General features: G+C 38.7%; 3 protein-coding genes and 2 long non-coding RNA genes across 14 annotated transcripts; 3 read left to right on the top strand and 2 right to left on the bottom strand.

Annotated features, from left to right (window-relative positions):
* The first annotated feature begins 12,086 nt into the window (after positions 1 to 12,086).
* LOC139628131 (BTB/POZ domain-containing protein KCTD12-like) lies at positions 12,087 to 13,848 on the top strand. The gene has a single exon (XM_071489513.1). The coding sequence runs from the start codon at positions 12,262 to 12,264 to the stop codon at positions 13,054 to 13,056; it is 795 nt and encodes a 264-aa protein (XP_071345614.1). The 5' UTR covers positions 12,087 to 12,261; the 3' UTR covers positions 13,057 to 13,848.
* A 9,499-nt stretch (positions 13,849 to 23,347) lies between these two features.
* LOC139628012 (LIM domain only protein 7-like) lies at positions 23,348 to 51,130 on the bottom strand. Of its 9 annotated transcripts, none has more exons than XM_071489306.1 (31): positions 50,999 to 51,130; positions 50,670 to 50,745; positions 48,079 to 48,149; positions 47,550 to 47,619; positions 46,029 to 46,135; positions 44,614 to 44,644; positions 41,519 to 41,632; positions 41,255 to 41,420; positions 40,373 to 40,526; positions 36,448 to 36,507; positions 35,531 to 35,699; positions 34,951 to 35,090; positions 34,580 to 34,763; positions 33,725 to 34,366; positions 32,334 to 32,654; positions 31,070 to 31,184; positions 30,114 to 30,275; positions 29,793 to 29,968; positions 29,607 to 29,670; positions 29,408 to 29,467; positions 27,912 to 27,937; positions 27,668 to 27,775; positions 27,417 to 27,497; positions 26,813 to 27,000; positions 26,554 to 26,598; positions 26,260 to 26,312; positions 26,007 to 26,178; positions 25,705 to 25,893; positions 25,482 to 25,590; positions 24,231 to 24,333; positions 23,348 to 23,949 (listed from the first exon to the last, which is right to left on the bottom strand). In XM_071489306.1, the coding sequence occupies exons 2-31, from the start codon at positions 50,736 to 50,738 to the stop codon at positions 23,927 to 23,929; spliced, it is 3,972 nt and encodes a 1,323-aa protein (XP_071345407.1). In that variant the 5' UTR covers positions 50,739 to 50,745; positions 50,999 to 51,130; the 3' UTR covers positions 23,348 to 23,926. The 9 variants fall into 9 exon arrangements, with proteins under 9 accessions (XP_071345407.1, XP_071345408.1, XP_071345409.1 ...); XM_071489307.1 differs by having other exon boundaries at positions 26,813 to 26,997; XM_071489308.1 differs by lacking the exon at positions 26,554 to 26,598.
* Positions 51,131 to 55,302: 4,172 nt separating this feature from the next.
* On the bottom strand, positions 55,303 to 59,751 carry LOC139627928 (uncharacterized). The gene is made up of 3 exons (XR_011692644.1): positions 58,328 to 59,751; positions 55,607 to 55,709; positions 55,303 to 55,370 (listed from the first exon to the last, which is right to left on the bottom strand). It is a non-coding gene; the product is annotated as an uncharacterized lncRNA (long non-coding RNA).
* Positions 59,752 to 81,732: 21,981 nt separating this feature from the next.
* On the top strand, positions 81,733 to 124,702 carry LOC139628435 (uncharacterized). The gene is made up of 3 exons (XR_011692774.1): positions 81,733 to 83,754; positions 124,255 to 124,318; positions 124,659 to 124,702. It is a non-coding gene; the product is annotated as an uncharacterized lncRNA (long non-coding RNA).
* A 17,666-nt stretch (positions 124,703 to 142,368) lies between these two features.
* Positions 142,369 to 271,306, top strand: gpc6a (glypican 6a). 2 transcript variants are annotated; one of them, XM_071489128.1, is made up of 10 exons: positions 142,369 to 143,380; positions 171,855 to 172,013; positions 206,812 to 207,203; positions 221,291 to 221,456; positions 236,010 to 236,140; positions 238,125 to 238,268; positions 240,546 to 240,575; positions 262,258 to 262,388; positions 264,150 to 264,325; positions 266,151 to 271,306. In XM_071489128.1, the coding sequence occupies exons 1-10, from the start codon at positions 143,221 to 143,223 to the stop codon at positions 266,372 to 266,374; spliced, it is 1,713 nt and encodes a 570-aa protein (XP_071345229.1). In that variant the 5' UTR covers positions 142,369 to 143,220; the 3' UTR covers positions 266,375 to 271,306. The 2 variants fall into 2 exon arrangements, with proteins under 2 accessions (XP_071345229.1, XP_071345230.1); XM_071489129.1 differs by lacking the exon at positions 240,546 to 240,575.
* The last annotated feature ends 13,139 nt before the right edge of the window (positions 271,307 to 284,445 follow it).

The raw sequence follows: 284,445 nt of genomic DNA, 5'->3' as shown, positions 1-284,445 counted from the left end.
GAATCAAGAAAGGAACAATCCATTTATCATGCTGAGTAGAAAATATACAAGCAGTAGTGATGGTAGTTGACTTGAAGCATTAGCTAATATTCTCTTTAATGTCAGGTGTAGAGACAGTTTGAATCATAAGAATCAGTGTAAAATTAGTGTTTAAAATGATCTTGTATTCAGCTGCCTTAATGAAAGCTCATCAAAAGAGATACTTTTATTCCCACAGTTCTGACCGGACTCTGGTCAGACTGCAGCAAACAAAGACTTGAATATGAATGTAACCTCTACGAAAGACCTAATTATTATCAAGTAGTGTACTTCTACTGATGTTTGTGTATGTTTCTGTTTGTGATTTGCAAAGTCGAACAGTAACTGTTGCAGAAAAATGTGGCGGCAGGTTCTGATTTACAAATCAGTTCTTTATTTGTTGCAGTGTACAGATTATTTTCTCTGTGATGTGTATGTTTGTATACATATGAGGGGTAAAAAAGATATACAGAAAAAAATATTCAAACAATATGGAAAGGATGCTGTCTAAATGTTTATTTATTTTTGATGTCATAAAAAGATGAAACAATAAAAAAGGAACTTATTTCAGGAAAATATATAAACACTAATTTTGTAAGAAGATAAAATTTGTACTTCCCGTTTGTTGTTCGCTGACTCTTGTTCAAATATTGCTTAATTTTCAAGATTTCCCCTAAATTAGATGTGTGTATGCATGGTGTTTTTTAAGCTGTCTTTATTTTTAATTGGTCACGATGCCGAAGCACGAAGGGCACTGTGCTCCTCCAGGGACGAGGTCCTGTTGGCCGGGTTTTGCGGCCGTAGCTCCTGACATTTATGGCCTGTGATTTCTTAAAAAAAAAATTTATTTTTCCTGCTTGCCTATTCTATTTTTTCACCACCCCCTTTGGAAGATCTGTGTTTCATGGGAATATTAGATTCAGTGATTAGAATCATTTGAATGGTTTCTATGCTATATTTTATTTTGTAATTTTAAGCTTAAAGAAGGTTTTTCAGATTCATTTTTCAAGACCTTCAGCTGCCAGTGTAGTAATTTTACAAAAGAATATATATATTTATATAAATTTTTAAAATCGTCTTTCTTTAGTAAAAGGCTTACATTGAATTTGCAGCCAGACCGAGCTCTTTGTTGTCTGCCAGGCCCTTCAGCTAGCAGGATGGAAGATAGAGAAAGAGAACATCTCCGAAAACGTGACTGAAATTACAATCGCTTGGCTTGCATCTTTGTCCCCGTCCATGGCCACAGAGAAAGGCAGCATCTTAAAATAGCTCTTCCTCCCTGGTTATTTACATTACCTTAAGTGCTGTACTCTCTCTTGTCTGGGACTCTGGGAGGAGCCACCCAGGGTGGGTGGGGTTACTGGTGGTCAGGCAGTGAAGATGGACTGGGTTGGGGTTAGAGGGGGTGTAGCTTACTGGCGCCCATTGCTATAAACCCTGGTGCGCAGAAGTGACGCAGGTGCCCCACCCATCCACTGCACCTCCTCCCTCCATCATTGGCGTCCTCTTTGGCGTCCTTGAGAATTAAGACCGATCCCATAAAAAGAGCAGAGGGTGGAGCAAGAGAGAGAGAGAGCGTCCCATCTCTATTCATAGAGAGTACCACAGAGAGCACTCATGATAATTAACAATTATGAAGGAAAACTGTCGCTTGTCCTAAAGTCAATCCATTTATTTACGGATGACGCTGGGGGATGGTTTTTGCGTAGGACTTTCTTCTAGAGAGCATTTGGATGCGAACCAAAACACTTTCATTCATTCATAACCACTAGATATATTTAGAACGTCCTACAATGTCTTTCTGCATTGATAGTATGGCCACATTTTTTTATTTTAATTGTCTTTATTTAGTCTATGATGAGCAAAGTTCATATTAACATTGTTTTTACCAGTAAGTGATTCCAAATGATTATGATGATTCTTTCTTGCACTAAATAAGAAACCTTGCAGATTTCTGGTCTGAAGTGGTCACACAGACTGAGAATCACGCCCCCAACCTGGATTCTTACTTTCTGTCTTGGTCTGGAAGAATCTAATTAGACCCCAATAGGAGAGTTAGCAGGCTTTAAACTCTGGCCCATGGACAGACAGCATGTTTAAAAAAGTGAAATCAAACCAATTTTCTCTCACTACATTTTATCTTCTATCTGTCTGCTCTAATTTCTTCCTGGACTTATTTTTCCTAGACCAGCCTTAACAGATAAAAGGGAATTCTGGGAATCAGTCCCACTGGAGCACTTTAACTCAATGTGGACATGAGGAGATGAGATTACAGAGAGGAGACGGTGCATTCAGATAGACATCTAATGTGCCGGAGTCAGGGATGACTTTAGAGAGAAGACTCAAGGAAAGGTGACTGTCCAGGCATCAGACAGCTTGCTGGAAATGTTATTTGTGATAGGGAATGACGCATATCTATGTATTTCATTTTTGTTTGTATGTTTAATTTTTATGCTTGGAATCAGTTCCAAATTCACACTGAAAAATATAAGCACTCTTATTATTTTGTATTTTTTTTTCTTTAATCTTATTTCAACTAATATAATTAAAATAATACATAAATGAGAAGAGCACAACAGCATCAAAGAATAAATGTACAGTATAATAAAATCCACTGCAACAGCTGCGCAACAGCAGCATGTTAACCATTAACAAAAACTCAACAACTTTCTGTCTTAACAAAAGTTAAAAATTTCAATTGATTGTACAACAACACACATTTTCCACAATATCATGCCAGAGCAAGTGGGTAAATGAGAACCTCTTTTCTCTGTTGAGGGTCACTCAAACAATTTTAGACATGAAATCATATCTCATGTGATCTCAAAGTCTACGATACACACCAGCAGGGACAGTCTAATATAAGACAACAGTGAATTGCTTCGATTTTTTTGACCATTCTTTTCTTCTTTCAGTTTTTTCTGTCTCTAACAAGTTGTTCAATTTTATGAAAGTATACTACAAAACCACTGGAGTAACCCATTAACAGGAGTTATTAATGCCTCTGTGTATCATTCAGACTTGAGTGGGACAGTGCCTTCAAACCCAGGGAGCTTTCATTTGACTACTACAAACAACCCATGCCCCCAGAAACCATCCAGTTACCCCTGATTCTGTGTGGAAAAACACTAAAACACAGGCAGAAAGCAAGGTTAATATTTCTTACTTTGCGCTAAGAAAACTTAAAGAGCCGTCGTATGTAGACGAAAAATACAAACAGGAGCACAACCAGTAGTGCTCTTGGAGGGGAAAAGATGTCATTTAAAGGAGGAAAAAATATGCCCTTGTGCATGGATGGTCTGTCCCGGCATTTAAATGGATAGGCTGACTGTGGGCTAATGCATTAGAAAATACACCAATGCACGACCCTGTTTTAAAGATTTTAACTTGCATCTATTCCTTTTCCCTCTCTCTTGAAAAGTGTAGAATCTGCTAAAACACAAATATTTTTCATGTTGAAAGTTTAACTGCTCGGCACAAGACGTCTCCTACTTGGCCAAAAAGTCAATTTTCAGTCTGTGTGTGTGCTGGAGGCCCCAAGTTTCCACATTACACTTGTATTAAGTTGCATAATTGACCACAAATGGCAAATTTTTGAAATCATACAATTTAAATTCAGATTCAAGTTGAGTAGAGGGAAGCAGTCCCTGCTCAGTAGATCAAATGTGCACAGTGAAGGTCAGCATCCAGGTAACAATATGCACCATTGAAGTAACAATATGCAAAAACACTTTTTTTTTCTTATCTTAAGAAAAAAAATGAAAAAGGAGTGAAAGGACATCACACATGGTTTCCGGATCAGTCAGTCTGTTCTCCAGACAGTGTGGCACAAGGCTGCTCATATCTCATCTGAGGCTGTGGCACCACCGTCATGTCGGCAGGCCACTATTTATGTCCCTCTTAAGTAATGACCCCTGTAATTTAATAGAAAGACAGCTAATTGAAACCTGGAAACAGGGTGAGGGATGGAGAGGGGGAGAACAAAAAGAAACAATGTAGGTATGAGAAAGAAATGTGTGAAAGTATGTGTGTGCTATATCAGTGTAAATGTTTTTGACTTATTGGCACAAACATACTGTTCTACAGACCCATGCTCAAACACATACACCATACAGTGATGTCACATCTTATTGTATCTCTCCATCTCCTCCATTACCCCCTCCCCAAAAGCAGCTGCTCTAATCGAATCAGCCATGAGAACCTAATTATAGAAGCAGCTTTGTTGCTCTCGGCCCGGTAGACCAGGTAGACCTCACCGCAGCAACAATGAGATGACTGGGCTGCAATCAGCAAACCCACCAAGTCTTAATGAGTCAGAGCCATGAATCAGCTTCAGTGATGTGGAATTAGAGCTGTGAGTCAAACAGTTGCTCAGATCAGACTAGATTTTAGAAGTGGTGGAGAGCTGTCAGCTCCAGTTGATCAATGAGAATTGAATCTATTCCCTCTGACCTGTATGTATGGAGAGTCAGTGGTGCACAGATTGAGAAAGAGAAACAAACAAAGCTCTTGCATGTGGAATTCAATTGCATAAGCAATAGACATGTCACTGTATCATGGTGTTCATTTCTGTTTAGTTTAGTTTTTTTTTCTTGTTTTTTGGTTTAGATTTTCCAAAGATTTATTTCTATTACAGTTTCAATTTATTTCTGTTACAGTATTTTACACTTGATTTTGCTAAATTTTTATGTAAAGAGTTTCACTGCACAAACCTCTTAATGCAAATAGCTTACTTTAAAACACAAGATGCTGCATTTGCACCTGAAATCACATATTCACTCCAGTCATCCGAATCAGTGCAATGCAAGTTTGCAAGAGTTTCTCCTTATTTTTACACCATTTACACTGGTGAGTATAGTGTTGCAACAGAACTGCTAAAGAAAAAAAACACTTTTGGAGTGCAAAAAAAAAAGAGAAACAATTTATTTCCTTTTGATTTCTGTCAAAATGTTGCAGCGTCTTAAATGTCTGTTACTGTAGTGTTTTACAGTATTGTAGTACTGTAGCTTTCTGAACTTTGGGTGCATTTATTTACAAGTGACTGAAATATTAAATGTTTTATGTCTTCAACTTTGTGGTTGATGCTGAACAGAAAAAGTGAACTGATGCACTCCAAATAGTCACAATCATCATTTTGCAGCATCAATGTATGATTTAATGTTAGACTCTTGGCTACTTTATCCATATATTATCCATATTCACAGCAAAAAATAGCATATTAAGTGAATAAAATGAAAGTTTTCATGAGTCATTTTTACTCTGCATCATTTTAAATGCATGACATCTGATATAAATTAGTTAAATGACTTGAATAAGTTACTGTTTGATAAGATTTGATAACAATCATTTTATGATTAAAACATTTTTTTTATTAACTTACTGCCTGATGTATTTCTAAATGTGAAACCAATGTTTTTATTTTGTGTGTTATTTGAGATATTAGAGCCAGATTTAGGAGCATACCATTTGCCATTTTTGACAATCCACAGTCTGAAAACTGAGGCAAAACAACTGTAAAATACTAATGCAACAGCCATATCTTTATGTCTCTATATTCTGACTTCTGTGTCTTTATTCATACGAAGGTTGCTCTGCTTTACAACATGTTCCCCTCAGCCCATCTCTTTTCTAAAGACAGGAGGCAAGGGGCACACTCGATGGACAGTCATTTTTTTCGTGCCATAGAAAGTCAGTGGGGAGAATAATGTAGTGGCCACACTCACACACATACAAAAGCACACATTAGCCCCTGGGGACCTGTTCACTCTCCGTATGAAGAAGCTAAGAGAGGGAGGTGGATAGGACCAATGGGACCATCCACATACACACATGCACACACGTGGGCCCTGGTGAGGATGGTGGTGGGGGGGTGGGTGACACAAAGACACAAGGAAAGATCCAGAAAAGAAGAAAGAACATTTCTGATAAATAAAAAATACTGATCATTTTATTTTTTTAATGCCATCTTAGATGTGAAAGTAATTAAGAAAAGTTTTTTTTGTAAGGTCACAAAATATTAAATATTTTGTTAAATTTTACATAATTTAATTGTAGATCTGATTATAGGAAACTACAGTGTTACATCGAACTGACTGCAGGAAGTGCTGCATTGAGGGTCAGTAATGGTGAAGCGCAAGAGAGGAAAGAAAGGACAAAGACAGGGAGAAAATGTTAGGGGGGGTCGTCGTACCTCTTAGCTCATCACGTCGCACATGAGCCTCCAGCCCCGCCCTGTCTTATGCGTGTGTGTGTGTGAGTGTGTGTGTGCATGTGTGTGTCTTTAGTATCACAATCAGTCCCCTGGCTGAGTCTGAGCCAGAGGATCCATTAGAGCTGATTGAGGAGCACAAGGGTGCAGACTTCACCCTGAGAGAAGGTGACAAGAACACACCCCACACACACACACACACACACAAACACACACAGAGTTAAGTCATGAAATGCATAAGAAAAATCAGAGCCACAAGCAACTGTCGAAGATATGTAAAGACACACGAGCACAGAGATGGCAACAATAATGACTATACAGCCATGTAGACATAGACACATGCACAAAGACACATGCACAAACGCACCCCTCCCCCCCAATTCTTTACTGACGAGGGAGGGAAGCATTTCCAGTTGAATAACAATAAAGAAGTAATCCATAAGCAGTATGACTGATGATGACTTCACTTACTGTTGGAGCACACATACTAAAGTGCATTTGAACTCTGGTGCATTCATTTACTGTTGCATAAAGTGCAGTGCATTTGAATAGAGATGCAACTGTTTAGCTCAGGCAAAAAGTGAACAAACTAGTGACTGCAAATCTTTAAACTGAACGGAACAAAGTGACTACCTGTTCAGCACCAGTCTGCAGACAGACACAGTTAGCGACTAGCTGGTGAGCACAGCTGAGCATTTAGCTGCTAAAGAGAAATATGTCCCTCAGGAGTCGGCAGAGACCAAAAACAGAGCTCATAGAGGGTAAATACTGGTCTTAAATTCATTAGGTATCCGGAAACATGGCTCCTAATTAATGCTGGTGTCACTTGTGTCTAAGGAATGTGTGAACAAGTAGCTGTTTACAGCTTTCTTCCACTGCCCCCTAGTGACCAATTAAATAAGTTTAAAGTGAAACGTAACCCCCTTGAGAATCCTGTATCCTGCACTTAACTTCTCACTATGTTACAGTAGTGTAGATGTGTGCTCCAGGATCCCATGACACCACTGTGGGGTGTGTTTACGGGTGTGTATGAGCACACTTCTGGGTACCACTGCTGAGTGTGGTAAAACAGTGCTTTACAGCCATGTGTTAGTTTACTCTTTAAAGAACCGGTGTGTAGGATTTAGTGGCATCTTGTGGTGACGTTGCAGATTGGAACCAACTGAATACCTCTTCTTTTCTATGTGTGTAACAGGACCCACAGTGGCTGTCAGATAACATAAAAAACACAAAGGCCCTCTCTAGCGGCACTACTTGGTTTGTAACATGGTGGACTCTGTGGAAGAAGACCTTCTCTCTTTGTAGATATGAAGGGCTCATTCTAAGCTAACAAACCCACAATACTTAGTTTCAGGTGATTATACACTACTGAAAACACAATTATGAATATTATATTCCATTTCTGCTGATAGATCCCCCCTAAATCCTACACGCTGGTCCTTTAAGGTGATTTAATTTACTCTAGAGGAGGCTCACTAATACTATATTATTACTAATTCTCATATTAACAGGTTTGGTTATGATGTTTGAATAGTTCCGTTCCAATAAATATCAAATCATTTTATATAAGTATAGTATAAGGACCTTATACTATAGCATTATTAAGAGCCAGTAAAGTACAGAATAGTACAGAAAAAAGAATATAGAAATATGAGATATGGATAAAGTCATCACAGGTGTGTACAAAGGGTTAAGACAAAACAAGCACAAGAGGTCAAAGTGTGTTTTGGAGAAAAGGAGAAGGAAAAAGGACGAGAAAAGAAGGTTTCTGCCTCTCGTCTCTTACTGTGAGTCAGACAGGAGCAGGGAGAGGATCACTGGAGAGGAGCTGAGCGAGGGTGAGAGAGAGGGGCAAGGGTGAGACAGGGGGGACAACACATGGATGAAGGGCCCGGTGCTGTAGTGAGCACAGAGACAGTATTGAAGGGGTCACACTCCAGTACACTGCAGAGTGACAGCATTTGGCTGGGTGTCACATCAGGAGGCTGCCGTATGTCACGAGCAGGAGGTCACATGACTGCTCAAAGCGAGGGACAGGTACCAACATTACACAAAACACCCACATCCATAAAAACATTTACAAATGTACACAGTGTAACAGAACTGAAAAGCAAAGTCACAGCCATCCAACAGTGCTTCAAGATACAGTGAACATTTTTCCACCATCTTTGACTTGTATTTGGGCAGCTGCTCTGTTTAGACACATTTATTCCAGGGGTCCAGAGATAGATTGATAATTTTTATTGTACATACATTTATATGCAAATAAGAAACTCCTACATATACATTTACTGCTTTAAATCCTAAAATTGCATCTAAATATCGACATCTTTGAACTTCGGTTTTGTATTTGCAGCTTATCATACCTCCAGTGAGTTTGTGGATCTTCACAGTCTCATCTGTCTTCTCAGTCAGTGAGTTATCAATTGCTGCACTGTGGAAATTATATCCTGATATGCTGACTGGTATTATACAGCATTTTAAACACACAAATCACACGCTTATCTTTCTTCTCTCCCTGAACAACCAAAACATTTAAACCCTACATATTGGGTTATAATAAAACCTATGATGTCAACAACACACAGAGGAAATATGAAGTAAATATATGATATTTAATATAATATAAGCTAAATATACATGAACTGCTGGGTCTCAAGAGGGACTGCTATTAGAGTAAATGAGCTGCCATACTTCTTATGGTAACCATCATATCCCCTAGAAAATTACTTGAGAACTAAACTTTACAACATCCTTTATCCAATTATCTTCCACCAGACTGTGAGAAAAATGGTAACCTTTAACAGCGATGACACAGACATGAGGCTGAGACTGGACAGAGAATGCAGTGGTTTAAGGGTTGTGTGCAGAGAGAAAGACAGACTTGACCAATGTTTGTGATACACATTTTTCAGTGTTAGTAATATGGTAACAAACCACGCATCCTCAATAAACAAACATGCTGCTTCTATTTCACACAGCAAGCAAAACAAAAAAAATAAAAAATAAATAAATAAAAAATGTGGTAAAGACAAAGTAAAAGCTAAAGCAGGGGAGAAGAGCCAAACCGATGTTACACAGAAGAGATTCACAATTCATTTTTGTTTTTCAGTTTATGGAGTAATATTGCTGAATAATTTATTCAGTTTGAACAGTTTCGATCATAACTTGCAGATGATTACTGCTGTCTTGAAAATGGAGAATAAAAAAAAAACAAACTGTAAACAATATGGCTTAGTTCCACATTTAACGTCTCCATCACAGCAACACAAAATAAACAACCTGCCGCTTCATGTACAGCCCACTAGATGTCCCTCTCATCCAACGACTGAAATGTCCTGAAGCTGATACATTTATGTTTGAGCTCTAAACCAAGAATTTCAAGTGTCAAGAGAGCAACAAGTTTATATGCTTTCAGTTGCAAAAGGTGCACATGTTATAACCACCAAGAATTATTATGTCAACTATGTGGGAGGTGGAAGTGTGCTGAACAAAGAAAGACAAAAAATAATCCCATAGAAAGCAGTATTCATGATTTCAACAGTAAAATAAGGATCGCTTTACATCTTCCAGCATCCTCTGCACTTAGTGTCTGGTCTCACTGAAAACTGATGTCAAAATATTTCATTTACATGAGCAGCAGTTGTGACTTGACACTGCAGAGAAGTTACTTCACTGAATTTATTAAGACATCAGACAAGGGAACCTGAAATGTTTTCCTTTAATTATATCTGGATCAAAATGACTTTAATGACACAAAAATGTGTTTAATTACATAAAGTTAGTAGTTCAAAAGTCTGTTTCCTGCGTAGTTTGAGCCGTGAGCTGATTTGAATTCAGAGATTATTTAACCCACATTACTGTGGGATTTGGACTGAATATCCAAATATTTTGCAATGCCTTTTGCTTCATCAAAATCAAACATACATTGTGTTGTTTCCTTTAAGCTTGACTTGCTATCAGACTGGCAGAATCTCTCTTTATTCTGTAATCTTATTTATTTGCAGCTGTATCAACAGCAGTTTTACTGCAGCACCATTCTGACTGGTCTTGATCACTTTGTGTACCACTATGATCCATTTCAGCAGGCTGCAGCTGTACCTCTAAACGTTTACGTTCTCTCAAACCTTGTTTGTTTCTGGGTGACATTATGACAAGAGTTGTTTCCATAATACAAACGGATCTTAGTCAGCAGTCTCTTATGAACATGCAAGATTCAACATCTGAGATGAGATCAATTACACCTTCTGTTGAGATTATGCACAATAATGTCAGTGATGTGTGGACTAAAATATGAATGCAGCCTACACTGCACTTCCAGACTAGATCAAAGAACTCTTTGGTGTTGAGATGAAATCGATCCTGGGTTAAGAGTTATGGGAGTTTGAGGAAAAGTGCAGCCTCTTTTCGAAGGATTTTGGAGACACCGCAGATCAGACAGACCAGCTTTATCTTACCTTAAAAGTAGAGGTTTTTGGTACATCCCACATGCTGTACTTGCCTGTTATTATAGTTCCAGTTCAGGAGTGTACACACAAAGACCACAGGCAAACTTCTACTACCTCTTTTGTACAGTTGTACAGGAAAATACAGGATTTCCAGTGCTTGGATTTCATCTTTGAAACATGGGTCCGACTCCAAGACAAAATTATGTTTTCAGCCTCAGAGTCTGATTGTTCCTGACAAACACAGTGCAACTTTGTCTTACATGAAGAGCTCAAATTCTCAGCTAAAACTTGGGAAGCCTGAGGATGAGTTTAATTCCTGCAAGGCCCAACAAAAAAAAAAAAAAAGCTCCAGGGCAAACTAATGACAACTAATGCAAACACCTTATCCTCCCTGAACTTTGACAATACAGCCTAACTGCATGAGTTCCACAGTAAAAGTGCAGCCACCCCACATTTTAGCAACACTTTGAAGTTTATAAACATATTAGCACATGAATAATGCATCAAACAGAGTGTATTAATATCATATGAACATGCAGTGCTGTATCAAAGTTTCTGCAGCCAAATAAAATACACATGTATTAAAATCTGTTATGCCTTGACCTTTGTTACTGTCATATACAATAAAAAGCCACAAGCATCCTGGTACAGATATCAACACATCCTTACTTCCTTTGAAGTAGTCAGTGAGCTGTCATAAAGGTATTATGGCGTACAATAAAAACATTCCTCATCCATTGTGGATACAAAAAGCTATTTTTGCATTTGTATTACTTCACCCAGCCTGACTTATGAAGGCTTTTAGCAAGTCTTACAATGCATTATACATGCTTCATTACATAAGTGAGTTTCACAGACAGTGTCACCATCATTCCTGTTAAAGGAGCTATTTGTAAGTTTTGTTATTGCTGCGTAGCCAGTGCCGAGAAGAGACAAAGAAAACTTACAAACTTACAAACCTTTAAACAGACAGTTTCAATTCTGGAAATATTAGCTGTGGTGGGAGAAGCATTGGATTCTTCAGCAGTGCCAGCCAATTAAACAACTCTATTACAAGTGAAATCCCTGGGTTTACAACTGTACCAAACTGGAAGTACAAGACTACAAGCAACAGCAGGATGACCCCATGTTGGATTGTGATTCATATTATGTGAGCAGAGGATACAGACAGTTATATATGATATCAATCTTTTTATCTAACTTGGCAAGAAATATCTCTCAGAACCATTTCTTACAGTACCAGTGCCCACCTGGAGGCCTACTTGCTCCACTGATTGTTAGAATATCAGCATATGATGTTAAGATATATAAAGTCTTGAAGTAGGAAGTTGAAGGTTACAGGGAGTCCTTGAAGGCAGCATTATATTTTCTCAGCGCTTTCCACTGAACAGTTAAAGTCTGTGTTGGCCGTCCTTTTCCTTCCCCTCCCACTCAGACAAAGCACTATAAACATTTCTGTACAGTGAGGATACTCCACAACTATCCTTCCTGGTTAGGGACACTGCGGGGACGCTGAGAAAACAAGAGGCTGATTATTTAAAAAAGCAGAAAGAGAAAGAGAGAGAGGGGGGGAAGAGAGAGAGAGAGATGGCACAGAAGGACAGCCAAACTTTGACTTTCCCTGAGATTGTGGAGCTGAACGTCGGTGGGCAGGTGTATGTGACCCGGCTTGAAACTCTCACGGCGGTCCCCAACTCTCTCCTGTGGACCAAGTTCAGCCAGAGCTGCCCGGGCGACCTCCCTAAAGACAGCAAAGGCCGCTTCTTCTTCGACCGGGACGGCTTTCTGTTCCGCTACATTTTGGATTATTTACGGGACTCCGAGCTTTTCCTACCCGAGTTTTTCAAAGAGAGGAGAAGGCTGCAGAAGGAAGCGGACTTCTTCCAGCTACCGGAGCTGTCCAGGCGCCTGGCAGCGGCCAGCAAAGACAGCTCGTACGCTGAGGACAGCGGGGAGCCGGAGGAGGCTGAGCTCAGCAGCCCGGTCACCTCCTCCTCGGACAGGACCCTGCGCTCTCCCGGGGCCGATGCCGGCTTCATCACCGTCGGGTACAGAGGCAGCTACACTATCGGGAGAGACATCCAGGCGGACGCGAAGTTCCGCAGGGTTGCCAGAATAACTGTCTGCAGCAAGATCTCTCTGGCTAAAGAGGTTTTCGGAGAAACCCTAAACGAGAGCCGCGACCCGGATCGGCCGCCCGACAAATACACCTCCAGGTATTACCTCAAGTATAACTTTCTGGAGCAGGCGTTTGACCGGCTGGCCGACGCTGGTTTCCACATGGTGGCCTGCAACTCCACTGGGACCTGCTCATACGGCAGTAACGACCCGGGGGAAGACAAACTGTGGACCAGCTACACCGAGTATGTCTTCTGCCGGTGAATGGACTGAACCTGCTCCCTGGGTGCAAGAGTTCATCTGTAAACACTGGGAGCAAATGGTCAGCCTCAGCAGGTCTAACATTCACTGTCATCCTAACCTGGCAGTTTCAGCCTCGTCTAGCTTAAGTGTCTTATGTTTCTGTCAGTTTCTGCTTTGTGCAGTGGGGTCAGGCTGCTTCAACCTTTCTGCCATTTTCTCTGCTATTCTGCAAGAGGAGAACTTCCTCCAAACCCAAACATTGATGCCATTGGTCAGTGAGGAGCACGAACAAAATGACTTTATTGATATGTCTCTGGGCAGGGCTGGGCTTTTTCATGTCCCACTGGGCCTTCTAACCTTTAAAGCTCTCACAAAGAGTCCTCTGTTCTTAGGTAAATGACATAAATGGAGTAAATGTGAGGAGCTGGTGTCTTTTGATCCTTACTGAGCTGTGCTTGTACTGTCATGTTGTAGTAGCGAGGAAGCTTTGAACACATTAACCAGGACATATATTGTAAATAGTCTGGTTTTGACCTGCAGCTCCTTCTGTATTCTCCTCATAACTTTCAAGTCTTTAAATTTTGGAGTTGACGGATAAGGGAGGAGTAGATTGTACTTTGGAATGATACTTTTATAATTTTATTTTGTTAAATTTGAATAGGCCTATATTGGCCACACTTACAGAATCACTGCTTTTAAGATTACACTTTGGTACTTTGTCACAGTTCTACATTGTTATGTGTCATATGAGCTATTGTCATAGTTTTTGTCTTTATATACATACAACAAATAAAGTGTGACATTGTAACACTATCCACCTCATCGTCCCCTTGAGTTCTCTGTCACTTTTTAAGATTTGTGTCTTTTTCAAATACACTGATCATTCTTTTCACAAAAGTAAGCACAAAGATTTTTTTTCTCAGATCATCAAATCATTTCTCTGTGAATTAACCAAAAGAGAGAGAGGACATTTTATAAGTTTACAGGGCTATTTAATTTGTCCTTTTTCATAGACATTTTGACGTAGACATTTTCAATAATACATTTTTCAGCCAAACTGACCTCACTAATGGATACTATGGACATTTTATTTCTCATTCCTTGTATGGTTTATCATATTCAGCTAAGTTTAGTAATTTTCCCTTAAGGGTTATGTTCAGTTCCGGCTAAAATTAAAATAAATGCCAACAAATTGTAGCCAAAAGCAGAAGTTTGTTGCCTATCTGGCAGAGCAGAGCAGAGCGTCCTTCTCTGCAGCACAGAAGAGCTCTGTTATCTCTCCTGGACAGGATGCAAAGGAGGAGGAGGGGGTTTCTCTTTGGCTGACAAGTACAGTAATCTAAAGTCTGTTCTCTTGTGGGATCCTGGGGCACAAATCCAAGATATCCCAGGATCAGGTTTAATACAAAAAGGCTTTGTGTGGGCTGTGTAAGAGTGTGATGGAATACAAATGTGTAAAAAAAAAATCAGCAAAATGAATCATTTATTTGCAAGATGTCCAGGAGCACTTAAGCTGTTGCTGTAAAATGTATTAGGGGGGATTTGTTCCCTAACTCTCCTTATGCAAACAAAGTCATATGAAGACATATACACAAAGATGCACAAATACACATGAGCACACACCCCCTCCAAAACCCAAACTCCCACACACTCCACTGCTACCACGGAGCTTCATAAGCGCTTCAAAGATAGACATGTCTAAACAAGAGACCTCATATCTGCTGTCAGCTGATGCTGCCATCTGGACAGGAAAAAGGAAGGATCCACCGCAACTTTTCCTCCAGTGCGATCTCCAGAAACAGGATGTAGTACTTGCTGTCCTCAACCAAAACACAGCAACTGAAACTCAGCAAAATCAGACACATTTGTCCTCATCATGTGTCTTACTCTGCACGTATTATTGTGAGAAAGCTAAATTGGCGAATAGTTTAAATTGCTGAGAGGCCAAGATGCCCGTCAGTACCTTACAGCTTCCACATTACACTGATAGCATATGAAATTATGGGGACAAATGTTGGTCAAAAGACGCATAAAACACCTAATTAAATTTCCATTTCTTGCTCCTCTGAGACAATGATGAGTTTCTCTGCCAAGCAGCTATTTCTAATGCAGACCTTGTGCATGCGTGTGGTGTGTGTCCTTGGTGATAAAACACCTCCAAAACACATTTCACTCGATGTATGCTTTTTTTTTCCCTTTAAGAAAACTCTGTCAACCAAATGCTAAAAATGCACACACACATACACACACACACACAGGAACACACAGAACGCAGGAGGGAGACAGATAAAGAGAGCCAAATTAGCCCATTTGCAGAGTTGGAGATAACACAGACGTGCTGGCTTTCTTCATATCAGGCTCTGCACGCTAAATCTTTCACACTTTCTCTCACAGTCGGCCTCCAGCTCTGCCTAACCTGCATGTCTTTAATAGGCCTACTGTTTACTTTTTTTATTCCATCTCTAGCTTCTGACATAGATATATCACACTGTTCACAGAGAGAACAAAACATGAATAATTAATTCAAGCTGCGTTTTTCTTTGTTTAGACCAGGTGTGAGTGCGGAGAATAAAACTGAATAGCCACTAGCTAAATGTAAGAACATTCTTACCTCATTTCTATGTTGTCCATGACAGCAGTGGCTGTTACATTTGCATGTATCACTGCTGTGGGCTGCAGGATTTCTCAAGTATTAAAGCTTAGTTGTGAAGCATAAGGATGAAAAATAAGAGAATCCTTTCAGACCTTTCAGAGGTTGAAAACTTTTTCCCCCTTTTGTGAAATAACTCAACATTTTGACTATAATAACAAAAAAAGAAAAAAAAAAAGAAGTGAAAGCCACTGAAATTCATAGAAAGAAGTAAGGATATGGTTTTCTCACATGACATTTTCAGGAGGCTGAAACTGGTGGGTACAGACATTAGTAGCCTACTGTAACCACAACAAACCTCATACGATAGTAGTGAACCAGCAACTGCAAAATATTTCTCTATCCTTAAGTTGCCCTAAGTCTATTTAAGCAGTAAGTCTTTATTAAATCTGTGTTAAATAAATAAATGCATCTATTATATGAAACCAATGAAAAGTTTGACATTGTGGGAAACATGCTTGCTGAGAGGTCGACGAGAAGATTGATGCCACTTTTATATATTTCTGTTAGACACATGGTTACTGCCAGCAGCTGCAGGTTAGCTTAGCTTAGCACATAGGCTGGAAACAAGGGTTAAATGGCTAGCCTAGCTTAGCCTGAAGGGAACAAAATCTGCCTACCAGCACCTCTAAAGATCACTGATGATATAAATGAAACCACGACTTGTGTGTATTAAACAGAGGAGGTTAAAAAAGGTCAATTAGCTTGTATTAGTGTATTTGTCAAAGGCACAATCAGTGAGCCATAAAAAAATAAATCTTAACACAAGACTTGAACCTGCCATCATTCCCACGGATTCTAAGGCGTAGGCTACTACCCAAACCTCACCCTTTTTAAAAACCTCAAATATCTGTGGTCAAAAACTACAAACTCAAACTAAATATCTGTAAATTTCCCGGTGAAATGCTGAACTAGCAAAACAAAGTTGAGCTTTACCTTGGGAAGAGCAGTTAACAAAACAGTGGCCCTACATGGCCCTCATTGGCCTATTGAATTTGCTCAGTTGCCGTGAAAATATGGAGACTTTCCATATTCTGAGCACCTTCATCCATGTTTGCTTAAAAGATGAACTTTACATTTCATTCCTGACCTTGGAAGAAGCAATTGACAAAACAGTCTGAACTCAAGCTCCACCTGCTGACTTGTTCTGGAGCTCTGTTGCAGCTCTTTAATCTCTCGAGTTAGCTCGGTATCAGAGCAAACACTTGACTGTTTGAATAAAGTTTTGCAGCCATTGACTGCTAATGTAAAGTACACATATTACAACAAACCAGCACAGGCGTACATCAGTGCAGGCTCAGATTGTTAGTGTTTGCTAACCATCTGAACACATTAGCCTAGTTAAACGTTTGTGTTACCAAGCAGTGAAACCATGAAGGACCCATACATTCCTTGAATCATTAACAGTTCTCAGAAAAGTTTTTTTTTTTTTTTTGTCTATTTGTGCCTCATCATACAGATAACATGATGCATAAGTTGATGTATTAGTGACCTCCTCTGTTTCTCCAAAGTTCCTCATCACTTCAGATAAAAACAAACATCCTCTTTCACAAATCCTTCCCTGCAGCAACAGTCTGCCTGAGCCACTAAAACACCGTTTAAAGCCACAATCCATCATTTGAAAGCCTAGTTGTGCTCTTGAATTGTGACACTCCAATCTATAACAATGGGATGCTGATATCTTTTATTCAGTAGCACCATTCAGTTTTACATTCCGACGGTTGTGTTATTGTTATAATGGATTGCAGCTACATTTCACCCTATTTCCTCTTCAATTACGAGAGGTGATAGATTAGCAGATAGTGCACTCTGCGGTTAATTTTATTTTTATTTTTTATTTTTTTTTGTTATTTTGTGTGTGGGTGTTTGTGTCCAAGTACTGGATGAAATTCAATAATACATTCTAGTCAGATCTTTGCTCCACATACACAACTGTTAGGGGCAGCCTGACATACGCCTGTTTCATCTTATAAAGTCCCAGCAATAAGACAAGACCTACAAACCTGCAACACAAGTTTTTGTTATTCTGCTTTTCTCATTCTTGCTGCTGAAGTGATGCAACACACAATAAAAATGATAAATATTTACAACAGCATTGCACAAAAAAGTCATTCAACACAGCCTGGTTTTCATTAAAGGAACTTGCATACTTGCAGCAGGCTGAAAGCCACCTGCAACTGTGCCCAGTTTGTACAGTATACATGGGGTGACATTTTCAACTGCAACTGATTTTGACTGTATTCTTGATTGGATTATTCTTTAACAAGGCCATTAATAAAGTAGAATCAGATTACAAATGTGAGTTAAACTTCAGCTATTAGTAAGTTTTAGTGGTTAAAATAGTTGTCAAATTATCCAGATATTGATTTTCTTCATTGTTTAAGATGTTCTATGCAATGTTTGCTTTTAAAATACATGGAAGTAGCATGATGAAAAATATATGCCTTGGAAATTGCAGCTGCAGGAGCAAGATAAAATTCAGGTGTAGCTGCAGAGACAGAGACATTAAAATCTGTGATCCTCCAGTGGCTATGTTAACCGTCTCCATCAAGGAGTCAAACTCAGTGCCCCTGCCCATAAAGCTCTTTCTCCCTGTCTGCTCTGTGTAGTTTTGTTGGGTAGAGAGGAGGGTCTAAATGTCGCCAAGTCTCTGCTGAGCAGCACCCAGCAGCACACCGGAGACTGGTGCATCACCCAGTGACAAAGCTGAGCCTTGCACTGTGCTGGTTAACTAAAAGGTAAAAGGCTGCCAGCATCAATCAGCCGCAGGGAACTGAGAGGAAGAGAGGAAGCATCCTCCTCTCCTGCTGTGGCTGCAGCAGGCTTCCTTTCACAAGAGGTGCACCCCCCTCCCTGTCAGTGCTGTCTGAAAGGGCAAGACATGGAGAAACCATCTTATCATTCTCTGTGTGTAAGTGTGTCTTACTAAGGTTACTGTTATTTAATCTCTTACACCATCTCATGAATGGTGGGATACTACATTGTTTTTGTCCTTTGCGCAAAACATGTTTCAACAAAACAGTGTTTCCTGTCAGTAACTGACACTGGAGGAGGTGTCACCTTTTCACTTATTAGCTTATAAATTTACACCTTTCTTTGTTCTTTACGTAAGCTAATATACAAAAAGCATTGCATCACCGGCAATTTGAAACTAAATTAATGTGCCTTCTTGTTTTAGCAGAGCTAGCGGCAATGTCTGTGAGTTATGGTTCATCAGTCCCTCACTTTGATCCAGACTGAAATATCTCGGGCAACTATTGAATGGCTTGCCATGAAATTTTGTACAGGCATAATGACTTTTGTGATCCCCTGAAATACCCTGTGCCACCAGCAGGTTAATACTTGTAGTTTTTGTGTGGAAAATCTCAAAAACTGTTTGATAGATTTCCAGAAAAATTAAGCACCAACATTTGTGTTCTCCTCAAGATGAATCAAAGTAACTTGAATCAAAGATGATCCCCTGACTTTTCATCCAGCGCCAACATCAGGTCAAAATATATTTATATTTGTCCCTTACCTTGGTTTATGACCAAATATTTGCAAAACTAATGATCACCCATCAGCCTCAGTTATACTTCGTGATTTATTAAATGTTGGAATGCTAACATGCTAAAATGGTGAACATGCTACACCTGCTAAACAGCAGCAGGGCATTCTGAGTATGTTGGCATGCTGATGTTAGCGCCACTGTGCCCACTGTTGATATTGCCTCACAGACCTATTAGCATGGCCATAGAAAGCTCTTGTTGGAACCGCCATCCTCCAAAGCTGAATAATGAAGCCAACACCGAAGTGCCAAAAACTGCACCTCTTCGAAAATCTGCTTGAGACGGCTCCAAAAGTGAGTCAATCCCCATAGACTCCCATGTCAAAATGTCCAACTTTAAAGCAGAAATAAACATTTTTACAGACTGGTACAAAAATGGTTTTCGTCTCTATAGCTTCATGACAACTGTACCGGGTAAATTTTTATCTAACTCATCCATTTAAATTTCATGAAGGCTTAAATTTCTGTACAACTGAGGGTGTGCCGCTTTGAGTGACAGGTGAGTGAACGTATGGTTGCCACAAACCGGCATACACTGAAGTCTCCGCTCCACAAACACCCCACCTCTTTGCCCATTTTTGGATTAGCAGGGAGGTCGATAGAGTCAGGCACTGGCAAGATTGGCGACCATGGAGCTGCCCACTTTGACATGCTTCAGAATCACTCTTCAGAAACCTATGGGTGACGTCACGGAGGCTACGTCCATCTTCGTTTACAGTCTATAGTTAGAACCCGCATTAAAAATGCCACTGCCAGACCCCTGTATGATCAACCATTGAGGCGTTGTTTTTATGTGTGCTTAACTGACGTTTCAGACAATTTAAAGTTCTTAAGTGTTCACCTTGTTTAGCCTTTGTACATGAATTATAGCCCAGAACTTGATATTCAGTCGCGATTACAGTTGAAGTGAGGATTGTTAAAACAGAATCCAGGTCGTCCAGCCTGTGTCTGCTGAGGCTCTGGACAATGTTACAGCAGTGATGTTCCACTGAGAGGACACTCGCCAGATATCTGCAAGACACAGACACACCCACGTCTTCTCCCTTGCTGCTTCCTGTGTCGCCCAGATAGACAGACAAATGTGGGGTTATAGGGCAGTGGTTACAGATGAGTGACAGGTAGACAGAGGGGGTTGATGCCACATTTGAAACAATTTCCTGTTGTCATCATCCTTTCTTGTTATACTGCATAAAGACACAATGTTCTGTGCAGTTGTGCTGTAATCTTCTTCGAGACACTTTATCCATACAAGTAAACCACTGAGAGGAAATTTTGTTTTCTAAAACCTTGATTATAAGGAATAGTTAATGAAAAGGTTTACTTTTGCAAAGATAAACAAAGTGGATTACATTAAGAAACGATGGACCAGGACAGAGCCAGTAGTCAGGGGACTGTTAACTAACGATGAAATATGTGGCCAGCTGAACAGAGCCTATTATGGAAACTTTGTGGTGACAGTTCTGCATGAAAAAGGGGCTAAAAGTAAAATCAATTTACATTGTACATAGTAATAGTGCCATGGATAACTGCCTTAAGGGCATCTCTGAATTTCTCCCATAAAAAAAAAAAAAAAAAAATCTCAAAGTGCTTTCCTATACTCAAAGGAAGCAATAGGATCTTTAAAAAGATTGTTTGACAAAGACCAGGGTCATGGTTTTCCACTTGGCTGCTCTACAATTATGTGCTAAACAAGAAAAACAGCCACAGTAGCTCTTAGAAAATATCCTGGTGATGCTCAAGACACATCTCTGCCATCATGCCTTTCATGGTTACTTATTCCCATTTACACTTGTCACTTAAACAGATATAAAAACAGCCTCTTTGTTGATGGACAAACATATAAATCTGCATTATTCAACAGCTGTCTGCTTGTTTGCAGCCCAGATGTTTTCTAGCTTGTATTAAGATGCCTGTGATGGCCAAGTGTAACCACCCATTATCTCTTTGCAGATAAGTTTTTGCTCATTTCTAAGATAGATGCACTTAAGCATTTCATTGCTAAATAATAAATACTAAAAAGTTCACTGACTGACTATTACGCTGAGAGGCATCTGTGCTCTGTAAACACCATGCACAGTCAGTCTGGTTAATCTTCCAACACTCAATCTAAATTTGAAGTAACTAATGTTTACATGCGTAGACTGTCCTGTTTGACCCTCTGCTGCTTCCAGCTTTACTGTACTTATGGTGTGTAAATGGGTCAGGCTGGAGTCACAAGAGTCATCCTTAACAGATGGAGCATGTCAGAAACTGAAAAATGTCTCTACTTGTGCCTTTGGGGAACTGAACTCTTCCTTCCCAAAGACCAGGTCACAGTACACCATAAAAACATTTCCATCCATCAGGCCAAGAGCGCTGGACAACCCTCCGTTTGACTGTCTTGGTGCGCAGAGAGAGAGTCAATAAAATGATTTCTCCACGGTAAAAAAAAAAAAAAAAAGAAAAGAAAAAAATGTGTAGTCACCACAATAACCATTCTTGCTGCTTCTCCTCTGTCTCAGATATTTATCACCCATCTGCTGCAGGGTGGCAGTAAAAAAAAAAAAAAAAAAAAAAAAAAAAAAAAAAAAAAAAAAACTTCATAAATGTCAGACAGTGACAGCAAGATCTGTGTGTGAGCTGTTGCAAATATATGATTTGCATAATTACACAACTTCCTCATGTGGATGAAATACTGCTCGAAATGTTCCAGTGCTGTGTTTACTCACACAGAGGCTGTATCTATATAAAGCAAAGAAAAGTCACCTGTAACTCTGTAAGCCACCTTTCACTCTATTCATAACCATTTTTGGATGTCAGAGCCTGAATCTACCATTTATAAGAAGGGCACCTCCCCCATTTAAAACGCATGAGAGAACTTTCTCTTCCCTTTTGCCGCTTTAACTTTGCTTAACTCATTTCCTGTAGAAGGCCAGTGCACCCAAATAACACAACACATTGCACTTAAATGGAATTTACTTTTACTCAAAGCAATAAAAAGATATTTTTTTCTAAAGAAAAAAAATGCCTTTTATAAGCTTTTCATGGGAATTGGTAATATAACTATAAATGGAGTAACAATACTCTCTGCTTCCAGCTAGTGTTTAAGTGTTTTTGAAAAGTATTAGAGATGTTGAAAAGCAGTAAGTATACATAAGAGGGAAAGTTCCTGTGTCTTGCAGTCCACTGCTTCAGCAACTTTTGTCCATGAGCAACTGTTGCAAAAAAAAATTGAATAAAAAAAGACAGAGCTGAACTGTGTTTACAAGAAACACCATATAAGATTTACAAGACACATTCCTTCCATGGAAATAATTCATGACAAAATGCTCTTTGTTTGAACAAACACTATGCAGGCTACTACTATGTTGTAGAGTCAGAGAAAGAAATGGGAAGAGGAAACCTCTTTAAACAAAAACAACATAAACTTTTAAGTACCTGAACAAAGAAATGTATTGATGCTGTGGTTTGATGGCCCAGATAAGAAATCATGATGACAGCAGAATCACCACTGAATTGAAAAAGGTATTTTAAAACTTACTAGATAAACATGAGAAAATATATGTAGTGATTAATTTTCCTGCCTTAGTTGCAGTTCTGTACCCATACACCTCACTACACAAGAGCAAACCAGTACAGGATTTAGTCCATCTTTATTTCTAAGAAATGTTGCTGCATGACATAAAAAGAAATGCTGTTGCATTACACAACAGACTGGAAGATCTACTACAGGTTATACTCCTTTACAGATCAGGGCAGGCAGATGATCTGTTGACATTTAAATAACTGTATTCACGCTTCCTGTCCAGTTTCTTTTGACAGCACAAAGCGCAACCAAAATGTGCTGCATCTTTGTAGCTGCTGTAAATGAATCCTCAGAGGCCATGGTAATCAGCTAGTCAGATTAAGATACACTGTGAAGTTCCTGTACTTTAGTTTCAGTGTCATAAAAATGTCACCATCATACAATGCCTGACAGAAGTCTCACTGCACACTGTAAGAGGAAAACATTTTTAAAAAAATGCGCCAATCTCAAACACCATTTGTACCCACAGTGTGCCACTGAAATGTCTGTTTTACTGTGAGACCAATGATGCCATCATGTGGTACGTAAATGAATAACAAATAAAAACATGTTTTGATGATTTTCAGTGCACTTTATTTACAAAAAACATTTCAGTTAAGATGCCCATTTTCAGGTGAGAAATACATGTGTTATATATACCACTGATTTATCCCAAAGTGCACTTGGTGAGATTTCCACAAAGAGTGCTTCAGTACAAGTTAAGATGTGCCTCCATACATAGGTTACATTAAATATCTTATATCTTTAATGCACTATTGGGCGAAGATCAAAAGACAGCACAAGGATATAATGAACAGCAACACAAACATTAAAATAAAAGCAATAACTAACCACTAATAATTCCCATTATCACTTTATTTCATATATTAATCTAAATTTTCTCAGAAATAAATTAGCAGGAAAAAAGGACAAACTATGTATCTTATTTGATTGAAAATTAGCCATTATGAGTATTTTGCTTTTGTATCTAAAAATTGTAAGGATTTTACTTCATAGACAGAGTTTACAGTTTTACCAGCAATTACTGTAGGACACAAAAATCATGGCTTTGCTGCGTGGCTGATGTTACCACTGTGTTTTCATAGTTTATTCAGCTGCTCACTCTGTAATCTGTAGTACAGCAAGATGATCACATGGAGGGTGCACCAGTGTCTAAAATGTTATAAACAGAGTTTGGTTTTTACTTGACGGGCAGAAAAAAAGGAGTTTCCTGGACAGTGATTAAACCCAGTCCAGTCACATTTGGTTTTTATTCTTGTTTTTTCACAGCAAGCAACTGGCAATACAAAAGTATTGTACTCAGAAAGAGTCTTAACTGCGTAGAAAATATAAAAGCAACAAACTGGGGAAGCTGGTGACGTGAAACTGCAAGGTGTGGTATGTTTCTGAGAGAATCAGTTAAGGTCAATTGTCTTACACAGATGAATACTCACACTTGAGGTGGAAATAGCAGAGCTCACAGTAGGGCTTTGTGTTTCGGATTCGAACCTGGACTCCGGTCTCAGTTCCTCCGAGATGTCGGTGGCAGCCCACACACTGAGGAGGAGGAGGAGGGAGAAGTGAGAAAAGAATTGAGTATTATACAAGAGCAGTCCAGCTGACCTGTGATGTGGGCCTTTTGTGTCCAAATTACTTCACCAGATAGTCCGCCACCCAAGCACAGAACAACTGAGCTTTGTTTTGGCACAAAAACAAATATAATGTATAAATACTCTGTGAGTTGCTACAAGCGTCTGTAACTCACATGGAGCAGAGAGTAGCAGAGGTGAATTGACTTTTACATCTACATGCTAATGAACCTAGGTCACCTTCATCGGGGGGGGGGGGTTCTGCCAGTGAGATTTTCACAATAAGCATCTAAAAGCGAAGCAGGACAGTGGGTGGACATCCTCCACTCAACCAAAAATAGAGACAGGGAGAGACATAGCACACAGGACTACCACACCTGAACTGACCACCAGGGCAGATGCTGTGCACAGACTAGGAAACAGACTGGTTAGGAAAGACAGAAGCAAAGAAAGGTGTCGGAAATGCCCCTGCTAGCAGATGCCTAGGCAGCTGATGCGATTGTAATACAGACTGCAGATATCAGACTCCTGCTGACCTGATTAAAGGTAGGGTCACACTATTCTTCTGTCTGAATGAGATGACGTAATTAAAAAAGAGCACCAAGTGGAAAACATGAGGGAAATCTGGCTAGTTCATTTCTGTGGTCTACACCTCACACTGCCACTTTTCAGTATGCTCTAAAAATAAGTCTGACTGACTTGACTATTTGTTTTATGTCCACACATCTGATGTTTTTTTGTCTGCTGCCATTTTTCATCCCTTCAGTGGAGCAGGAGCTTGAGAGACAAATAAGTCTCTTCGTGATTTATTTGCCTTCTCCATTGTACCATGTCACGATTTGATTTTGTCAATACGCCAGCTTTTCTGCCTCAGCCAAGTACAAAAACGTTTTTATTTTTTTTGTGAACTCACAGACCAAATTTGAACAAAGGTAAACTCTTAGTTTGCGAGACTGACAGAGCTCATACAAAAAAAAAAAAACAAAAACAAAACAAAACAAAAAAAAAAAAAAAAAAAACAGGAACCGCTGCCATAGCAGGTGAAGAAGACGAAGTAAGTATTTACGGGGATTGGAGCTACTGTGACCACACCTTCACCGGGCCATGACCTCTCACCTGGAAACAGGCGAGGTGGAAGCAGAGACTAAGGGCCTCTATGACCATGGCTGCCCCACTACCCAGGACACGCTCACACACACAGCAGGTCCTCCTGCCACTGACCATCCTGGTGCAGCACATGTTAACAGTGTGAGGCCAAACATGTATGACAGCATATAGAAAATAACACACTACAACATGCACAAGAGAGATGGGCTCAGAGTTCACATGAACTGCGCACCTGCCGTGATGAGCTGCGGCCATGGAGACATTTCTCTGGGGTAATATTGCTCCAGTGCTGTAGCGGGAGGAGGAGTTCCTGCTCGGGGCGTAGTAACCTGCAGCGGCTGAGTGTGGACGAGGGTAACTGAATGTGGCTGTCGAGATTGGGGACTGACGCAAAGTATCCAGGTTGTCCAGAGACTCGTACCTGCAGAGAGGACGTCACGGTTCAGAAAACAGTCGTCAGAGAAACAGCCAGCAAAGGCGCAACTAAATTCAACTTGAAATCCACTTTGAATGAGGTACAAATACACAATCCACCTCTTCAGTGGAACCCCGACATAGACTGGCTCCTTGTGAAAGCTGCTGCTGCGCTGACGTATCCAGCTGTTGTCAGTCAGGAGCTGAGTCCTTTTCTTCATCTCCTCCAAAATCAGCTGCCGGTCTTGCTCAGCCTTAGACGCAGAGGGTCCTTTTCTTTTCCTCTGATCACCTGAACCGATCAAAGTTGGGTAGTTATCCAAGTGCATCGCCACAACAGAGGGGGATGTTATGACAGAGAAGGGAGACTGACCTCTTGTCTGTTTGTATGGGCCGGCTAATGCTGGGGTAGACAAGGACTTTCCCCTGAGGGACAGAGACAGACACAGTTCACAGGGTCTGAACTGAACTGTTTGCATGCTGAGGTTGGTTTCAAGGTGGCTCATGCTTTCACAAGAGGTAAGGGTAGTTGTATAAAATGCCCATCTAACAAAAACAGCCAATCATCTTACTTCGTGCTAAATATTAAGAACTATTGTAAAGCAGCAGGACCCAAGTCATACGGAGTGTTTGAAAAAAGGAAGAACCGAGCTAATCTTGTTCTGACCTGTGTGCAGGAGACAGCTGAGCAAAGCCACAAGACTCCGCAGCCCTGAGGTACAGCATGAATAGCATCAAGGCCCAGCAACAGCAGCAGGAAGTACAGCAGACCCAGCAACAGCAGCAGAAAAAAAACAAGTCATAACAAAAAAAAAAAAACTGCTAAATAAAATGTTACTACATACAACACTGTTACATTCAGAAAGGATGGAAAAGAACTGACAACGCTGGTGACATCAAAAGAAGAGGAGAAAAGGTCCATTTACCAGTCTCGTTCAGCAGTCTTTTCATTCTGCACTCCTTGTGCATTACTTTGAGGTTTTGCTCCTGCTTGTTTAAGCTCATCTCTGTCAGGGCTCTGCTCTTCCTCCCTGAATTTGTTTGACAATGCATTCACATGGAGCTGGGTGCTGGCAGGGCTCTCACCACCACTGGTCACCTGGAAGGTCTTCTGCTTCAAATATATGAAAGAAAAAAAAAAGCAGAACAAGAAATTACATTGTATAGAAACAATGTAAAGCAAAAGTAGCTCTCGAAGGGTTCCAGTGGGTTTCCTTAAAACTGTATTAAAGGAAAGCAAAAGGCAGAAACATGCATCTTATTAGCAGTAAAGATGAGGGTAGCAGGGTGTATTTGTTTCTGTTGGCTCAGTAATCACAGATGCATCTGAGTCACCAAATAAAATACAAACTCATACTTTAATTATGAACAATGTCAATGAAAACATTAAATTTTAGGATTTTGATAAGAATACTTTTCTGTGGTAACCTTATAGAGGAATATCTAATATAATTACTTTATATGATCACTCAGTTTTAACTAAACATGGTCTACAGCTTGGAAAAGGCACCAAAGACTACAAAACATTACCCCCTGACTTGCTGCACAGGACTCTTGCTGTGCCATCCGCCACTCTGCCTCCAGCCTCTCCTGATCCCGCTGGTACTGCTCCTGAAAAACCAAGTTACAAGCACACACAAGTGCAAACACACACACACACACACACACACACACACACACACACACACACAGGTATGTTACTTTAAATTTAAGATGAAGATTAAGAGTAACATTACCCTCCTTAGTGCTGAGTAATTCTGTGCTGGGAAAAGAGTCTTCACCTGTAGGAGGCGCTCCTGCTCTTCCTGCCACTTTTCCTGACGCCTTCGGTCCTCCTCACGGTCCCACGACCAGCTGGAGGAGGAGGGGCTGAGGGATGGCACCTGGAGCTGGTGACACGCAAACAGATCGCAGGCTTGAAGATGATCACCATGCACACGGATTCAACATAAACACACACACACACACAACTTGTGTTTGAACATGCATTAACCTATCCCATGAAGAAGTGGTATAGTAACTTACATCAGATATTGCAGATTCTGAACCTCCTGTGTGAGAAAGTAACAGGTCAGCAAAGAGAACACCATACAGAAGCTCCTAAAGATGATCATGTTGTGTTATATCAGAGGTCTCACACACACAAAAGCTGGGGACACATTAGAAGAGCTTGTCTTCTTGTGCGTCTTTGCCTGGTTTCACACTACATAATAAGTGACAGACAAGGCACTGCACACTTTACTTTATTAATCCTACTGATCCCTGACAAATCTTGTGTAGAGTCTTACTGTGCAGCACACAAAAATTTCGGTATACAGTCGTAGCAGTCAGAAATGGTGTCAACCTGACACCAGAGCAGGAGGTTAGCAGGTCACTTTACAGTTAACAGAATGTATACTGCCCTGCTAGAAGTCCTAGTGACTTTAATGTTGAATTAAACCAAAATACAACCATGCTGGACAAAATGAATGCAATTATGATTCAGCTATTTGCCAAGCTTTACCTGCAGGACTGGCTCAGATATCTAGTCCTAACTATCAAACATCAGGTGACTCACAAGTCTGTGAGAAGAGTTAAGATTAAATACACAAGATTATGTTTGCAAGCCACTGGATCAGCAAGTCTGTATGTTAATCTGCACACTAATCTAGTAATGTATCCCCAGCCTAAAGATGTTGCACACAAATACTAGAGAAAAAAAAAAAAAACATCAGCTGAGCAAAGTGTTAAGCGTGGCATGGTAAATAAAAAATGATATTCATACGCTGTCTGACAACACAAATCTCCTTTGTTGTGCATCGTCATCAGCAAACGAACAAACAACTGATTTTAGACTCTAGCAGATTACAGACACGGATACACACACACACACAGTGCAAAACATTTACCACACAAGTAAACCCATGAGCTGAATCCTGCAGAGCCTGAAGAGAGAAACCATTGTAGTAGGCCACGCAGCAGATTCATTAGCAACCAAAAAAGGACAGCATTACAAATCAGTCATTGTGCAAAAGAATGAGAAAGTTTCCAATTAAAAATTAAAACCCACTCACACAAAGGACATGGACTACTACAGTAAAAGAAGCATCTGTTGCACACCACACATGGCGCATTAGAGACAATATCAGTGCTGTCAGCTCTGTGGTTGTTAAGCAAAGCTATAATGGTATTTTGATGCAGAAATATAGTTTACACGCTGCTTCTTTTATAGCTATGGTTAGTTTATGGTTAGGCTGCTTTGAATTAAACACTATATAAGTACTAGACTTATGTTATTATGGTGGTAGTGAAGTAAAAGTTCTCATCTAATCACAGTGCATCATCTGATTTTCTTTTCGTTTGCAAAAAAAAAAAAAAAACCTACTATGCATTAACATATGCTATGATGAAGTGGTACGGAGGATAAAAATGAAAATGTGCATTTTTATTTGCTTTTAATGAATACTGAAACATTAACCAAGCCAAGCGCCAGACACCAAAGCTGTTGCACATGGAGCCGAAGCTCAAACTGGGAATTTTACCTTTCTGTTGGAAAAATTCTGCTCTCCTTTTCTGATTTTTCTTAATAATTTTATTATAATCTACATGAAGAGGAAGGACAAGATGAGAAATTAAATTGGCACATGCTGTATCTATATCTGAAGGATCATTCTCACAGGGGATGTGGTCATGTTCTAATTTGTCATGTCATTGTCACACAGACTTTATGGCTGCTGTTACCTTTACTTGTGGTTGTCCCGTGGCTGTCAGCAAGCCCTCCATCCATCACTTTACCTTGTATAACCTGGGCAGGTGAAAAAAAAAAAACACCAAGGTGAGCTCCACTAATTAAGCTGCACTATCGGAGGAAGAGCTTTGTGCATCCATTTTTGAATTAAAGTTACAAGTGGCTAAAACATTGCTCACGTTGTCTGTCAGCCCATTGAAGTTCGATGCTTTCGTGACTGCGGTTTCTGTAGAGGCAGTGCTGTTGGCATGGTGATCAGGACAACCTATCAGAATGGGCGCTGCAGCAGTCAGATTGATGGTCATCCTGCTCTGGCCTGGCTGGTTGTGATGACTCCCCTCGCCAGTGCTCCAGTCTAATGACAAGAACCAGCCATCAAAACTAAGGCCACACCGTAAACCAATGTGCGGGATGTCAGGGCTTAAATTATCACAAATAATTTCAGGAGATGGTGAAAGGCATTAACTGTCTTTTTTTTTTTTTTTGCCTCATTATCTTACCCTTGTTGCCATAGCGCCGAACGTCCATGGTCAGACTGCCCGTTTGCAGGGCAGATGTCATGGTATCCTTCCACTGGCTGTAGTTCATGCGTGCCACCGCAACTCCATCAACAGCCACAATCTCATCGTCCACACACAGCTGGCAAAGCTCTGCTGGACTGCCTGAGGAGGGAGGGAGGGAGGGAGGGAGGGTCAGGAATTAGGATGATAAAAAAATGATGAGAGCAAGGACAGCACAGCACAGCATAAAGAAGGAACCAGCTTCAGGAATGATTTCCTTAGAACAAACTGAGAAATAAGCCACAGTAACAATGAGGACAAGGCCGCTGCTCCAAGTCGAAGAGCAGGCCAGTAAGACAAAACTACACATCAGTGAGTAAGTGACACCTCTCACATCTAATGAAACATTTATGGTTGAGGTTTAAATCACTAGCTACATTTTGCATTTTTTTTTTTTTTTTTTTTTTTTTTTTTTAAATGCACAGACAGCATATGCACACATTCTGAAAGTGTGTATCACAATGTATCATTTCTTATGTACATCATCATCATAATCAGTTCGGATAATCAAGAAGATCTTATCATTTGTTCGGACATTTCACTCTCTCTGCATTAAAAAAACAAAAACAAAAAAAAACTACTTTTATCCTTTGATTCAGCTGCACGGTTGTTTGGCTCGACATATCGACACGCCAATATCATTCTTATATCTGTACCTTGAACTGTCAGGGTAGTGTGTTACTGTTTTAAGTGCAGGCTGTGGCAGCAGATTTCCTCTGAGAAGCAGAAAATATTATTGGAGCACAATGTAGCACTACCTTCTGTCACTGACTGGGCCCCGTTTCAGACTACAATGTTCAGTGACCTAATCTTCATGCTATTTCACCCTAACTATAATTTGTTATTCCTGTGACAAAATGTCAGTAGTCCAAAGTTAAATACAGCAAAAGCCTTACCGGGTTGAATGAACTTTACTCTCGCCCCAGTGGAGTCCCAGTGAGTTTGGAAACCGAAGTCTGGTCGACTGTTGGGTTTAAGGGCAAGGCTCACTCTCATGTCACTGTGATCCACCTGTAACACACACACACACACACACACACACACACACACACACACACACACACACACACACACACACACACACACACACACACACACACACACACACACACACACACACACACACACACCCACAGGTAAAGGTGACACCCTGTGATCCAATGTCCTGTGCTTCCAGGTGGAAATTAGAGCTACACAAATATAGTAAGGGATATCCTAAGTGTCCAGTTTTTTTTAAATCTACAATCTAGTGCAGCCATCACAGTAGCCCAGAAATAAAAGCCATCTTTCCGAAGTTTATAACGCTCAGGTTTTGTTTTGTTGTCAGGGATGTCAATTCATTCATGTTTGTAGCTTGTGGTGAAAGGTCAAACACAATCACTCAAAGTTCCAGTGTCCTAGAAAGTCATGTCAGTGAGCAAACAGGCACGATACCAGCAGCCTGAAACAAGCTCATCTAAATGGAGTACAATTGTTTTTAATGTTATCAACTACACTTGTTTTGTCCCTGCTATTATGAGCCTGAATGTCAAACACAGTCCTGATAGAAGGTTATTAGGCAAGTGTGGGTGAAGGAGACCGTGTCGGTGTAGAAATATCCAATTCATGAATTTTAACCACATTATCATACCAAGATTGACTTGCTATTCCCAAATATTAACTTTTGTTTGTCAAGTTGGCTTTTTTAATAGGAGAAATAATCGTAATTGTTACGTTACAAATATAAACTGGGCAATTTTGTCTTTCTTTTTGTCTTTCTCCTCTGCACGGCTCTCTGATCGTGACATCTCAGGAGGTGAAAACCAGGAGTGCTGCTCATTGATTTGTCTGAACTTCTTTACAATTAGCTTTTTGGATCAGTCACTTGTTTATTCATAATGAATATCAGCCTTCACTGACCAGTGTCTGACTACCATTATAAGTTAAATAGCTTATAAGTGCTTGGGAAAGTGATTATTTTTCTGTGCACTTGCTTGTGTTTTTCTATGATGGTTTCTGAGCGAGTGTCCCTGACCAATGAATGAATCCAATTTTATAATCCCTCATTATAAATACTACAGTTTGATCCAACAAAATTAAATTCTAGTTTCAAGGATGTTTACAGTTTTAGTGCATTACTATATACACACAGTACAAATGCTGAAAAACATCACAGTATACCTTTGTAGATGGCGGAGTCGAGCTTTTGCTGTGGTGGGACTGTAGACTTGAGTAAGGCTGCGGCAGTAGCTGGGTGTTGGTGTAGGGCTGATGGTGATAGCCATTGGTCTGGGAGGTCTTCTGGCTGGAGACACTGGCCCCTTTCCCAATCTCCACCTCTTCTGTACCATTCTGCCTTGCTTGGTTGGCTTTCTTCTGTCTGATTGAAGCCTGGTACTGACCCCTCAGATGGTTCGCTGCAGTTCTGGGCAAAGATTTGGTGGGTGGAGAATGCACTTCGGCTTTCTCACTTTTCAACAGCAGGCCCTGGTTATCATCTACCTGAAGTAGTAAAAAAACAAAAAAAAACCAAAAGTACAGACAAATTAGACTGCACCATTTACTCTGCAATATTGAAATGTGACTGTACTGGTGTAAGACAGTTGGTAAAGACTGTCTTTGACCACCAGGTGCACGTGAAAATAAAAATAAGCAAACCTTTAATGAGTTTACACTGTTCACAATGGTGCAGCAGCATCTATTATTAATGAGGAGGGCGATCCATGAAAGCAAAGGTAACACAAGCTCACTCACATATAGCACAAACATATATGAGCGCACATGCACGCACGCACGCACGCGCGCGCGCGCACACACACACACACACACACACACACACACACAGGAAACGCTCTCATTATATTAACAAGCGAGTCTATTTCACTGAATTAACAAGTCCCTATGCACCTTCCTGAGCACTAAACTTCTAGTACGCCTGAATTACACCCAGAAAACAATGAACTGTCCAGACTGTGTAAAACTAAATGGGGAGGTTGCAGGTCTTTTTTAAGAGCTCCTACACTTTAGGAAACACTGGAGAATATTTTCACTTGTCACTGAAGAAACACAGACCTATCTCTACTGTTTATCTCTGTCCTGACATCCATGTCCATCACCGTAATTATCAGCATTATAATGAAGATGCATTAGAAAGATTGTTCCAGCTTTATGTGAGGGCGGTAGTGAGGGAGGATAGCAGAAAAACAAAAGGTGGTTGTTATTACTGGATAAATGTTTTATGTATGCCTACTTGTATGCCAAGAAGGTACCATTGAAACAGTTACTTTTTAAAAGGAAAAAAAAACAGCAATATAATTGCCTATTTTCATTGTCTATTTTTCTTATTATCAACAAATCCCTTTAAAAGACCAATACACCTCCATTGTTCTAAAAAAAAAAAAAAAACACTATTTAAAACACCTCACCTGGGTGACAATTACAAAAATGTACAATAACACCAGACTTCTTGTAAGTCAATACCATGACAGGAAACATCACAAGGTAAAAAATAAAAAGTCATTTTTCCCACTTAAGGGTTTCTTACTGTGTGGAGACCTCTTTGTGAAACTCACATTGCACAGTCTCGGCAGTGAGAACCCTCTCGACTGCTTGGTTCCAAAGGGTCTGGCTGTGATTGCAGAGGAGAGACGGGATGAGCCCTCGGACCGCCGGTAACCGCGTGGAAGGCTGGCTGAGCCGGACCATGACCCAGTTCTAGACAAGTACTTGTAGACGCCTGCAGCCTGCTGGCCTCTACCTTGCTCCGCAGCTGGTTCCAGAGGTGTCGTCTGGCTCTCTTCGTGGGACTTGTGCTTTTGGTGGGAAAAGTCCTCCAGAACTTCAGCTGCTTTCTGATTAACGGCATCAGTGCAGAAAGTTGGAGCTTTTGGATCAACGAAGAATGGAGGTTCCTTGTGACTCGACAAAGATGCAGCAGGATCTCTGGTGCTGGTTGACTTCATGGTCTCGTTTGGCTGTATGGTTGTGACCAGAGTGGAGATTTGGTTTGTGAAAACATGTTCTGGCTGGGCCAGTTCAGGTGTGGGCTGGAAAAGAGCTGAGCTGCCCTGAGCTTTGACTTGGGTCTGGGAGCTGAAAGGGCAGTCCAGAGAAGGTGTGGTAACTCCTGCTCCATCTGAAGCCACGGAGGCAATGTGGGTCTCCTCTCCAAAGAAGTTCCCATCAGAGGCAGGCATGGCACCGACTGATGATCCCTGAAAAGAAGCAAGTCAGCACCGGCTACAGATCTGCCATGTAACAGTGTAAAATAAAACAAAGATACACCTTGCCTTGCACCACTGCACCTATATATGATTTTTTTTTTCCTGTTATCCTTCATGTTAACATTTTTACCACAATAATACTTAAAGAAAACACAGTGAGAGCCATTCATTAAGGTCAGAGAGGTGAAACAACAGAACTGTTACCTGGGTGTGGGCTGTGTTATGGGGGCTAAGCGTAGCCGCGGGGCTGAAAGGCGCCTCAGTGGCGTAGCTGCGGGCCAGCAGAGCTCGAGTATGCGGCCGGAGATCAGAGTTTGATGATTTAGATGGAGGAGAGGTGGAGTAAAGACGGGGGGCAGGGTTATGCCTGCGTGGTGACTGCTGGTCCCTGGGGAATTGGCATGTAAGGGAAGAGGAGCCAATGTAATGAAGGACGCAAAAAACACAGGGGGAGGATGTGTGTCATCTTACAGGAGTTCACTGTGGCTTTTCGTGCACACTTTGAATAAATACTTGGTAGCAACAGGGTTTGAAAGAGTTCAAGATTTTCCATGACATTGTTGGCAGGACTGTACCTCTTTAGCAGTCCGTCATTCTTCTCAAAGTTAGTCACAGCACCATTGGTCATCTGGTTAATGACATGCTCTCTGTCTTGCGACTTCCTGCGGAGGTCAGACTTTGTGCTCCTGCGACGGTTCTTCCACTTTGTCAAGTCCTGAAACAAAAATATAAACACGGTTTATTTGTGTGCATATGACCACAGTGTAATATCATTATCAATATTTCAAGGCTTAGAAGCACTTTCTTTTGATTGATCATACACTAAACTATATCTTTGTTCACACTGAAAGGAAATGTAGTTGATAAAATAATCTCAAATTCTTCTTTAATGTGACTGCCAGCTCTCACTACAGGGTCCATATTCAGTAGTTGTTCTGGAGCTTCTGATCATATCACTAAATCTTCCTCACTTTCAAAGAACAACCTTTATTTCAACACGGAAGAGTAGTGCTTAAACTGCAGAGAGAAACAAACAAAAAAAAAGTTTAACTACAACAACTGGGAAAACTCCATCTACTCAAAAGCTCCAGTAAAAACTACTAATTGTACCATGTAGTGAGACTGTTTAGTCAGTATTGAATTTTATTGACTTACATCCTGCCACTGAGCTTCACTGTCCTTGACAGTGACGCTGCTCCACCGTGCGTTTTTTTGATTCCACCCCCTTGCTGTGTTAGTGTCCTGGCCCACATCATAAATGGTATTCTCGTTAGGAAATTTACGCACAGGGTACATCATCGGGATGTCACTGAGTGATTTGCTCCTGGTTCAGACAGACAAAGAGACAGGGCATTGGAATGAATAATGGATATACAGAGCAAGGAAAGACTGTATTTACAGCGTTGCTGCTTTATGTTGCGTGAAAGTGTCATAGAACACCATGTAGCAGAAAAACCACAATGAACATGCCAACTAGTTTCTATATCTGCTCAATGCCAGCGCACGCACACACACACACACACACACACACACACAACAAAACAGTAATGACAACAGCTGCAACATGGCACATTCTGCATTCAAACAACAGAATTCTTACTCAAGTGTGAGCGGGAACGTAGCATGCAAGTCAAACACCACAGCAGCATAAACAGCAACAGATGTTGCTGTCTGGATAACAACAGACTCGACTTGTAACAAGTAATAGCACCGCTGTGGGCAACAGAGGATGTCACACATGCCATTCAAATAACTTACAGCAGCATTTAGTGGGTGGTATATCAAAACTATGACATTGTGTGACGGAAGGAACCAAGACTGTGATCAAAAACAATCCTGTCGTTTGTCATAAATTCCTCTGACAAGTTTCTGCCCAGAATATTAGCAGTGGGAGGTATACCAAGTACTCCATCTTCAGGAACAAGCAAGTTCTGTTGGCAGGATAATTTCTTTTGTAGCTTAGCTGAATACAAACCAAGGCAGACACAGATGAAGCAGCAACAAAGCAGCTATGATCAGAGCAGTCTCAGATAGCATTGCTCCAATTTTATACCCAAAACATTTAGACTTACCAAATCCAGCCAGGGTTGACCTGAACTGGTCTCTTAGGCCTGACCTGGTTTTGATATGCTCTACAAAAACCAAAGACACAGACATGAAAATGGATGACTGCCATTATGGAACTAAATATAAAGTTTGACAAATTACCAGTTACTGGCATAGTAACGATGGATGAGGGCCAGGAATGGCAAGGGGATGAACTTAAAAACATTATCTAGAGAAGAGGCATGCAGTTTACTTACAAAAGAGGCACTGCTATTTGACAGATACAGTACATATGGCTTCAGTACCACAGCTGTAAAACAAACCAACCATACACACAGAAGGTCTCGGCAAAAGGAATGTGTTTAATGCACAAATTCACATGTTGCACATTATTTTACCCCACTGCAACACACTTTATTATTCCACACCAAACCATATCATAGCACAGGTCAGAAACTGGAAAACAACAATGCTGGCACAAAAGGTGTTATAAATAGCATGAATCTATTATGACTATCAAAGTATGACACAGTGCATGAGTCATCTGTTTAGCCATTATGAGCTAATGAGTCACTCAGCGTGATGCTGTCAAAAAGTCCTCCCATCATCAGCGCTATAAAAAGGTGCCTGAGTAAATGCTAGATACACAACATGCAGTGCTTAGCACATTTAAATTGCCTGATAACTTCATCAAACATCTATTTGATAAACAGATCAAAATTTGCATCCTTGCATCACAATTATGTCGCTTTCTCTGATGCATTAGAGATTTGCAAATGTAAATATAACAGGTGCAGTTTTCCACTGTGGTACACGATGAGATAATGAGTACAGTCTGTGCAGTGTGTAACGTTAGTTGTATTTGGGCCTGTGTGTGCGTTAGCTATGGATCTTCAGGACAGGAGTGCATATTCAGGCCTGGAGGAGGGCTCTCAGTGACAGTTTCGAGGCTCTCCAGATGGGGCAGGGATGTTTTGCACAGTAGCAGATGTCACAAGCCAGGAAATTAAGTCAAGGTCAAACGCTTCCTCAGAAGAACCCAGAGCTTTATGGCTACAGTCAAAGAAAAGGAAGAGAACATGCATGAAATGAGTACAATATGATTAACAATAGAGGTAACAGGAAATGAAACAGACTAAAAAAAACAAACTTGCAAGAGCTTGTTGAGTTTGTAAGTATGTCATCTTTCAGTGTCAGTAGCACTAGCTAATCTCCTGTACCTAGCAAACTAGGATCCAGTTTGCTTGGTGTGGTGTAGTTAAGCTGGATTTATACACTAATGAAAAGTAATACAATAATTTAATGTTAAAGCCAAAAACAATAGACATGGAACCATGTCATCATGTCAAACAGCAGGTTATCTTAGCACCACACACAAAATGTTATATTTTATGTTTAAGTTTGATATTACATATTAATCAAAAGAATGAACTCAGACTCAAGCCTGTGAACTCAGCCATGTGATGTTATGCATCAACAGCTCTGGACAGCTCTCCCAACAGTACAAAACAGCAGTTTCAGCTTTGCGTTGTATTAGTTTTGAGAGAATCACACTTGCACTGTTAGCACTGCCTTGCATCATAGATCAGTAAAAGCGGCCAACAGACCTTAAGCCTTGCATCATACGATACCAGGGTCTTCTCTGGGAGCCAAGGTAGATTGTGCGCACACGACTCTCCTCTTCAGGTGTCCAGTACTGGGGCAAGAAGCGATCATAGTTGGGGTTGATAGATGTCTGACGAAGAGTCTGCTGCACTCGCCGGAAATATAAATCATCTAGGACTGGGTCTGCCTCAGTACAATCGTCCTCTGAGTCTTCCTCACAGAGAGCCTGCTGGAAAAGCTCTTCATCGAAGGCACACTCAGGAGGAGTCAAAGTGGGATGGGGTTGAGGGGAGACAGGGGCATCTTCAGTGCTGCAGCAGAGAGTGGTATACCCACAGCCGTGTTCAATCACAGCTGATGGCGATGATCACACAGGCATTGTTTTGGATAAAATAACAAAGTATCTCTGAAATTATCTCCAATGGCACAAAGCTGCTTCAAATTTTAAAAGGCAAAAGTGTGTGATGATTAATGCAAATACAGTTTTTGTGGATTTAAGGTTACAAAGGATTCTTCAAATGTTTAAGTGCAGTAGTGTAAAGTTGTTGCACTATATCAGGAACAGGGAAGATCGAAGCAGAGACCTTTATTTTGAAGGATGCAGGTTAGCATTTTTGATATATTTTCTTAGCTTCTATAAGTGTTGTTGATGTTGCCAGCATGTTCATTTAACATTGTCTACAGTAATATATGGGAGTCATGTTAGGGTTAGACACCTTGCTAAAAAGGAAAATGCTGTAGATTACTGCTAGAAGAGTTGCAAGTATTTTATTTTCTGAAATGTACTTGCTGTACTTCCAAAGGCTTTACTTTCCCTCCTCTTTGTTTCTGAACCTTTCTCAAAAAGGTACCCAGTCACTCTCTGCACTTTTGCTGTTTTTGGTTCTAAATGTGAATGTACTTTACTTAAAAACACACGTAATGTTCGAGTTTTAACATTCCAATTAAAGAAGCAATTATGTTTCATGCATAAATCAGCTATCTTCCCCACAGCAGTTTCTGCTGTTGAAGTGTGTCCTTTCTTTGAAAGAAAAAAAAAAAAAAAAAAAAAAAAAAAAAAAAAAAAAAAAAAGACGCAGAGTTAGACCCACTACAGAAGCAGTAGAGTAGTAGGTTGCATTGTTAAATACCAGCAGAGCACTGACATCAACAGTTTTTTTTTTTTAATTTTATTTATTTTTATACACACCAGCTCCATGCTGAATTGACTAGAAAAATGAGAACAAAGCTTACTGCCAACACCTTGGCCTGCCACATTAATATTGTAAACTGTTATCCACATCCACTTGCAAAAACTTAATGTTGTCGGGGACTTATCTGACCTGGGAGAGATGGTCTGTTCTGACAGTTATAATACCACTGCCATGTGGGCGCAGGGGGCTGCTGACCAAACTGTGGAGAGCTGCCACCAACTCTGGTGCTAGCCGAAACACAGTCCTCAGATTTGTTGCTATGGTGACTATAGGTTAACTGGATAAAGTCACTTGCAAAAAGTTACTTACTGAGGAGAGGCTATTTAGTCTTCAACAACGCAGAAAGAATTAATTAACAGTTCAGGGGTCTCAACATTACATTTAAAGATTGTTGTTAAACTACACATCCCCCCAAGCTCAAACATACTTCTTAAGAGTAATATTTCAAAATTAATAATAATTTATAATAAAAAAGAATAGGTTAGGAACTTATTCCTAACCTGTTTTTTATTATAAAAAAGGAACTTTAAATAACATTGACAACAAGAACAAGAAGCGCTTGTGTCACTCAGCCCAGACTGACAAAGTCACTGCTAATTCTAGCAGTAGAGAAATAAAACGAGGCTTAAACAGCATAAAAATATGAAAATAATTACCATGTTGTGTGAAAGCAATTTTGTCTATATAATGACTATATCCATTAATGCATGAATGGTCACACCGAGTTTACTGATATGGCCTAGGGCTGAGAGTGACAGAAAAAGTACTCAACTGTAAATTAGTATAAAATGTCTGAGAGCAGAGCAGAGCAGATGTAAACTGGTTTGACAAAAGGTGAAAATGAGCTTGAACAAAGCACAGCCTATGTCAGTAGCATACAACTATTGTCTGTATTTATGTGACTAAACTCAGGAATAAGTGTATCTTTTGTGGGTATGTGCAAGTTCCATGTTTTTAATTTCAATAATTATATGCACACATGTTCAAATTTACAATTAAAAAAAAAAAACATTTAATTAAAAAAACCACAATATTTATTACGGAACAGGATGTAAATAAAGGCCGCTATGGATGAGTGAGTTAGTAGCAGCATGTGAGCTCTCTGCTGTGTGTAAGGTAGAGTACAGTACAGTAGCTGCCACATTTGCAGTACCTGGCGAGCGGACTGGCGCAGCTGCTTCCATTCTCCTCCCGTCCTTGTCTTCTTCGTAGGAGTGGTGGTGGTATACAGCCTTTGTTTTGACGGACTGAGGGACGTGTGGTCTCCATCCTGAAGACTTGCTCAGCTTCTGCGTCACTTCCACAGCCTGGAGACGGCACAGACATATACAAAATGAACAACAGAAAAGATAAGTTTGAGAGGTAAAAAAAAAAAAAAAAAAGAATGGGAAACAAATGCTAAAATAAACTAAAAAGAAAACTGACAGGCAACAACACCTTATAATTCAAATAAAATGTCTAAACATCAGAGAATAACTAGGAACCTTTAGTGGACGACTGAGTACACACAGCAAAGTCTTCTAAGGAGATTCATGCCAAGTATTTTACCCTCTCCCATCACACCCACACACTTTTATCACCACAGTGTGGAACTTGCCACAATCCATCAGACATGCACTGAAACCAAGCGCAACATAGTACAGACAGATGACACAATGGTATAAGAGGATCGACAGCAACGAGATAGTTGATCTATTCAAAGTTAAATTATCTACCATAACATGGGATATTTCTGTTTTGGCATTTTTTTTCTTTGTGATTTGATAGCAGTGGGTAAGCATGAAATCACAAAGATGTACAAAGAGAGTTAGTCTGAAAAATAACAAGCCCCAAGAACAGAAGCTCAAAGTGCAAATGACAGGAAAGCTCAACATGAAAACAAAAAGGTGCCACTACTGGTGTTTGACTGAAAAAGTGATTTCTGTTCAGGGCACAAAGTCTGTGCCCAAATGCAAGATTAGTACTTAAAAGGGTGTGGTGTGCACCAACTGTTAACTAGGATGAGATTGTATGAAGAATGCACAAGTAAATGTACCTTCACTATTTGGGCGGAGGACCCTGGAGTCCAGAGACTCGACGCTGTCTGCAGAGTTCTCTCTCTTAAAGCTCGGTCTCATGCGCTGATGGTCCTCCCTCTCTGGGTACCAGCCCTCTCTGTCCCCGCTGTCCTTCACAAACACATTACTGCCCTCATCTAGAGCCTGGATTAAAAAGTCAGGGTTAATGTGGATACACAATTAAAAAAAAAAATTTAAAAAAGGACTACAAACTGTGTAAAAATCCTAGAAGAGCAGCTTACTTTGGACAAGGGTAACCCTAAAAGCCCTTCAAAGGCCTTGAAGTTAAGCTGCGGACCAGTGTAGAATGTGTCTAGGTGGGCCTTGCGGCCCAACCAGTAGATAGTGATCAGAACCTGAGAAAGAGCAAAGAATTGGGTTTACTGTACAATGAATTTGTTCCTGACCCTGATCTAACTTGTCCTCTCCATCTCTCAAGTCCAGACAACAGAGATTTCCGATGTAAAGTTATGTGTTTGCTTACACTGTCATCAGATTATGATCTAGGATTGGCAAATAAAATTGCATTTTCAACTGATGTAGTAAAAAAAAAAAAAAAATGTTAAAAAAAGAATAAAACTAGAACCCATGCTACAATGACCTCCCTTTCTGACAAGAAAACATACTGAACACAAGATCATTTTAACTGGCAGCCCATCCCTGTAACTCCAAGAAATGGCCATCAGCATGCCCTAATAAGACTCTTTTCCCCCCTCACTCCACAAGTGACAGTGAAGTGCTGCTGTTGTGTGACACTATCATTTTGCAGGTCCTCCCCTCTCATAGCAGATTGGACAGAGGTGCCAATCTGTGCCTATTGACGTTATGTTTTTCATTTTACAGGAAAAAGGACGGCATACTGTGAAAGTCCTAAGAGAAAATGCGGAGCAGCACTGCACTCAGAAAATGTTTCAAAGCTCATTTTCAAAAGACAAACAATAAGAAAACCAGATTTTAAAAAATATATAATGTGTGTACATTAGATTCTTGCATTAACATAACTAGTCTAATGCCACACTAACACCTCTGTAAGGATGTACTTAGGCAAAGTGGTGCTTTAAGATAAATGCTAACATCAGCATGCTAACAATGACAATGCTAACATGATGATGTCAAGCAGGTATAATGTTCATAATCTTAGTTTAGCGTGTAAGACCAATAACATACATAACAATAAGTACAGCAGAGACTGATGGGAATGTGGTTCTTTTTACTGGTATTTGGTACTTTGGTATTGGACAAATTACAATTGTGACCTGATGATGGTGCTAGCTGCTGAGTGAGAGGATCACTGAAGTGATTACATTCATCAGGGTGTGTACCAGAGTTCACTGCCAAGAAATTTCCACAAAGGTCAACCTCACTGTGGCACTAAAGGAAAAGTCAGGCGACGACCATATTTATTATGCTGAATTCTCTGGGACACATCAATGGCTGTTCCAAACCTTGTGTCAACCCATCCAGTAGCTGCTGATATTTCAGTCTGGACCAAGGTAGTGGACAGACCAGCATCACCATCCTTAGAGCCTTACCACTAGTACAGCCAAAAATGTTGTAAAATTTGTCTGTCAAAAACACATGTAGGGGGGGTTTGTGTCTCCGTTCTGTAACACAGCATATGATACAATTTCCCTACAATATCAATCACAAGAAATACTGTTGAGGTGAGGTGGTCTTTATAACACAGTTTAAATCACTAACTGTGTTACAGGCTACAACTGACACTCAGACACACACCTGTCAAACATAAGTAAATAAAGACAGCGAGGATAGGTCTGTGAAATAATAATTAGGGTTTTTTTTAATTTTTTTATTGCAGAAACCAAAGTGTTTTGGACACGATTTATTTCTCATTTGCCTTGAGGCGAGGGTTTTTTTTTTTTTTGACACATTGCCTGTCTCCCTGGCAGAGCTGTAGCTGTGTTGCAAAGGGAGATCCACAGCGCTATACGTGACATTATTTCTCCATTTGTATCTTTACAAAGTCATCATAGAGCAGTCAGCAGATTGAAAAAAAAATCCATGTAATGTCTAGAGATGATTTAAATGGCTAAATATTTGATGGTGCAGTGCAAGTTGAATGAAAAAGATGAGAATTCTGACTGGTGATTAACGCCTCTGTACGGATTCTCCCATTATGCTTGATCAGTCTCTGTAGCAGCTCCCTTACCAGTCCATCAGAGGCATTCACTGAATACAGAAATGATCTGAGTTCTAGCCATCAGTGTCATTGTAGAGGAGAAATATGATTCAATAAAGGGTTACTTCTTGATTCTGTTGGCTATTTAAGCCTGTTTGAGCCACTGAAGCTAAAAAATTCGAGTTTTCCCTCATATGTACAACTTATAGCTTATTTCAGCCTTAAGCACAGGGGCAAGATGTGTTCATTATTTTCTAATAGCTTGCCATTTACCTCATGCCAGGGAACTCATTACACTGTATGCAACACGTCATCATAGCTTAATACTATTTAATGGTGTTATTTGCCATATGTGATTATATAATGGCAAATTATTGAACCCTGTCAACAATGGCCCTAATTCACATCAATGTTTTGCAACTTTAAACTTTACAGTGTGAATAACTCAGCTTCAATTATATGTGTATTTGGTCAGAAACCTGGGTCAAACTGCGGCTTTCAATGGCTGCAAATTGACCCTAATTGGTTAATTCAAATAAAAATGCTACACCCAACTCAAAGAAAGAGTGCTCTGACAAGCAGCCTCATTACTGAGCCCAAGTTGTCAGCTATTGTGTGATTCAAATGAGGCTTCCCAGATAACCAAACAACCTCATGAGCTTTGGAACATGTAAAATACCAGCGGTGCACACAAGCGTGTATATGCACTGTATTCACATGTTCCACACACACAAACCACACACAGACTTATTGTAGTTGGGAGAGACACAGTTCAAGGCATAGTGACAGAACATAAGAGCATATTGTGGCACAGACTGTTTGAGGTGTAATGCCACATTACTCAGTCAGCTAAACTACTCCTTTGGCTATCATCACTCTGGTTCTGGATGAGTCTTGATGCTGTTGGGATGCTGGCATCAGCATCAGGAGCTGGAACCTGTGTGCTACAGCTACTGGTAATTGGATTGATAAATGAGATGTTGACTACATTTGGTTCATTCAGCGGCAGTGTTAGGGGTCCTTTACAAGGTGATGTGGAGTAGGACAGAGTTGCCTTTTAGGTTTAAAACTCATTTGGAAAGAGAGACCATCTGGAAAAACATGAATTATAGAAAATCAAAAAAAAATAAAATAAAATAACACAATTTGGGAGGTTGAGGAGAAGAATAAATTAGAGGTCATCCCGGTCAAACTTACATTTTTGAGCCTTCTGTTGCTTTCATCTCGCCTAAAATAAAAAGGAAAGACAGAAATAATCACGCTGCAATTCACAGTATGACCGCACACACAGCTACATCACCTTAAATGCAATGACTTGTACTCTAAAAAGATAGAGAGCTGTTGGGAAGCAAAAAAAATAATAATTGACTGACATTTCAAAACTTCTCATTTGCAATGCTCTACTAATCTGTTGCTTATCAGAATTTATAGAGAACAGGCTATCAACACATAGAGCAGCAGCTTGTCAGGCAAAGCTCTTATCTTCATGAATGTAAAGCAGCTACTGTATGAGACTCATGCACAAACTATAAACCTTTTTCAGTAGAGGCTCTGCAGTACAAATTTTAGTGTTATTAGTTCAATGCAGTTATTGGTGAAAATATATGTCTGATACTATGGATATGATTTCCAATGTATTAGACAAAACAGTCGTATGAGTTTTAGAATTAAAACCACTGATCTAAAGGCTTTAAGTGTTTTAAACACGTGCTTATACATTGATTACGGTAAGCAGTTTTATAGGAACACCATACTAATACTGCACAAGGCCTCAGATCTCAGTGGCATGGATCCCACAAGATGTTGTAAACTTTCTTTTGAGATTCTGGTCCATGTTGACTTGATTGCATCATATTGTTCCTGCAGATTTTTCAGCTTCACATTCATGCTTCCCATCTCCTGTTCTATCACATCCCAAAGGTGCTGTACTGGATTGAGATCTGGTGACTGAGGAGGCCACTGAAGTGCACTGAACTCCTTGTCATGTTCATGAAACCAGTTTGAAACAACTTTTGCTTTGCGACATGGTGCTTTATCACACTGGAAGTAGCCATTAGAAGAAGATGGTCAACTGTGGCCATAAAGAGAAGCACATGGTCAGCAACAATGCTCAATCAGGCTGTGATATTAAAAACATGATTGATAGGTATTAAGGGGTCCAAAGGGTCCATGGATTCATGTTGTTCTGACCCTTTAAATTCTGACCCTACCATCTGCTGCCTCTGCAGAAATTGAAATGTATTAGACCAGAGTAGGTTTTCTTCAACTTTCCACTCTTGGTGAGCTCGTGCTCACTGCAGCCTTAGATTTCTGTTCAGATCATGCACCACTGAGATCACATTGTTTTACCCCATTCGGACGTTCGATGTGAACATTAACTGAAGCTCCTGACTTGTATCCGTTTGATTTTATGCATTGCACTGTTGCCACATGATTGGCTGAATGGTAATTGCACGAATAGGCAGGTGTACCTAATAAAATGCTCAATGAGTGTACGTCACATGGCATGTTCCATAAGCAACCAGAAACTTTGAGTAACGGAGTGCTTTTCTGTGGTTATGAGCACATATGAACATACACCTGACATGACAGCACTTCGAGGACAGCAGTACCTCAGTGTTACACGAGTAGACAGGTCCTGCAGGTCTCCTGGATGAAACAGCTGTGACTCGTTCAGTCCCAGTTTCCCACAGGCTTTCAGGAATACATTCACATTATCCTGATGATTCAAATTAGAGAGACATTTAAAAATAAGTTAAATAAGTGTTGAGCAAACTGGCAAAGAATCAGAAGAGGTTGGTGATGATGATGATGTTGATGCTGTTTGGGATCAATTAATGCCGCCAACCGACCTTACACAGTTTAATATGGCACCTAAGAGCACCAACAATGAGTTTAAATACAACTCGTGTTCCAAAATGCTTTACCACGAGAACTGGGACCACTGTTATGATTATGGATTTACTGGTGATTATCCATTAGTCTTAATGATTAAAATACTTAGACAGTTTAGTAAAAGAAAGAAAAACCAATCTGCTCTGGTACTGGTTAAATGTAATGTTAAGGTTGTAATGAATGTCAGTTCCTAGATTGTTATTTTCATTATTAATTTGATTAAATACAGATTTTTTTAATATAGTAATTTCTTCAACTTTTTAACATGCCTGTGTTTATAGCATTCAATACAAAAAGGTAACAGATCTTCTCAATGGCTAAAATGACAAATATCGGCAGCAGATTTCATCAGTTTTAGCATTAAAACATTAATTGTGGGAGCTGACTGAACTTGTTGTGTGGAAACATTAAACTTACTCTGCTAGCCACTACCTATAACATCAGGCTAAGTTAAAGACAGTTACTAGAGTGGGTAAGATACCAGTCTGCTCTCCCTAGCTCTGTTGGCAGGTAACATGAACAATTAGAGACTCTCTCATCCACTGCAGCAGTAGTCAAAATCTTCATAAATCAATACAGACACACCTATGTTACATGCCAGCAGTAATGTAAAGGGACATTTAATTTGCAGTCAACAGGTTAAAAATGCAAGGCCACCAGTAGTGTCCCTCAGGCTGACAAAGTAACTACATATGCATCTCACTCCCCACCACCATCACCACAACTCCAGCAGCTGTGCTGCTGGGCTCTGCCTATTTACTGGTCCCTGATGGATGGTTGCAATTGATCTTTCCGTGCTCTTGCTTTGGGCAGTTTTGGCAATTATACTTGTATGAAGCCATCGGAACATAGCCAGAAGGAAAAACACAAATCTGCATTTGCATTTATGCCAAGTTAAAAAAAAAAAAAGGACATTTTCAGCAGTTGGTTTGTCACACTGACATGCAAGTTTCAAGATCATTCAGATTGTGGCAACACCGTCTCTCGGTGCTCTTAACAGGAAACCACACAATGTGTCAAAACTTCCTGGCTAACAGGTGTCTTCTTATTTTCTTTTCTGTTTGTATTATATCCACACATTTTAAATGCACTACTTGAATCTGGTAATTATATTGCAATTGTCTACAGGACTCAAATATTTACAGAAGTCTTCATCATTGTTTGTCTGTTACACAGACACAGACACGCACACACACACACAAACAGAGACCACATGTGGTAACAACTGTAACACTCACCAGGCCAGCAATGGGAGTAGAAAGCCTGTTTAGTCTCTTAATGATGCCAGGTTTCAACTGGTTGATCAGGCTGTAAGTAAAAACAATAAATTAGCACAGTGCTGCGGATATTTGAGAACCAACATAGTATCACCAGAGTCCCATTCCACAAGGGAAGCTAAACAGATATTAATAATCCTGACTACCTTCCAATGAAGAAATGACATTATAAAAAGATATGCAACAACAAGAAAAATATAAACCAGATTGACATCTCTGATGGTCATCTCTGATGGTCTATATTACATGTAATTCAATTCTTGGAATATGCCTTTATAGGCACATTTAGGGATACTGATCAATTTCCAGAGTGCAGCTTTGGATATTACTATTTTTTAAAGTTAGCTGCTGCAGAAGCTAAACTGGCAAATTAGCCTAGCTATACTCTAACCATAGTTATGCATTGTACTTATCCTGAATGTAATTCTCTGAAATAAAAGTGTAACTCTAAAGTCTTAAAACACATCCAAGTTAGAGCATCATTACTCACTCGCAAAGCAGGACTCCATTCTCCAAAGCAGCACGGAAATCATTGCAACTGAACAATTTTCCAGTCACCTCCTTTAAAAAAAAAAAAAAAAAAAAAAAAAAAAAAAAAAAAGTAAGACACTTTATCCATTGCTTTCTGGCAACATATATGCAGATATTGGTGTGTGTTTTTTATATATATATATATATATAACAAAAATGAGCTGATAAGTAAAGAGAAATATCAAATATATGTTTGAGGAAATTTAGAAACAATGCCACCCCTACAGAGTTTGTCCACCAGTGAGCATTAACAAACTCTTATTTTTCAAACACAAAATAACCCTCTCAGTACATGACACAACAATTTAAGGGAACAATAACAATGAAAATGAGATTTAAACCAACACGGTTCAAGAACTGCAGTGTTGCTGAAACAGTGTTCAAAGTATTTTCATCAAACTGTTTGGTTCAATTGTTGAAGACTGAGTTGGTCCATTATGCACTCCTAATAATATACACATGAAGCTGTTCAGCGACAGGAAAAAAAAATAAAAAAGAAACACACCACTATGACACAAACCGGGAAAACAAGGTCCTGGTTGAAATGAATTCAAATAATCCTTTAAAATGCATGTAGACAAGCATTTACAGAAACATTCAAAAGATGTTTTTGGTCAAAACAACATAACCTAAATGCTTTTACATAGAAAGGCAAGAGGGCTTTGTAATGAGGACATAAAAATGGGGCTATTAAGGCTCAGCTCCATAACTAACAGGGGGCCCCAAAAGACTATTCTTCTCACTAATTAGTCCCCCCAGGAATCCACAATCACAATTCATTTTTGGTAGAACTGGGCAGTAGGCATGGAACGGATGCTTCTCAGTGGAATCAGACAAACGTTAGCACAAAGGTAGCGGATTAACACAATAAAAACACTATGTGGTCAAGATATTGTCTGTTCAACAGCATCAAAATTTAAATGGTCATTTCAATAAACACTTGCCGCTAAGAAACAACTGATTCAACAGATTTCAACAACATGTTCTCAAGTGTGACCTGCAAACTTCTCTGGACAGCTTCATGTGTTACAGAAACTGAAAAGCTGAAAGCGCCAAACAAGGCAACATTACTGACTCTGTTCTGATTCACTTCTAGCATCTAGAATAATGTAGAACCTAGAACTTCAACGATTACTCGATTAATTGGTTCATCTACTGAGTAATCATTTTACTCTTTTTATATTGAGAAAAAAAAGGAAATTTTTGATTGAGGAAAGACTAAGCAGCTTGATTGCAGGGAATTATTAGTAGTAGTAGCCCTGGTTTAAGAAAAATTACAATACATTTAAGAGAGAATTTTGTGTCGTAAAGGTGATGATGGGCACTGACTGTGCTGCTCCTGTTTCTCCACAAACTAAAACGGGCTGTTTACATAATGCAGAAGAGGCCAATCCATTCTCATTTCTTCTCGGGTCCACTAGGCACTGAGCAAACATTTGTGTAATCGCTGTGGGTACTGTGCTATAATGATAAACAGCAACAATTCCTGGACACTTGAATATATGTGTGAGCCTATTATCCTCGAATCTGTAACACTGGATACTGGTGATAACACACTGCCATTGTGGTTTGGCACGAGGAAGAGTTTATGACACCATTTAGCATTTCCTTAAAAAGCAGCATGCCTTGCTTACCTCCTGTCTCTCTCTCTCACTCACACACACACACACACACACACACACACACACACACACACACACACACACACACACACACAAAATCACAATCACTGTTCATCCATCCTTTCATCTGTCAGTGCAAGAAAATAGACAGGGTAAAACTGGCGTACTGCCAAGAGAGCTGCGGACAGAATTCTCATAATGATCCACTCAGACACAATTGACATTAATGGTTCCATTTAGAGTTGGTCAACATTCAGTGCTGGCAGTCCGCAAGTTGTATTCATCGGTTATGATTTAAGGATTATAACTTCTGCGGGGTTTGGACAGGATGATCCTACAACAACCTAGAAAATGCACTGCCGTGAAACCACATCCTCCACGGTGCATGCATCACTCACCCCGTCTGTCTGTCACATGACCACAGTTAAGTGTGCAAAAAAGCTACTACTGACTAATCAAAACAATCACATCTCACTGAGGAACAAACAACACCATGTTAGGCACACCGTTTGCTATTCTCAAGTTCTTTTTCGGACATTACCCAATTATCTGCCTTCCTTCCATGTGCATTTCCCTATGACGCTCTGTGGGCCATTAGTTTTATCTGGACTCACATAGAGCTCTCTGTGTCAGGAGGCAAGAGCTTACCTGAGGTCTTATCAGCGCCTATTTTGCATTTGAACTTGAAGATAAGTCTGCAAAGGCGCCTCAGTTTGAGGTCATGGGTGCCATTTAAAATATGCATCATCACTTTATAGTGATGATACAGCGGCTGCAATGAAATGACTGCCACAGACTAATATAAAACATTTCCTGTACTGGACACATTTTCTGTTTTGTTTGCACAGGATTAGTGAAGAGACGCACAAATAAATGCACGAATAAAACGGGGGGGGGGGGGGGGGGGGGGTCAGGATGAACCATGTACCTCGATCCAGCGTTGAGCCTCGTTGAATGCGTCTGCACAGCTGACACTGGTCTGCTGGCGCCACTCCATCTTTAATCTTGTAAACCAGCAAAAGGCAGAAACAGCAGTGGAAGGGCAAGAGCGCACAGCAACATTTGGTTAAACTAATTGATTATGGAGCACAGCAGGTGCCACCACGCCATAAAACCTCCAGCAAGCTCATCAAATACCTCCAATTTATGTCAACAAACATGAGGCAAATCCTTGCGATTTGATTTTTTTTTTTTTTCTTTTTCTTTTTAAAGATCTATGTTTCAAACAAGTGGCCCTGAGGCAGGTTGCGGACTCACCTTGTGCTGCGTGCGGCTGCTCACCGGTGAAAGGTCTCCGCTAATTGACTTCCAGGTTATAACAGCACTTGTGCCGCCGATCTTCCATCACTGACAGGTTTCCGTTTATTGGGCAAAGCGGAGAGGAAAGGTCCCCGCCCACTTTCAAAACTACAACCAAAGTTTTCAAGATGAAGCGAGTTGGAGTCTAATCGAGCCTCTGGTGGCCTGTTGCAGAACGACAGTGTGATCCGAAGCAGGAAAATGTATTGTAACACTGAAAAGTCATTAAAATAGAGAAGAAGAAAAAACAAGAGTGAAAAGGAGAAACAGAGAGAGAAAAAAAGAGAGATCCATTAGCTCCAGCCTTAAGATAAAACAAAATTAAAATGGACAAAAATAGTAGAAGACAAACACAGTCATATATGACAGTGTTCATATACTGTGTTCATTTATGACTGTGTTTGTGCAGTTGCCCCAAATTCGATGAAAGAAATTAAAAAAAGCAATAAAAAGCCATTTCAGATTTTAGTCGAAGTACAACCAAATACTCCCAAAATAAAATGTCTAAACTGCTTTAATGGATTAAAATTTTTTATATTTTTGTGAAATGTGCACTAAGATTCTCCTGGTGAAATACTCAATGCTGAATTTATTTATTTATTCAGTAACTTACTCACTTACTTGGACTAATTTGTGTATAAAATACTACCATCCCATATAATATCAACTTTAAGTATTTTTTAAAAATTATTATTATTGTAGACTGTACAACTTAACCTTGAACTTCTCAGGAAAGATACAGAGGACGTGACCTAGGATCCTCAGCCCTGTCTGTACACGACCTCTGTAAACCTAAGTAGCCTTCTTGAATTTTTGTGACTTCTGCTTCCTAGATAATTAATCTGATCTGTTCAGTGGACCTTTACTAACTTTCCTCTCCTTCGACTGATTCAGGTGTCTAGTCTGATCTGACGGCTACCATTATGACATGTGAAATGTAAAAAGCCTCCTGTAACCCATTAACTTCAGAGGATGACGGGCATTAAAAATGCAAATGTGTAAAATAAAATGTTTGTGTAGATACAGATATGTAAAACAATCTGCTTCTTCTCCTTCATTTCTTTTATTCCCACATTCTCTGCCCATCCCTGTGAAGATAACAGCAGCCTGATAGCATATGCAAAATACGGCAGTGTGTTTCAAGGGCAGGTCTCTTTACTCTATTGCCTTTTATACTGAAGTAATGAAGGATGACCTGTGACAATTTCATTTTCACACATGAGCTATATATGTCTATGAAAAGAATATAGTTTTTTCTTGTTTTTTTTTTTCTTTGTATTTCGTACACATGTGAAAGAAAAGCATAATGAGATGAGTAGACCTCATCTTGTATTACAGCATGTACTTAGACCAATTCAATTTCCTGCCAAAAGCCCATGGAGGTGCACTATATGGGGAACAAGGCTGGCGATGGAATTACAGAATTTCAAAGTAAAATGAGGTGCAGAGGTGTAGGACACAGTAGAAAATTTAATGAGATGCCCATTAAGAGCGCAAAGAACATTATGTGAATCAATAATCTTTAGAGACCTTCTACTTATTAGCTAAACTAGGGAAATTAAAAGATAATTTCCTGCACCATCTGGTAGTATTATTACTCCAACAGAACAACGGGGATTATCTGTCTTTTTTTTCTTTTTTTTTTTTTCCCTCAATCTTAAATCCTCTGGTTTACTTCTGAAAGTAACAAATCAGAACGTTGAGTGTCCTCGATGTTATGAAATTCTATTGAGGTAGTTCTGTGTACAAAACATCATCAAAAATACATCCAAGGGTACTTTCACAGACACCCTGACATTTCCCCATTCACTTCTGAAAAAATAAAAATAACAGGTGGAAAAAGAAGCAGTTGGCTGTAATAGAAGAAAAATTCACTGAATATTTCTCCTGTTCTGTGTTTTCTGTGGTATGAGAGTGCAAAAGGCTCTGTTTACCCTTTGTGGTGCTTGATAATTGCTAGAATTATCTTCATGGACATGTTCGCTCAGTATGCGAGATCATGCAACTCTGCTTTTCAGTGTCAGTTACATACTCCTCCATACTGATGCAAATAGGACTCCACCATGCCTGCACATGTGATGCTAATTGATCTTGAAACTGAAGAGTGGCGTACTTGAGAAAACAGATTGAAGCTCAGCGTCTTTGTTATTACAGGAAGGAGGGTTTGTTGCACATACTGATCTACAACTGATTAGATGAGGAAGAAGATTAGTCAGCCCAAGAATGAACAGCTAATAAACTAAAATTATGCAAACAGTGGATAGATAGATAGATAGATAGATAGACAGATAGATAGATAGATAGATAGATAGATAGATAGATAGATAGATAGATAGATAGATAGATAGATAGATAGATAGATAGATAGATAGATAGATAGAATTAAGATAACACAATAAATACATGTGTCACCAGTACACTTTGCAATTATTATTTGGAATAAAAATAACATTTATTCATTTTCTTTTTTTTCTTTCTTTTCTTTTCTGTTTCAGTATTATGTTTACGATGCCTCTAATGCATGCCATGTCTGACATTTCTGTCCCTTGCAACCATCAACGTTTGCATCATCTTATCTCTGAGAGGGAACAAGTCTAACAACGAGCATCAACAGCAGAAAAAAGGGAATGTCAGAGAAAATATAACAGTACAGAGATGAAATGCATTTCATTTTATTTGTGGTGAGTTTTCCTATGAATACATCAGCTTATCTTAGCTGAGGAAATTATCTATTGCATTTATGTATGACCACCAGTAGGTGCTGCTGTAACTCTGCATGTACATGCATCATTTAGAGGGGTGGGGGCCATGTTGATGCTTTGGTGCTGGGTGAGGAGACTGGGGATGGTAGACAGAGAAATGGACAGTGACAACATTCTGATCAGCCTTCACATGAAGCAGTCATTTCCCATATTTTCCTTTTTCTGTTCCTCTGGGTCTGGTCCAGTGTGAGAAATGTGATGTGAAGCTGCTCTGAATTCTCATTTTTCAGTTCCATCCACTATCATTACTGTTATCAGCAGCAGTTACATCAACAGCTAATCTGCTTTCTATTATTTTCCAGATAGAGTTTGAATTGAAAAACAAATCATTCAGACCAAAACTCTTAACAATATAAAAGATACATCTAAACTATTTTCACTCAGAGACGCCTCTTTGCTTATCTTAACCGTACTCACAGCCAAAACATTTATATGACCATGTGGTCCTAAATGTGACTGCGTTGTTAACTGATTATCTGCAGTAGCATGATATATATAAGTGGGTTTGGGTGACTTTAAACCTGTATTTTCTGAAATGAAAATATTTAAATATACAACCCTATTTCCAAAACAGCTGGGGCACTGTGTAAAATGTAAATTAAAAACATAATGCAATGATTTGCAAATCATGTAAACCCATATTTAACTGAAAATAGAACAAAGACAACATGTCGAGATGTTGAAATGCTGAAACCATTGAAAACCCACTGAAAATGTTTGGCGCATCATGAAATGAAAAATACGACAAAGGAGACGCCGAACTGTCCAGCAGTTGAAATCCTATATCAGGCAAAAAATGGGACAACATTTCACTTTCAGAACTCCAGCAACTGATCTCCTCAGCTCCCGAACGTTTACAGAGTGTTGTTAAAAGGAGAAGTGACGCAACACAGTGGTAAACATGCCCCTGTCCCAAATTTGTTGAAACGTGCTGCTGACATCAGATTCAAATTGAGCATATATTTTTCATTACATACACATTTCAGAACATAATCCTGGGGGATATGGATGGACTAGAGCCAAATGATGACGCTTTAATAGCTTTGTTGCATATTTCTTTCTTTGTTACTTAAAGACTTTTTCGAGGGTATCCTCTATGTCACTTCAAGAGTCACACCAAATATTGCTCTGTTATCTTTGGTATCTCCCCAACCCCCTTCACTGTGGGTAATGGTGGCGTCAACCTGACATGTCTGTTTGCATAAGAACTTTCTGCACTGTATTATATGAACTATTTTAAACAATGAGTGAGAGTTACTGTAGTAATGTTATACTTGGTGCAGAGACTGCATTAGTGAATCATTAGGGTCATGGTACTCAAATCTGAGATCATTAGCTGGAGGCTTTGCCTACAGTGTTCCTCAGTGAACTACATGAAAGACAGGCAGCGACGCAAAAGTCTCCCCTTACACTGCAGAAGTAGCTATGGCTGTTAATAACATATTTTATTCAGATGAACACGCACGCTTAAACAGAAAAAAAAATGGTATATTCATTTACTTTTCCATGCCTTTATTCTCATTTGTGATCTCTAATTAATAAGGTTATGTTCAGGGTAAGACTGCATGCTGAGGGAAAGAAAGAGCCATCATTATTTTAGTCATTAGAGAGGATCTTATAACACTATAACTATGAATAGTCTGGCATGAAGTGGACTAGAAAAAACATATACATACATACAATGTAGCAGCAAATTGAGCTTATTGATTGTTAAAAACTGTCATCCTGCTGATTTCCTTTTGCAGATAATATATAGAGGATTTTCACATCACCACTTCAGGTTGATGAAGGCTTTATTTTTCACCTTTCTGGCTTTTCACCTCTCTGGGTCTTTGAGCGGAGACACAAGCAGTGTTGGTATGCATTTCTATTCCTCTTCATAAAGTGGACTAAACCATGAATGAAATCTGCAAAAGAAAGCAAATGATACAGTGTGTTACAGACTGAGCAGAAGATCCCCCCTCTAAATTAACATTGTTTTGAAAGAGAAAATTCACTTTCATTGGATTTAAATTGCTCCATTGCCTACAGCCTTACAGTTTAGGCTTATAGTACAGCTCCTTCACCTCCACCACCCTCTCCTCCCTAGTGCCTGGTATGTGTTGTCCCCGCCAAGGTCTGAAACATTATCACAACAGGATGTGGGCTGGGATAACATGGAGAGTGCTTCCTCTGCAATGCCAGTCACCTGGGAGATGGTTCAATTATCACTGCATTTTAATGTAACTTCTGAGCCTGAGCTATGCTGCAACTCAAAAGAAGCAAAGAGAGGGGGCAACGTGGGCATTAGACGTGTGGGAGAAGCTGAACTGATGTTGTTTTGTCTTTCTGATTGTCTTTAAAGTGGTTTTGCAGTAGGGTCTTTTTATAGGCTATGTAAGGAACAGTACTCTCAGCTAACTCACTGAAATATTATAAACTGCAGTTGAGTCCAATCAGCACATATACATTAATATGGCAGCTGCTGCACTGTTGCTATTCATAGCAGCAAAATCATTGTAATATATACTGTGTATATACAGTGTAACATCTCTGGTTTCCATGCAGACAATTAGGAAAATAGGAAATACAAGCTGACCACATGAGCATCAACTGAAACTATGGAGTCCATGTTGTCAACTGGCCACGTAGGAGTGTACACATTTACCCTCAAAATTGTTTGTTTATAGTGTTACAGCAAATTAAACTTTCTATTGCTTTTATAATGTCTGTCCACAATGAGAAAATGTACTGCTATCTCAAGAACAGCAAAATCCCCTCCTTTAAATCAGGTAGCCAATAGTCAATTTATTCTCCCCATGGGAATAACACACATTTGTGTTTACCTTGAGAGACCTTACAAAGAAAATAAGTTTGAGTTTTGAGCTTTTAAGAATTGCACCATGGGGGAAAGTACCAGCCCCTTGCCCCTATATAACTATTGTTGGCTGATGGATGCTGCATTTATCTGTTTATTTGCATTTCTTTTTTTTATTGTTAGTGTTTATCTGTTTATTTGAAGTGTATATTTTTTACTTGTATTTTTGAAGCAATTTTTTAATAGTCTTTTTTTCTTCTTTTCTTCTTAATTTGTGGGGAGGTCCGCTGTCTACCAATTTGAAAGTCCACCACGACTAGCAATGCATTTTAAACACATAACAGAACATATTCCCAGTATGAAAAACTTAGGCAAAAAGTGAGCAAAGTGGTAAACATTTTCCAGTCTGTTTCTTTGCTTCTTCTTTTTGCTCAGCTGTGGCATAGATGAAAATATTTTATGCGTGTATAAACTAAAGAAAACTTCAAGTGAAGTCAACAAGCAAAGGAGAAAATACTTCCGCTATTGAGTACAACATACTGAGTACTCTGCTGGTACGAATGTATTTGTGATAAGCCAGGGTTGGCCTACCAATATATGAGCCTGCAAAGTAGACAGGTGGATTCATTGTGAGCAAGACCTTATGCAGTATAAAAGAGACGTTAACACACTGCTGTACACAGGGGCTTTAATTATTTCAATTTTAATTGTCTATAAATGTTCTCATTCACGAATGCTGCCTGATGTGCACCCTAAAAGTTCACGGGTATATCATGAAGTCAAATGCAGAGCAGTAATGACACCACTCAGTTACTGTGCAGAGATTGATGCAAGGTTTTGCTTGTGGGAGAACATGTGTGGAATAGCAAAAAAGGTGCTGATCCTGCTCTGGGACAGTGAAGAGTTGATGCAAATTCAATATGATAATGACGGACCTGAGAAGGAGAGCAGAGGAGGCATTAAGATGCGTCAGCACCTTTGTCTCTATCCCACAGATGGAGGAGGAAGCAGATTTTAGTCATGGTAAATTTTTAGTTTTTTGTGCCATGTGTATGTTTTTTTTTTTTTTTTTTAGATAGTTCAAAAGCATTTTAAAATGACAGTTGCATCTCACATGAGAAGCTAAGAAATAAACCACATACAGTTAATCATCAAGTCATAAATAGTCATCATTAATTTGACCAGAGCCTTGTAAGTGTTCTGTAGAGAGATTCTGAGCAATAATATAGCAGCAAACAATTATCTGCAATGCAAAGCTACAGTGGAGCAATAGCGTCCTGAGCAGAGAATCAAGTCCCACCACCTCTGCTCGTATTGTTTCTCTGTTCTCTGTTGTGTTATCCACTTTAGCAGAGTGTGCATATTATTGTCATGTTATTTTCTGTCTAAAAAAGGCCTCCGATAAAGAAACAGCTGAGACCAGAACACAGGCAAAGCTGGTCAGGAGGTCAAACAGGCCCAAACCCCTGTCGGCCGTTGGACCGTCAAAAACATCCGAGACCGTGGAGCACATGCTGGACCCGGCTTTACTGAGAGGAAGGGCCCCGGCTGGCCTTGGATCCGGCTGTTCTTCCCCTCCATGCGTAAGTGCCTTGACGGCTACATGTTACTATGTCTGTTTTCAGCAGCAGCATGGATATTATGATTTTTGTGGGGCATATTGCCGCAATGCTAGCGTTGACGAGTGGTTGTGTCTGGATTGTTATTTGTTGGCTCTGGTGCACGCACCGTGGCTTCTTCTTCTTCTTGTTGTTGTCGGTGCAGCGGCCGCTTTCACTGGCCCTGCAGACTCAAACATGACGGGGGGCTGCACGGACGCCGGGGTATGGCCCACCACGCATTTGTTTTGGTCTGAGGTGCTAGTGGTGACGATGGTCCACAGAACCTTAGCTTTAGGCCACTCACAGAAACACTAGTGGGACGGGGACAACACATAACAAAAGATCATGACTTTGACAAGAACAGTGTAAGATTTCAAGAAGCAATTTTGCCGCAGAGCTGTTTCCATTTGATGTTAGGTGTCCATGACTATGTCCAAAATCACTCAACTGTAGTAATTAGTACTTTTCTGCACCTGATCTGAGACATCAACCTGTTTTGTATCCATAATTTGTACATTTTAAAAAGTATAGAAAAATGTTGAACCTGGCTCAGCTTTTGCAGCAGTGCAATGCAGTGGCATTGGCCAGTGAAGCAAGTGCAAGTTCTTATTCCTGGTAGTTAACTTTGTAATGTGAACCCTGTGTTTGCACTGTTTACTTCCTGATTGTTGTGACAAAAAGTAAAAGGATTGCTGCTGTGATAAGAATCCAGGGTGGTAAAATGCTGTCTTGTTGTATTATGAACTGTTGTGTTTTAGGATATGAGACTTCAAATATATATAGCCGTTACTCAAACTGCCCATATCTTCTCGCCGCTACCTGAAACAACAGTTCAAACAGGTTGAAGGGGCAACCAAAAGCAGACTACACACAGAATAACAGCAAACAACCAATATGCATGTCACGTCACTCTGTGCACTTTTTGTTTCTAAAATAATGGCTCAATATTACGCCCTTACCAAGTCATTAGAATAAACAACACCCACACATACACATTCGTTTGTATCTCTATCCATTTTCAGTATCATTCAGTCTTTATGAACTGTTCACTGTGGGCAAGGCGTTATCACGGGAGTAGATTTTACATGTTTGCATAATTAGTGAGACATATCACATTTTGGGGGAAATTAGCTCATTATTCTGTTAATTTCCACCAAAATCCAATTATTGCTTTCTGTGAGATAGAGAAAAAACTGTTCCTAATTTGCTCTGTCAAAAGTCACAATTTAAAACACTGTTTGAAATTAAATACATTTCATATTACAGGTGAGTGGGAGGATCATTTTCTGGTCAGACACAGAATGTCCTCGTGCAGATAGTGCTGGTAAAATGATTTGTTGTTAGTCTAGGGGATTTAATTACCACTAAGCCCAATGGCTGTACAATATACTAATAGGCTATACATGTACTAAAATGTCGAAAATGACAAATAACAACCTGTGGCCATAACACAGACATGGAAATTGAGATAAACTGCAGTTCAACAACAGTACGACAAAACTGTTTAAATTTCAACCCAACAATTTAGTGTCCTTCATGGCTTGTTGCTGGTTTAAGTGCAGAAAAGAGTTTATTTTTATCTCCACCTGACATGAGTGGGCAGCTGCACTATGCTTGCTGAGAATACTGTGATCCAGTTGAAAAAGGAAAAAAAAAAAAAAGAAAGAGAGCAAGCAAGTTTATACAAGAAAGGGTGCAAGAAAACATAATAAACTATAAACTGTGCATAAATGCTCTGGGGGTGATTTGTGTAAGAAAGCATTGTTTCATATTTGAGTTGTGGGTGAACAGTGTTTACATGCATTTACCCTGAATTGAGGCCATAACTATATTGCCTTTAATCTGAGTTACTTTCTGCTGACACTTCTCTCTCTCTCTGTACTTTTTTGTCTGACTATATTATATAAAAATATGCATCAGTGTGGAATCTTTATAAATTGGAAAATTTCTTCTACTGCCTACACGAAGAACTCAGGCCCATATTTCATTAAAGCCAATGATGCCTATGAGCTTGCACAGCAAGTCCAAAAATGAGGCAGAAATAAATCCATGCAGCTTACCAAGTAACGGAAATTGTACAGTGCAACCAGAATATTGAATGTGTACTTAAAAGTAAAAATAGTGCATCAATAACTTGCCAATTCCATTATGCAAAGGGGACTAGACTCCTGCTTCACAAGCAATACATCCTTAAGTGAGAAATGGGATGGTTTTTTTTTGCATGTGTCCAGAAATATGATACTTGTACAAGAGGCACATTAAAAATAATATGACTGTTGTTGAGCTAATCTCATGAGCAGCCATAGTTGCTTTACTTTCAATAGTGATAAAGGTTCAGTATCAGCTTTTTGTTGGAGGAAATTTTGGATGACTGGAGATCATTCACATTTCTTCTCGGACTGTCCAGTAGTGTAGGGGTTTGGCAAGCTATAAAAGAGGAGATTGAATGGCCATCCCAATTGAGCCTGTGCTGTTTTTACTTGGAGAACCTGCATATACTGCACATACTAGGTCAGCTAAACGGAAGGTTCCTCCAGTCCGCATGTCAAAGTGTCCTTGGGCAAAATACCGAACCCCAAATTTCCTCTGTTGATGTGCCATGAGTGTGTGTGTGTATGTTAGTGAAGTGCTATGTATAGAAGAAGCACAGTATGACAGTGTGAATGGGTGAATATGACCTGTAGTGTAATGTAGTGTTTTCTGAGTGGGTGCAAAGGCTAGGAAAGTGCTATATAAATGCAGTCCATTTACCATGTACTTCTACTGTCTGCTAGAGGAATGATGACTGTAAATTGGAAGAAAGCGCTTTTGCAGATGCAAACTCAATGCAATGAGAGACTGAAAGAAGTCTAAGCAATGTGTGAATACATGAATGACAGCTGGAGACAAAGTTGGACATTTTTATATAAGGACTGACTCCACTTATGTTGTGCTTGAATGTCTAAATACAGGGATGTGGACAGAAAGAAAAGTAATCTGTCTAGGACTATTTAATATTTCTATTTAATTAAGATACTATGTTAATGTTACTGATATTGAAAATTAAATACATTTAAATAAAAAACAGTGAGAAATAGAAACACATAATATGTGTCTGTGTGTGTGTGTGTGTGTGTGTATTCTGTCTACAATGGAGATGAAATATTGTTTGGAATGTTTGTAGCAGAAGTTCTCACAAATGTGTTGTGCACTCGCCTTCTGTCCAGTTCATCCCAAACCAACTCCATGGGGTTTAAAGTTACACTCAAGATATCTTTTAAACTATGATCAATATCCCACATAAAAAGTTAAAAAAAAAAAAAAAAAAAAAAAAAATCAAAAAAAAAAGATCTTCCAAAAGCGGCTGGAAGCTTACTTTCTCACTGAGAAATTCTGGAATCTGGCCTCATGCCCTGCCCACCATCGCGGCTTGTGCTAGGTTGACCAGTGACAGAGCAGTGAGTATCAAGATGGTTAGTATTAGAGAGACACAGCCACATGTTTGAGTCTGTCAGACCCAGACTCAGATGAGGAGTCTGTTGTGCAACACAAGTAGCGACAAGCAGACATATCAGACCATATGGACGAGTTAACAAGGTTAAGAACTTGATTTATTAGTATGTATTTCTTTAAGTCTGGTCTTCCCTCAGTGAAGCAACCATCCAGTTCTTTGTTGTTGCTGTAAGATGAAACCCTGACCAACCAGTCTTGCTTTATTTCTTACCATTCTGATAGTGATATACAGTACTACTCATGCAGCACAGTGTTGTCCTGAAAATGCGTCAGACTGTGTAGTAATGAACTTTGTTCTGATACTGCCTTTTTACATATAGAAGGTTTGTGAGGAATTGACAAAAGATTGGGCACCTGTAGGCGATGTTTGCATCACCTTGAAGGCTTCATTTACTTCCATTGCTGCAGTGAAGCCGTTAGTTCATCCCTGAAAAAGGGGATGAAGAAATTGGGATCCTCTTCTTCTACTGAATTAGCATGCTAACCACCTTCCTTCAGCCTGTGCTAGTACTTTCAGAAACTGAGTCACTGTATCGTCCAGTCTGCCCTGCTGAAATAGCGCTGCTGAGAGGGCACCTTATAACCTCTTGTTCTGTAAATGCAACAAAGGCTGAAGCTCCTGGCAAGAAACCACATTGCTCAGCAGGGGAAACTTACATATAGCAACTATAAGGTTACTTACAGGACTTGAACTGATGAAATTTCAATAAAAATGGTGAATATGTAAAAATAATTTAAAGTTTCACCCAAGTGAGTACAGTTCATGCTGGGGAACATAAATATGTGGAGCAAATTTGTCAGTAACCAATGTAATAGTTGTCAAGAAATGACTTAGACCGTTGTTACATCTGCCTCATTTCCTGTCATATACTGGTCAGGCCAGTACCTTCCATGGCAGCATGCCCTCATTGGTGTGTGTGTGTGTGTGTGTGTGAGAGAGAGAATGGGTGAATGAGAGGAAAAATGTAAAGATCTTTGGATAAATGGCCCACATAAATGAACTCCATTTACCATTTACAAAATACCTTGCGCCTGAGCCGTTGTCCTGGCAAATGAGGCTGGTGGTTTACGTAGTGGATTATCAAGCATTTGTGGTCATAGATCTGGCAAACTCAGTAAGTGGCTTTTCTGTATCAACACATTAACACTCAAAAGCACACTCCGTGTTGGTTGAGATGGCTCACGGAGCAGAGGCTTGTGTGTTCATATCATGCCACCCTGAACATGCTCACATGACATCGCACTGGCTGACAAGGCAGCAGTGAGTTAGCCTCGGTCGCCTTCTGCATTCTTAATTGCAAAGAGGAAACTATATATGGCCGAATCCATTTGGCTGTGTTGCGTCTTGACCAAGTGAGTAATCATGATATAAAAGTTAAATATAACTGTGTAACTGTGATCATGTCGTGCATGTTTTATATTGTGAGCAGGTAGATGGAGCCTGTAATCCATACCAAGGTAAAGTAAAATAGAATTGAATACCTTTCCTCCTGAATATTCTGCAATACTACTCTGCTCGTTTAAGAAAAAAATAAATGTTTTGATTTCCTCAACAACATTATTCAAAATGCCATGTGTCTGAAATCAATGAGCTACAAAACCCTTGTAATTCGGTTTAGACATATGCCAGTAATATCTGTTTACCTGATAGTGTCTATTGATTGTCTGGAAAAGACAGAAAACGGCAGTAGAATTTATCAAGCCCTTTCAAATGGGCTCTCTTATGGCTTTGAGATATGAAACACCATGATCTGACTTCATTACAGTAAAAGGAAAGTTGAAACTATATATAGCAGAATGGTTGATATTAGCTTTGGCTGCATCTATGTTTGAAAATTTCTTCCATAGAATTTGTTTTGGCCGAGACAGCAGTGACAAACAGATGCACAGTATAAACTAAACTAAAAACACCTGTCATCTTCCTTCACCTTTCATTCAAGGTAGAAAGAAACCACAGAGAGTGTTTGTCTCATAATGTACAGTGTTCTCACTTCTTCTCAAATCATGAAAGTTCATAAAAGGTAATAGTTGTTAAAAGTGTCAATAGAATAAATATAATCTATAGCTCAGGGCATTGCTGTGCATAAATGCAGCCTCACAGAGATGCTAACATCATTGTGAGAAACTCTGACAATAAAAAATTATATGAATCACAAATTAATGACAGAACAGCATACGTGATAAAGGCCCTAAAGGATTTATTTTGAGATACATTTCACCATCAGTGGTTGATATAATGTGTTTATAATTAATAATATAATAATAATAATAATAATAATAACGATAATGAAAAATGTTTAAATGTACTAACCAATGAAAATAAGTAAGAGTAGCAGTAAATATGAATTGACTGGGTAATCTTAAAGATGGAAGTTCTTAGAAAAAGGAACATGTTTTGTGCAATGACATATAAGTATTCCATTTAAATTGATCTTTTCAAATGTTCATGAATAAATGCAGTACTTTAACCATTGAACTGTCATTTTGACACTATGAGAAAAAGCATCACTACCTCAGCTTTGAGCAAACATATATTACAAGCCAGTGTGAGACGGCATTAAGCACTGTACAATAGCCTCTGAATGATAAAAAGTCAATCAGGAATTCAGCCTGCAGCGCCATCTCTTACTTCAAAGTCTTCCAAACTTTAAAAACAGCTTACTGTGGTTTGGAAGTTCTATGCTCTTGCTGGTCCTAAATTCACATTATCGAGGAACGCTGAAAGGATGAATCCATGAAAGTCTTTCCTTGAAGAGCAACAATTATTGTATATTTTCTTGGATCACAAGTCTGTTAGTTGCAAATGTGCATCACACAATTTGTAAGGAACCAAAACAAGTCAGTATTTTGACCTGCCACCAATTTGTGTGGCTTCCTACAGTTTCTAAAGAGCAGTGAGACACTTCACAACATAGAACGTAATTAAAATTGACATAAATAATACTTTGGGTCATAATTGTTCGCTCACTGGAGCTAGCTTTGTACCAGGCTGTAAACATGTTTATTTCTGCTGTAAAGTTGGGCATTTTAACACGGAAGTCTATAGGGATCAACTTGCTTTTGGAGCCAGCCTCAAGTAGCCATTCGCGGAACTGCAGTTTTTCAGTCTTCATTTTTTCAGCCCTGGAGGTTTCTTCTTGGTCGAAACCCAGAACTACTGAATTGCCTGTTTATTTTATGTGAGCCTTTCCATTGCTCAGGCTCCATCATTTTAACTCCTCATGATTACTGAGTCTATCATACATTTCTCATTAATGAAAAGTGCCATTAATAGCTGGCTGTAATCACCTGACCCAGCGTAGATTATTTACATTAAATAAGGTGATCCAGGAGTCAGCGGCTTGCCTGTGGGGGTGGGGGAGGGCTGGAGGTAGATGGTGGTAGAATGATGCTGTGTGTGCGTGTCTGTGTGTGTAAAATGAAATGAGACAAGGACAAAATGATCAGTAATATTGAGTAGCTAATAAGCTCATTCTCTGTTAGGTTACCTTTGCAGAATAAAAACTGCCTTTAACTAATGACTGGAAATTCGAAAACCAAATGAAACAAATGAGTACATGAATATCTAGACAGCTCTGGCTAGACTTACACTAGTAGCCTTTGAATAGGGCTACAAAAGCAAAAGGTTTGAGGTGAGGATAAAAAGTTCAGTCTCATGTCACATGGTGCTTTGCACCATGAAACATCAGAATTCAGAGAAATGGGCAGGGAGATCACAGTGGAAGCAATGAGCCATTATAAAGCCATTTACCAGACAGCTCCCTGCAAAGTAGCAGGGTAATGAACAGGGCTCAGCTGAAGAGCTCACTCTCTGAGGACTGCTACATTTACAACTTCCATTGAGACAGATGGAAAAACAAAGGATTATCTAAGATTCAGTCGGGATGTGCTTCATCTTATTATATGACACAAAGTGTAGAAGAGGTCTGAAGCACCTTTTTATTATAGTAAGTCATCCAACCTAAACCACAAAATAGATTGTTGTCGGCTCTTTTAACAACAATCCATGTTAGCGAATCAGGCTTTTTTTAATTTTTATTTTTTATTCCTTTTCCTTAATACTCTGGACCTCCATATTGCTCACACATTGTCATAATATCACCCTCATAAAGATTTTTCTGACTCAAACGCAGCAATGTTTTTCACCTCTTTACTAAGAACAGGCTACAGACTTGAAGTTTGATTATATGTAACAATATGTTTACATTCAGGCCTCACAACAAATGAGCAGCAACAGCCACACCCCCTGTCTATGTCACAACATGTTGCCACAGTATACCAGGTTCAGTTCAGGCTGCATGTGTTACCCTAACAGCATATGTTATAGTAATTCTACAGCTTGAATCGGACCAAAGACTGAGACAGAAGTCAGCACTCATATACTATTTGATGGGACATAAGGTAATATGTGTTTGTTGAACCTGAAATTTCAAGCAACTTGGAGAGCTATTACATTTTTTTACAGGTGGCATCACAGGGAACACTTCAGCAGTCTGTACTTTAGAAATGCAAGCCCAATCCACACAACAGACATGGCTGCCTCCTTCCTAGCAGGGGGTGTGCATCTGCCCTGGTAATAAAGCCGTAAACTTATAAAGCCGTCCAATTTCCCCATCCCTACCTGTTCTACTCTGTTCCTCCAGCTCTGTTGGTGGGGGCCACATCTGTGGATGATGTGCGATGCACGCCCCCCCCCCATCCCATCCCATTACCAGCTGTTTCAGCAACCATAAAAGTTCATTTCCCTCATTTCCATTTCAATCTTTCACCCATCCTTAGTTTTACTTGTGTCTAATGTAGCCAGACACGTTGGCAACAACCACGACTCACTGAAGTGGGATTCATTTATTTCTTTCTTTATTTTTCATAGAAACATAAAGTTAAACATATGCCAGAGCCTACGCCAAACGTGTGAGTTCTCATTTGTGTACAAAGCATTGACTATGGTGTGCAAAAACTTCAGGAGTGTTTTAGGGGTTTCACGTCTTTTTGGCAGTCGAAAAACAGAACAAGGAAAACGTTTTACAGACCACCTCATGTGCTGCACAAATCTTGTTTTGTCTCCGTGCGGGCAACAGCCATGGCAGGAGGCATTATGATGTTGCTGAGATATTCATGAGGAAAACATCTTCAAATTTTGCATACACTTTCACTTTGACTGAAGGATGAACTGATTCGATATTGGCGGTTAAGGGTCAAAGGTCACTGTGACACATTCTTTACGTCGAATAGGATAAAATGATGAAGTGATGACATTTTATATCCGAAAGTTTAAAGGTCAACTTCACTGTCAAGTCAGGATGTTCTGCAAAAACAATCCTGGCTGTTATTCAGCGCCATAACTCAGAAACAGGGGAAGGGGGGATTGTGACCATATTTCCTGCAGCTTGACTGGTCGGCAGAGGCATATAACCACAAGGCAGTAATTCTGGTTTTCATTATGTACCTTAAAATGTACACTGAAAGTAGTACAAGTGTGTTTCATTTTTTGGTGACAGAGAGGTGTTCCGTCTATATTGCTATTTTGGAGGTTTTAGTTTTTGGTGACGGATGGATGACTCTATTGTTGCATATACTTTTGTTCTTAAATTTGAAACACTTTGGCTGTGGTCAGTCCTTAGCATTGTGTTACAAACTGGAACTCCCTCATTCATTTCAGTGAGGCCAACTCCGGTATTTTGTATTGCCATATAATGCCCTATTCCTCTGTGACTCTAATCCTTTGTTTGAATTCTCCATGTAAATATTAAAAATGTCCACAGTGATTTCAAGATCAGATGGGGTATCCCTCCAGGGTTAAAGTAATTCGTTTTTTGCCCATCCACCTGCTGTACTTGACCTCCACATCCGTTATTTTTTGTTTACGGGCTGAGCATCTTTCATAGGACCATAATTATACAAGCGTCAGTATTATAATTTTTTGGAAATAAAAGTTATATGCAGGAGAGAGGTTTGCACATTCAGCATCTGGTTCATTTGGAAGTGCATTGTTGGAGCTGTGTCATTGATCGCAGGGTGGTTCACATTACATCTGTGGGAGCAGGTTGGGGAGATGTGTGTGTCTGTGTGCGTGTGTGCGCGCGCGTTTGAGCTTTCATTTACATAGTTTAAGTATGAAAAAAAGAGCTATTAAGCCCAAATGCATTGTTTTATGTTTAAGCCTATCTCAGCGTATGAAGAAAAATACTGTAAGAACTCCCCTGACCTGTGTGATTTCAGGGAGGTTGAGTTACACTGGGACACAATCCATGCAATTAAAAAGAAATGAGAAAATAAAATCAATGGAGATCGCTTACATTGTGGTGACAAAAGACTCAACAGGGGACAACACAGACCTAAATCTTAATTAGCAAGAATATTGATGCTGTATCACAAAGGGCAATCCAATGTAGGAGCACAATGTGCTGAAATGAAACTACCAAATTTGTGCCACAGGTTTTGATTCAGAAGTAAACAGGGAATCCAGGAAAAAAACAGAGAACACAAACTTAAGTATTCAGTCTGCCTCAAGTTATAATTGAAATGAAATGGTGACTAAAGGTGAAGAAGGTAGCCCCAGAACTAATTTTTTCACATGCCCCCAAGTGCTTGACTCAAAATAGAAAAGTTGAGTTAGAATCTGTCTTGGCTATCTGGGCTTCCGTGATCCATCACAGCATGGAGGAATTTACTGGTTGACACATGATTCCTCTGTGGCAGTTTAGGTTTAAGGTGTTGGCTCAGTATTGTGTTATGTCTCGTCAGCAGAGCTACCAGAGTTACCAAGAGTATAGTGTGTCTGATTGGGGAGAATCACTCAAGCTGGGCTTCTTCCATCTCCTACCTAATAAAGGATGTTAACAACAAGAGAGCTTGGAAAATAAAGCCTTTTTACATTTAGTGAGCTGCATTAATCAGAGGTTTTACATTTCCACAATTCTGCGATGAGTTTAATTCTGCCTGTGCCATAAATAGTTTTAAACAGACTGCAACAAGTTGCAATGAAGGGGTTATAAAAGAATCAGCCAATTCATAATTTTAACTTGTACAGCAATGAAAGTACTTTCAAAGCGCATTATTTTTTTTTTTTTTTTTTTGGGGGGGGGGGGGGGGGGGTTTAAAGGATCTAAATTGCTTAAGGATCTCTGTGGGACATGATCCTTAGGCACTCCCAGACCCAAAAGATATAGATATTTCATAGTGCCCTATGGTCTTCCCCATAGGGCCCATTCTGTGTCCATTCTTCGCCCATTTGGTGTCAGACCATATCTGTAAAATTCTGTCTGTAAACTATATGAACTAATTCCGATCAAGCTTTATACCAGCCTTTGAAATACACACAAATGAAGGTACCAAATCATTTCTTAGTGTGTAATGACACTGTTAGGAGACCATTTAAAATTCTACCATTTCGGAGAAAGACTATTACAGAATGTAGCAATGGCTGCTATTGCTAACTTATGTTAAAGCAAGGGGCTGATTTTGTCTGATAATATTGTGATATTGTACTGATGTAAGTAATATCAAACATTTTCTTACCCAAAGTAGGTTTCTTTAATGTCCACTTCTTTTTTAAATCATGCATCCATTCCCTGGATTGGTGTTGATGTACAAGGATTTGTCACAGTATTTAGCATATTCTTCATTTAACATTTACCGTTCAGCATCAGTATATGTGTTTATATTGATTCTGACAAATGATAGATAATTAATGGATAAGTTATCTTTGGTCTGCATATTGGCTGAAACTTCCACTGTATGCCACAGAAAACTGAGGTACCCAGTCTAATAACACCCAGGTTACAGTGGAGCTGAATGTATTCATCTATCTATCCCTGTGAAGGCCCAGAGAACCAGACCCCCTCAGGGCTACATGCCCCATTATAATCAAAAATCCTGGGGAGACACAGCTTTCCATGGATTTATTGTGTGACCTAAGTGCCAGTAAGTAATCAGTTCACTTGATATGCAGTGCGACCAGAGAGTATTCAGATTTCTTCACTGTATTTCACACTTTGTTATGTTGCAGCCTTATGCTAAAATAATTTCAATTAATTTTACTCCCTTATCAGTCTTCTCTCAACTCAACAGATTTTTGCTAATTTGGCAGAGTGAGCAGATATAAGCCTCTCCTCAGTGAAAGCTGTTTGGAGTGAGCAAAAAAACACCTGAAGACTGCTCAGACTGTGAGAAACAACTTTTTCCAGTCTGATGAAACTAAGGCTGCATGATATGCAAAAAAAAAAAAAAAAAAAAGAAAAATCATATTGCGATTATTTTGATATTGCAATTGCGATGAGTCACGATTTCAGTTGGAATGATTATTTTTGGCTATTTTGTTTTGTGTTAAATTCCATGTCTCCTCTTTATTTTTGCATTTTCACCTCACAGTATCTTAACTCGGCTTCTTCTGGAAAATCATGTGTACACATGGTCAAAAGAATGCATAAGGTGCGCACAGTCTCACTGCACATTCTGTGTTCATAAATATCAATTCACGTGCAGGAAATAGTGTATGCATGGTTTTTTGTGCAGGCATCATTTACGCATCTGGCCCCAGATGTGCAAAGCTTGTCACGTCATACCTGTCATGACAGCATTTCAAAATTGCCATTGTCTGACAAATCTTATAATGTCAGCATTTTATAATGTACTCAGTTTGTAGAAACATCTTGCAGAGCTTTCATGCATGAGCTACAGGTTTCTATTTTAGTACATTGTCCTCAGTTGATGACTAATGCAGATGACCAGGCTCAAAAAACTAGTTGGATTTGGATAAAATGTGGTATAAATATTAAATAATTAGAGCTGTACCATTAAATTGACAAATATGTTGGCCAATAAAAAGGAATTAAACTACAGTGCCAAACTGTGTTTGAGGTAATTTGGAAACAGTGTAACTTAGTCCACCAGAGAGCACTTACATTGTAAAACGTCACACTCAATATGTAGGAAAAATCTAAAAAAAATCTAAAGCATGTATACCAAGATTTAAAATTTTTGTTAAAAAAGTTAGTATTGATTAAAATATTGTTAGTGGATTTTTAAATCCCCCTGTCCTCTTTGACTAAGTGGGTAAATTCTACTGTGTGATGACAACACAGTGAATAGAGAAAAAAGCCTGAACAGGTTAAAGGAAAGAGGGCTTAAGAGGGTTTAAGGGCTTCCTTTCATGTGTTTAAAGGTGTACACTGTGATGCAGGTAACCCTCAGGATAAATGTAGCATTGATACTGCATGCTTGACACAAACAACAACAGAATTTCCACAAAGCCCTGTCTGTGAGCATGATATGCCTGTAGCAAATGGATTTAGTCAGTAGGATTAGACCACCCAGACTGTACTGTGTGTATCTCCTGTTGGCTAAAAAGCCTATGTGCACCAAAACACAATGCATTTTTAAACCAAAGTTCAGAACTATGTACTGGATAAATTGCTTGTTTCCTATGGATAAACAGCTGTTTGGTACTTAAATGTAGGGCTAGTCCCCATACTTGGCTGTTCCTCATGAGGTGATAGGTCGCATGATATTTTATGGTGCTTTTTGTGACTTCGAAGACACTGCAGACTTCAATACGATAATTGCAAGAATAAGCGCCATAGTAGGGGGGACTTCTATGGCACAGGTATCCCGTAAATCAATGTTAAGCCTAAAGGTTCAGACGCTGACCCTAAGAATTCATTAAAACACAGTGACTGTGTTTTTTTTTCTGAAAGTGAAGTAAAAAAATGAGTTACAGTTACAATGCAGTTGCAATGTTTATTTTAATCATTAGAGCTCTATATACGTCATTACGTACACATACATGGAGTGATCCCTGTTCACGTGTCTGTGTGATGTGATGATAGCTTGGAATTTTTATATCCTGAGAACTTAAAAACTGGATTATCTTTTAAATTGGCTTGAAGCTCTGACATCCTAGTCGGTATGATTTATTACATTATTTTTTTTATCTAATTCTGCATTTTTCAAACCATGAAATAATTTCAGCTCTCCCCTTGGGAGGAATAGAGAATGAAGTTAATATTGTAGCAAAACATGTGAGAACTTACATGATGGCATTTCAGAAATGTTCATATAGCTTGGATATATGTTGGAAAGGAAAAAATCAAAAGAATATAACAGCGGGCTATTTGTAGCTGTAACAACTGTCACCATCCACTGTTGCAGAGTCATGACAGTGGATGGTATAAGAACTAAAGGCAAGTTTGATTGAAGTGAGTTTTGTTTTCCTCTCTGTGCTTGGGGGCATGTATAGCTCTGAGTCTGCATCTGAGTTGATAACACGTTTTGGTCAGTCAGCTGCCTATACAGGGCGCTTCATGTTTTGCAGCTTGTCAGTGATAAAAGCAGATTTTTATGTGTACACTGCTGCGGAAACACTGCAGACAGGAGCTTTAGGCTGCAGCTGATAGTGGCGATGCCCAGCTAATGGGCAACCCGTCTGGGTAGCAACCAGCCAAGCTGGCAGACCAGCCCATCTGGCTGGTGGCTAACCTGGCTGGCTATAAACTAGCTTACAGCAGTGGAGGGGCTGCTAGTCTGTTTCTAACAGAAAAAGGAAAACCCTTTAAAGCCATGAAAAAAGTTTAATTTGAACTGTGTACATTGTGAATCTCTCTCTCCCATTGGTTAATGTAATAGAAGAATAATTTTTAAAAAAAGAAAAAAAAGGAAAAAAAAGGAAAAAAAAGAACCATTTACAATTATTTCAAGTGCCGAGGCAGTGCTGTGTAAATTCTGTTGTAGAGCACACGTAAAGTTGTATACAGGTTTATTATCTGTGAAGAAATAGCCAATCTACAGTATCATCAGTCATGTATAAAAGACACCCATGTTAATAAAAAGTATATATTTTTTCCTATAATTATTTCATATACTTAATATTTATTCAACATTAGCGTATCTTCAGTTGTGTTAAACACTTAAGTAGTAATTTAGAAACTGTTGCTAAGCTATGTTATGTATAATAACATAGTAGTTTTGTATTTTGCATGTGTTTTTTGAATTGCATTATTGAGCACATGTAAAATTGTATACATGTCTATTACCCATTGATGTATCATCCATTTTAATAATGTGTAAAATTGTGTTCCCCCCCATCCTTTTATCATTAGGTTTGGCACTGAATTGGATGTTGAAAGCAGTTCCATAATAGGAGAATACATTCAGTAGTTAAAAATAATTTTGAGCTTTGTAATGACCAAACATTACATGCTCTGCAGTCATTTAACTGCCTTGAAAAGCAATCCTGGTTAAACAACCATGGAGATAATATCCCAGCTGACCTAACCCTACTACTGTCATGAAAACAGTCAGATATAGTTCTGTTCCATGGTGTGTTGTGTGTATATTGCCCCGATCCTGAGCCAAGTCCAGAGTCTGATCTCATACTTATTTTTGCTTATTATTCCCATCCAAAATTCTGCAGCACAGTGCACACTTGATGATATAAAATAGCCCTAGATTAGAACTAGTGAACCAGTGTAACTATGTTTGACAGCTGAATTGCGTTGAAATAAAAAGATAAAGCCTGAACCACAGCTTTCCTTTTACCTACTGTATAATATTCTGTGAAGTGACCTCAATATCAATATGTTGTTGCAGGAGCCTGGCAGGACTATGACAGCCTCTCTTCAACCCCAGCGTGAACAAAATACTGTAGGTGAAATACAGTTTTGAACTCAAGCAGCGGCTATTTAGAAACCCACTGAAACTGCTAGCTGCTGTTTATTTGGTCAACTCTTTGGTTCACTTGCTGACAACTTTGTGCAGTTCCAGTGTTTACAATACAATAAGATGTACTTACAAAAAAGAAGAAATTAGAGAAAAAGAAATGTACTTAACAATGGCTCACAAATAAAAGCCTGAATCTCTCTACAATAGAAAGATAAAGATAAGACAAAGACAAACACAGGCCACTGTATGAGAATTTTCAATATTCACTTCCAATCTGGCCAATTCACAGTAAGAACACAATGTTAAGATAAAAAAGTAAAAAGCTGAAAAGAGATTGCATTCAGCATGTAGACAATGCTTTGACTGTGAATTAAATTAACACATCCTCATACTAACTACATGAATAACACATAAATTGAAAGGCTGTACTTTAAATAAAGATTATCTTGATGTAATGAGATTCATTTGAATGGGCACAGCATCACAGCTGATAAAGAAGAACACATTCGCTCTGAAGGCAGTAAAAAAAAAAAAAAAAAATCTTGTATCACCATGACAGATAGGCTTATGTTGAAACATTAATGACAGTGCCAACGCAGTAAGGAACACTGGAGAAAACTAAACAAGCCTTCAGTCAACACGTCCCCATATAAGTAATCTCTGTGAGACAGTCACTGGCAACACTCTTTCAACAAGTTTAAATCCAGCCCTGTCTAATGAGACAAATTGCTTGAAGTTTTCTCTGAGTAATAAAAACATTCTCACATTTCCTGACACTTTCTCTTTTTCTTTCTTTCTTTCTTTTTTTCTGTCTTCTATTTATTCTCTTTGTTGTTATTTCATTGCCACTTCAGTTGTATTTGCATCTTAGCAGGACTTGTCTACCAGGTATGTCACATTTTCATTTTGAACACAGCAAAATTGCATATAAAGTCAATGCAAAGACACAAGTGGGTGCATATCTGCATAAACACAGACCGTGTAAGAATTCCGGGGGGTCGTATAGAATAGGTTCGTATAAAGAAGAATAAAGCAAGGTAAGATTTACTTCACATTCCGTCTGACAATACCTTTAGTTTCGCCTGTGTAGCTTGTATAGTCTCATGGAATGACTATTCTGCACCTGTCACAGTGACTCAAATAATGCTGCTTGACTGCTGTTGCTCATGGAAATTTAGCATTTCATTCAAGTTCTTCCAAAATGGGCCAGGAGTTCCCATTATTGATTGCAACAATGAAACTTTTTTTTTTATGGTTGTTGTACATGTCTTCTTTTTTTTTTTTTCCTTTTTTTTTAGATCAAATAGATGTTGTTAGTCCAACAACATTGATTCTGAAGCAGACTCCTCTATAGTTAAAAAATTGTGTTATTTTGGTGTGGTGATTGAAAATATGCATTTAGCATTTACTGTATACAGTAGCCTTGTTGTTGTTAGCGCATAAATATCATCCATTCCGACTAAGCAAAGTTTTTATTAGATTAAGTGATTATCATATAACTGTGGAAGAAGAACACAATGAAATTATAGACCTACCTTCAGTTGTAATTAAAGTTATAGAAATGAGGCAAGGGGAATTAATTATCCTGAGAGGCCAATTTTCATGGATGTGTCAGTTAAGAAACTCAACAGTAATGGTTGACATTACTGGAAGGAAACATTTGGAGAGAAAATAGTCACTGCCTTAATGCCATCAGCATGTTTAAACTGAAGAAAGATGACACTGCCATGAAATGATAACGACCCATCCTCTTGTACAAAGTGAGATGGTGACTGTTGGCTGACAGGCGTGAGCCCGAGAAGACACATGCAGTCATTGCTCATATGAATACTGCATGGCCATGCTGGTGACATAAACTGTATGATGCGTGCTCAAGCATCCTTTGGGAGCAGAACAGCTGAGTGTGCACATACAGGATGCTCCACCATCACTTCTTCAGTGGTGATGGGACCACAGACACAATGGAGGGACAGTGGGATGCAAAGTAGCGGGCTGGATTGCTAGATAGACACAGGCAGACCAACAAACCCATCCATCTGTATAGTCATTGTCTGGAGGAGTCTATTTAATAAGTTTAGATTATAGGTAATTTTATGTGGTTGCAAGGTTGTAAGTGCTGGGTCAAGAGTATGGTGATGTTATAGTGCTTTAAGCTTTCTATTAGCCCTCCTGGCAAGATGCTACTGTGGCCAGAACTCCCACAAGTCTGATGGTGCATGAATTATTTACACTTCATTTTTACTTTCTACCTCTTGTGCCCGTGTACATGAAGACAGAGAAAAACATTGTTACGGAGATGCTCATTGTAATTACACTTCAGTGTAATTAAAAATCACCTAATTCATTGCAGATCAATCCTAAATCATGTATAGATAATCTCTGTGACCTTTCCTCTTCTTAAAAGGGAGGTCTAAATTATTCCAGTTTACAAACAGAAGCTGTTGACAATTTAACCTCAATTTAGAGTAAAAATAATAATGTTCTGGCCATGAAGCATTGCAACATACAGCAGAGTACTGGTAGGAGTAAGCCAGTTGTCAATAATTAGTGCTTAGCACATAAATAGTGTTGGTGTTCATGAAGTAGAGAGATTCTTTGAATGTTTCATCCTGGCCAAGACTCAACACACATTCATCATAACTACCTCAGCTGACATGTTTTTAGGCAACAATTTTGGCAATTTATATTATTTATATTCACCATGAGCACGAGAACTATGGAGTCCCTAGGTAGTGAACTTTCTGGGACCCTGTCCAGAGACTCTAAGAATGTCGGATACTCCAAACTGTAGCGTGCATGTGAAAAAACAACTGTCAGGGCCTATCTCTCAGCAGCTTGCAGATGCATAGAGGTCCTCAGGTTCCCAGGGGAGAACTCCAACATAGCAGCGCCTCACACTCTGGGCAGCCCCAGAGTCCAGCCCCTCTTTGGGAGTTTGGTTCCAGAGCCCGTGCTGTGTGTTGAGGTGAGCCCAACTACTGGTAAAGCTCTGCTTCACCCACCAAGCCACCTAGCTCACACATCACTAGGCCACCAGACATTTGCTAGTGAGCTCCCCTCCTAGGTCTTGCTCCAGGAAGGGGCTCCAGTTTCCCCGGTCTGGGCTGGGTGACACATCTCCAAAAAATGTCCTTTAGGTTTGTATGAATCACTGTTTGTCTGCACTTCTCCCCTGGGACCAATTTGCCTTGGGAGACCTTACCAGGGGCTGTTGTTCCTCCACCATGTTAGATACTGAGGTGAATAAATTATTTTACATCAGGTGTTGTTTTGTTATATATATATTTAGATGATTTTGGCATCATATTTTAACTCCAAATTCAGACTTTGGCATTGTAATTCTTAGGTCAAACAAGTGTTAGTAGCTTAACTGCAGTAAAAAAAGTTACCATTGATAATAATCACTGTCAAACTAAAAATATCAGCAGTGGAGTTGTCTGTCCTCAGGTGGACTTGACATGTTTAGCCTTGGCTGTAGAAGGAGAAAAAGTCAATACCAGTCTATATGTCCAGGTTGTTTACCAGGAAGATCCTCTCAGTGCGCCGGTGTTCGGAGCGGTTGGTCTGGCAGTCTGCTGCAGAGCTACTGCATCTTTAAAATGCCTCATTGTGAAACTTTGATGACAGCCACACTCCATCTATCAAATATGTATTGTTATTTGGTAGGTGATGTTTCTTGACTGTCTAGAGCACACAAATGAGGTCAGAGGTTTCTGTAATGTCTCATTAAACACATACATACAGAAATTAAGGGGATGCCTGGCTGACCCTGTTGCCAAGCATGCTGCACCAAAAAGTGAGACTGACAGTGAGGTTAGGCCGATGTAATCTCATTATGAAATGTTTGGCTTAGTCCTATGGCAATAAAAGGGAACAAGCAGTAGTATGATGTTTTCTTTGAGAACATTTTGTGTCAGAAGCCACTGCACAAGACGGAGAAAAGGTTAGTGTATGGCTAATATTCCTCCATCAGGCTAATTGGTCATTATTCTATGTGTGTTTTGTGTTGCTACAAAAATCAATACATTTATACACAGGAAACATGAGAAGTGTAAGTACTGGGTATCTAATCTTTATGTAAAATAAAAGATAGACAAGCTAAAGACATGTATCAGATTACATTTTCTGCAAAAATCAATGTATGCTTTAAATTCCTCTTAAAGGGACATTACTACTAGAAAAGAGCTGGTGGCTTACGTTGTCCATATAAAGAGTGACAGTTGGACTCAGACCTCTAAATGCGTCAATATGTGTGGTTGAATGTCACTTTATTAATGTACAGCTCCCAAGAGCAGCCCAGCTGGAGCACAGGCGTGTTCACTTGGCCAAACTCAACTTTATTACGTCCAGTGGGAAGCCAGTGAGAGATTTGAGATAGCTGCATCAAATTCAGAATGCCTTGTGGGAGTTGGGAACAACATAGGATCATAGTCACCGCATTCAGAACTGACCCAAAATCTGAAAATAAAATGTTAAATGTGTTTTTTTTAATTTACGCTTTAGCTGTTGCTTGTCATAAGTGCAGTCAACAGCATTTCAAGGTCATTGATTGAAAGTTTCTTACCAAAATGAACCTTTGGAGAAGTAGTTGTTTGTTATTCATTATCAGAATCAGAATCAGAATCAGTTTTATTGCCAAGTATGTTTTCACATACAAGGAATTTTTTCTGGTGATTGGTGCAATTGATCAGCAACAGTGGGGCTCTCTAGCCTTGTTGATGAGGCTAATAGCAGATGGGAAGAAGCTATTTTTGTGGCGAGAGGTTTTGGTCCTGAAGGACCGCAGCCTCCTGCCAGGGGGGAGTGTCTCAAAGAGTTTGTGTCCAGGGTGGGAGGAGTCAGCTACAATCTTCCCTGCACGCCTCAGAGTCCTTGAGGTGTACAGGTCCTGGAGGGACGGAAGATTGCAGCCAATCACCTTCTCAGCAGAGTGGATGATACGCTGCAGTCTGTTATTGTCCCTCTCTGTGGCAGCAGCGTACCAGATGGTGATGGAGGAGGTGAGGATGGACTCAATGATGGAGGTGTAGAAGTTCACCATCATAGTCCTTGGCAGGTTGAACTTCTTCAATTGCCTCAGGAAATACATCCTCTGCTGAGCTTTTTTGATGAGGGAGCTGATGTTTAGCTCCCATTTGAGATCCTGTGTGATGGTGGTTCCCAAGAAGCGAAAATGCTCCACGGTAGCCACGGGGGAGTCACACAGGGTGATGGGGGTGGGTGGGGCTGGGCTCTTCCTGAAGTCCACTATCAATATTATATTATATATATTATATTATAGGTTTTAATGTACATATTCTTGTATTTATTGAATTTGATCAAATGACTGATTTCTAATACAGTCCATCTTTCAACCCTGTCTCCTAAAAAACGCTATCATACGTTATGTTTTTGCAAATTTGAAATATGTTTACATAGGGGTTACATTTTCATCATCATGATTTACAATCGTTTTTCTACACACTGGCAAAATGTTCAGTGTAAAAGGTTAGAGAAAGATAAGCATCTTGGTTAAATACCAACAAAGTTCATGATGACATGAGACAGGACATTCACTTTTTCATTAGTTAACCAAAGCTACAATCTTTCCCTAACCCTGATCAAAGTGTTTCTGTCTAAACCTTAACACACGGTCTCTGGTGTATATGACATATATACTGTTGGTATTTATTTTAGTGGTTTGTCTTTAAATATTGTGCCAACTCCTCATCTTCCATTTGTTTACACTGGTGTAGTGAACAGAACACAGTAGTGTTCTAGTGAATGTTGACCTATATTTTATATCTTAAACTATACACAGAGTTTCACATTGTAAGATTCAATATTTGTCTCGGTCTCTCTTTTCTCCCCTCCGCTTCTACTCCTCACACACAGTCTGTACATCTCATTAAAACAACCATGATTAATAGATCAGAGTTTGCTCTAGAAACTGTGCAATCCCATGGAAGACCATCGGTCTCACATGTGTAATAGGAAGGTTTACGTATGTCATACTTATTAAGAGAAATGAATATATTTAAGTACTTAGTAATTCCCACACAGCCTGAGGCAAAATGCATCAGTTGTCAAGGTTATCGAGAGCTCGTGCCTCATAAGAATACGTAACTGTGGAAAACATTCAGTATTACATACACACATACACTTTTAACTATCTTCATTTTGTTGCGTAAATTAATCTTTTTTTATTCATTAAATGCAGATGCGATGAGAATCATTTTACAATTCATATATTTATTTTACCTGTTATTTCAACACTTGTTTATGGATTTATTTTTGTTTTGTTTATTTCATTTTTATTTAAATACCTCAGTAAAACACTTAACTCTAAACACTTATTGTTTGTTAAATGTCGTCTATAAATAAATCTGACTTGACTTTAATTGGCATAGAGCTGTTGATTTGCAGTAACACATTTTTTGACAGGGTGTAGAAGTTCAAACCTGATTAACCTACACACTGTGTGTTATATTTCTGTGTGTGACAAAGTTATAGTATATATTGTGATGTTGGCTGAAATCCCAGGAATTTTATTTTGAATTAATCACTTTTTAAACAGACAGATGGCTCTGCTGCTATGACACACATATCAAAGCTATTATACCAAAAGCCAAAGAATAAATGGACAAGACCAATGACTGAATATTGAATAAACGCTCTGTGGCTCCTCAAAAGATCATATTAAGGTCTTATGATTGTAGTCCTTTTAGGGAGTGATTGAATTACAGTGAAGACACACTGCTCAGAACCAGCTTTTCATTTTGTATTTGTTACAGCAAAGTATTATGCATTTCTGTGAGCACATGATGAAAGATAATTGGACACCACGGCAAGTGCCCAAACTCAATGGAAAAAAGTTCATCAGTTCCATCTGTTATACTTCTGATGGCTGCTGACCAAAGGGCAGGCAATGATATATTCATCCCTGTCACACCTTCACCCCTCCACACAGCCATAATGAGTGGGTATTCCTCTGAGCTCTCTCCCACATATTCTCTCTCTTTCTGTTTCTCCCTCTGATCACACACACACACGCACGCGCGCGCACACACACACACACACACACACACACACACACACACGCGCACACGCACACAGATTCACACTCAAACAAAGCTTGGCTAAATGTGGCTCTCCATCATGTCTGCCACCATACAAGTCCCAGGTTTCTGCTGCTGGCACAGTGTCCACCCCTCGAGCCCAGTAAGAGGCCCTCTCAGAATCAACAATGTCAACAGAATGCCAAACTGAGCTTACACAATTTCTGAAGAGTTACTGCAGCTGAAAACTTTACATGTTACTTTGCACTAACTTGATGTGCTTGTTTTTCACTGTGCATAGCATGTCAAGAGAGCTAAAGGGCAAAAAAACAATCCATATTGTTGTCTAGTAAGGGCAAAGGTTATATGATTTTTTCCTATTGAGACAGATAATGTTTTCTAAAGTAATATGGTGCTGCTGTCTGAAATGCCACACTGAAATTCTTGACAGGAAAATGAATATATAGAAGAAAAAGAAAAAAGATAAAATAAAATATGAACTGCAGCACTTAATTGTAATATCTAGCATTCATTTCTCCCTTAAGACGGTTTGAGTAAACATACAAATCTGTGGTGTCATGCGTGATACGTTGCACAGCTCCAAATGTAATTAATTTTGTAAAATGACTGAGAGCACTAAATGATTTTCTGTGTACAGCAGTACGCTTAATAGCTTGATATTGACAGCGCTCGGTAAATATAAACTAATTTTAACAATACATTTGTGAGAAAAACATCAGTTGATGTTCATAAAGTTTATGGAGTGGAAAAGCTCCGGGCAGTTTCTTAGCTGAATAAGATTTATGGAATAAGAGTAAAAATTTGTTTTAATGATAAAGTCATTTAGGCTTATCTTAAAAACCTCTAGCAGGAAGAAACCGTTTAATGACTGAGATCTTTGTTTATATGATTATTCTCATTGACTAGGTGTTCTGGTTTAGAGGCATGGACAAGGTTTTTGGCAGAGATAAGCCAACTTACTTGATATATTCTTAAGACCCCCTTCCAAAACATCTGGGAAGAATAGCAGAGACACTATTTCAAAGTAAGGGCCATGTATTTAATGAGTGAAGGAATTGTTTAGCTTGACATACAATGCAATAAATGAATCGATCTCAAGAGACAACAGGCCACCAGTAATCAGCTCAGCAGATGACAGTGACTGTGTGATCAAATTTGAAGTTGCTTCAATCAAAACAGTATGTTGCAATGTCTGGTGGAAACAGTAAACTTTCAAGTACTTGCCCGTCGAACGCTAGGCTGAAGTTAGTTTGAAGTTTGTTGATCACCAGTTAGAAATACATTTTTGCACAAAGTTTCCCATTGATGGTAGCTGAGAGTCGGACATAAGTAGGGTGGTGGTGTTTGCATCAATGACTCTCATTAGAAAGTTATTTTTAAAGTTTCATACATAGCTCTGCCTCCCTGTCTTCCCTCCACAATATTCTAATGCCCACACAGTTACACAATGACCGACCATATTGTATAAATATCAGCCCACCAGATTAATTTGAGTATTTCATTTTTTTGTCCAATCATGTAATTTTGTTTGTCGGGACATTGTTATTCATGGAGGGCAAACTAAAATTAATCAGCAAAAGAACTAGATTTTTGAGAGGAAGAGGATACACTGACTGCAAAACACCGTTCGAAAATAACTGCTCTTATGCTCTGGACATTGAACCAACCTTGTATACTACAAAACACACCATGACTCCTGCTGTGGACATTCTTTCGCCAAACCTTCCCCCTAGTGTGCTGTTTATACTCTGACCTGAACTTAAATTAGTTTCTTTTCAGCCCTCTCTTATTGTTAGTCGCAGTGTGAAGGTTGAAGTCTCTACTGCTGCTTTTTTGGGGCTCTGCAGTTTCAGATTCCTTCATATTACATTTCGAACGCTGTAATCTCAAACCACAATCTATTAATGGGGTTCCCTAATACTATAAATATTTAGCATTGTCTGGCATATAGTGTTTGCTCTCATTTCCATGATTCAGTGCTAGTGCATTTTCTCAGTTCATGGAATTTATGTCCAGGTGGAGATTTACAAATTTGGGAGTATTACGTTAGCAGTGCAGTTTTTACCACTGCACGGGGCAGGCTGTGAAAGCATCTGGTATCTCTCCACTGCCAATGTTCACGTGCCAGGATATATTATCAACACTGATTCTGCTCCTCAGTCACAGCCAGGGTCATGCTACAAATCAGCAATGCTGTTTGTTTATGAGCAAATCGTAATCACCCACTTCCAAAGCAGCCTTCAACATCAAAGTCAGAAATACAGCCGTCCAGTCAAATGGTTCCATGTTTGTCTGCAGAACAATGTGAGAATTTGATCATGTATTCATGAAGATGTATATGAACTAGTATGTGTGGATTGAGTGTATGTACTGTAATTCCAACACTGCAATAGAAATACAGTGGCATGTGCCAGGTTTAAATGAGCATGACTTAGGCTTAAGGAAGCATGTCCGAGATAGACAGCAGCAGCTGTTTCTCAAACCACAGATGCCAGAAACAACAAGTACAGAATCCCCTCGGTTTAAATGACCTAATAAGTTGTACACATTTTTCAGTGAGCTGTAATTGTATGAAAACTACAGTGAGCTGCATTAGGTGTTGATCATGCAGTGAATCATTTGGACCAAAGTCAGTATCACAAACATGGCTGGAAGTTTTTAGTTTTAAAATTTAAAACAATGTTTTTGGCGAGTCTCATATGATATGTCAACGGTGGAATGTAACTAAGTACATTTCAGTACTGTACTGTACTTAAGTACAAAATTAATGTAAGTAAACAGAACTCTCAATGTGCAGCCAGTATTTGAAATGAGGTGCTGGTTGGTTGCAGGAAAAAGTTCTGTAAATCAGATTAAACAAGATTTTAAACAATAACATAGAAACAACTGTTGATATAGTGGAGTATTGCTGTCCTGAGCGTAGAACGAAGTTACACCCCCCTGTGTGTGTTGTAATCTGAGTTTCTCTGTTCTCTTTTTTAGTAACCAGGCTGGAAAAATAAGATGTTCATGTGCTTGAGTCCCTCCTGTTACACCATTGGCCATCCCCAGGTTTAAACACAAAGGCACCGCCAACACAAGAGCTGACACAGTGCAGTACGCAGCCTTCAGGTGAAAGCAGCTTTTTTTGCCAGCTCCAACAGTGTCTTTACCTACTGACAATGTTACTGTTTTTACCAGCTTCATTAGTGTCATTTGTGCAACCGTGGATAAAGTCCAAGGCTGAATTTCTTTCCCAGTCTGACTGTGGAGCGAATACTGCTCTGTCTTTATCGAGATGGAGAGCCATATGAGCTTCTGAGGGGCTCCAGCTTGACTCAGAACTGGTCTTTCTTCTCCTCCATGTGTAAGTAACTTGAGGCTACATAATGTTGCACGTCTATTTTCAATAGCGATGGCTACAATAGCAGAGTTAACGTTAGCTGACTTGCTGTTACCAGTATTATGAACTTTTTATTTGGCATATGTGCATATATATATATATATATATATATAGGCATATATATGCTATCACTAGCTGGCTAACTGTCAGCATTGCTATGGAGCACATCACAGCAATGCTAGGGTGGGCTAATGGTTGTGGTTAGATTGTTAGTTGTTGGTTGTACACGAGGTACATTTATTGAGCTGTGGCTCTTGTTGCGTGTTTGGTGACCACTTTCACTCGGCTCCATGCTGAAATGATTTTATTTATTAAGTCACAGAGAAGTTATTTCAGCGTGTGGTGGTTAATTTTGATCTTCACATATAAAATTTATGTACTTGTACTATACTTGAGTATTTCCATTCTGTGCTACTTTATACTTTTACATTTTAGAAGGTGAAATTATACTTTTGATTGAATTACTTTTCTCTGACACCTTGAGCTAGTTACATTACAAATAAAGCATATGATGATGAATATGATTTATCAAATATAATCCATTGTTATAGATTGAAATACCTTACAGTAAATGAAATACTCAGATCCCCATGACCAGCTACAAAGGTGAAATTCACTACACTGTCTCCTACACATAAATGGATTAGAAATAACACTAATTATACAGTATTATAGTATACCAGTCACAGGTGCCATTTTTCTGCTTTATAAATATTTTCACTTTTGTGATACTCTAAGTACATTTTGCTCATAATGCTTATGTACTTTTGAAGATAAGGGACCACAAAACAAAGTTGCTAAAAGTGGCCCACTTTTTAAATGTGTGCTAGCCTATCTGGGGTGGCCTGCGGAGGTTGTGTAAATAATACAGGCTCATTTTTTTCCTGTAAATATTTACCAGGCACTGTAGTGACAGATCAACCAACTCCAAGCTATCAGGTTCTTGAATAACCTCAGCATACTCCTCCGCCAGGATCTCTGTATGCACAGATACATGCACGCACGCGCACACACACACACACACACACACACACACACACACACAAATATGTTCAAAACACTGCTGACTTATGGAACAGTTTGCTGCACTATAGATGATTTTTTTTATTGATGTATATATTTGCTTCTATGGGAATTAACTGTATATTCTATGTATGACTAAGAAGAGAAGTGTACACTGTCACATGACAGATGATATTGAGATATTTATTCATATTAATATTAAGCCCACATAATGTCAGTAATAATGTCAGTGAATACACTGTGCGTTGCTTCAGTTCATTAAAAGCAAAAACATCAGCCAAATGAAGCTTTAAAGCTCATCATTTACATTAGGGGTCATACAAAACTCATCAGAGCTCGTATTACGCTATATGTAGCATTGCGGTGTGGCAGTCATTTAAAATCCATTACTCCATTAACATTCTTGAACACATTTTTAACAGTTCCCTGAATAAATCTCCTGAAAACTAATTGGAAGTCACACTCCATGTCCATGGTAGAAACCCCTTTGGCTAAATGACAAGCAAAGGTGTGTCAGTGGTGAAGCATGCAACCCAGTTTGTGGTGGCAATGATGCATACTTTCCCATGGATTCACACTATATGGATTGTAGAAGTGAATATGTATGAGACAATGTGTTATAATCCTATGACAATATTATGTGCTGTTTGTCTTTGTAAGATGGGATGAGGTTGAAGAATGAGAGGAGGAGGTGGCAGTGTCAGTCATGAAAGCCATTATACACAATATTAACATGAACTGATGGTATTTCAACTTTAGTATCTAGCTGTTTTCTGTAATGCAGTTAAACAGGACAGTCATGTTTCTGCTGTCACTTCCTTTGCTGTTGATGTTTTTTTCCAATTAGAAAAATAAGTATGGTACAAGTTTGCTAATGTAATTAATTTCTGTTCATCCACCTACATGATTCAGTACCTGGTGGAACACCTTCTTTGAACTTACCGCAGTGTAAGATTATTTTCTGCTTCAGTGGGGTCCATCCGCTAAGTCATTATTTCCTATTGCCATCACAAGTTCTGATTGATTTCTCGAGCTAATGTGAAAATGAAGCTTCATTACTTCAGCTTGTGTACAAGGTTTTTATCATGGTAATCAGTTTAGTCACGTTCCTTAAGACTTTAGAAAGATTGCCCTTTTTTACATGTTTTTATGTTTCCTATTTATTTGATTATTTTTTAATTTATTTTTTATTTTATTTTTTTTCCACAATGTTTGTTATCCTGCGATTACTGCAGTTTGACTGTTGCTTTTTTGGTACTATTGAAATTCATTCTCAAAAGTGACAATTGAAATGTTGCTACAAGAGGTGAACATTGAAAATAATTGCACACACACTTAACAGCTGGAACTGACAGGCACTTAAAGGGAAGAAACATGCACATTTTTTTGATTGCCATATTCTATAAATATATTCAGGTTCTATGTTTGTTCTAAATCAAGACTAAAATGGCTTTGCCAGATGGTGGCTTTTTTGGCAAGTTAAGGAAATTACTTGTTACTTCACTTGTTTTCTCTCTCATTCACACCCTCAGGCATAAATGTATATAGAGGCACAAATGCAGTATGGTATAGAAGTGCCAAAATTTCTGCCAGAGGCTAGTTGAGTAGTATCTTACATACAAAAAGTCAATGTTAATGGCATTAGTGGCATTTATCAAGAGTTTGTTGATCAATCTTAAGCAAGGAGCAATAGCAATACGCCAAAGACAGATAAACATTTTTCTGTCTATGTTTGACTTTGTTACCATCTGCAGAATTTCACAAATAATACATATACAGTAGATATAATATATTATATTTGACAGGTTCTGAAATTTCTAAATTCCGACCAATATGATTTTAGCATAGGTGGCATGGGATTAATTGAGTTATTGTCTTTGAGTAACACTGACTGTGGTAATCATTTTATTCCACAATGACCCCTCTTGGAGATACAGGATGTGTAACATTTTTGCATCATTTTTTATATGTATTCGATGTGTATTTTTGATGTTGAACAGTTTTTTAAATGTGACAGTGCCGACACGTAGTATATTGTGATCATGCTGTGACTCGTTTCCTCTGTTACTCAGTAGACACGTTCTTGTGAACATGATAACGAACTATACAAAGGAGAGACACCACAGGTGCCCCTCCACAGGTTTGGAGTAGGTGATCTGATGAGATGTTGTAGCACCTTTCTGCATGTATTTCCATATTAATTAGAGAACACTGACTTCCCAGAAGTTGTGTAACTCATTAACACTTTCAGCTACAAACTTCCTACTGATACCAGGTATGTAGCATGCAAAGACAAACATGATAGTATAAAAAAAAATCTTAATTAATGATAATTAATGAGCTATAGGAGTAAACAGATTTTTTGATTCTTGTGAACATAACTGAACATCAGTACACAGTAGAAACTCCGTACTTGCACCACAGCTCCTGCTCCACATGGAGTGGGTGATTTGATTAGACTTGTGTGTGCTTTGCTGCATACATTTGCATATTAATGGGGTAAAACTTTTTTTACTCTGAAGACAATACCGGCCGCAAGCGTTCACCTTGTGAGTCTGTGTGTGTTATCATGGCAAAATGTGGTCCTGGAGACACCTACTGTAGCATGAATTACCACAGAGGTGGTTTTGAGTGCATAGGCAGGGATCTCCAAACTTTTTTATTATGAGAGCTACTTTGAGGGGCCAAAGGGGCTGAGAGCTACTAAATCTTATATTACCGGTTACTTTTATTCTCATGTCGTATCAAAACACTCAAACTGATCACCAAAACAAATCAGATGAGTAATTAATATATCAAGTCATCAAATATCAAGAAATCAATATTGAAAACTTACATTCTGTACTAAAAACATCTGAAACTCACATCAGACATCACATCAGTGTCAATTCTTCTATCAAAAAGTTGAGTCATGATTCATTCACACCTGAACACATAGACATTATTACACCACTGCAAATACATGTCCATAAATCTGCTCAGAAATCAGAAAATCAAACAACATTCCAGCTTCTAATTAAATGAAACATAATCACAATTACAGTGTAATACACATTTTCATCTAATTAAGTTTTCACAAAGCATCTTATCTTGTAACTAGGGGTGCTTCTCATTATCATTCAATGTCTCCCTGTTTCCTTCACTTGCTACCTATCCTCGTGTCTCAGTCCCTCTCACAAAAGAAGAGAATCAACATCCTTTTCTCTGACCCACCATCTGAAGCAATGTCAGCTTCTGGGGAAGACGGCACAACTGGATAACAGTTGGATCAGTTGTCAGTCTGCAGGTGTTAAGAGCTTTTTATGCCTTGGGCCTCATAATTGCACAGATAAAATGTGCAGTGGTTGAGTGGCATCCTCCAACTTGACAAGAGTGACTGTGAAATATTCTAAACTGCAGCAGCTGCACATTCATTAAAAACCAGTATTTACATTGTGAACAGATCCATCAAACCACAGTTTGTAAAGTTACGGCTCAGGCACTGAAAACTAAGACAACAAAGCTGAATTAATTTTTTAAAGTATTTGCATCTGCAAATTCATTATATAATTATCCCAGTTATGATGAAAATGTCTCCTAATTTATGGAAATTATTTTGTAGTGTATGTTTCATTGATAGTCAAAATATTATGTCTACCTGACACACAGGGATTGTGTTTAATTAAGATATTTTTATAGCTGCAATCCAATCTTCCCTTCTCTGGCTGTAAGATTGTCTGTGACACAGGTGAAAATGGGAAAAGGAGCAGTAATGAAAAGAAAAAACTTTAGATAAATAATGGATGTTTCTATGCTTCTCCTCTTAATCAGACTTACAGTTAACATGGATCAGATTTGTATCCCAATGATATTGGTGTTCTGTCACAAAGTGACTTCAAGACTTACCGTACATGTGAAACACACATATTCCTTTGAAAAATTCTCTTTATATACAGTGCAGTTAATTTGCATTGGCTAATTGGGTCTTTTAAGAAACATATTGCTGCCAAAATTACTTTTTCTTTTTTTAATCAGTGACATGCCAACAAAATTTGGGCATGGCAACAGATCCACTCCATGTTATCGATTTGAAGGATGACATAAAGTCTTTGCATGCCTGACTGTCTGCCTTGGTTCATGCCATCTCTGTTGTAAAAACACATCACACTTCCTGCATTAGAACGACATACAGTTACACTACATTTCCTCAGACTGTATTTGCTAGTTTGAATTACTCGCATGTAAAGGCAATTTGTTGAGTTCCACAATCACACACATTAGGCTCATGAACTTCAACTGCAGCTACTCTTATTTCTGCCCTCAGTCTCTCCTTGACCTCCATTTACCAGCTCTTCAAGGACGTGTATGTGAGAGAAAAAAAAAACACATCAAGTAAAAATTTCAATATGCACTTTTTTCTGGGGTTAATTTAAAGTAATTTTTAAAGTATTTGATAAACACTGCACAACATTGTATTGTTGGTTCACTCCGTTCATGATGGGAAGAGGATTCACATCTGTCAAAGCAGAGTTTGCTCATTAGTAGGTAGACCAGCAGATAAAAGGTTTTCATTTAAATGTAAATCAGAATGGTAACAAATCCATTATAGTCACTTGGAAAAGGACTTCTCTCTTTGCCTCCTATGCCATATCTTTGACTCTTATTCCCAGTCAGGGTGTTTTTACTACTTCCCATTCTGGCCAAGGAGATACCCATGTCTAAAAGCTTCTGTGACAACAAATTACAGCTGGACACTAGTGGACAATACTCTGAATACTGATTTATTTGAAATTCATATTTTAATAAGCACATCTATGGATGGAGGCAGGCCTGTTATTAATCAGTTGTGGCCCAACAGCTCCGTTCCATTAAAATGTCAGTCTAGGTGGAATCCATTAGGCTGCCCTGCCGCACATCTCAATAACACTTTCTTTCAACTAGATTCAGAAAGCTTCCTGTTTGAGATGCATGTATTTGCAGTGCTTATACAGACATGATCTCCTGGTTGTGTATTTGAATTATACAGCTGCAGCCTCTGGTTATTGTCATTATTGATTTCTCTTTTTTTTTTTTTTTTTTTTTTGATTAATTCATGTTTAGCCTGTAGGATGTCATAAGAATAATGAATAATGCCCATCATATTTTTTCAGAGCCTATGGTGATTTGCTTGGCTAGATATATTAGTTGTTGCTCACTTTGATATATTAGTTTGTGTTTGTGGAACTGATACAGTATATGAAAATAAGTTTATGGTAAATCAGCATATACTTGGAGCTGATGTCGGTGTCAGCGTAAATGTTATTAAATAACTAACAAGAAGTCACAATGTGGAAATGCCAAAGAGCTAGTTGTTGAGAAACAGTAATGGGCATTATATCAGTTGTCCACCAGGGAGCACTGACAACTTTATTTCAAGTTTTGGATGGATTGCCATCAAACAGTCATCGTCCCCACAGGATGAAACCCATTTACTTTGATAATACCCCAGCTTCCCCTCTGCCTCCACCATGACGTTGAAATTTTTGTTTTTATGTATTAACAACTATTGGATGGATTGTTATGAAATTCCTTTGATTTACCGACTTTTGATTTGCTGACTTTACTTTGGTTTATGGTCAAATATCTGCAAACTTAATGACATTCCGTCAGCCTCAGCTGTACTTTGACCTAATTAGCACGATGACACTGTAGGAAGCTAAACAAAGATGGTGAACCTGTTAAATAAATATCAACATGCTGATGTTTACCTCACACACTAAACAGCATCATGTTAGCGTTTATTCTGACCATGTTAGCATGCGGATGTTAACGTTCTTAAATCAGAGACAGAGCTGCTAGCATGGCTTTAGACCTGTAATCTTCTCATAACCTAGAAATCTAAATGGCTGTCAATTAATTGTCTGTCAATAGCTATCAATTAATTGACTAATCATTTTAGCACTACTGACCTTTCTTTGAAAACCATGCATCATTGTAACTTAAACTTATATATGATGTAAGATAAAATTAGAATCTGACAAGACAATTACAGGTGTTCGTGTAAAGTATAAGTTAGCGTCAAGTATGATCGAAAGTCTCTTGTCTCCTTTTCCTTGGGTTCCTTTGGTTGGTTTCCTGCGTCCCTCTTCAGTAATTTCTATGCTGCATGACTTCTTGAGACTTCTCCCTGAACCACAACATGGCGTTGTGAAAAATAGCACAGGGGCATTTTATTAAAGCTAATGAGCTAATGATACGTTTGCAAACTTTACAAGAACAAATGATCTTGCGAAAAAAGGCCGGTGCTGTGCTACTTTCTGCCAGTGAGCTGGTCTGTGAAATTCTAAACAAAACATATTCCTCCAATGATTAGAACAAATGTTCATCTGTCATAACTGCAATATGTACAACATGTCGTTGAATTGTTTCATTTAGCTTTAACACACAAAGATACACATATATGCCGACATACACTGGCACACACACACACATTAAAGTGGGAACATTTATCTGTTTAAATTCCCATAATAGCCCCTTTAGAAGGCCCCCCTAAAGGTAGATGGAGAGTGTGTTTTCCTTTGGTTTTGTTAATAGGGTTATTGATCATTCTGGCAACTGCAACATTTCTATAAACCAAATGAAGCCCTCGCTCAAAGTGTGCTGTGTCAGAGCAGAAATGCATTTAGATTACTTCATTCCACAGAAACTCCACAGAGATAGCTATCCCCTAAATTCACATTGCCCCTTATAGGATATCTGATATTTGAATGTACAAGATGAAATATTTTGAAGAAAAAGCCTTTTCTTAAACTCGAAGTTCGGCTATTTTCTTTCAAGGTTGGTTTGATCCCCTCTGAGATTTGGTGTACAGTGCTATTAAAAATAAAAGATTCTTAATGGGACACCTAACATCAAAATGGTACAATTTTTCACTGAGGAGTTGCTGTGGAACAATACAAAAAAAAAAAAAGTTCCTGAACAGACCCATGTGGGTCATTAAGGTTTCATCTAATGTAGCTTGAATGCACATGTTCATTAGTGTAACGATGTTAAATAAGTGCAGGCATTTAAAAAGGTCCATATTTCATATGTATTACAGTGGAAAAGCAAATGTGACATTAATATTTTGCAGCTGTAATTTGACATTGCAGTGTATTTATATTGTGTATATTATATTATACATTAGCTTGAAGAGGGACTATAAAAGAACAATTATGGTACATTCAGACTGTAGACAGTTCTCAAAAGCAGACAAAATATCAGCCAAATTAATTATCTCTCAAACAAACAACTAAACTGGTGTTAGAGATACTAGGCTGACGTTTTCAATTTGACCTTATGGTGATTCAATTAGGATAAGTCAGTGTAATTTCTAAAAGGTTGGAACGAGTTTTTTGTTCGGTAAGATTTGATTTGTGGTGTCTGGAATATCACCTGAGACTTTGGACTAACACCCATTTGATGAACAAGAAGGCAACAAACCTTTAAGCCTTCAAACGCAAGTGTAAACTGATGTTCAGCCGTCACATGCTGTCAACTCTTCTGTATCCTTGCATTAGAATACCTGGTGACAAATATTAACAGAGTCAGTACTGGTGTAAGTAATAAGAGAGCTGCATCTGCCCGGCTACAAAAAGACTGTAATAGTCATACCTTCCTTTTCCACTTAGTGTTTGGCTGTGCTCCCATTTTGTGTTTTGTTCCATATTCTTCAATATTTCAGAACATCTGAAACTAGTACATTAGATAGCTTCCACTTGTCAAGCTTTCAGATAATTATGCAAAGATTTGTCCTTTTACAGAGACTTGACACATGCATCAGAATTGTTGACCAGAATAGACTAAACTAACCCAACTTAACAGGGACCACGCTGTTAAAGAATGTGTAATTACCAATATAAAAATGTATGCAACTTATATTATTTTATTTTATTTAAAGTACTTACTTAATTGGTGAGCATGAACTGTTTGACCGTGTCAGTAACTCATATTTTTATGATGACGCAGTCTAAATTAGGTGACAGAACCAAATATGTTTATTTCTTAAATGCATAGTAAGACACCAACATCATAAAGATCAATGTGTTGAGAAGGAGGCTAAATCAGTCCATTTAACAGTCAGCTGAAGTCAATAAAGTCAAGCCAGTGTTAGCAGGGCGTCCATTAAAAACTGTCGGCCAGAGAGGCTCCAGCCACTTAAAAAAACCGAAGCCACTGCTGCTGTGTTCAGCAGCTGCATGTGCCCCTGTTCGCTCTATGTTCATTAGCATTGACAGAGACCATGTGGACAGGAATCGTTTTTCAAAGGCTGTCAAAGTCTAACAGACACACAGAGAATAACACCTCATCAGTACATTTTGTATCTGGAATGCACAGTATTAATTACCTGTCTTAACTCCCAGGAAAATAGTAAGCAATTTCACATATTCATTAAAAATGTGTAAAGTATAGAACTGTGACAAGTCTAGCAAAGGTTATATATATTTAGCAAGTGTGGAGTGATAGTCACTTTTTAAAAATTTATTTATTTTTTTATGCACTGATACTATTGAAGACGTTTGATGCGGAAGGTACTAGATGAGGATTCAACAGATCTGTGTGTATTTCAAACAAAATTTTGGGAGTGGGTGTGTTTAATAGTAATATTTGTGATACCTGAAACCTCAACTGGTGTTTTTTTTTTTTTGTGTTGAACTAAAATTCATTTCGATGTCATTAAATTAAAGGCATCACTGACGCGTTCATCACACGCTCCTGCGAGCGTCTTTGCAGTCAGTTTCCATACAGTATTCCGTGAGCCACCCAAGTTAATTAGTTAACTCTGAATGCACAGTATTGACCTGTTAGTTCTCAGATCCCTCTTTATTATCCAGCCTTAAGAGGCTCAATGAAGACCTAAAGAGGCTCAATGAAGACCTAAAGAGGCTCAATGAAGACCTAAAGATAACTTCATGTCAGCCTTTGTATACGCTGTAAATGTCTTGCTGTGAGATATTTGTTCTGACACACACTCACTGCTGTCTTTTAAAAGCAGAGTTTGCAGTGTCACTCTTCAGTTGATTTCCAATGAAATCCCATTCAGTAGACTGGAAAGGGGAATAACAATGTGCACAACACTGCATTGATACATGTCTCTGCAGGGTGCTCTCTTTTTAGTCAGTGGTTTAGAGCAAAAGTAACAAAGAACAGTCAAATTGCTCAGGGCTGGTGTTGAAATGCATTTGTTGCTCCTCTGTATATTGCTTTTTAAAATGAAAAGTGTGTCACTGAAAGCTACAATGATTCATTTGTTAATAGGGCAGCTTCACATGGATTGATCTGCTAAAGGAAATAATGGGATTGAATGGCTCTGTCCTCAGCCATAATCAGTATAAGAAGTTCTGAAATGTACTATTTGCAGATGTCACATTTTCTGGAATAGACTCTATTTTCCAGAGGTGATGTTAAACACAGTTTTTATTACCATCAGGAGCTGAATGTTCTGGTAGAGGCTATGCTTTGGTGATTAAGATGAGTGTTGGATCCTGGAAGAATCTGGATTGGTCTGAGAGAGAGGGGTTTATTATGCAGGTACAACGATTAAGGATTCAAAATTGGTTTTGCTGAAAGACGTTTGTTTTATCATTGTGTTGAGAGACATTGAAGGCACTGTGTCTGGGACTACACCTCAGAGCCTGGACGACCTCTTGCCCTCACCATGACTTACTCTATATTCATTGTAAAATATATAACATTTTATACCTGAGTACCTATTAGATGATCTAACTTTAATGGGAAGTCTAGAAGCCATTACACCAACCAGCATCCCACACAATGCTTTGCAAGACCAGCAGGAAGCAGAGACCATGCAGGAAATGTGATCCCTTGCTCTGAAGGTGTCATTTGGCCCTGCGTGGTTCAGCAGCAGACACACAGACTGCCCATGGCGTGAGGGTTGTACTGTAAAAGATGTCCGCCAGACACATTGGCAGCAGGAGAGACACGAATCGATTTCCTGCAAGAAAGCCCAGAGAGCCTAAGTGGAGGAGGGCCTCTTTAGCGAAGCTCTTATTAATTAATAGTGTCTCATGAGGGGATTACATGATCTGATTCCTGCTTCTTCATCACAGCACAGCAGCTAATGATATCTGAGGGGGCTCCTCTGCACGACACACCTCCACCCGGCATTGCATACGATCATTACAGTGGAGAATGCAACACTAGCAGAGCATCCTTTCTGTCTTATCAGGAGTATCGTATGATGGGCCCTCTGTCATGTGTCTCTATCCATACAGAGAGCTGAGAGATTGAATATTGCGGTGAGCTAGCTTTGCAGTCCATATAATATCACCAGTTTCAAGCAATGACTAAGAACACGCCCACCATATGAAATATATAAAACCTGTTGTTAATAACACACGCACTAGGTAACACGCGTCAGATGCCTTGTGCACAAAGGTTACAAGTTTGCAGTGCATATAGATGTAATTTCTCTCATAAACACATGCATGTGTCAGTGTTGCTGTCAGTGACAAACAGCCAAGGTGCCTCTTGGTCATTTTGAGTCTTTCCTTGATAATTTTCCTAATTTCAATTTGGAAAAATTCACTAGATTAGAAAAAGAGTGTCCAGGTAATCTGTTTTTTTGTGGACAGGTGTTTGTTTCGTGTGACTGCGTATGTATTTATCAGCGTTTGAAATCAAAGACCTGGTGATCTTTGGACTTAAAAACCCACTGGCATGGCCCAATTCATCCCAGTTTAGGACTCTTGCTTGGAAAGCTTCAATGTGGTGTCTTTATCATGGCCATTTTACGGCACAAAGACAATAGCCCCTTTTCACTTTAGACATTTTGACGTATCGTAGCAATAAAAGCACATGTGTGACTAATAACATTAAGACTCCCTCCAAGCCATATGAAAAAGCCACCTGCACAATACAAAGGCCTAGGAACTGGCAAAACTAAATTTAATGCAGCCATTATGTATCTTATTAATTGTAGTTGCGCTTTTCCTGCTGCATTTCAAAATATCCTCTGTGAGAAGTGCTACATAGAAATCTCCTTGGTTGCAAAAAATCTAAAATAATTTTTAAGGCTTCCCACACGCCTAGCACAAAGACAGATTTGAAATTGTTCTAATTTGTAAGAACCGAAGGTCAGTGTGCAATAAAAGCCCACAAAAGGTTGGTAATGACAAATCCCTTTAATCCTTTATTGTAGTGAAAAAGACGCTAACCCTTTGTGTGAACCTGTCCCAGACACTTTGTGTCAGCCAGATGTGCTGGCTCTAACCACATTTCACCAAGTTGAAAGAACTGTTGCACATTGCACAAGTTCATGCTAGTGTTGTTATGATGAATATTATGTTTTTTATTTCCCCTGCTTATATACTTTCCTCTGTCCATATTTCACAGGCTTGCTAAATGAGCTGTAGCCTGCACACAGCAGAACACATCAGCATTAATAAACCATGAAAAGGTCAATTACACATCATTCCATGAAATGTTGTGACCATTTATAACCAGCCTTGTAACAGATACACTGAAATCTTCTGACCCAAAGAATCATTACATCATTGGCAGATTAACAGTCCATATTGTCTGGTTCCCAGCACGTTTATTCCTGCCAACATCAGAAACTTTAGTCTCAAAAGTAACAGACAGTGATTAACACTTAGATTTAACCCTCCCACATCATGTGTTCATTGTGAAAGGTGAAATTTAAACAGCTCAGCTGAAAGCTTTAGATTAAGTGATGCATCCACAAAATCACTTCATCAGCAGCTGCATGACTCAGTCACTTTAAAGACCCTGTAAATCCACTGATTGCACTTATTCTGGCTGATTAGCTGGATTTACATGATATTACCAAACAAGCAGGAGGTCGAACTTGGGCAGCAGCAAAACAGATAGGAGGGTCACAGAGATGTCAGTGAAGCTGTTGTGGAAATTTCTGCATACAGCTGTGAATGAATAAAGGAAAAAAATTATCCACAGAGAGTGATGATGTCCTTTGAGTTAAACTGTATTGCACAATTGAGGGAAATAAGTCAGAGTGTATAGTACCACAAGTCTGGTCTGGCCGGTAGCATTCAATCTTCAATCTGTGTTACAGTGTATTTGTTCCCAGCAAACATTGTTTTCTAGCAGACACACACAAACACACACACACACACACACACACACACACACACACACACACACACACACACACACACACACACACACACACACACACACACACATGAACTAACCTGTTGGCAGTTTCTAGTAGCTTCTAGCAGTTTCTACATTCTGTCCTTGAACACAGAGCTTCATTTGAGATAAGACAAGACACTCCTGCATTTTCCCCAGAAAAGATTAAGAGCCTGAGAAACCTACTGCTCATAGACTTATACAACTAAAATTCTCTATAAATGATAATGTACAAAGTAGTCATTAGAAATCACTAGATGATTTAGAAATTACCATAAGAAAGCCCAAGATGTACACAGCCACATGGTCCCGAGAAGGAGTCCAATTAGGCAACAAAGTGGACATGCCTGAGTGGGTGCTCTGGGGTATTACAGGGTCTTCAGAGTTCAACTGCTAAAAACAAAACAGCTAATAATTCAACTGGTTTATGGTGCTAATTATTGAAATCTCACTTAGCCAGACCTCCACAGTGCTGGAGAATTGCCTGGCTGCACCCATTATGATTCTACTATTGTGAAAAAAAAAATGCTTGTTTGTATTTTGTATTTCTATAAACCAGTCACAATAGTCTTGGGCAGCGCTGAGCCAAGGATGCAACAACAGTGCCCTAGCACAAGGGTATAGATGCTTGCTCAGAGGGTGATCCTTCACATAGCAAAGGGGATTTGGAAAACAGTAACTTGCAGTTTGAGGAAACAGAGGAGAGTGCCGCATGAAATATGCAGCCAATGGCAAGCTTATACCCACAGCTCAAATCCAGTGAGTCAGACTATTGATATACTGACCTCCACCCACTGTTCTTCCATTACAGTTTAATCAAATGAAGCATTTATTGCACACTGGCACTCACTTTTGAAAAGTTTCAGTAGGTCAGACAGTATGCGACGGCAGACATTATTTAGGTGTGTTTTTCTCTACTGAGCATTTTATCAAGCTCTCAGCTTAAAAAAAAAGAGTAAGCAGCAGGAATAAAAAATACTGAAAGCAAAAAAATTCAAGACGGGTCGATAAACTCTCTCCCTATATATACATATACATAAAGTTAATTAGGAACATGTAGCAGCAGTAGCATTACTACTGAGGTTTGTTTCTGAAGACCTGATGGATGTGAGTCCGTTGCAGTATTCACTGACCTCTCAGCTCAGCTTTGGTCTCCATGTATTTAGTGTTTAGCCATCTAAACCTTCCATGGTGTTGACCAACAAGTCTGTCTGGCATTTTGTACTGGGCACAGAGTCTCGGTTGACTGAAACCATTTGTTCCATTTGCTCACTAGCTATGGAACTGTCAAAAATCTACAGAATGATTTTCTTATCATTTACAGATTGCTAATGAAAAAAAGTGGAAAAGAAATGCAGCAGTATTTAGGGATGAACCTTTAACCAGTTACCAGAATTTTATTTTAACCGAATATCACTAACAAACATTTCTAAGCTTCACTCATTGCCAAATGAAAAAAAAAAAAAAAAAAAGTTTGATTTATTTTTGGAGGGGGTATGCTACATTTGATACGTGTGATTCAAAACTTAACAGAAAGAAAGCTCCTAAAATCCCTTTCATGAACTCTTGCAGGCTAATAAAATATGCATCCCAGATAATGGTGTCCAAGTACAATAAAAGAGGGATGCCATATGTTGGTAATCTGATCTCTCACTTCTGGGAGTCAGACGTCTCTTTACCATCACACCCCACACCCTCACACCCGGTAACCTCCTTCGAAAGCTTAACAGCCAGGACAGGAGCATTTACAACAGCGTCAGCAGCCCTCAGAAACATCAGAGTATAGACGTGACAAACACACACGCAGACAAGCACGGGGGATGGGTGAGTTAAGGTGAACAACATGTTGAGTCACTCCTTCTTGGATGTCAGGTGAAAGAGGAGACTGAGCATGGACTTCAGTCACATTTGTTATGATTAAAAATAGCATTAAAAAGAGAGGTGAGGACAGGCACTTAGCTGAAGACAGCTTTGAAATGGAGGAGATACCCCAGAGAGCACTTCATTACATCCGTGTTTTCCTCGAGTGGGCTTTGATAAGATGTTTGGCAAGTTGAATACTGTCGCTTTTACTTACGCACAGTACACAGTGATGCATGGTCTGACTGATCAGCTCTTCTGAATATCTGTTCATTTGTGTTCAGCATTGTTGCCACAGAACAGCAAGAAAGATGCACTGGATTTTAGATAGCAGTGACATTGTGCCAGCCGATTTCTGTGTTGTGTTTTGTTTGTGTAACCTTTGAATTTAAAGCTGCCATGATCAATAGTCTTATATATTCTTATATTAACCGTGGATAAAATGACTTCAGGTTCCCACTGCCCCCGTGTGGTTAAAAAATTGTAAATGCAGGGTGTCTGAATCTTGTGGGACTCAGAAGTCAATGTAGCATCAGAAATGCGTTGGACTCTAACAACTCTTCCGTTGGACAGACGTTAAAATTTAGTTGGAAATGAAAATCACGTTGACGTCGAAACCCAAGATTGGCTAACTGACATTGTGATGTTGAGCAGACGTTGGGTTTTGTCACCATACCTCTTGACTAGAATATCACTATTCTATGACACAGTGGAGCTGTCATCAGACATTGATTGCAGACAATTGATGGTAGCATGAATTTTAGTCACCCAGCGTCACAACCTACATTCAACCAAATATCAACATCTAACGACGTCGGTGAGCTGCCTGCCTGCTGCGGCTTTCTGATTTGAACGGGTTGCTCAAGTGAGCGCTCAAGATTTCTTTTGCTTTGATTAAAATTTCATATACTACTTCAATGAGTGCGTGATAATAATTAACCATGCCCCTATAATGTTGGACTTTCCCTCATAGCCTCCACAAATGTGAATCATAGGAGTGGCTTAAGGGAGGCATCATTCTGTCAGTCATTAAGCTCACAGATATGAAATTCAGTGAGTCGAAGGAGCTGTCAGAGACATCCTCCGTTCATGTATGAGTGCATCAATGGATCTTTGAAAATATTTGGATGAAAAACAACAGGCACATACTCAGCTCACCAAATGAATTTATTGTCATGTTTTATATTCATATTCATTCAGTAGGGGTTGCAAGTTCAAAAGGTGATTCAATAAATATGTAAAGACTGAAAATTTGCACAGTTCCAGTTTAGCCACTAAATGCTCTTCACTTGTCAATAGCTGTGATGGAGAGCAGCGATTATGAACAGCTCAATATGTCCCATATGGCTGTCCATTAGCATTTTTCATTATAGATCCTCCAGGTGAACTGTAGTTTAAAACGTGGCAGAAAACGTATCCATCCATTCATCCTAAAGCACTGACTGATCAATTAATTCATTATGTGTGTTCAGGTTTATATATTGTTATGGTACAAAGGTCAATGAGCAATTATTGATTGTGTGATGTCATACACCTTTTGATATATTTAACTTCATTGGTAACTACAGGGACCTGGAAAGCTCTTCATCCACCTGCTTATTGTCTCAAATGGAAACAGGTAATTATCCAGCTGTAAGTGTCTTATTTAGGAAACGTGAATGTTGCTGAAAATTAATCATCATTGATTAGAGACCCTGTGATTTGAATCCATCCCTTCTCCAGATTTGTCAGCCATTGATCTGTGACAGCAATTTCACGCTTGCGATCAACCAATCGACCCGGTTATAATGTATGGCCTCTAGTCGGGCTTTTTTCATGACCTCCTCATTCATCAGAGAGCCACCTGGAGTAACATTTACTCTACCTGCGGACATACAGGATGAGAAAATTGCCTGCGTTTTTCTCTCCATCTAAAATGTGCTTCTTTCGTTTGTTTATAGTGACCTATATTTAAAGATCTAGCAGGTAACAGCGAAAACAGTTTCTCGAGTATCTGACTGGGTGGATTACGCTCTGAATTAACCAGCTTTTGATTGCACACATAGCAAAAACTGACCTTTGCTGTGATAGAATATCTGAGCTTGTCTGATAATGTACAGTAGATCATCATGTCACTATCCTGGTTTCATACCTTTGAATTTATACCGACATCTCCAGTTTTTTTTTTTTTTTTCTGTGAATCAAATACTGTAGGTCTGGTAATCTGTTTGTTGACGGCTATTTTTTGGGAGAATATCAGAACCAATCACAGCTGAGATGAGAAGAAGAATTAAGAATTAAGACGTCAGCTTCCCTTGTCAGGACCAGACAATATGATAACCGAAACAATTGCCAAGAAAAAGCCGACAGGCATTGATGAGATGGAGGCCGTCAGGAAGCTGCACAGACTTAGTACAGACTTAGTACAGACTTCTGTGTCAACTGAAAGTGATGTTGGTGTGACGGATACAACACTTGCTACTGATTGGTTAGGCCATAATAACCCTCTTAATGATAAGGGGAGACCCCATACTATACATGAGCGTGTAAATGGGCTGTTGTCTTGATGTTCAACCCTGTCTCAAATAAACTGTATTTATACTACGACTTAGCAACAGCAAACATAGAAACCTAGTGTCACCTGGTCATCACATGTGTCAGTGTTGTGGTTGTCTGCCAGAAGTGGTCAAAAATTAACTTTATATCCAGTTTTAAGCCACATTTTTGCGATAGACTTTTTAGATCTTGGTTGTTTTAACTATAAAGAAGGATTTCAGTCATCTGACATTTGGATCTTAAGTTATCAGAGAAGCAAACTGAGTGAACATCAGTGGCAGCGGGGCTTACAGCCTCTCCTAAACATCTTATGTCTGCTGTGCAGCAAAAATGTAGATTTCTAAAACTGTGAAACTGCTTTTTTGCTGGGTTTTTTTGTTTGTTTTTTTCTGAATTTAATCACTGAATCAATTTGTTTTGGAAAGCAGGAGACCTCTGTGGATAATTCAGCTCCTGGTAAAACCTCCTGAATGATTGACACTGAAGAAATCCTAACCAGTAGAACAACTCCCATGATCCTGTGCTATTTCACAGCCTTTTGTCATTGTTTTGATTGAGCGACTTATGCATTTATGGCTACAGCAGGAGAATGACATAAAAGTGGCACATTACATACAAACTCACAGCTTGCATACTTGACATGGAAAACACACATAAAGGCCTGATCTGCAAGCTTGGATCAGTGGTGTGCATTTTGCAAAATATAGATCAAGGCAAAACTCATTGACCCCCAAAACCATGTTGTCCATGTAAAAGCAATGACAGTTGCTGGAGATATTTGATACATAAATGCATAATGCTCAGTTTTTGTGTAAAGCAATGCCCTGTGCTATTTTCACATGCAGATTGACATGAATCATCAGAGAGGAACTTCATCTCTTTGTGAACTCACTACTTAAACGAATAAATTTTTCCCTTAAATTCCATTTTCACAATCCACCGAAGGAGCAACACTTCATTTTCACAGTCTCAATATTCCTCACTCTTCATTCCGCCAACAATAAATGGAATCGTGACACTCGTTGGCCAGTGAAGTCTCTTAATGCAGTGTGTACTGTACCATTATCAGTCTCTGATATAAAAGTTTTGATGGCAAAGTATAATGGTTGGAGAACCTCTGTGTGTGGGATCTAGGTCATGACTCTGTCCTTACCACCAAAAATCACCTTAACCCTTTTAAGACCGCGGCGCATGTGTATTTCAAATTACCGTAGCTAGTTTGAATTAGATTTTTGCAATCTCAGAAATGTTCAATGTGCACTTTTCAAGAATTTATAAAAAGAAAGTTGAAGAAAATTCAATTCCGGTTTTGTCCTTTTCTTCTTATAACACACAGTTTTAGGTATTGAATTACATCAGAATGATAAATACTTGACAGATTTTGAAAGTTCTACTTCTCCTGGAAAAAGGGTGTAAATTATTTACACATAGGGCATTTTTTGACACAATTATTGACAAAAATAGACAAAAAAGACCAGGCATTTTAATAAATATATCTATTATTATGGTGCTAAAAGGGTTAAAAGCAAGCTATTGCTGCCGGCATCCTTCATTCAGGGACTGTGTGAGATGAATGAAAGGCTGTTCCTGTTTTTCAACAAATATAATTTATGGCTTCCAAATTAAACATTCATGTCTTCAGACAGCTGAATATGTTTATTTAAGCTCTGAGGATTCTTCACAAACCCTGACCTCACATATCTTTGATAGAGGTGTTTTCTGAGCTAGAGCAAATCTACCAGGCTAATATATTGGCCAATATCAGCTTACTTAAGCTCCATCTGTACTGGCATTTTGTTATGCAATAAGTAACACGAAATCACAAATTACTGTACAGAAATGATTATTTCAGACAGAACTGATGATCCTTATCCCAGATCTTCTTCTATATCAGTATCAACTTTAAAAATCCAGGGCTTAGTCTTACCAGCTGTCCCTGCTCCTGCTCAGGTTAGGTAGATGGCCAGAACTAGGAAAAGTACAGTTACTCATTGTCTCATTTTTTTTTAAATAATGGAACTCATCATGCATGTGAGCCCCATATACATTAGGACGTATATGTTTCTTTGCAGTTCTGTTTAAATCCTTGAGACAGTTAATTTAATGCATGGGAGAGTTTCTGCCATACCATGAAAGTCATATTCATAATCTTTGGAGGATTTATTTTAAAACATTTAAATTAATATTTTTGTGTCATAGGTCAGGCTCAGCACTCCTAATTAAGGTGTGATAATCATGTAGCACAGTATGCATATTGAGACAGACACATTAATGTAGATCTCAATGGATATATTAATGGGTGAATGAGGTGATTTGTTAATGAGGGTCTCTATGAGGGTTATGTCCACTCTCTGTTTGTCATGATTCTGTCACATTACATATGGTGTCAAAATGTTACCCCCCCTCCCCATTTTCTGCAAATGCACTAAGTGAGTAGCTGTCATGGAGTAAATTGTCCACCATGTTAGGATTCCTCACTCTTTGTTTAACACATCTGTGTCTGACACCCCATTAGCAGCCTAACACTGAGCAGTGCTCTGTTTGTTTTTAAAACACTGGTGATGGTGTGCTGAATAATATCTGTGTCTGACAGCACTGGCAAACAGTCCATGAATCTGATGACAACAGCCCCACTTTGTTCTTAGCTCCTACCCATGCTGGACATGTCCTTTTTTTCTGTATTAAATGGAAGGGAAAAAATCAGATTCTGATTTTTCTGATCAAGATCAGTATTGTGATTATGATTTAGTATTTTGACAGATTTTGCTCTATGCCTTTGTTAAAGGGGCTCTGTGGAGCTTTTTTGTACTCACTTTTACGCTTCAGCCTGGTTGGGGTTGCCGGGAGACAAAGCTTTCTTCCTGTCACCAGGTTGCTTGCTTAGATGAAGCTGTGGTTCTGTGGGTCTTTGTCCATCCAGCGCTTTCTCAGTCTAGACCCAGAGTACGTCAGGTTGCACACTTAGGAGCCTGGTTGGTTAACAGGCATCATCACTAGGTGTCCAAACCAGTTATTCCTCCCACCTGTCGGATCCTGTCGTTCCTGATATCGTCCCTTCAGGCTATGTTTGCTGCTCTTCTGAGAAGATAGAAAAAAAGACTATGGCGTACAGATCGTTCAAAGTTGCTTTAGTTCTCTTTCTGTCACGAGTGTTGGTTTTACAATTTATATTATGTCCCCTCTTAAGAGGCTCTGGCCGCTATCAAATACATGCGCACAAGTAGTTTAGTATGCTTCCCACCGTGGTAAGAGTCCACTTCAGCGTCATTCATGAAAAACCCTAGAAATGAGCTTTGGCATCCTGCTTGCTTTGCATTAAATTAAACTTCACCAAACTCAGGAACTCATTTCATGGCACATTCCCATTTCTGCTGGGTCAATATGGAGCATTTCTCTGTACTACTGCTCTCACTCCTCCAGCTTACTCACCATTTATCTTCCATACTTGACCTCTCACTTTGCTCAAGAGGCTCAAAGCACACTGCACATTGACCTTTGTATGGAAACAGTCGAGGGGAATCTCAGATCTCTGAACAAAGAATCTATCTATCTATCTATCTATCTATCTATCAAGAGAGAGTAAGACATTTAGCCTTGTGACGTTTCCTCTTGAAAAAAGCGAATTAGATGTGAAAATAACTTCATCACTATTTTATGTGTTACCAGATCTGTTCCTGAAGTTGTTGCAGTGTTACTATGTCAGTTTTCATGCTCTCATTTCTTCCGCATGGGAGAAAATTACATTCATTAAAGGAAATCATCATGAATATTTATCTACATGTTGCAAGTTACATGACACTTGTGTTTTTCCCGCTGATTTTTTGGAATGCCACTCAGATTGAGACTTTATTCACCAATGAAAGGAAAATAACATTTTGTCTTGATAACAAAAGAGCAACAATAGATAAAACACTTACTACAAGAAGGCACACTAAATATATAAATATGAGGATCTCAGATTCAGTGTGAGGTCAATGTGACAAAATGCATCTCGCTCCCTGAATATGTGCAAATTATGTGATAATATAAACAAGTTATGTTTAAGCATTGCACACAGACCTGTCTATTTTTTTCAAACCTTGCCAAACCAATATCTTAAAATAACATGTATACTGTAACAGTGGATCAAACATGTACTGTATGTGTAGTGTGAAACAGATTGCAGTCACAAACACACAGAATTCATCAACTCTGCTATGACCCTTAACTATGTGGAGGCTTATAGCCTCATGTATTTATTTATTTTATTTTTATTTTTGGTTGTATGACTAGTTCTGCCAAAAATAAGTTATTTTCAGAATACAGCTCTAATAAACCCACTGTATGTTACCTGCCCAGTACCATAGAGCAAACAAATTTAGCAACACACTGGTGAACATAGTGGAGCACGACCCAAATATTTTTCTCAGGAATTGATTGGAGACTGAAACAGATTAAAAAGAAAGGTAAATGTTGGACTTGCATTTACCAGGGGGTCAAAAACACAACTCCAGGTGAGCTCTTTCACCTCTATGTGGTGATAAAATATCGCAGGTTTGTGTCCCCAAGTGGCCAGCAAAAAATGAGTTAGTGCAGCTTTAAAATCAAGGAAAATGGCTGTTGAAAAGTGTGCCTAAAACATACCGATCGTTTGCGTGTTAAAACCCATAGGGTCAAACCAGGACACAGATTTGAATGTAAAATGTCTATTTGCCATAAACTAATGACCTGAGTATGTACACACACTGTCGGTGCTTTGCAGAACATGGTCTGTAGGATTACTCTCTTACTATTCTCAGTTTCTACTGTATGTGATGTGTGACTGTGCTCCTGGAGAGAAAAGGATGCTCCCGCTATCTCATTACTGAGACATATAATGTTTCTACATGGGTGAACCTTTGGTGAGCTCTTTTAATCAGTGGTGCCAACCTCTTTGTCTGGAAGTTGTCACTGGATAAAAGTGAATTTTTATGAGTTCATCAACAGTCTTTGTCTTATTATCATGACCTATTATCTGGCAACACAGCTAGAGCCATAAAACATACATATGTGAAATCATTTTTTCGCCATAGTAGATTGATATACTGAAAAAATACCCCCAGTGATGTTATTGAAGAAAAAGAGCACATTAAATTGTTATAACTCTTCACACTTCTGACAGCAATTCATGAGTTAAATAAATTAATTGAGCTCAGTCTTGGTTTCCATTGTGAGAATACACAGAGGATATTACAGAAAGGCTGTTTTCCATCACAGAGAAGAACAGAGTCTCCTAAGCAGATGGAATTTTTAATTAACACAATGCCACTGACTCTGTTAAAACACTGGGAGGCCTTATGGGAGCACGCACGAGGTAGTATTCTAATGCGTTGTTGATACTCCATTACACAATATATATGTTAAATTGTCTGAAAATATATTTTTAAGATTATTCCATAAAAGTTTATAGTAATATAGTAAACAGATGTTAGGCTAATAGGGAAAAACAAGGCAACATAGGGATTGATGTGTATCAAACATCACAATCGTAGTGGTCTTAAAAAAACAGCATCAGAATCAGAATCAGAATCAGTTTTATTGCCAAGTATGTTTTCACATACAAGGAATTTTTTCTGGTGATTGGTGCAATTGAGGATCAGGGGGATCAGCAACAGTGGGGCTCTCTAGCCTTGTTGACAAGGCTAATAGCAGATGGGAAGAAGCTATTTTTGTGGCGAGAGGTTTTGGTCCTGAAGGACCGCAGCCTGAGGGGAGTGTCACAAAGAGTTTGTGTCCAGGGTGGGAGGAGTCAGCTACAATCTTCCTTGCACGCCTCAAAGTCCTTGAGGCGTACAGGTCCTGGAGGGATGGAAGATTGCAGCCAATCACCTTCTCCTGGGAAGGTGATTGGGAGCTGATGTTCAGCTCCCATTTGAGATCCTCTGTGATGGTGGTACCCAAGAAGCGGAAATGCTCCACGGTAGCCACGGGGGAGTCGCACAGGGATGGGGGTGGGTGGGGCTGGGCTCTTCCTGAAGTCCACTATCATTTCCACTGTCTTCAGAGCGTTTAGCTCTAGGTTGTTCTGCCTGCACCAGGTCACCAGACGGTCAGTCTCCCACCTGTAGGCAGACTCATCGCCATCAGAGATGAGTCCAATGAGAGTGGTGTCGTCTGCAAACTTCAGGAGCTCGACAGACTGATGGCTGGAGGTGCAGGTGTTGGTGTACAGGGAGAAGAGCAGAGGAGAAAGAACGCAGCCTTGCGGGGATCCAGTGCTGATGGTCTGGGAGTCAGACACATGCTTTCCTAGCTTCACGTGCTGCCTCCTGTCAGACAGGAAGTCGGTGATCCACCTGCAGGTGGAGTCAGGCACGCTCAGCTGGGAGAGCTTGTCCTGCACCAGTCACAAGTGGTTCCTCTTAGAACCAACAATAACCAGTGTATCAAGGTGCTGCATAAAGAGCCCTCCAATGGTTGTCATTTCAACAACAGGAACCATTTCAGATTAGAAGTAGGTATTTTATAATGGGGCTATTCAATATTAGTCATGATAAGTCAATGCTCTCTAAAGTTCAAAGTTTAAAAGATAAATCTATGAGGCAGATTTTTTTTTTTTTTTTTTTTTTTTTTTTTTTTTTTTAAATAGTTTGGTTAGATGACATGTGGACATTTTTTCAGTTAAAATAATAAGTAGAGTGCAGGTTGACTTAAGCAAACAGACTTAAGTCTTAACTTATTAGTATTGAATTGTTGCATTTTATCAGATGCCAAAAAAACAAAAAAACAAGAAAACATGATATCAGTATTATGTACTGCCCTGCTCTCTAAATATCAGCCACTGAAAAACCCATCGGTTGAGCACTAAGACCTGCTCCATATGAAAAGTGCCCTGAGATAACAGTTTGGTTGGTCTGATTTGATACTGTATAAATAAAGTTGACTCGACTTGACCATTCTTGAGTAATGATTGCATCATTTAGCATTATTATTGCATCAAATAAATTCTTCCTGAGATTCTTCTCACTTCACAAAATTGTCAGAGTAGGAAATCACACAGGCTTTTTTTTCTATTTCAGACCCCTTAAGAAGCAGTTTGGTTGTATATCAAGAAGTCTTGATATACAAAAAGTAGTCTTGATATATCAAGAAGTCTTGATGTACAACCACAAAGAGTTCTTCAGTGACAAGTGGTTCTCAGTAGATCCTCACACTTTAACACACATTCCTTATTTTATTTATTTATTTATTTTTTTGTGTAATTGCTTGTCTTAGCTAAAGGAAAATCTGTCTTTAACTATAGTATTTAAGTATAGCAAAAGCACCATGACTCTCTGTGTTCAGCAGTGTTCTTTGACAGCTTGGCAGCATAATCATAATGTGTAAGAGTTTTTTGTCAGCTTGATTTGCCCCTTTCCAAATAGGATGGCAGTGGTTTTATGTAGAGATTATTTCTTTTTGCTTTTCTTTTGCAGGACTGGCAAGTTTATAAGCCATACATAGCCATACATAACCATAATACGCATGTTCATATCTGCGCGAGCTTGTAAAAAAGTTGGACATTTGCCTTATTTGGAGAGTTTCTGCGTGTTTGTGCCAATGCTTCCCTGCACACCCATGTCTAAAAGTACAATAACCAACAAAGTCTACAAATTATCAAATAATACACTTGGAGGAATAGTATAAAACCTGCCAAACATGTAATGCTGCGTGTAGGTGGATGGGGGCTATTCAAAAACAGCATGCATAACACTCAATGGGGCAATAAGGCTTAAAAAGCCTTTATTCTCTATTCATTTTAATTAGATAATACATGCAGTCTGAATGTAGGGTTTCTTCTCCTGCTGCAACAGAGCGCTTGGACGGGAGCCCGAACCTCTCATTCACAGATGCTCAGCATGTGAGAGCTGAGCAGAGAGCTCCCAACACAGAGGTAAACTGGGGGCAATTGCTCAGTGTGAACACAGTAAAGTAACTCATCAGCAAAACAGCAGCCTGCCACCCCAGGACAGCAACCTGGTGTGCTCAGGTCATGGTTTTCAAGAAAATTATAAGAGAAGGGTATGCAATTTGTGAGGCATCTGTGGAGCAAAATTCTGTTCATCAAATTCAGCATCTCTGAGAACAACGTGGATCTGCCCATGGGAGGGCACGCCATCAGCCGACATTCTGTTAGGAGCGCACACAATTCTGAAATGTGTTATAATCACCATACCTGTAGCGTTCACTCTAATAAACTGTGTTAATGTCAATTCAATTTTACATGTGAAACTGTGTTAAAGACATGTTGATTCAACTGTATGATCATTTTGGAAGCTGTAGCCTGTGGTGCTTTTGTATTATATTATACAGAGGGGAGTTTCTGTTATTTACCCCACCTCGTTGATTTGAGTGTGGGGGACAAAATAACAGAAACACCTGTCAACATAATGCAGTACAATTAAACAGCACCGCAAATTGCAGCCTCCAAAATGATCATCCACTTGAATCCAAACCGAACATCATAACCCTCATGCAGGAAGTATTCACTGAAGGACTGTTGTATTAGACTGCATTAGCTTTAGCCAGGTGTACCTAACAAACTGACGACTCGGCATTGGGCAGTTTAAATCACATCCTTCAGATTTAACTTCACCACTAAAGAGTAGGCACGGCTTGGCATGACATGGAGCTATCGTGAGAGACAGAGTTTTTAAAAGGACACAGAATTAGGGATTTTTGTTCTCATTTTTTCATTTTATGCATCTTCTAGAAAGCCAGTGGTAGCGAACATTTGCCATTTTAAATTTGTTTACTGAAATAGATCATAATAACCTTGTAATAACCTTCAAAATGGTATCAGTTGTAAACCAGGTGAGTGCTCACAATACCACAATACTGGGAGTATCTAATTTCTTTTCAATTCTCTGCCACCTATTTTTTTTTTCTTTTCAGTGCTCCAAATGAGAAAATTTCAAGGTAATGACTGTTGTTGCTGGACAGAAAGTGATTATACCACGCACTCCTTGTTTCATATTCTCTTTCGCTAAAAACTGAGGTGGGATGGTGGGATGCACATGGCATCCCAGTGGGTCTTGTCAGCTTTAGTAGGAACAATGTTTTTTTTTGCTTTAAGCCTCACAGGCTTATGAAAGCAACACAGACACACCAGACACTTCTGTACATTTCAGGTTGACCCCAAACACACACACAAAAAAAAACTGTTTTCAAACACTGAAACAATTGCTTGCTGATTTCCCACAGAGGGAGGCTCTCTCATGGCCTTTGAGCCACCACATCATTTGCATGGCAAACAAACTGGAAAACTTTCAGTCACCAAAGCAGCTTGCCAGCTTTTACCAAGGGAGCGCAGCCTATGGTGCTGCGATGAGAGGCTCACAGTGCTCACAGGGTCTGTGCTTCTTGCAGAGAGAACACATTTCTCTTAACAGCTTGGCTGAAATTGGACCACCAGATGGCATCTCTGCATCTCTCCCGACACTTGATTAAGATCTGATGCCTGTGGTCTATCCTCTCCAGAATCAGGGCTCTCATGTGGAGGGGAATCAATATTTGATTTCCTCTTTTAAGTTATGTTCACATAAATATTTTTTTCTCTCTAAAAGTCTCCATGGCAGATACAGATGTGTACACTGCAAAAAAAAAAAGTTATGCAAGCCTCAGAGGCTCGAGTGAAAGTTTACAGTACATCTATCCTTTATAAACAGGTGTTCCTTAAGACAGTGCACTGTGAATCACTTCACACAAGGCGGCGGGATGTGAAAATTACTTCTACACAACATGCAGTTTAGTCTTCCATGCGAGAAACAGCGGTTCACCTGATAACTTTCCTCTAAGTAAAGGTCATTTTTTTTAGAAACACTTTGTTTACTTTGACAAAAGCTGGAGTGTTGGTTTGGTTTCATGCAGAATTACAGAACGTGTTTAGAGGAGCTGTACTCGTGAATTTGATAGTAACATCATACTCAGTTTAATTTTTTGTCAGCCCTACGTGGAAATTCTTAATTAGAAGGAATGCCGTGTAGTAAATTACTAAACCAAAATAAATGTATGCTTTTGCCAATATCTTTATATCATAATGTGAGCTGTCATGTGTTTTCAAAAAGTTCAGTGTTTTCTGTCCAAACTAGAGACCATTTTTAATACAAATGACCAAACGGTGTTTCTCATTAATTAAAAAAAAAAAAAAAAAAAAAAAAAAAGAGAACAGAAAGAAAAGGTTGTGTTTAAAAAAAAATGACCATGTGATTATTTGGGATACTGAGGAATTAAGGAAAACCTATGATAATCACCAGAAAATGTGCTTCTGCAGTATGCCAGCTTGGTTCAAGTCCAACCAAAGTAGGTTATAGAATTCAATCACAGTCTTTTTTTTTTTTTTTTTTTTTTTATTAGTCATTGGCTGACTTTTCTTCCCTCTTGTAATGACTTTACCTTAGTGACCCCAACATTACAGGTGTTGAATAATTATTTCCACCTTGTCAACAGCCAGCTTCATGGATGTGTGGGAGACTTGAAACCAGCCGGTGATGCCATCCGGTGAGGCAGAGGATCAGAATGGCAGGTGTGGGACTAAGAGCTACTGGAGCACTGTGGGTTGACAGTTTTTTGTGTTGAAAGGGCTAAAAGGGCTAAAGGAACCATTCCTTGTCAAACAATGTTATGCAAATTCATGACCTCCAGTGTCAAATACAGCATTAATAATTAAATGCTAATGCCAGTTACAAAATGTCAGAATGGTAATAACTAAACATAGATTTATTTAGGAAATACATAAACTGACATATGACGTTATCCTGAGACTTTATTTGAGAGGGCCTGAAATGGTCAGTTTTGGGAAACAAAGAAGCTGTTACTCTATGTTTGGTCTCCACCAAACACCTCCAAATTAAACAACACAGTGCGTTGTTTATCCATCCCATCTAGAATGACAAATGGAAGCATTTCTGATCTCCTCTGATGATGATTATGTCTGGATAATATCATCTTTTCTCTGTACCTTCCAAAACTGTTACAAAGCACTGCTGAAAAATGAAAGAGATTCTTAATGTGACAGCACAGTGGTTAAGGCTTGGTCAGGTTTAGACACCAAAACAACTTGATTAGGTGAAAGGAAATCTCATGGTTTGTGTAAAAATGACTAATATGTTCAGGTTAGGGGAAATCAATGTTGTCATGGTGACAATAAGAAACGTGCTTAAGGTACGGAAGCAACCATGATCAACACTCACTATCAGTTCACTATGAGAAACAAACAGCAGGCTCCTGTGTTAAAATCCTCCACCCAGATATGGACTTTGTCTCTCTATTACGATGTCATCTGACTCCCCTCTTTGCTCCAGGTATATTTGCTACAGCAGTTAAATTGCTTTGTCACTTGTATGTAAACAGATGTTTGTTTTGAGACACTTGTTCTTCCTGGGAGGACAGTCTTCAAATAGCAGTTCTGTACCCAACAAGTGCCGCTGATCAGTAAAGTATGTATGAACAGAGGAAGAAAAATATCCCCAAACTGGATTTACAGTCCACAGCTGTTGTATACAGTTCATTATCACTATCGAACAAGTCCAGACGAATGCTAAACATGAGCGTGTTTGCTCGATATGTAAATAGATTGTTGCACTCCAGAACGACTTAATTACACAATGAAAATGTTTGGCAGCTTGTTTTTGTTTCTGCCCCCCAAGTTACTAAAAAAGTAATGCAACTTCAATCAGTCATGTTTTTACACATTACGTTGACTAATTTGATGAGTCTCTCAGGTTATATATCTCACTGGCTGTTGAGTTTGTCCCTGGTATGATGCACGGACTCACTGTTAAAAGCAAGACTACAAGAATTAATCTGAGATGGTTCAAATAAAAACCAAAGAGGGAACAATTTGTTCTACACTTCTCACTGTGCAGGTTTTCTGCTGTGCTCTATGTATCTATGCTTCCCCCTCCACTAGAGCAGCAGTAAACACTGTCATTTCTTGAAGGCCAAATATTTGTGATGGCTGGTCCCCCAGATAGAGGTCACCACATTTCTTAGGTGGGTCAATGGAGCTGATGTGCAGTCTACTCCCTTGTAAAGGCAGGATGTAGAAGGGTGGATATCGTAAGACAGGGCAATTACTAATATGTCTGATTTTTGTACTTTGAGGTGTGAAGTTATTACTGTGACAGGCTATGTGACAAGTCAGGCCACCAAAACACACTTTCTTGCACAAGCCTTTCAAATTTTGTTCTAGTGTTCATGTGGAGATGAAACTTTTCTGAAACTGAACAGTTACAGCATGTCAAAGTTTTGCCACACCCCCTCAACCCATCCACACATACCACATGTATTCAGAGGTCATTTGTAGGACAAGGTTAAAGGGACTAAAACCAAAATGACCCATATAAAATAAAAGCAAAATCAAAACCAATAAAATTATTATCATTATTATCATTAATTAAATTAAATTAAATTAGTTCATTAATTTATTTATTTTTTGAGATGTAAATAATCATGTGGCTTTTCATGTGACCATCAAAGACTGCTGGCTGTGTTTATTGGAATGCCCCCTTCCAACAGCGGGTACTGGAGTTGGAATTTATTTTTAGAACTAGCAGCATAAGCATTTTTGAAACACTGTTAATTCAGCAGCACTTAATTCTAATCTAATCTAGTCTTCTCAGCTGCTCTCTATACATCCTTACTTATCCACCAAACGGTGGATAATTTGAGCTAGATGTCACATCACTGAACATCCCTGAGTCGACCCTGCTTGAAGATTATCTCAGCATGCACTGAGTGAAAGGTAAAGAAACACCCAGTTCAGCTCATCACTTTCAAGTTCAGCACACACACACACACACAAAAGACATTATAGTGACACACTTATATTCGCATTGATGAGCAATTTATCATCACCAATTCACCTGAGCTGCTCAGTTTGGGATGTGGGCAGTAAACTGGAGCACTCAAAGGAATCACGTGTACATGGGACAAGAACCAAGGCCTCATACTGGGCAATTTTCTAGCATACAATTCATGTCCAATGCCAGCAATCAGAGCCAATGCAGGAAGTAGTGTGCCTTCATGTGCAAGGTCGGGGTGGTGGATGGACTTGAAGTGTGTCGGACTTTCAAGCCAGAAACCAAAAACTCTCTGGTGACACATCGTATCATTGATATCATTTTTATTCACCTATGAAGCTGTGGTAATGGTTGTTAGGTTTGGTTTTTTAAAGTTTTCTTTTTCTTTTTTTGCTGATTGAAAAAACATGTTGATTTAAGAGTCGACTCATAACTGCTGAGAAAAAAAAAAAACAACAACAGCAGCAGCACTTCAGAAGTCAGGGCCCAAACTAAAGTATATGTATTTTAGACCACAGGTCATATAATGGTTGGCTGTTGAGCAATATCACATGTGATTTCTGTCCCTGTATGCTTCCTGTTACTTCCCACCCACTGACAACAATCAAATCAAACAAAATTGCCAAATACAGGTCAGTGGCTCCTATTAGCAAAAAAAAAAAAAAAAAAACTGCACTTGAATAGTCTTGTTTTTCATTGTGTGGTATAGTTGTAGGATGGAAAGACGGGATTTCATTCAGGCAACTTAAAAGAGGATTTAAGGATTTTGCTGATGGGGGCAGATTACATGTCATTTGAATTCATGTGGCATACGGTTATTGCACTCATATTTATGCCAAGCACCATCAGCAATAACATATTCCAGTTTAGCACCACCACCAAAATGTTACACCGACCATATGAGTGCAATAAATACAAGCAATTGGAGAAATACATAACTCAGATCAATCAGGCCCTCATTAGGCTGGAACCTGTTAAGTGGAAGATTGCATTTGGATAATTTGCGCTCTGCAGTGATGATTCAACATGGTTAAACTGGTTTGATGTGACGCGATTGGTGGGAGATTGGCTCTGATGTCGCCTTGGGGTGCTGAGCGGAATCCACAGTTTAGCATGTCTCGAAAAAGCTTGAGGACAGGCTTATTTAGGCACCATGACACACAGAGTGAAGTAGGAGGCAGAGGATAAAGAAGCTAATCTTGTCAGCTTAAAGCCTGCTCCTCTTTCTGAATAACACTGCAGTTTGGTAGTCTTTGTCCTGGCATTTAAATGGAAATATTATGAAACTTGGGCCTGTTGAGGGAGCATTTCACAGCTGTCTCTGCCCTGAGAGAAAGCAGGCAATTTTGCATTAAGGATTCTGCAAATGTGCTGCATGTGTTTATCTGTTCTAATGACCTTAAGAGTATGGATATTACTAGCATACTAATCACCTGTGGCTGCTGTGCTGCTGTTTTGCATTCAAATAGCTCGTCAGCCGCAACATACATGGAGGCAATGCAATTTGTATTTATTTTTTTTCTCACCTCCTACCTTTATCTGTTTAAATGACATATAATACAGTCTACTGCAAATGTGCAGGCAAATGCCACAATGAATGAGGTAATAAAAATTTCCAGTGAGCTGAAGCCCCTGCCATCACGAGAGAGACAGTACAATTAGGTTGATTTGCAGCGATGAAAATGTCATTTGAGTGCGTTGCAGTCACATCTTGTGGGTGACACAAATATGACTCATACAGGGTATAAGGCAATTCAGAAACCTACAGACTGCATTGCTGCCACTTGGTGTATGTATTTAAGATGAAAAACATTGGTTGTGGCTGCATTTAGAGAACCTTTTATTTCAGCCTTTTTTTCCCCCACACAAAACCCACCTAAAACTCTAATCTGCAGTTTCTTTATACCTCATAAATTGTAAGTTTACTGGATTACAGTTTTGCTTTTAACATTACATACACTATCCCACCCATGGGATGCTTTGGCCCTGGTAGGGCTAAGTTTATTTAGGTCTGTGCTGGACTCAATCTTCACACAACCTTGACAAGTTATATGGTGTTTGAAAATCATCCAGTAATCATGTCATGGAGAAAAAGTCCAAAAACTTGAGTAGTTTTGATTGTGATTGCTTGATTGATTGAGACCAGGGTTATGACTGTAATCAAAAGGCTTGAAGCACAGTTAAGTTTTTATTTTGGCTACATTTTTTTTTTTTTGTACAGTATTTTCTTTTGCATTTTGCTCCATCACCTTGGTGCAAGTGCCCACTGGTCGAACTACCACTTTACTACAACAGCCACAAAGACCAACCACACAAAGACAAACCACAGATCCATAAAAAAATCACTATAAAAGTAGCACCAACAGAATATTTATTAACCTCAAAGGTGTATATGGTAGCTATTGATACATGGGCTCATTTTAAGACACTGCAACATATCCTTTGCCGGGCATGTATTATTCATACAGTTTAGCAGCACAATAAGCAGTTTGTAGATTTTGGGCTGCCAATCATTGGCATTCTTTAAGTGGTCTGGTTGCTCATTGAGTGGGAGATACATAGGGTGGGGTGCTCCATCACTCTTCTCTTCTTCCACTAAAAGGCTCTGACATGTCTCCCTGGAGGCCTACAGCCAGCCCGGTGCTCTCTGTACACAACTTAATGGCTGCTGTCACTGCACAACTCATCCATGATAGCCCGCTCAGCAGCAACCCAATTACCAGGTTTTGCAGTTTTCATATACACGTTACATTGTAATAGTGTTGCACAATGTCACTGTTTTCTCAGTTGTTGTTTTCAAACACAAGAATCAAAAATAGTGCATATGTATTATAACCCCTTGTATCTAGATAGATAAATCACTATATACATTACCAACCCTTCTGTCTTCTAGAAATTGAATATACAGTACATAATACCTAATACTAGCTGGCTGGGTTAGTTTCACAACCTTTTCTAGTAAAGGAAGTTCTATGTTTTGGAACTGCAGGTACTCCTCAATCTTCTCTTCATCCATGCATCATGCTGGAATTAGAAAACTTGCACAAAAAGTTAAAGTAATGTCAGGGGACGGGTTTGGAATGGACATGAAAACACACATAAACACTACATACAATAATACAAACAACATACAACTGCATATAAAAAGAAACAGCCACAGAAATGTATATCAGTGCCCCTCATGCACGTTTCCCTATGTGCAGCCCAGGGAAACATAATCCCAGCTTAAACAGTAGGAAGTTGGTCGAGGTGGATGGTGGGAGTTCAAAGCACCGGAGTTTGACACTGGAGATCAGTGATTGCATCCTGAGCCCTGCCTGTGGTTAGGGCCAGGCCAGGGAAAGATATAATGGAAAGTAAATGCGCTTTAGTGTTTATAAAAGTCATTCAGTTCATCGTCTCAAAGCTACCCTGTGAAGTTTATGACCACTAATAGTGCAATTGTGCAACATTTTGATGAGTGGGTCTCCATTTTCTTTGTATCATGCAGAAATACACATGCATGCTCGTGCTTGCACAAGACGAAGAAAATTCAACAGGGCACCTTTAGGCAAGAGGTTTGGATGCCCAAACATAACCATAAAAACATTAACCATGCTTTGGTTGTTAGGAATGGATATCAACATGAAATATATCGTCATCGAACACTTTGCCACTCTGCAGATAATGTACATTGAGCGATAGTTGTCTCATAATGATGACAAAAGTTTCTTTCAAAATATATTTGTCATTGCAAATTAGTAAACGGGTTGACAGAGCAGTGTTAGTGGCTTCTCTGCCTGTTACCAAATGAAGACATTGTCACTGACTGGTCTGAATTCAGAGCAGTGGGCTGCCAGACTATCTGTATGCTGTAGCTTCAAATGGCTGTCCTGGGGACTGCTCTGTACTGAATCAATATCCAGTTAATTTCAGGCCACACTCTGATCCGTCAGCAGTGGCTCATACATACAGGCGCTCTCTCTGGAGGGAACTGTCGATGAGCAGAACACCAGCTGAAGCTCTGGGAACAGATCAGGACTCTGGACAAACCTGATGATGTTTGGTACATCAATGACCAGGGTTCAGTCTATTTTCTGTTATTAGCCATTTCTTTGCTGAACAATTGATTATTTGACACGGTAGAATTTCAGTGTAGATCATGTTCAAGTATTTGTGTTATGCATCTAAAAAGCATTACACTCTGTGTAGTAGAGTGCAATCCTGATAAGATGTAAATTTGATTTATAGTTGAGATCAAATGTTTGAGCGGCCATGCATTTACAATAGAATACAAAAATATTGCTTTTCAAAAGTCTCATAAAATGCAGACCATGAAGATAACAAGATATTTCTATATAAAGACAACCTGTCGGTGCTACATTCAACCCCTATGCAACATCCTTCATTATTTGAATCAGTATGTGAATCTTTATACCAGTCCATTTGCAATGCAAATATTCTTTCTTTCTTCCTTTCTGAAAAGAAGCGCTCAAGCATTTAAGTTCCCTTCACCATAATTAATCAATGAAATCCAATATTTCTGTCTTCACTGTGTGATTCACAAAGACAACATAATAATTGCTTTCCATAAGTGTCAGGAAGATAGGTGCTTCTGAAGGTCTTTAATGTATTTCTTTCCTTAAAGGGCAATTCAGTCTAACAAAGTGAGATGGTGTGTTTCTGATGTCAAAAACATGTCATCTTTTCAAATAATGCTGTATTTTTTGTGCTCTTCAGTTTACATTTTTTTTCTTTCGTCTTTTGAGACAAAGCATTTCCAAGTCTGTACAACATATTTGACAAAGAATTCATAAAATGTTGTTTAGTCTCAACAAAACACTCAGTTATCAGTAAAAACTGATTATCAGTTGAATGTAGTGTTGACAATAAGGACAATGATGTATTGATTGTGTTTTTGGGCTCCACTGGGGAATTAAAGGATACCTACAGACGTCTCCTCTTCTCCAAAATAAACATTAAAAATCAGTGTTTTGCCAGTGTTTTTGTTGGGAGCTAAGACTGCTAATCTAACCTACTAACTGTTAACTTATGAACCAGATGTTCAGGAGGTTTTTACTGGCAGCTGGACTATCTGCAGAGGTGTCCTCCTCTCCATAACAAACAGCAGTGTTTATTATTTTTTTTCAGCCTTTATTGAAAAACATTCAGAAGAACCACAAAGTTGACACACTGTGGTTTGTGGTGCAGTGGATGTGAAGTCATTGACAGGCAACCAAATGAAAAGGAGTGTTACAATGATTAAAACCACTATTTCTCTGGATTTGGAATGACTAGAAACATTTGGGATGTAAGTACATAAGTCAAAAAATATAGAACATACTGTCAATTCTTTGTAGTCATTTGTAGACATTTTAATGTGGAAAAGTTACATATTATAACTTTAAGTTCAAGTCTTGACAGTTATTCAAAGAACTTGTTTGAAGTATCTCTCATCTTTATTTTAATGAAGTTACTTTAAACTACCGAATTATGACCGACAAAAGTACTGATGGGGTACTGTCGGGGGTAATGTTAAATGCATAATTTTATTGTTACTGCAAACACAAAGAGGTGGTATAAGTTAGAAATAACTATTAGAAATTTCATGATAATAGAAGATGTTTGCAGATATTAGATTTATCAGTATTTGCAGATTTCATCTTACAAGAAACTACTGCAGAGTGACTTTCTAGAGATTTTTTTTTTTTGATTGATAATCTTTGACATAAATGTGTGGTGTGACGGAGGCTAATGGGGTGAAGCAGGAAAAAAATCAGGAAGGGGAGAACGAGCAATAGAAAATGATGAATCTGGCCCAGCTGTTCGCCAAGGCAGGAGCTTTCTGGAACTATTGCTGATATGAAGTTGGCTTGGATGTCATCCAAGAGAGCTGAGCATTATTTATGACAACAGCAGGAATCGCTCACTCATCATCAGGTGGAGACGAGACTTCACGAGGCAGCAGCAGAACTAACTGAAGGCAAAGAGTTTGGGGAATGGTTTAGGTGGTTGGAGCCAACTCCATTAATTACATTTCTATTGTCAAAGACTGTACCCACTTTAGCAGTGTGTGTGTCTCTGATGGTGAGGTGATGTCAAAGTCATTGTCTTTGTCTAGTTTGTTAATGTTTGTGTGCACATACAGTTGTGAGCTGACAAATAATCGACGTTGTTGTATTGAAGTGCAGTGCATCGTCATTGTTGTTTGTTTCCTACACTGGCTTGTCAAATATGCACTCATTACTAAAGCCCTGTTCAGACTTGGCAGTAACATCTGTCTCAGGTGATCCAATCGCAAGTGGACAGCTCTGAGAGCAGGTGTGAACGCACCCGAGACCCGTTGAGGACACATTTGAGATCCGATGACTCAGACCACATTGAGACATCTTCTAAACCACATGTGGCCACATCCTTTTAACAGTGTGAATGCAATGTCTCCTGGGCTACATTTAAGGACCACCCACTCAATTGATGCCACAGTCTAATTAGTCTCGCCACAGCTTCATAATTAACCAACAATATTTTACCACTTCAAATGGCAAAAACCCTGTTTGATTGTAGAGCTGTGTGCAGTGCAGTAGTTGGCTCCCCGCAGGCTGGTGAAATGGATCCGTTGCGTCTCATCCCCAGGTTGGCGCTCCTCGCTTTGATCGGTGATTGTGTGTTCTTGAATTGTATGTCCATACTGCCAAAATTATATAAAGAATATTTTAAAATTTAATTATTTAAATGTATCAATTATTATCTAATTAATTAAAAATAAAACGAGTAAACAAAAGTAAGAAAAATAAAGATGTGTTCTTAATACAGTGAAGCCACAGTAACACATTAGAAAAGACAGGAGAGATATGTGCATACTTACACCAATATACTTAGACTCCACTGTCAGATTATCAGGTGCAGCTAATCTAAGGCCGTCTCGTACAATAGTGCTGAAATAAATCCCTCCTTCATGAGGGCACTTTGTGTAAATGTTGAACTGTATTAAGTTAGAGAGATAGAGAGAGAGATGTTTCTATTATTTAGCCTACCCTCAATGATATAAATGTGGTGAACAAAATAACCTCTCTGTATATTACAATACAGACCAACAGCACCATAAACTGTATACAGTTTGGACAAAACTGAGCATTATAACCTTCCTGCAGGTAGGATTAATTGCAGGACTGTTGAATTAGTTATTATTATTATTGCATTGGTTTGAGCTACGTGTACCCAATTAATTGCCAATGGAGTGTATACATGCATACAAATCTGTGTGAGCATGCATATGTAAACACATGAATACACGTCTGCCCACTTATCTGTGAGACAAGATAAGTTAAGTTTTACTTGATGGAGTTTTTATAATTATTTAATGCTACAGCCTGACAAATGAACATGTCTTTGTCACCTAAAGCCATGTATCACATTCAAAATAAATGTGCATCATACAAATACACTGCCTTAACGACTGATTAATAAGATCTGCATTATTGTATCTACTGACACATCAGCCTGTTAGGTGGATTTTAATGCTTTCATCAGTCAAGTCATTGTACATCTTTATAAGAGGGCTTGTGTTACAGTTCACCCCCAAATAAAAAAATGCTGCCATTATCCTTATACTTCATGACATTGAAAAGACAGTTTCATTGCAGTTTTCCACTGGCGCTTCATCAGAAGTATTTGAGTATTAACTGATGAGAGCATCTTTATATTGACGCAGAAAACCAGCCAAAGGAGGATCACTGCTGTTCGTTTTTACCAAGTCTCCTTGTCTGGCTGCCTCTTAGGACTAAAGGAGAATTAGTTCTTAAAATATTAGGTTTGCCCTCTGCCTCCTGAAAAAAAAACTACCCTAATTTATACCCAGTCATGGTTTCAGATATTAAAGAAGCCTGAAGAAGTACTGCACAGGTCTTTCAATAAATACTACTCTCTCTCTTTCTCTCTCTCTATCACTGTGCTGCTGAATATACTTTGTGGATTCATAACAGATTTATTTGCAATCACATGCATGCCAAATTTATTTTAAGTGAAACACTCTGCAGCTGTTTGCAGGGAGAGGATAACTACCTCTACACACATACCATAACTTTAGTTGTATAGAATTAGTTCTCCTTTAGGTGGGTCTTAGGGGAAGGTCATATAGTCCCAAAATGATACCACTCTGCAGCAAAATTAAGAAACTGGAGGTGATATGGGTTATTTCCAAGGAGAAGATGCTATTAATCGAATAAACACTAGCTTACTTTTCTGTAGACACAGCACTCACTGTTATATGACTGTCCTCCACAAGAATTAAAATGACAGCTAACAAAAACACCACACTGTCTTGTGTGGACAAAGACAAATTCATTGATTAAAATACCATGAATGCCATTTTAGGTGGGAACCAGCAATGAAATGCCACGACATAGCAAAATTAGAGAAGAGTTTCTTCTGCCCTTCTAAGCTTTCATCTGAGTAAGAATTTTACATTTGGACAGATTTTCTAAATCATGATGCCATTTCTTCATTTTGACTTGTTTCAGATAAAATACTTGTGACCTATGGGTGAGCATTTATGTATGACCCTCATCATCTGCAATTTTCGAGCAACAATCATTTGAAAATGTGAAGCTACCACCATTTGTGATCTTTGTGCTTTCAAATTGCTTTTGTGAAACCAGTCTAAAAAACAAAACGAAACAACAAAAAAAAAAAAAAAAAAACTCCACGTCCCTCCTTTTTGCCACAGAAATAAAAGCATTATAATAATGTTTGCCTGTTTGCAGCACTGGTTGTTTATGTGCATCTTCACCCAACTGGTGACATACAAAATATTAAGCACAGAAGAAATTGGATTAGCTGGCAAGTAGATTTTCCTGTTGATGGTCCTGTAGATTTATGAGTCTGACGTCCTCCACTGTAACATGATCCTGAGTGATACAAATACAGCAGGGAGCAAGATTTGTCTTGTTTTGTACCATTAGTTTTTCTGGAACGTAGCCTCGTGAAATCTTTACTGGTGAGCGAGATAATTGTCTTGGCAGAGACTGGACACATTTAATCCACCTCCTCAGTTTACCGTCCTGTTTATATTTCTCACTGGACCACAGGGATACTGTGCAGCAGTGTAGGTTTGGTGTAATTTCAGTATTTTTGCAGCATTTTCTGCTCAGAAATGGAAATATATACAGTATGTATTTTTTAAATCTATGAAGTGATATTAAGTAGATCAGCTTTTTGGAATTTTCTCTTACTCATAATACCTCTATGGATTTCTTTTCCTGCAATGCTGTAAAATGTTTATCTGTCCTTTTTTCGGTTATTTTAATTGCTTACAGCAGCAACCTCAGCATTAACAGCCATGGCATAATCTTGTCTTTAAGCTTGGCTTCTTCAGCAGAAGCTGCTTTTCATTACCCAATGCAGATTCCCTGAAAGCTAAACTTCACTGTTGACCCGTAATAATACTGCTTTAACTATAATTCCCGCAGTGCAAGCAATTTATTATGCTCTTGTTACACTTTTGCTATTACACCTCATCACTCCCTCTCTTATGTAGCTGCAAACAAGGATAACTCAATTACCTCACTTGCGTGCTGCACTGCTAAAAGGTCGGGGTATTCAAACAGCATTGCTCATCATGCCGTGAAGCTGTTTTTGGAGGCTTTCTCGTCCTCTTAATCCTTTTTTGGAGGTCTTTTGCCACAAATGTGCCTTTGCTGCTTCGGGAGATTAATTGTTTTCTTGTGACTGTAGTGGAAAGATTTTTATGTCCAAACAGACTTTAAAATGACAATTATTGTAATTTGAAAATTTTTGCCATTTTACACACTGACTAGCATTTTAATATCATGTCTGCATTAAAAGAGGGGATGTTTTCTGTTTATTATCAAGAAATTCAGAAATTCAGCTTCTGTCTGGTGTTCTGGATAAAAACAAAAACATATGCTAGTTGTTACCATGTGAGGATACAGTATATTTTCATCACATGTTACTGAACCAGCCCTGCTGACAACCCATTCCTGACTGCCCCGGTATCTGAAAGATCTCAAAATGGTGCATTTGAAGTTCAAGGCTTCCCTTGTTGCATGTGTAAAGGTCAGTGAAGTCTCAAGAGTTCTGGGGCTGATCTAATGCATGATTTTTTTTTCATTCTAAGCTTCACAGAGCAGGAAAGGCCAACCTTGTCACCAGAAAGGAGATACAGGATTGAACCCTTTCAGGTGAGACTAAGTAAAGAATTGGAGAAGGGCCAGGGGCTGAAACCTGATCCCCTGCTAGTTCAGTCCCCACTTAAAGAGAAGATGACAAAATCTTGGGTTTGTAGTTGGTTTTCACGTGTTTATTGTGTTTGCTTAATGACTTTTCTCCCGTAGCCATGTGGTTGTCTTCTTCCACTTCTTCTTATTTGAGTAGCTTTAAGGTTGTTAGTGTGCAGTGGCGTATGCAAACTGTAGTGACCTACACATGACACACATTTTGTTGATTTCCTAACTGATCAAAACTTAATGGCTCTGTGGTCATTGGTCAAAGGATAAACTTGTGTTTTTTTTTCTCCAACAGCTGGCCTGCATCCTGCACAACTGACTTGACTGATATTGATAATATTGATTTGTGATTCTTGAGACTGATAGCTGGTATGTTTTTGTGTTATATATAGTATGTTATTTGTCTGTAACTCACTGTTACTGCTGTCTATCATAGCCAGGACACTCTTTTTTTCTGACATTTTATCAACCAAACAATTAATAAATCAAACAAGAAAAAAATCTACAGATTAACTGTCTTTGAAAATAATCACTAGTTGCAGCCTTATGCTTATGTTTTACAGACAAGCAACCTCTTGTGGCTGCTCCCTCTCAGAAGCAAAGGCAGATGTAGCATGATATTCTAAAATTTCTTATGAAGGAGGTTGGACCGGTGACCACCAGCCCTTTAGGCCCTGTCGCTTTCTTTTCAGAGAAAAAAAAAAGATACATATGATGGGCTAATTATGATGTGTAAGGCAGCAATAAAGCCATGATATGTACGTGTTCACATGGTGAAATTTCAGGTGAGGGCTAAGACTATATTAAGAGGAAGGAAGAAAGTTACTTATTTCAAGGAATATCGAGTCTAAGACATTGGAAAGTCTTAAAGCACAGGGAGACAAACCTGACAGAGAAGATGAAAACAGACAGAGAGGATGCCCTCAAGAATTTTCTTCTAAGAAGGGTGAGGGACAGGGTGACAGTGCCCAACTGACTGAAAGGAAAGGAATAAGATATGAAGTCTCACTGGAAGAATAAAAGATAAGGTGAAGTAAAAAAAAACAACAACAAAAAAAAAAAAAAACGCCCTACATTTCACCACAGCTGCTATCAGTATTTCATTTAGTTGGGTTAAAAAATAAATCAAGACTACAGCATTAAAATGACGATCTCTGAGATGCAAAGAAAAAAGACATTCAGCAGTGTACACATTAAACATTTTAAGAGGGATATCCACCCAGATGCCGTAAGATGTCTGTAAATTCTTAACATATGCCAGCCACAACCAATGAATTAAGCAGGAGGAAGGGGACGCCTACAGAGAGAGAAGCACAGATTTATATTCATCAAATCCATCAATGCAGATTTATCCAAAACTTTCACTTATAGCTAAATTTGGCCTTGCTTCAACTGAGATTCCTAGAAGTCTGTTGATTGTCTGTTGAACTGCCAAAATCACGTCTTTGGGAAACAGATATAAAAACCTTTAGATGTGATGCTCTGTGTTTCAGTATCCACTATTTCACGCAAGACAAATCTACATCAGGTATCTAACCCAAAGTAAAATTTTGACCTGAACTGATGATGTTAAGGAATCACCAAAGTAATGGCAGTAAGTCAGGAAGGTGGGGCAAGAATGTGTGTACCATTTCATGGCAATAAACCAAAAGTTGCATAGATAATTCATTAAAAAAAATTTAAACAACAAAAATGTCCACATGCTAGTGGTGCTAATGGTGTCATTATGGTTCATCCTCTGAACCAGTGGCAGCTGGTGACTCAAAAAAAAAAAAAAACAGTGGAGGACAGGAGGAAAACCCACAGTGTCAAATTATTTTACATTAGTTGGCTACTCATCTCTACTTTGTTATGTTCAATGAAAAATGAAGCAGTGAAACGATGGCTTACAAGATTCCTTTAAAACAACTACTGCATGGGAATGAATGTTGATTCAGCACCGTGTACATTGCAGTGGGAATTTTACACTCTGTAACCATGAAAATCAGGCAATCACCCATACTGGGTTGCAGTCCCAGGTAAGCAGAGTGCAGCAGCACATCAGGCTACTGTAGTCCTACCATGGGTCCAGCCCAAACAGCTGAGGCAGTGAGGCCTGAGGCTATGCTAGCAGCATGGAGTTCTCCATCTACTTACTGGCAGTGTCCCCCCCCCCCCCCCCCCAATTCAAATCCATTCTCGCAGCTAACTTAACAGAAACAAGCTAATTGTTGCATTGGCTAACACAGGTAGTTAAGTACTGCTTAATTGGAAAAGGGAAATGTAAAACTTGAAAAAGCAAAGAAATTTGGGCTAAAAAAGGCCAACATAATGTAACATGTTATTTTTTTAAAGTGGTTCTCAGTTTGCAGTCTTTATGAATCTATCTGTTGCTTTATCAACAGTTTGTCGCACTCACACGTAAGTTTTGAATAATTGCAGAAATAATCATTGGACCAATGCAATGTGAGTCTTGTATTCTGGTTGTTGATTGGTTAGGGAGGACATCCTCTGTTGGAGCACCTTTTTATTTGTTTTGATCAATAACTAACATGCATGGAGAAAAAAACATTAAATTAATATCAGAGATCCTTCCCCCAGGAGGACAGCGGGTGCCTGTTCTTATCTGCCCCCCACCACCACTTCACACAGACTGCCCTTTCCGCTCTTAATTGCACTGTGGGTGTCACCTTTGAAGCATTTTAATCAGAATTTCAATAATGTTTTCCAAAGAAGGCAGAAGAAATTATTCTAAGCAATGCTGAGATTTGGTAATGGTTTATTTCTATGAATTACTCTTTTATATATTTTGATCTTCCTCTTAAAAAATAGAAGAGGAACAATCTCCTCTGCCTCCATGGACCATCCTCCTCTACTCTGGAGACAGTGAATCACTGACCAACATTGGTGTTGCACCAACATTGGTGTTGCAAGTGTTGCACCGACCAACTGACAAGCCAAGAGCTACACTGCTAACTTTGCTAAAAGATAAGAGTGTTTACCTCAGGACTTAGGATAAAAACAAAATCAGATCTAAATACATAAATGTAGACCTGAAAGATGTTGCATACTGTACAAAATGAAATTGTGTGTCACCGACAAAAGATTCTATCAAGAAAATCGATAGAAAAAGCAGGTAAGGTGCTAAGCACAGACATTGATGTGTTGTCACAGGCAAACAGGTAGTGTGAGATAGACCGCTGAGTTTTAAGGTCTGGATTAGGTTCAGTGTAAAATTTGACCAGGGTGGAGTGGGAGTTGAGGCAATCTGGAAGACAAAGCAAACGCCAAAGCATCAACTGAACTTGACACATTCTTCCTGCCTTACCAAGAAACTTGCACAGACCAAGTGCATCAGTATTGGCAGGTATATTAAAAGGACAGGATTCCCCAAGCAAGATGTTACCAGGGGTTACCTCACACCTTTCCAAACTGTATCCTCACGCTAGAGCTTTATTTGAAGATATATAAAATCGACCTGACTCTGCTTTTGCCCACTATGTTGCTTCTTCTGAGAGAACTTTCACCACCTTCAATCGACTTCACACCTGGTTATGCAGGGTCTCCCACAAGACACTTCCATACCTCATTCATTCACTCCCATGGAGGAGGTCATGCATCTTGTCCTGCAACTCCAGGACAGAGTGGGTTGTGCACAGAAAATCTCAAAGTGTATGACTTTGGCACTTTAAAGATTTGTAACCTATGACCATATCTCAACCTGACACATTTTCCTCTATCCATTATTAAAACACATAAATAAATGTACAGACAGAAAATCATTTTATGGTGAATAACCGCAGTTATGCTCTGGAGCATTAGTGTGCATTTACACAGCATAAGAACACAACCTCGGTGAGTCCATAAAACCTGCTGTTTTAGTGCAGATACATTTATCTGTGTGACAGGTTAACAGGAAAAATGGCTTTATTAATGTTTGTGTTTTTTGTACATACACAACTAAAAACAATGGTCACCACAGATTGCTGCAGCTGAACATCTTATCATATACACTCAATACTAGAAGGACAAAATACAAATAGATTTAGTACTTTTTGATGCCACACCGAAAAAGGGAGAGATACATTTGAATTTAAAAGGTCAAACTAGCATTAGCATGAATCAACATAGTACTGATGGTCAGTGACCTATGTAGCAAAGTGGGCCATTACTAGTTTAATATTGCCTTTGACTTATTTAAACTTGGCTTTGACTTGTTTAAACTTTCATTAATATATTTTTCTGACCATTGGGGGGCAGCTTTAAACACTGTACTAGCATATATTATCAACTTAAAAGCTAACATGGCAAACTTGTTTGCTAATATTTGTTCATTTACACATCAGACACAGAGTAACATTATCATTATATTTTTCTGCCCCCCTAGTGAACATAAGTTCCATATTCAGCCTTCTTTTTGCTCTGTTTTTGTCTCCACTAAATGTCTGTGGAAATATATTTCTGTTTAGCTGCTAAATGCTCAACTGCATTCACTTGCTAGTTGCTAACTTGTGTCTTTCTGCCATGTAATTGTTTTTCAAAGGTTTTTTTGCTGAAAACACCTGCCTTTTCCAACTGGAAATGAGGTTTTGCTGAAAGAGCTAAAAATCAACCAAAGCACTAAAGTTAACAGAACAGACTGCATATAAAAATGGACATAGACATGGGATCTGAAAAGTGAAGCTAATGTGGAAGTGCCTTAAACCTGCATTCTATCTAATGACCATCAGGGTTGCAACTGGTTGCAAAAAAAAGCCAGACTGTATTGAAGTCTATGGGAAAATGGCCCTACTTCTCACTTGAGTTATTACCTCAGTAAATGTTTTCCTAATGAGTTTATGGTCTCAGTTGCTAATTTCAAGCCTTCTTCAACACAACATTATGTTTATTTTTTTTTATTATGGCCCCATTTTGAGGAAAATAGACGATAAAGCAGGGTATGCATTAGGGCGTGGCTACCATGTGATTGACAGACTACCACACACAGCAACCTGCCTGACAATCAGGACAGAGTACAGAGCAGGTCAGATCCACCCCTCACTCCTTCTCAGCTCCACCCTCTTGTCCAAATACGGTTTCAGCGACGGCTAAATTACAAACTATAAATTATAAATTACAAACTCCAGGCTTCAAAACGGCAGTTCACAAACCAGTGGGTGACATCAAGGTGGGTTGCCACTTGGTTAACAGCCATAAAACAAAGAGCTGAAAGATGATATGAGGCTTCGTAGGGCTGAGGTGAGCTTCAGATTTGGTTGATAATTCTCTGCAGGTTTATCACTGCGAGCAGAGTGTTTCACATTGCACATGGTCGTATGATTAATTGTTGATATAAAAACATTGATTACAGCCACTTAGTATTCATGTGTAATATAGTATCAACAATTTGTTTTCCGGAGTACTGTGTTTATGACCAGGAATCAGTAATGAAACAAGTTGTCTGAATCGCGAAACAAATATTGTCTTTCTGTCACAAAGACAAACAACAACACTCTGTTGCATGGCCTATGAATTTTAATGCTGTACTTTAGAGGTAAAGGTCACAGGCTTATGTAGGGGTCCTGTTGAATGCTGTGCTATGTGTGTGCGTGTTTGTGTGTGTGTGCGTGTGTTTGTGTGTGTGTGTGTGTGTGTGTGTGTGTGTGTGTGTGTGTGTGTGTGCAATAAATCTAATCTTAAACTTGACTGGTTCTGTGAAACTAAATAAAATCTTGTTTCCTGGTAGTTTTTTTTTTTTTTTTTTTTTTTTTTTTTTTTATAATTACAAACCCAAACCTCTGGATCAAGATAAAAGCATTGCAATCTCAGATTGAAATCTACAAAATGCTACTTTTTGCCTTGAGGCAGCAAATGTGTTGTTAGTCCTGCACGTCTCCACCTCACTTGGTTAAATTCCTCCACCAACACTTGTCACTCATCTTAATGAGCTGTCGTCTTTGAAACGGCACCTAGGTCGCAGCATCTATAAAGCTCATTTTAGGTGTTGGAGAAGCAAGTAAATTGTCTGTGCTGACGTCTTCATGGGGAACCTGCAATGAAATAGCAATTCTAGTACTCACCCATGCTCTTGTCACATGTTTACCATGTAGTTGTCATTGCTCTGACTTTTCTGCACTTGACTGCACTAAAAGCTCGGCCACTTCTTTGTATCCACAGCACAAGATGTAGGCCCTAAGCTATTGAGACTCAGCTCTATGAAGACAAAAAACTTTTACCATCCAGCTTTTAACCCTTGAATCCCTTGTGGTACAAAGTGTTGTAGAAAGTTTTGAAATTATTGCTGGGTATCAGGCCAAAAGTGAAAGACTTTCTACCTAGAGGACTGGAGCAGAATGATACAGCAGAATGGATTTCTTCTTGTTATGCAGTTCTGTATTTGTCCACCAAGCTAGACAGTTCGTTTGGCTTTTATGGTGTTAAAGGACAAGTTCAGGATAGTTCAGAGCAACTTCACTGTTGGAAATTCTCCTTTTGCATTTCTTTGGACAGTGTTTCCTTGTTAAGTTGTGTCAGAGGTATACTTTCTGGTAGTTGCATGTGTGCTTCTGGGAAAAAGACAAGAAACCTACACACACCTGCCAGGATAAAGATAACCCACTTCAATTTGTTAACTGACTGCTGAAGTCTCTCTTAGGCATCGGCTGAACTACTACGTGTATGTTTGTGTGCAAGGACTCTGGATGTGATGTCAGGTTGTCATCTGCTCAGTGTTTACTATGTTGTACTACTACAGTGGCACCAGGGGGCAAACATAGGTTTTACGTTACTGATGTCATTTTTGGGGTGAAGCTCTCTCTAGTTCAGTTTTCTGTGTTTAAGAGGGCAAAGCTCGTGTTTCGGCTTGTTAGGTGTTAATGAAAAAGACACACACAGTTGTGCAGCAAACAAAGAAATTGTCCTCTGTTCTTGCAATTTCCACATCAGTTTTTCTGTAAATGCACTTTGTAATGAAGACATTGTTTTAAACAGAATGCTGAATGTGGTAGGAGGTGTGACCTTATGGCCACATAGTGTGGGACATTTGGGATATTTTGTAGGATGTACAATGAATAATTACCATATGACCCATAGGAGCATACCGGCAGCAGGCATGTCGATCTTTGGCATCCTGCTAACAATAATAAACATGTGGTTAAAGTTGTGCAACAGTCATAAATAACAGAATCAACATTGACAAGGGAAATAAATAACCACATCTTGTGTGAAAGTCCTGTGTTTTTTTGACTCATCCATCCTCCTCAACACCCCTTCCAACCCCAAAATTGTACTTAGGACAGTACTTAGAGTAAATACTTTCCACCACTGCTAATACAATTATTTAGCCTTCAGTACACAATATTGTTCAATTACTCAACCAGGCAAAACCTTCTGAATTCCTGAGTGAAAACAAATGGTGTTTATTATAAAAATGACTATCAAAGAGACTAAATAAACCACCACAGCCACAGAAAAGACTATTAAGATGAATTAATATACTCATATTGATGTCTACTATAATTAGATAATACATGACATTTTACATTGGAATTGAAAGGGTGGACTATCAGCTAGCTAACATTAGTTACATTTGTGTAAACTGTGCTAATTAAAGGCAAAATTAAGAAACTAGCTAACATTAGTATTTACCTAGACATTCTTGACACAATCTAATTCAGAAACTCTGAACATATAAAGTGTATTAAACCAGCAAGATAGTCAGCTACTGCAGTAAGTAAGATACAAGTCTTCAGCAGATTCTTGAAGATAGAGATGGGACACTCTCTGATAGCATTTGGTAGCTTGTTCCACCTTTGGATAACCACAGACATGTGTGCAGAGATGGCAATGCAAGACAACAGTCCTTAGAGGAATGTGAGAAGTAGCATAAGGCTGTATGATTCAGTTCATGTAGATGGGGGCAGGCAAAGAAGTCACTCCGAAGGCATGCATTAGTGACTTGAATTAGATTCAGGCGGCCATGTGGAGCCAGTGTAGGTTGATGAGTAGCGGAGTGACATGTGCCCTTTTGGGCTGATTGAAGACCAGAGGGGCTCATCTCCAAGTGTTTCACTGTGTACAAAGGGAGGCCCACCAGAACAGCATTGGAGTAGTTGAGGTGCGAGATAACCATGGCCTGGACTAAGAGCTGGGTGGCGTACTGAGTCAGTTAAGGCCTGATTTTTCAGATGTTGTATAGAGCAAAGTGGCGTGACTGGGAGGTGCATGCAACATGATCAGCGAAGGATAGCTGGTCTTTAAACATGACACCCAGGTTTCGTGTGACCTTGGCAGGGGTAAGGGATGAAGAGGGGATTTTGATATTCATATTGTGATGAAGGTCATATTGGCATGACTAGGAGTTCAATCTTAGAGAGATTTAGTTGAAGATGGTGTTCCTTCATCCCTGCAGATATGTCAGAGAGACAAGTCGAGACAGTGGAGTCATCTGATGGGAACAACAGGCACAGGTGGTGCACTGTATCAACAGCTGCTAGTCCAGTGAGATAAGAACTGAGGACTGACCTGCAGCTCTGGCTGCCTTTAGGGCTTCTGTCACAGACAACAGAGCTGTTTCAGTGGAGTGGCCTATCTTAAACCCAAACTTATTTGGATGAAAGAGATTGTTCCATGGCAGGAAGTTTGAGACCTGCTTAAAAACCTTCCTTTCTAGACACTTAGATAAGAATGGAAGTAGTGAGACCAGTCAGTAGTTCTCCAGCTGTGCAGGGTCAAGTGAGTTCTTTTTGAGCAGAGGGGTTACCTGAGCCACTCTGAATGCAATTGGAAATGGTCCCAATGCCAGTGAACCATTTATCATATTTGTGACCCCTGGTACAATGGTGGGAGATATGGGTTGGAGGAGGTTTGTGGGAATGGGGTCCAGTGCACATGTAGAAGGACAGCTACTGGTCAAAAGTTATGAAAGATTGTTCTCAGTGAGAGGGGTGAATTAGAAAAAAGATGTGTCCTTGGCCTGAGGAGAATCATGGACATTTGGTAGGACTACTACATGTTGCACTTTTTGGAGCCGTGCGCTCAGCTAGAGTGAGGTGGTGAGGGCCAGAGGAGGCAGAGAAGGGCATCATACACTAACCAATAAAAAATTACAGGGATATTACAGGGAACTGACTTTGAATCTGCCATTCATTATCCAGTCACAGCTCTGTTGACATCTCATGAGACAGCCACAGTTAACATTACTGTTCATCAGCCCTCAATATCTTGTTAAGCTCTGAGTATAGCACAGCTATCATGGAGCCGATGTGTTGCGTTTACTGCCACAGAAAAGGAATAATTTTGTGGACGTGTCTCTGTTGGTGCTTATCAAGCTTGCTAACACCACTAACAGATATGTGATGAGCACAACCTGAGGGTTCAGTCAGCCAGTGTTCGCTATTTATATTAGGCAAGGCAGCTGCTCCTATCAGTAGGGGGGCAACAATTAAAATATACTTTGGACTCTTGCCTCTGGGGTAATAATTAGGGAAGAGCACGAGATATGATTGAATTGAATCCAGCCAATCACATAGAACCTAATTTAAGCATGTTGGAAAAAAACATTTCTATTATCATAGTATAAAACCAAGAATCTATGAAATTATGTGTACAGTACCAAAAAACAAACAAACAAACAAACAAACAAAAAAAGTGTTAAGTTCTTCTTAAGTATTATTTTTGAAAAAGTTGGGCAACTTATTCCAGCAAAGAAAAAAGTGAGGTCACATATTGTAGCAGAGGCTAAGATATCTTAACTCCTGAGTATCTGTCAAGCCCCCAAAACACTGGAACCTACATTTCCTATGATTCTATAACATCATGTCTCATAACCTTGCCCCCAGTTTATAACCCAAGTTTTCTGCTATAAATATTAGGGATCGGTATGAGTTAAGGATTAGCTGATTACTAATTGGACATGCATCTGATATGATCTTTTTTTCCCTGAGTGACTGAGTGACTGAGTGACTGACGGACTGTCAGCAGAATGCCATTGCTGTTTCAAAATGGATTGGCGCAAGCAAATTCTATTAGAGGGGTGTTCACAGCCTGCAGTGTTGCCAACTTAGTGCATTTGTCACTATATTTTGAGACTTATTTTTCAAATAAAACTAAATATAAACCTAGTATATGGCTGGATCGTGTATGAGCCTTGTAAGTGCTCAGGAAGCCCAGTTCAACTTCCAGAAATTTCTCATGTAAAATGTTTTGCTGCCAGGGGGGAAATAAATTCCTGACCAGTGAAAATGATTCAAAAATATCTCCCTACATCTTTACTGCAGACCTGACTGTGAGTGGGCCACTTAATAGAAAAATTCAGAGATGTACAGTGCAGCGTAAAACTCCACTTGTGATCAACAAGTCCTGTGTAGTATCTAACATCTTGGACAACAGATCATTAGCTCATATATTAACTAATTTTGATGTTATGATGATTACTTTTCATCCTTCATCCAGCCACTCTCCCTGTATGTTGTTAGACCCTATTTACATTAAGATTCAGATCCCTAATTACTAAGCCTTAGGACATCATTAATTAGCTCAAAACAGTTTTCATTCCAGGAAAACAACCACCTGAAACTATTTTGAATTATGTATGATTCATAAAAATGGCTCACACTGCAATAATTTGAATAAATTACCAAGTCTTAATTGGATATCAGAGAAAAGTAAGTGTTCTGTTAAGAGTCAGACGAAACAAACTTGCACTTACATCACAGCATGTTAACCTGGCACATTTGGTTTGAAACAAATGTAAATACAAAGTTTATGCAGGGGAAAAAAAACACTTTGTTTTGCAGAACATTGTTATTAGCTAGTTTCGTGTGAATATTTCATATGTCTGGTGTTCCCGGGCATGGTTGACTGTGGTGATGCTCGTAAGTCTATCCACAATCAAAGTCTGATCTAAAACTAATGAATTAGTTGAAATAATAGGTGATACAGGTCTGCTTGTTTAATCTAAATAATGCCTGTCAAGAAAGGATTGATGCCGCTCTGACATGACCTTTTCCATGATATGTGAAAATGATTAAGGACTGGGCATACTGTGATTTAGCATTTGAGCCAGCATGCAGTTTATCGATTGTGTGTCTTCACATTTGAAATCATTAGCCAGTGCAGACGTCTTAGAATATATTTGGTTCTCTTTAGATCGCTTCTCATTCTTCAGTCTGCACTGCTTTGGTACGGCTATTGCTAAGATATTTGAAATTCATTTTCACTGTTTAATTGGACATGTAATTGTAACATTCTGAGTGTCAGAAATTGTGAATACTGCTGTGATCCACATCCACAAACCAATTGAATACAACATAAAATGATGTAAAACACATTAGCTGACACAACATTGTAAATGCAGTTCTTGAATGAAATGAAAGAAAATGTTCCAACCTTATGGCATATACTGCATTATAAGAAGTCCAGGGCTATGGCCAAGGTTTATTATTTGTTAACTGAATTTCAAAACATGAGATGCATGAACCAATGAAGAGAGTTGGTGGTTCGCTAGGTTTTTGTCTACTAACAATCGAAACACTGCAGTTCACCAGACAACTGATGCACAACCTGACATACAAACAAAAGAGACATGGGTTGCTACCAAAATGTTATTAGACTCATTGTCCAGAATGTGATAGACAATGTGAGATTGTTGCCCTTCGTACAGGGGCCTTATGGCTGAATCAACCTTAATCTTCCACCTTCAAATTATATAATTGGAAAAAACTTTCAATTTGAAACTCTATGGTGCAACAACAACCCATCCAACAATTCAATGGCTCCAAACCATTTGAAAAATTAGTGCCACTGAATGAGTGTGATGAAGGTTTACAAATAGATACTGGCATTTCAGCCTGTTTTTTTTTTGTGGTTTTCTGTCAGTGTGGCTTTTCAACTTTGGGTAATGGTTGAAAAGATAAGATTCTCTCAGCAGGGTGTTTTGGATCATCTTTAGAGAAAGGATGAGGAGCTTGAATTGCCACGCCATCAGTTTCAAAGGAGTCTGTCAAGATGATTTGGGCATATGATTAGGATGTCTCAATGTCTCCTCCATGTGGAGATATTCCAGGCATATTGAACAGGGAGGAGGCCCTGGGACACACCAGAGGTGTATTATATCTGGGATTACAGGGTCTGGGAATGGTGATATCACCTAGGCGAAGCTGGAGGGCATGGCTGGGGAAAAGGACGCCTGGGCTACACTGTTAGGTCTGCCACGACCACGACATGTTCTTGGATAAGTGGAATAAAAGAGATGGATGGATGGTCATTTTGTGATTTCCCACACAAGATTTTTCATGTTTATAACACTGAAGGGTTTCTTTAGCCCGAAACATGCTAAAATGTACACTCACCCACACATGAACATATGATAAGTGGCGCTACAAATTTTCAACCTCTGGTTGAAGTGGTATGGTGTTACTCTCAAAGGGGAACAGATACTGTATATCTCTAAAGTGTTTGACAGTAAAGTTTTTTGCCTAATGTGATATCTCAGCTCTTGCTCACTTTGTTTGCTTGGATATTTTTGTTTTCAGTACATGCATCAAAAAGCCACGGTCTTCCATCTGTGAAAAGAGTTTTACCTCTTTACAGTAATTGCACATATTTGTCTTAAACATCCATGAATTATAAATATATGATTAATTATTCATCTACTTGCTTGCTGTGCTAATGTGCACAAAGTGACCTTATTCTTCATCTGCTCACAGTGTATCTCACATACAGGCTATGACGTTGCATGCCACACTGTTTAAAGCATGCACTGATTTAAAACTGTAAATTAAAACTTAATTATAAGCATCATTACAGTGAACACAGGTATACAAGAGTGTTGCTTGTTTCCTTAAATACAATGTGTTACACATGCAAGTCAACAGTTAACTAAGAATTGACCACAGATTATCTTACAACTAGGACAGTAACAACAGTTGTGTGTGTCTTTCCCTTGATTCCACCATCTTTAATCTCTGGCCTTAAATTGAGATCCATGGGGATCGATCAGTGAGATGTCCTTATCCATCCATCCATTCATCCATCCATCCATCCATCCTTCCATCCATCCATTTACAATATGAGGTGATGGCGTCAGTCAGCTGTTTGTGTCCTTGGTGGCTTGCATATAGATCCTCCATCTATTGATTCTGATCGATTCGTTAATCTATCTTTAGGTGTATCTGTCTGTCTGTCCATCTTGCTGTGGATTCAAAATTAAAATAAAACTTCATTGATATCCCAGTAAAAGGTGAAGTCAAATGTCTGACAGTAAACACTGTTTTGTGAAACAGCAGGCCTAGAAGGTGAAAGCTTCATTTTCCCTGTGGTGTACTGAGTGTGAGTCACGATGAACCTTGTGCTGACTCCTCGTGGTGAGCTATCGATCCATTACCAGGATCACCTTCTCATCATCCCTAGGCCTCATTAGCAAGGGCTTATTAGCTGAGTAGGGCTATTACAGTGCTGTGCAGATGAAACCTGTGGTGAATGGGGAAAACACATTTTACCTTGGACTTCCATGCCTGACTGGCATTGGCTTCCTAAATAGAATAGATAATTGAATAGCGAAAACAGAGATAAGTATGACATGACAGAAAATTAGTGTGGGCTAATTTTGGCTGGTCATTAAAAAAAAAAAAAACAAAAACAAATAAAAACAGGTATTTTCATTATACCTAGTTTTGATGTCAACAGGTAAATGAGAGACCTAAATCTACAACCCCTTCAAAACTGAAGCTACAGTAGTTTGACATTGACCAGAGGTTGTCAAAGGCAAATATCATACTTCTCTGAGTGATAACTCAGTACAATCTAAACACACAGACATGAAACATACATTTTAGGTTTGGTGTAATTTATACTTTCCGATGATATCATTATCTCCAATGTCCATCACGAATGAACTTCCAGAAATCTGCTTACAAACAGAAAACCAGATCTTATAACTGCAGAACTAGCCTGATCATCACAAATATCAAATTTGTGTTTTCTTCAGTATCACAGTAACCCAGGAATAGTTGTCTGTGCATCCAAGGGTACATTGAAAATGGGAGCTGCTAATAGCTAATTTGGCATATTTTCAAGGATGCCAATTTACCAAATGTAAGCTAATTGTTTACATCCCACAATGCCCTCAAATAATTGGAACTGACATGTATTACTTTATGAAAAGAGTTGTGAATGCAAACATTGTGGTAAAAGGTTTTCTTTACACTTTACTCTATATTTTTTAAAAATCTAAAATAAAGTATTGATATAACATGACATGTACTGTATTATTGGATTATTGTAGCAAACTGTAATTTTGCTAATCTTTATTTTCTTTCCTTAATTCATTCTTTTGTATTAAATTAAATCAATTAATTAGTCAATTTTAGTTACATGAAAAAATATTTAACAGAAAAAAGTTAAACAATATTGGCATTCATTTCCCAGATTGAGAAAATAGAGAAATTAATTAAGTTACAGTTGTTCAAAAGAGAAAACTACATTCCTGAGCCATTGCTAAATAATCACCAGATGTTTCATTTTCGGTCACTGCTGCTCTTCACGATCCTCCCTAGACAAAACGGATTTCCCTCTTAATCTTATTAAACACAGACCGTGTATAAAAAAGAATATTATGAAGCAAAATTAATTTAATTTTCCTTTTCATTTAGATCACAAATGAATGGCAGTCTGTCTTCCTCAGCAGCACCAAGATCATGTCCAGATCTAACACAGAGGACTAATGTCCTCCATCTGATTGAGGGCCACAGATGTCTTTTGTTTTTGGGGTATATCTCATATATTTTCCAAACAGAGGTAATTTTTACATGTGATTTGACCAAAGAGTTTATATCTCTTGTATTTGCTCTGAAAAAACAGAAAAGAAGCACAGAGTTTACAAGGCAAACTCTGCATCACTGATTGGGCCAACATGAGTATTAGGCTGTGAGATTATTATTATCATCATACTTTCAAATGTATTTTTGATTTAATAATCTTACAAAAAATATTTCAAACATTTCTAGGCTCTGCTGCTGTGCTTTAACTGAAATACAAGAGGTGCCAACACTGCCACCAACAGCACCACATGAACTCTCAAGTAAAGATGCAGAAATAGTAAGATGTAAAACAGCCACAAGAAAGTAACAGCAAAGGCAGGGAGAGAGGCAGAGCAGCACCAGAAAGAGAGACAGAAGTGAGACAGCTCCCTTTTTCTGACCTGACAGCTGTGCTTACCTTCCACTGGCATTTGTACCTTCCAGAGTCAGGAATAGGTCTGGCTAACATGTTGTAGGTTCACTGTTTGGTAGCATAGGTGGTGGTGTGGTTTCCACCTTTGGGAGCAATTGCATCTTTTACAAAACTGATTTAAGATGAGTATGTTTTGGTGAGAAATGATGTGATCTAAGTGAGAGTGCTTGCTCACATTGCTCGTTTGGCTAGTGGCATGACATACCCACTTGAAAAAAACTTCAAATTTTACTTGAAAAAACACTGCCAACTAAGTGTGGATATGGCTCTTAAATTCTTGAAGATCCTACATTTTACACGTTTCTGGTGTTTTATTTAAAATTTGATATCCATAAGAATACAGTTTTGTGGTTTCAAGTACCAAATACCATGTCAGTGTAGTTTTACATCTCTCCCCTCACACTTCTCTCTGGAGCTCTAGCAAAAACTGGATGTTTTTGTGTCTGTCTCACAGCCTCTCTTCTCATTGCCTGACTGTTTTCTGAGTGATACATGGTAAGGCGAACCACAGTAATGGATTGCCGGTGCTGAAATGAGCCTAAATGGCGTTCACATTCGGACTTAAATGTTGTTGTTGTTGTTGTCTGCATTTTTCTGACTGCTTGATGTTGTGTTATTATTTAAGTTAAAACAAACCAAAAATCAGTTGGATGGTGGGTCTGGGTGGGCCATGCTGGGTGCATAGCTTGAGGGCAGTGACTGTGTAGTTGTGACCTCACAAAATTATAGAAATTCTGAGGGCGCAGTTTTAAGATGCAGTTTCTCAGTACGAGTTGTGTACATTTCTCTGTGAATCGGTGTTTACATAGTACCTAGACCTACTTTATAATCAACAAGACATGGTTATCTCACTGTCTGCAATATGAGACCTTTAACTTACTAAAGCCCAAGCCTGTGTGTTATAAAGGTACTTGTTCTCAGTTCTTGTTCTCTTTATTGCTGTTGTTATGATATACGCATCTTTATGCTTGAATACACAGAGTGGCCAACCCTGTCTCCTAGAAACTACATTTATATTGTATAAAATTGTTTTCATAATTACATTGCGGTGGCAAATGAAATCGCTGTCTGGATTCTCTTTTATTATTGTTATTATTATATTCTTTTTTTGAAGATACATTTATGAACTGCACCAAAGTCACAAGGACGGGGCTGGGGTAGAATGAGTTCATACAACATGCACGACGGTCACATCAAAGACTGGAGTTTGCATCCACGCCTGTGGTTAGGTTTAACGAAAAGCACTTTGGTGAAGGTTGGGGAAAGGTGGTAAAGAACTTATAAAAATGAACATTTTTTTGTATTAAACCAGAGCACTACTTTTCCCAAACCTTAACCAGGTGCTGTGAGTGATTAGACAAAACCATATAAAGTTTAATAATGCTGTAGTCACCAGAATTGATATTGTACTGCTCAATCAGATATTTTAGTGAGGAACAACTACGCTGTCTGTGAACATTTTACTGATGCATTCAGCATCAACATTTTTAAGACTTGCTGAATATGTACATGAACAACATATCCTTATGTTATGTTAATAGATAGGTGTAATCTAATTTGCCATAATGACTTGGCAAAATTATTTCTTACTATTTTTTTTTATACAAAGCGTTAGGCCTATCTTTTGTGCTCATGGACACTTTAAGCATCTTCTGTCCCATTCACTTGAACTGAACAGAAAAATGAATGCACGTGTTTGCAGTTTTGGTGCGATCTCCTGGCCTCTTTGTTCAAGTTCACCCTGCAGCTTTGCACGTTCACAGGAAACAATGACTCACTGTATTTGGAAATGGAGAGATCATTATTCTAGCAATCCCACATCACCTTATTTTGCACAATATCACACTACCAGACTACAAGCTGAAGCATCATGCACACTGTTCTCATTCATCTGATCAATATTTATTCATTTCCCATATCGGGAACTGTGACATCACAGGCTTATTAGGGTCCATGCAGGGCAGTTTCATTAGACTGGAGACCAATGGGACTACACCTTTTCACAGGTAGCTCCGAATACTGAACACAGCTATTTAATTTATGGAAAGAGTGCTGATTATTTAGATATCCATTGACTGACCTGAACTAATTGTGTGATTTATTTTTGTAAATTATATTATGTAGCACTTGACTCATTCTGCCAGGAATGAGCAAGGGAGTCAGTGATAATTTGGATTTAGGGATCGTAGGAAATTGAAGTCATATGACTTGAAAAATACACTTGGGTGCAGAAGACAACATTTTGTGTCTGCTATGTCTACTTTAACTTATCAGCCAGTGGGAACTATTTTATCTCAGTGTGGTGGCTTTTTCTTTCTATCAATCCTAAAAGACTAATGGAGCATCATGAATTATTTTGCCACATCCTTTCTCACACAGAGCTGCAGAGTAGACAGCAGAATTTGGTGTCCACAAACTGAACTAATGAGAATCCCATTTTGCTTTAGCAAGAGAAATATTCATAATGTATTAGCCCTAAAGAAATTGATCATTGATGATCATTTCCCTTAAATTTTCATGCTTGTCCAATTGCACTTTTAGAGTGTCTTTTTAAGGCTGATTTTAACAAGCCAGCTGTAGCTCCCTAAACCACAAAAACACACTGCAGGAGTGTTTATACTGGATATTATGAGATGCAGTCTACTTTTAATCTTTCACATTATAACAAGATACTTTTCATGTTCGATTTTCTTCATTATAACAAGAGAACTTTTCCATCTTCCTCAAACAAAGTTTCCTCAGCTGTTAGAAGAAATGCATTTAAATAATAACACACTCTGAGTTATTATCTGGGGGGGGGGGGGGGGGGGGGGGGTGAAGTCAAGTTAAAGGGTAAAATAGCACATATGAGTACTGTACGGCACAGGATAACTTTCAGTTTTAAACCATCTGTGTGTTTGTGCCAAAAAGCCTCAGAGTGAGGAATGTTGACAGCTGCAAAATAAATGTACTGTTTGTCCTGCCCTGGGTCGTTTGACAGCCATTATCATATTACTCCCATGGGTTGTTATCATCAACAGACACTGACGGTCAAGCAGGGGTCCTGTGAGTGAACTAAAATCCAGGGAAAAAAAAAACAAACAAAAAAAACCCTTATGTGTTTGGTCCATGTGTAGTTCTCCTCCGCCGACACGACTTCCAGGTCCCTGCGCCCCCGACACTTGCCTGCACTCTAATGTGCCTCTGGTGCGCATTACCAAGGATGCACAGAGGCGGAGGACAGTGCGCGCCCACTGGATGCGAGCTGCTGAAGTCGCAGCCACTCCACTCCATGTTTTGCCCTGCCCTTGTGCGTTCTGCTCGCCGTGCAGCGTGTGTCTCCGTTGCATTTCGCTGTCCTCACACTGACAGAAACGCAAGGCTTGCGTGCCTGCGGGAGAAGTTGTTGGCACAGAGAGCACCAGGTAGCATTTGTTCAAGGCGGGAGCAATCGGACTCACCGAGTTCTTTTTTTTTTTTTTTCTTTCCATTTTGAGGTGGGAAGACGAGCGAAGCTTCTGCGATGAGGTGGACGCACCAGTGTCTAAAGTGAGGAGTGATCTTTATCTTCTTTTTTTTCTTTTTTGGTTTTGTTTTAATCAACATCTGACATTTTGTTCAAGGAGCCCCTCTGGATTTCTTTAGGAGCTTGTTATTTCCTCCGTGAGACGTTATCAAGGATTTCACTGATGTATGCGATGTGGAGACTGCAAGTCGCCTTATGTACTCTGTCGTTGCTGTCCCTGTCATCTGCTGGTGAAAGCAAAGCGCGGAGCTGTAGCGAGGTTAGACAGGCTTATAACGCTAACGGATTCAGCCTCGTCGATGTGCCTCATCAGGAAATATCAGGTAGGCGAAAACTGACTAATCATCACTGCCCTTCGCCCATTTCACCACTTGTCACGTCCCCCCCCCCCCGTCCCCCCCGTCCCCCCCCTCAAATTCAACAATTTGACTATGATCGCCACACACTAACCTGAACCTGGGCATCTAATTCGCCCTGTGCAACTGTCCCGTTTCGTGAGACACACTTTGTCCAAGCATTGGGGTGAATTTACTGCCACATGCAGTCCCTATGTTTGTTGGGCTTGTTTTAAGTATTTATTTTTTTTTTGATATAATCAAAGACATGGAACTACATATGATTTTTTTTTTTTTTTGCTTGTTGGTCATTATGATCCCCTGCATTTCCATATTGCTTAATGATAAATCACAGCAAGCCACCTTTCATTCATTATCTCCCATTAAGTACACCAAGCACCATATTTAATAGCCAGGCTACACCTGTGAGAAAGCAACAGTAAAAAAAAAAAAACAAAAACACACAGCTTCATCCACATATAGTTAAATTATTTGTTTCAAACATTTTAGATTTTACAGTTTAGAGGCCAGATTGGTATTGGTAACATCTCATAAACCTTATCCATGCTAAAAATGGGAAATACCCACTTGTTACCTTTCATCTGTTTATGCCCCCTTTTTCTACCCTGAATAGAAAAGTGTGCCTCTTCTCAAAAAGGGCAGGCTGCTTCACCCACAGGTAATATAAATTGATAAATAGTTAGCCCATTAAACCCCAGAACTAACAGCCCCAGAATCATCTGTGACACCTCAGTGTGTAATTTAATGGCAGTCACCCCAATCTGAGATTACTTATAAATGGGGCTTCTTGAATAGAGACAGTGAAAGAACAGTGGCACCAGAGGAGAGGTTCTGAAACCGGCTGCATACCTGTTGCTCACATTCAACAGAAGATCATGGAGCTTGTTGTGTTGTATCTGGATAAATAGTGAACACTGTTTACCAGTAGGGGGCTGTATGCACTCAGCACGAAATACTCCTTTTGCTCTGTTTCTTTCCCCCCCCCTCTTTTCGATATTCCTCAAGGCTACGGCTTAGGTTTTAATTCATGCTCTTTGGTACAGCAGAGATATGGGGTTTTATTATCTCTTGTGTGGTGGTAATCACATTTGTGGTCAAAGCAGGGAAGGAGATTAGTCAGTAAACATAGTCTGCTTCATGAGAGGGAAGACGGGAGGCAGAGAGACCTGAAGTTAATCCCTCTATTGCCTCTTCCAGACAACATAGAGATACTGTATTGGTAATTGGCAGTGTCAGGCAGTAATGATCATAGAGCCGTCTTGTTTGGTTTTAACATGGTTTTGGCTTGATTGGAATTGGATAGTTGTGTTACCAATTGAACGAGTGTGTGTGTAAGTCTCTGTCAGTGTTGGTGTGTGAGCGTTTCTGTGACAATACATCTCATACCAATTTCATCTAATTAGGACCCTAAAATAATCAAAATGTTATTGTAAGTGTCACCGCTGACCATTTAGATATCTCAAATCATGACAAATTATGGCAACCGTATATGTTCAGAAAATCCAGAAAGTACAGTCTGCATAAGGAGCTGAAGAAATCTGAAAAAGCAAAAAGAAAAGCTTTGTGTCTGTACTGATTCTGCTCCAGTGTCAACACATTCAACTTATCAACAGTTCAAAAGGAGACGTCTTCAACACACTACTCAAATAAAACAGCAGACACTGTGTAAGAATAATTCGTCTTTTTTTCTGAAACACTTACATGATACGCTTTTAAAAGCAGTAATCCAGTGCTGCGGCTTTATTATTTTTATTTTAGCATTTCTCTCTGATATGACAGTGAACAGAGAGCTGGATGGACATGGTGGCTTCTGTTGTTGCCCCCCTTTGCTTTTTGTCTTCAGTGTTGCAAAGCGATGCTTTGTGATTGATTCAGCTTTATATATATATATATATATATATATATATATATATATATATATATATATATTTTTTTTTTTTTATATTGTAGGAATTCTTGTGTGGAAAGGATTGTGATGTTGAGTCGGCTGATTCAGTCTGACATGTGCACAAAATATTTAGTTCTGAAACATGAACATGGCTTATTTCACAATTTATGACATCTGGTTTATATCTGGATTACTTATTCAGTGCTATGTGAGTATTTTAATGCATTGCGAGACAGAATGTTGGACTTGCAGCTGTTGGACATGTCTTTTTGGAGTGAAAATCATGCAGTTGTCCAGTATCCGACCACAGAGTTTTTGTTGGCTTCCACCTCCCTGGAGTACTGGAAAGGTTCGCTTTACAAGAATTCAGATGGTGTCAGATAATGTTTTACAAATGATTTGGACATACTTGGACATACTTTTATTTGATTTTGAAGAGTTTTCAGTGTTTATTATTTTACCTCATGAAACATTCCTCATCTTTTTCGAACTTCAGCAAGTTAGAGTCAAAGACCGATCCGTCGGCCACATTAGTAATGATCAAGATGTTTTTGGGGCTGTGATCAAATCCTAATTACAATTCATGTACAGCCCATACACTATGTGTAATTGGATCTTGTTGTCTTCAAATAACCTTTGCTTAAACACAACAGAGGTTAGATATAGGCTTCAGGAGATGGTGGTAGAAAGCTCTCAATTATGCCTAATTAGCTATGCTAATACAAACGTGTGGTAAGCTGCATGAGCAGCGTTAGCGTTCATCCCTCCATCATTTGCTGTGTCATGCTACTGCTATGCCTCTGTATACAAAACACACAGGTTTAATACATTTGCAGAGATGGCTACCTCAGGTTGTTAACTCCCATTTGCATAAGCTAATTGTTTTTGACAACTCTCTGCCACTGACAAGCCGAGCTACTTTAGCAGGTGAGAAACACTGATATGTTTATATAGATATTAGTTTTTGCATATTATAATACATTACATTACATTACATACATTATAATAGGCTAATTATGGAATCCCTTTTTTGACTTGAATTAAACATCAAGTTTTAAATATTTATTAAAGATAAACAAAATACACCTTTTCATTGTGTGTGTTTGTTGGTGGAATTCTAAATAGTTTCTTTCTTTGCATTTTTTTTTTTAATCAGACCCTTCTGAATGGGCACACTTTCACAGCTGCTATCTAAATTCTGCAGGCCATCCATTACTGAAATATCATAGAAATGTCTGAATGGGTCTCATGGGCTCCACAGTCATGAAACTTATCCAGAACATAAAGAACCCGGTAAACCATCGAAGTGGAAACCCCATATTGATGTTTCAAGGATTACACCAGAAGGCCAGGTCTTTTCTTCGTGGCTTTTCCTAGAATTCCGTCTAAATCTGCGAAGTTGTTGTGGGAAGATATTTTCTCTGTGCTCACTATTCAAAATTACATGTATGACTACCCATTGTTTTTTTTTTTCCCCCAGTGACAGAGTGGTTGAGCGAGCAGTAACTCCTCAAGATTACAAATGTTACATCAGTAGAAAGCAGAGACATTTGGTGTATGGTCTTGCACTACGTGAGAGACAGATTTACATGTGTGGCTTCACCACAGAGAGATGTAATGCATGCTCAGCGGTATAACACTTATGTCACGCTCACTGCTGTGCTTGGCAAATTATCATCATACATAGTTTTATTCTCAGATTGAAACAACTGTTTGGCACTAATGGAGACATAAGACCATTGGCAGGGTGAGGGGACTTGGGTAGAGGTCAAGCACACTATCCACTTCATAAATCAAAGAGTGCTACTTTCTCTTTTCACCTAAGCACCTCAGCTTGCTTACAATCTGCTTGTGGTGGGAGGTGGACGCAGTAAGAAAAATCTCACTGCTTTAGACTAGTTTTCATACAGTGAGAGGCCTCTTGGAAGAGTGCCAGGATTCTTTGCAAAGAGCAGGTGGATAAGATAGAGAGGTTGTGTTCAAATACACTGCTGTATGTGGGGTGAATCTGAAAAATGTCCAAAAGTAGCTGGTGAACAGCTTCATTAAACTCCCCCACTTTGAGCTTGTGATTCCTCTGCTTTCGTGTCGGTGTTGTCAATGTACCATCGCCTGCCTGGTGTGTTTTATGCGGCAGTCAGCCAACAATACAGCTTGCCTGTGAGGATCACCCCTGTGTGCGTGTGTCAGACGTTAGCTATAGTGTCACGCACACAATGCTGCTTGATTGTCAGCCCTTTGTTCATAAACACAACTGCTCCTGAATGCTTCAGTCAGGCCCTGCCATGGAGCTCTTGCTCTGAGGCTTTGCTGTTAATATCAACATCCACTAACACAGAGCAGTTGGGATTCTCATGGGTGGACTCAGCTCTTTGCCACGGCTTTGAAACAAAATCACTTGATGTGCAGCAGTTCCTATTAATGCACTGCCCGTGTCTTATATTTCCTTTCTCAAGCATAACAATTACCTTTGGGGTTCATCTGTAGCAACTTTAAACAATATTATTTGATTTCTCTTAACAGAACACTTATTAGCTCTTATACAGTACCGCATCATTTTTCCTCATGTGAATTCCTGATGCTACAACTTGCTCTGTTTATCGCTGGGATCTGTACTTTGCAGTTTGCAGGTTGTGGGATGTGTGCAGTTCCCCAGTTCCCTTAAACACGACCCAGATATCAGAGATCTTTGCTGTTTCTACATAAATGATTGTCAGGACCCTTGCGAACCTTTAGTTTACAGCACAGTTATTATTGTTATTATATTCAAGCATTTTTGACACATACAGTACAAGACTGTAGCTCTAAAAATAAAGTCAGGCCTACAACACTTATTAACATCTAAATGTGAGATTCTTATGAGGCTGCCTAAGATTTACCAAACTTTACCACGATTTAACAAAATCCTGTACCAGTTTGGACACACTCTACCATTCAAACTTTTGACTGATACTACAGTATATCTATCTACCTACCCATGCAGGCTTTTAAGCACTTGAATATCCAGCCATTACTAAAGCGTATGTCATGCAAGAGAGCTAATAAAAACAAATGAAATGGTCAAAGTTGTCATTTTGAGGCACATTGATCGATTTCCAACTGCTGATCATGCATTGAGTAACACACAAGAAAACATTCTTGTTGGTAGCCTCTGACCTGCACGGTGAATGCAATTGTTAATTAGTAAAGATGAAAAGGCAGAAAACATCCTGTCATCCATCATTCGCTCTTCTGAGGTTAGCTACGTTTTCATAGCCCTATTAGCATCACTTGACCTCTGTCTGCACTGCAACTTTTCCTCTGAATAAATTTTTCCAATGTGGCTTCATTTGGCACGAGTAAGCAAATGAAATCATTCAAAGCACAAACTACTAGTTCTTATTCTTCTATGCTCTTTATCGCCAAGCTGATTACAACCTACCTACATTCATGGTATCGTCTAATATTACTCAAGTGGATGTTTGGCTGACTGTTGCGTCATATGCTTAACATGATGAAACTCTTCATAAAGTCAGTCTAACATTTGATCATGTGATCGTAGTCGACTGATGGAAGTAAACCTGCCACTGTAGGAACAGTGGTCACATAACCTCTGAAACGAGCTGCAACTTAACTTTGAGCATGCATGTTTGCATGCATGTCATAGGTGAACTCCGGTACTTAAACAGCTAGCACTACACCTCTGATCTGCACATTCAAGTAATGAGAGATTCATTCAGACGTTCAAGTAATGATTGATCTTCTGGTGTCACATTTCTGCACATTGCCTCAAAAGTATTCAATCACCAGTCTGTTTGTTACACTCATCTATTTTTTATTTACTTATCATGTTGGACAGCCATGCAAAATCAATCTGGAGGTAATCTTAGGTGTGTTTACAGCCAGATGCCTAATCACGAAATAATGGAATGACATGAGACCTTTAGTGAAAGTGTGGGAATACCACTCTAAAAGGCCGAGCCAAGGAAATATCCATATAAAAATTCTGCGGGGCATTTTTTCCAAAGCCCATTAAGATGCTCTTGGCGCTGCCAAATTGGAAATAAGTCTCTTGCCAGCTTGTATACATCTTCAGAGAGAACGGTTAATGAGATGTGAGGGAGATTAGACTGTGTGTGTGTATTTGTGTGTATGCATGTCTGTATGTGTGTTTGTAACAGTTTAGCCTCACTTTCCAAGTCTTTCTTTTCCTTCACATCTCTATTGTGGTAGAAACTGACAAAAGCGTTTTGTTTTTCATTTGCAGGGACAGATTGTATGCACGGAACATCCAAATGAGTTTGACTGTCAATCTTCCGGCGATAATTTTCCACCTTTTGTCAGATTTGGTGAATGAGAATGTCTGACAGTTGTCCTGACCTGAAAAATGTGTCAGCCCTCAGCAGGCATTCATGCCTGAAATGCATATGGTCTGCAAGCTTCCTGGAAGCCCTCCTCACCACCATGTATGGTGTTTTCTGAGTAGTGTGAAAAGCCTCTGGCTAGCGTAGGAGACTGCTATAGCACTTTTTCCAGTTTTCAATCAACTGCTGGCCTAAATCAGCAATGGAGGGGGGATTAAGGATCTCTACCCTCTCAAGCCTCGAGATGGAACTAGAAAAATAACAGCAAGAAGTTAAAGGATGGATGTGCTTATATGTTTAGGGATTAGCATGGAGAGGAAAGAGAGATCCCAGTGAAATAAGCAGGAAAATAAACAAATTTACTGAGTATAAGAGAGCATATCAGGATGGAGAGCATCCTTGACTAACCATGTGTTGAAATCATACCTATGAGAGGTGAGAGAGGAGCTCTGGAATTGGACGAGGGAGTCAGGCAGGATGTAATCCACCTGAACTTGAGGGATTAGTGATCTGACTCACTGTGTTGCACACATGTCTTGCTACCTGCTGCCCTTTATGCTTGTTTCCAGAAAGCAAGAAGAAAGAGGCATAAAGACAAATAGATCCCCCCCCCCCCCCCCCCCCCAGTAGTTCTCTGTGAGGTGCAGGAATGTTGTTGAGGGAGATGGGGGGTCACATTGTCACATAATTGTTGACATGGGGGAATAGTGGGTGAGTATTAACAATTATAAGGCAGCTATCCTCTGAATGTAGGGGAGACCCGTAGGATAAACCTGAAGCCATATAAAGCCCACTGTTTACCACACAGACAACACTAATCACTTCTTCTGATTTCATCCTCTAGCCAAGCATGTGTTTGTGGTTTTCCTACTATTATTCATTATGTATGTTAGAGAACCAATGCCCTCTGTTGTGTTTATGGTCTTTCTTTTTTCCCACAGTGCCTATTTGCCTCTGGAGGGTAGTCTAGGAATAGAAGTCCCAAGCTTGACACCAATGATAAGGCTCAGAGAGAACAGGGCCACACAGTGGAGGAAAAACCCACATGGGTATATCATATCGAGATGTCAAGGATGCAAATACATTTCACACTGGGGACTTTTTATTTTTGTTTTTCAGACAGACGAGTACACATGGCTGAGGTAATTTGCTAAATAAGTTTCCCCCTCAGAGACTTGGAAGTAAACAAGCATTAAGCACAGATAAACATGATGTGCCAAAATTGTCATGGAAACATCAGATGCTGTCAACAAATGCAGACAACAATAGTGAAATTGGCGTTACAGACTTGATGATGACACTGTTGTTGTGTTTCTACCCCTGAAAGGCCTCCGTGATGGTTTCACTGTAGTGAAACCGCAGGGGGCTTTTGATGCATCAAAATCAATAGTGCAGGTGCTCCAACATGCAGACATCTCTTAGTACAAACAAAGCCACGGCCGTACATCAATGACTATCTTTAAGGCCTGTGAACATCATTCAAAACTCTAAATATAGTGATGCTTTTATCACTGAACCACTGAAGCAATTGGAATTTTTTTTAAAAAGGCAAGGATTGAAAAACAAGGCAAACTTTTATGTAAGGTCATGTAAACATGTCTTCAAAAAAAACACTAAAGAATAAAGTCCGTGATACTGTATAATTTTACAATTGTCAACAAATCCCAGATAAAGATCAAAACCAACTATGCATTAGTCCTTCTCAATATTTTCTGAATTCCTCAGCATGTCCGCAGCTCTCAACCACAGGAAGAATTCATCCCTCCTGAAAACATTTTGAAAACAGGTCATGAATACATACTTTCATTTTAAAAACATCAAGCCATTTCCGAGAAACAGCTGGGCACTGTTATTTTTTGCAAACAAACTAAACACAAGTAAATACTGTATTTGTTGGGCTCTGTTTTCAGTGGTGGATTTGCTGCCCAGTGCACTGATACCTTTTTAAAGGTTTTTGAACAATAATGGAGCTCTATGGCACAGAGGAGCGAGCTAAAGCTTTGACTACATGGACAATATTGTTTAGTGGCATCGATTCATTTTTGGTTGGGGTTATTTTCATGGGATTTTCTGTTAAAAACAATATACAGCAGGAAGGAAGTCACTGGACTAGTGGACTTTAACACTATATAATAAGGAGTAAGTAAATTAGTCACTTAATTATACTCACAATTCATTCTGCTCCCAGTCTAAAGTTTCATTGACCCAACCATTCTTTTTTCCAGAGAAAAATCAATTAACTGTGTCCTACAGACCAAAGAAAATCTGTGACGTTCCCTTGTACAAGGCAATGTCACGTTCATTGCAATCTGGGCAGCCTCGCACGTACAAAGTGAAATCAACGTATGGCTGAGTGGCGGCTTTTGTTTCATTGTTCTTGACTGCCAGAGATGATGGAAATGTGGTTACTGCTGTACCTCCAGGTCATCCGGCATTCATGGAACTGTAGTTACATAATGCGGGTGCTGAAGGCTTGAGCTAGATTTGAATGTATTGTCTGAATACCTGAAGAGGGTCTAAAGCTGCTATTAATTATGTATTATGTGCACTGTAAAAGGGAAATGAGAATGGGATAATTATTTACACAACTTCTGAACAGTTTACAGCCTAACCATCTTGACCTTAATTGGATTACAGTGTGATTGTAACATACTCAGTTACTAGATTGAGAGATTTTGTGCTATCTTTAATGGGGTTCAGTGGAGCTTCAGGAGATTCAGTGATAAAGAAAAAAGTGGAGCGTTTGTGTAGACAGTGAGCTGCCTGTGTAAACTTGTGTGTTGAGCATACGTCTACTAAATGAGCTATAAGTCACATTCATTTCAGTTCACTGTAACATTTGCAAGTTTCACCCTAATATTCAGTGGCAGCATATTTCAACATTTACTTAAACTGTGGAATATGTGAACCACTGATGTATTCAGGTGCAGCCATTTCATGTCTGCAGCACTGCAGCAGGGCTTCACAACAAAGTACCAGCTGCATGACTGCATCTCTCAAGTGAACAGATGATGAGGGCTCACCAAGTAACGAGAGAATAGGAAAACCACACTGCCTTCCTTGCAGGACTCCTACAGATTTGGTGTAAATGGTATTGTCAAAGTGACGTGGTAGTTTATGAGGACATAACATGAAGAGAAAGCATGTTGTTCCAGTTATAAATTAGGAAATTTATCCTGATTACATGAGTTCATGACCCAGTTTAGTGTGATCTCGTTTGAGGCGGCTTTGAGGTGGAGAGACTAATTGGAGATCGTTTTTATTTTTATGTTGATGTAAAAATGTAGAGGGCTGATCTTAACCCCAGGTCACATTTCAGGGCTTTAATTATAACATTAAATAATAGGTTTTGCAGTGAAATGCCTTGAGGGATATAATGACACTCCTGCATGTGTCAGAGGTCTGCCCTATGTTCCTTCACCCCGTGTCCCCTCATTACCTTTTTACTCTGGCTTAGGCACAGTCTTTCTTTCACTCAGTGATGTGTGAGAGCCAAAATTATATTGATGTTAATCGTGTGTGATGGTTGATTTCTGAAAAAGGCAAATGAGATTTTGCATTTTAGATTACTGTTACACTAAAAGTTCAGTTTACTTAAAAAAAAAACTAAGAGTGGCTTGTAATAGTTCTGCATAACTGGGTGTACTTTGCATGTACGATGGCTTCACCTATTGTATTTTTTGATAAAACCAGTTTCTAATGAAGCATGTTGGATGTATGACTTGCAAAGTGCCACCGAACGACATCAGAAGTCATCTGGAACTAAAGAAGTACAGCGGGGGTGAACCAACATTTCATTTAAATCACCTATCGTGGCTGATGAGAGAGTAGAGCAGTCTTGCAGTAAAAGATATCTAGGCTCACTAGGCTCACACCACTGATTTGAATGGGCCCACACTCCGGGGAGTCTTACCATCATGACAAATGTGACAAGCTCATATAACTCTAATGTCAGGAGAGAACCAGTTTGAAGTCTTGAATGTTGATGAGGCTTGAGAAAGAATACCTCCAGCCTTCATAGTTTCAGTTTCATTAATTCAAGGCCTGTAAGAAAGGAGGTGCAAGCATTTTGGAAAGACTTATGGGGATATATGGGTTAACAAGTCTATGTCCAGTGTTTACAGCTTTTAGACACTTGAATTTCTTCACGTGTCAAATGAAACATCTGTCATTGTAATGCTTCTTGGCGCATCCTTGTTCTTTGGCTCCTGGAGGGCGCTTGAATCTGAAAAGAAGCCAGCCTCATCTCCTGCTCCCAGAACCCTGCTGTTTCCTGTCCCCAGTGTAAGCTGCCAGTAAATGAGTGGGCTGGTCATCTCACACCCTGGGGCTCTACCTCAGGCTCTTCAGACCACCAGCTGTTGTGTTTAGGACGGAGTCATGCACCAGTTAGCATGATGAATCCAGAGCAGGAGTGCAAGGCTTTAACCTCACCGTATGTCTCTACTGCTTCCCATCTAGCCTCTAATATTGATCGAGTGTGATAAACTGTGCTGAAAACCTGAGACAAAATTGACTAATAGTTTACCAAACATCATGAAGATGTTCGAGCTGCATTTTTGAATTGTTCATTTCAGGGATGTTATTGATTAATCTTCATCAAGAATTAGTTTGATCAAGAACATGTGTGCATAGTTAACATGACAGAAACTGGGTTCCTTGTTGCGGGCATTTTTGGGAGCTGGACACATGATCACAACCTGTAATGCAGGCAGAGCTTAAGTGGTTTCCAGTGGCCACAAGACTGCAGTAACAGGATGTGATGGTATTGAGTAGTCCGGCCCCGGCCAAAGATTTTCCTGGTCAACTAGTCATTAGTTCAAGCCATTTGTTGACTATTCGTCGCACATTTATGATATTAATTATTATTTATGATATTAATTAAATTATGTAAATATTTCTTTTGCGAGGCATCAGAAACTGGTTTGAGGCCAGGGCTGAGAAAGAATGTTAAAGGTAAGATTATTGACACTATGCTACATTACAGAGAAATAGAAAATTGTAATAATGAGCCTTTAAAATATAAGTTTTACAAGTGTGTGCATGAAGTGAGCTCACCGTTAATGGCACTGGCAAAAGCAGTAATGATTCTGAATGTGTCGGAACAACCAGCAAGGAGAACGTTAGCGGCCACGCTAAGTAGCTACGCAATTGGCTACTTACATGTTTCAAATACATGTTTGATATCGACAAATTTTTGGTGGGTGAGTGCTTACAGAGTTTGCAAGTGGCCCTTTAAGGGGTTACCCTTAAGTCTCTTGGAACACTTTGTTTCTACAGTTGGAGTCCTACTTCTGACATGTGTTAGGAAAATACAAACGTTATTGCAGCTTTTCAGCCATGTAAACGGTGTCTGTCTGTGAGTGACTGAGAGACTGAGTGTGGCCAGTTCCTGTGGAGTTTGAATTCTTTTTTTTTTTTCCTTTTTTTTTGCACTACAACCAACCGACCGATCGACTAAGATTTGGCCAACTATTAGGGGGCAGCCCTAGTACTGAGAGAGAGTTTACACTTCATGATCATTCAAAAACGTTACGTTCCAGCCTACATAAAGCTGAATGAATCATCAAGTGTTTTGCTTTTCTTGCTGTAATAACTATGTTGATTATGTAATATTTTTCCACAAGCTAATGAAAACCCCTCTTACACATGTGTGTTGTGTCATGACAGTACCAAAAATTGGAAATGATTTGGAGATGGTTTCCTTAGCTTAAGGATAAACCACGCACCTGAGCATATTTGTAATGCTCTCTATGGCTGTACATGCTTCCAGGTATATGGCTGGCAGTAAGTCTGGGAATACTGTACTGAGCGCTAAGAGGGTGGGATAAGGTGATAGCTGTTGTCAGAGTGAAAGGCTGTGGCTGTTTTGTTTGAAGCAGTGTAGTGCAGACCCAGTACATATGGAACTTGAAAAAGCAATCTATCAAAAAGATTTGTGTGTTCTTTTTCTGCCAGCACAGTTTCTCAAAAGGCAGGTGCTGCACAGTTATTATAAAATCATTATTTTCATTTCATGTTTCTAATGCTGCATTTACTTCGTGGATAAATGAAGCTTTAATGGAGGAAAAGCATGTTTGGTTGAATAAATCAGAAGTAACTACAGGATTCGTAGTATTGTGAAATAATCATAAATTGAACTCTTACATAGAATACATGCTTTAGTTGAGCTGTTTGGATATTCACAAAATATAGATTTTTTTCTTCCCTGAATTTGACAATTTGATATAACTGTGATGCCCACGATCTGTTATATTTATGAACTTTTTCAGTATAAGGGTTTGAAGAGGGTAAAAACAGGAACCAGCCAGGCGTTCCTATGATTCAGAAGCCCCTAACGAGGGTGTGTGTAATGATTTGGAAATTCATATGCTATTATGTTCTTATTTCCTCATGCAGAGCTCATCCCAGACTCTGGTGCAAATTCTGTTTGGAAAATTGGTCATGGGCATTACCGATAACAGAGGCATGAAGCTATACAGTATATTGTAGCTCTGCTTTAATAGACTGCATGCATGACTGAAGCCAGGGGCCATAAGCGCCACTGAAGTGCTCGACTTGTACGATGACTTACCTTTGACATTTACCACAAGAGTCTCCAACCTGGCAGGTTACCACGCATATTGGTTTCAGTCACCAGGTGCATAGTCAAGGAACTGCAGAAATGCTCATTAAAGCATTAATGCATAAGAAGTTAAAATTAGTCAAGGTGCAGAACTGAGATGTCAGATGGGAGAAAAACTGGTTTATAAAAAGCTCAACATGAATGTTCCAAACTGTGCATCGCAGGGAGTGAGAGTAGCAGGTCTTGTGCTGATCAGATTTCAAAGCATATTTGAAGCTTCCTGACTATAATTAATGGAAAACATGATATTCACTCAAATGGGCTTTTTGATAAACACTGTGTATTGAGGATGCATTCTTTGTTCATTCATATAGACTTGGTCTATATTAACAGTACTGTCAACAGACAACGCTTAACGGCGAATCTCACTTTCATGTCATATTGGAGTTACTGTAATAACCCGGGCATGTAGAAATTACATTTATTTTGATGTGAAAAAGGCAGACTTTCCATGCCCCTAGCCTACAATTATTTATTTGGTTGGAAAATACTATTTATTTAGATATGTATCCTTTTTATGAAGACGCTTCAGTAGGGTTGAAAGACATACTTTTTATTCATTGTGTGTGTCAATAGCGTGGTATTCCCATGATTTGATATTAGCCTTTCTTTCCACACATCTTTGAAACATGGTCTAAGGTTCATGCCCATTGCCTATAATTTGAGATATTGCCTTTTCATATTTTCAGCTCAGTAATAGTTTCTCATTTAGCCCACCTGATTTTTTCAGCACAGGACCCGGCTGGTGAAATTCTGTCATTGTGCAAAATGGAATGCCTCCAGCACCTATCATCTTTGGGGAAATTCAGTAAAAGACGTTTGGAGAAAAATAGAGGAAAAAAAGGTGGAAAAACAACTATATTTGCCCCATGGGATTTCAGCCCAAACAAGAGCACCCGCATTGTGTACCATCTGTAATGATCTTGTATGTAGGCACACAGTAAAAATACCGCTTTGATTAAAGACATACTGAACATTATGTAAATGTGATTAACACTTAAAAGAATCCATCTTCTTATTATGTATCTGCCATGCTGTCAGTTTTGATGAAAGCCAGAGTTGATAATTGTGAACAAAACAGTCAGCACATCATCCTTATATACATGCAAAGTGTGTTTATTAACCTCCACCTACACTGCTGTCATGTTTCAAGCACGCAGGCTGTTCATCAGGCTAAAAGGAGACCAGAGTTGATATCAGATTGGCAAGTGTGCCATAAAAATTCTAAACTTGAAGAAATGTCTGATTTAATGCAGGGTATTAAGCCTTACCTTGGTGCTTCATGCCACACTGTGAACCCCATATTTATCTATCCATTACTGTCATGCAGTTTTCCAAGTCTGGAAGTTATTTGAAAGTTAGAAAATCTTTTAGCAGTCTTCAAGTGTGGTAACATATGGTTGGAGCGATTGTGGGAATTATCTGTGTCATCTTGTTTGGACATATTCAATTTGGGTCTCAAGCCCCAGTGGAAATAGTTGAAAGTGGGTGATTTGGGTGATGGAGAGGAGATCCAGATGGCAGAGCAGCAGTGAGATCAATCGAGCTTGATGCATTTTTCCCACTTCAACATGCAGACAGATGTGATTTAACACAGTAATTGGGTTTACTTCCAGTTCGTGGATTTCTCTTGACAAGTAATAACACCTTAGAAAGCATGTGCAAACTTGCTTGTAAAAACTCTTAATCGTTCATTATTTCATGTGTTATTTCATCATAACAAGTAATTATCACTAATCATCGTTTCAGGTTTAATAGGCTATAGAAGGCAGTATCTTTATGGTTTTGACAGTGTTACACTGTACACTGATCGTGGTTTCCATTCAGAATACAACCACTTTTTTTTTTATGTCTTTTTTATGTCAAGATTAAAGTGATGAATACTAGGTCTGCAACAACCAATTATTTTCATTAATTGGGCAAAATATACCAGTATATATTGATTAAAATATAAAAGATATTCCCTTTGTGAAAAGATATGAAAAAAACAGTGAAATCCTCACATTTGAGAGCCTCCAAATGTTCAACATTTTTCCTAGAGAAATGATTGGAAGAGGTAATTGATTATCAAACCAGTTGCCGATTAATTTTATGTCAATTAATAAACAAATCGTTTCAACTCTAATAAATTCACAGATGAGTCAGTTTAATCTGGAAACCTGGTAACACTTTCACTTCACTGTTTTGGGTTTTCAAAGCTTGCTCACATCATCTTGGTAAAAGTTTTCTAAGTGATTATAACTTTCATGGCAGTGGTCTTACTGCGTTTCAGTTTATATTTTAGCCCAAAAATGTCTGTTTGCTAGAAAGCCACATGTCAAAAGAAATACTAAGATAAATGTTGACTAAGATAAAATCTAGTTTCTGCAAGTGCCACACTTTCATCAAACACATACATTTAATTACCCATAGTCATTTGTAAGTGAGCGCTGTTGTAAATGTGTTATCATTTTTGTGAGGTTGAACAGCACTTTGTGATGGTCAGCATTTTTCATTTGGACTAACATTTTGTGAGTAGAATGGATAAAAAGATATGATGTAGTGTGTAGTAAGGAGGGGAAAGGTTGTTTACAGGCAGAAGATGTCCCGTTACATTCAGAACACCTTTCACTGCAGGAGTCCATCATTTGCTGATTTGATAAAGTGACCTTTCAACAGAACGTATCGTCTGGATTATTAAGATGACGACAGAACCTGCTGCTTTTACCTTATTTGGCTCAAAGCTTTTCGCTTGCATATAACAGAATATTCATACTCTCCCATCATTCAACAAGCTTTAATTCTATCTGTGAGTGTGATTGATCTTCCTTTTGCCCTCTAATCTAAGTCACGTCAACTGAATAAAGGGCCCTTTAAATATGCTGCAGCCCAAATAAAGAAAGGACAGTCATTGCCCAGATGTGTGAGGGGCCTAAGCTGTACCTGAGTCAATAGATCTCACAGATAGATGTGTCAACCTTTCACATGGAGCTGAGGCTCAGCCAGCCTTTTAGCTTTTACTCTACAGTGTGCTGAACTTGGCTGAACCATTTAGTCCAAAGAAAGTAGAGACACAAGAGAAAAGGGAAAAAGACAAAGACCAGCACTGTCAGGGACAGTCATTCAGCGAAATTCTTGACTTTGCCCAATAAATCCAGTTTTCCGTAGTCTGGGCTTTATTGCCATAGATTGCCATTGAAGTGCTAACTGATTGAACTCAGCTTTTTTAATGGTTTAAATGACCTTTAGCTCACAAAGAGTGCTGTTCTTCAATACACAACACCACCGCAATCTATAAAAAAACCCCAAAGCAACTTTTACCTGCATTTTCAAGACATTATCAACAGTGAATGAATACAGCGAATACACAGGACTTTACGTGCACTGTAAATGCTGAGTGTGTTGATAAGTGGAAGGAAATTGATAATATTCGGCCTAACAATGTGGTAAGTGTAAATTTGCATTTATGTGGCATGTATCTGGGTATATTCATCTTTCAGAGCAACCTGACATGAACCTACGATACAAATATTATCTTCCAGGCATCATGAAATTTCTTCCTTTAGTTAGTGAAGAGAATGGAAGAAAAACACAGCTGTGGATGGCATGAAAAAAAAGTTTACCAAATGCCATTTATTCACATGAAATTAGTAGTGGAGGATATTATTAAAATCTTCTTTAAATGTAATTTTAAATCCCAAATTACACACATTTATACATTTTCTTAAAAATCAATTCACAGACTGTTAATTATTCAAATAACCAGACAGGCACGTTTGTTGACAAATCAAGGTACCTAATTATATATTTACTTAATAATATTACAACACCCAGAGATAATATGATATTAGCTACCATAAAAAGGTTTGATCAATCATGAAATTCAGTTATGTGAAATTCAGGTATGTGAAATTTATGTATGTATGTATGTATGTATGTATTTATTTATTTATTTTTATCCATGTAAATAAATAATAATTGGGAATCTACTTATATTTAACTAACTAAATAATCAAAATCATACATTTAGAAATACTAGTAATGTAGCTTTTCAAGATGTAAGACATATTTGTCAATAGTTGTTTACCTAGGTATGTGAATCTGCATGGCATAGGAAGTGATGGATTTTGAACAGAAGGAGTGCTAAAAACTGGGAACCTAAGTTGAAAGCCAATTGAATTATGGGTATCTTAGGAGACCTAGCCCAAGTAAACTCAGCTGTTGAATTGAAATGTCAAGAGCTTGGACCTGTTCCTACAGGCCTCTGCCCTCATTTTAAGGCAATGAGTCTCTGTTCGCACTGGTGCTCGGTGGCAGCCGGACTGTAAGAGCAGAGAGCAGGCAATATTCCAGAGGCAGCTCTGAATGAGACTGGAGCTGGAATCTGGTGGTAGATCAATGTGATAATAAATGTGATTCATTCAAGATGGTGCTTCCCTGTTATTGAGTTGGCTCTCTGCTGTGGTCTGAAACCCCCAGTAACAGGCAGCAGTCTATGATATCCTGGAACTGGATAAAAACAAATCTTGATTTCAATCAAAATGTAGGTTACTTACATAATACCTAGTGTACACACTATGCTCTTTTAGGCTCTAAATATTCTGTATTCAGGGGAACAAAGGTGGAATAAAACTCAGAGTACAATAGATGCTGCCGCACTCTGTAGAAATTAATTTAATTTACTGCATCACTACACCTTTTTTTATGAATTTTTAGCATGGGTGAATAATACATTTTTCTCTCTTGACTTCGTGATCTTTTGACTCGTTTGGCATGGCGCTCTGGCAAGAATGTCCTCACTTTATAAATGCTGGCAAGAGTGGTCAAGGGATGTACCAGATGGCGTAGCCCATATGCAGTTTGCCCTTTGGCCAGGTAGACTAATGAATCCTTTTGGGAGTTAATCACACTGTCTGGCATAAGACCCTCAATGGGCATAGAACCGACTCTTTTCCCACAGCATCCCTCCAATATTCTGGAGCTTTCACATTTCCCTGCAACATATGTTTATAGTTATGGGCATAAAATTGAAAAAAAGCCTCTCACTCTAGCATTTTAAATCACCCAAGTAGAAAATTATTCAGTAGTCTTACTACTGCATGGGCCCTTTAAATCAGTGCTTGACGTGAGCCATGGTGCTGTTATTAGACTGGAAATTAAACTTTGGCATTTTTTTGATCATATTGATTTATAAGATATAAGGAACTCTCTTTCCTTATATCTTAAGGTGCATATCTATAGAAGAATCCAGCAGCTGGTGAGTGTTGCACTCTCAAGCGCCATCACCATTACTGGAGTGGTACAATGCAGCTGAACAGATTTATACTGTCAGTGGAAGCAGAGTTGTTTTAGGACAGCAGCTTTGGGAAGAGATGACATTAACGTACCCCTTCTGTCCAACCAGCAGTGAATATTTGCTAAATTATGATAGAAATAATCAAAGTTTATAATTTCTTCTGGAATCTAACTGGAAACACATGGTACCTTAAAAGTGGAATTCTAGCCAGGAAACTTAGTAGCGACAGAGCAAGAGATATGTGCGGTGTCAGCTCAGCTTCAGCTCTGTGTAGGCAGATTGGTTAGTTCATATCGGTTCTTGGTTGGTGCTTTGTCAGCATGCCACTCAGAATGCGATCGAAACTTCAAAGCAGAAAAATGGCTTTCACCGAGCAAAGGCTTGTTGCTTTTACTTTCCGATTTTCTCCAGAATCTCAGTTTAGTTTAATTTTCAGTTTTGTAGTTTAAGTTTTGTAGATTATAACCTATAAGGTTCTTGGACATCTTCCTTTGACTTTAGTGTTTTATATATATTTGTGAAACTTTTCGGCACTATGATAAGTTCATTAACATTTAGATTTTTTTTTTGGAAAGGCATTCTGTCCACTGTCATTGGTGTTTTCTATCAGACATTTTAATGTTCTGCAGTGCAATCCATACTCGTCTCCCCAGCTCCTGTGCTATTTCATTCATGACCTGATGATGGCTGTTATTTTGCTGAATGAAACCATAAATACATTATATAGGTTAATGTATTGTATTTAATGTATTTCATTCAAATAAACCAGTGTGAAATGACTTCATAGGAAAGTTCTCAACTTTCAAAGAATTGCTTAAACTGTGACAATGGCAAATTGTGCCAAGGGAGATGAATTTACGCCCTTTATTTTGATTATTGCATTAAATCTTCAGTTAACTTGGCTTACCATGTTGAAGTGGAGGCCTTAGGACCTTCTAAACCTCAGCTTTGAAAGCTTATCCTCAGCTTTTCCTTTGAAGCCTTATCATGAGTTGGCAAAGTGACTGAGACCAATCGGAGTTCGATTCAGTGCTCTTCAGCTGTTGAGGTCCCACACCTTGTAACACAACAACAGAATATACAGACCCACCTGCTGGCAGCTATGTAGCGGATGACCAAGCAGAACAGTTACCGAGTAAGCACAAATTAAGGTTGCATGACCATGTGTCCAACTGTCCACTATCTACTTTACTTAAAGATTTCAAAGTGAATGTACTTTGAATTGAGCCACTGTGAGTTCTTGAAAACTCGTATTTCTTCTAAATGTCTCCCTGTTGTTCTTGTTATTTGTTGCTTCCGCTTCGGTTCTCTCTATAATAGCAGTGGCAGACCATTTCGGCATTTTGGCCCAAGTTTGGTCAGAATGCCAGCATGCCATTCAGTCATCGGGACCCCTACTACTTTACAATACATAATAATGCGTGTTTTTTTCCTTGGGACATTTTTTTCTCTGTGAAGCAGAGCATTTTAGAGAAGTTCCCTTCAGTACTTTTCTGAACTTTATATTCTCCATTATGGACTCACAATTTTTCCTGACATTCTCTTGTGTAACACTATGAAAAAAAAAAAGAATATGCTCAGCCCTATAGTCTGTCTTATTGAATCATAAATGCTTAGTTAATTTATCTAATGCTCTAACTCAATATACCATAACATTTAGTTGGATATAGACCTAAAATTCAAACACAGAGGTTTGAAAGTCTGAACTTTCAGTTTCAAAAATCCAATATTTATAACTTAAATTAAAGGCTATTTAATGTAATTTTAGAAGTAGTCAACTACAAATTATTATATCAATAGGACAGTCCTTTACTGCCCTAGCTTTTACCAACAAACCATTTTTTACCAGTATATTGTTATTGCACTCAGGCACTTATAAATCAAAATGTAGGTATTTTTATAATGATTTGATTTTTAATACAAACAACATGTATAGTGGAGTGCCCTGTCTGGAGTGATAGGGCAGTTTTAACCTAAATGTTCCCTGACTGATCCCTTCGGCTCCACAAATTAAACACTTCTGTTTAAGTTAAGGTTATAGATAGTTAAAGGAGCTATTTTTAATTTTGCTATTGCTACATAGCCAACATTTGCATTAAAAGCTGCTTACTTACCATTCAGTGTTACAAATTCAGCATCAAACTTCACCTTACTTCAATATCCTTTACTCTCCAAGAGCTGTCTCCAGTGGGGGAAAGCAACCCTCTTGTTTTGTTCTACGGAAGTTATCATGCTAACCAGCTAGCCCTGGCCCTGTTGGACCATCTTTCTCATACTGAGTCACTGTAGCCTCCAGGCTGCCCTGATGAAGTAGCATTGCTCAGAAGGCAAATTAAAGCCATTGTTGATTTTGGGAAAACTATATGTATACAAAGCAAAAAACTTTTTTGTCATAATATGCTAAAATTACTTGGGCACCACATTATTTACAATGTCAGCAAAATTTGCAAAAAGAAAAACATGACAAAATGGGTTTCTGACATTAGCCACCATGTGGCAGAAATCTCAACAGCAAAGGCATTGTTAACGGGGCTATTTCTGTGTCTGTCGAGAGTTCCCCTGAAGAAAATGTCGGTAGTGTGTTGTAAATCTGTTTGCTTTGAGAAATAGTTTCCGTGTCGTGCTGATTAAGAACAAGGAGATCAAAAGAGTATACAGCAGAGAAAAAATATATGCAGAAAACCTCAGAAACAGTCTTCAACTTTAATGCGCTTTTTTAAACAGTAAATCTGTTGCATATCATCAGGGCATCTGCTTCAATTGTTGAGCTTTAACGTCATACAGGTGCCTAAGCTAACTGTAGCCTCCACTGCCAGTTTTAATGAACCACTATTAGAAAGGAAGGATAAGAAACGTGCCATCCTTTATGCCTGCCTGTTAGACATTATTGCAGCGTATGCCTACATATGAAACTTCAAACACACGTGCGTGCTTCTTTAACATCAAGGGCTATGAAGCCAAAGGGAAGTGAGGCCAAATACAAGGCATGTGTGGAATAAAGCATACCATATGATGTTAGTTCTTCTTTAATCTCTGCATGATCATACCTCCAGGTTCATCCACTTCATACAAATGACCTATATATGCCTTACTTTGTTATTTAGAAGAACAGAATGTGTGGTAGGTTAAACATACCTAACACTCATAATAATCTTAAAGTAACGCTTTTAATGGGTCAAGGAGCTTTGAATTCTGTGAAAGGAGCTCAGTCTGTGCAGCTGATAGCGTTTGTCAAACATGCATTGTCTCACCAATTTTTCTCCAGCCATTCATCAGCTTTGAGCTGGCCTATGTGAGCAGTCTCTGAAACTGTAGTCAGCAATTTCATCTAATCACGAAGCTGCGCCTCAGTCGTGTGTTGCAGCTCATGAAGATAGTGATCCAGAGGAGGCTAACACATCTGCGCCTCAAGAGAAACTGAACAAACAACTAATGTGTGATTGCATTTGTAAGCTGAACAATATTTCTTATGCCTCGCTTCCTTTTGATTAGGAAACATTTGAGCTTATGCCAGAACATTTCACTGTAACATCCCCAAAGAAAATTAGCATTTGTCCTTAATTATCTTGCCTTCTGTAATTACATATATTTAAATCTCTGATCAGCATGTTCTGAAAGATGTGCAGCAGCCCCTTCTGACATCTGCGCTTGAAGCAGCTACAAGGACAGAGTGATACATAAACAAGCTGGACAGGGTCAAACATATGAGTGTAAGCCTTTATCTGCCTTTTTTTTCCTTTCACAGCAATTACATAACTATTTGCTCATAAGTCATAGATAAACCAATGAGTAAATAATGTATTATGCATGTGTGTATTCTTGCCTGTCTTTGCGTGTGCTGATCCATGAATTTGTGATCAGGTTAAGAGTGTAATGAATCATGAATGTGGGTGGATGTGCCAGACCCAAAGCTTAAGCTACGGCTGTGTTGTTTTACATCTAAATGGAAGCAGGCTTCTCTCTGGATGAAAAACCTGATGTGACACGTGTGTCTTTCTCAGTGTTGTTACCACAAAGTTCACACACAGTATGCGTTTCTCCGCTGCTCACCGAGCTGAATCGAACTTTACACTCTTTCTTTCATCCTTTACCTGCTGTTTTAGCTGAGAGACAGAACACATTACCAAAATAGGTATAGCTCAAAAGTGTAGTCCCACTTTGGGTTTTTAATAAATGTGCAAAAGTTTCATCAGCAGTGAAAGCTTCGGTCGCAGCGCTGATTTGGCAAGCCATTTTAACAGATGCCGTGGACGTGCTCTGGGACTGTTCCCAACTTCCCACTTGCCCCTCTTCACCTGCAGCCATCGGTAATGTGAGCGACAAAAACAGTTCCCCCTCGCTGCTCTGCTTGCTAACAGCTCTGCTTTCTGAAAATTCATCACTGAGGCTGTTTACGTGAGCATATACACAGGCTTGTTCAGATGAATTGCTTGGAGTTGACTTATTCCAAATGTAATCATTTCATAAATAAATAAATAAGTATAATGCGCTTATATAGTTTTCAGAATGGGAGGGAGGGTATTTTAGTGTAAATCCTTCACACATCTATTTTTTTCTGTTTTGAACAAGTGCCCAGTCTAGGAGCTATAAAATGGACCTGTAGTATTTAAAACCGCATATATCATGGTGCTTTGACAAAGGTGTGAATGGGCTCTTGTTGAGCTGCTGTCTGTTAAACAGGTACCCTGATTCCATTTATTTCATATTTAAACAGTTTTATTGTTTAAAAAGACCTAATTTCTTTATGATATTGACCAGTCGTGACTGCACTCACGTTGGATTTGTTTAATTCATCTGTAAATGTATTTTTATGATAACAGGCTCTCAGCCTAAACAGACATCTGTGGCTTTCTGTTGCGTGTCTCCATTTTTGTTGGCACCGTCGGTATTGAGTCTTACAAGCTGAAGTCAGCCTGACAGAGTCTGAGCACAACTGTGATCTCACAAGCATGCAGTGTATCGACAGCTTGGTTTCAAATTCCATCTTGGGTATAAAGCAACCAACTAGAACAGGACAGATATGGTCCAGTGAGCCAAAATCCCATCGAGACCAGGGGACAATTAGTCCCTAACTTCACTAAGGTAGTGTATTTATGTTTGTTTTGTTCTTTTGAAACTCAGAGCTCACCATTTATAAACAAAGCAGAAAAATGTCAGGGAAAGTTTTGTGTAAATATCTTGAATAGTTTTGTCCTGTATTATTTTGGCAAATCTGCTATTTATATGCTGCTGTTTATTTTGGTATCTATCTATATTATGGAAAGCAGCCTGGAAAATAGACAAGTGAGAAAAGGAAAGAAGGAATAATTTGGGACAAGCTCAAAGTCACAACATCATAAACATGCACAGAGTTGCTGGCGGCTCACAAAGTTTTTATTTTATGTCATTTTATGTAACAGCAGTGTCACAGTTTTGAAAGTACTGAAAGTAGATGGGTATGTCAAATTATGTGTTCATTTTGAAAAAGAACAAAAAAAACTGAAACATAAACAGAGTGGTGAAGAACCTCTAAAAGCTAAAAGCAACAGGGTTTCTTTTCAGCTGTCATTCAAACTAAAGGACACTTTGCCTTTTATTGATATATGATTTTTTTTTGCCAACCTTTAGTTGGCAACTGTGGTATTCCACCTACTTTGACAAGTGAAGTCAATTTATTGCATCGACGGAAACTTCCAATTGAAATTGACTTACTTCAGAGTTGCAGGGCTCCCTAATGCAGCAAGAAAATGCCATTATTCCTAAGTTATCCATCATTATGACAATAAACCAATCACCCTTGTGCCAAGTTCTTACTTGGGCTTTGTTTCAAATACTACAACTTTAGATCCTGGGAAACGCGGTCCACATGGCTGAGATGAGGTGTTTTCTTTGATATTTTCCAACCAGCTGATGCATGCCAGCAGAAACTTGACTCCAAGTCAGCATTAACAATCAATGTTAACACCTTCCTTCCCCAGAAAACAGAATGTGATTAATACTTTTATGAGACTGTGTTTCAGTGAATGGGAGCCCACGTGAAAGCAAAACTGATACAACACAAAGTGACAGGAGCATTGGCTGGAAAAATAAGCGGTGATTTCTGTAATGAAAACCTGAATTGTATTGATGTAAAAATAAATGAATGAAATTGTATCAGTATGATACACTAATCTCAAACCCCATACCCTGCAAAATATAGTTTTCTGCTTGCTGTTTGGAGTAAAGATTTTCACACAGTGTTGCGTCTCCACACTCTACAAATAATGTGTGACAGTTGAGGAATGCTGTCGCGTCGCTAAAAGATGACAATGTTGTTGCTTAGGAGAGAAGCAAAAGAACCTTAGAGAATCACCAAATAGAAATCAACTGTGGCATTTCAGCTTATTTTGTTGTTTCAGAGAGTTTGGTCTCAGTGGCCATGAGGCTTGTGCGTTACTCTGGAGACAATGGGCTTGTGTTGAACTGTTGATGGTGCACCTCATTACTGTAGCTTGGTGCCTCTCTAAGGACTTATTAAGGATTAAGCACATTTGAGAGTGCCAGCACGTACGTACTGCATACTCTTTGTTTCATTATCCATGCACAGCTCCTTCATCTATAGCTTAGTCTATATGCATGCAGAACACCAGAGTGCCTGCCTCTGCCTTGCATTGTGCAGTAGAATCCATCAGAAAAAGTCCCATGATCTGGGGCTATTCTGTGCCAATCCCCAACTGGTACAATGACAGTCATTTCATCTTTCCCTTTCTCAAATGTTAATAGGTAGAAATGGAAAAAAAAACGTACAAACGTACAAATCTTTCATGCCACTGCTGGCCAGACGTTTTGTTCTTTAAACTGCTGATAATGATGTCTGATGCTCTCAGATGTAGAGCAGGAGATCAGATATAATATAGCATGTATGCAAAAATGTGGCCCCTCTAAAATTGCTATTTGTACAGATCTGTAACATATCAAAGAAAAGTAATTATTTCTCAAAGAACTTGCAAAAACTACTGCCTTCTTGGGCCGCAGTTTTGCTGGTTTGGCAGATGTTGCTGCCCAGCAAGACAAACAGTCACGAGCAGTGTACTTTCAGTGTTTTCACAGCCACAGTCTCAGTCTTTTGTTTATTTATGTGTTGTCGTATATTTGTTTGTTTCTGTCTCTCTTATTTTGTTTACAGAACTCATCTTCTCAGTGACTTGTAATCCATGATAAAGCCCTCAAGTCCTTCTCGTAAGCTCCTGCTGTTGAGCACATAGATGCAACTTTCTGATGAAGTGCCTTTATCAAAAATAACAACAAAATGGGCTCTGTAATGGAAAGAATTTTTAATGTCATCACTAGAAGGAAAAACATGTCACGTTAGTTTGAAAATGGGCATATTCTGGCCACAGGGTTTTCTGAGTTTGAATCATTTATGAAGCTCACTTACTTTAATTTTCTCATATCTCTGACAGTTGTTAAAAGTCAGTTAATGGAGTTTCTGCCATTTTTGATGCATTTAGTCATATAAGGGGTAACTTTCTAATCTTTAAATGTGGTGGATTGTGGGGTTGTTATGCTGCTTTGTTGAACTGACAATCTGACTTTAACATTTTAAAATCAGAAAATAATTTTACATGAAAAGAAATGAAAACATTTTTACTATATATATATATATTGGCATAATATTTTATTATCATTGATCCTATAATTGACCTACTATTTACACACACACACGCAAAAAAAAACCAACGACAACAACAATAAACAAACAAAAAAAACAGTATTTAGTTGAAGAAGCTTTGGGAGTGATTTCAGACTTCTTTTACTTTGCGGACTTAGGCATTTTATCACATGCATCCTTGCAGATTTAGTTGTGTGGGTTGTGTCTGTGAGGGTTGACAGTGGAAATCACAAGTCGGATTCTCCCTTTGATTGAAAAGTCACTTTTTCAGTGTCGTCCTGAAGCTGTCCTGGTGTTTGGACACAGCTGTCTCAACCATCAGCAACTCTGCACTGGCGTTGCTTCAGGAATCTGTATGTATCTGGCTCAAATCAGTGTTCCCTCTAATCTCATGTCTCTCAGTCCCTGTACACCTGCCTGGTGACGCGGCCATCGCCACGCTCTGAGATAGAGATAGTGTTAAATGCATGATGGGCTAAGCCTGGTGTCTGTCAGATAGCACAGCGCATTATCACTGTAGAGTTAACTTTTTCATTTCATCAGACTTCAGAATCTCTTTCCTTCATTCTGTAATGCAATTCATGCCTGTTACACACTCACACTCCTTCTAATCAGAAGATAATCCACAGAGAGGAACCCCTCCCCCAACATCAAGGTTGTAACGAGAAATAAACTTTCTTTTTCTCAGTTTCTAAATAATTTCTACTGTTCTCTAGTGAACTCCCCGGATTTGACAAATTATTTAATACTCTTCACCAGATCCAATACTTCTGTTTATCAGCGATAGAGATACAGCCCAACTGATTCAATTTTCCTATACCCCTTACCGTGTAGAGACATCAAGACAGATATTCAAAGGATTTTGAAACACTCAACTCACCTTGGATGGATCCTGGCTCCAAATGCAAACGCTTACTCACCAGAAACATTTTAAACTGCTCTTTTTTTTTTTTTTAATGCCTTTTGAGCAGAGGCTTCCGCACCACATCTTGTACAAAGAGTCAAGAGTCCAAGGCTCCATAAAACATCGCATTATCGAGAGAACACTCTTAATGTTTTTCAATTTCTTTAAAGGACTTTTTATCTGAACGACCCGCTCATCCCTGCTGGTAGATGGACATGCAGATAATATTTGTTTTATATGGTGAAGGAAGATCTGCACCACAGGTCTTTCTGCCCCTACTCCAGCACAATAGATGGAATTTAGTTTGCAGGTTGCAAAAAACCAAACAAAGATATAAACAAAAAATCACATTAAAGAAATCTGTAGCAGCTCACCTTTTCCAGAAACTGTGTCCTGGTACATCACAGTATAAAATGTGATGTCAGGAAGTTAGTCAATTTAAATATTCCTGCTTACAATAATCATTTTTTTTTATTTTAACAATGTGATGTGAAATTTCCCCTCAACTCCATGTAACATTTTAGTGTTGTTGAGCTCATTGTTTTGGTTTTCTGGCCTGTAAAACTTGACAGTTTTGGCTCTCTGTGTTTGCTGTCATCTGTATTGTTTTCAGACACAGCAGACAGTTGTTTTAAAGCAAAAAAGCTCAAATGAACCTGCTCAGCACCAAACCATTCGGCAGAAGCTTTTATCCAAAGGGAGGGACTGCACTAAAGCTTTAGTGCAGTAAGAGACCTTGAAATAAGTATTAGACCACTAAGTACTAAATGCATTCAGTAAGGCCAAGTGCAAGGAGAACTGGTAAAGAAGAGAACCAAAAGTGCATAGTAAGTGCTAGTTAGGCATGTTAGGGGTGTTTGGAAGAGATGGGCCTTACAGAGTTTCTTGCCCTGGTAGCATTCGGTGGCTTGTTCCACCATCGGGGAGCCACAAACAAGAACAGTCTGGACTTGGTTTGCTGTGTGTGCAGGGGGTGGCAACGCCAGACGACATTCCTTGGAGGAACACAGAGGCTGAGAAGGAGCATAAGCCTGTTTGAGTTCAAGTAGAGGGTTGCAGACCTAGAGGTCACTCTGTCGGCAAGGATTAGTGGCTTGAATGTATTTTTTTACCACCCAATGGGCATCAAGTGGAGGTCAATGATCTGCTAGAGAGCCAAATGATCCACTCAGGAGTTGGTGCAGGCCAAAGCAGAACTAAAAGAAGAGCTGAAATTGGACTTTCATTGATCAGGTGGAGAGAAACAGGACTCCAAATGTATATGGGCAAATTAGCATCTCTTAGAGTATGTCAGTGTTTTTTTTTACAGCTTGTTGTGCTGACCTCAAGTAACCAAAACAAACAAACAAAAAAAAATCAGTCAACACAGATTTAATGCTAATTTTGGCTGCTCTGCACTACTTGGCATATTCTTAGCACTGTCTGTGAACTGATTGTGAATGCATTACCTTCCATTCAATGTACATAATACTGATCTAAATTAGCTCAGTCGCCATTATTGCTGTGGTTTGGACTGTGACATAAAGAAAATCCTATGCCGAGCATTGGTGCTGCCTTATCAAAGCTGCTCTCTGTTTCACATGATAGCAGGTTACTGACAAATATTATCCTCCTCCATTTGTTACGGTCTGTCCCGCTTTGATAGCTCCAGCGATGAGGAGTCCCAAAATCACAGGAGTCTTTTGATCAAAGACTCGGCTCAGCCTTTTGAAAACCCGAATCCTGTGGCAGTGATGTGTGTAAAAACGGTGCTCTGTGTCTCTCTGTCTCCCTCAGGTGAGCACCTGCGTGTCTGTCCTCAGGGATACACCTGCTGCACGTCCGAGATGGAGGACAAACTCAGCCAGCAGAGCAAACTGGAGTTCGAGAACCTGGTCGAGGAGAGCAGTCACAATATGAGGACGACGTTTGTCTCGAGGCATAAAAAGTTTGATGGTGAGTTATGGTGGATGGGTGTGTTTTATCTGTTTAACATGCAGATGTTGTGATGCATTTAAATTGCTATCCCAGACACCGCCATCAAGTGAAGGCACTCGAGATAAGCACTGTCAGACTTTTTTTTACTGTCAAACACCGACTACTGAAGGCATGATTAATGATCACTATGACTCTTAAGAATAAGATATGGGCAGATTGATGTTGAATATTCTTCTTTATCTCCAAGACTGTCCAAGTAGCTATTATTTCTACTCACAAACACACACCATATGCCTTCCTGATTGACTGATGGTCAGTGCTTTGTGTGTTGGTGCTTTGGACTTCTGTGAATTTACTCACACGTTGACAGAGCAAGACGGTACTAATGTGGCTCTGTGGTGAAACTAGTTATTGGCGAATCTGACAGTCTGTAAAAGTAAAGTCAGCGCACTGCGTCACTGTCAGGAGAGCTCACACGGTGCACAGTATGAGATCAAGGTGCTCTGGAGTCTTCATGCCACTTGTGCTGTCAGTGTATCACCTCTGGCTGTCTCCTCAGAAAGAATCAGTTGCCTCATTTAAATTTCTATTTTATATGTAAACAAGGTTTTTTTGTCAGGTTCATATCAACTTCACTGAATAGCATCAAAGGGTCTAGTTTTGATCAACAAAATGTTTTCCTTGCCAGTAAATACCAAGCGTGTGGTACATTTTATTTAAAAAAAAAAAAAAACAGATCAATGAATTGCAGCTGTGACCCTGTGTACAGTAACCAAAAAATCTGTGAGCCTTTTCACTCAGGCTTCTGTGGTTCTACATAAGTAATATCTGTGTGCAGGTGGGAGAGAGAAAACAGGTCCTTCAGTACAAAAAGAGACACTAATGAATCTTGAATAAGGATGTTTTCTGCGGTCCTTGGCAAACCGCATGTGTAAAATCCATCTTTTTTTCCTCCGTACGTGATGTCAAATGTGATGCAAACTGAAAACTACGTGGCAGCATTAAACAGGGAGTAGTTGGAATGAGAGAGATAGATGTGTCACCTGGCCAAAAAACCGTCAAGAGCATTCTTTCAAATGATTTTCTGCTGAGTGTTAAATGATTCATCTGTCAGGTTGGCAGTGGACTGAGCGGCATGTCTCTGGAACTATGGTAGAATAGAAATTCAAGTGTTATTGTTATAATTTGCAGGATTAGTTCATCAGTATAATTTTGAACATAGTCTGAAAGGCTGAATCTAGATAATATTATGAATCCTATCCCAGTACAAATCACTGCATTTACAAGATTGTGAGAATTAGCAATTTGCTATGACTTTCATGAATGACTTCTAAAGTAAACTATGAACTACACCTCAGAATCATTTTTTAAAAATACCTTTCTATTGCCCCCTGTATGAAATTACAGAACTGTAGATCATCATGATCATTCTTTGTTCTCACTGTTGCGGATTCAAGGTCAGTACAAAGCCAGTCCTATGGACTGGTGTTGGGACCGATCTGGGTGTATTTCAAATGGATCGTAGCAGCTAAAATAAAGACAATCCATTCCCATTCTTGTCTTTACTGAACTCCATTGTGTTTTCTTCACATTAGCCTGCTAGTGTTGCAGCACTGCTCTTCTTTGGATAGCATATGTAAGTTAAAATTTCAATATGTTGATGTGAAAAAATATGTGAGTACAGTGGTGCAACTGACTCTGTGTTTACACGCTGGGGTTGGTAAAATACAGATTCACTAAACGCTACAAATCTGTTATTTCTCCTCTCTCTGTCTTATTGGCAAAGCTATGTCTACGAATATTTTAGGTTGCAGCTTCTCCATTTAAGCCAGCACTGATGGTCTCTTTATCTGAAGAAATTACTTACATCACCAGCAGCATATCAGCTGTCGCTGACAGGTCAAGTCTGTTGTCAGTCTGTTGTCTCATTGAAGTGATCTCCGCAGCTGGTGTCTGTAGCTCCACCTCATAACACCGCTATACAACTGCGAGTGGACTGAGTGTTTCTGTAGTTGCTACATCTCCAAATGAGTGAAACATCATGTCAACTTAAGAAGTCACATTCTGAAGTTAAACTTTCATGCTTATTATATCATTCATTTTTGAGTTTGTAAATGTCATATTTTTTGAAACAGAACCTTCACCTTATAAAAAATAAGATATGTCTGATTGAGTAGTCTTCAGGTCTTATGTCAGATATAAATTTAATCAGCATTTAGATCACTATAAGTATTGGATCAGACTCAGTATCAGCAGATACTCAGTATTGAAGTAGCTTCAGATGTACAAGAAACTCAAGAAACACAAAGTTTTAAGGCCTCTCTGAGAAACATATCAAAGTCACAGGAGTAGAAAGAACCAGTAATTGCAACATAAAAAAGGTTCAACCCTTTTTCTTTAAAACTTTTAATTGATAGCCATAGGTTAGGTGAGTGTTGCCAGATTGTTTGAAATGTACAGTAAAATATTTTAAAAGCTGGAGTGAATTGCTACATTTATAGCACCATTTCACAGACGATGCCTCCAGAACAATGTCCATATATCTGCACAGTTATATAGTAACACTGGTGACACAAATCACTTATGCAATTCCATCTTCTGCACATGCCTATATCGCCGGGCCACTCAACATCACATTCCCTCTCCTTGCATTAAGCTCCCTCCACCTCGTGGGGTTTGAATCATCCCTCATCAATTTTACATGCCCTCATTTCTGTCCCCAGTTATTTATAGGGCCCTATTATGAAAACCTTAACTTACTTTTTGATTACTGACTGCTTCCCCTGGAGGCCTGTGGGTTTTGATGCATTATTGAGCAATCCTGAAGCCATAAATGACTGTTGCACACTAGAATTAAGGTTTGGGTATTCTGAACGTCCAATCATCTTTTTTCAGTATGACTCAGTATGCCTTACATTCTCCCAGAGAGACTTAGAGTCTGGTCATATTCCAGTCCAATTGATGCACAGTATGGAGGAAGAAACTCACAACCAACTTTGCAGTACTGCAACTCTCTGCATTTCTTTGGCTCAGTATGGTTACCCTCCCAACATTTTTTTTTTTTTTTTTTTAGTTTCTGAAAGCATTAATGATCTCCAGTATAGAGGGAGGGAGAGAGTTGCATCACATCTGTTAAAGATTAATTGCAGTGGATGAACCATGATAAAAGGTGCCTCATGCTCAGTCAAGTGATTTGAGACTGAAACCGCTGAACAGAGTGGTTTGTGGCCACTGATGCTGTTATACAAGACCAGAAATCAAAGAGATTTTCTTCTTGGATCATATATTTAAAATGTCACCATTTTAGTGGAATTGACCTTTTTTTTAGACACGATTAGCTAAAAAAAATAAATAAAAAATCAGTCAGTCTCATTAATCTCAATCACTAGTATTAAACCCTTGACTCAGTTGCCCCCAGGAATCCAATGGCTGACTTACTTGGAATTGTTGATTAAAAATTCAAATGTTCCAGATTTATTTGTGAAGCTGCCATGTTCGTTCATGGCCAAATATGATCAGAAAGAAAAAGAAAAAACATTTCAGGGGCTGGGTCAAACTAGATCAAGTGGAACAACAAAGCTTGTGAAATTGTTGCTGCTATATCAGGGACTATTCATGGGGCTAGTTAGCAAAGTGCTGTAGTTGGCACACTAATGGCTAACACACTAGCCAGCAGACAATGTACTAACACTTGTCAGTCTCAAGGGCTCTCCAAGATAACTGGTTTGCCGGGTCAATCGCTAAGCTGACACTGAGTTGAGACAGTCTGTTCAAGAAATGTACTTGCATTACTGACTCCTGTCTCATGACTGTTTGCAAACTTTTTAGTGGAGCAGTGTGGCAGAGCAAAGCTGCATCCACAGAAAGTGGATGGTGGAACAAAGCCAATGCTGCAAGCTCAGATTGCTTCTTTTGTTTTGGACTCTCTAGCTCCCCATTCCCTCAACGGTCAGAACTGTCAAGACGGTTTGCTATTGGTCCATAGCAAGAATTTGTCAGAATTCACCCATGCTGAACACAGCGCATAAGATAAGCATCTGGTTATTGTGGCTTTAACATTTAAATGAACTTATTCTGCTCCAAAATGATCCTCTTGCATTATTAGTATTATTAGTATTTTGTGTTAAGCATCTGAATTCCAAATGGCCCCCATTCAAGAAAAGTCTTGTTCAGCATTATATAATTTATACCAATGCAATTCAGCAGTATATTTAGTGTTTTTAAGAGGTTAATAGAATTGGAGGGGATTTTGACTAATTTATATCTCCAGTATTATCCTATCTGTTTGTCATTTGATCTTGTCGTATGGTAGATGCTCATTAGCCTCTGTTTGGTTGATGCCTTTCTGTCCTCTCACGAGACCTCAGCAAGAGATTAGCGTGTGTGGTTGGTTGACTAAAGTCTGGATTGAGCAGCAGCCTTGGTTGACTGAGTTCTTTGATCCTGCCCCAGCAGAGCTTCTCTGCTCACCGTTGAGAGCTGCAGCGCCCCTCATTCACTTCAACAATCCCTTATTCACACCCGACTTAAACCAAGGCTGACTGGAACACAGCACCCCATTCTCTCTAATCTGTGGTCTCTACAAATTCACAAGCTCCTTGTGGGCTATGTAAGCCAGCAAACACACAGGGCAAAAACACTACTCGAGTTATAGCATTTCACAGATTCATTCTTTATCCGTAACATTTTATTTCAAGGTGCAGTGCCTCAGCAATAGGAAATTTTGTCTTATTAGGTTTTAAAGGAAAATAAAAGAATCTATCTTTCCGCTGTCAGATAGAGACAAGCAGAACAACTGACACAGATATTCCAGGGCTCATTGTTAAATCATATCTTTATAGTTTTCAGATTAATTGTTTAGTGTATTAAAGTTGTTTGTGCACCACCGAACACTAAGTCAAGAATCCAAAGAACAAGCAGCAAGCACTTTTGTTACGCATGAAAGAGCAGCAAATGGGACCTAAAATATTTCGCTCTTCACAGTCAGCACAGTGGTCCTGTTCATGATACTGTGGTCTCTTTTAGACAGAAAGAGGAAAAAACAACGCTTTGATAAAAAATCACAGAGTGATGAATCACAGTCAACAGTGCACTTTAACACTGACCCCATTAGAAACAACAGAGGGAGCCATGACGGTCTGTGAACCAACTTGTTGTAACTTATTAGCAGTAATGTCTGATGGAGTAATGGACAATAATTTTCATTCAATTTAAACACATTTTCTCCTCATAAAGCAAACACCAGAATAATTGCAGCCTGCCTTTTTTATGTTCTATGTAGTTGGTGAATCATCAAATGCTTTTGATCTTTCATATCCAATTACCCAACCCTTGCAGCTTCAGCTTTGTGAGCGCTGCTGATTGGATTGCACTGGGCGAGGCAATAGTACCATGTTTACCTTAAGCTAAGAGCCCTGCAAATAAGGATTCATGTAAATTGGTATTTGTTATAGTCAAATAATGGAGTAAAGCATCCAATTATTAGGTCTAGAAATACTTTAAATTGGGCATGTAAGAGATGAAAAGTCATAATTGCAGGTGCATTTGTAAATTAAAACCATTAGGCTACATTCAAAATGCCTTAAAGCTAAATGAAACCGTAAACTGCAACAAGTCCTCCAACCTGAATGCCCATATAGATTGTTTGTCCCCACCCTCTGATATGTCAGCATGGGTAGTGGACCTTTGTCATGATTGTTACAATAATAAAATGGCTATTAGGAAATGAACAGTGGGGCACTGTGTTAAAGTTCATTCACCCCAACCTCCTCCTAATGTAGACTTTGTCGCCCTTTATAATATGTCATCTGACTTACTCCTTTGTTGTCATCATAATGACTTGGGCCACTAGACGTTGCTTAACAATATGGAACAGACGACATATGGGCTTGTTTTTTTGTTTTTTTTTGTTTTTTTTGTTTTTTTAGAGGGACAGTCTCGTAACTGTATATGTTGCTTAGACAAACTTAGCAAATATTTGCATGCAAACAAATACTACAGCTCGCATAGCCTTCAAACAACACATTCTACAAATAAGTTCAAAAGATCGGTTGCTTTTGTCTTAGACTGTCCAGGGACATATGTTTTGTTTGTTTACCACTGTGCTGTTTCTCACACACACAAGTGTGGAGCTCTGGTTATAAAAGATTGAACCACTACACAATGATGAATTCTTCCTTTTCTTCTTCATGGCATCTCTCCATGTGTCCCTTCTAAAGAAAATCTTTCACTCTGCTTCAAAGAGAGAGAGAGACTATGATGTTATCACCTCAGTGCTATTGAATTTTCTTTTAAGGAGTATTGCTTTGTAATCTACATTTATTCAATGCTGGATGTTAACACCAAGACAATTTTTCTTCCTGAGCTTCATCAAATTCAGCTGGGTGACATGGAATAAACACAACATAGTAAATAGCTCTGACTTCAAAAATATTAAATTAAAAGTCAGTGCATCCGAAGCCATTTCTGTTCTTATATGTGGATATATAAAACCCCTGGTAATCTACTAAGTTCCCCAAACATCACAAACTCAGAGTCTTTACATTTATTATTCATGTTTGACATTCACTGAAGTACTTACCAAGTAAAATTTTGAAAAATGCCCACAATTCATAGCTGACATCAAATAGTTACATCAAAACAGGATCTCAAAGGTCCTCATTATATTATACTTGCCCCAGTTCAGCTCTGAAGTTATGTACTAGAATTATAATAACCACTTTTGTCGTAATGAGCATTGTAATCCTTTTCAGAAAGTAAACGATTTGTTTGCTTAAAATTTTATAGATCATCCTTAATATCCTCAGTGTATCAAATTACGTCTGTTTTGCTTCTGCAAACTTGAATGATAGCTTTACCACATTTAATTACGACATACACAAGCTCCACTGTTGCAGAAGGAGTACTTGAGTTTGTGGACTGACTTAGAATTCCCATTATCCTTTGTGCATAATATAATAGCCAGCATTATTAATTTATACTATGAATAAATTGAATAAGGAGGTTACACTTGATACACAGTGCATGATTCTGATGGATTTTGGCCTCATTTAGACATTAGGGACTGGTTGAAAGTTGGGCTGCTATGGCCAGCTGGACACTAATTTGGCAGGTAGGTAAACTTGCTAAATTACAGGCGGTTGCTAATGATTCCTTGGGTGCTGTGGGGGCCTAAACAACGGTGTAGAGAATCTGTTTGTATAATACAATAGTCCTCTTAAGATAAACATGACTAAATGTAAATCTAATCTTGCTACCCTTAGTGTTTACCATATTTATTAGTCCTGTCCAGTTAATAAAGTAACAGAGCTCAGAGATGTAATGTTTATAACGAGGATAATGATGATTCCACTGTAAAGGGAAAACAAGAGTCAGTCAAATTAAAGGGGTTTATCCTTTTTGGGAACCTCAGTACACGTTCATGTCAAGTTCATGGACTTACTTCCTAACTTTGAAACCTGCATTGTTTTGATTTCTATTTACTATAGAGCAGTATTCTTGTTTTCTAGCTCTGTAGTTAGTATTGTGTTACCACCATCTGTCGATCTGTGAAATAGTGACAGCGGAAGCGTGTATCACGTCACCTGTGAGACAAACAAAATGGGGGCCCGCTCAGAGATACTGCTCAATAGTGCTACTAGCGATCAAAAACTCCACAGGCTTTTAAACTGCTCAGTGGTGAAGATTTGTCACATCAGATTGGAAATATTCCTGTACATGAAATATATCCCAACGACAACGGTAAAATGTTACTGCTTTCTTTTTTTGCGTAAAATACATGTGAAATCAAGTCAAGTCAGTTTTATTTATATAGCCTGATATTCCTCAGTGACTTTACTTAAACAGCATACTACACTCACTATCCTTTGACCACTGATTTGTATGAGGGGAAAAAAAAACTTCAAATGTGGAAAAAATGGAAGAAACTATGACACTGACACCATGACACGAAGCCATATACCTTCTAGTACAGGACACATTAGACAGGACATAAAACAAATGTTTGGGCCACAAAGGACAGGGCTAACCATCTGATGGTACAAGACCTTCATTACACAGGAGATGACACTATATTACACACAGGGCGGCACACTAGTGAGGAGTGAGGGGCATGCATTGATTTAACCCCTACAGCCCAGTGATAAAGCTGAAACCTCTATGACAGTTGCATGTCCATTTCTAATGAAACCTAAAACCATGTGGACACGCAGTTCCTGGAAGTGTTCATAAATAAATAACCTCTGTTTTGGTGTCCCTGGGTTCTCCTAAGTGAATGTCAGGAAGACTGCAATTCTCCGAGGACTGAGGGAATGGGGTCTGTCCGGCAGTGCTTTAGCTGAGAGTTGGTGGCAGCTTCCATCATCTGGCACAGGCTGCAGTCCCGGTGTCACTTTTGTACTTCAGGATGGATGGCTCTGTATGGCCTGGACACTGTTAACTCTGTCCCACTGGTGAGCTTCAAGGAGAGGCTATAAGAGGCATACCTTTCCGCAAGCTGCCGTCGCAAATATGAGGAGGAAATCTATGGGCCTGGTGCAATGTGATCCTTCTTTTCAATGTATTTATTAAATTTAAACTTTGTGTCAGATATTGAAACACATACACTCTGGAAACTCACTTACAAAAAAAATCCTATCCTCGGGATATTGAGTTTGCTGAGGCTACAGCTGAGATCGAGCCGCCTATTGAGACAGATGAAAAATGTTACCCCCATCCTGCAAAGGTGCTGATATGCTTCCCTCATAGATCCCCACTGTTCCATCTCCTTTTGATTTCCATGCATCATTTAAAATTGAGTGAATGTAGTGACCGTGAGGTTGGCATAATTTTTAGTTCAGCATTCACTTGAGATGTGACAGTGAGTAATTGGCATGTCATCCCTTACGTACAAATTACACCAGGAGAGATTTGACATCAGGAGTGCTGGAAGGAAAGGCAGCGATTGTTCTTGCATTGCTGATTAAACCCATTTTTTCTCTGCTTAAAATTCTTTTGCTGCAATGTCTACTTATCTATGCTGCTGGTGAATCATCAGTCTGTTAAATTAGTTATGAGTTTTTGCTGTTTATTCTGTACAGTGGTTCCTTGCGATTGATATGTATTTTAAAACCAGATTATGAGATTGGTCAGAGAACCTCTATCTATAGACGGTACACTGTCTATAGGAGTATGTTTATGTTTTTATGAAACAGCAGGAAAGTGATTTCATTTTGTGCCATTGTGGGGCATAATGTATGTGTGATTTTGCGGATGCAGAGCTGCACAGTCTTGTTGCGTCCAAATTTTGAAGAACATGCATATCTCAAATGAACACATTGTGGTTGGATTGTTCTCTTTTGTGCAACCAAAGCAGGTTGAATTTGCAATTCAATTGTGGACACTGTGAGAAAGGTTACTACTTCCTCATTTGTGTGAAAATACTGCAGGATATGTCTATTAAAAATTGATTTTGAAAGAAAATGTAAGTTGTTGTTACAGAGGTTGGAATTGTCACTGTGCTTGTGCTTAATCAAGTGTTTAACGGTCAACACTTATTATACAAGGTTTTTATTTGTTAAGAAAAGGGAAAATAATAGATAGATACTTGGTTTTAGAAAACAATGTTGTTAAAGTTCAATCATTTCCATTCATTGTTAGAGTATGACAAGCACAAAATCTGTGTATGTGCACTTTAACCTCATTGCTCATTTCCAGCCTATAGTGCAGGAACATGATACAGTTGAGAATTAAAGCTACAAAATAGGCTATATATTTTTGTAGTCCTCATTGAAATAAAACAGGTTTTTAAAATCAAAACAATAATTCACACTGAGCCTTAGACAAATACCATTAGATTTGTCAAAACAATATTATTTTGTTTCATGTTATTAATCACATTTATTTGTTTTATTTATGAGTCAAAATAGAATCGAATCCCACATGCGATCTTGCTGCTGTTTGCCCACTTCCTCTGAAATATTGTTGAAATATGTACAATTGCTCTGATGTTGTCACATTCCCACAACACAAAACACATTCTTGCACACTTTTCCTCCGGAATGCTTTGAAAGAGTTCTATTCAGAAATACATAAAGAATGTGAGGCAGACTGCAGGCTGAACTGAAGCTGCAATATTCTCTTAAAATGTCCACCAGTGAACCACTGACCCCACTTGTGTAGTGTACAGCCACGGCTGTAGTCCTGCTTTTGGCCTAGGCAAAACCTAATCTTTATTGAGAAATGACACAATAGAAAAAACAACACATATAACACACAAACATTTTTTTTTTCTCCTGAGAACCTCAGCAACCTTATTCAGGTACAGGAAGCACTGCAGGATGGATTAGTCTGACAAAGCTCTGCATGGAAGCTTTCATGGGGAGAGGCACTCCAACAGCCAGGGTGAGACAAAGCTGCTTATCCACGGGGTCACAGTAATGTAATGGTGTGCACAGCCAATTTGCTCCTTGCTATTCAACAGGTGTGAATGTCATCCATGGGAGAAAATCACTTTGATTTTCTGAGTCTTGCTAATTGACTTCTCCAGTGCCTCTCAACACTGAACTGTGTCAGATCTTGGAAGACACAGAGATGCCTGCAGCAAAGGTGGCTTTTGTCAATATAATTACCTGAACAGAGAAGAGGACCTAGAGCTTTGCCTCTAAGTTTTGGTTTGCAGCCAAGTCTGAAAGTGGCTAAGTTGGTAACTACTTTATATTGTACTACTCAGAATTAATTACATCACTGCTTTCCTAGAATAATTTCTCAGTGCCATTGGATTGCAAGGCCAATACATTTTGCCCCAGGCAACACTACTGGTAAGATATTAATTAAATTATTATTTAATTGTTTTATAGTAGTAATTATATTAATGTATTTAGCTATATATTATAAAGACAAAGTGTTTTATTAGAAATACCTGGGCTCCATGCAGTATTTTATTGTGAAGGTGCCACACCTCATCTGAGTGTATCCATTTACCGCAAGAAGAAATTATTACATTTCAGTGAAACATGATGTTTAGCTTATATAATGAAATTATATAAACTGAACATCATAAAAAGTTTTTTAAAAAAGAATAAAAAATAAAGATCACTTGTTTCTAACTTCACACCTCCAGAATATTTCCATCGTAAATCTAAACCCACGCTGACTCAAGTGACATCACTTGAGGCAGTTCATTACATTTTGAGCAGCTCTTTCTAGAGCCACAAATGACTCTTTTTTTTTTTTTTTTTTTTTTAATTTCCGCACTCTGCCTCGAGTGTTATGTGTAAAATTGGCGGTGTTCAGGGAAAACAAGCAGTGGTGTTGCAATCCTATAATAAAGGTCAAATGTTAAATGAGTGAGGCAGTTGTAAATTATGACTTAAGGGCAGAATTTATAATGCGCACATATAGCACTGGACATTGAGCTAATGATAGACACCGCTCAACAGTAATTTTCGCAGTCAGCCATGGCTGGGGGCATTATGTTTTTGGGTTGCACGTCCGTCTAATTCTCATGAATGTGATATCTCAGTAACGCCGGATATTTTTTTCAAATTCAACACAAACATTTATTTAGACTCAGGGATGAACTGATTAGATTTTGGTAGTCAAAAGTCTGGTTCACTGTGATCACATAAAACATATTTTTGGCTGAAGAATTCACGTTAATTAACTGCAACTGGACTGGTTGGCAGAGGCACCCAAGGCATCCTAGTTTTTTGTATCTATCATGTACTGACTCTCCTGCAGAGGTCAGAACTTTTGTCCAGTGCCCCTTGTGGTGTCATTAAATTTTTTCTGATATTTGCTCCTTGTTTGACAGTAGTTCAGTTACCAACAAGATTTATTTCCATTTCTAACATATTGTGTCTAAGATCTTTCCTGTCAATTAATGAGACTTGCAACCATTGCAGTTACGCTGGCTCTAGGTTAATAGTTGATGTGCGTGACTTTATGCTACTTCTGTCTTGCAATCAACACCAAAGGTTAGAGAAAAGCTTGGAGATGTGCCATTATCACAGAAGAGTAAATAGCAGATAAAGAAATATCTTACTTAACAATATCATTTTACTGTTTAATTCTAATGCATATTTTCAATTTGCTAAAGCATAATCATCAGTGTAATCAAATCATCATGTAATTCTATATAATTACCGGACAGTAATCAGTTTTGGTTGAATTCATTTAACAATTAAAGGTATTTATTCTCCACTAGATGAAGCCAATGGGTGTTTGCCATATTACAGCAGCTGTGCAATAACAGGATTGTTTTGACACTAACGCAAACTGAAGTCTAACAAGCCAGGGAGATTACTCTTCAAACACTGATCGTCAGTATTCTTTAGTCACTGGGTGGAGGACACTGGCAGAGCTTTGCTGTGTTGGTAGTTGGGAGTTTTGTAACAGCCTCTATATTTCAGTGGTTCTTGTGGGACTTTATTTGTTATATTTTTGAGGGATAACACTTGTATGTCTGGAAGGCCTGTTTTGGTAAGATTATATCATGAAGATATGGGATCAAACAACAAGAAAGCATAACTTTACATTACCTAAAGTTCATATTAGCAAGTAATACTCATGCACAGATTTATAATATTTACAGTGACCATGTTTTTAAATCGATTGACAAGTTGATGCGCCTTCTGACTTGTGGCCACTGTATGTGTATATTTCTTGGTGAAGTAACAATAATGAGATCCCAGTCTGTTTCTTGTAAATCAACAACCAGATTTGTGTTCTCTCCTGGTGCTGACAAGTACTTCTCAGCTCTGGGAGGTCACTCGGTACAGAGATTCAGCTATGTATTCAGCAGAGAAACAAAGTAAGATCATGAACCTATTACACTGCAGGTATGTCAGTGAGTCAACCTCAGAATATTTATCTTTTGGTTTCTCTCCAAGCCTGGGCCTCTCATTGGACTTTCAGAAACACACACCACATAGTGATGTAAACTGCTCTGTTACAGGCTTTAACAAAACTTTCTCTTGAAGCCTTTTGTACGCCTCAGTAAACCAACGTTGTTTTCAGTCCATTTTTTGTTACTTTTGTAGACATGAACAAGACACGTAACATAAGAGCAACAGGCAGTGGTTGGGTATGAGCCCTGGTCCATGTAGGAGATTGGGTAGAGGTCAGGAGGCAAGGTGCAGCTAAAAGAGACACAGTTTCACCCTGTGTCGGGAAATGGGAAAAAATAAATCTGTCTACTTTTGACTGAGTAGGAAAAGAAGAAAGAGACTGGGGTGAAAGATTGAATGAAGATGCTGTGACAGGTTACTTGGGGATCAGTGTTCACTTTTATGGTTTTGTCTTTCTATATAATGCTGTTCCAAAACAGTAGACACAGAATTAAATCAGCGCCTGTTTGACACAAAAATCGTTTTAGGCTGTTGTACTGAATTGCATTATATGTTATGGGTGTTATTGTGTCCACCTTCTTCTACTGTGTTCCTCACAAAACAGTGTGCACAGGTGACTGCATTAACTGAAGCAATCAGTGAATGCTGGTGGCTTTATAAAGGAAAAAGAAAGTGGAGATGTTTCCGTCCTGCTGTGTCTGATCATTTTAATTTTCTATCCATCTCAGTCCATTTTCTGTGTCTGTTGAGAGCAGACTGGAGACTGTTTCTGCATGGATTGAGCAAGAGGTGGGGAACACCCTTTATTAATATTAAATGTAGCTCTTAAATTTCTCTTGGCTTCATATTTCTGTCTTTATGCAGCATTTATTTCCATACCCAAATATGCAGAGTATCTCATTAAGTACGACCATATGCAGAAGCAGAACAGTGTCCATTTCTCACTGCAAGAGAGAGGTGTGAGACTGTGCTCTACTTTTCTCATTCCTAAAACTCTTCAGGCCTCATTAACTACGAAAACAAGCCAACTATCTGCTGTGAATGGTTTGTAGCATTTGCTTGAGCCAAGAAAATGCTCTGCGCCTCGCGGAGGGAGACAGAGTCCCCGCTGGAGCAGGCAATCACTGAGGCAGACGATAGCGGGGGAAAAATTGCATGTTTTACGTGGTGTCTCTTATGCTGAGTGGTAAGGCTTATATTTCAGTACATTGAAAATATTTGATAATGATTTTCACAAATAACAATAAAAATGTTTTTAAGATAAAGTCTACAGCCACACTATCAGGTCTGTGAGGTTGTACTTACTTGTAAATACTAATGTCAGCAGGCTATAACGCTCACAGTGGCAATGCTTTATTCATTCACTGGACACCATAAACATCTGTACAATGTTCTGCATTGATACATGCTCTTTTGAAAAGCCAAGAGCTCACTAAAAAGCTGCCTAGATTTATCCCCTCAGCACCATGAACGTCTGTACAGAATTCCACAGCAATCCATCCAAACGTTGTTGAGATATTTCAGTCTGGACCAAAATGGTGAACCAGCTGACTGAAAGAATGACCTTGCCATCCCGAGAGCTACGCCACAAGTAAAAACGGCTCTCGCATTGTATACTAACAGCCTTTGCCGTTGTAGCCTACCTTATCTCTTGAATTCAGCGCTACTTACTTGGCTGGTAACAATGACTCAACTTCTCAAAATTGATAAACAAGTCCTGCTCTGAGGCAATCTCGTACACGCATACACACATCGAGCTCATAAAATCTATCCCTCACTAGACACCACCACGTTGGTCTTTTAGGTACTTATAAAAACATTTCCCCTTATACCCCAAAGAAAAGAAAAATCATACTTAAATATCCAGAACAGGCAGCAATGGATCTTTAGAGAGCAGACTAACAACTCTTGGTCTGAGCCAAAGCAACAGTCCTCTTTGCCAGAATGCTTATCCCTCTCTTTCCTCCATGGAGTTAGCAGGCTTACATCATGTTCACAGCGTGTAACCATGTATAAGCAGGGAAAATTAAGATCCTTTGCTTCTATTGTGTGTGATACTAACATGCGTAAAATTTTGAAATAGTTCACTCTCACGTTTTTTTTCTTTCTGTCCCTAAATCGACAGTTCAAGTGAATTCACATTCTACCTTTCTCTGCTTTGCAGCTGAATTGATGCGTTTGTGATTCCTGGTGCAGTTATCCAGGGGCTTCTGTCGAGAGCCTGGTGAGAAGTCATAAAAATAGTGTTTGGTGTAGGGAATGAGAAATCGGTCTGCATGGATAAGATGTAATGCACAAGAAAAATGAAGCTCACAAAAGGTTAAACAGGCCAAAGAAATGTCATCAAAATGCCACTTAAACATGATTTGGCCTTTTGAATTCTTTCATCGCATCAAACTTTGTGCCAGCACTGTGGCCTGAGTATGGGTGAAAATGCAAAGCCGGTTTTGTGAAAAGGTCGATCAAGATCCGTTTTGAAATAAAACCTGTACTTTAAGATAAATTTCGAAAGAATACATTTCATGCATCAGAGAGCATGTTAATTGAGATTAAATTATGGAATGGGGGGGGGGGATAAAAATGCATATGTATTTCTGTAAAACATTGATAACGCAAGTTAATATGCAAATCTTTTCATTCTTTATGAATCCCCCAATAGGTTTTCTGTCTTATTGTCTACCTATTAATTAATAAGTAATACACAACATCATGTGACTGACAGTATCTGGGCCCTTGCAGCTAGGCTAGTGACCAAGAGACACTGAAATGACGGCTTAATTAAATGTTTATGGATGGGATTATGCTGCTGCCCACTCTCCCTCACCAAATGGGCTTCTGCTTCATTTTCTGCACTTAATTTCATGACCTGCTCAGGGCAGCGATGTTCAGAACACAAGGATGTAGGTCTGGGAGGAGGGGGATCAGGACAGAAAGAGAATGCCATTAAAGTATGCTATTTATGTACATTTAAAGCAATCTAGCAAATAACATTTATGGAATTATAATGACATTGGACTTTTTTTTCACTGTTCTTTACAGTCTTCTGTTAATTGCTGCATTGTTAATGCACAGACCCTACTTAAAACCATGTCTCCTTTCGAGACCTGATGATAAATAGTGCTGTATTTACATCTTTACTGCAGATATCACTGTGCTGTACTGCCTTATATTTGGTTTATGTCCAATACTTTCAACTTTTATGGTAATATTTACTCTAAATAAAACAGATTTATGGAGATCACTGCACATGCACATTAGTGTAGGAAAGATTTACAATAATAAACAGTCATGGTTAAAAACAAAAACATCGGGGCGGCCTGAGGCGGAGTGGTTAGGGTGCGTACCACATAGCACCACTTAGCAGGCGAGTGCCGGTTCGACTCCCGACTGGCCCAACTCTTTCCTGCATGTCATTCCCCCTCTCTCTGCCCCTTTCCTGTCACTCTCTACTGTCCTGTCAAATAAAGGCAAAAAATGCCTAAAAAATATCTTTAAAAACATGACTATAATACATAGTAATAATTTACCTTGTTTGCAGTTCTGGATGTCCTGTCACCAATTTTACAGATGTGGGCTATGGAAAAGATTTTCTTCTGGGCCACAGGTGAATTTTTTTTTTGCAGTACCGTGGTTTGCCACTGGGGAAAACCGGGGCATCAAGGATCACTGGCGGTGCGTTTCCAGCTCTCTGAAAACGTCAATGAATGTAGCAAGGACAGCCTCCAGCAATAATATAGAGCAACCTCTACGTTGCCCAAAGCGAAACCCAGGGCAAAAAACTTTGCCAATTACTTTCTGCTGCCCATCAAGCTTATTACTCTGACAGCAAGATAATAAGTGAAGTCAGCTCAGATGAGCATATCAACATTTCCTTTATTCTGTCGCCTGGATATGGTGGCTGCAAAGAGAAATCTGTGGAAATCATGCTTCTGATTAACAACAAACAGTAGCCACATTTTCTGCCAAACACAACTGGTTGTAAAAGCTCATACCCCACTAGCTACTAACTTGCTACTGTAGCTGTTACTAACTGCAACTCCACTAGCGTTCCCCTAACACAGTCACTGCTAATTAATTTATGCCAGGCAGTGGCCGCTTGCCTGCAGCCACCTTGGCTATGCCTCACCTTCATTTCTCCTCGGATATAAGACCTCTCCTGCCGCTGACGGTGGAGCATTTCACCCCTTCGTTCTTCAGTCTCTGTCTGATGGGCCCAATTCACAACAAATAATAGGATCAAACTGGGTACGGGTGCAGTGCAATCATTCAGAACATTAGGAGGGAAAAAAGGGCAGTGTCCTTAAGCTTGTTTTCCCCCAAGTTGAGTGAACTTTGTTGAAGCAGTTCAATTTGGTTTAGAGTGCTGTTAAAAATAGCTACCCAATTCTTTCCACCTCTTTTTGTATCTGAAGTATCTTGATGTGCGCAATCGTTTCAGTGATGGACATCTGTGATTATGTGAGAGTGCATTCTTTCTCGTGTTAATGGAAGTTGGTGCAGTTACGTAGCAATTTGGAGAGGCTGAAGCTTATCCGCCAATAAACATCCTACCACCAATTTCAGCATCCAACTGGCCTTAACGTCCCTCAGACTATTTTAAAGATGACTGACACTGAATCACAGAGTTCAACAAAAGTGTCGGGATACAATAGTGGTAGAAAATTTAAATGGCTTTGACAGCTGTCTCTGATAACAGTATGAATTGTCACATCCCTCATAATCTTATCTCAATCTTTGAAGTGTAATGCAATTAGCCATCACTGATGTGAACCCCACGTTACTAATTTCATTGTGGTGGAAAGTGCTGCTTGTTTTGCAAATATATGGCAAAGCGTGTGCATGACTAAGTTGACTTTATACCCCAATTTACCAGGTTTGCTATAGCAGAATTATCTTTATGCTTCCTTTGTTGTTGTTGTTTTTGTCCATTTTGGTGAGAAAAGAGACTATGACAGAATCTGTTAAATTCTCGTGTGTACAAACATGCTGTGTTAACAGCAGCGTGGAGTGACCCACCCGGTTCAGCTGACGTTATTAGCCTGAAAAATGAGGGACGGTGGAAGAGATGACACTGCTTCAGCTTTCATTAACTCTAAATCACTTTCCACACACAGTGCAACAGTGCACAAAGGTAATTAATTTCCTCAAGGGCAATTATTTTAGTGCTTTGAGATAATGACAGGAACTCCTCGAAGTTCAATCTTGGTAGATACTGTAGGTGGTTCTGAAAGAATATGATCCCCACAGGCCTTACTTAGAGTCAGTAATGTGTCATATAAGGCAACAAAGTTAATTCACCAAGCACCTTTATATTTGTTTGAGAGAACGTAATCTATTGACAATGTAGAATAACATTGTAATAATAATACTCTGGCAAAAGCAATTAATGTAGTTAATAGCAGTTACAAGAACAGAGTTCATAGGGACAGTAGACCTACTTTTCAGAAAACAAATATCTTCATATCGCGCTTGTGTTGGATATGTGTTGTGCTGAATGCTTGATTAGTATTTGTATGCCCCATTGTTGACCATTTGTTTGGTATTCAACCCAGCTTCCTCTGTCATTGTACAGTACGTTAATAATTTGAAAATGATCATATATGCTACACTACTACACTACAATATTCTATTGCTTCCATTTTTCATCTATGAAATTTTATCCTTATCTTTGTTTTTCTGATTCTTATTTTTTCCTCTCACTTTATTCAGAATATTATTCTTTATTGCACATTAGCCTTTTTTAGCACAGCCTCAAGAGAATGCCACCCTGCATGCAACAAATAATACTTTTTTGTATTAGTTCATAATATTTGTGTGAGGCTTTAAGTACAATAAGCCTCTGAGCAGGTCTGAAAGTTGAGACTCAAACATGCCATGTAGAAATACCTCTGTGTCACTTTGTCTTCAAATGTCCATTTATTTTTAAGAGTAAATGTTGCGGAACAGCTGGTTGGGCCATGACTTGTTATAATGAATCAGGTGCACATGATGTGAAGCACGGTGAATGACACAGTCACACAAGACAGGGTGATTATAGTGGTTATTGTTGAGGACAAAGGCGCATACATCTCACCCAGGTGCTGGTGAGATGGGTTGAGATTAGGAAGAATACATTATCAGTGGGAGTGTAAGGGTCTAGCATCAGTCTCTCACAGCTGTTCCTGTGTTTCCTGTTAAAAAGTAGAGCTCTCCTCTACATGGTGCCATCAGTGCTGCAATGGAAGTTTGGATTCTCCCAAGACAAAACAGATTTCCTAGTCTGGGAGTTGCAAGACACAAATATACGGCACCTGAAATTTCCTTCCAAGGGCAAACAATGTCCCATTGTAACTGTACTTTTTCTGAAGATAGCGAAATCCCTGTATGCGTTTTCCTTGTGCAACAACAGTCTTAATTTGGAAGAGACTGTCCTCATCAGAAAAAAACAACAGTTAAGGGTCTCTTCTAAATGCTTGAAATGGCAAATTTCCATTTGCCTAACAGCAGTAAGGATGTCAGGATGGACGCTCTCACATTGGTTTCTTTTTCCCATCAAGTTGATCTTTCTCTGAACTTAACAGAGTAGTTTTGTTGCCAAACCAAATATCAACCACATGGGTGGCAAATCAGCAAATGTTCATATGAGGTTGTTTCATTAATGTTGCTTCATTTGGTCATTGCTAGAAAAGTTTAATCTTTCACTGAGCTGAAGATTTTCTAAATCACAACCTGGCAAATGATTACATTTTAATATTGATATTATATTCTCACAGCATTAAGAAAAGTGTTACTTAAGTTCTTGTTTAGAATGTTTTTTTTTTATTCGTAATAAAGCCACCCCCTGAATGTAATTGAGGACAGATGACAATATGACCCCACTACCTGGCCCGTCATGTTGTGAGGTCCACAGACTGTACGTCTCCTGCGGTTTGCAGTGAAAGGCCCATGTAGCATGCACTCTTCTGCTTCCTCCCCTGTCACACAGGCTGCTGATGGGTGGCAGGAGTGATGAATGTGGCCAGAGGAGCTGAGACTTGTTGGTTTTGACACAGATTGGGGAAAAAGATCCAAGAGCTAGCAGACTATGCTGGCGTGGTCATAGCATCCAAACCACTTACATTCATCATTCCGTGTGTCATCCTCTCTGTGCGTGCTTGATGATAATGCTCCTTTTTGGGCCAATATTTTTACTGCTTTGTTGGTTTACTGGTCTCCTCTCTGATGAGGTTGTCAGGAAATGTTGATGTTCTGGCACTTGGATTGGATTGGACAATTTGTTACTAGAGCTTCAGTTATGCTGCAGTCACACAGCCAAAGGAGGAAACACATCAGCAGCCATTAAAACACGATGACAACATTTGAAGTAACAAAGTTTAATATAACTGTCAAGGGCTCCTCTTTGAAAACATGTTGAGGATAACATTTCACATCAAGCTAGTTGGCTATTTAAGGGTTAATATGTCATCTTGCCCCACACACAAACAATAATAAATATTGTTTTGGTCATATTTGGGAGAGCTGGATAATACTGCATGTGATGGTGGTAATAAATAGAAGGGAGGATTGTCAGCATTCATTAGAGCTTAATAAAAGATCAGTCAGGAAGACTACTTTCTCCTCTGCCCTCTCCTTCTTATTTCATTATTATGCCTAAGCCATGCCTTTTGGCTTCAGTCCGCTCATATAATTTACCACCATCCTTTATTTAAAAGGCAACTCCCTCCTGCTTCTCACCATCATTCAGCAAGTCTTAAACTATCATTGCCCTGTCTCATCCACACTGGAGGCAATCACAAATCACTGCTCTCTTTAAATGATTTAGTTGCTCTTTTATCATGCCGCCTGCCGCTTCTTATGCTGGTGCCAGCATCACACTATAGGTTTGGGTATAGAGGACTCCAAATTTAACCAGCTCCAAATTTCAAAGATTTTTGAGTCTTTAAGATGAAGCTTGGACAGTGGTTTGGTCAATAATTGGGGGCTATTCTTTATTATTTCCAATCAACAGATTTACCGTTCAGTTATGCGAGTGGTTAAGTAATAACACATCAATATATTAAAAATAAATCGATATCAAAAATTACATTCTCTGACCAAAAAAAGAGGTGTAGGCTGAAATTTAGGTTTATTGCACCTACCCTTAACAACTAACAAAGCATAAGCCTTGTTTCACCCATATAGCAAAACAAAGAAAAAATAAGAATTACATAGAAACAAAGCAGTTTAAAACAAAAACAGATGCAGACCATAATTAACATTACAAGTGCTGAAGATGTGTACATAAAGTAGAGAAGTAAAGTATACCCTATGCAGTGGAAATGGGTTCTGTCAGTGGTACATTACAATATATTCTGCAAATATTGATGCAGTTATATGTAGGTGGCATTGTAATGTTAGAGCTAGCTGCAGTGAAACAAATTTTATTCATGATATATACACTGTTGTGTGGTTCACTTTACTGTGTAACAATTCATTATGTTTTATATTCTCACCGTAGTTTTTTAAAATCTTAAAGTAACCAGGAATTATGGCTGCTACATAAATGTATAGTGCAGTAAAAATACAGTGAAGTAAAAGTATAAGGTAGCATTAAATGGAAATACACAAGTAACGTATTCGGGTAACTCATAATCTTTAGAACAGTATTTGTGTAACTGTATTAGTTACTTTCTACTTGGACATACTGAGCTTTCATTTACATCTGGTTACACATAGCAACATGTTAATTATAACAAGCTAAAAAGAAAAAACAAAAAACAGTAGCAACAGCAAATTGTTACAACTGAGAAAAACCATGGAAGAAGGTAGTCAAAAAAGCAAAGCATTTACCACGTCATGGTATTTTATAAAAATGAGGTATTTTTGTCCCCAGTTATCATCACAACGCTACAGAGTCAGCTAATACTAGCATGCGTAAACCACACATTCAACTCGAAAATAAAATACCCCATCATTTATCAGTGCTTAATTTGCTGAAAATGTGCTCCTGGCACTCAACACGCTGAACTCAGTAAGCAAAAGTATAAGTGTAATTAATCAAATCTGAACCAGACCAATTGCATTAGATCACCACCCTCATCCACGACCACCATCCGCATTTATTGCTCTGATGAACAAGCCAGGTGATAATGCTGCTTACTGAGTGTGGCGTTCATCCCTATGATTATCTTATAGTTATTATAATATCAGGATTAAAGCCAGATAGAGTCTATGTTAAAATAAAGTTGATCAACAGCACCTTATGTGGAGCTAATCTTGAATATTTGACTTGTACGGAAATGGATCTTGGATTCAGTAAATCTGAACAGGGAGCAGAATGGAGTGACAAATCCTGCACTGATGTTGGCGGTGTCACTGAAATTACCAGTCGTTGCCTGCCTGCAGGAAGCCTGTTTAACATACAGTACCAGCTATTTCTATCATGTAGCTCCTCCGCATCGCTCACAACAACATACAGATACAGTAAAGCAAACAGGGTCTTATTAATGTATTTCAGTGATTTGTCCTGTCGCTCAGCCATACAGCATTTCTTCCTCCGATGTGAGGGTATGACAGTCGCTCGGTGTGTTATGAATTCAGAGCACAAGGCGTCAAGCTTTAATGTGACAGCAGTTCTTCTTGTGAGAAATGACAGCGTGTGTGTGGTTCTACAGCGATGATGGCAGAGTGTGAATCTTTATGTGTACTGCTCTTGGGGATATATGAACCAGTTTAATGTTGTAAAGAGCATCTTCAAAGAGGAATCCCTGAATTTTTCAGGTAGACAAGATTACCCACCTAATGTAGCACAACTTGTTCAGCTTTGATTCATTCATCAGAACCTTTTAGTACCACAACTTTGAACCAGTGATTTCCAACCTATGGATTCTGCCCTTTTATTTATTCATTTTTTTACTACATGATGACAGTGATTTAGTTAGCTGTGGCAATCATATTTTGAGCCACAATAGCAGAGAATGATGTTTTTGTTCTCTTAACTTGAAAAGAATGTATTCTTTAATTATTTTTACTGATGGATTCGTCAGAAATAAGCATGTGATAACTCTCCTTCATCACAATTTATTGGATACAAATTATCTCTCAACCAACTTACAAATCTGCAGGAGAAACTGGCATGTATATCCACTCATCCTTTATTTACAGAGCCAGATGGTACGTTTGGACACCATCAAGCATATTTTAATACAACAGATGCTGAATTGCGAAATTTCTCTGTTTTGGTTAGCTGGCTGTGTGCCATTATGTCTAAAAGCCCATTATCCAAGGCAAATATGTGACCCCCCTCTTTGCTGCTATCAGAGAGCATCAAGTGCAGCCAAAGTTATTTCTTTGAGAACAGAGAACAGGCTCCTTCTCAATTCAGTCTGTCAGCTCTCTGCATAAAAGTCCTCTACACTCAACCTTTCTTCCAGAGATTTCAGCAGAGATTCACTTAGCTGTCAGAAAACAATTGCTCTTTGTAAAAGGCGGTGGCTGGTGCAACTTTAATTTTAAAGATGTTTTAAATGAGCTGCCACTGTGTGATTGATGGGCTGTGAGAAACTTTCCTCCTGCTCTTCTATACCCTACAACACAGGGCTTTAATTACAAGCCCCTTGTATTGACACTGTCAGCTCCAGTGTGATGTGCATCATGTATGTGGGGAGAATGGATTTTTCCACCTGGTTGCCAGCTCCGTGCAGTATCATTGCACACAATGTCATCAGTTGAAAACGCATTGTCATCAAAGTGGAGTGATATTGCCTGGGGATGGAGGCCTTTGGTATTCATGTATTCACTCATCTGTTTACACTCACTCATAGCTTAAAGTGAATTTGATTATGATTGATGAACAATCATGGACGAAGTGACCTACTATTTAATCAATATCTACTCTATGTCTATTTTTCATGCAAACAATTAATTTTAAACTCCCTGGGCATCCTGAAAAAGAAATGATGAAGCAGTAGGAAAGCACATTTCAATAGCAGTCCAATGTCAAACTTTAACAGTTGTCAAATGTCAGTAAAGGCACTACCTGGATGCAGTATCAGTATTTAGAGAATGCACTTAGCTTTAAATCTAGTCATGCCTTGCCCAAATAATTTATTTTGCAACATCTAATTATTATTCAAAACTGTTTTATGTTTTTATTTTTTCTTTTATCCAATGATAGCTCTATAATATCACATTAAATGCAACATTGATAAAACAAAAGCTTATGGAAAATGAGGTAGTGTAATGCATTACAGCCTGACATACAATATATGTAGTGTAACAGTAAGCCCCAGTCCAGCCAAATTGCACTGGAGGTCACAACATGAGAAAGGATTTTAAAATAGAATGAGATATACAGAACATAAAATTGTATGATACTGTGTTTGTACTTTTATGTCACATTATCCACATAATTTGTGATGTTACTGTTTATTGAAGACAGAATTACCATTAGTAATCTGAACATAAATGATACAAACAGACCCCTAGTAGTTATAATGGTTAGTGTGATACAGTACATTTTCTGGAAATTCAGTTCATAAACTGTTCATAGATCAAATAACTAGATGGTGATATGTGTTTGTTGCTGACTCAGTAATGCAATTCCTTCAAAATCACCATCGTGGAGTGTACCACCATCAGATTTACTAAAGATAGAGACATTATGGTATAAATGAAAAATCGGTGTCTATTGTATTTCATGGTAGTTAACTGCTACAATCAAATGTCTTACTACTTTAATGTAATAACACATGTATCAAACAACTCTGGTTACCATTTACCTTGTGAGGTGGGTGTTACAATGTTCCTATGCTCTTACCTTGGACAGCTAGTTCCAACTACAAGCAGTAAGATGTCCGTGTTAGTGGCATGTAGTCATCGGCTTCTAATGTGGTCCAGTAGTATTCTGATATCTCACTGTGATACACACATAGCGCAGAGCATGTGTGAAATGTATGTATGTAAAGTGAACAGATCAGGTAGGATTTTATTGTTGAAATGGGATATCGCAAAGGGAATAAGCTATCTTTAACTTACTGTATGCTACTTTTTTCCCCCTAAAATTAGTACAAAGTATTTTTTTTTAAATAGTAACCATTTGTCGTACATGCTATTTTTGTGCTCTTTTATTCTGTAGCTTGGGACTTTTAGATTTAAAAACTGAAGTCCCAAAAGACCTGGACTCAGAGGAAAGCAGTACTACAGGGAGACTCACTTTCCTTTTTTTTTCAAGTCACAGTTTGGCCTGATTTGTCCCCTCTGGTCCATCGGATGGTGAGTTGTTTCAGTGCTGGGTGTGATGTCAGTTCCCACCTTGAACAACACCAGAGACTGAAACATGCCCAGTGTCATCTTGAGAAAGCACTCTGGTGTCTTCTCCTGTGGCCTTAGACTGTGCATTGCTGTTTTCCACTTTATGGGAAAGTCAAGATAACTTTTTGCTTGGTTCTCTGGGCGGATACAGTGTGATTTTTACCGCCTCTGCGAACGCCTGTCACAGGTTGCTCTTTTATGAGGCAGTAATAGAGAGCTGAAGTCATCTGACCCTATGTCCAGGCTAGCCTCTGTTCCACTGGCTTCAGTAACTCGATATGGTTGTCAATAAATATTCTAAATTTGATTATATAATTGAATTGTAAAAAGACATTCAACCATGAAAAAAAGCAGCACTACCGCGACTGTCTGCCTTTTGAGCTCTTGCGTGGGCCTCTGGCCACAAATAATTCAACAACCTTGTGGTAATGATAGCACAGAGGTCACAGCCCAACTTGGCTACAGACAGAGTGAATTACACACGTTTTGAAAAAGGCTACTTTGGATTTTGGTCGGTAGATGGCAGTTAGCCTTGCTTATATCCAGCTCTAGCAACAACAGAGCACATCTTGAAAATATGCACCCAAATTAGTCTCTTGTTGTATCCGTTTGCCCTCTTATGGACAGATGCAAAAATAGATATTCACATAGTTCGAACTGAAGTGGTTTTGTCAAATTTTGAAAGCACTATAAATGAATGCAATTGTCCTTCATTTGACATTTCTTTCATAACTGTGTATTGCTGTTTTCCACTTTATTGGAAAGTCAAGATAACCTTTTTGCTTGCTTCTCTGAGTGGATATAGTGTGATTTTACTGTCACAGGTTTTCCTGTGATTTTTCCTGGCCCAAGTTTTTTTTTTTTTTTGTATTGAAATTGAAGTGATTTTAACAAAGCTGAATAACCTTTACTGTGTGAGGAAAAAACTACAACTTGGATGAAGAGACTACAAGCGGCAGCCGGGTATTTATATCACTGTAACTTGGTTCAAATTCATCTAGTTGTAATCTCTGTTGTCAAAGTGCTTGTGCACCGTTGAGTCCTCTCTGTCCTGCTGTTGTTGCAGACATGTCTGAGCAAATCTCAACTCCATGACTTGCTTCACATTTACTATTTGAACGTTAAGGGTTTATGGGAAATGGGGTTCATTAAAGGTTCCTTTCAGTGGGATTTTGAATGGTCTATGCCTCTGCTGTTGCTTGAGATCTGATTTTAGGCACCTATTATTGCTTTAAATTCTGACTTGCTGAAGCTCTTATTTGTTCCTTTCCTCAGCGCCAGGATTGTCCTTTTTATTATAAATGTGGGTGTTCTTCACCGACTAATATGACATTTCTCATCTGGCGTCATTAGGATATGTTAATTCACAATAATTAAGGTCGTGTTATCATGCTATCCATTAATGAATGATTGGGATTCATCAACATCAACATGGATGTGAATGAAAACAGATGTTTCTGAATGTATAATGAATCAGGCAGTATTTAGTCAGGGGGTTCTCACGTGCAGAAAATTAAAAGCAAACACAGTGAGAAGCTACAGATTGTCAGAGTAGAATATAAACTGAACTACTGACACTGTAGCTTTAGTTTAGAGGGTACAGCAGGTGTGTGAGAAAATTACAATATGTAATCTGCAGTTATGAATAAAGTGTATGCAGTAAAGTGGGAAATATTTATAATCATTTTGTTTTGTGTAATGTGCAGCAATTCTGCCCATTTAAAAGTCATTTTACATTATGAGGCTTTTCTCCCTTTAGCGATACTGCTGTTGTTTTTACTAGTGTTTTACAATTTTAATAGTTTTTAATCACAAAAAGGAACCACACAATGTATCCCTTGAGAAATTTGTGATTCCATTTTTTTTTTTTTTTTTTAAAGAATTGCTAAATACAGTGCCATCATGTGCTGTCCAGTCCCACAAACATGTCCTGTAACCCCAAACACACATTCTTCATCAGTCAGGTTGACTAAACATGAAGAAAACACTGCTCTTTGGCTACATCTTAAACATGTGTTCAAGGAGAGAGAAGAGGGCGAGTGTCAGAACAAAATGTTTTCATGCAATCTTTTTTTTTTTTTTTTTTTTTTTTTGGATAACAAAGGAGGATCATTGTTTGGTCTGCCCCTAATAGCAAACTAATTATCCACAAATGGAGGGGAAACACAGAACCAAAACATGTTTAAGGGTTGTTTGTCCACTCTTGCAATCTGTTCAGGGTAGCAAACAGAAAATAATATTATCATGATTAACTGAAGACACACACACACACACACACACACACACATGCACACATGCACACACACACACACACACACACACATACAAATATTCAGTTGTATCTTGTGCAGGTAATAAGGAGAGAACTAAAGTGAACAAACCATGCAGTCTTTTGAAGTATCTATTCCAATATAAAGAAGTGCTGGCTTCAAATTGTGAATAGTAATGAGGTGGAAATTACAGATGTCTGTCTAGTACTAGAGGTCAAAGTTGAAAGAAGTACATAATACATATATTGTATATAAAGGCTGTTGTTGGAGTCACAGTTAAATATATATATAGACAATCTCAGCAATCTCAAACGTCAAAGGTAAATATCCGGTGCTGGTGTCTGTCCTTTACCTTCACGGAGAAAGTGCTTTTTGTAGATGACCAATTTCCCCACCTGCAGTGGCCTCAATAAGCCATAATGCTATACAGTCACGACATGACATGCTGTGTTATCTCGATGACAGTGCCTCTGCTACTATAGTGCTATTTCATTTTCCCTTGCACAGAACTCAGGCTAACTTGAAAACAAATGCTGTAAGATAAACAAACTATATTTAAAGTGACAAACTCAAAGCTTTCAGTCTGGTCAGGCCGGTGAGCCGAGTCCTGGTACACATGCACACACCCTCTCCAAGCACACAGAGAGGGCTGGAAAAGACACAGACAGAGATGGTAAAAACTTCAGGTATTTTTCGATGGCCCACTGGCTCATCGATGCAGCAGGATTTCACAATACAATATTCTACAATATTATATATGTAATAATATTTTACAATGAAATAAGATTTTACCCATTTGAAATTTAAAAAAAGGGTAACACTGCTGCAAATATATACATATTGCAATACTTTAACTTTAATCAGTGGACCATAAGCTCACTCACCATTGTTTTACCTTTTCCAGCAATAGTGACTTAACAGACATTTATTTAAATGAAAATCCTTGAGATAGCCACTTTCATGAAAAATAGCTGAAAATAGTTTTACAGTGTTCTGCTAAAGTACAATAACCCTTTGAACATAACAGAGGATGAAATATGACACCTTTGTTTTCAACCTGGAACACGGCACACTGTAAGAGGATCTGTAACCACATCTCCGACAAGGTCAGAGATGTTGGTTAGGTGCTAGTCCAGCACAATTTACTGGTCAACCTTGAAGGAGACCAGTAAATTCTCAGTGTCAGTGTTACTGACATATGTGATGAATATGGTTGATTAAAGAGAGAGTGAAGAGTAATGTATATTTCTACAGTAGATAATACCAAGGTTTAAATCATCTCAATTAAAAAAGACTAACGCTGCCAGTATTTTCTTCTGTGACTTTTCATGTGAACGAAAGCATGCAACACTATGAATGTCTTCCAGGAGAGATTACATGAAAATGTTCACCATTATCTCCATATTTAAATAATATCAATATGGATAAGATATGAGTTTTGCAGATATGTGGTCATAAACCAAGATGTTGGACTGAAGTTTTTACCTGATGATGGCACTAGATGAAAAGTCAAAGAATCAGTCAAGTTATCACAATACATCATGTGGGGACAATGATTGTTTGTACCACATACCAAAAAAATGTCAACCTAATACTGGTATCTAAGGAAAAGTCAATATGATTTGACCTCTGGGGACCATGACTGTCTACAAAATTTCTTCATCCAATAGTTGTTGTGATATTTCAGCAGACCAATCACAGACATTGCTATCTTTTTGCCATACCCCTACCATGTTTTCTAGTCATTTTCCCTCTTGTGTTGTTATATTGTTCAAGTGAACTGCACTTGCTTCATGTTTGTGTTTCTGGGTTAAGAAAATCACCACAGGAAGCATCAGCGCTTACTGCAATTTGAAACCAACTTTCCCTACCAACTAGTCCCCAAGTAATTACTGTTATGTCTTTTGTACATAGAAAAGGTAAATCAATGAACATCCTCTGGCCATTAGACAGACAGTGCTGTGTCTCTTCAGTGCATTCCCAGGCTAAAGATAAAATATAATAATATCCATGCTAAACTAATCAATGCTACACTCTGGTCATTCAATACTTTTGGACCATTAATTGTAATTTGGTCTTAATTAATCATACTAACAATTAGAGATTCCTTAGTTTGAGCCAGTAAAATATGAGCAACTGAGTTTTGAAGTAGTGTGAAGTAAAATTAATGGATGAGTGCAGGTTTTTATTTTCTGCAGATAGAGTGTTATTATCAGAGCAACAGAAAGGTCACCTTTATTAATCATAATAATTATTTACAGTAATTAGGCCAGATATCAAAGGAGCACTTTGTGCTGCTTGCAGAGAAAATTGATTCTTCATGCTCAGAATTACTTCAAGGGTACTAACACATTGTATATTTTGTATTCAATATGAAAATGAAAAAGTCCAACCTCAATTACGACTGGCACTAATGTGGTGCATCACTCTACCACGGTTCTTATACTGATTATTAAGCTTTTTATTCATCATACTTTTCGCTTGGAAAAAATCCAAAATAATAATAATGATCAATGATCAATGATGTTTTTACAGCACTTTTATGTAACAAACCTTTTTGTTACATTTTGTAGAACTTATGTAATGTCAGTATTTTAAGATATTACATAAAAATGAATCAGTGCAACAAAAATACATATATATAAATTTAAAAAAAGAACCATATAAAAGCCTATAAAAGACAGAACTAATTGACATTTCCTTTTCTTTCTTTTAAACTCAATTGTAAAACTATTGGGGTGTTCATCATTTTGTTTTATGGGAGATTTTACCAATCTCATGAAAATTGATATAAATTAGCCTATTATTCCTATGATTACAGGAGAGTGTGAATGTGATAAATTTGCACTGTATTGGCAATTAGTGGGTGTATATACAGAAATTGCAATTGGAGTTAACGAATGGGAAAAATTCAAGCCTTTGAGCTGATTGCATTTAAGTTCAGAGAAAACACTCAAAAGTTTGGTGAGTTAATATGGTGTGATTTTTGTTGTATTTTGATATAACTAAAATGTAGTTGTGTAGCAACCCTTTTGTTTCACAGAGTTGGTTTAGCTTTGAAATTGACATCCACTCAAGTTTTTTGGCGTGGTTTTTCCATTTTCTTGCCACATCCATATAGCCTTGTCCAACTTTTTATAATCTTCATTACTTGAGAGATTTGAATGTGGGATGATTCCTAAATGTATTGTATCATTGAGCATACACCCTTTTATCGACATGTTTCCAAGTATTAAGACCCTAAAGGCTGGAGAGCTGAATGTTATCCAAGGTCAATAACTCCCAGGCCAAATATGTATTTTGGCCAGCAGAGAGCAATTCACTGTTCATGAGTTGGCAAGCTGTATCTGCTATCTGAAACCCTCAGTGCAGTCTGTTTTCCAGGTAACAGGGCTCGAAATCACATAAAAACCTGACACTTATGCAAGACAAGGGTGGTGATTATTTCAGCATACTTGCTGAGTAGTTCAGCAAGTAGCACATAACTTTAAACTTTGGTCAGTTGCTTGAACTGATTTATACCTACAGTCTGAAAATATGTCACAAGCAAGTTTTCAAGAGTAGACTTGTTTGTAAAACTACTTTTGTTTTTTTTTTTTCATTAAGTTTTTTACAAATTTTGAAAAATTATTAACTACAGTCCAACAGCATGAACAGACTTGCTTTTAGTCAGCTGCATATAGAAGAAATTATAGAAACACTGAATGTCTTTATCTAGTTTTTTATCACCACTGGCTTACACCTGCCTGGAAGTTAAACATTGCCAAAGCCATTTATGTAGTCCAAATTGATTTTATCAAATTATTATCTATTAGCAGTCTTTGTTCATTATTCATTATTTTCATTTAACTTCACACTACAGCACAGAATAGTCTGTGATCTGATTTTAATGACCACTCATGTCATTGCCTGGGACTTTATTAGCCTGTGTAGAGCTTAATTTGCAGGTTCAGACTTTTCTTTTTAGCACAGTGCCAGTCTTTTTTGTTTCAGTCATTAATGTCTTTCATGGGAATGACTGTAATGGACTTTCATGAACAATGCAACCTATGCAACAATTCCAACCTATTCAACAGACATATGGAGGGGAAACTTTATTTTATGCAAATGAGGAGTCAGTATAAGGGACAGATTACAGCACCCTGGAGTATGTATATTGCTAAGAACATATTTGGTTTATTTTCAGTACTTCACAAATGACTGTAAGTGCATTCTTTTTAGGGTAGAGATTAAAAAGGGAAAGATGGTTGAGATGGATTTCTGAATTAGTTTGGACTTGTCTACGTCATCTGCGACAGCACTGCTGTGTGAACACAGCTTTCTCAGGATCCTGCAATATCAAGTCACATAAATAAGAGACCTGGCCAACAAAAAATGACATAAATAATATTACATAAATAAACTAATACTACTACTCACTAAAATACTAATATAAATAATGTTGTTTAAGCTTTTGTATTGCCATATATTACCCATCTTTTGAGCACTTTAAATAGTACCACAGATGCAGGATTGCATGTGCAATACACAGGGGCTTATGTGTCCTTGATTCAGGTCTAATTGAAAAAATGGAATGAAAAGGCCCTACGGGCTCTTAATATTTAAACAAATGTTGGTGTAATGGCAGGTCATTCAGCTGCAAAGAAACTAGAATGAGTGACTAGGGACATGTTTTAGGTGTGGATGTGCTGTGCCATTTCAATAGAAAGATAATAGGTTTGGCTAAATAAGGTCCAAGAAAAGTAAGGAAGCGAACCTCTGGGAATATTAGCATATAGAGCCAGGATATGCCAATATACTATAATACAGTAAGTTTCTCAAGCACTCACACTGATGGTCTAGCACACTTTGCAGAACAGTGGATTATCCTGCCTGAGTGCAGGAGTCTCAGAGATGTCAAACTGTTCCGAGTTCGACTCTCCAACCTAACTGCAGTATGGGAGTATAAAATGATCTCCAAAATAACATTTAAAAAATAATTTACTTTATTTGTTGTTTTTTTTGTTATTATTTATTTATTTTGTTGTTTTTAATCATGCATTAACTTCAGTAGCCTACAAAATTTAGTCTTTCAAACCACCTCAACCCTGACAGAATCAAAATTAAAAATGAAATAAAATAGTCTTAAAAAGTTAACCTTAAAATTCTTGCAATCTGGGATCCTACTGCATTTTTTATGTTTCATGTTTTGAATTTGTCAATCATTTCTTAGATATGTGTTTTCCTCAGTTGCACACAGTACACCCCTGCTTCACAAACAAAAGTCGCTACATGTGAACTGACTCATCCTGCCCTATGATTTAGTCTTATTATCACATAAGGGAAGGGTGTTATTAGAACAAGATATGGTTGCCATGTAGGGCTGTGACTGCTATTATTAACAATGCAAAGAAATGTCAGCCAGCCAGAATACCCAACCAGGAGAGGAGCCCCTGAACAGTGCTTTATTAGAAACCACGACACGTGAAATGCATGCAGTATGTTTGTTTACAAAGAAGGGTGGAGGAATATTTGACATTTGTGCATGGAGAGATGTGTTATGATCTTCCCAACATTTACGGCTGTGCACTCAGGAACACGGGAGCCTATTAGCTAGGCTTCAGTGAGACTCCCCAGCTACTGCCTCTTTTTTCTCCCTCTCTGATTTTCTCTGTGTTGGCTGAGTTAATGCTCAAGAGATCAGGTGCTGACAAGGAAGAAAGCCACTTGAGCAGATGACAAAGAAACAATAATATAATTGCTGTGAATGTAAAATTTGAATTATACTACTTGATGTCTACGTTTGAAGTCATTTACAATTCAAAACAGCACTCAATAAAAGCCAAATTAAAGTTGGAATTAATTCTTTGCTAAGAAATCAGCAATACCCGTGGCACATCTTTTGACTGGTGTACTTATTTTCTTGAAACTGCAATTTCATTTATATGCCCCCTCCCACCCCCAACAATGTTGGGACTGTAATGTATGGAGCACTTAGGTCACAGGACCACTCGTTGTTATTTACTGTCACCACATCTGGGCTCATGAAAGACAGCTAGCGTTACTTAGATCACTGATCCTTTGTATAATGTGGGACAAACACATCACTGAGTGTGCAGGAGCTGCCGATCACTCAGCAGGTGTTGAAATAAGAGGTCTGTCATTTGCAGTCTTGAGCACTTGCCCACAGTCATGTGGTGGCAGGAAGTAAACAAATGTGTCTCACAGCGGAAAAATAGCAACGCATCCACTTAACCTAAACTTGATGCACACTTATCCTAATACCACCTCGAAACCTCTTGTGGTGAAGTGTGTCCCAGAATTCGCTCTGATGTGCCTACACCAATCCAGTTGTTGGCAGGAATGCATCTACAAGCTGATTTTAGGACTGATATTAGTCACCAGACATTAAAAAAAAAAAAAAAAGGTTTCTGTTATGTTGGATTCCTTATTCATTTTTAATTCTAAAAGTGTTACTCCTAAGCTTCTGCCTGTGTTTTTACTGTCATCAGATTGTCAACGTGGCACTGAATGGGTGATTCTTCCGTTTATTCCAACAAATCATCTGAAGTTGATTCAGCCATGTTTGCATCTGGTCGAGTGACGAGATGTCCTTAATAATCAAAAGCACCACAGTCAGTAATCACCACCACAGAAATTGATGAGTGTGTTTCCTTGCAATTCGACTCTCAAATGTCAGCCAATCGTTACCATGGGAAAAACCCCAACTATAGGGGCTTGAAGTATAGACACTGTTTCTACAAGAAGGGTTTTAAAAGGGGTTTAAGGGATATTAAAAGACATTTGTTTATAAGTTTCATCTTACAATACGTACCGAATCAATGCCAAATATAATAATAAAAACAGATGTTCTCATCTCATGGTGAAATTTTGTACCTTATGTTTAATGTATTCTTCAGATAATACAAAGCGAATGAAGCTTCTTTCGATATGCTGTAACACAATATTCAATTATAGGCTCATGGGCCAGCTGCCTCGGTGGACAAATGAATTGTTTCAGTGAGAAACTAATGCATCTGGGAATAATAGTGGGTGCTCAGGATGATAATGTATACTAGTGTCTGTGTCTAAAACTTATGAATATTTTGTTACAGTATGCAATCAGAACCTTTACATTAATCATTCATAGTCCTTGTGGCCCATTATTTCTGCTATTAAATTATTAATGCTTTGGGCTGACTTTCTTCACATAATCAAGTACCTATTGTTGGCTGCTATACATTGCTCCTCTACATGCGGATAGAGTCATAAAATAAGACATTAAATTAATGTATAGACAACAACAGTACTTCAAGTAAATTATACTCTTACTCATGTTCCTTTGAAGCCTTTTGTCTGTTTTTTTATCGTAGGAAAAGACATCAGATACTGTAAATGTCTGCATAATGACCCAGACTGTGTGTCCTTTCTATCTCTCCCTCCCCCTCCCCAATCCATCCATCCTTCTAGAGTTTTTCTTGGAGCTGCTAGACAATTCTGAGAAGTCTCTCAACAGTATGTTCACACGGACATACGGGAAGCTGTATATGCAGAACTCAGAAGTGTTCCAGGACCTGTTCACTGAGCTAAAGCGCTACTACACGGGGGGCAACGTCAACTTGGAAGAGATGCTGAATGACTTCTGGTCCAGGCTGCTTGAGCGCATGTTCCAGTTACTCAACTCCCAGTACCACTTCACAGATGACTACCTGGAGTGTGCCAGTAAATACACAGATCAGCTAAAGCCCTTTGGGGATGTGCCCAGGAAACTCAAGGCCCAAGTCACCAGGGCCTTCATCGCTGCACGGACATTTGTCCAGGGGCTAATGGTGGGTCGGGAGGTTGCCAACAGGGTCGCAAAGGTGAGTTAAATCTTCTTCTCATAGCCGTTTTGTCTGTTATCGTGTGGCTTGGCTCTTAGTGAGTCTTTGCCGTTGAGCAGTGTTGTCCATATCGTGTGCTAATTGTACTTACACACAAGAAAAAAATAGTTTAAAGAAAACATTCAATCATTCACAGCTATTCTATTCTCTGCTGTATACACTGTACCAATGGTCGCTCCACCTTTATCGTTTTGAATTACCTGGTTGCACTTTTATAAGCTCTGAATTCTTTGAAACCTCTTCTGTGTATTTAACCTCATACTCTTTTAGAATTAGGTTGCATCTGTATTACTCCCGGTGTGGGGCCCAGTGTGAGCCCTTCTTTCATACGGCTGGTGCAGTATACAGTACACTGTATGCTCCACATTTCAGTAAAATCACCCGCAGAGAGCAAAGCTTTGCCAAAGAGGAAAGATTAAAGCACATTTCCCCCGAGATTTTTCATGTGGGTGTGTTGGCAGTGTCTCTCTTTGGTATTCAAATTTTTTGACAATGTATCAGGAAAATTAGTGACATTTTCCATGCTGACAGTTAATTGATAATATTCACAATTGTGTGTTTCGTTGCAGGTGTTGTTGTTTATTGTTCGGATCGGGGAATTGGTTGATAAGTTTCTGAAAAATAAATATGTTTTTGAGGCATTAGCAAACACTGGAGATTAAAACTGTTTTTAAAGGCTTAGTGGACATGCGTTCTAATTCCATGTTAAACACAGAAAGTTATGCAATGGATGTCTAAACTGTAAAAATTGTATAACCAAAGCTGTTAGCTGTTGGTGGCACACTGTATTGCTCCACTTTACAAAATGGATGCAATAGGTTTGATACAGAGTTGGTTTCCTGAAAAACACTGGACATAAAGGTGTATGACAAGGGCTTAGAAAGCTTAGTTTAATAAACTTTAAGATTTTAAAGTCTTTGTTTTATGTTATGATAAGGGAATGAATAAGCGACTATGGGAGAAAATACTCCTTACTACTTACTTTCCTAAGCTCTTTTCAAAAGCACATGGACCCATTATAGGCATGGATTTGTTAATTACTGATAAATCAGAATGGCGCTTTTAGTCTGGCATGTTCCTGACCCAACCAAAATCAATACTCTTCACCTGCAATTCAACACAAATGATGTAAAACTGCAGTTTTTGACAAGTTCAACCAGCAGTTTTAAAAATGTCTTCAGAGTTTGCCAAGGATTTGATTCCTTTTAATCTGCTTCTGAACTTGAAACTTGCTGTGCCTTTCAGTTCAACAGGGGAGACTAAAATGTCTGAAGAAGAAAGAAAAAAGAAAGTAGTAACAAGAGTGAGAGGGCAAAAAATAAATGAAATGTGCTCAGTTTGAGAGAGAACTTTAATCATTCTTATGTTTGAGGCTTAACTGACCCCCTGTCATAAGCAGTAGGCTTTCTGGGTAGATTGTGTAAATGCATTATATTATATAAGAACTTAGGCATGTGGCCACATGTAAATTACAAATGCCATGTAGTGATTATTTTCATTATTGATGAATCTGCTGATTATTTCCTCAACAAATCAGTTTAGTCAATGAAATGATTTATCAATTATCAAAAAAAAAAAGCTGCCAATGAATTTTCTTCAGGTCAACTAATTGATTAATTGTTGCAGCTCTATATTAAAATTATACACTACAGAGTCCAATATTAACACTTGTCCGAGTTATTGACATGTTTTGTTTATGTTTAGGTCAAAGTATCCAGTGTTGGTGATTGTTACATGCTTTAGAGTCAGTTGAACTAAAAAGAAAAAGAAAATGAACACTGGGGAAAGAGTCAACTGAACACAAGCTCAGAACAGAACTAAATATACTTATTAATTTGACTGTATTATAATATTGTTTATGTGAGCACACAGAGTAGGAGAGAAGCAAACAGATAAAGAGCTAAAACCGACTGACACTAGGCAGAATGCAAATATCACAGATGACATCATGAATATGCGAATTAGAGTATTACATCATCTACCACATTAGCAACTTTTTGGAGGAGGTTTCTGTTTTCCATTTGAATGTTGTTTACAGCGACTCCACGACAGTTTGCAACTACATCCTCCGTTTCACACACTGACCGTACACAGTCCAGCCATATACTAGATTTTGACTTTGTTTATCATGTATCTAGAATGCAGATAATGCGTGTGGAAAGGTAAGCGTCCGTGACAATCCAACATGTCCATCCAACATCCAACAGGTTTATTATTATTGTCTAAAACTGAGCCATCAGTTTGATTTATTTTCACCATATTCCTGTACCCACTTTACTCACATGATTAAGGGGGATTGTGAGCATTTGCATTATGATAGTATGTACATATTAAAGTGCCATATCCTCCCCTCTGTACCCTGCTGCCATGTTTAATCTCTGAAGAGTCAGTCATTCTAAATTGTTCATGATTATCTTTTAGCTTGCCTCTCAGCTAGCTCTCCACCAGTCCTCAGTGGCATAGCTATTTCAGACGAAGAGTTCGAATGAACACCTCTATACATCTGTCCTAGACTTAAAAGGCACTGTCACTCTGGATCAAATCCCGTATTCCCTGCTTCCTCATCAATTATGAAGTGGAGCCAGGAAACAGTGTGGCATTGCTGAAGGCTGTCAGGCTGGTGAACGGCCACAGAACTTGAGGTGAAAAATTGCTTGACATGACAAATCACCTTGACCTAAGAATCACCCTCTGTGCTCGCTGCTTTCAGCGACAAAAAGCCACTTGCATCTCCTTACAACATGATCTCAGAGTACACGCCAATTTTTCACTGCTTAGGTGTGAGCGTGGTCCTATGTACAAGGCACTTTCTGTTCAACTTTATCTCCATAAGCGACAAGAATTGATGTGCCTTATGGTAGAATGCTATCCTTGTGTGTGGTTTGCTGCTGCAACTACTCTATCCTTGGAAATCACTGTTTTGCTTTGAGGGCCATTCAGCAGTTTCTGTTATCTTAGCAGATCACTCATGAGCAAATGGTGCTCCGACCCACCTCATAATTGGACTGCTGTGACAAACGGACCTTCCGGTAAAATGTTGTTCCATAAACCTTAGCCCTTTCTCAATGCAGAATATGCCAAGTTCAGACTCCCATGGATGGGAGGATTGTTTGCAACTGGAACAGCAGCATTCTTGCTAATATCAGCAGCAGTTTAGCTTGGTGCTGGTGATTAACACAACTATACTTGCCGGTACTGTGACTAAAAATTCTTAACACAAATATATTATTAAATATGTTTATTTCTTTTTACAGAAACGTGGTGGTTTATCTGTACGTACAAGAAACCCACAGGGTCCACAGTGGCAGCACTGTTGTTAAACATCAGTTATCATACATCAAAGTGCTACAGACAAGCAACCCACCAATAAATAGCCAAAAGCCAAAGAGCTTGTTGAGAAAAGCTTGTTCTCCGGGGACAACGGCAGAATGCAAATACGCCACGATGACATCATGAATGTGCTAATTACCGTATTACATCATCTACTGTAGCTACATTTAGCAACTTCTCCAGCAGGCTTTAGCTACTTTCCATCGAAAGGAGCTGTTTTCGGCGGTTTAACAACAGTTTTCAAGTACGTCCTCAATGTGGCACATTGACCATACACAGCCATAGACTAAGTTTTGACCTAGTCTTGTTCTATGAAATGGCTGCTTTCAACCATCTGTCTGTTCAATTTTCCATGTTACTTTAACACAGAATGACGTACTGACTATGATGAGCCATACATAATTATTGACTGATTACTACAGACAGCTGTGTACGCAGCGAAGTCAGAACAGGAGAGATATCACCCCGTAAAATGGGATTGGACTCAACTTGCACTGAACAGTTTCCTGGACGTCGATCCTGGATTAAGAGCAGAATCTCTCTGGATTACAGTTTATGATGACCATTAAGAGTTTTATCCTGGGGGTACTTAAAACACAGTCCAACCACATTAAGACCTGCTCAGAGAAGATTGCAGGGATTTGGACCTTTTGAACGGTTTAAAGTTCAGGCATTTAGAGCACTTATCACTCACTCTGCATACGCACGGGAAGCTGGCCTAGTCCATGGTGCATATTTAGTCGTGATGATGGAAGGAAGTAGGGTATTTTGTACCGAGGGATTTGTTTTTCCTGATGGCTTATACTGTCATGTTGATCTCATTATACACTCGTTTCCTACCACGAACTGTCAGATAATTTAACATTAAGCTCCAAGGCAGTTTCTAATCTTTACACAACATTTACCTTATATTAATGCTCAGCCAGATTACTGAGCCTTTGCTGACATGTGAGAAATACCAGCATCAGCTCTGTGTGGTTTCCATAGTTTTTTTTTTCTTCCTTTTTTCTTTTCTACTTTATACCGTCACTGCCATATATCAATGTAGCCCACTCACTGTCAAGGCAAAACAGTAAAGTGCATTCAACACTCAACAGTACAAGCTCAGACAAATGTGTCATTCTCTGTCAGTACTTTGAATTTATCAAAAATAAATGGGAGTAAAGTGATGGAAACCTGTTCGATATAGATGCCTAACACACTACATGTGTGCTGCCAAATCTAATAGAATGAAACCTTAATTTTTCACTTTAGCAGAATAATGTAGCAGCTTCACAAGCTGTGTCTCAACTCCATAAACATCTCATTTGTACACAGTATAGTAGTATAGCAGTAGTATACTGTTTTTGCAGGTAGTGTGCAAAAAACTGCACCCTTGAATACCACTGTCAATTAGATTGCAGAGAGAAAACTAAAATCTTTCTTTTGATGATGCACTGCTCCTTTCTGTAGATGTCCCACCACTACCTGCAATTTATTTTAATTTCATCGCAGCTCTGAGCAGCTCCTCCGTTTCCTATGTGCAGTGAATTGTGGGACAATAGTGTTCATCAAAAGCTCTTCCAAAAATCAAGCATTTTTTAGTATACGTAGTGACTTTTTGAGTACACCATTCTCTTTGCATAAAACACTGACAGAAAACAGCAGGTGTGCTGGGATACACCACCATTGTCATTGTTTGTATTTACCATTGTTGTGCTGTTGAAATGTGTGTCCTCACTACCTGAGGCACAGTAACAAACAACACCAAAACTAGCATTTCAGACGTGTTTTGTATAATATTAAATGACACAAAAGAAAGAGTAAATTATCAATATTTTGAGTGCTACTGGATTCTTAGGAATTACTGTAGAACTGCAGTGATTAGTTGATTAATCAATCAAAAGAAAATGAATAGGCAGCCATTTTGATAATGGATTTATCATTTCAGTATTTATTATTTTTTTAAACACCCTCTTCTTTCAGCTTTTCCAGTGTGACAATTTGCTGCTTTTGTCTGATTTTTGTGTCCAATATCCCTGCAAACTGAATATTTGTGGCTTTTCCACAGTTTTTTCATATGTTCTGACATTTTATGAACAAAACTAATGGGAAGTTAATGGGGAAAAAAATGATTGGATGATTAATCTTAAAGGCCTTAAAGTTGAATTTGGTTTGTATATGTATCTTATTGTATATAAATGTATTACAGTGTCCTCCATGTGATCTAGTAAAGTCATGTAGTTCAGTGTCAGTATTTGTGATGAATAAGTTACACAGTTACATAGTGGAGTAGAATAATTTGACAGCAGACTCTGCTCAGGGCAGATTAAGTGACCCCCCTCCATGTGAGAGTGTGGTCCATCCATGTTTCTCACCCGAGGTCCATTTCTACAGAAACACTGGACAAACTTCTCGCTCTCGCTCGCTCTCTCTCTCTCTCCCCTCTTGCTCTCCAGTTCTCTGTCGGTCTCCTTCCCTCTCGCTGGCTCACAGCTCACACAGCTTGCTGGGGATAAGGCCTCAGCTACAGTGCTGTGACAGCAGATGGCAACTGGCTCAAAAAGGTTGGCACATCATCGGGAAATGTGCTGCACCAAAGATGTCCCTTTTTAATTAAAAGATTTTGATCTGTGGTGAACTGCAGAATGTTGGAAAAAATGAGAGAAGGCATGTGGCCTAAAATACAAGGACATGATATGAAAGAATAATAAAGACATATACTGTATACTCCCCTCTGCGGTATTGCTTCCCTTCATTTTATACTGAAAGCTCCAAAAGATACAGGCTCAGTCAGCCTCATGTTGAGTGGGAGGACATTTAGAAGAAAGTACAAAAGGATGGAAAATTGACAAAAAAAAATTAGGAAAATATCCATCAAATTTAGAAAAAAAAACAAACCTGTACCCATCTGTCTTGTCCAACAACTAGTGAGAATTTGTCACATCATCTGACTGCACCGAATCAGATCATATCCACGACTACTTTTTGCACCTTGATTTCAAGTGAATGGCACCACATCTTTATTTAACAAGCACTCAGAGAGGGTTGTCAGCACCGATGTTGTGACATTTGTCCAGAGGTTTCTTGGCAGCCACAGGAGACCTGTTTGCCCCTGACATTCAGGCTGAGCCGCAGACCTTCAGAGTCGGATGGACACAGGGTGAGTGCTGCGCTTTAATCCAGGAGGCGGCACAGCAGATGGATAACAATATACTGTATGCTGGGTCTGTCCCCACTAGAAATAGCGAAGGGCTCATGTTGCGCTGTCTCCAGTCATCGAGCAGCGTGGGCTTGGCTTTTAATGTGTTTGCACTTGTCTTGGTAAATTAAAGAAACAGTCCCAACTGCTGCTCCAGACATGCCACCTAACATGGTGTATGTCAGGGTAGATCAACGGGTGATCCCATGCACCACCAACGACAGAAGCTCGTGCTGACTGGTGTGGGTCACAGGGGCCTGCCAAGTACCACTGTGTTGTTTCGTGGAGACACAGCTGCTCACATGTGGATTATTCTGTCAGTCTCAGACATGCATTGATTTGACAGCGACTGATTTTAGTGCAGCCTCTGTGGAATTGTCTTTGGCTCCATCTTACATTTAACATGCTGAGTGGAGGGAGACTCTTAAAGTTCACGGAGAAGCACAGAAAGGAGACGTGATTAGTCAAAGTGCTACAGACCGTGCTTTATTATCAATGACAAGTTAAGTGCATACACTGTCATATTGGCTCCTGTCTGTGACTGCATGTGCTAAAGGATTAATATTCGTCTCAAGTTTACCAATATGCTTATTTTAACCACCCTTTCAGTGTCTAAATATATTTGTGAATTGGCATCTTTGTGGTTGATAACGACAAATATGTCAGTGAATCTCCATCTGTTTGTGTGGGTCTTCGTGATGCTGTTCTAGCAAACTGTGTATCGTTAAGAAATGCGCAAATGCATTTCAGCTCAACAGATCAGACCAACACCTACTACACCTGCTGTCTAAATATGTGAAGAGCTGCCTATTGCATTCTTCATTTAAATGTAACTTTTGTCTACACTACTCAATCAGCAATTCATAATTTAAATCACTGTACATTTGTTTGGCACATATGAGACAGTGTACATGTACATTTGGAATTGAACAGTGGTGTCAGGACCAACAAATCTACACACTTAAACAACAAAGTAGAGTATTTGACTGCTGCACTTTCCACAAGGACCCATATGAGCATTTTCTGCTCTGACGCCCTTGTGATAAAGATGTGGCTATGTTTAGGCAACTAAAACTATTTGGTTAAGGTCAGATCACCGTCATGCTCAAAGGAAAGCAATGCTTTTCAGGAGAGGGCAATTTTTGCAAGGCATTACGCTAGAGCTCATTCATCACAAAAATTGCTCCCATGTTCTCAAACCCGCTTTTGTTGCCTCTTTGACCAGCTCTTTTTTGCAAAGGACTCGATGTGCACAAGCATCATGAATGATTTTTCTTTTTTTTTTTTTTACCATGTAATGTTCCATTTCATTTTCTCATTAAAGTGAACATGACAGGGAGAAGTCTAGAAAGAGAATGCTTGTTCAATAATGGCTCATAAAATTTGCTACGTGTTGAGTCTAGGGTTATTTTTTTCACAAGAGGCAGTTAACTGTTAAACTGTAGACGCAATATACACAAACATTATTAATTAGTTAATACTTATCATACTAAATCTGTTTTTATTTTTGAGAAATTTTAAATAATTTAAGATGAATTTTTTTTCTTCGGGAATGTTAAACATTTACAGTATTTTGTCTTTGATCTCTGGTGCAGTTGTTTTTCATTAAAAATCTGTGACAGATTATTGCATACTAGAAGATGTTCCTGTAGACTTTTATGCTGCCTGTGTCACCAGCATTACCTATAAAAGCGCCTTCTGTTCAAGTTGAGGAGAATCACATTAATGTGTTAACCTGTGAGATGTATCTGATCTGACTACTCTGCTAGGTTTAAACTCTAAACAAGGCATCAAATTTTATGAGTCTAACTTATGCGCGCATTAGTCAAGCAAGACAGTAAAATGTCATGGAGAACAGATACTATATTACTCTGAGAAAACTAGTATTAAGTCTCATAAAATGAAATTATATAAAAAAAAAACCAAAAAAACATTTGCTTAAGTAAAATTATAAGCCCTAAACCAACAGAGAGCCCTGTTGTACATCTACCTGTATGTGATGAGCAGCAGATGTGTTTTATGAGCTTTTCTTGAAAACATAGATATGTCCTATACGACCTGCTGCATTTGATGAGAGGAGATCTTTAAACTCAACGATACACTGGCGTTGTCTGTCTAGCAGAATAAGATTCTTGACTTAACTCCAGTTTGCTCTTCTTTTTTCTGATGTTTCATGTATGTTTCGTTGTAACTGTGTTAGTATTTGTCTCTAACATGAGAATTTAATTTCCCATTTTTATTGCAACATTGCTTTAATGTAATTTTCATTTAAGAGGAAATGAGACCTTGAGAGAAGTTTTTCCACAGACATTTGCTGCGACCGGGCACATGTTTCTCCTGTAAGCAGATGGTAGTCTGATTTACACAGTGACAGATCACTCATATTGCCATTGACACTAATGGCTGTGGAATTGAGTGGGGACATTGGGGCAGCAATGCGGTCTTACATCCATGTCCAATCAGTGCAAAGCAACACAACCTGTCACAATAATTATGACAGAACTATTGAGACAATTTTTTTGGACGACAGCCTCACAATCCCACAAGTGTTCCCCTTGATTGGCCTTGGTAACTTGCAAAGTCATTGTCATTTCTCACAACTTCATTACTTGGTGGCACAAAGCAATTTCCATCGTCTGTGTTCCTTCCCACTCTGTTACCCTAAAGGGAGTTCACGCCATATGTGCATGACAACACCCTGTCGGATAGACAAGGTGATGCCTTCTTAGAGTGCCTTTTAGAGTTATTTCTCATTATTATAGTGAGCCTCGTCTTTTTATTCTAATGATTTAGTTATCTTGGATATGTCTTCTTGCTCATATTGAATTCAGGTGAGCGTAATAACTGCCGACTGTGGCCTTTATGGGATGAATCTAGAAATGGCAGGCTTTATTATTGCTCAGGCTTATTGCATTTGTAATCTTACATTTTAAATCCTCAATAAAGTTAATGCTCACATCAGGAGTCTGAACAGCTGACCGCATCTTCAAGCTGCTCTCACGAAGCAGCCGACTAATGAGTCGGCCGCTGTTTATGCCTCACCTCACTCTTGTGTTTCGAAGTACATTCACTCAAGCACTGTACTTATTCAACAATGTGAAAACACTTTATTACGAGCAAAAGTCTGACATGTAAATTAATAAAAGTTCATTAATATTCACAGCAAAATTTCAGGAATGTATCTAAATTGGAAGCACTCAGTATGCAGAGTAGCCCCTCAGACACTTTAAGTACACTTCTGAAGTACTTGGAGTTTACTTTTCATTTCATCCTATTCTATACTTCTACGCCAACACAGTACACAGGGAATTATTGTACTTTTTACTCCGCATGTATTTGACAGCTTTAGTTAATTAAAAGATTAGGAATTTTCATATAAAATATATGAAAGGTTTATGAAATGTGATGTTTCAGCATAGAATAAACAACCTAACAGTGTATTAAAGAATTCAGCTCAGCTCCAATCAACCAGAGCAGCAAAAAGCTTACACATTAATGCAGAGATAATAATAGTAATAATAATGAAAATAAAATAATATAAAATACATTTTCTTCATCATGCTTACTTTTACTTTTGATACTAATAAAAGTACATTTTGCCAATAATACTCCTAACAGTACTTTTACATGAGAGATATTTTTTCAATACAGTACTTATATTGCAGTATTGCTGCTTTTATTGAAGTAGAGAATCTGACTACTCCCTCCACTACCGCTGCAAAATTCACACACAAGCACGTGCTCTCCATGTAGTGTCATCATAGCATTTAAACATCAGATGAGTAGGTTTGTGTTTTAATCTCACTCTGGATCTAAAGCATCTCACTCCCCAGTCTTACCCCCAGCCTGCTGTGAAATATTCCATCCGCTCAACTGTAAATAAATGCTAACAAGATTATCAGATTACCTTTCATCCAGGGCACCCAGCGACTGCTGGGCACAGTCACTGCTATGATGTAAAAATCCCAGTAAGATAATTGTGTTAGGAGGCACCATTTTCTTGCAAATTTCTTGCAAAGGCTCATGAAGCTCAAGGGCAGCTTAAAACACTTTTCCTATTTGCAGTGTGAAATATTTTTCTTCAGCTGCTGCTAAAAAGCCACGCTGGGTACAGAGTGTAGTTGGAACAGGTCTTTAGTTAAGAAAATTCTCCACGTGTTTCCTTCATGTCTCTTAAATAGGCTGTTTAGTAGTCTACTGTAAGTGAGTATATTTCAAAATCATCCTGTCGACTAGTTTTTGTTTTATGATTGTAGTTTAAACTGGATCTTTGCTGAGCTGTAGTGACTGACCTGGGCTGAGCCAGCAGAGAAAACAAAAGGGACAAGCTCTCCCTCTTTCTTTCCTCTGTCACTATAGCGAATATATTTATATGCAAATTAGCTGCCGGAATAAAATGATTCAAATAGCTTGATAGGAAAATGTTATATTTAATCTGTGGGGTTTGAGTCATTGAGGAGGGAGGGAAGGAGAGAGATGGCTGGAGATGCATGGGGATGCGGGTGGAAGTGGAAGTGCAATCTAAAAACTGTCTCCTCCCTGTCTCAGTTACAGTAAACTGATGAATTGCATACAGCAGTCAGATCTGACTCATGGATTTATGTGTGTGATACGGATTTTGCCAATACAGAAAGTGAAGTGGGGACATGTGACTATACTGAAATCCTAAGGTTATAGCTACATGTGGGCTGCCTCTGGAGACTGCTGAAGTGCTGTACAAGCTTTGTAAGGAAGACAGTAAATTAATAAATAGAAGGCCAAATCTTTAATTGAGGTTGGTTGTGTCTATAATCTGCTAACAAAACATTACATATATACTTTTAAAGAATACATCATTATAAAAACCATTAAATGTGTAATTTCAAGTAAAGATTCTTTGGGAAATAAGATGCTGCTCTGTCCAGGGCAAACACTGTGATTGGCATTGACTTGGTTGTGTTTCTCAGTCCAAATGTGGCAAGAGCACCTGCCTGTTCCTTCTGTTTGTCTGCTAGTGTCTTGTCCGGTTTTCTCTCCGTCTGTTTCATCTGTATCTGTCTTCTCTCTGTTTCCTTGGTGTTTGTTTCTCTGCGTCTTTGGCAGAGTCTTTGGCTTCCTCACAGGCTGTTCTTTCTCTGTTTGCTCTTCTTTTTCTTTTCTTTTTTTTCTTTTTTGGATGCACTCCAGCACTGCCGGTGAATGAGAATGAATATTTCGAAATTAAATGAGTGTTAATGTGCTACAGCAAGTCTAATGACAGTGACGGGTCCATCAAGCTGACAGTGGGCATCAATGGCACAATAGTAGATGTAGATATCAATATAAATACATAAATTGGCAACACTTTACTTTAACCCCCCCCCCCCCTGCAAAAAAAAAAAAAAAGAAAAATCATTCAGCATATAAAAATGTAATGAACAGCTTCTAACACAATGTAAAGTAGCTCTCCACAGATTTATGTGTATATAATGTGTATATAGTGTATTTGTCCACAGCTATAACTCCTGTAGGCACCCAAAGGCGGAGGCTGGTGAATAGTGATAAGATAACAGATAAGTGACAATATAATGTATGTAAAGTATATGAATATGAAATAAGTCTTCATGGGAGAAATTACAAATGTTGCACATTAAGAAATACTTAAAAATGTCCTGTTTTTAACCTGTTTCCACACTAATGGCACAGCAGCCCGACATGTACATGGTTTCCATGCATGCCAGCTGTGAAATGCGTCCAATTAAATGAAGCTTGTTTGTGAAGAATTAACCACACTCCCAGAGTGATGTAAACAATTTACAGGAACACATACCAGCAGCTGACACGCAGCGATGGAATTGACAACTACCGACCTAGCTTAAATGGCCTTCTTACAAGACATCACGTGACGTCAGTGGCAGATTGCAAATGTCAAAGATGGTTCATTTGATCCTTGTTGCCGGCTGCCAAGCAGAAGTGGAAACAAATACACTAATAGCGTGCATCTCTGTCTTCTCCCTCTCTGCTGCTCTCATCTCATCTCATCTCATCTCATCTCATCTCATCTCATCTCATCTCTTCTCTTCTCTTCTCTTCTCTTCTCTTCTCTTCTCTTCTCTTCTCTTCTCTTCTCTTCTCTTCTCTTCCTCTCCTCTCTCTCTGGTCATTGTACCACTAAAATCAAAGACAACCTGCGATGTTAAAAGTAGATTGACGCTGGATGTAGTGTCATAACACAGCCTCAGATGTTGCCATCGAGCTACAAAGGTGCACTCATGTTGTTTTCATATCTGAGTTTCCTCCCACTTTAGCTTTAGCAGAAATTATTTGGCTGGGCTTTGTGCTTTCTGTCTCTACGTCTCTATGTTTCTGATTTTCTTTCTTCTAACACTATGAATATGCGCAAAAGTCAAATTAATGATAATAGATATAGTACGAGTAACAGGAAAATAAATAAAATCAGACTCAGACGAACAACTCAGCTCTGAATGTCACAAACACTTTCTCAGTGACAACTGAGGTTAAAAGAAATTAAACCTAGACAAAAAGCAAAAAAAAAAAAAAAAAAATCATTAACTTTTATGCATTTATGCATGTTGCATAAATTGTCTGTCCTGGAAGAGAGATATATCCTGTTGCTTCTTCCTTTTTTCCATCAAAGGACATCTTCAGACCAGGGGTTGAAGAGTAGAGGGTGACAGAGCCTGTACAGATTAGGCAAATTTGTGATTTTGGCCCATATGAATAAAACGGACTCAACCCAAAGTGAGTCTATAAAAAACAAATTAATTACTAATTTGCTCTGATGAATGAACATTGCATTACTCAAGAATTAGACTTCATTCTTTTTCTTTCCTTTTTTTTTTAACCATCTCTTAATATATAAATTATTTTGCTGTGGTGTGTAGATTGCTTAACAGCCCTCAGTTTGCTGGTCCTTCCTATCTATGACTACCACTGACCAGTATTACTAACCTTCCCTGCACACGCACACACACACACACACACACACACACACACACACACACACTCCAGCAGTCTCAAGAGTGTTGGATGGACAAAATCTAAAGTCAAGCATGAATACAGAGGCTGACAGGCCAATTATCAGATGTACTCTTCGTTCTGCATCCCCACCTCTGAAGGGAAGCAGAAGTGAGAATCCTGTCGCTTTCACTCAAGCTGGTACAATGACATGGCCCAACAACAAAAGGCACAGCCTTCACGAGGAATCAAGATGGACAGAGTTGTAAACCTTGTCTTGTCGTACAGTTTTATCTGGTCGGTTCCTCACATTTCAAGCTTCAGACGATGTGATGTAATGCGGAGATGTTTGTCAACCCCCCCCCTCCCCTCAATGAAATTTCGATATGGAATTGCATTCCTTATTGTAGACACTTTATCTGCACTGACTGTGGTTTGCAGTGGCCTCTGTGGAAACCTAACCTAACTTATTTGCGTTGTTTATTCTGTTTTTTTTTTTTATCAAAACTTCTCTCTCCATGTTAGGAATCATGAAGTCAGCGTGCCATAAAATGAACCATGAGATTTGCTGAGCTTGAAAAGAGCTGACATAACTGAAGAATGTCTCTTTGCCTCATAGGTGAATGTAGTGCCAGCATGTGCCCGAGCCTTGACCAAGATGCTGTACTGTCCATACTGCCGTGGCCTGCCCGGGCTGAAACCCTGTCACAATTACTGCCACAACGTCATGAGGGGCTGTCTAGCAAACCAGGCAGACCTGGATCCAGAATGGAACCTCTTCATCGGTAAGAACAAAAAAAAAAAAAAAAAAAAAAGTTCTGACTTCTGATTTCTCATTTTCTATTTGTAGGTGTGTCTGTCTGTCTGTCTCTCTGTTTATCTGTCTGTCTGTCTGCATGTTACTTTTCCCAGGCAGTGTCTTTGAATAGTCTCTGTTGGACTTCAGTAGGATGTGCTGTGTTAGATTCAGCTTTAAAGGATTTACGAGACAAAACTGAAATCTTATTTGTGCAACCATTCCTTCTTTTTTTCCGTCTGAAATGTTGTTTTCTATTGCTGGAACCCTGGCATAGTGCTTAAAGCTTTGGTCCCTGCTGTTTGGGATTGATAAAGGAGAGCAGATCCTAGGCAAACACATTTTCTATAGTGTTTCCAGCTGAGCTTGGTGAGTAATATAGCACTTCACTTAGGCTGTAAGTAGCTGGCTGCTGTAAGCCCTCCTGTTAAATGGATACCAAGGAGCCACATAGAGTGTTCCCTCTGGATCTTTTGTAGGCCAATGCTTTATTTGTTATGTACCCCAATCCCATCCTCCCACCCACACTAACAGATTTTTTTTTTTTTTATAAATGGGGTGACATTATTATTTTTTTTTTTTATTATTTTTTTTTTTTAAGAGACATCCCTGAAGACTCTGTGTCAAGTGAACTGCACTTCTAAGCTCTTGGCTGTTTTGTGACAGGCCTGTCGTTGGAGAAACCATCAGATGACGTACTGCTTGTTCTCTCTGATGGCACGTCTGAAGTCTCAGATCAACACAGGCCCCCATGCACTGAATGAAATGTCTCACAGCTTTATGACATGTGTTAAAAAGTTAGTGTCTTGTTCGGTTGTGAAGAGGCAAATCTATTGCTGCAAAGGGACGCTGTGCTTGACAGTAATGTGAGAAGCTGTTGTTGCAGAAGAATGATGAATCTGGTTCGACAAAAACACCCTTGAGATGTAGAAAAAGAGGATTTTTAATTTTGAACCAGTTTTTGTGCAGATGTTTTTTTCTCGTTTTTTTTTTTTTTGTTTTGTTTTTTTTTTTTTGCTTTGTAAAGACAGTGTTGTTGAGGGCATTATAATTAGAAATGTAGAACCCAAGGGATGTTTATTTTCACCATAAAAGACTCCGTTTTTGATATCTACTGACATTTTGTATTCATTATCTGTTGCTAAAGAACTTCGATTTGCTTACTGTGCAGCTTGCAAGAAATATTGATTTGCCTTTCAGAGACAACTTCCAAATGTATCACAGGTCAGTTCTCACCACTGGAGCACATCTTTGCATTATAGAAATTTATGGATTGAGCCCGTACATGGTCTGTCATTGTCATCCCTTCAAATCATCACTTATTAGACAAGGTTAGATTAGAGGCACAACCTTCAATTTTTTAAGAACCCTCAATAACATTTACCTGTAGACTCCGTCCATGCTTAAATGTCACTATCGACAGCATTGATTAGTAAAGACAAAGGATATTCAAGGCTTTTTATTTAGTTTTGAACTTCCACAGCAAGAGAGAGAGAGAGAGAGAGAGAGAGAGAGATGAGGTCTGAAAATGGTCTATAATCTTCCTAAATCCAGCTAAATCAGGGACATTTATGTAATAAATAAATTTTTTTGTTCCCTGCTTTTATTGAAAACATAAAAAAAGAAAAGAATGCCAAGACAGCTCTGTTCCATAACAACTGATAACTGAAACCAGATAATGATTTTTTTTTTTTTTTTTTTCTCCCTAATGCACTAGATTGATCTTACCTCATTCTTACATTAGCGGAACAAATCAAAATTGCAAAGGCTGTGGCAACATCTGTTTCCAGACAGAAAATCAAGGATCTCAAGGTTAAATTGTTGGTGTGTTGTTACAGTTAGGTAAAGTGTAGAACACAAATGACAACAAAACACCGTCAGTTGATTTCCAAACATGCCCAGCCAGTAATGAAATTCATCCATTCTGGTTATTAGTCAAGTGGAAGCGTCGATGTTGGTAGAAGGTGAACACTGAATGACGTTTAGCTCGCTATCTGCTGCCGTGACAATCGGACACTGCATTTCTTGGTCTCTTGACAAATTAGTCTGTCTGGTCCATTTCTGGTTAAAGTGGACTAACTCTGATATGTAGACAGAAGAAATCATGAATGTTATTAGTCACACCTGTATTTCTCCTGCTATTATGAGTCACAATGGCTGCTGTGAAAAATGCCTCTTTTTTTTATATGGAAATGTGAACTGTGATTACAGTGAATGAAATGAGTGACAACCAACAAGTTGGCTCAGAAACATTTTTCTTCACTTTGAGTTGAACTGCTAGATACTGTATTATTATTATTAATGGCAGTGACAAAACATGTCAAATAGACTTGGGTTACCCAGAATTCTCTGTACAGTCCACCCCAAATAAGTGATATACAATGTTTTTGCTTTTTTTAAACTATAATTACATTATTTTATTTTATGTTTCACGTGTTTGTTTTTTTGTTTTGTTTTGTGTTTTTTTTTGTTTTTTTTGTAATACATAAGAGGTATAAGTGATGGTGCCACTAAAAGCTGTTCAAAGTTTTATTTGTCACATACAAAGGTACAGTGTACAGTAGTCAAAGCAGTGAAATGAGAGTCAGACAATATGCAAATAAGTATAATATAAATACAGAGTCTAAATATACCATAACCTCTGGCTATGGCTGTATAGTACGGCAACATATCGCAAATGCCTGTTGGGAGTAGCAGAGAAATCTTTAAAGTCAGTTTTCAGTAATCCAAGTGTAGAACAATAAATGAAACACACCTTGTTATCTCTCTCTCTCTCTCTCTCTCTCTCTCTCTCTCTCTCTCTCTCTCTCTCTCTTTCTCGCTCTCTCTCTCTCCTGCACTAAACACGTGAAAGTCACATTACATTCCTGAGTTTCTATTTTGTTGGGAAAATGAAAATCAGGATTTATCTGCCATCATTTTGCCACAGAAAATATCCTCTGATGAAATAATGCAGAGGACACGTTGTGTCTCTTGCCTCTGCTGAAAATGTGAAATGGGGAACTCTAGTTGCAGGGGTTTTATTTATTTGTTTGTTTGTTTATTAGAATTGCTGGCACAAAATGCATTATATTTCTCGGTGGTATACAGTAACTGCACATTATAAGCCACTGAAATCACTGTAATATTGACAATAACACCTGCTTTTTTTCTCCTTCCAAAATAAAACAAGATCTTTTTAATCAATGATATTTCATCTGTACATATTGATATATTGAAATAAAATTAAGATATTTTAAAAAAAAACTTGACATCTGTAGTAGAAAACAAATGAAGAAGACTAGAGGGTAAAAATGAATAAAAGCAGTAACAACAGAACGTGATATTAGTTGTGAGGCAGTGAAGTCATCTTTTTCTTAAGAGCTCTTAATGCTGCACAAAGCCGCTAAAATGTCACTAAACATAGAGCATTAACAACAGAGATCCAGAAGAATTCATGAGACACAGTGTAACATCAAACAAATCCAGAAGATTTACAAGCTTGAAATTGACAGTAAATTCTACCCGCTAATGATTTTAATATATACTTACAAACACCGACAGTTTGGATATTAAGATGTCAGTATCACACTGCAGCTTTCCCATCATTAGAAGGGGGAGTAGGACAAATGTGCCACTGCTGTGTTTATTCCTGAAATCCGTGTAACATTGAAACAATAATGACCTTGGTGAATACTTTGCTGTAGCCTACATATCAGCGTGCAGAGGAAAAAGAAGAATGATTACAGCATCCATGGCATACATTTCAAAGTTACAGTCACAGTACAGTGGTTTACAGTTGGTAAAGGTTAGTGTAATGACTCCATGCCTTCCAGGCTGTGAATGGGAGAGGGACTGTCAGTGAACAATGAGCATAAACCTGAGAAAGGATGTCATATACCTGCTCGTACCTGCGCACGGTGATTTTAGGCATCCTGGCTTTTAAGTGTGTGTGTATGTGTGTGTTTGTGTTAAAATGTTCAGGGAAGGAATTCATGCTTTGGCCAATGGATGATACCAGACCATCAGTCACCTGCCATCATGATAAATTTACCCAGCTCTGCATCATGACAGACACATCATTATCATTTTTCTTGTCAGCACCTTGTTAAAATACCCTCTGAGAGAACGAGAGAGAGAGAGAGCGCGATGCAGACAGTAATTCACACACTACTGTTTTCAGGCTTACACCATGATCAATGCCAGTTTTGACATAATAATCTCAGCTACACGCGGCCAAAATTTATGGTTGACTTTAATAAACTGCTTGATAAACAGGTCCAGAAACGGTGGTTAGCTCTGTCGCCTCACAAAAGAGCAAGGTTTTGGGTTTGAACCTGTCATTCAGCTTCTGTGTGGTTTTCATGTTCATCTCCGTGCCTGCGTGGGATCCCTGCAGGTACCCTGGCTTCCTCCCCCGGTCCAGAGACACGCAGGTTGGGTTAACCGACGCCAAATTGCCTGTAGGTGTGACTGTGAGTGTGAACGGTAGTTTGTCTCTGTGTGTCGGCCCTGTGATAGACTGGTGACCTGTCGAGGGTGTACTCTCATCCATTGTCAGCTGGGATTGGCTCCAGATTGTGTGTGTAAATTTATCCACTATATAGTGCCTCAAAAAAAGTAGTGTAATCTACATTGTATATACACTACTTCTTACTACAAATCCCAAAATACTATTGTGTGATTCAACAGCTGTCACTGATGACACAAAATGATTAATGATTACTAAGTGTCCAAAATCTCAATTTACCACTCACTGTTGAGCTCACTGTGGATTATATAGTTCGTGGTGAATGAGTGAATGAGGAAGTGGTTTCGGACACAATCAACTCCTGTAGTTAAAGTGAGCCCAGCTACAGCTGATAAACTCCACCCAGTGAGTCACAGTTTTCATTTCAGCCGTTAACATCGACAGAATAAGAAGCCTGTCTATCTCTGTCTGAAGTCAAGAACCCGTTGTTGCAAAAATTACTCTGAATTTCATGTGGTAAATCCACTATTGTTATCAGTGTATGTGCCATGCAATAGTGGGAAGACTGACAGGCGTAACAACAGTAATTGAGCAGGTCTCAGGGAACACTCAATTCTATTTTATTGGATTTATAGAGAAAGTAATGAACTCCTTCTAGCTTTAAATGAGAGGTGGTTTGTAAATACCACTGTATTCCCTCAATTATTGCATTCACACTGCTGTGCCTGTGTACACATTATTTCTCCTAATTGAGATATAGGCTTGAGTTGTCCTCTGTTGAGTCCTTTGACACCACAGTGTAAGCAATCCTCATTGATTTCATTTGCTCATTTCTTTTTAATTGCATGGATTGTGTCCCAGTGTAACTGGATCTCCCCACAACCCACTAGTTCACGAGAATTCAAGCCAACATTTTTCCGTCCTCCAAGAAGGACTTTCTGTGAAGTCTGTGAGATTATGAAGACGAACACCCTGCCAGTGCTTTACTTTAAATGATACAGATATGCTTGGCAGAAACTAAGCTCGCAGGCTGCTTTCCTGCATGGTGTGGCCCTCAAGATGTGTAAATCCTTTACCTCTCTTACTGTAAAAACCCAGCAGTGTCACTCAACATCCACATGCTTTAATTATTCAGTGGACTTTAAAAATCCTCAAGTATGACATAAAAATATCGCACCTTTAAGTTACACATACGCACGCACACACACACACACACACACACACACACACACACACACACAGGCACTCAAAGTGACTGAGAATGAAGCATGATAGTCTCAGTAACAGACATGACAGGAACAAACAAGCTAGCTTGTGGGTTTCTGCCTGTCACAGCGCTGAAGGCTGGATGACTCACTCAGCCTAGTGGAAGTGATCTCCATATCCTCAGCATCATCAAGAACCAGTATATTTTCTTTCTAATTGCTACTGGCTGTGCAGAATCTGCAAAATTCTGCTTTTCTGTATGTGGCAGGAATGCTTATGCAGCTACACTTTAGATACGAGCAACATATCCTTTTCGTAATACTGTGAGTTACCACAGCTGATGGCCAGCTGTGTTTTATGTAGCTATGTTTATTGGCTCCACACACATGCACACTAAATATTAATCTTGCTATGTTTTGTCTTTGTTTTTTTTTTTTCATTTCTGGAAAGTATATTGTTGTGCACAATGACACATTGTTGTTTTACACAATTGCGCTTTTTAATTTTATGTTATATTGCATGGTTACGTACCTATTCAAGTTGCATATATATCTGAAGGAACAGTTTGACATTCAGGGTAACGCACTCATTCATTTTCTTGTGGGGGAATGAGAAGATTAACACCATTCTCATGTCTGAACAGAAAATATGAAACTACAGTGACCAGCCAGTTAGCATAGCTTAGCATAAAGACTCAACGCAGGGGGAAACAGCAGGTCTGGCTCTGTCTAAAGACATCCTCCTACCATCAATAAAGCTCACTAATCATAACATTATGTCTTGTTCGTTTAATCTGCGTCAAACAACAACAATTTGTGGTTTTACGGGACAGAGCAATGTTAGCGGTTTCTTACTTTTTGCCTCTTTATGCAAAGCTAAGCTAATTGGCTGCAGGCTGTAGCTTCGTACTGAACTCACAGGCATGACAGTGGCGTAAATCTACTTATCTAACTCTCTGCAACAAATCAAACAAGTATATTTCCCAGAATTTCCCCAAACCATTCTCCAAACCAGTGTAAAGTGTAAAGAGCAAAACAAAGACCTTAAATGCAGCACAGGGAAATAAATAGTTGTGCAGCTGTAGCTGTAGAGAAAAGTGATAATGTAAAACGACATGAGTTAATATGGGAAGAACAACTGACATGGTAATTAAGATTTACGATGAGCTAAAGTAGTCCAGACATAGCCTAAAGCCAATAAAGCAACAAAAAACGCCCTGTCAAGAAGTATTTGTTTCTGCTGTTATTGAGCTGAAGTCCAGCTGTGAGTGAATGCGAGAATGCCTGTGGAGACTCCCCAAAGACAGACAGATGTGTTGACAATTAGTCCTTTGTGATTTATTCACCTCTTGCAGCTGCAAACTGGAAAAAGTGTTAGCAATCTCTTTCGGCAGAATGTTTTGGCAGTGTTTGTGTTAGGACAGGAGGGTTTAAGATAAGACTGGAAGGGTGAGCAGTGAGCGTCTTCAACAAGAACATGAGCATTACAATGGATGTGTTTAAAAAGACTGTTTAACAAAGGTGAAGTTTGCAAGTTGTATCTTGTGAAGGATATTGATACTTTATCAAACCTGTTGATAATGATCGATGAGATCAAGCTGATTATTTCGTTCCCTCAGTTACTTTCCTTTTTGTTGTTTTAAATCATTAACGGTGTGAAACACCTGCAAGTCATTTTGTACTGTGGTGCTTAAAGTAAAACACAAATGCACCACTGTACTGTAGAACGCATTTGCAGAGACATAATGTGTTTGTAATCTCTCATTGCATGTCTGTGTTTCATTCACTGAGACTGAGCCCTTCAAAGAAAGGTCAGAGAGCTCAGAGGTCTGTTGGGACAAAAATTAATCCATGGCTTTACCCCAGTTAGTCTCTGTAGGGCACTTTTAGGACATGGATTGTTTTAAAACCATCTGCAGGTCTCCCAGTTCTTGGTCGTTAAAGGAGTACTCCACGAATGTAGCTTTGTACTTTTATAACAGTGTTGTACAAAGGATGGGCTGTTGGATTCAGCAAAAACAAAGATATTGTCTTTTTTAAATTCCATACATTCTTTGTCCTTGTCAAAAACAACAAACAAACCCAGTAAGAAATGCACACAGAATTTTGAAAAGTTGACTTAACACCTTTACCTTTACCTTTACCTATTATCCTTTTTTTAATTTCCCACTTTCAGTGTTCATACTGCATTTTGAACTGGCGTCATCTCCCAGAGGCATTTCATGATTAGCAGTTATACACTGTGATAGGTAAAAAAAAAAGAAATGGAAAAGCGACGGCAGCAACAGACACCATATCAAAGAGCCACACTGTGGTATTGAGGTGACACGTTCACTCACTGAACAAAGCTAGTGTAGTTTTCCTCTCAGCTTGTCAACCTTGTAAGCATGTAAACAAGGAACTGCATTCCTGATGCATGTGCAGTGACGCAGTGACGTCTCCTTGACACAGAGTTTGAGTTGTTTTTTTTTTTCTCGTTTGTTTTTGTTTGTTTCATTTTAACAGTTACAATTTAACAATTGTATTGTCTGCGTATAGAAAAACAATTGTTTAGAAAGGGACAAAAAAATTACCTCCTAAGGAATTTTGGTGATCAATAAAATAAAATATCAAAAGTGTTATCATATAAACCTTCTCTTTATTGTGACATTACTATTACAAGCAAAACATAGTAATGAAGGATTTCTCAACTGCGTTTACATTTTTGTCCTATGCACAGATTCCAGTGTCTTCATGACATGTAGAGTATGTACAGTTTATCATAGCCAGTTGTAGGAAAACCTTTGGGAAAATTATCTTATTCATAAACTGATTCTATAAAACATTTTTCAAGATGAGTGCAATTTTCAGTATGTGGACAAATGCCATCATCAGCAATGGAGTAATCAGTTGTCACCAGCAATTTATGCAGGTTGTCATCAACTTCTATTGTTGGATACATAATGTTTGTATGCAGTCATTTTGTCTAGTTTGCAATGGCAGATGGTGAAAGTTATTCTTTCCATTTTCATCACTGCAACTCTGAATCACTGGGCAGACATGCATCATGTCCATCATTTCCAATGCGACACAACTATCCCCCATTAATCCATATCAACACTGGAAGTGCAATTACAGTAATAACAAACAGTTGCGAAAGCTCAATGAAAATATAGAGCCAAGGCGATTTCTCAAATTGAAAAGTTAAAATGTTTTCAAAATGTATTTGAAAATAAGAAAATCCCTTTAATTCGCTTTTGAAATAAACTATTCAGTACATTAGTCAGTTCTCAGTCCGCTTTGTCATTGAAGAGATTAACAAACCATGAGTCACATCGGAGCTACCAGCTCACATAACTGGGAGAGTGATATGCCTTTAAATCCTTAAGACCAGGTCACACAAGTTGATTGTGAACACGCTCTAAGCCTGACTGGACCATTTCTCTACTGAATTCAGAATTTGAACAAGACTTGACACTTTGGTCCTCCCATTGACTCCAGAGCACTCATGCAGAGCCCAGTAAGATTTTTTATTCTTTGTGTTATATTTCACCAGCCTGGCTTATGCTTCATTTACAAATTCATATCTCAAGGAACTCAGCAGTGTATCTGGCATGTCAGTAAAGTTATAAATGAAGTGAAAGAGGACATAGACTCAATTTCTGGCAGCGTTATTCTTGTCAGTATTTTAATCTTTGTTGTTTCTCTGCAGTGGGTGAGAAACCAGACAGCACATATATTGTAACTGATTTTATAGGCACCTGCTCGGGATGAATCTAGTATTATGTGACAGAAATTGATCTTACAGTGGGTGTATTTATTGAACACTCCAGTGCCACTCATCACATTAACGTTGTACTGACTGTGCAGTGACCAAAAGTAAAAGCAGTTGTTTTTGACATACCACTGGGTTCAGAAACCTGGAGCAGAAATTCTCATGAAAGTTCATTAAACAGTCATGAAATTAAAAATGCTCCTGATAATTAGAAATACAGCGTATTTGTTTTCTCAGCATGTTCACAAAAAAGTTGGTGATTTCTCACAGATTCACACATGAATGACTGCCGTGTGCCCCAAGGGACTCTGCAGGTAGTTTATTGGAGTCTCTCCCAATCCCTTTGGGTGAGAAAAAATCAAAAAAAGGATTTTCCATTAGAAAATAACCAGGCATGCAGCCCTGCAGCCTGAAGCAAGAAGACAAAAAAAAAAAAGAAAAAAGTTGGCACCATGCAGCCAGCAGTAAATACATGCCAGTACAACCCTCTGTCTCAGTCAGTGGATAGATGGATAGATGGATGGTTGGACAAATTGATTGTTCATTTGTTAATATACAAGGCAAATTAATTATTTCATCATCACATGAACCTGGTGCCAAAACTAATATATATCAGTCAAGATTAATGACAGCTAAAAGGGGGAAACAGAAAAGCAAGTGAGGTTTGAGGTAGTAGTGGTCATAGTAAAGAGTAATGTCGAGAGGATGTAAATATAAATACCCTCAGACCATTAGCTTCTGTGTGCATACACCATTAGAAACCCTGCATTCAAAGGCATTTTGAAGTCAACCAGTGGGCAGTGCTGTAAGTACCAAAAACATTTTTATGAAAGTCACATATTTCTAAAATTCAAATCTGGCAATCAGTAGAAACACAGATATATAAGTCTGTGTCAAATCTGAATAGAATAAAAGGAAAAATAAGAATAAGAATATTTTCAAAACAAACTGCCTTTATTGTTTGCAAGCCTGAAAATGATGCACCCAGAATAATATCATTACTTGAACCTTTTTGAATGAAGTCTTGATCCTGGTCTCTTCTGAAAGATAACTCTTTGGAGTTTACATGTGCCATATTTACTGTTCTGTCTTCTATGCTGCTGTTCTAAGTGTAGTTTGTCATGATGAAGAGTGGCTTCAGCTAGATGCCATCTAAACTAGATAAGGCAACAACCCCCCTGACTGAAAAAACAGGGTCCACAACAAGTATCAGCTATAACACACTTGTGACAACACAGTGGTGACCGAATTAAATAGTAAAGGGTACAGATGGCACAGATGGTATGAGCTAAACATTGTGCAAAATTAAAACAGCAAAGCCTGTGCACTATAATATGCCATTTTACTTGCAGCCTCCTAATGATTTATGGTTAGAACTGATTAAAGTTTAAGATGCTTTTCATCAACAGCCCATCATTTTAAAAAGTGTTCCCGTATGTGACATAATTTCAGAAGTTATTTAAGCATGTGGAAGTAGCCCTCTCTCATAGCACTTCATATGGCTGACTCATATTCATAATCCATCAAATATTCATTAAGCTATATGAAAAATAGGTTGTCAGAACTTGACTGAGGATATCATTTAGGTCTTTCATGGAGTAAGTAACAGAAATGCTGCACATTTCTCCTTTACTCTCACTGAACTCCACGAAGGCTTTTTCTGCGGGAGCATTACAGCAGTACTCAGCTAAACATAGGCAGCCGAAGACTTCACAGGACTCACGCTGGCCCCCTGCAATGACCTCCAGCCAGCTCCTGATGGAAATCTAACCAAGCATCACGCCCAATTTGAGGCTCCAGAGTAAACAAACAGGAGTGCTCTTCAAAGGCACAGGCCACTAACAGACAGAAGAGTCTATCTGTAGCTTTATTCACTCAGCACAGGGTAACACCACAGGCCTGGCATACAACATATAAAACCTTACACATGGACATGTGTTTTTGGAAAAAGAAAAAAATTTGATTTTCTAGAAAATGTCATTTATTGTAGTTCTGAATGTCTGTGGGGGGAAATGAAATACGCTTCATTATAGTAGTATAATAAACAAGAACACATTTCCTATCTCACACATGATACCCACCTGGCTAATCAGTAGCAAGATGCATATTCTTTTTTTCAGATTAAAATTACATTGATGTTGCAGTTGTAGCCATGAAAAATGTAATTTCATGCATTAATCACCGAATTTTAATAGGACTAGGAAGTTAAACCCCAATGCTAATATGCATCATTCCTCAAATTTTGGCCAAAAGCTGAGCATTTGTGTCAGAGATGTGATCTGTGTATATGACCTGTAAGAAAAGTGCATATGTTTGTGGATGATTTGACAAGTCTAATTTCAAACTTTTGCCCATTAGTAATTCTTTGGAGCAAGTTTTTATGAGTGGATCTCCTTTGTCTCCTTTATGTTTTTTTGTACGTACGAGAAAGGTGCTGCAATTTAAATTCTATGCACAAAATGAAACAATGCGTAAAAGGTACAGAAGAAGGAGAGGTAGAAACAGTAGCTGTTTCTACCTCTTTTTTCAATGAAGTTATGTTGCAGTGTAGCTGTATCTCAGACAGGGCCCCTGGATATTATTACAACTTAATTCAGTGTTAATTGACAATACCAGGTTTGCGCATTAATCTTTATGCTTTTAATTCACCGCACTTCAGCCAGGCTAGTGCTCTCTCTTATGTACTCACTTGTCCTCTAAATCACTCCCCTCAGTCAAGCGGGTGAGCTTAATATCCTGCCCTGTCAATAGCCTCTAAGAGTAAGGAGACTTTATGTTCCTTAGGTCTCCTGACAGGCATTCTGAAATGCTGGCCTGAGGGCAGGGGCTCAAACTCATTCTGCAAGGGCTGGTCAGGACAATCTTGAATGGTATTGGATTTCCTCAGTGCCAGCCTCCACTGTAATTGCAACTGTAACTGTTCAGCTGTAATTGTGAGAGTTATGCCTCACTTACCCCAATTATCTTATTTGTCAATTCTAGATGGCTCTTAAGGTTTTCAGACTGAGCAAGTTAAAGTTTCCACACAGGGCTACAATGCACAATACTACTGTAAAACAGGCTCAGTAACTGTTCTGCAGAGCAGTCCCTGCAGTACAAGTGTGCAGCTTTTACACCTAAGATAAGGGTTCATGTTCTGTCTCCTACCATTGGTTTCCTTCAACCAGTGCAGCAATCTTTTAACCATAACTAAGTAGTTTCAGTTGCCTAAACATAATCATACCTGCACCACAGGGCGGTAGATGAGAAAATACCTGGGAGTCATGTTGTTATGGAAGGCACTGACAAAATGACCTGTTTTGTCAGTTATGTACAAGGACCTCTTGCCCTGATTTTGTTGAAGTGCTCAGTAGTGCTCTCAAAGTCCCAAATCTTCTCCCAGCTCACTGGTGATGTTTTGCAACTGAATTGTGTGTGTTCTATGCTGAAACAATAAAAAAATCAATAGCAATGGAAAAAATAGCTGATGATGTTTGACTGTAGTTTCCTTATTGTCAACAGAAGTGATCCCATTAGCAGGTATTGTCTGTGTAGCCTCTGTACCATAGACATCCATTGTTGTTGTTGCATTGGTGAATATGATATAAATTACATTATTATAATGAACCTTGGCACTGTCACTTCTTTTTAGTTGATCCCACATACACCTACACTTTCCTGTGACTGTAAATGCTCACTATAAAATCTGCAGCTGAAAAGGGTCCCTATCGAAAACATTACAGTGCCTAACTGTTTTAATTTATTTATTTATTTATTTTTTTTTTTTAAATATAATAATATATTTGTGATTTTAAAGACTTCCATGTTCAGGAGGAACCAACAGGCTAAAGCAACTGGTTTTGGTCTTTGATGTGTTGACAAAGATATAGAATATTTCCATTTGTTAAATATTTTATATAAATATTAATCACATTATGAGTCTTGTTTTCATTTCCTCATCTGCATTAATCAATCAGGCTCAACTTGTGACAATCTTAGAGTCAGAATCCATGTCCTCCAGCAAAAAGGTCCCGATTACAGACGACACAGCAAGTTTGATCACCTACGATCTCATGATTTACACCGCCTTTCTGCTACTGCTGAAGACTCTGAGTTCCCTTTTGTAGGGAGCAGCCCCACAGGGGCAAATAGGCTTTTCCTGATTGGTCCACATCCCTGCAAATGCTAGTGCACACAGAGACAGAGGCTTCTTGATATTACTGCCCTTCCACTTAACCAGTGCTAACCCCTCAAACAAGGCTTGGTGGACTTTTAATTACTTTTTTGTAAGACAAGATAGAGTATAATGAAAATGTCAAACACATTATCTTCACCGCTGACTTCTCCCAGCCTGACACGATCAATAGCACCATCCCTCTGTATGAACATATTAATATCAGAATGTTTTAATGAAAATGAAGAGTGGCAGCTGGGTGGGTAGGCTAATCTGTTTAGGAATCGATTCATGCCAAGACTCATTCAGAATAATAAGGTCATGGTCCCTGTGTTTGGTTTGTTGTTTTGTTTTGCTTTTTTGTTTCTCTGGATTTTTTTGTTTGTTTTTTGTTCCTATTTTTTGTTCTTATTGTACCTCTTTATTAATTGCAAAGAAGATTGTTGATGAAGACATGATTAAATATGATGTGAGAAGTTTTAGTAAGAAGAAAACAACAAATACGATAGTGTAATGCCTGATTCCATCATTTGCCAACAGACGTTTTTAAGTGATGTGTAATGGTAAAGCTTAGTGTTTGCATGTTTTAGTGTCTCATGAAATTCATGGTTGACAGATGTAATTAAGTGCCTGGGATGTTATTAAAAAGTTATTACCAGCATGAAACATAGACATGAATTTATGAATTTATTGATTACTTTCACAATTAGAAATACTAATGCAAATGGATGAATAAATCAGAAGTCATGCCATTCTCTATCTGAAGCACTTAGCATATGCTAATCAATAATTTGTTTTATGTATAAGTTCCTTTTAAGCTTGCCACAGTGAAATTTAATTTTCATTTGTTGCTGCACATACAAGGAGTTCCTCTCTTTCTTACACTGTGTGTGTGTTTGTGTGTGTGTGTGTGTGTGTGTGTGTGTGTGTGTGTGTCTGTTCTGTGTCTGTTTTGACATGTGTCCTCTGTGTTATGACAGATGCTATGTTACTGGTGGCAGACAGACTGGAGGGACCCTTCAACATTGAAGCAGTTATAGAACCAATTGACATCAAGATCTCTGAGGCTATCATGACCATGCAGGACAACAGCATGCAAGTGTCGGCCAAGGTACTGTATCCTGAACTAGCTTTGTTTGCCATGCTTTGATAATTTTTGTTATGAAAGACATGATACTTATGATACACATTGAAACATTGTTTACATAAAGTGATTATTGCAAAAAATAAATAGATAAATCCACCTGATGATCATGATGTGGCTGAAAATACTACTATGCTGTAAGCCGTTAAAAGAATCAATATAATGCGGAAACATTTTTGCATGAATGTATGTATCACAAAAGACAGGATGTGTTCTGTTTTTCAATATTCAACCAAACTGATATATGTATAGCCTTAATCAAACCAGGATAGGAAAGCTGGTCTACATGTTTTCATGTTTTGTTTTGGCAAATCAATTTAATAGTATATAAAGATGTTTTTAGGAGACAGGTGACATGCAAGAGAAATAAATAATTTCCTCTCTAGCCTCTTTAGACTTAAAATTACTAAACAGTCTTTGGAATAGTTTTAAATTTGAAGAAGCACATGCAGGATATTATCACACACAGAATAGTTTTTTTCTTGTCAGAAGGCAGAATTTTTAGTTCAATTTATAATTCTGATCCTTTGGTATATTCCGGCCTATCTTCAGAGACGGAGTTACAAAGGTCAGTGTGAATTAAATGTTCCATTCTTTTCCATATCAAGAGGGCTGCAATTTACAACTTTACCCATTGTCTATGCACTTGACGCTCCTTTCCCTGCAAGGTTGTGCTGGGTTGACAGATTGCTCTGAGATTCCAATCTTTTCCCCATGTTCACATTCTAACCATATGTCACCCTTTCCCAGTCGCCACGCTTTGCAGAGTGCGTCAGGCCACATTGCACTGTACCTTCATTCCTGCAGCACGGACCTGTTAAAAATCGGTTTGCTTGTGTGATGTACAGGATTGTGGAATTGTAATCATAGTGAAGAAGTGATAAATATTAGAGGGAAGACAGCCTGGTGTCATGACAGTCATGTAGCACATTAGAGTGCTCCATCACATACTGAGCCAGGGGCCAGCAGACATGCCAGACAGGAATGCTAATGAGCTATGCTGTTTGGAGGCCTGTTGTTTGGGCCCTAAGAGCCTGTAGAGACCAAGCCATCTGAAAACAATCTATTCTCACAATGAACCTCTGTGAACTACACATTGATTAGTGTAAGGTTCAAATAATAATAGATCTCCATTTCTATTTTTGTCTCTATACAACAGCAGAAGTTTGATAACTTAAATTTCTATGTTTTTCTTAGAAGACAGCAATCTCTGATATATACTGTATAGGTATCACTAAGCAGCCTAATACAAAATAAACTGTAGGTATCACTAAGCAGCCTAATACAAAATAAACTATAGGTATCACTAAGCAGCCTAATACTAAGAAAATACTGTATGTTATTGGGCAAATAAAGAGCTTGGTTATATTACATTTTTGCATTGGTTGCACTTTACACCAAAAAAGGGTTTTGACCAAGAAACGCTTCTCAAACACATTTCTTTTTGAAGTTACTATGTCATACTGTAACAATGGCTTCAAACCGCAAGCGAGCAACAACATATCAAGGGTTAATTCACTTTTTTGCTGCCAATATGACACTTCCTGGAAGAGCAGACTTGTGCACTGATAGACAGCATTGGTTCCAGGCTGGCTCAATATAGTTTTCTATCTCAAATCACACACCAGGAGAGAAGCTGTGAGCAAATTGACAGAGGCTTTTCAAGGGAAAAATGTCAGTGGTGTAGGCAAAGTACAACTTTTGGGGGATCAAAATGGATGTGTATTTTACAAAAGAAAGACTTAGCTCTGGCTCAGTGCAGAGTTCATGCAGCTGCTGACAACCTGCTTTCTAACTGCTCAGGACTGCAATGAGAAGCTCACATCTTATGATAATAAGAAATATTGCTTTCATGCTGCAAAACCTGCCAATTTCCTTTTTAGACACTGACCCGTTTGTATCCTCTTTCACTGTTTCCTCGTGTCTGTCGCCCTCTCCGTGCTCATTTTAGGTTTTTCAAGGGTGTGGCCAACCAAAGCCAGCAGGAATAGGCAGGTCTGCGCGTGGCATCTCAGATGTATTCAATACTCGCTTCAGACCCTACACTCCTGAAGAGAGGCCAACCACAGCAGCTGGAACAAGCCTGGATAGACTGGTACGTACATACAGTAAGAGAACCTATAATGTTAACTGGGATGGTAATTATAAAGATAAATGGTTAAATAAAAGAGAAAAAATAAATAGAATACCATTCAAACTGTAGATGCAATTTTGATTTGAATTTATAGTGTTACATAGCAAAAAATAGTGAAATATTAATCATGATGATATTAAGTAGAAATTTAAAGTAAGGTCCTTACAGTGAGGACTGAAAAGATAGATCTTGGGTGAGATCATTTGTATGAGACAACCACACATTTGGCTTTTTACTTTACAGTCAAATTAAGGCAGAAGCAGCCAATGTATGATCATTTTATTAAAGTCTGAATTCTCCCAGCACAGGATGCTGAACATTTTCCCTTTCTCACTCAATACTTTTTTTTTAATATTATTGGTGGAAGCAGACCTGTAGGCTGCTTACTGAGCTTAAGGTCGACTTATCAGGGCTCAAGTCCAAAGGCCAGAAAACAATTGGTCTTGAAAGAAAAATGTCATGATAAATCCATGCCTATATAGTCCATATAGAGCCCAGGTGCTGCACTGCAGTACTTAGAGTTTTTTTAAATTAACTCTAAGTACTTTAAATAAAAATAAAAATAAAAATAAAAATAAAATCACCAAACGTATTATTAGGATGTTGTGTATATTACTGCTGGGAAACCTTTAGAACCAAGAGTTTTCTCAGAAAATTACCAGTTCCAGTTAAGTTGAGAGTCAGTCTTGAAGAGTCTAAAACTAATTCACCCACAGGATTATGAAAAATCCTAAGACATTAATTGTGGCTATAAAAAGATCTGCTGCACCAGTCTGCCTATGTTGAGAGCCAGCATACAGAGGAACACAGAAGTCCTCACTATGACAAGATGTTATACTGGGCACTGCAAGCTAACACCTGTGCATCTTTACCCTTTTACTACAAAATATTTTCTTCTGTGTATAAGCAGAGATAATGAGTTATATGTATTATAACAACCTGTGGCATTGTACACTGTTAATTATTCCTGAGAAAAATGTTGTTGTCTTGACAAACTTTTGTAGAATTTCCCCTTTAATGTAATGTTGAGGGACAGTAATGTTTTAAACAGATTACGCTGAAAGACATTTCAGTGGAATGACAACAGTATATCAGAACATGGATTGGATATTATTAAAACATATTTTCTATGTTGTCAATTTATCTTTTGGCCAATCCATTGAACAAATGCTTCTTCATGTAATCCTTGAACAATTGGCAAATAAAATCTTGTCCTTTTAAATAAAAGGTATACTGGATAATCCTCCGCTGTATAAATTGTTTGACAGGATTAAAATGGAAAATATGCAGGAGCAGAGAAGTAGATTAAAGGCTGCGGAGAATATTATGTCTGTCTTTATAAGTCGTCTGCACTCCCAAAACTCAAGCTGTAATTTTAAGAAAGAAGCAAAGCCCCAAACCCTTTAAAATGTTATTCATCAACTCAGCATATCTTTACATACAGGTCTAGTTTGAAAAATCTTAACCTAACCTCCCACTTTGCCTCATAACATACACATCAAAAGGAATGCAAAAGGTTAAAAAAAATGACTAAAAGTCAAAAGCACGTTTAGAGAAACTCCACAGGTTTCAGTATGGTTAATAATTCATTTTTACATGCTCTCAAGCCAACTTCTCATAAAAGATTAGGAAAAAAAACTGAGTTGGGTTGCTCAGGGTAAGACTTCTAATTCACTTGATGGCATCTCAGTCATCTTACTCAGTATTTGCACTTTTCCTTGTGTAAATTTATGAAGGAGCTTAGGTCCATACTGAAATACATTTGCGCTAGACAGAAAAGCATAAAGTAAGTATGCATATCCTGCTAAGCCGAGATGACTGCATTGAGTACAATAAATACTGTTATTGGACCACTTCAGACTAATTCTCCTTGTGATGCTGCTGTTTGTATGCAGGTCCTGATCTTTGCATTGATCAGACATGAAAGCAGCACATTTGAAACTGATTTCACAGTACAGATTTCATTGTGAATAAAGTGGTTTGAGGTACTAAAGCTCATAGTGAGATGAAGCTGGTGGATGGAATATTTCAGTGGCATCATTTATCATTTAACTTTTTGCTTCACTAACTACTAACGACATGCTTTCGCTCCTATTCACTCTCCCCTCTCTCTCTCTCTCTCTCTCTCTCTCTCTTTCTCTTTCTCTCTTTCTCTCTCTCTCTCTTTCTCTCTCAGTCCCTCTGTTTCTCCGATGTCCAATTAAATCTCTTTCTTCTTCATTTCTCTGCTGCTCCCAGAGGGTTGTCTGGAGGACAATGCAACACAGTGTAAGCCTTCCATTCCTTCTCTTACTTTCACCAAGTCATCTGTCTTGTGGTGTTTTAATCAACCTGCCCATAGAGCTCCACTTCTTTACATTATTCAAAGTTGATATTGATTGCTTGTTTGTGATATGGCTGTTTATTTACTTTGGCTGAATTATTTGCCTCTCTCTCTAGCCTGCAACTGAACTAAAATCAGCAGAGGTCAATATTTATAATGGTCTTCCTTCATTTCTTATTTTGCCTTACAGCAACAAGGTTGTGAGTTTGAATCTCTGCCATTCTTCCTTCTGTTTTAATTTTGCATTTTCCTTTTGGGTTTCCTTCGGGTTTTTTTTCCATCAATCAAAGACATGCAGCTCAGGTTGATGGAAGACTTTAAAGGGTTTTTTTCCCCCGTGCTTACTAAGATAAGCTTGCGCACCAGCAGAGGCCAGAGTATGTTCTCCTGTTATTGCTTGATAAAACAAATTCACTGAACCTGTCAGCTGGCTATCATTCAAAAGGAGGAAATTAGGGATTTTATCAAGCAAAGTTTCTTCTTAATCATATCTTTTATCAATTTTAGTAAATGTTATGATGATGACCTTCTGCAGTACTTGTGATCAAACAGATCGGTTACACCAGCTCTAAACACTGTAACTATATGGCCACTCAGAGAGCGGACTACCTTGCCAAGGCCAATGTAAAACAACCTACACTAGAAAAAATTCTGGATCCACCCCAAACTGTAATGGATTCTGCCCTGGTCTATGCCCCATACCTCCACCAAGATTGGTTAAAATTGGCTCAGAACTTTTTGTGTAATCCTGCTGACAAACAAACAAACAAACAGTCACAGGTAATAGCATAATCCCTTTGGTGGAGGTAATAACACAAACACACTGTTTACATTTTATCAGAGTAAGTAAGAAAATGCTTGTGACTGCCTGTTCAAGGTCAACATTGTATTTATTACATACATACACAATTACACAAGTACACTTGTAGTGAAATGATTGGCACAGTAGCATGCACCCACTATGCCTGTACTACATACATATGGTGTCACAGCAATATATATTTCACACAGAGATTTATATTTACTAAATCACAGGGCAAAATCAGTCTTTTGTTCAGTTTACTCTCACACATTCAGTGAGTGAAGAAAATGTTAAAAGGTGCAGTTCAGTGGTGGGATTAGCTTCAGTAACAGAAACAAGGAGCAAGGTTTAGTGAATATGAATGTGATTGCCATTGAGCATTGAAGTTTATGAATGACTGTAAAGCGCTCAGTCATTAAATCTTAAATCCATTTGTAGCATGTTTGAGTCTGAGCCCATTTTTGGATGATTCGTGCAGATTTATCTCCAACAGCACAGTCTGTCTTCTGCATCTCAGATAAGAACTGAAGTAGATACAAGTGTTTACATACTGTCTAATCCACTTCCTTTTCCAGCTCACTGCTCAATGATTTAAAGCTGAAAGATGTCTGTCTTGGTGGGCCTCGTGGTTTCTCTGCTTCATATGGACAAAATTTACTGTGCACACACATAGTAGAATACTAATAATTTAATAAATAATTTCTCCATAAAAAACATCAGTTTTTATGCCTCTGCGAGAGCCATGGCCAGAACCATATATTTTTATCCAACCAACCCATTCTCACAAACACGTTAAGGAAATTTCTTCAAATTTGGCACAAATGTTCACCTGGACTCAAGGATGAAATTATTAGAACTTGGTGGCCAACGGTTAAAGGACAAGATCACTGTGACCTCACAAAACACATTTTTGGCCATAACGGAAGAATTAATCCTTTTATTAAACTCATTCAGAGTCATCACTTTAAGTCTGGACAGACATGCATGTAAACTGGAACTTGACTGGTTGGCTGAGGCCCAACCGTGAGGCGGAGATTGTAGCTATTTGATTGCCTTTAAGTATTTTGCTGTGTCTGCTCACTGTCTGTCTACATAGCACTGATCAGAAGCAGTCATGTTTAAAAAATCTAGTTTGTGTGCATATGGTGTGTTGTTTTCTGGCATCGTGACTTGTTTAAAAATCATAAACCTGATGGCAGCACGCACAGGCTGTGATGATTCATTAAAACGATGGCTTTTTAATGTCAGCTACAAATCCACTGCTAAATCTGAAAATTAGAAATGACTGTATTAGGAACTGACTGTGGTTACATTGTACAGTATTGTGGCTCATCTCAGGGTGTGTTACAATTTTCGCCATATCTTTGGCATGTCTCTAGGAACTGCATTGGATTGGCAGGTCCACCTTGGTCCAGAGGATTTACAGTGCGTTGCTTTTGGACATTTTCTAACCCTAACCCTAACCCATTTTTTCAGACCTGATGGACACAATTTGCATTAAAATGTGGGATTTTTCTCTCTTGGAATCTTCACTGATTTGTTCATTAACTTCTGTCAAATGTTCGTATGAATTGGAATTCAGCAGTACCTATAGTTGTGTTGTTTGGCGAATTTCAAACAATACAGAGTTGAATCAGTCTTTTAAAATGTCTGCGAGTGAATGATGATCACAGGGAATCATAAAGAAATGGTAAGACCACAAGCCAAGAGCCGTGAAGTTCCTCCTCCCAAGTCAAACTCACAGCATATACACATAAAACATTTACTTACATTAGTTTTTCTTAGCTTTTAAAAGTAATATTTGTCTGTGACGCTATAGTAGTATACAGTAATTCATTTAGTGTGGGGAATAGCAATGATTGGGGGCTGGGGGTGGATGAGTAGGAGAAAGTTCTACTGAAAAAAAAAAAAAGTCAGAGCAGCTCATTAAAAAAATGTAAAAAATGACTGTGAACTAGTTCATTTTTGGAACTGTGAACTAACTTCAAAATTAAAGATTGTGAACTATGAACATAAACAAGTTCATTTTAATCTGTGTGATTTGAACTTTGAGCTAACGCCTGTGAAGTGTGAACAATACTGACTGTGGATCGTAATAAGCTCCTGGTGCCAACAACCTTTGGGGTTGTTTTATGTGGAAGAACAGTCTCAGTGAAAGTGTTGAGTATACAGTGTAGTATTTGAGTATATCCTCCACTCTGTGTTCCATATTCACATTTATATTCTGAGAGAGTTGAGAGGTCCAAACCTTGGGTGTACAAAAACATTTACATTTTTCATTTATTTTGCCAGTGATGAGCAGATGTCTGATGAGATACTTCTGATAGAAATGACTTTGCTCTTGTTCAGTTTAAACTAACACTGCTGACAGGACATTACTTTCAATTTCTCCATTACACAAATGCGTGCAGGAAAAACATAATGGATGTTCCAAAGGGATTCCATTATTGATTTATTTGACCAATTTTGAAATATTTTGAGCTTCTCTAATGGGTTGTTTGTTGTTGAGCACTGTTGAAATGGGGATGCATTTGGAAAGAAAGTAAATCAGTCATTAACACTGGTCAGGCCTTTCTCCACGCTCCATTTCACGTTGTTTTAGCAGAGTGCCAGGGCTGGGAAACGATCTGGCAACAACTATTTTTCTTAGGAAGTGAAAAGTGTAGAATAAATGATCAGTGTTTCATTTCTTCAATCACTGTAATCCAGTGTTGATAGGAAGCACCTATAGATAATTTGGTGTGCATTTTTTTATTGTGGTCACACAATACTAAGAGGACTAAAAGGTTTTATGGAGATTTAAGGAAACACACTGTGAATTTGAATCCGTGAAAAGAAACCAAGGGATGAGCATCCTTCAGATTCTCAATGGGAGCAGAAATCACTATTCCCATATGAAAGTTTCTCCCTGCCAGAGTAATCAGTCACTGAGAAATCGCTCCGCCCTGTGCACTTGCAGACACAAATGCCAATTATGACCAATGGTAACATGGCCAAATTGGTTAAATCCATGAGTCATGCCATAAAATGGATCCGGTTACAGCCCAGAATGAAATTCTGGCACGGGCTCCAAATCTGTTCTCTACAGTTTTTCTCTTTAAAATGTCTGTGCAGATCGGCAGGCGAAAATGGAACAAATGTTAAGGCTGGTTAATCGCACTGGCATGCTAATTCAGTACACTGGGCATGCTGAGTTAATGTTTCAGCAGCAGAAACAACCACAATTTGTGAGTGCTGTTGGGGTTTCTAAGCTCTATATAATATTGTACTGACAAAGATCTGGTAAATAAGGCATTGCACACTTGGTGGTGTCAGAACTTGACTATACTTTCAATTAAAATGACCATGGCTGTTGGACAATGGAAGAGTGCAAGCTATGCCCCTAGAGAATTTATATGTAAGATACCTGTGATTAAAATAGGTTATGTATTGTGTAGGGCTGTCATGATATCAGATTTTCATTTGACGACCAAAAAATTTTACAGTAATGATATTAGATTTCATCACTGTACCTTCCACTGAATCAATCAATCCCAACCGCACTGATGCTCTTTTTCTCCCTCTATACGCTATTTTTGTCTGCACAGTAACTCTGCTGTGGGTGTACTTATTATTGTTATTATGGAGCAACATGTTCCCATGTGTTTCAGATAGAGGTGTGAAGTTGCAGGCTTTGGGCTGAGAGAAGTGAGAGCCAGAGATTGCTGTTGTGACCCCACTCAGCTCCATTGCTATAGTATTGTGTGTATGAGAGGAACAACCACACAACCACACTGACAACAAATTGGATGGACGTGTTCTGTCAGTGGGGTGGTTTCACTGTGTTGTTTTGGTGGCCACAAAAGGGAGGAAACCTGCTGCCAAGGCTTTTTTCATGCAATGCTCAGTGTAGATTTAATAAAAACGTTTTTTTTTTTGCTGGGCTGTTTTAAATATTCATATGATACCTAATACTGATGAGTTTAAAATAATGGGATGGTGTGAACTGGTGTTGTCTCAGTATACACCTTCATGGCTTAATGGATGGTGATCAGTTCGTCTGTCCAGAGGCAATTCTGTCTGTCAAAAGAGATGGAAATCTGTCAGAGATTGATGTGTAATCAACCTTGCTCGTTCAACAGTGACCTGTCTCTGAAAATGAATTAGGATTCATGTACATGGACGGATACAACAGATCAATGTAGGCCTACCACCTTGTGACTCCGCAGTGTTTAAAGGTAATTTATCACTTAACTCATTACTCTCATGCCTTCCCCCACCTCCTCACAGTAAATTTGGAGTAGTTTTCTCTTTTACATCTTCTGAAGTTAGACTTTTATGTCTTGCCTCTTTTGTTTCATGGTCATAGTCTCTTTCTTGTGTTGGTGCCTAATCTCCACACTTGCATAAAGATGTCTCTTCACATAAAACAGTCTTTTCTTTTCCTCCAGTACTTACATGCTTCGCTAAGTTAGCGGCGCACACACTCATGGAAAATGTTTTAAACAGTGAAATATTCTTCATGGATGTGGTTGTTGGAAGATGCAATGCTCCATTCTCTCACCAAAACACATAATTGAGCATAAATGTGGCCTTGAAAAGGAAGCCAGTGTCAGTGTTCTTGTTTCGGCTGAAAAAGAAAAACTCTACGCAGCGCTAAACAACTACTGTGGTGCACAGCTGTATGGGATATGTGCACAGTATGGTTCACACAGCAGGGAAACATGCTTATAAATTACAAAAACGTGGTGATGTTTTGTTGTTCGATAGCTTCGAGCTCCTCTGCCTGGTTGTCTTTGCAAGTTCTTCTAGGCTTCTGCTGCTTACTCTTCTGGGAACAAATCTTACACTACAAGAGCGCTGCATGATTTTTACACTGACAAAATCAACAGTGTTCAAAAACTTCTGACAGAGATGGTGCAGAGACTTCCTGTCACGTTTCCAGTTACACCCACTCAAGAGTAATGAGTGTTGGTGACAGACTTTCTCAAGCATTGGTACTTTGTTTCAAATGTCAAAACCTGTCTGAGACAAATGTGTGTGCAAAGTGTGCATCTCCCTCTACATAGAAATATAATATGACAGTGGCTATTTCATTTGTTGGCGGTTTGCAGATTGATGTAGTTTGCACTTGGAATGAAAAGTAGAGGACAGTGCTGATTTTGTGTTTATACACAAGTTTAATGACCAACAAACTTGGCAACCCAGTGAGAGGTCCTGTAAACACGCCATTGCAGAATTTCTTTTGGGTCACCACACAATAGTACAGTTTGTTAACATCAATAAATATCATCATACATCTTGTCCCTGTACCTTACATACTGTAAATGTATCCTGTATCAGGGAAGAGGTTAACTAACATCCTGCTGCATGTGTACACCAACAGTGTGTAAAGCATTGTGATGCTGTGCACAGACTACACTGCGGCACTGTCTGATTAATTAACCAGTCGTTTGACTCTGTCATTCAGCAGTGAGTGAAAGTTTCCTTGTAAAATCATCAACAGAGAGGTTTTAATCATCCCTGTTGCCATTATTCATAACCAGTCACCTCAAAGAAATCTGAACCTTTAGATATGTCCATGAGGTACACAGGGAGACATCATTCATTCACTCCATCCCCACAATGATTCAATCAAGTTCACCTCTGCCTAACTCACACCAGTCATTCCCTGCTCCTCTACGCACTCTGAGCATCACATTATCTTCAGTTATAGTGTAAATGAGAGTAATTTCCCATCTCTAGCTAAATTTGGGCCAAAACTGGTCCACCAAACCTGGCTGCTTTACACCCTGAGCAGCTTGTCAGTAGTCGCTGCCAGAAAGCCACAGCATGTACAGGAATCTGCCTCAGTGCTCATCACCGGGCTGTTTTAGCCCACTGCTGATTCCCATGACACTGTGGTTAGCACATCTGCCTAAAGGTAGAAGGTGTTTACCTTGCTTTAACACAGCAGAGCCATGTGAGCGAAACTCATCTACATGGGTTGGCGGGATGAAATAAACCACAGTATGTCCAAGGAAATCCTATTTAGCGCATTATTCAAAGCACTGAATCACAAAACGCCGGGCCATTGTGCCTGAGGTGAACTCACCCAGTTGCTACGAACGTAACGATGCACTGACCACTTTGTGCTGCTTTCCCTCGGAGATTTTCCTGCTTTTTTAAAAAATATGTCTTAAGCATGCTTTATTTAAATCCTTCAGCGCGAAGGAATCCATGATACCAATAAGTGGTTCCATTGGTGTTCATGTGACCTAGAAACCGGAGGACTTTTAGTGATGCAGCAGTCTATCCTTACATATTCATCAAGGTTAGATAACGCCATTCTGCTTTGGTTTCCTGAACGTGTTGATATTGCTTCAAAACTGTACAGTGTCATTGTCATTTTATGGCTGGGGTCTGTTCTGTCTCACTCTTGTGCATTTGGCTTCTGTGCCCATGTTTGGCAGACGTTACAGGGGATTTGTTTTTGCCTCTCTGTGATGACTGAGCTGGACACTAGTGTAAAGAAGAAATCCAAATGAACAAATTAAGCTCACTTCTGTTGTTTTTGTGCCAATAACCAGCCCAAGGTCAATCAATTGCTGATGCCACCACCACTGTAAATTATTCATCCATTTACATTCTGCCTTATTACTCCTGTGCTGGTGAAGGGGTTTGAGACTGTTCCAGTATGCATTTCAGACATTTCAGCTGTCAATTTATGGCATGACACATAACTGCATATTCATTTTATGCATTTAAAGTCAAGTCTCCTGACTCCTGAAAGGGATTTTAACTCATTTATTTCAGAAATTATAAAACAGTGTTTTTTATCATGTAAGGGTTTATGGTTCAATATTGGGGTGTAACATAAAATAGATTTCATTGTCATATGCTTCAGGCTGAATGATTATTTTTCTCTGTTTGTTTTTTCACTTGTGAGTCCAGATGTTAATGCATACATTAATTTTGATGTTTCATAAACTTTAACCAATTTATTTATAAAGTTGCTCTAGTAACTCTACCTTACAGAGAAGCATCTGTTTAAAGAGGCTTTTTTTTCCCCCTCAAATGGCATGTTTACCCTTGGGATGGGACACAAAACCAGCTGTGTATGAAACTTCCATCTGTGCTTACATTAGTCAGGTCACGGTTTGTTTAACATGGATGTGCTGTACTAAAACGGCTCAGTATCCCTATTATTTCAGGTCCAGTTTTACCACTTTATGGTAACATGACTTAACATGAAAGTAAGTCTTAAACACAAAGATAGAGCAGTATTTGGTTTAGTTTTCTTCTGTGGAGATTTAATGAGGAACAACTTTGTTTATTTCTTTCTTTTGCAAGAGGGGCAGATGTTCCAAAGGATACACATTACGTTGCTCTCACGTTCATTCAGTTGGAGACAGCTACAGTGTAGGTGTATGCATATACAGGCAGTAGATTCTCAAGGTTTGGTGTTCCAAATTCAGTTTTCTCTTGATAAGATGTATACTTTGTTGCTCTTTGTATAAATTATAGCTGTCGTTTGCTATTGGATCAGTGAAGTGATTCCTGAAATAAAATGGCCTCCAAGCCTAGTTTTTTGGTTGTTTTTTTTTGTCTCAACAGTGGAGCGACCTCATAAAACTGTTATAGATATTGGCTGTAGGGTTAGTCTGTGTAAGTGTGTGTGTGTGTTTCATTCATCAAAACATGAGCAGTGGCAATAAAGTGCTAGAGGTAATGCTGTGTATTTCGTTTGCGTGTAGTTCATCCAGGGACCCAATCAAGTCGTTATCACTGCGTTGACCCCTCTGTTATCCCTCTTTGATTTTCTGCCTGAATAATAAATCATTTACAGGTTTGGAGTCCCTCAGCAGCAACATCCTTCGAGCCTGTGCAAAGACTTTACAAACGAACTAATGCTTAAAGGCACAGGTGCTTTGTACTAAACCATCCAAACCACTTTTTTATTTTGTAGTTTTTACACCACAATGGGGTAAACAGAACAAATTCAGATTCAAAGAAAAAGAATAGAGTGGAACATAGAAGCAGATACCTCAAAGAATTAGGCAGTGGCTGATATTAGAGTACAGGAAAAAGTAAAATATTCCATTAGGATATTTAAGAAAAAAGGAGCAACTCATCCATTACCAAGGGTAAATATCCTATGTTATAATTAGAACTGAATAATTAATCGAACTATCAAAAATCACAATATGGCCAAGTGCAATGTCGAGGTTGCAAGAGCTGCAATTATTTGTTAAAGGTATAATGTTACAACATATTATAAATGAAGCATTGTGGTGCTACAGAGACAACTTGGCCTATAAGACATATTCTCCAGATGTAAAGGAACATGCCTGTTTGGTACAAGCCACAAAGAAAATAAATAAATAAATCACATCATCATAATTTTTTATATTTTTTGTAATGAAAATGTTAAACTGAAATTGTGACTCATATCGCAGTTGCAATACCAGCATTTTTTTTTTTTTTAATATAGTTCAGCTGTAGTTATAATAACATTAGCTTTTGTTCTTTGGATAAGAAAACCTAAATGAAAACAGCAGTTAAAAAGTGGAGCCTTTGCACACCTGAGTCTCACGCCTGCCTTTTTTCCTACACTGTTTCTACAGTATGGTCAGACTCAGAGATATTAAAACAGTTGTGTGATGATGAAAACCTGTGCAGGCCTACTTTTTTTCTACACAGAAAATTGATCAGTAATCGAAAAAGATTCAGACCTTTAAGCAGAATCAGTAATGGCATTGGTATCAATAAAATTTTATCAATTCCCATCTCTAATAAGTTATAGGACAGTTTGATTTATGCAACTGAGATAATAGGGCAAAGGTGAAAAGGAACATTTCAAATCAAAAAAGCTTCTCAGCAGTTCTGTGCTGTCGATGATGAAGAGGGCGATCTACCTCTGCTCAATATCTGGTTTGAAACTGTCTGTTCAGCGTGAATAGGAGAGACAATGACAAGACTGACAGACGCAGATGCTGGTGTAAAAGGGTAGTTTTTCCTTTAAGAGGTCTGACAGACAGGTGCCGAGTCTCTTGTTGGTTTCTCTAAGTGGATGTGGGCTGCTCTTGTGTTCTGCCTTTTCGCTCACATTATAAAGCTTCTAATCTATTCACGTGCACGAGCCTGATTACAGCTGATAACTGCTGACCTTTTGTATGCTGGATCAGACACAGGCCAGCACTATGTGGAAAATTTGAAATAAATTGTCCCCTGTCCTAATAAATAAATAAAACATTTCACTGCTTTCACTGAAGCGAGGACATAATTCTCACTTGTAGGTAAGTGCGTAGAAAACTGAGTGCAGCAAAGTGAGTTCTTGGATTAACAGTTTGTAAAAACAACCACCTGAAATGACAGGTGATGTGATTTCTTTAATATATGTGGGTTCATCATTTTTTATTTATTTCTGTAAGGGTTATTGGGTAGAGCTGTTGTCATGGGGACAGGTTGTGAATTGCATACTGAGTATACCTGCTGACTGTACACATGATCAGGAAAAAGGGGTAAAGTATTGACCAGTTCACCTGTTGTGAGAGTTAGAGCAGTAATAAACAGTTTGGTACTTCCTACCTTGACTTAACAGCCACTGAAGACAAATTTGCATACAAATCCTTGGATGGGCATCAGTAAAAGTAATACTGTTTTATACGACCTATAGCTATACCTATACCGGTTGAAGGAGACCTCATGTGTGAGTTTGTACAAACTGCTCCTCTGATACTTTCTTATCCTGCCAGAAATCCAGCCTCCATATAAGAACTCAGTGGCCAGAGGTTTTTATTTCCCATGGCAGCCATTCTTCGACACAACTCGACATCTGATATTGATAACTGATCTTGTCTACGTGAAACCAAAAGGACCAGTACTGAAGCCTCCTGGACCTCCTTGGTCCCTCCACAACACTACAGCAGCAAGGCTGGGCTCTCCTCTCCTTCCCCTTCCCCTCTGAAAATCCAACTGCAAAACATATTTGATGTTCTCAATGTACTGGCCAGAGCATTGCAGGCTCCTGAGTGCTTAGATATCTCTCTGTGCCAGGACTCCAGAATAACATTTTAGATTGGTTGCACTGTTGTGCCTAACTTTTTCATTTAGATGCGCCAGCACCTAATTTAGGTGCACCAAAAATGTTATACTATGAGCAGTGTTAAATTGCATTATAATTTCTGCCTCCTCACTGCTTCAGTGTGCTGCTGCCTGGCACTGAAATCCTGCAGGGAGTGGGGCTGCTCTGCCCACACAGGTTCACGCCTGTCACGGCAGAGGACGTGCTTCTTGAAGACATTGGGCTTTTTGAATGTTTCAATTTGTAATATCGATGCTCTGACAGCAAAAGCATTATTCCCAACCTATGCTTTGGCTGCACTCTTTGCAATAAATGCAATGCATAATGTTGACCACTTTATTATATCTGAGGATAATGGACAAGCCATTCTTTGCCAAAGGAATATATTTTCTCTTTTTTTCTATGTTGTAGGCTCTGGTTCTGGGTCAGAGTCAGATAGGGCCATCGCTGGCACAGATGTCAAGTCAGAATTAGGTATCTTACAGGGGACCGGGGAGACAGTTAGTAGAGTGGTTACCTCCACCAATGAGGTTGACAAAAAAAACAGTAAATAGTTCCCTTCATTTTAAATTGCCAGTGTGTTTTAAGCAGTGTTGTGCATGAACGCAGTAAATGAGCACTGCTGATTGTTTTTTTTTTTTTGGTGAAGGATCAATTGAACGTGCATTCCAGCGAGAGTCAACAACGCTCTAACTAGCGAAAGTGAACGACACTCACACACCAGAAGGTGACGGTAGTGAACCAATAAGCTGTTGGCCAACTGCCCAAAGAAAAAATGCCAGAAGTACAACCCCGTTTCCAAAAAAAAATGTAAAATGTAAATTGATTATATATTCTCATAAAACAATACGATTTCAGCATTTCAACATTTGATATGTTGTCTTTGTTCTATTTCCAATTAAATGTAGGTTTACATGAATTGCAAATCATCGTATTCTGATTTTATTTACATTTTACACAGTGTCCCAACTTTTTTGGAAACGGTGTTGTAGAAGGACTGTGTTTTGGTTTCACTGCTGCATGCAAGGGTTTACAGCACCCGGCATATGCTGAAGTCAGTTAGTATAAACGTGAAGGAATTTTAAGAACAAATCAGTGCAGATTTCAATGCAAAAAAGTCTAACTTATTAGTCTTTTGAAATATCTGCGAGTGACTGATGATCACAAGAAATCATTAAGAAAAAGTAAGATCATGTCCCAACAGCCTCAAAGTTCCTCCGCCTCAGTCAAACTCACAGCATATGCACATAAAATATATACTCACATTGGTTTGTTTTATATTTTAAAAGTAATCTCTGTCTGTGACTGTAAAGTAGTAAACACTACTGTGGACTGACTTAATTAAAATTCAAAATTGTGAACTATGAACATGAACTAGTTCATTTTAACCTTTGTGAGCAGAACATTGAGCTGTATATAGTTCTCTTGAAGTATGAACTTGCACAACACAGGTTTTAAGGTAGTGATGTTGCTGTGCTGTTGTGAGGTGGCACTCAGGGCACAGTTTTACATATGCCTTCTTTTTTTTCTTTTTTCTTTTTTTTCCATCATTCAAGAATATTAGGGTCAGAGTCGGTCAGAAGCAGAATGGGGGCGCTTTTTCACAGAATATGTCTTGGAAAAGAAATAATGCAACACACATACACCCACAGAGACAGACCTGCTAAAGGTCATGCACCCTGGTGCAACCAATGAAAATGTTTAGTCGCACTTGACAGATTTTTGGCCATACTCCGGAGCCGTGCTCTGTGTAGATGTTACCATGACCCTCTATGTTTGTCATAGAATGAGCCAGTTTGAAAACCTCTGGCCCTGAGTGTTGTGGTTAGCATCAAACCACCTACCTCAACCCAGCCATCAGCTCTGATTATCAGAGATTCCACAGTTAAATTCCATATTCCTTCTCAGAAACAAATCCTGGAGTTTCCTTTCTCTTAAAAAACAAAAACACTGGAATGAAAGGAGGGCATTAGCATTTTAACCCTTTTAAATATCCTACAGAACAGTTGTGCAGTCAGGTAGGTTTTTATTTCTTTTCTTATTGCTCACCGAGGGTTACTGAACCTGCACACAGCTGTTGTGGACAAACTGTGTCCTAATCTATTCTCGGACAACAGATTTTATTTTTATTTTTTTAAGTTAACAGACAGCTTTCACCGTAGTCGACAAAGCAGCAGAATGAGCAGAATGCTAAAAGCTTCTGCCATTATCATCATGCCCATTGGAGGTCATGGAGTTCATGGATTACCAGTCTTTGCCAGATGAGTGTACAGAAATTAACATTTTCTAAGTGGCAATATCACTATCAGTCAGCTAAAAAAAATAATTGAAGACTCTACTCATTATCAGAACTGATGGTTACATTAAATTAATGACATGCATTCTTAATTAGGCTAAATAAATATATGTGGGTGTTGTTTGCACAAATGATTTGATATTGCTCATAACCTAAGCCCATAAGCTTGAAGTCAGTTGTAAATTAACTATGAAGTTATTCTTAATTATGAAGACTTAAAATTCACATATATATATATATATATATATATATATACATACATATATTTCATATTTGGAAATGTAATATACGCACATATATTACATTTGTGAATGTGGTACCTATTTTTATCTATTTTTTGTGCCTAAACCTAATCAAGCCATGACTATTATTACAGTAACCATGACGACAAATGTAGGTGCGGCACTCTCTGCACAGTCTGTGTGTTTATTATTGTAACCACGACAACCAAATTACGCCTGCCAATTTAGGGAGACTATTTCAGAAGACACTCCTATGGATGATATCAGAGGGTTGAAAAAAACTGCCTGTGTGGTTGCTGAGGCTGGTAGGATATTGTTACTGGCTTGAAGCATTATAGACTGCAGCTACAGCTCAAAAAGCTGCAGCCATGATCCTCACTGAGTGTGGAGGGAAAAGACACATTACCTTTACTTTGGCACTCTGACACTGGCTTCCTCTGAAAAGCTTTATTGATTTGAGTGCTGTTAATTCTGGTCTTTTAAGTCAACCTGAACACACCTGGAGATTATCTTGCTATGCCTGTATGGATGTTCCACTGGTGAACTCAGATTAGGGAGCACTGGACTTAATTTGTAAGGGCCCATAGACTGTGGAATGAAGGTAGAGTTGTGCCCCAGCATCCTCTTCTATTAAAAACAAAACAAAAAAAAAACAGCTTTTTTTAATCCAAAAATGAAAATAGCCATCACCTGTTCATATTTGTGTTTGTTTTGAAAATGTTGGTCTTTTCTTATTCTTTTTCATCATTATTTGTTCTTCCCAAAAGCCGTCATTTGACAGGACTGCGATTAATACTTTATTCTCAATCACAGTGAGTCATAGTGGATCACATTTTTTTTTGTGAAATCGATTAAGATAGACTTTTAAATGGTCCATGTGTGTTCTTGGGCAGCGGATCAGAGGCCAGTCACAATGTTTAATTCTTGTCTCAGTGGTATATCTCCTCACAGTAACAACCAGGCAGGGTGAAGATAGACAGAAAGCATCGGAACATAGTAATAACACTGATTAGCATTCAAATGTAAACCCTAAGCAAAACAAAAGAAAAAAAGACTATAATGAGAAGCAGGGCTTAAATCAGTTCTTTCAAATTTGCATAATTGTCCCCAGTGCTTAATAAGGTTAGATCAGTGTTATGTAGAGTCAACAGTATGGCTGTTAGTTTGAAGTGAAGCAGGTGAATACGACCTGTGAAAGTCTAATTAAAATGACTGGACCTAGATTAACATGCATTGCTTGAGGCTGCCCCACATGCTCTGATAAATAAACAACCACTTGACACAACTTCCAAGACTCAGCAAACCCAGGAGGAGTCAGATTGGGATGAAGCTTTGTTTGAATAAAATCTTTAAATCAGGCAGTACACAAAGTAAAGAACTAGAAAGGACTCATTAAAAGAGAGTGTTTTCTTTTTGAGGTTTTGAGGAGATTTTGAATGAGTGTAGTTTTAGCTCAGATCACCCTGAATGAGTCATCACCCAAATCACATTTTCAGTATCTTCAACAGAAAACTGTGAAAATTGTTAAAGAATAGCCTCAGAATTTTTTAATCTGAACAAAACACTCACATGCAATATGTACACTGAAAGAGATAGGAGTCAATGCTATCATCTCTCTTCTCTATGCTGCTGAATGTAGCCATAGGAACCTTTGCTCAGAGGCTCTGTGCCTAATCATAAAATCTGCAGCAGCCTTTTTTAGATAAACTACCTTATCTTGCGATAAACTTAGTTGTCATGTCAGGCTGGCTAGCCACTTAACCTTAATTGATAACAAACAACACTGTGAGAGTCCAATTTATTTTAGCACACGACATGGCTTCATAAATGTGACTTTGGGTGTGCTGCCACTTTTTTTGTAGTTCAAACATCAGCTCATTTACTTCTCATGAATATGGAGAAATGACAGTGTATGGAAGGTTATGTATTTCAGCTTTAATGTCAAGTGTAAGAACTTACTTTAAAGAAATAAGACTGTGGCTTTATGCAAATATTGTAATATATAATCTTAAGTCTGAAACATAGCCTGTATATAAAAAAATGTATTTAAGTCTGTGGGACTAATGGTTAGATTTTTGTGTGTGTGTGTGTGTGTGTGTGTGTGTGTGTTTGCATTTATTTATGAACAAGTGTCTGTTTACGAATAGGTTGTTCTCATACTGCACTCTTGACTCTCCTGCTTATGTGGACTGTATATATGTTATACAGATGGAAGACACTGCATTATCCTGTAATAGATATCAATTCCCAAACATATAATTGTATAATTTATTAATTTATATGTTTATGTACGAGTTGCTCCTTCCTTCCGGGCCTTCAGTTTACGTGTTTCTTATTTGCTGACATTCGGTTGTCAAAGTGGACCTTATCATTATCACATTATTGATATCACATTACTGTGGTTAAAATAACCACCAACGTTCTGATCTGATCCATATTTTGTTGTCAGTGCCACGGTGCTGTGGGCCATCATGAATCAGAGCTACACCAGCGTGTGTTAAACCTAACCAGCTTTGGTGACAGGATTACCACATCAAATGTGAGGGCAGTCTCCTGCAGCGGTGTCCTGTCGGTACAGGCCCTTTCATGTCCTTTTAAGACCAGAGGCTTCACTGTATGCACTTTCTCAAATCCCCAGTGTATCTAGGACATGATGAGGGTTATGTATGTATGTGTACGTGTGTTCTTTTTTTGGCCATTACTGGTGTCCACACTTTAAAATCAGTAACGGAAACTTCAGATTTAACTGCAGGGTCAAGAATTAATAAACAGCATGTTTTTCTGAATAGCATTTTCTTTTGTATAGTTCTCAGAATCATAACTTTGTTGAAGACGAAGAATAGAATCTGGATATATCCAAACAAAATTTTAGGTTTAGGTCTGACGTTGTGCCCATTGACCTCTATTTTCTGTTTCTGTCTGAGAAACAATGAATCAATCACAGGTTGGTAGGAATGTTGATGTCATCTTCTACATAGCTGTTGGATACCGAGATAAGAAGCTACATGCATGAAAAACAGTAACAAGCGTAGATGAGCTGTACAAGTCAATGCAAGTCGATTTACGGAAAAAACTTTCTACGACATATTTAATGGATGGATGTGAAAAACATGAACCATTCATTGCTACAGCAGCTCCCACTTCCACTGAGTTTGTGATGTTGGCAGGACACATTCAGTATGTCACTCATTACTCACAAGTTACCACAAAACAGAGTAACCACCCTCCTGTTCGCTGATATGAACACAATATCAGCCTTAACTAAGCAAGTGTGGAGAAATGGGTTAGAATAGTGGTTAAACTGAGCTGGATTTGTATTTGAAGTGTCTAGATACTAAAACAGATACCTGGGAGTTAATCAGTCTTTTCAGTGGCTGTGGCTTTGCACCTAGAAAAGACACATCCAGTGGAGCTGAAGATGGTTGGGGCCAACACGCTATATGGCTTTAATCCATCAAAGGCAGAATAACCCCAACTTATTTGTAGTCAAGTGTGTTTGCTTACCCCAATATCACATCAACAATCTGCTTTCCAGGCTCACAGCAGCAACAGTTTCCGACCCAGCATTAACTCTCTATTAAAGCAGGAACAAAATTCTCCATATACCTTTGGACATAAGGGAGGAGACATTTAAATGAACATCTCAGTAGGAGCTGTAGGTGGGAAAGCGGCACCTGCAACATGAACAGAAAATGTTAACAATTAGTAAAAATATAACATATAGAAATGGGATTATAATTCTACAACAGGATTATAACAAATCCTTTACTAATGTACCAAATCCAGAACAAGAGATCTAATAATATATGTCAAAGAAATGGGTATGGAGAGATAAATCCATTAATATATGTATATCCAATGAAATCATCAGTCCAGTTTGTCACATGATTAAGAGTCCAGGAAGCCAGGTGAGATAAGGTTCAGTGGAATGAGTTAGTCGTCTTTTGTGAATGCGTAAGCATTTTAATTAAATAACCACTCAATTTTCTACCCTTTTCTAAATTGATTTTTAAATCTCATTGAGAGATAATTTTCAGAACAACAGCTGGCGCATGCAGATGTGTGCAGTATGAAGTGTTTGTTCCATTCAGCTATGACTTTATTGAATGAACCACAGGCTACTGTGGCACATTGCCAAATAAAAGATAAAGAAATGCTGCTGCTCACTGAGTTATTATCCTCAGGCTAGGTAGAGTTAATTTGATAGCTCCTGTTCTCTCTCACCTGACTCTCCACTAGCCTCAAACAGCAATGCAGTCAGTCCAACATCCTGAACTGACTGCCAACCACAAATCACACAGGCTCCAACGTACAGAGTGCACCCGTGATTGACAGCTAACTTTTTTTTTTTTAACAAATACAATACATCAGAGTTTAGTGTAATGTTAACAGCTTTCTGTTTTTTGGTTTGGGGAAGTTTACACTCCAACGACTCAAGCCAAATTCGCCAGCTGAAATAGCAATGTGCTTTCCCAGAGGTTAGTCCTCATCTTGACACAACGGTTGCAATATGAATAATACAGCTAAAATCTAACCTCTGTGTTGCAGAGGTGAGATCATTAGATTTTACATCCAGCTTTAGACTCGATATATAAATATATATATATGTATATATATGTAGATGAGTATATCTTTTAGCGCTGTCCTATGTATATATATATATATATATATATATATATATATATATATATATATATATATATATATATATATGTGTGTGTTGCAGAGGTGAGATCATTAGATTTTACATCCAGCTTTAGACTCGATATATAAATATATATATATATGTATATATATGTATATGAGTATATCTTTTAGCGCTGTCCTATGTATATATATATATATATATATATATATATATATATATATATATATATATATGAAACCATCATCATGAATATATATTCAGGACTCTTGGTTTTCAAACAAGTTGGCTGGAAAAATTAAAAGGTGAGCTGGAGAAGGACCATTCAGCCAACTCACGGTGCTCTGCAACTGCTGAAATCTGCTAGCATGGTTGTCACTTTGAAATGAGAGGCAGGTTTTGTTAATTGCTATGTGAAATCAAAGACCCACTGTGTATTTTCAATACATTTGAGTGACTCTTGCCTGTGGATATTCTGTTCCTGTATAAAACAGGAGCTAAAGTGCAGCCATGGGGAACACAGTTATCTCTGAGAAAACTGGTGGTTTGCAATTTTTAGCATTTAGACATTGTGCTGATCTGCTAATAGGCTGCATATGTAAAATGATGTGCAGAACAGTTACCACCAGTGAAAAATGTGTTAGACCTTATCTGCTGGGTATGTCGATTATTACATTTATGAATGTACTCTACTGTTTGAAATATGCAGTACATCTAGCAAAACGTACAAATTATTAAAGGGGAATGTGTAAATAGATTATTAATGTGACAGAATAAGTCACTGCTGGAAAGGTAACTGACTGTGTATTATGCTATAAAGTACAGAGGAAGAACAGGCGTTTGACACACATCTATTGAAAGATGTTATGTCGACTGTGAGAATTTGTTGCAGCAAAGTCTGATGTAAAATTCTGCAGTAGTCTGAGCTCTTCTCTTTGGTTCATAGTGTTATTACAAAAGTAAGTGTTTATTGAGTGTGTCACTAATTTTAAGTGTTAAAGTGTATATGTTTATCCTTGACCCATCTGGAACTTTCAACCAAATTGCACAGACTTCATCAGCAGATGGAGTATGCTTAGTTGTCATGGAGATGGATCTGTTGACACGTGAGCTTAATAGCACTGTTTCAGACTTGTGTTGGCTTAAAAGTGAAGCATGAAATTTCATTATTGCTTTTGGAAATAACAGTTTAACAGAACTATCCAAATTAAAGGTTCACTAACTAGCTTTTTCTGGAGTTTTTATCTGTACCACACTGTCAGGGTCAGACTAGCCATTGGGTATATTGGGACAAATCCTGGTGGGCCACCGCATCAGTGGGCCTGTGGACTGTCAAAAAATCCATTAAGTTTTTACCAGCCCTGTCAGTCTCTTTACTGGCCCGCTCTGTGTACTTGTCGTCTGGCTGCATGAGAACGTGCTGCATGTGTTCCAGGACAGGGCTGACTGACTGATCACAACCAAGTCTCCACCTTCACCAACCCGATACAAGTACTCCTTGAAAAAACTCAGCTTCAACTCTGTGGTTCAAAGACTTTAGCCAGGGCAGGTAACTTCCTAACGGAGCAATCATTATAAATATCACAGGGCTGCTTCTCTGAAGTTTAAGTAAAATATGTGCATATTTATGTACTTTGGCAACTCAGCTGAAAAATTACTGCGATTAAGAATTGGGGTTTTGGACTTTTCATTCAATCAGATGTTGTTTTTGAAATATACGGGTATAAATTGTATAAGGCAGATATTTTGCAGCCTATGCTTTTCAGAGCCTTGAAGAATTCAACCGCTGAAATTGGTTCAAGTCCAAAACAATTTACCAAAAAATGCAATGCTGTTGAAAGCAATAGAATTTCACAGAGAAGGTTGTGACCCCTAAACAATGTTCTTTCTTTCTTCAAAATATATTTTAACACACACACACTCATGCACACACACCCACACACACACATATTCACACAATGACTATGTCACCTTTGTAATACAGGGCTCAGTTTGTGGCTTCATTCTGTCTTATGGATGCAGGCTATAATATCTATGGATCGGTTTGTTTTGAGGCTTTAAGGAGAATATTACCTGGGTTCTACCTGCTATTCTCACTCACTGTAAACATAATATAGCTGAGCACCTGCATATTTTTAATATTTTGTGCAGTTCTTGAATTTTTGTAATTATCATTACCAAAAATGCATTGAAGGTAATTCTGTGCTGTTACCGGTAGTAAGCAACAAGCAAATTCAGTGTTGTATCCCTGCTGGCAAAACCTCCAGCAAACACAACTGTCCATGTTCAGAAGAGGAAGCTGGTGAGGGATCATGTGCTTGCCCAGGTCTTTTTATGGAATATGATAAGATAAAACCTTTCCAGCGTCATTGCATTATCCTTACATATACATATTTCCTTAGACATTTTGGAAATTGTGTTCCAAGATGAAGAAATCTGCCTATCAGCAGTATTAAATTTCACTAACAAAAACATTATATCTTGTTTATTAATTCAACAAAACTCATTTAATAATATAGTAATGATTAATCATGTACTCTCGGGTCAAAACTTCAACATGTTGTCAGGTGTTGCAGTTGGTTTGATCCCATCACAATTTATATACAGTACATAACACTAAAGACTAGAGACCAACACCCGCGCAACACCCGTCAACATTGTTAACGTTTCAATCCATGAGTACTCAGTAATCATTACTACATTATTGCATGACAACTGAGTACTCATGGAACAGACTGTACCCGTCTTCAAACTCAGGCTTCATTTTGATCTCAACTACACACCTGTAAAGTTTCGTGACTGTATCTTGCACGGCTGTGACACTATCATGGTGCTAAAAATTAATCCACAGACATATCAACACCTGCCAAAGTGTCTCTGTGGTAGTTCCCACCACAGTAGGAGGCTCTGGGACCACATTTTGCCCCAGTGACGCACACACACACACACATACTCACAAGGTGAAAATAATACCAGCCACACTGTCACGGCTGGTAAAAACTAGTTTTTCATGTTTATAATTAGAGAGAGAGAGACTGAGATATGGAGGAAGGGAGACAGTCTTGCTCAAACCTCCGTTCCTCATGTTTTTTTCGCCTGTTTGCTGGTCACCCGGTCAAACTTCTCGCTGAGTCCAGATGGAGTCAGTCGGGGGTGACCGCTCATGCCAAATATCAAATTCAAAACCCCAAGTCTGTCTTGTATGAATCAGAGATGAACACAATATGGGTGGAAGTGGACAAGAAGCAAAATGGAAAGAAAAAGAACTCCAGACAGTGCACCAGTACTTCTCTCCTGATGGACCACAAGATGGAACTATGTGGATCTGTTCCATGTTTTTTTTTTTTTTTTGTCTTTTTTTCTTTTCTAGCGCTTTCATCACTTTAATCTACATTTGTAATTGATTCTTTATTCCCAGGCAATTTTTTAAAAATCAATTTAATATCCGCTCTGGTGGCTACATAGGTCGTGTGTACCTCAGTGTTACTAAGCCTGACAACTTGACAGTCGATTCACTTCTCAACCTCTCATCCCAGCCATTAAAATGCAAAGTGATCTGCCTAATACATTGCTATCCTCCTTTTTGTCCCATGGCAGGTGACTGACATCAAAGAGAGGTTGAAGGAATCCAGGAGGTTCTGGTCCAACCTGCCAGACGACATTTGTGCCAAGGGCAAGCTGACAGAGTCTGACGATGAGCAGTGCTGGAACAGCCACACGAAGGGCAGGTGAGGACTTCTGCAACTCTTTACTACCATAGCAAAGTCTCCCCGCTCCACAGTTATCACATTTTGCCTGCCAGGGATTAAAATAACCACACTGTGTTCCCAGATTAACACTCTCTCTGTAAGTACAATGGTTAGTGCTTATATGGAGAACTTCTATATAAGCTCTGAGGCTCTAATACCCAGGGGACTGTGGAGTTTCCAACACCTCTTATCACCACTGCAGTGAGTAGAGTATTGCTGAGCCGTACAGTAGATTGGACAGTAAGTTGTTTTCACTGACAGTGAACCAGGGACACTGGCAAAGAAAATATATCACCCCATCACTGTGGCCCTCTCCAAGTAACAAAATCACCAGATGGTGCAATAAAAGACATGTTAATTCTCTTGTTTGTGCCAGCACCTTTTTAAAGCATCGCTCTAAATCTGGTAGGTAAATTGATTTCTAAGAGATAATAAAACATCAGTAACAATCAGACTGAGGGAGGACTGTGTAAAATCCCCAGATTCTCCTGTTACTTAAACACAAACTATGCACACTTTGTTTTGTATAATACAAATGAGATTAAATACAAATTTAATGGTTAAATGTTGTCATAAGGCTCATTGACAAGTATATTTGTACTATTTAATAATCCCAACATGAAATAGTAAGCCATTACACACTTATGTTTTGTCAGATTTAAGAAGCCATCATGAGAAAGAGTAGCACGTATACTTCTGTCTAATTTCAGTTGGTCTACTTTTGAGTTCTCACCTTCTCACATGAGATGATGAGATGTTTACACGTGTGGTGCTGCAGAGAAAGTAGGGCAAAGCAAGGTTCTGGTCAAACATGCTTGACAGAGATGGACACAATGGCTGCACAAGAGGCTGACACTGCAACCGGGGGGAAAAAAAACCTACTCAGCTCTGTAACGTCTGTAATTTGATTAGATTCCTTTGGTTTGGCAGAGAGCGCTCAACACACAGCAATTTAAGAAAACAAATCCAAGTAGACACAAGTAAATGAAGGGAACTTATTCCCCACTTTGGCAAGATATATCCTGTTTTTTAGAGGGAACACTGCAAATAGATAAAACACAAATAAACTGAGGGACATGTTCACCAATTGTACCTCATAAAAAAAAAATGTGCAGCTATTTTTGTTTTAAATTTATGTTTTCAAAGTGATGAACATGTGTTAAGCTTAGCCTCCATACAGCAGGTTGCCTCTGATTCATTGTCTTTGATGCTGCTCGATAGCTTAATTTAGATATTCTGACTGTACTACTTTTATTTCAGCCAGTTATTGGATGGTAAATTATAGTGAAATCTAGCGTGGACTTGAAAAACATTCTTTGCTGCATAATATTTTATTCTTTTTATTGCTCTTTATATATTGTCTTATACGATCTTAAAGGACAGATTCCCATTTGATTTGCCTAATGTAGGCTATTGAAGCCTCAATTTAGTTTCAGCATATTAGCTTCGGCTGAACTTTGCAATACATTTTTTGCAAAGATTGAGGCCTGTGAATTTTGTCCTCTATCTCAGAGCAATCTCTTTATGATCAGTATCGAGAAGAGAAAAAAATGACAGCCTCTTTTTCAGTGTAGATATGTGAAAGCATGTGAACCTGTCCCTGAAACGGATGCTACCAAAGCCTATGTTTGGTTAAGATGAAGTGTTGTAGTAAATATTACAATAACAATAATAATAGTAGTATTACTACATGGAAACATTAGATACTAGGTTAAGGTATTTGGTTTGTGATCTGTCCAGATATTTCCCTGAAGTGGTGAAGGAGGGTCTAACCAACCAAGTGAACAACCCAGAGGTGGATGTGGATATTACCAGGCCTGACACAGTGATCCGGCAGCAGATCATGGCTCTACGTGTCATGACCAACAAGCTGAAGAACGCCTACAATGGAAATGACATTTACTTCCAGGACTCAAGTAAGTTCTCTAATCTGTCTGGTGTTTAGATAGAAACAGGATGAGAATAATTATCTGAAGTAAAGCACAGAGAGAAAGATGTTCTGTTGATCTTAGTCACTGCATGTTAGTTTTGTCACACACATACACGCGCTCTGACACACACAAGAACACCCCCGCAGAAATATTATTATTAATATTATTATTATTTCTTAAACAAGACCTCAAGTGTCATTTGTATAGCAACTCATCATAAACTCCAAAGGATGCATCAGTGTGGCACTGAGGCGACATTATGGAGAGAATAAATAGCTGCAGGTGTGGTGACACAAACAATGATGTACGTTTTCTAATGCTGCCATGACAGAAACCATTCTTTCTGTCTGACTCTGTGGATCCTCTTGAGCTGACAAGATGGGAGACTCTCTGAGCTACAAATAAAATGTGTGGCTGTATGACAACTGACACTAAATTTTGTACCTCAAGAGACCCAGTGCAGAAGGAACTAAAATTGTTGCATAGGGTCGCTGCAGGTTTACCCACTCACACACTCTTTGTTATAACCTTTTTTTATAGATCAGTCTTTTGCACACACTGCTATTCATAATCTAATAATCATATTTTTTTGGACATTTTCAATCATGTAAAAGCTGTTTTATGCTCTGTCACCTGTAAAGTCCCGGCAACACCAGCTCTTACAACAAGTAGACATTTTGCATGAAAGCCAATTGATTTCTTTAAAGTAGTAGTAAAGAGAATCAAAACAGGGGGAAGGATCATAGCTTATTAGCTTTGTTGCCCAATCCACTTTTATTTATTTATTTAAATTTTTCTGTGCCAAATTATAAGTGGCTCTTAAAAAAAAAGAGGCATAGTTTGCAGACAGGTCGGTGGTGCAAATACAGCTCTAGAATAAACTGTGAGAAATTATTGTCCCACTAGCGACCAAGCTAGCACGCTTGCTAACTGGCAAAATAAACAAATACTAGCTCTTAAAGCTATAGTGACTGACTGGTGCTAGTGTGTTCTGAGCTTGCAAGAAATCGCCAACAGTCAACTAAGTAGAGTAGCTGTGTGAGCAGTTATTATTTCCATCACAGCTTTAAGACTGCATTATAGCCTGGACAAAGGTGGTGAACTATCTTACTCTGGCTCCTACAATGATAAAAGATGACAGTATTACTGCATTTCAACTGAAAAAGACTTCACTGGAATCTTGTTGTATTTGTGGAATTAAGATGAATACGTTTCCAGCATGTGCTAACCCAATCTGTTCCAATATAGAAGAAGTAGCTTAATAAATATTTAGAAACTTAAAAGCAAAATCAATATAGAAATGAGAAGATAGCTCCAGTATTAACAGTACTTCTTTGTTAAAAGGTTATTAAGAAGAACAACACAAAAGCCACCTCTGTCGTAAATTGTTTGCTAATGAGCTATTAACTTTACAAATAGTGTTGGGCTTAGTTTTGTTCTAAATTGAATGGAACAGGTTGAGCCAGCAACAAACTAAACTTTCTACATAACTAAAGAGAATCCGCACCGAGCCTAACAGTGTTGTGAGGGGGATGTGATCACTTACTGGTGTGTGCACTGATGTGTATTTGGATAGTCAGTGGCTGTGAATCTTTGAATTGAACTGAATGAAATGATTGAAATCAGCAGTGAGCTCTGCCATCATCTGTATCACTGGAATGCATGAGTGAGCTTCGCTGTGCCACTTTCTGGAGAGACGAGGGCTCGTTTTTGGATCCTCACTTCCACATTGCCATAGACCAAACTAATAGCTGCTTGTGACAATATTATATTTATGTAAATTTTAATTTATGTGATTGTGTTGCTGCAGGTGACGAGGGCAGCAGCTCTGGCAGTGGCAGCGGCTGCTCTGACGGCTGCACAACAGAGTTTGTTTTTGTTGGAACAGAGGCTCCTGTAATCGGAGCTGACAGGAGCGATGAACGCGCAGCAGCAGCAGCCGCCGGCAAGTCGCTTTCCCGTGGACCCTCCCTACTGCTGGTGATGGCTTCCCTCACACTCCCACTTTGGGCAATGCAGACTCAATGGAGATAATACACAAGTGTGGCCTGATCACTGACTTTTATACTGTTACATACAGTATTTTTAACAGCAAGTTCTACTGCTGTTTCCTCACTGGACATGTAGAACCTCCTGGAAACCTGTCGAGAATGAGAATGGCTTACTGTATGGTAGGACTGGAAGTGAGTGCAGTGCTGCATCCTGCTCGTCCCCCAAAGAATGCGCGGTGCCATCACTGTACCAGCTTTCACATCTCTGAAAAAAAAAAAAGAAAATGTGGTGTTTTCTCATTATTCTAAAGTGGATTTTGAAAAAAATGCTTCTCTTTTAGAAAGTGACACCATGTGGAGATGGCTCTGTCAATGATTTTCCATAAAGGAGAATCTATTTTTCATTTTCTTTGTATGATGAAGTTGTGAAATCGAGACACCCATTTTATCCTATTAGTCTTCTCCCCCTCAGACAAAAAGAGAGAGTCTTACTGTGTGCATGCATGGAAATGATGTTAACTGACAAAAAACATTTTTTGAGTTTCTTTTTAATGCAGGCTCCACAGTTTTGGATTGGTTGGTACAGGATTGTACAGTGCTAGCAGTTCACCTGGTTTCCCGTTTGGTCATATCAGTGCAGCTTCAGGAAGCAGCAGTTCTTACAGCCACTTTATAGTTGCACATTTGATTATCTCTAAGAAAGTGCTAATGTGCTGCACTCAGAGATCTACTTTGCACAGATTATTTTTGTTGGCTTCATAAGTTTATAAAGCTACAGGTAACATCCACCCCATAGAGAGAGAAGAACTATATTTTCAGATCATTTAACTGATTGTATTGTACTTAAAAACAGTTGGAGTATGTATTTCACTGGAGGTACTGTAATGTAATCTTACTGGCTTAGTTAATGGCTACATTTTTATAAATGTATTATTTGTTTTTACAAGTTATTTGATCACAGTAAAATGGCAAAAGAAAGTTTTTGCAACAACAGTAAGCCATTATGCTACAATTGCCTGCTAACAATGTTCAATTACCTGATTTACACTCTTCTGTTAGGGCATTTAACATGCATCTAAACCGTTTTTTATCTTTCAGAGGAGCATATTAGTAATATTAGGTATATGTTAGTGATATTTTCATTTATGTTCATGCTTTAATTATTTATGATTATGGTTTATTTTCTAACTTTTTTCATTAGTTGCTTATATTACGTATATGGGAGATTACAATTTGTAACACTAGTCCTGTGAGCTGCATGTTCTTCTTTGGAAAATGAGAACTAGGGATGTCACATTACCAGTATTTTAGTGCTTGGTACCAGTGAAATTCCAAGATTCTCAATACCAAATTAGATGCCAGTGCTGCACACACAGTGTGCAAATACATGTGCACATGCACACACCTCCAGTGTGCAAGCAGTAGTTTGAATTGACCATCATGGTGACAGACCCTTGGTGTAAAAATATTCATTTAAAAATGTTGTGAGACAAACATACAAATCCTGGCTGTCTGAATCCGTTTTTATGAGATTGTCATTGGTTCAGTGCAGTTCAAAAGTGGAAATGCACGGTCATGACTGCATATTTCACTCATGATATATCTTGTATTATATAAAAAACATCATAAAAAACATCTTTAACAAGGTTATAAAGACCACCTCCAATTTTTGTTGGAGGTGGTCTTTAATATAAAGTGCACAACTGAAACTCACTAACCCCAAATTCTGTGTACAAATCCAAATCTCTGTCTTTGAGCTGCTTAGATAAGTTTGAGGTGTTTCCTCCTTACTTTCATTTGAAATACTGGCGTTTAAAATATATGAATTTATTGTACTGCCCTCGTTAGTCCGAGAAGAATCACATCAGAATTATCTTTGTACCCTTTGGTACCTACAGTACTGTAGAAAAACAAGCACCATCACATTTTCATAATTTTAGCATCGACTTGGTACAGAAGTATCTGTTCTTGTGACATCCCTTATGAGAACAGACCCACCAGCCCTACTGGCTACAGGTTGTATGGTCATGTGCCCTTACAGGACATGTAGAAAGTCGGCAGCTGGAAAAGAAGCAGAGTGCCAAGGTTAGAGGGCTGCAACTGTGCTCTTAGAACTATTGTTACTATTCATAACCTCCATTTTATCTGCTGCAGGCTTTGACCTCTAACAGGCTCTAGAGGGTTAGGGATCAAAGCCAATAGCTTACACTCTACCAACACAACACAATGGCAATGACCTCTGGTTAGGGCAGGTTCCAGAAATGTTGCAGGTATACTGCTGAAACAAACCAAGGGGAAAATGTTCACTGTTACATGAAAGAGGACCTTTGAGGCAGCCACCCTTGTGCTGGAGTGTGTGTGAAGGAGCCAAACCCATCGACTCAAAAGTACCTGAAATGCACCTGGAATACTTTCACAGCCAACAATTCTCTTGTCCCTACAGGGATCTTACCCGTAGCCCATTGCTATCACAAATTTACATCAGATGTGAGCATCTTAAAAAGGAGTTTCCTCTCTCTGTCGCCAGCATGAGGGAAGAGTGAAAAAAAGCATCAAGCTGCACCTTCCCTCCAAGACCTGAAAAAATATCTGATGTTCTTAGGCACAAATGAGAGGCGCAGGCGAACTGCGGTGCTTGCTCTGAAGTGAGCAAACAACTAGAGCTGACTGATATCTGCATCACCAAGGTTTGTAGCAGCATTGGGGTTGTGTTCACAGATAGCACCATAAGGGGAATTTCTCCTCAGTTGGCTCATGTGGCTCACAATACAGACCCCAAGCACCACAGGAATCCCACTGCAGAGCAATTGACCTCTGTCACCTTAGTCCCTGCGCAAACCGCCTAAGGAGAAGGTGACTGAACAGCAGCCCACCCACCAAGACCGACATGATAAAATTAAATCACTGATGCATAAACTTTAATTGTGCTGTGCAACAGGACTGAGGAAAGACAACACTGAACTATCCAGTTTAGTAAAATAGTCTTTTTCCATGCACCTGTTTTTATGCACATTTTCAATTTGCCCATGAAAAACCTGAGTGGAAATGCTGGAAAACCAATAAAAAAGGGTTTTACTCCTAGCTGAGGTGAAAAGGTGTGCAGATAAAAATAAAACATGACAGACTTGACTAATTCCAATTGCATAAACTATGTGACTAAAACATCAACATAAATGTCATATTTCCATCCTAATTTCTAGATGGTTTTCCACCATTTAATGGTCTTGGTCCATCTTTTAGTCCCCTCTTCTTCTGCAATAGTTTAATGGTGCAGAACTGGAGATTTAGAGCCATCAGATGTTTTTCTCAATGCACATAACTTCATATATTTAGATGGTGTTAGTGGATGGGCACTTTTTTCCCTGTTGCTGTTTCAGTTAATATTGGAAAGTGGATGCTAGCTTAGAATGCATTGAGCATTTTTAAGATGTGGGTTGGTGAATGCATTCTGATTGGCATTTCAGCACATACTGCAGGGGTGACTGAGCAAGCCTGTCGAGTCTTTTCCAGGTCAAAGTCTGTATGAGATAGAACCGCGGGATGCAGTGGAAACTAAACACACATTAACTTTACACTATCGCACTTTTCTCTTCGATATTTTGGATTGCTCATGCGTAATCTGCCGGATTACGGTATCTTTACATGAGCACAGAGAGCCCACCACTCAACTGTGTAAAGGAGAGGGGAAACAAACAGTGGGTCAGACAGATGAGACAGATGCAGTTGTTAGACAGAATGGATATATAGCAGTAACTACTTATAACGTGCTGAATATTGAATGTGAATAGTGAATTATTATTAAGTAACTAGCTGTCTGACCTGATGTGCAGCAGAGGTTTTCCTGAGCTGTTAGGATTCACCTGCTCAGGAATAGTCCTGGATTGCAGATAGCGGCAGTAAAGGAGGTTTCATGTAAAAACCATGGTCTGTTACATGAGGCCATTGCGGCTCATGAAGCTCAGACTTATAATTCAATTTTAGCTTCAGACGTTGACATCGCTCTCTTGATACAGATTGTTCTAACTTTTAGAATTAAACACAAATAGGTGTTTTGTCCGCACTTTTATTTTGTTGTTAAGTGCAGTGTCATATTGTTTCCTAAAACTAGACTTGAATCGTGCAGTAACATTTGCATTCAGATGATCTTTGTGCTTTGGTGATTCTATAATTGGTAAATGAAATAAATATACAGTATACAACAGGAAGGGAAGAGAGTTGATTAGAAGTGCAAATAAGTGGGTTATCTACTGCAACCATATAAATTTAGTTTTCAAATATAAAGAAACATTGAGGGGGCAGATATTTTTGAGTCAGGGTCAGAACTGAGGCCGAACAATCAGCACAGAGTGTGTTCGATAATAGGGCGGGATGTTAGCAGTGGGGCTTCAGATACTGGCACTGGCACTGCTGCCTCCTCAGTGAAGCTTAATGGCTACACTTGTGAAAGTGGAAAAACTGCATAACCATCTGCAGCCATACAAAGGTCGAACGCTCACAAAAGAACCTCTACGAGATCTGTGATTGCAACAAGAAGTTTTTGTTGAGTGGAGTTTTAGATGAGGCAGAGATGTTTTAGATGAGGATGAGGAAGATTTTTGCTGGTGTGCTTCCTGGTGTTCCTAAAACACAGTAAAGGCAGTGAATTAAGAAAAGAGCGTTTCAGAGGAAGATCCATTTTTCCCAAAGAGCTTGTATCGTTTCAAACAACTTCTCTCATTACGACAAGAGGTATGTTTGCCATTTTCCACCGCGTTGTGTATTCCTCTCTCTCTCCTAACAAGCTGTGTTACCCTGGTCAGACATGCAGTTCACTGTCTGAGATGCTTCAGTGCTTAACTTAATTTGTTTGTGAGCCTTTTTTTTCCTTTCTTTTTTTTCTTTTTTTTCTTTTGTTTGTTTGTTTCATTCATTCTCTGGCATTTGAAAAAAAAAAAAAAAAAAAAAAGGAAAATTGTGGTTGGCTGAGTTTTTTTTTTACAGAATGTTTAGAACAAGATGTGTTATGCAAGGTCTTCTCCATTTTGATGTTAATTGTTTGCTGCACTTTTGCTATAACATATGCTGTGAGTGTGGTACTGTTGTGATTTGCAAAATCAGATAAGTAAGGAGCACATAAAGGTTTCTGGAGCTGTCAGTGCACGCTGTTTAAAGTGTTTGGGGGGAACTGAAGTTGATAGTTATACAAGCAGACATGCCTTACCATTTTTTAAAAGACTAAAATGGATTGCTTATTTGGCTTTTGTTACACATTCTTGTATACAGAAAATAATACAAAGGTAATAATAAACATTTTGATAAAAAAAAAACAAAAAAAAAAAACATTTGTTTATTGTAGTTTTCTCTATTGTGTCTCCATTTTCTTACTATGATGTGAATATGCTATTGTGGGGCCATTCTCATCAGGACGTATGTACATGTTGGCAAGTATCAGTGTTTAACCTGAGATGTTTCGTAATCACAACAAAAAAAAATATTTAAACAAAAAACAACAAGCCTGTTTCAGGGAATTGTTAAGATAATTAGTTTTTTTTAATGATTTAAAAGTGTGGGAGAATTTCCTTAAAACATGAACTAATGTTCACTCCAACATTCAGGCCTTTTTCACAGCAGACATTTTGACTAGCACAGGAATTACAAATGACATTAACAATGGCTCTGTTCTATTCAAGTGCCCCAGTGAGACACAACAGTGACAATGAGCCAGCAGGAACAATACCTGAACACTGAAACTAAATCGGCTAAATGAAATTTAGCCGTTATTAATTTTGTAATTTATACCTGTGATTTTCTTACTGTTATACATGGTCGTGTTTTTATGGTCATGTAAAGCGGGTTTTTTTCATAATCATTTGACAGCAGGTTTATCTGTTAAACATGGACCAATTATCAAATTCAAGAATCTGAAGTAATTACCTCAAAACACAGATGAAAAGAGTTTCACAGGACAATGTAGAATTGACTTGTTGAAATTTCAGCTTTTATTCATTTTGTTATTTATACCTGTGGTTTTCTTACTGTGACATGATCATGTTTTCATGGTCATGCAAAACAGCTCTACATAAGTGAATCTAATAAGAGTTCCTTGCATGTTTGGCATTTCATAATCATTCAGCAGCAAATTTATCTTTTAAACATGGACCGATTATCCACTGCTGGAATCTAAAAAACTTACCTTGAAACACAGATGAAAAAACTGTTTGGCAGGAGAATTTAAAATAGAGCTACTGAATTTATTAAGCCTGTTTTCTGTACAAATAACTCATGACATCTTGATCTTTTTTTCTACTCCAATGGGTCCCAACCTTTTTTTTTTTTTCTGATGTACCACCACAACCCTGTTAGATGAGCTCAACTACCCTTCATGTTCCAAATGTGTTCATTTGACCTGATCTTCAAGTGGATGGTTCAATATATATCAATGGATATTGCTGCCATATCTTTTTTCATACAACTACTACCAACATAACCAATAATACTACAACATACTGCCACATTTAGTGGCAGAAGCTGGACATTTCAACAATTTATCACTTGCTTTTAGCTTTCTAATTCAAATTTTTATTTGTTAGTGTTAGGTATCAATAGTCCGTTACTTTCAGCTTCACTATTTAATCCAATACTTTAATACAAACATTTCCACAGTTTATTTAAACTGATATCTACTTCTATCTAACTATAACAATTTATTCATTTGTTACCTATAGCTATAACAATGTATCTGATGCCTTTAGCTAATTATTTCAACTGTCATCCACTTTTTTCTGATTCTATTTAGCCACGACTTTTGGCTGTCTATTTGGCCATTTTCCAGTACTTTAAGCAATTTCTAATGTTTCTCAAATTCAGTAATTAATATATTCAGTAGAAAAGAAAAGTAATTTTAGTTTTGATTTTAGTTTGTAAATTGTGAAGAATATTAGTTCTATTTAAGACATGAAATTCAATAAAGACCAGATTACCATGACTTCATGTTTATTCAAACTTACTGATGAAGTACTGAAATTGGGAGATTTTGTGAAATTTGAGTAAAATTATTAACCCAACATACAGATTATGTGAGATAAGACACTGAATTTTAAAAAAAAAATAGTGGAGGTTCTGTTTTAGATTTTAATGCATCTTGGAAAGTATGATGAGAGGCTGAGCTAATATAGTTCCAGGCTAAATGACAGACCACTGCTTATGAAAGGAATCCCTTCGTCAAAAAAAGAATTTACCACATGAAAACTAATGAACTCTAATAAACTCTAATTTTAAAAAGCAGCCTCTTTATGTTTTCATGTCTTCTCTTTCTGTCCTTTGTTCACACCTATTCTACACAGGACTGTCGCAAATTACTTTGAACTTTAGAAATGCAACAAAAGACACCATTGGTGATATATTTTGATACTCAGTGAGGCACTGAGAGTTTAACATTCAAACAGAATAAAAAGTAATACAGTGATATACTGTATGTGTCATCTCTGACAAAAAATAATACATTCTGTCATACATCAGCCTTATGCTAGATTTCTTTGATACCTATATTATAAATTCAAATTTACTGCATGTAAATAAAAATGAATATGAATATTGATTATTATTATTATTATGAACTCTCCTTTTTAAAAATCACTGTACGTGTAGCTAATTACATTTCTAGCGTGTATTTGTCCATCATTATATTCAGCTTTTCCTGTCCTGCGTGTTACAATATTTGCAGCAGATTACAAAACCTGGATTTTACAAATTCAATGAAATCCAAATGCTCAGTGCACAAAAAGTGAAGATACCGTGCTCCCCCACCAAAAGATGAAGTGAGACAGAAACAGGTAGTGTCAAGCTCTGTCAAGTACAGTTGAAATGAATGCATTAACTGCTACCTGTAATCTATCAATCTTCAAACTTCATATTTAGTCAGGGGAGACCACAGAGTGTCTGGCAGACAGGAAAGACAGACAAAAAAGCATACTGCATTGCCCCATTCAGTACATCTTAGCAGCTCCCCCAAACATCCATTTATTCATTTTCACATGACAACATCAGTGGGAACAACACGAAACGGCTTCACATCTGAACCAGAATTATTCATTATAATCTCTCTTTCTGTCTGTACAATTATTTATGTGCTTCAATTATGGATAAAGCAATGTGAAAGGGCTAAACTCCAGATGAAATACAAAAAGTTTATGGATTTCAAAGACAGGGCTGAATTTCTTCTGTGGGATCCACTCGATAATTGTGGATTGCTTTTGGCTAAACCTCTGTGACTGTAAGAGGAATTAATTTCGCTTCGCTGTAGTGCTGGAGAAATACTGTACAGTATGTGTTATAACTGCAGCTGCACCATCTGATCTGCTGGTATAGTTCTTTTTTTAATTAAGTGAAACAATTTTTTCCACACTATCTTTGCATTCAGACTATTTGAATAACTTTCACACAACTGGACAGTTTTAGAATTCTATTAATTTTAGTGATTTCTTTTCTTTTGTTGCTTCAGCAAATGGCATGCAGGCCATAATGTTACCAAGAGCCAACAGAGATGATTTGGTCAGTTGGTAAATACTATAGACTGTATATAAAAGTAATAATGCTTATATAGAGTTTATGGTAAATACTGTTGCACTAAAAGTATCCTACTGTTAACAAAATCGATTCATTTTTTTCAACACATATTTAACTGTCTCACTGATGATTTATGCAGCTGTCCACATACTCTGCTTCAGTCTAAGGATACAAACCAGCAGTTGAGTGGCTGACATCAAAGAGGAGATGGGTGGTCCTTTAGTAAGTGATGGTCTAACTGTGATGTTTGAGAAGCAGTATGGTCATCTGTCTGTAACCACCATTTAAGATAGTGGTTCCAGACCTGGGGACTTTCTCATTTCCTTATGTTGCTGATGCTTAACCTGACCCCAACCAGTTATCTGTTCTACTACTAACCATTAACCTAACCAACTAATTTAAGCCCTAATACCAAATGTGGTGTGGTATGTTCTCTGATATCCATCCCAACTAAACTTCTGCAAATCCACTAAGAAATCCACAGAAAAAAAGACACTCCTTATATCCCATGTTTATCATGTTGACACTCACTCCTTGTTCCATGGCAGAAACATTATACTTCCTGTTGACATCTCCCAAAGCATCATGGGAACTGTAAATCTATGGTAGGTGCTGATTGGGGGGCACAGTGACAGACTTTAAAAAGCCCTGTTATAGAGAAGAATTTCAGAATTACAACAATTACAATCACAGTCAATCAAAAAATGTCATTTCTACCATTGTGTGAGTAGGCTGGGAGGTAAAATTTGCAGAAAACTAAATTTAAATTTCTGTATATTTTATTATTATAATTTCACAATTAGCTTAGCTTATCTCAGCATATCATGAAGACCAGAAGTAGGTCACGGTGAGGTGCACGCAATAAACTTCTGAGGAGCTGAAAGGCTGATTTACCTAGCTAGCTATTTCCAGTATTTATAAACATGAAAGTGCTGTCAGTCTTTTCATACAACTCTTTGCAGGAATGCAAATAAGTGTATTTCTCAAAATGACAACCTATTCCTTTAAGGCGGGGCCCCCTTCATTAGACTAAGCCTATCGAATTCTATTTGTATTGGTAACCGCCTTTACAGATGGAGGAATCCACTAGTTATAATCTAATTTTGTTTTCCATTCACTAATGTTTAAAGACCTTTTTCACTGCAGCCCCACAATTATAGCAGCACTGGTTTAATTAGAGAACTGTAATGTATGAGCATGACAGTTTTTCTGTGTGTCAAATGCAAGGCTCGGACACAACAGGAACACTTGTATAATTTAATGTAACACAACAGCACTGCAATAAATACCTTTGTGAAATCATAATTTCCTCAAACAGACTGCCTAACACAACAGATCTGACAATGACACCAATGCCTTTTAATTGCCCTTCACAACTCATAAAACTCAATGTTGCCTCTGAAAGTAGGGTGGTGACTGTAAATATTAAGGTCTGAGGACATTGTTAATGGATTCTCTGATGACACATTTCATCCAGGCACTGATTGTAATTGCTTTTTACATGACAAGTAATAGTGTGAGGGCTTTAGAGACAGTGAAAAATCCCTTGAAAATAGAGACCTATGAAATTAAACCTTGGTTTTCAATTTCCACTCCCACAAGAATTGAGCAATTAAATTGATTTAACCCAGTGCTGCGTAATAAGACATAAATAAGTTTCAGCACATCATATCTTTTGGAGAGGCTTCATTAAAAAGTTGCCTTTTGTAAAAGATGTACTTAATGCTTTGACACATAAGACCAGATGCTGATGTTTTCTCCACCCACTCCTCATTACCAACCTCATAACCAACACGGCAGTTTCAACACACCATCACACTCAGCCAGTTCCTGTGATATTGATATGACCTTGGTCGGCAGTGTTTATTGTTTTCAAGAGCTTATTCAGTGCCTGCAATTAAACTGTTGTATATCATTATGTTGGTTGTGCACAATGACTAATTGTCATTATAAAAAAGACTATTCCGAATATGTGGTTCCACCTAACTGGATGTGAAAAAAGTGTCCCCTCCTCAGTACCCTAAGCCCTTTGCAATCATACTACTTGTGCAAATACACTTCTTTCTTTTTTTTCTTGTTTCATACATTAGAGGTTTTCAAATAGATTCCCCCTCTGTCTATCTCTGCTGTCTTTCTCTCTCTGGATTTAGGATAAAGACTGAATTACACAGCAGAACAGTCCTGGATAGCAGAGACAGAGATTACCCTCCCTGATCTTTCCAGACAAGAAATAGTTCAGAGCAAAACCCTCCCTGAGGGCCTTGCCACCTCAGTACTGACAGACTGCGTATTAGCATGCATCAGAGAACAGAAAGAGAATGGTTTTATCCTTTTTGACCCACCACTTGACTTGAGAATGAGAGGAATCTGCCGAGCTCCTGCAGTAGATGTTAGGCTTGTCACCATGCTGATCCGTATTCATGCACACCACCATGTCAGAGGCATATGCCTTCAGTGCCAACAGGTGCAGCACACTGTCCTTTTTTTCAAATGACAAGAAAAAACTAAAAAGGCTTTCGCTCCCAAAGCAGCTTGGATTTGTTGGCTCTGAAAATACAACATTTGCAGCCAGTGTTTAACCTTTTGTTGGACTGAATGAAGAAATAATATTAACACACAAAGTTGCAGAACTGATGAAACCAAAGTTAAATTGCTAGTAGTTGTCCATAATGAACAATAAAAAAAAATTGGATTACTATATGTCCAACAGAAAAATATAAATTCTCCTCCACTATTAATTATCTTAGTATTTCATTATTACAAACATATTACAGCCAGAGCTGATTAATTGATTAGTTAAGTGGCAAATCAAGTGGTAATATAAATCAAAGATAAATCATAAGGTCACTTAAAACAAAAGAAATAATCTTCTGATTTGAGCCTGTCCATTATAAGGATTTGCAGCTTTCCCAGTTTTAAATAATTTTTAACTGAATGTGTTCAGCATTTGGGGAAAATAACTTTTACCTTTGAAATTTTTGAAATAATTAAAAATTAAATTATTTTTACAGCAGCATTTTTTTTACAGCAGCATTGCTCAATAAAATACCTACCACTGGTTTTTCAGTTTTGAAACAAGACATCATCTATGGCTCTGAGAAACTGAAGCATTTCTTTCACTATTATTTGCCACTCCAAAAACCAAAGGATTCATGAACTATTTATGCCAATAATCTGAAGATTCATCAGGAACAATCTCGGGTAATCACTAGTTGCAGGAATAATTACAGTGCTGCATGAAAAGCTAGAGGAGTTTCATACTGATGAGTTGGTTTTGAACCGTTCCTAACAGTGTTTTAACATTCGAAATGATACAATCTAATTCTCTGATGACTTGCGATGATAAATGATATTTGATATATGAAGAATAACCTTTCTACAGTTTGCTTTTACTTTACTGCTATTTGTATTTCCATCCAAATTATCCTCATCAGTAAAATGTGAAGTTTGTGATGGGAAAAAAGTTTGCAGTCTTTGGTCTTAGCTGGATTTGACTCTTTCAGGAAGTAGTTCCTGATAATCAGTACATGCCAAATTTATAATCAAAAATAGCAAAAGGTATTTTTTTGCTATTTTTGCTAAAAGGTACATTCTGCTCTTACAAACACAAATGATCTATTCATGTTTCAAAACCATTTCAAATAATTTTCTGACTTAGCGGCATGAAGCGCAAACATTACTGCAGTCAGAGTGTCTTCAGGTGTCTTCAGGTATTTAATCTTCTATGTGGGTGTGCACTCATGTTTCATGGGCACTCTTCATGGGTACCTTTCTTAAAATGATCATGACAATATCATTGCTTGTAGCTAAAAATTATACAACCTGTCTAAAACAGTGCCAATTCTTATCATGTTTGCTTTTGTGTGTGGTGGCAAAGGCATGTTGAAAGTGGCATCCGAAACCCTGATCTACTAAATGTCTCGTTCATATAAGCGGCTGCCTCGCTGCCTAATTAAGAAGCATGAATAATGCAGCAGCTTGTGTCGTAAATGGAGCTGGCAGTGTGTCCGCCCTGGATCCAGAGATAGGATGTGTCAGACCTCAGTCAGGAACTGATGTTAAGCAGGACACCCACCTTGCACCAGAGAACTCAGGGAAAATGAGTGGGGGAAAGTGTGTGGGGGACTGGAAGAGGGGGAATTAGGTGGTGGTGTGCAGCAGAGGAGAAATATTAGGAAAGAGATTTAAGCATGACTTATGTGATCTGAATATTTGAACTTTTGAAGGTTGGCTTGTCTGGCAAATGGGTCAGTGGCCACGGGGATGGTCCAAGTAGTGGCAGCCATGCTTGTGTGAGCTGTGATAAGTAGGTCAGTAAATGAAATGGAACTCCTCTCCCAAATCATCACTGAAAGTGATGATGGTGAAGCACTAAATAAATACAAATGTAAGATTATTTATTCCTTACTACAAAGAAAAACAGGAGGAAATCATGTGTTGTCTTTTTAATATATCAGTTATAATATATTAATAAACTAATTTTGTGTTTTTTTAACACTAAGGTTTAAACAAGGGGGAGATTTGTAGAATGTTTTGCTCCACCCAAAACCAGAAAGCATTATCTGCACATTTTAAGGATTAGCGACAGGAGGTCTCACTGCGTGCCAAATTAGCCCTCTGTTGTGTGGCGCACACTCTGCGAAACTACTGAACACCAACTGACCTTCCAAGAGCAGATAAAGAAGATGAAGACGACATTCTTCTCTCTCTCTCTCTTCAGACACATCAGGAAGAAATCAGTTCATTTCTGATGCTGATTTGTCACAACATGTTTGTTTTTCACAGGATGGTAAATTGAAAAAAAAATCACAGACTAATCTAATTATTTTTGTGATGTTTACAGGCCATTACCATTTTAAGTCCGGTATTAATTTTATATATATAAATATATATATATATATATATATATATATATATATATATATATATACTCTTCAATTTTGTCTTTTTATGTCATCAGACAGGTTTACTTGACACCACAGCAGTACATCAAATAACATTTTCATAAACGTTAGACTCCAGTACACACAAATTTCAAGCTTATTTATGGTCCACACCTGATCCCAGTTCTCAGCACACAGAAAATAGAAAATAGACCCAGCACTCATGGCTCCCGTCCCAGCAAATTTAGATTTCAGGTTGAATGGACAGACACCTATGACTGATACTGTGTCACCTGAGAAACATTTAGCTGATATGCAAAATAAAATATATTAATTAAATGATCTTTTTATATAACTGTTCCAGGCAATAATAATATGCACCCCTTTATGTGCTTGTTTGTGAGAGGGATAGAAATAGTAAAATACTGTATGATGAAACTAAACCTCACCATGGGAGAGTGAGCTTCGAAAGAGCAAGGAGGAGTGTCAGAGGGATGAAAAAACAAGATGAGTGAGGAAGAAAAGTCAGGGAGGGAAGGGATGAGAGGATTTATTGTGAAACCTGTGCTGTAGTCCTGTCTGATAATCTGGAAGCAGTGGGTGGGAAGACAGCAGGAAAACACACTATATTGATGGGACTGTTTACCCCACGAAAAAAAAAAAAAAGGCTTGAACACAGAAAACGAGGGAATGAGAAGCTACAGACTGCTGTCTCCAGGAGGTGGGAGGTGTGTGTGTGTGTGTGTGTGTGTGTGTGTGTGTGTATGTGTTTGTGTGTCATTGGGCTGTGCCTCTAACTTATCATCAATGTCTGTTTCCAGATGTTAATGATAAACTAAAGGCACATCAGGAAACCTCTGCCACGTCTGGTACAGCAGGGTGGCTGAGCTTGGTGCTCGTTGACTCTGGCTGTTCTTTTACTGCCTGAAAATGAAAAATGAAACAAGTGGATAACAGAAATGATACAGCTCAGTTATGAATGCGTGCGGGATCTTAACCTTACTGTTGGATCCAAGCTGTGAATGTTCGCTAAAATATATCTGTGATTATCCATAATGTCTCTACTGTACAGGTCAACAGCAGCACTTGACCTGTACTCCTCCTGTTGGTATCAGTACTACTGTTGCCTACTTCAGTTTGCAGCAGTAGTTGAATTTGTGTGCACAGTCGACAGACATGTGCTAGGTTTGTGTAGGAGGAATTTAACAAATGTTAGTCAGACCTCAGACCTCAGAGAACACGGGGATGAACTTTTCCTGAAAGGGAGCAATACTTGGGATTCAAACTTGCACTTTTGTGATTCACATCTTCCATAGAAAAAATACAGCAAGCACACTTACTGCTGAAAAAAGAGATAAAACACATTAAATGTATGTAAATGTATTTGCTGTTAACAAAATACACAAAACTAAGCTGAGAATAAGGGGAATACCATTAGTTTTGCAGGTATTTTTGGCAATGGTGCTACGTGGAAAGTGAGGGGATCACCAACAAAGATATTTCACTTAAAACCACAAATACTTGTCTCATGGAGGCCCCAAAGGAAAAAGACAGGATTGCCAAAGTCAGTAGCATATATCATGTAGGGACAATCAACATCTGTACCAAATTTCATTGCAATCCATCTAATATTTGTTGTGATATTTCAGTCTGGACCAAAGTGGTGAACCACTGACTCACTGGCACAATCCAAGGAAAAATAATAAGACACACTACATTAATCTAAATTTGTATAAATTTGTTGTAAATACAGTTTAGACATCAGGCCAGTACCATTTCAGAAAATACAATATTACCGCAGTAATAAGCTGTCTTTAGTTAAAAATGACCTCACCACAGTGTATCTCCTTGGCGCATTCAAAGGCATGTCCTGTGTTCAGAGTTAAGCTTTTGAAAACATTGGTTTTACCACGAACAACTTGGAGAATGATGCAAAGCCTTGTCTGCGTCTGCACTGTGATGATTAAAGCTCCCATCTAAGCTGAGGCTAAATGTTAGCCATTGTCAAGGTCACAGTAATAATTTTGAGTGAAACAGAAACCTTGATAGGAATATGAAATTAATCTCTGTATAAGTTTAAGTGCTGCTCAGCACTATTCTCCTTAGAAGGTCCCAGGAGCCCTTGCTCAGTATGCAGAGATAAAAGACTCCAAAGACAATGGTTCATACTATCTAAGGCTTTACCTCAGAGTAATTTTGAAGACATTGAAGTGTATTGTAATTGGGATCAGTCCAGCACAAAGAAAATACTGCAATGAGATCTATTCAAAATACATCTTCACCTCTTTTAAAATGCAGTTCATTAATATCACTATTTCTTCCTCTATCACTGTCCAGGTTTCTCAACTCCCAATTACGTTTCTGCAAAGAATAACTACAACCATCCAAAATTAAACATGAAACCATTTGGACTTGTTTATGTAATTTGACTTAAATCCTTTGAAAACTATTTCAACATTTCACATCCTATCCTCCAGGGTTAGGTGACCTTATAGAGACATTTGGTAATTTAAACTTTACCCAAACAATATAGATAGTCACTTGAATCTCTGGATAGTCCTAAGAAATTATTTGTATTTCCATTATGTTCTGAGATGCAAACATCTCCCAGCCAGAGCAAAAATTGACTTTCATGCCCGCGTAATAACTGACTACTTGCACTGCATGATGGTCTTCTTTGGCTTGGGGGCTGTTTCCACACACTAGAAAAAGGTACTCATGTAATAGTTAAGTTAACAAAAGTATGAGCATGAGTATCATTCCATATACTTTGATCAACACCTTTTGGACAGTCACTACATGTTTAGAGTGTGTGAAATAAACAGTGATCACCAAAAGTCAGTGTTTCATTCATTCAAACATGTTTCAAATGTAGCTTTCCCCACAGAGATCACACAGTGGTAAGTGTAGTTGTCATACTGAAGGAACCATGACGAGTAATTTTTGTGTTTCTAAAAATTGTAGTTTAGATGATTACTCACAGCTGTTGCATAACCAGTAGGAACCACAAGCATCAGAGCTGGTATATGCACAATTGTTTGGTAGTTACTGAAATTATTTGGACAGCATCTCTGAAAACACTTACAAAAAGGATATTTAACAGACAAAAGACAAAACTAGAAGACTCTGAACTCTAAATGGCAGACTTCACACCAGCTGAGCAGGGTGCAGCTGCCCAAAGTGGAGGACTTTAAGGATGTTGAAGTCTTATTCAACTGTATAAAGGATTGTGAGACTATCTTCACGATGCAGACATTGGCCTGAAATTGACCGCGAGGATAGAGTTGAGTTGTAAATCAAAGATCTCCATTTGATGCTGAGCCCTTGCTCCAACTCTTACCCGTGGGCCTGACAGAACAAAGGCCGAGATCATGGACACAGGGTGATGAGCTGAAGGCACAGCGTGGTGGAGTGAGTCGCTCTCAGATGGTGCTGCTCAAACCAACGAAAAACTGGACAGTATCCTGACCAGAATTACTTCACCTGTCTCTCCACCTTCCATGCCGTTGCACATGTTGACTACTTCAAATAACACTGAAAAAGCTGGCCAAACATCAGTAACTGTTGTATAGTCTTTATTTTTATCATTTTATTTTTTAAAAAGTATTAACATGTCATCTAATATATATTAAAGAATCAGCAGAAAAGAAATGTACACCATTTTCTGTATCAGGGAGTCACATTTTTCAAGGAGAAGCAGTGATACTGTGGAAGAAATTCATTTAAAGCCACAAGAAAACATGAAATCCTGGATTACACGTCCCAGCAGGTCAGCCAGGAGGAGTTGTTCAAAGAAAAGATGGTTTTCGCTGCTATGCTTGCCACTTGCAGCAACTGTGACCTTAACCAGGAGAGAGCGAGACAAAAATGATAGATGACCACTCAAAGCCTCAGGACTGTTGAGCTACTTCACAGAATTAGTCTATATGAATACAATAAACAGTTTCAGAAATAAACACAAACACATTTGTTGTAGGAAAATTGCAGCGTTTTCTGTTTTTGTCGTAGGTTTTAACGTCGCTACATTATCAGTTTTGATAACAAAGCAATCATCTGAAAAAAATGCTGAGATCTTAGAACATAGTGAAATTGCTAAAAGTAGGTCAAACACACACACACACACACACACACACACACACATGCACACACACACACTCGGACAGACAGTCAGACAGGTTGTAAACAAGTCAACACTTTATTTGGATGTAAAACTGAAGTCACCAACGACGCCAATAATCATTGGAAAGGCAAACACATTCAAATGCATTCAACTACAGCAAGTAGGGAACCAGGAACATAGTCTGTTAACTGTCTACAACGGATAATTTGGATCATCAAATTGGGCTTTCATTTTCTCCTCTAAACACATTTTATTATCCTGAGGGTTTGTTTAAAACCTGTCTGATCGTTAGACTGCTTCTCTCTGTCTGACCTATTTTAATTGTTTTGTTATGTTCCAAGATCTCAGCAATTACTTTGGTGAGTACAATGTTATGACAGATTCAACAGACAACCCAAGCTATGAAAGTTAAAGTTGTATTAAGAAGTAGTTTTCCTTTAAAGACCAAAAAAAAAAAAAAATGTATGTATCACATGTATGTGATGTCTTTTTCAAATGACACATCCCACTCCCTAAACTAAATGCTGGAGCGCAAACGTGTTATTCAAGGGTTTCTGACACATTGCA

This window comes from Trachinotus anak, unplaced genomic scaffold (genome assembly GCF_046630095.1).
Source record: "Trachinotus anak isolate AG129_WGS33_773 ecotype Australia unplaced genomic scaffold, CSIRO_AGI_Tana_v1 ptg000011l, whole genome shotgun sequence".
In the NCBI taxonomy this organism is placed as follows: domain Eukaryota; kingdom Metazoa; phylum Chordata; class Actinopteri; order Carangiformes; family Carangidae; genus Trachinotus; species Trachinotus anak.
The sequence above is the reverse complement of the archived record's forward strand: the minus strand, read 5'-3'. Positions and strand labels throughout refer to the sequence as shown.

Bases quoted from the DNA above. Each gene is read 5' to 3' on its own strand.
- LOC139628131 (XM_071489513.1), top strand. From the start codon at position 12,262: ATGGCACAGAAGGACAGCCAAACTTTGACTTTCCCTGAGATTGTGGAG.
- LOC139628012 (XM_071489306.1), bottom strand. From the start codon at position 50,738: ATGGAGTGGCGCCAGCAGACCAGTGTCAGCTGTGCAGACGCATTCAAC. The intron at 31,185-32,333 runs GTATACTGTGAT...TGTGTGTTACAG, and splicing joins CGACTCCGCCATCTACAAAG to GTGGATCACAGTGACATGAG. The intron at 25,894-26,006 runs GTGGATTGTGTA...TCCTCTCTGCAG, and splicing joins GTCGGGGTTCCACTGAAGAG to GTACGAGTCTCTGGACAACC.
- gpc6a (XM_071489128.1), top strand. From the start codon at position 143,221: ATGTATGCGATGTGGAGACTGCAAGTCGCCTTATGTACTCTGTCGTTG. The intron at 236,141-238,124 runs GTACTGTATCCT...TGCTCATTTTAG, and splicing joins GCATGCAAGTGTCGGCCAAG to GTTTTTCAAGGGTGTGGCCA. The intron at 264,326-266,150 runs GTAAGTTCTCTA...GTGTTGCTGCAG, and splicing joins CATTTACTTCCAGGACTCAA to GTGACGAGGGCAGCAGCTCT.